Consider the following 288,358-nt stretch of genomic DNA (forward strand, 5'->3'; position numbering starts at 1 on the left):
GCAATCTTTAGGGTTCTGATCACGATCACTATAATAAAACTCCAGGACTACAGAAACATTTCCCCAGTTTATCTTATAATTCTTTACAAAGAAGTACAGTTTAACACCATTTTATAGCTGAAGAAATGGAGTGTGAGAAAGATAAAATAACAAGACTGAGGCCCTGAAAACAGCTAAGTAGAAACAGAAAACAATTGGTGCTGTCTATGTTGTTGTACTTTGGCCACATTCATGAAGAATTTATATAGTTTTGGATAGAAGAGATTCAAACATTGGGGTCTGCTCTGAGGTTTGGAATTTTGAGTTGTGATCTCAGCTGGAATCAGTCTCCAACTGATTTATGGTTATTTAATACTAGGCTATTATTGGAATAATTAAAATATACATATTTTGGCTTATATATTGGCAAATACTGAAGCATGCTTGAAATCACAAAGAGAGGCTCTTTTAAGAGGGATGTGAACATAACTAAAGAAATTCTTTCTGTTTCCTGAATTTGGGGGCTAAAACAACATCCAGTCCCACCAGAAGGTGACAGATCATGTTCTCCTTTAAGTTAACTGATTTTGAGAAAGAACAAAGAGTGAACAAAGAAAAAACTTTTCATTCAGAGAAGTTAAAAAACCACTGCCTAAACTCCACATTTCAGGCAGAGATGAATCTGAGAGGAACACACCTGCTTTCTCCCAGAAAGCTGTTCATGCCAAGTCTTTGAAAAGGAAAATACAAGCAGCCTGTAGCCACTGAAGCTGCAGAAGGAACGTGAAAAGAATTATCTTTCTATAAAGCCTATCAGCAGTTAAAACTGTTTTGTCTCACTGGAGTAGTGCAGAGCTGCTAAGCTGGCCTGTCGGTCAGTGTCTTATTACAGATGAGAAATTCAGAGACTACTCAAACTATAACATCAAGTAAAGAAACTTGATTTGTGGCCTTCATAAATCCAGTCTTCTGTTTAAATAAGATAAATGCTTTTGGATTGATTAACCATGCCAAGAAGGGATTTGGACATACCAGAGTAGAAACCTCTAGCATTGCTCTAGTTCAAAAAGATAATTGTTAAGTAAACAAAACTTTCAAAGCAAGAGCTTTGCTCTGCATAGCAAATAAGCACTTAATCAGGCATGTAAATGGAAGAGAGGCGTCTCAGGTATTTTCTGAAGGTAATTTAGGGGCACTTAGGACTGCTGTTATGTGCTTGAATTGGTACCCTGACTAGATTTATAAAAGTGGTCAAAAGAGATTTTGATAAACTAGACAAAGGTTCTTCACAGCTACACAGAAGACTGAAGATCATCACGGAAATGCAAAAACTGCTAGGAGGCGCTTCAGATTTGGTTTTTTTGTTAATGTTTTCTAGTCCCACATTTGAGAAATATGGAAAGAATCATGCTAAAACTGAAAAAGGATAGGAAAAATCACAGAAGAAGCTGTGTAATACAGAATTGAATTATGCATGCATATATTTAAAGTTCTATATTGAGAAAGAAAAGACGCAATGAGGAACATGAGGAAGTACTGGGAAGAAGATGCAAATGTTCTGAGGAGAATTGCTGTTGTTCATTTCCTCAGCTGGTTTGTCTGCCTTTGGGTGAATTACTGAGAAGATGCATCACAAGTTCTGTCTCTGTGGCTGCAAGGGCTGTGATTAAAATGGACTTCACACATGTAATTTGCTCAGGTCTGTTGCCAGAGTAGCGTTGGCTGGGAGGGAGGGGTTGCTAGCTGGGCAGGAAGCGTGGCAGCACCGGCACACAGTGCTGCTGGAGGGGAGAGCAGTGGCAGCACCGAGGGACAGTGCTGCTGGAGGGGAGAGCAGGGGAGCATGGGGACAGCAGTGCTGCTGGAGGGGAGAGCAGGGGAGCATGGGGACAGCAGTGCTGCTGGAGGGGAGCTGTGGACGCTGGCTGCTCTCCTTCCTCCTCTCTGCTCCCCACGCTGCTTCCTTTAGCCAGCTGATGCAGGAGCACCCTTGCCAATGGGCTCCATGGGCTTTTGGGGACTGTGACTGGAGAAGGGAACAGTGTGGATGTTCTCCATGGAAAGGAATTAGTGCACTTGTTGTCTACTAGTTCTCTAGTCAAAACACAGCATAAATTCATTTATGTGCAGCTGAGGTGCGATGTCTGCACAACACTGCATCGTGTTCTGTCCCCTGCCATGCGTTTCCTGTTTGTGAGAGGTCACCATCAGCTTCCAGGAATATTTAACAGGATACAGTCAGATATTTTTTCCTCTGTATACATCAAAAATATTTAGACTAAACACATAAGTGATTTCCCTCAGCCTGTTTTTTTTTTTGTTTTGTTTTTTCTTAAGTGTTGTGGAGGAATGTAACCTCATCTGCAAAATGGGACAAAATTTGTCAAATGTGAATTTTTTCTATTTTGACTTATGCACTTTTCACGTTTCCAAATGGAAATAAATTGCTTTTAGAGTCTCTCCCCCAAAGAAGTAAAGCCAAATTCAGTGGATAGATTAAATAATATATTGCCTGTTGCTTTAAACAAAATATCTTTTGTGAAAAAAACAAATAATGAATATTAAAAAAGAGATACACACAAACATTTAGAGCCAGGCTGAGACTTCAGTGCATACAATAAAGGCATGTACCACCAATGTAGGATAATTCTGTGGTTCTTAAAATTGCACTCTATTATATTGTGCCAATCATTTGCTAAATCTGCCATCAAAACCACATAACTCAGTAAGAGAGTTTTTTTTTTTTTTTTACAGGCAGCAAACCTGTTATTTTCCTGACTTAAAGCCATATGGTCTCTCTCAGAGTTTTCTTTGCAGCACAAATTTGCTTGTAATATTGAGATTAATTCTCTGTTCAGTAAATGCTTTTGAATCACACCTTTACCCACCTGTCATCCTGTGTCAAAAACGTGGCACTCCCGTGCCTACAAACATTTCATTCACCTTGGATTTTTGAGTGATGCTCTCAGACTACATTTTCCACAGATTTTATTTTTATTGATTCTTCAGTTGCATGTCTGTCATCTTGTGTTCAGTCTCATGTGGTGAGTGCACTGAAATGTGATTGTAATGGGTAAAGTCACCAGACTGCTGACCTGATTCAAGGTAGATTTTCTGAAAATAGGCCAAATAATACCATTTTAATGGACAATAGATCAGAAACTCCTGCACAGAGGCTCTTTGCATTGCTGTTATGTGGCTGTGTTTTTGAATATGTAAATATTGCTTTAGATTTTGTAATTAACTTTATTCTGACAAAAACTGATTTTCTGTCTATGTGATAATAATGGCCTTTGGTTGCTTGTAAAATAGTTTATAAAAGACAGTTCTGTGTTGATTTTTTTTAGAGTGTATTTTGACAGTGGTATGTTACCATTTCCAATCTCACACTGAGAGAAATAAGATTGTTATTTAAGGAGTAGACATTTCTTTTCCCTACATGTGTACACAGGGCTTTCCATAGCCCTTGGTGATGCCAGTCCTTTGCTGGAGCTTGTAAAGCCAACTGTACAATGAGAGTAATATAACATTGGGAGGAGATTAAGGAAGATAAATCAACAGTGTTTTATGTTCCTGCTGACTTCTACTTTTTAATAGATACAGGTTGGAACTAATTTGGCACCACATTTAAAATATTCCAGGACCTGTTCTTGTTCCTGTTTTCAGAGGTCTTGCCGGTGTTATGATAGAAATACAAATCACTGGCTTTACTTCCTGTCCTTTTTTTTTTGCTGTGTGAAAGCTGCTGACATTTCAAATGACAAATCTAGTTTCCTCCAGTTCTCAAAAGAGGAAGCCTGACTTCAGTGAACATGTGAATCAGAAACTACTGCCAAATGGAAATGGTGTCTTTTAGGGTTAAAGCTTCAAAGAAGGGATCCTGTATTATCAGGACTGAGCTTACTACGTAAGTAGTAGCACAAAGCCAGACAATGACCTTCAAATTTGAATATGCAGAAGGTACCTTTACTAGCAGGTGTCTCAACTGCCACAAGAAAAGAGAATTTGGCAGCCAAACTAAGGAAGTTCTGCTGTCACTCCCATGTCCATTAGAAAAGGAAAGGCTCAGAGAGGTAAAATATGGCAATGTAGGTGGGTGGCAAGGTGGGGTGAATATTATTTTAACCCATCCTTTCATGTTCTGAGAGGAATACTGGGTAGATAAATTAAGTAGCAAGCTGCAGGGATAATTTTGTAACACCTTTTACCTTGCTAAACCTAAAGTGGCAGGCAATCAGGCCTTCAGCGTGTTTGTGAATTTTTAGAGGTAAGGTGACCCATTAGGTTCACAGATAAAGCCTCTTGATATCTGAAGAGGGAAAAATTCTTTTGTTCTAGTGAAACAGCCTGCACAGTTTCTCCCTATTTCACTCTACAGAGTTCTCTTTTTTGCAAGCTTTATTATGATTGGGATGCAAATTAATTATAAATTATAATTAATTTTAAATTATGGGGTGGGGAATTATAAATTATGACCTATGACAGAGCAGTTTAAAATAGAGTGAAATCTAAATGCATGCATAAATAATAAAAGAAAAAGCAGTATAAATAAAAGTCGAGGTCACTTTTACTCAGTACAGTCATGTTGTTTTTTATTGTGGGAGTGACAAGGGACTCCAACAGAAGCACAGATTTCAACTGTGCTCATTGCTGCTCAAAGACAGCATATAACAGGTATATGCTTCTAAGTACAGCCTAATTTTGTTCAGCATCTTTACTGAAGAACATGTTCTGAAAGAAAGTCATGTGTCTGAAAGAGGGAAAACACCATAGAATATACACACTGTCACAAAAAGAGTTGTGTCAGAAATGGTTTCACTGATTCTAGTGCAAAGAAAAAAAGTTTATATCTTTATACCTTTTTTGCATAGATCTCTTTAGAGGTCATATTATTTGCATTCCTCACTGTCTTTTTTAATCTCCTTTTGATAAAAACGTGTATAATGAAAGAATAGCACTGATTGGCATTAAAGCAGAAATGTCTGGTGTGTTCTGAAAAATGCCATATAGTATTTAGGAATTTTTATCACTATATGAATCACCTTTATTATCATATAAGGAAGCATTCAATTAGAAACAGACATCTGAAATTTTGAGTGACAATGCAGTAGACCACAGAGAGTGGTAACATGAGAAAAAGTATAATGACACCCTCGTGCTGGGCTGGTATAATGTTCAGTACCAGGGCAACTGGGAGTCAGAAAAATGTCACTTGCCAAATAGTTTTTTTGCTTTAATGGATACAGTTACAAGTAACTTTGAATGGCAATCTCAATATAAATGGTTAGCAGATATTCATTCCAGCATTTAGGCAGATGTCTGGTGCAACACAATATATTCTGTAAGTAGTTTTCCATATAAAATGTCTCACAGAAGGTTTTACAGCTAATCATCCTTTGTATAGACACACACAGGAGGATACCAGTTGCAATATAACCCATATTTGGCACATAGAGACATAGTTTAGGCAGAGGCAAATGCATTAGGATCTGCAGTAGAAGCAGACACTCATAAACAGCAGCTAATTAAGAGTTTATCAGCATGTCACTGTGCATAGGAAGCCCTAGTGTTCCACTGAGGCATGGTGGCGTGTGCAGGCTCGGCTGTCGTGTCTTGTCAGCTTGGAGGTTTATGTGAGGTGAGGCTGTGACACTGCACATAGCTCTGTGCTGTGTGGGGGAGTGGCAGGATACAGGATGGCAGGATGGTTCTTCTGTAAATTCACATCACTGCTTTCAGAACGAAAGCCTTACAGAAATGCCTACTCTATATGACACTGCCTTTACTAAGTTAAGACATTTGGGGACCTTGTCCTAAAAATAGAAAACAGAAACAAAGTGTAAGGTAGTAATATGAAAAGGCTGCATTATCAGAAGACAGATGCTTCACAACACCAAAGAGGCAGCTGAACAAAGGAACAGTGTCTTTAACTGCTGCTGGACATTCCCCAATATGTATGTGCTGTGATTGTACAAACTATGCCAGCCCATCACTCTTTCAGTGGCAGAAATATGACAGAACTACAGTGCCAGTGTGAAAAAATATTCTTGTTTCCTTCCATTTTCTGTTAGTGCTACAGAACTTACCTTTTTTCTCAGCACAAAGGTGCAAAGATTGCACAACAATTATATGAAACAGATGCCTTCTATTTAGGCTTCAACTTGTGATCCCTCCATCATGATCACTAATTGTGCAGCTTAGGGCTCACTCTGAGTCTCACAGCTTTGCAATATTGCTTAGAGGTCATCTGGGACAAAGTATCCTAAATGATCAGGCTTCAGTTTGGCAGCTGTGAGTCTCTAATTGTCTGATACCTGTATTATTACAAAAAGTCTGGTTTCCAGGTTTCCTTATCTGTTTTCTCAGGATTGGAAGAGGATTCTTTACTCATGCTTGAAATCTTTCAAGTACCTTTTGCCTGGGTTCTGGATTGCCAGGGGATTTAGACAGAAAGTGCTGCTGAAATCCAGAAACCCAGAGATTTGGAAAAGCCTTTGATCTGGTAAGCTTTCCTAAAAAAAAGGGAAAAAATTCCTCTTTGTCAATGCAGAGAGTAGGCATGATGAAGATCTTTGCTTTTTGAAGAGGCGAAATGTGATTCTGAGCTACATCAGAATCCCACTGGCTGTAATTTTAATCCTTCTAACATTTATTAACACGGACCAACTTCTTGCGGTCTCTATCAACTGCAAGTACCAACCATCAAATTAAGCTGTTGCCAGTTAAATTCAAAGCAGAAGGGGTAGGAGCCTTGTGAAACTTGTTACCAGAGGACGTTGTGCATTATGGCAATTTACAGCATTTCAGGGAAAGGTTGTCTAACTGGGAGAGAGAACTGTTGGTGGATTACTGCACAAATGGTATCAGGATTAGGAAGTCTTCAAATCTGAAAGGATCAAGAGACTGGAAAAGTGTATGTTTAATCCACTTTTACTGGGTTTTATGTATCTACTTATGGATATTTTTGGTGCTAGAATATGGGGCTAGATGAATGCAAGGCTCTTATATAAAGAAATTTCTGAATTCCAAACTGCTGCTTATCAGGATCATCCAAATACCAGGGAATGTTGACAATATAGTCTTCCTGTTCTTTACTCTTCTGCAGGTTCCCTGCTCTTGACCAGCTGGGGCCAAGGTGTAGGGCTACGGGGTCCTTCACATCTAGTACAGCTCTTCCTATGCTCAAGAGTAGCAATTCAGGGTATAATTCAGGATACTACTCTTCCAGTCACCCTTTTTATCAAGACTTTTCAGAGGCATCTTCTGGCATATGCTACTACTTTTTATCTGTCCAGTAGTCTCTGTGGGTCATTCCAGAAAAAGGAAGTCAAAACAAAGCACTTAAGAGAATGACTGTGATCATAACTTGGTTCCACAGCTACAAAGCTTTGAACCCTCCCACTATTCACAGTCTCACGGAACATGAGACCATTAGAATTGGTCTCAAAATGTTTCAGAACAGTTGTTTATATAAACAATTCTTTTATCTTCAAAAAATTTATTTTTGGTCTAAATACTGCACCTATGATCACAAATTTCTGATTATGTGGCTTAAAATAAATAAACAAATTACAATAGAAAAATTGCAGTAGGCCTTTTTGCTTAATTTCCTGAAAATACAGAAGTGGCTTCTTGGTGGGACTTTCCAGACATATGTACTTAAGTCAGTTTTCTCTGAAACCACAAAAATGTCTCAGAGTTTATGCCTGTTTGTAATTGTACATTTTAGAACATTTCTTATTCTTTGTTAGTCAGAACTTGATGAAATATTACAGGAATGTGTGCTTCATTTTTTTTTTTTTAATGCTAAAGCTAACAAAGGATGATCAAAAAATATCCAAGTCAGGCATCTAAGATCTTTTTCAGTAGTGACTTTTCCATTCAGAAGCCCAAGCTACAATGAAAATTAAAGTAATGTATTAATGAAATGTGTAATCAAGAAAACAAATATTTTAAGTGATTAACAAGGTCTGTTTTCACACTTTATGAAATGTAAAGTGTCATCCAAGGTCACCAACTAAACCTGTTGGAAAGTTCTCTTTTCTACCCATATTAGTACCATATGGAAAATATATGGGAAAAGGTCTACAGAAATTACCAGAATGGGAATTTAAACACAATTTTAATAATGCCAGAACAGAGAGACTAGTTTCTTCACCATCTTACATCTACATTATGAAATTTATTAGCTTCTATGCTTAAAAACACAGTGAATGTGAGAGAAGGTTTCTGAAGGTACATGGCGACTTTTAATGACTACAGAGCAACAAGGTAGCAAATGTCCAATTTCAGCACCCTCTGCATATCATGGTTTCATCTTAAACTGAGTCATGGTGGAATGTGGCAGTTCCCTTATCCAATGAGGTCTACGCATTTTTCCTGTTGTCCACAAACATGTTGCAAGTACACTGTGGCCACATTTTTATGGCTTCATGTCAGACACTGGAAATCTAATATGTGAGTGATGAACTTTGTCCTCAACACATCAAAACCTGTTCCATATCTTCAAAACTGCAAGTATTCTGCAATGCAGCCACTTCCATTAATCATATGCATGTATTATTTCATTGAAGGAATGTAAAGGTTTTACAAGGAGGCACAATCATAAAATCATACAATGGTTTGGGTTCCTTTAACCCAAAGGTTATTAGGAAGGTATTAGGCTATGAAAAAATCTAGATTTGAATGGGAAAATGGAAGAATGTAGGTAAAACTTCAGAACCATGTGGCTGTACTGTGGAAGAGCATAACAAGCGGCAGTCTAGGGAACATTAATGCCTACTAATCTAAGTAAGTCTGCATCTGATTTGATACATAAATTATGGAATGACAGAGTGTCTAGTTTTCAAGAGGATCACACAGAATACAATCTCAGTAAAGGCAGAAAGAAAGGAAGGAACTATAAGCCAGGAAGGAGAGTCATTACTGTTGTTTTTTCTGAGAGGGGGTGTTTGGTGGGTTTTTTAAACTTGTTTTTTGGGGAGGGGGTTTGTTTTGTTTTGTTTTGGTTTGGGGTTGTTTTTGTTTCTTTAAATAGCACAAGGGAACTAGCAGCTGAGGGAATTAAGTCTTAGAAGCTTTCAGGAATTGGCCTGGAAATTGATCATTGTGAATGAATGTACTTCTCAGTTTTGGGTACAATTTAATGGAGGAAGAGGTAAAAGCACAGTCATTTGTGATTCTAATAATATAGGAGTGCTTACATTTATTTTTTGCTGTGTAAGGACATGGAGCTATTGGAGAGTGTCCAGAGGAGGGCTGTGAAGCTGCTGAAGGGTCTAGAGAGGAAGGCATATGTGGAGCATCTGGACAACTTGGCTTGTTCAGCCTGGAGAAAAAAGGCTCTGGGAGACTTCATGGCTGTCTACAACTTCCTCATGAGGAAAAGTGGGGAGGCAGGCACTGATTTCTTCTCACTGGTGACCAGTGACAGGACCCAATAAATAACATGAAGCTGTGTCAGGAGAGACACAGGTTGGATATCATGAAAAAGTTCTTTACCCAGAGGGTGGTTGGGCACTGGAACTCAAGGCTCCCCAGGGAAGGGGTCACAGTATCAAATTTGTCAGTGTTCAAGAAGTGTCTGTACAATGCTCTCAGGCACAGGGTGTGGCTCTTGGGGCATCCAGTGCAGGGCCAGGAGCTGGACTCAATGAACCTGGTGGGTCTCTTCCATGTCAGGATATTCTATGATTTTATGATCTTAGCTCTTGCTAGTAACCTGTAATTGTTGGTAAAATTCCAAGCAAAACCTGAACAGAAGGTCGGGTCTCTGGCCAGAAAACTTGAACCATATTTATAGATTATGGTTTCAATGATGTTTCTAAGCATTTCAGAACAAATGACTCTGATTTTTGGCTATTTTACAAGTATTTTGAGAGTATCTTATACAGAAACTTTCTAACTCATCTGTTATATGAAAAACAAACGAAAGTTTATTTTGAAATTCAGGACATCTTACAGCTCTATTCATTGAAAAAGCATCTGAAGTAATTAAGAAACAGATAATCCTAAATCAGAAATATACAATGCAAATTGGCATTTCTAAAATGAAAAAAGGAAATATTTTATTGAATTTGCAAAACAGTCTTTATTCAAATCTATCAATTTTTCATAGATGTCTTGATAGAAATCTGCTTACAAGGTGTTGACATTAGGTTTTGGCCTCTACATGCTCATTTAGGGCAGGAAGCAAGTAGATTAAAAATGGATATATATTTGAATAGCAAAGACAGAGCTGATTCTTAAATACAAACTTTGAAAATATTAAAAGTGGACTTAGGAAGACTTTACTCAGGGTGTGATAGAAGGGAAACTTCTGGAGCCAAACTAAGGCAGCTTCTAACAGACCATTTGTACAAATGAGTCTGAATTTGTAGCTATCCAGACCTGTAGACTGTACAAACCAAATGGAAAGAGACCCTCAATCTATAAAGAAAAAAACGTTGTGTGCACTTGCACCCATCTTTATCACAGTGTTGCTGAGCTTCTTGGTAGCAGCTGCAGAGGTGACTTCAAGGAATATTGTGCTTCTTCTGGGTCTTATCTTTCTATTAGGTTTTGTTTTTGGTTGGTTTTTTGTTTTGTTTTGTTTTGTTTAGTTTTTTAAGAGAAATCCAGAGAGGATTGTCATTCAGAGAACAGCTGCTTCCTTGATTCTCCTCTTCCTGTTCTCGCTCCAAGGCTGCTGTACGTAAGCAGAAGGGCACCGGCGGGGGGCAGGCAGGGAGGGGTGCAAGCCATGCCAGGAAATAAGGAATGCTTTCCTCAAAACACGGCTGGAGAGACACTTCAGGATACCTGCTTCTTTCTGCATTCAATTCCAAGAGGAATTTGGCTTGCATTATTGAGTTAACCTGAATAAAGGTTTTTGCACATTGAGTAATTTCCCTGTTTCTAAGTAAGAAAGCAAGAGGAAATAGTCTCATTTTTCTAATGGCTTCTACATTTTAAAATGTCTGTGAAAATTCTCAACAGAGTTAGAAAGGAAACACACATTAATTGTTCAGAATTAGAAATCATCTAAAAATCTTAACAAAAATCAGGATTGGAATTTATATCACACTCAAGATATGATTCGACTGTGCTTCACCAACACCTGGAATGCAGTCTGCATTTGACTAGTAGCAGTAGGCAGAATTGTTTAATTTAGTTTTCTATATACAGCCTGTAGGTTAGGAGCAGTGACAGTACTCTGCAATTTTAGTGATTGTTGTCTGTTTACCATAATTACAGAGATATTTTAAACTTCCACATTTTGTTGTAGACATAATATTAGGTAGGGAATAGCAGCAGAACATTTTGAGTAATCTGTTATTGTGGACACATCCTGAAGACAGGCTGATGCTATATTTAGTCACTATGTGGTTAACTGTGACTAGAGTAAGGATGTTATTTTATGTTTAGTGTTTGAAGTTGCAAATGTTGATTTTTTCAGTCTGAAACTGCTCAATTGAAGAAATAATAATCGTTTTAATTCAAAGCTGTGCATATGCACACACAGAGAGATTTTTCCTTTTGCTTTCTAGCAGCTAGTTTATATGTAGTTCAATTTAATTCAGTGAAGTTTCTCTTGAAGCAAACTAGCTGAACAATATGAAAAGTATAAATTCCCACCCAACTTCAATGTAAAATTTATAAGGGATGTATCCATAATACTTTTTCAAAATATTTGTACGTGTACGTTTAAACATGTGTGTGTCCAGATCATGTATCCTGACCTTGTTCCCACTAAAAAGAATCAAAGAGCAAACACTGTAAAGGAATAGAACTTTAAAAAAACCACACAGAAGTTATTCGGCAGGTACATTTAATATTATAATTCTCTAAAAAAGAGCTGTACAACTTAAAAAACCAAACCAACAACTTTTTAAAGGGGTAATATTCCTAACTGAAAAGATCTGATTTAGCATTTTAGGTTAAGCTGTGACTGGCATAATCTGCACTTAGTTTTGTGCCCACTGTCAGTATCATCAGTAAATGCAGACTTTGTTCAGAGAAGTTCAGGAATTCCTTTTGAGCAGGGTCAGGAGCCCAAAGACATGGAGGAATAAGGGAGGAAATTGTGTCATGCTATTTCCTCTGTGCAGGACAATACAGTTAGCAAATTACAAATACATTTAGTAAATCACAGACATCACTTGCAAAAAGCATAGGTAATCTGTGAAACAATTTTGGGCTAAGGGTAAAGTTCTGTTTATACCAACGATTCCATTTATTGCACTGAAGCCACAAAGGTACCCTGAAATTTTGCAGCTAAGGTTTCCAGAGATGTGTGATTAATAAATATTTATATAATTTTATTGCATATGTGGACTCAAAATCTTTATAATGTCTTAATATGCAGAGCCTGAACCTTTATAATGTCTTATGGTTCAATGGTAATATTTTTGATAATCTGCATTGTGGTTTGTAGGAAGATGTACAATGTGTGCCTTTCTTAGGACCCAAAGGATCACCCAAAAACTCTGCTGGATTTCAAACCCAAAATTGGACATCACAAAACTTAGAGAAATATTAATTTGACATCCATCAGTCGGTGCTTCCAGACATTAATTCTTTTCATGGCCTTTCTGCAATTTCCCTTCCTGCTTCTCTGCTAGTAGAATTGTTCCTAATCCACAATATGAAAGCCAGGAGGTAAATTCAAGTGTCAGCTAAAGGAGTTTGCCTGTTTTTAACACTGTGAGTTAGGGAGTGCTCCAAGGACCAGCCACCTTGAAAACAAGAGAGGAAATGTACTTGGAGATTTAAAATTTAAGTAACAGTACAAGAATTGCAAATTCCTCCTGCATTTTTTCAGAAGAGTTCTTCTGCTTTTTAAGTCACATAAGTACACCTAAAAATTTTACCCTTTGTTAGTAGGAAATGATTCATGTTTCTAGGAGATCCAAGCGTGATAGTTATGAAAAAATCCTAGGCATTTCAGGAGCATACTCTGTGTTTTCTAGCTGGTAATAGGTACATAAATCAAGTGACCATTCTAGAGATAGTCTGAAATAAAATCCCTGACATACAGCACATAGCATTTCAAATCCTCAATGCCAATTGTTTTAGTCTCCATACCCATTATCCTTTTTGTTTTTTCGTGGTCCATCTCATTTATTGCAATTGGCCAGCAAGCCAATGTCTACCCACTGCCAGCTGTTTAAAGAAAAGAAAGTCAATAAGAATCCATACTGAAGTGTTTCTCTCTCTTTCATGAAAACAGTTTGCATTCTACACAAAAAATTCTTTCGTGGTGTAAGGGAATTGACGTCAGTACTGTTACGCCCAGGATGATTTTGGCCCTGCATATCTATTATGCAATGCTTTCAGATGCACAGTTCTATGATGAACAAATGACTGCCAGATGTGAGAGTAGTATTTTCCCTTTTTTTTTGAGGTCCATGAACAAATTCTCATGTGTGGACTGTGAACCTCCTCAGTGTATGTATGTGTATGTATTCTAAGAACAATTCCATAGGAAATATTTGAAAATGAGAACATAAGAAAGAATAACAAAAGAAGCCATATATTTGTTGCTCTAAAAAAAAAAAAATAAAGCTCCTATGATTATCTTTCATACATGTGATACAGGCTCCTCCTTCCTTCCTTCAGAAACTAAATGTCTACCAAAATACTGACCACATCCAGCTTTGGGAGAGAAGCCCCTGGAAAGAAGAAAATAAATAATTGATAATTTGGCCTTCTCCCAAAGTCATGATAGAAAGCTTTATAAAGACACCTGTAGTTAAAGATGGTCAGGGTCACAGGATGTGTGGAAGAATCCAGTGGCTTGGAGCCTCAGTTGGCTTTCCAAGTATATCCACAATTTTTTTTCAATTAACCATAGTAAAAAAAAGATGAAGTTTTGAAAACTATATTTCAGCGTTTAAGCATGTAAGGATCTAAAAGGTCTGTATATTCATTGTTCCAATGGATTTAATCTTGATTTCATGAGAATAGGTAACTGCAATGATATGCTTTGGAAGAATACTGCACCAAATACTGGTTTGCTTCCCTCATGTGTTTTTCTACCTTTTATGATAAACATCTTGGATTCCTGGTTCTTCTTGGAAAGATCTTCCTACCTAAATAGCTTACTTTTCAACTGCTTCTGTGGCTTAATCTCAGGTTTCTATCTCCAGTAAAGCAAGGAAAATTTTTAAAAGCTCATAGGAAATAATCAAAACCGGTGAAACTTCAAGGGCCACTTCAGAAGGATGGCTCAGGCATAGAGAAACTTAGGTCTGATACAGTAAGTCACTGTAGCTGCTGCATGTATATTTTCAGACACAATGTATCTTGAATAAAGCACAGTTTCCTTGTAAATAAGGATTTGCTATTTGTTTCTCTACCTTTTGGCTGCAGACAGAAATGAGTTCTTTTTCTGACAGACAGGAAGCAAGATTCCATATGAAGCAATACTCATCTCCCAGTCATGCCCAAACACATATGGGGATGGTGGGAAGGACAGACTGAGGGAGAGCAACAAAGTCTTTTCCCTGGCAATAAGAGACTTAGCTCGGAGGAACCAAAGCAGCAAAGTCAACAGGAAGGAAGGGTGCACAGAACAGAATTGCAGAAGCAGAAACAGTCCCTAGTGGAGAATCACTTTTGGATGGCTCAGCCCATTTTATTTTTAACCTTACAAACACAGAGGACTGAAAAGCATGGAAAAACAGAAAAGCTCTGACAAAAGGCCAAGATGCCTAGAGTGGAAACAATCTTGAGATCTGTTTCTAGTCAGTGCTGCACATCTGTATGCGTAACAAAAGCATTACCCTGCTCATCACAAAATTTACAGCATAGAGTGATCCAAGCTGAGAGCATCAGAGGAATTGTGGATGAAGGCAGAGCACTCGAGCTGGGGGAGCTGGGGAGTTGTGTAACACCTGCTTGCAATACTGTTGGCGCTAGCTACCACTCCGGGTCTGTCACTTTCCAAGTTTTCTGAAATAGCATAATATAAAAGCCTTAAGACAAAAGGACTGGTGTTTCTGCAGAATTCCCTCTCTCTTATTCACAGCCATCATATACCAACCAATTTCTGAGATGATGTGTTCAGTATCCTATGGAACTCTAATGAACTCAATGAAGTTATTTAGGGTATAAATCAGACTCAGTTTTGCTCTGTTTCCTTGAGATTTCATATGCTTATTACCCTCAAAACTAGCTGGTCCCTCCTCCTTTTATTTCTGCAACTCATTTCCCACAGCTGTAGTATTTATTCAAAATCCTTGGCTCTTGTTTTGCCTCTCATTCTGCTGCCTGAATAATTTGATCCTCTAGAGTATACTACTTTAAAACTGTTGCACACACCAGATGAGAGATATTTTTGCACCTCTTTTCCAAGGCCAGATTAGAAATGAGATTATTTCTGTTTAGATAGCTAAAGACCTATCTCTCTCTTTTTTTCACTTTTTTTTTTCCTTGGGCATGGATCTCTCTTTTTCAGTACACACATTGAAAGTCTGTGCCATAATTTTTAGGACTGCAAGCAGAGAGTTGAATCAGAGCCAGGGTATTATTTATTAAGACAGTCTGGGCAGTCAGTGAGGTAAAAGCAAGTAATTTGCTTTGTATATAATGCCCCTTGATGTTATTTCTGTTTGTCATGCTAATATTGTTCTAGATCTCTGCTGTGTCAAGAGCAGACAGGAAGCTAGTCGAGAGTGGTGTGTCCTTGCCAAAAATTACATTTAGAAATAATAAAAAATAATTACTTTGAACATTCAGTAAGAGCATTAATTGTTAATATCTGAGGTCCTTGTGGAGATGGCTGTTTTTACAATGACTAGCATTGAAATAAAATTAACTAACCACAGTTTCTTGTCACCTCTGTTTAAATTCTGGAAGGAAAGTGTCCAAGATTCAGAGAGCAGACAAGTCTTCATTTCAAACAGAATCAGAGAATCATTGAACAAGATAATGGTTTGGGTTGGAAGAGCCCTTAAAATCATCTTATTCATTCCCAACCCCCTGCTATGGGCAAGGATGCCACCCACCATTTCTGGTTGCTTAGAGCCGCATCCAACCTGCCACAAAACACTTCCAGGGATGGGGCACCCACAATTCCTCCAGGCAATCTTTTCCAGTGCTCACCATCCTCTGAGTAAAGAATTTCTTCCTAACATCTAATCTAAAGTTGCCTTCTTTAAGTTGAAAACCCTTTCCCTGTCACTATTTGCCTGTATAAAAAAATCTCTCCACTTTTTATAATTCCTCTTTAGCTACTAGAAGGTGCTGTAAAGTCTCCTGAAGTCTTCTCCAAGCTGAGCAACCCTATCTCCCTGAGCCTGGAGCGGTGCTCCAGGTCCTTGATCATCTTTGTGGCCTTCATCTGGACTCTCTCCAACAGGTCCACATCATGCTTACGCTGAGGACCCCAGAGCTGGAGGCAGCACTTCAGGTAGGACATTCTGCACTCTTACAAGGGCAGGGTAGGGGTTCAGAATCCTCTCCCTTGCCCTGGCCAGCTGGCCACACTGCTTTTGGGGCAGCCTGAGATGTAGCTGGCCTTCTGGGCTGTGAGCACACACTGCTGGCTTATGTCCAACATTTCTTCAAACAGTAATACAATAGCAAAACAAATACTTAGCTTTAAACATAAAGATTGAAATCTCAGTCCTTTCATCTTTTTAACCACATTTCATCAAAACAACTTTGTAGGATAACTTCTGATATTTTTCCTCTGAACTTATTATTTTTATATATTACAGAATCACAGAATCATTTAGGTTGGGAAAGACCAAGATCAGTGAGTCCAACCTTTGTCCTGTCACCAACTTGTCAAGTAGACCACAGCGCTAAATGCCATCTTCAGCTGTTTCTTGAACACTTCCAGGGATGGTGGCTCCACCTTCATGGAGGATTTCTTCCTGCCTGGTGTTCATTCTGAACCTGCCCTGGCACAGTTTGAGACTATGTCATCTTGTCCTGTCACTCAGCAGAGGATGACTCCCACTTCACTACAACCTCCTTTCAGGGAGCTGGAGAGAGCAATAAGGTCTCCCCTGAGCCTCCTTTTCTCCAGGCTAAACAATCTCAGCTCTCCCAATTGCTCCCCATAGGACTGGCTCTCTAGATCCTTCACCAGCTTCACTGCCCTTCTCTGGACATGCTCCAGCACCTCAATGTCTTCCTCGAAGCAAGAGGCCCAGAAGTGGACGCAGCAATGCTTCAAGTTCCAGATGGAAGTTCAAACTGGTGTTTGCTTTCTAACTGGTGTTAGTACTTTGGCTTGACATATGTTTGCCTGGTTTCTGAAAATTTTTTTCAGTTAAAGACTGACCTATAGTGCTAAGTTCAGAACTAGGACTTGCAGTGTAGTTTGCCAAAATAAGAGCTGGAAATGACATGTGTCAGTTTTTGTCCATACATCATTTCTTTATCAATAATATGTATATATTGACATTGAAATATTTTACACACAAACAAACGTATACAAACATGCATATACATTTAGGAGGCATGACAATGTACACTTTGCTGCTAACTGCAACCATTATTTGGCATTGCAGAGATCTGGCTTAGTCCAGGACAGAAAGATCTGTAACAGTTTTCCTCTCTGCTACCAGGAAGATTCTCACATTCTCTTGTAAAATACTAAAATTTGCTATCAGTTTGACCCCTTCTGTGGTGCCTGGTGAAATCTGACAGCAATCAATTGTTGTTAGTTATTGACCAGTTTTTAAACTGTAGCAGTGGTGTGAGATGCCCTAGGGCATACTTTGATCTCATGTGCTTTAGCAAAAATGGAACATGAGGCAGTACAAACAATAAAGATATCCCCTTTAACTTGCTAAAGAACATCTTTTACATTTGGAACAAAGCTTCAGACTAAATGTTTCTCATTACCATTGCCAATACAAAGCTAATGTTGAAGACAATGGTTAGAACATTAATCATGTAGAGAGTGGAGGAAATGTCCTAGCTGAACTGAGTAAGCGGAGGCATTCTGGAGAGTGTTTGCTCCAGGAGTTAGTCACCCTTCCACAGTCACAGAGCTGGCTTCCACTAACACAGAGGTAGTTGGCTGTGGGGTTGGCTATTTTTAGTAGGAATACATAAAGATGACTAACACTGCATCATGCCTTGGAGTGAACACGTAGCATTTGTCAGAAATACATGTTCAACAGAGCTTAAGAAATACCATGAGTGACTGTATCTATGTCTAATGAATTTCTCATAGAGAGGAAGTGATTGAGCACACAAGGCAACTTCTCCATACAAAGAAATAATGAATTTTGTGAGCACAGAGGAAGAAATGCATCTTTCTTAAAATGATCATCAAGGAAAAGAAAGTAATGGAATAAGCCAGAAAGATCATCACATTCCAAATTGTCCTGCTATCTATCATGATGCTTGTGCAGTCCAGTGGAAATGAGTATACATATGAGATCAACCAAATCTCTGTGGGGAGGACAGGATATGAGAACTGTGCACTTTGTTTTAAGTATTTGACAGATGTAAAACATGTAAGGCTGTAAGATGAGGTGCTGAAGATGTCAAATACATTTTTTCATGCTATTATATTTTTTATCACATAGAAGAACTATGATTGTGACAACAATCAGTAGATGCATAAAACTGGAAAAGGAAGAGAAAACAAGTATAAATAGCAAGGAAGCCCCATAATTGTTCCTCCTCCATGTATACACACCATACATCTTTTCAATAGTTAACAGGGTGTTGAAGTTCAGCTTCTAGTGCACAAAGATGTATAGCAAGTACCCAGTCCACTTGCATAAATATCAGAATTTAGCACGGTAAAGCACTCAGCCAGCTTGTAGGACAACTTAAAGAGAAAAAAGAGAGGAATAAAAGGAGCGAGCTAATTCAGAGTAAGGAGACTCTGTCAAGCAAAAGACAAATGACAATTTTGTATGTAAATCATCTGCAGATTTCTTTCTATTGTTGCAGTGTGTTCACTTATTTCTTTTATTATTTTAGGAGGAATATTTTATCACCAAGTACTATCTGCATAAATGAGCTTGTCCTCCACACCCTGGCATACTACACTGTGGGTAGTGCAGTACATGAGAATCTATGGTGACATGACAACCTTTACATCTTCTGGCTTGGCAGACTTGCTTGAAACTGACTTGGCCAAGCTACTATTAAAATAATAAAACATAATCAACAGAAAATAAAGATTCACAGATACACAAGAGCTATATGTAGCTTCCATACAGTGAGGGCTCTGGTTAGAAACTGAAGCTGGCTAAGTAACATTTGTTGAAAGGTCTGGACAGAAATTCTGCCTCAGGTTGTATTCCATGGAATTCAATGACTTTTGTACCCTGATAAAAGTAGATACCAGAGAGAATGTAGCCCATAAAATCCACAGTACAATCATGTCAATTTTGATGTTTTCCATTTACTGTGAAGGGTCCTGAAAACACCCAAAATATTAATTTTCTTTTCTTTTTTTTCCCCCAGAAACAGCATCAGCTGTCCTTTCTATAAGCAAGAGTATCGTTATTCATATTAAATCAAGGATGCTTCTGTTTGAAGTGACATAAATACACCATGTTCAAAAACAAAAAAAGATGAGATATTGATTGTCACAGATGTGCATGGATAATGGAGGTCTCATTAGAATCATGGAATTGTTAAGGTTAGACAAGACCTCTAAGATCATCAAGTCCAGCTTAAACTAACACTGTTGTATTCACCATTAAACCACATCCCCAAGTGCCACATCTACATGCCTTTTGAACACTTCCGGGGATGGTGATTCCACCACTTCCCTGGGCAGCCTGTTCCAATGCATGACCACCCTTTCAGGGTAGATTTTTTTCCTAATATCTGATCTAAACCTGCCCAGTATAACTTCCATAACTTCCATTTCCTCTTGTCCTGTTTCTTGTTCCCTGGGAGAACAGACTGACTTCTGCCTCGTTACAACCTCTAGAATCATAAATATGGTTGGAAAAGACCTCTAAGATCATCAAGCCCAACTGGTAACCCAGCACTGCCTTGTTCACCACTGAACCATATCCCAAAGGGCCACAATAGGGACCTTGAGAGCCACATAGGAAGCACAAGATAGTGCATTGTAGTGTTGAACCTACTCTATGTGTTACAGACCATGTGTGGAAGAGCAGACAGCCAATGAATGTCACTGTAGGTTTTTTAGCTGTCTGACATGGGTCCACTGGAAAAATAAAGGGAAAAGATATATTTTATGACTGTTTCATCTTTGCAGCTGGCTATGTGTCAGATACTGCACATAAAGTGGGGCTTAGGAGACCAGACATGCCCTCTTCCCACACAGGAGAAAGATGACCAAACAAAACAGAAACTGAAAATAGAGCTCAGGCAATGAGTCACTCATTTGTGACATTCTCTGCTATGGTATGGGAAGAAACTTCAGCATATTATTTTCTTGTAATGTTCAGCTGTGGAGCTAATTTCAAATGAAGCCACACACATATCTGACACACCCAAACCCATACTTCATTATGAGGGGTGTTTTGTGTTTTAGACCCAAATTAGCATCAGTCATGTAAGGGCACAGTGTCCTCATTTCAGTTATGGTAAATTATTGCATGAGAAACACTGAATCATAAAGTTCAGATTTAAAGCTTTATAGTTGATTTTTATTCCCTTGCCCTCTTTGTCTGTATATTCATTTTAGGATTTTGACTGTGTCATCAGGCTTTATTGCAAAAGCTTCCTAAGTCTTACTGGGAAGAACTCTCTCCTTTATAGAATTTAAATCAGTAAATAATATATTTTGTAAGTAACCATCTGTAAAGGCCTTGTACTGGAAAATATTTTTTTATACTTTGTAATCAGTCGGAAGTGATAGCATATGAACTCGCCTTTCAATTATTAAAGAAAGTTTTACAAATACCAAGAAAACACAAAATTTTGTAAAGAACCATTCTAGGGCACAGTATTCTACTTTTGAATAAAAATAAATCTATTGACTATTTGTTGCTTACTTATAGTCTTCTTTTGTTTGTTTTTTAGTTTGTTTTTGTTCTGTTTTCTGAACAAATATTTATGAAAGCCACTTTTCTAAATGGCATTCATTCTGGAGAATTTTCTTTATTTGTTGTAGTAATGTTTATATCCTCTTTTGGAAGAGCTTAGACACTTCATATCTATCACTTACATCTACCACTTCAGTACAACCATCTCTGAGGGGCAATACAGAAACCATTGTAGTAGCAAAAATATTCACAAATGGATTAAAAAATAACTCCTCTTTTATTACTTCTGCCCTAATAACATATTAGTTGTTTAGATGATTGCATACTGAGAAACATCTGTCAGCACTGTTTTTTAGTAAATCAAAATCTGTAAAAGGAGCTGGTCTCATCTTGCTATAAATGCTATTTGTCAAATTTGTCATCTTTCCATAAATCTCTGAATGTCCAACTTATGAAGAGATCACTGTAAACTTGAATAGCTGTGATTTTCTAAGAAATGGATGAACTAGAGAATGTAGGAGAGAACAGACTATTTTCCCAAGCTGTGCACATTCTTAATATGCATATATAATTTTGGGTCCTGCTGCTTGCTTCTTTTTGTTTTAAACAAGTCTTTGTTCCTGTTTGTGACACTGAAACTATGCCAGATGCAAGGAGGGGATCAAGCTGACAAACTCAGATACCATCATCTCTCAGGATAGTTAGTGACTAGAGAAATATAGTAAAAAGGGTTCTACACAGCCTGCTAGCTCTCCTTTAACCCCGCTGGAAAAACAATGAAGTGTTTAAAACAGGGCCAAAGAGACAAACAGGGAAAGCAGAAAGGAGCTTGATTATTTTGTTCTTACTGTCTTTAGCAGCAAACATATTGGAAGAATTTTATTGAATTGTAATTTATTGATGTATTGAATTCATTTGCTGTCATCCTTTGTCTCAGTGAATAATACAGAGCTGTGCAGGATTCAGGTATATTGTAAAATCAAAGAAAAAGCTTCAGCTGAAATACAATCACATTTTTGCCTTAAACACATATGGTTGACACTACTAAACATAATGCATCACTGAGTCATACAGAATGGCAAAACACATTTATTTTTCTCTGTATTTTATATTTGTTTATGTTAGCTTTTGACAGCATTTTTGTTGCCTCTCATATAAAGTCTGTTCCCCCTGTTGCTTTGTAGATCTTTCAGACAGCACAAAGGATCTTAAGGACAGGGTTCTGAGTCATACTCCAGCTCGAAATATCCTAATTTTCTTTTTAAAGATCTGAGATTTCAATAACTCTGATACTTTATGTAACAAATAGTAACTTTAAATGCACATAAGCTACTAGAACGATAAATTGTGTATGGCTTTTGCTTATTCTCATTCTACTAAATAAATTTACATAGTCAAAGCCTAGTATAAACATGTATTTATTCATCTTGAATGCTCACCTGTGAGATCAGTCACCATAGGAGAAGAAAGGTCAAGAAATATCTTCCTATTCAAACCTACAACATATTTAATTAAATTCTCAGGCTTAGGAAAATTTGCTCAATTTTCAGCCTTTTTACAAGCATATTACGATACTGAACTTCTTACAGAGCCCATTAAATTTTTTTCCTCATTTAAATATCCTGGAGTTTTCAGATATTCTTTCATTCCCCCTTCCCAACAATGATCTGACCAGGATGTAGCCTGCTGCAGAGACCAGATTTACTTTAAAAGCCAGTTTCCATCAGGAATCCTTTTAACTACAGAGAAATAATCAAATACAAATTAAACTGACCTACCTGTTACCTGGGAAAAAAGCAGAATTTGAAGTTTAGTTCTCAGAGTAACTACCTGGATCTAAGGGGCAGGACTTGGACTAAATCTTGCCTGGGACAGGCCTTCTGACACAATAATTAGCCCAAAAGAAAATAAAGCAACCAACATAAATTCCCCCAAATCTAATGTGTGCGTGATCAGGTAACAGAAGCTGAAATTAGAGGGGAAAGAAAAGAGTTCTCAGGATTTTCCTGTCTCAAGTGGACTAATTTTACTGTGTCCCCCTCCATACAGCAGCAGTGCTTGGTGCCACAGATTGGTGGTGACGCTCTTATAAGCCTTGAACTTTTAATCTAATTCTTTCTACTAGACAGAAATTCACGGAAGTTGGGATCTGTTTACATGAATCTAACAAAGAGAAAAAAAATCCCCTTCAAATTATTAATATCAAATGGAAAAACAGGAAGAAACTTTGTATAGTCTTAAGTTAATGTGTATGCGACACTGAGGAGAAAGGAGTGTGGATCTTAAACTGATGCCTGAGGGTGTTGCAATGATTCAGATAAGATTGACAAAAAATAGCTGTCCATGACTTTTTTGACAGCTTTTTTTGGCTAGTGAGGTTTTGATTTTTTTTACTATTGTACTTCTGTGTTTGTAAGTTTTGAAGAATGTGAAGCAAATAACATCAGGGCCTTGCACAGATGAAGATGATATTTCTTTTGATGATGTGTATAGAAACTGTCCAAAATTCAGTAAAACCATAATGCCTGTGACTGATATCTGATTTGTTTGTGACCCTGAGTTTAAAGGGAGCAGTATTCTCTACATCCATGTATTTGTTACAGTTTTTCACTTGTAATTTCATTTTATTATAGAATTCAGAGTACTCCACAGACAGTTACCTTGATTTCTTGCTCTTCTACAACAGTAGATGGATGCTGGTAATCCCTAAGATTAAGGATGCTATAGCTGCTTCAAAAGATAAAAAATCCTTTGGGTGCTCCATTTGCTGGACTCCATGAGGGTACAAGAAGAATTAAGACAACTTTCCAGCAGTGCATCATATTTCACAGACTGCTCCAGTACAAATTTCAGGTAACTGACTATGTATACTCCAACTTATGGCAGGAATTCTAATACACTTTAGGTATTAAAGTTTGGAGTATTGCCATCCTTTCATACTCCTGCACATATGGCACAGGCAGAACTAGAGGATATTACTGAAAAAGGTGCTTAGGCAGAAGTGTGTTCTAGAATGTTAAATACAATAAAAGTAATGGGTGAGATTTTGAATACAAGTACTCTCAACAAATGAAAGTAACTGCAAGATCATTCTGTGCTGCTAAGGAAGACACACTAATTCAGCAGTCAGAAGAGCCTAACTTCAAACTGCCACTGTAGCTGCATAAACTACTTGAAAAAATAATTTGTTAAGCTTTTCCATTTACATGGATGATGATTCTGTTCTAATTTCACAAGCATAAAGAGACAACAAATTTTTAAGTCTTTATAAGTTGCTTTTTTCATCTAACTACCGTGTCTGATGGGAAACAAATGCTATACAGCTCTTAATGCAACAAAATACTTAAACAATTGCCATGTTTAAACATGTCATGTTATGTTGATGAAGGCCTAATATATAAAGCTGCTAGATGCTTTGGATGCCTAAATAATATCAACATTTTCTGTTAATTATATGAACAGGTAATTATTGTAAACTTGTTTTATTACACTGTCATAACAGTCACAAAAGGACTTATTTATGTCTCTGCTTATAAATTCAGCCAATTCAGTGCTGTAAAATAACTTGGTTGGGTTTTACACAGCGAGACTAGAGTAACCTTTTTTCCTGTCTGGTTGTTCTGTGGTAATTCAGTATCACCACATCTCACCCACCCTGCTTTGTTAGTGGATGATTACAGAATTGCCACAAAGAGGAGAGAGAGATAGATTAAAAAACCCTCAGGCTGAGAATGACATTAGCTCTCCATCTCCCATGTCCTAAATAATGTCACTAACCATTATCCCAAACACCACCAACAGCAAGTCAACTTCTGTTTTCTGTGTAAGAACAAGCATGGGATAGTCTCTTTTGTAAAAGGCTCATGTTTCTGGAGTGCTAATGGGCAGAGACTGGATTTTAACACACAGTTTTACTGCGTATTCTAAAGAGAAACAAGGTTTCTGGAAGTGTGAGAAACAGAGCCAATATCACAGAAAAACACTGAGAACATGGCAGTTGGAACATTTAGATTTGTAGTTCATTTTAAATCTCTTGCATGTGGCAAGAAAGAAATATTCACAAATCTCTCATAGCAAAACCATCAAGTTTCACTTGTCCTAAAGGTGCTTAAGTAATTTGAGGTGAATCTAAATCCATGGCTAGCATTTGCTGCTGCATTTAATTTTAATAAGACACAGAGACACAGACAGGAAAAATATGCCTCTTTTTTTTTTTTCTTTCTTCTTTTTTTTTTATTAGACAGAAGATACAGCATTCTCCATGTAGCTTCAACTTTTACAAATGCCATAGTCATATATACATATTGCATTGCCTTAAGTTACCTGAGCATTTTAATATCTTTTTGTGTGCCTTTTAAAACATCTCCTAAACAAATTATGTGGAAAAAAATGTAGACATTATTCCTATTTTACAAAGTAACCTGTCCTTCACAGGTAAAAGATAAAAGCAAAAGCTAGTCAGACAAGTAACAGAAACTCTCTGAACCCCATTAGGTGAAAATATTGCCCATTTTTTTTTCAGTAAGTTACCATGGAGCACATGATTATGATTATTTTAAAGCCATGCTTCATTGAGATAAGTAATCAACTCAATGGAATTGGCTTTATAGAACTGCTGAACTAAATCTACTCACACATGTAAGCTTTATTAAATGAAAAAACATCTGCTATATTGATGCACCAGAATAAAGAATAATTGTGAACTTTTCATACCATGGATATGCAAATTAAAATTACAACAGCTGGAAATCTTTAAAATAAAAACAAAAATTGAGCAGGTAGTAAGGAAATGTCAAATTAAGGAAGTATAAATTACTTCAACTTTTTACAGCAACTTGTTAAATTAGTTGTTCAGTTAAAAGAGCCTCATAAATTTATCCTTAATTAAATGTTGATACTAATAATTCAGACTGTGTTAGGGTACCTGTCACAGATATTTTAGTTTTGAAGTTTTTTTTCAACTTTACAAGTATTTAACAACTGTTAAATACTTTTTCTGCACAGAAGTTATAGTAAACCCTGAATGATGTATAGACATGGCTGCCAAAAGCAGCTACTGAAATGCATAAAGACTTAAATTCCTTGTAAAGTCTGAATTTCACAGTCTAAATCAATTTGGAAACTGTAGACAAACACTAAGCTAAAGAAAATTCTGATTTGATATTTTCATACAAGGAATAAATGAGTACTTGCACTGGACAAGGGCAGCCCTTGTTGTTATCAAAATAAATGCTAATGATATTCAGAAAGTACAGGATCTGCAATCACACTAGCATTTTCCCCTTCAGTAATTGTATCTTTAACTAGATTTCAGATGCTTCTATAATTCATCCTGTATAATCCAGTAATCACCAACAACAAAGACCAGAAGACAAAAGCAATCGACACGGCAGCTTTAGAGTTAAGGACAAACAACATGTGGTATCAAGAACGCAGAACTGAAAACCAGGCTCTGGCTGAGTTCTCCTTTTGTGGTTTCTGCTTGTTGTGTTGCCTCCTTGCTTGCCTCAGCCTGACATGAACCTTCCCAGCCAAGGTTTCTCTCAGCACATACTGGCTGAGCACGAACCAGCAGACACAACCAGGGAAGGTGCATTCCCATCGACGCTGCGGAGGCAAAATGTGTCTGAGCTGAAATTGTCAGTGGATGAGTGCAGCTATGCTCTGCTTCATCAAATGGGGACAAGAATCAAAATGACCATCTGTGAGGCCTTTTCTTTTGTCTCCTCAAATCTTTATTTTAGTGGTGCAGGATTTGGCTTCTGCTGGAATCATTCTGTGGGAATGATTTAGCCAACAAATTGTGGAATCATAGTTTCTGCCCTGAAACTGGGGACTCAGCAGGCTTGTACTGAGAAGCTTTAGGTAACATGAAATTGATTTCATTAAACTCGGACTTCTGTCTTCTCATGAATTAGCAGAAGATGTTTTAGACTGAAATGTGTAACTTTGAAACCAAGAAAAATGTCTCCTATCTTTATAAATACTCATAGAAATGTGTGTGGAAGTCTCTGCAGACTTCAAAAAACATGAAATCAGCAATTTAACAGATTTAGAATTATCTTATGGTTGTGGTTGTTTTGGTTGTTTTTCTTACAGAGAAAAGAGACAGAGAACAACTATAAAAGAAAGAGAAAATAGCTGGTAAAACTATTATCCAGGTTTTATTTGATGCTCCATAGTGATGAATTCAAACAGTGTAATGTAGTCTAAAAAAGATGGAGTAGAAAAGAAAATAAGGATAATGTAGCATGGATTGGAAAAGAGCTCCACCAGTCACAAACTAATAGGTTGCTTTCTTTACCAATTATCTAAATATTTTAAGGGATTCTCATAGTGCTAAAATCAACCTGGGCTCAAAATTTTGAATATCTTACTCCACAAAAAGGAAAATTCAAAGGATTTTGTGTCTCTGTATGTGTGGGTTTAAGCTGACTTCAGTAAGAGATGTTTTGGTTTGACATAATTACAGCAATATGTTACAAGAAAATGAATATAGGACATTATTGCATTGATCTTATTTTTAATGTGGGTGAGTATCCTTCATTTATATGGTTACCACTTTATCACAGAATGGTTATGATTTTCCATTTTTACTTTGAGGGTTCCATGAAGAAAACAGAAATGTTTGTTTTAAGTCATGTAAATTACCCAAAAACATCCTGCCAAACATGAATAAAATAAGGCTGCTGTTCTTGGTGTAGTCAATCACTACATTAGCCATGGGAATTCAGTTTGTCAGAAATACAGCTCTTTGGTGTTAAAAAAGAATAAAAAGATAGCATTCTGCTGCTGTGGAATGGTAATAATATGCACAATGGAATCTCAAGTCCCACTTCTTGGGTAAGTTCTGCCTCATGAGAACTTGAAAATTACCTGACAAGAACAAATAATGGTAAACATGAAGTGCTTTTTAGTGAAGATGGCAGTGCTTTGAAAGAAATCTTTTTTCATACATGAAAGTAGGGGCACATGTGAAGGAATTTCAATCCTATACCCAGGAAGTTCACTCAGAGCCGTTTTCAATACTAGTAAAATAGTGCTAGTACTATTTATGTAGATAATCTTCACAAAAAGTCATGATAGTTTTTCTGGTAATCATTGCAGAACAAGGGAAAGGAAGGGAAGGGAAAGGAAGGGAAGGGAAGGGAAGGGAAGGGAAGGCAAGGCAAGGCAAGGCAAGGCAAGGCAAGGCAAGGCAAGGCAAGGCAAGGCAAGGCAAGGCAAGGCAAGGCAAGGCAAGGAAAGGAAAGGAAAGGAAAGGAAAGGAAAGGAAAGGAAAAAGCTATATGTGAGATGCATTACGTCCTAAATATTTAAAGCTAGGGATGTTACTGGGTTTCTACACAGAAGCTGTTCTGAGTGAAAAAACCAAAATCAACTCAACAATAGTGCAGTAGATACTGCTTATGATCAATGGACATTCTATATTTTGTTTTACTTTTAAACACCTCATCCAAGATAGCTAAATGAATGCTATTTCTCTGATCAGAAGATGGACTAGACCATAAAACAAGACAGGTTTTTAGTGATCGACTCCTTCTCCCTATCAAAGCCATGTTAGCAATCCACTTCAAACACAAGTGAGTAAAAGTACTTCCACTTTAAAAAGTTCTTTTGTCATGAATCTGGATAACTCAATTCTATTACAAAGTGGCCATTTATAATTTTATATGCAAAAAATCATAGCAGGATGCGGCTTATTGAGAGATAACCACATGCCCAGTGGCTTTGCTTTTATACCCATAAATATTCATTTAAGATTATCCTCTCTCATTGAAACTGGGGCCAAAACATGCAGTCCATTCAGTGGGATCAGACTCAGGCCTTAATGCAAGAAACACATCAAATGCTGTCTTCTTCTGGTTCTGGAAACCTCATGGAAACCTATGGGATTCTTGAGCAAACTTGGGACCAAAGTCCACAGAATGAAGTAATTTAGTTTGTATTAGTAGGATGGGAAATTCTTTCTAATCATGCTGGATCTGAATGAAAATCAGACTGTCATATGGTTGAGACTAATAATATTGTTAATACATCCTTTCATCTCAGAGCGAAACTAGAGCTGAAACTCCTATTTATTGTGTTGTGTTATTTTGAAAAATTCCAGCGCAGAAATAAGGAAATACTTAATTTCAGCATTTTCACAATTAAATATTTTCATATGGCCAAACTGAAGTCTTTCACTTAATAAACAGGTCATGTGCCTTTGATGAAGTATCATCCATCTGATTGGAAAAGAGTTTGACCAAGAAACACTAGCCTGCAAGAGGGAATATGCATATGAGATGTATAGCAAAGCAGCTGCAGAGGGATATTGATTTCAGTATGTGCTGACTTCAAATGAAACATTTCAGATTAGTTCGGCAAACCAGAATATATGGTTTCATATTCACTCAACTGGAAAGAATATTTTTTCTTGTTTTTCCTAATGGGAAAGGGAAGGAATTCTACAGAAAGCCTTTTCTCCTGTGAAAAAAAAAGGGATATAACAACACTGTTTTCTATAAGGTTAAAAAAATGCCCAAAACATTTTGATATAAAGTATTCCACTAGCTCTGAGGTATATGAAACTCCATGATAGTTCTGCAGGCCAGATCTATCATTAATAAAACACAAAGGAAGTTGTTTCTTGATTGCTCTTTAAAAGTTTTCACCAGGCTAACAAAGATGCCAAGTTGGTTTTATTTCATGGCTTCTTGCCATGTGACCAAGATGACATTTGCCAGGAACTTTCTTTTGATGGCCAAGAATTTTGATGAAATGAAGAAATAGAAAAGCTGGAACAGATTATCACTTTTAAAAGAAATGTTAGATGATCAGTCACTGACTTGGAGACCTTTCAATGGTACAAGGTCCTAGAGCAATTTTTAAAAAGTAATTAGTAGACAACACAGCAAAAGCTTACATTTACATGATTATTGCTGTCCTTCCTTTATTCAATATCTAACAAAAAATTTTTTTCCCCAAAGATTGTAAACAACTAGCATTAAATATATTTATAGATAATCTAAAAGTTCAGAAGAGAATAAAACAGAATGGATGGACTTTTCATTAGGTTATGCTCTATATCTTGGTGAAATATGGAAGACCAGTTCCTTGCCATTTGCAGCTGCTTAGGCCATTTAAGAATTCTTTACTGCAGTAGCATCATATTGGTAGCATCATTTGGTTTCTTAAATTCTATCTATATTTCAGTTCTCTTTTTTTTCTTATTCAAACTCTATTCGCCTTCCTAAATCTCTTCAGTACAAACACCTAATCCAAATTGTATTCATCATTCAAAAGTATGAGGGAAGAAGTAAAAAAGTCAGAACACAGACAGCTTTGCGGACAACAAAATTTGCGGGCAACAAAATTTGCAGGCAGTTGTATAGCTGGAAAACACTGCCTGTATTAAATTCCACTACAATTCACTTACATCTTACAAGTGTGAGGCTGCTGTATGTATCATCAGGGCTTTTTTAGCAGAAAGTTTTATGTATGAATTTTATTTGGATACTTGTATGAGAGACCGCTGCTTAAGAGCAGTGTAGGTGTGTGACTTGGAAGTGCAGGCTGCAAAAATTGTATTTCAGGAATGAAAGTCCAAATACATTTGTGTATGTGTTTATGTCAAAATACAGGAAATAGGAGTATTACAATGAAATAATGCAAAGTATGTCACACATCCATGGGCTGTTTCCTTCAACTGCTTTCTCTGCAATTTATCTTCATTCTTCTGGAAGCTGGTTCTTAAGGGTTTAAAAACTCATTACTCAAATAAGTTTATGCAAATAACCAACCCATTTCAATTGCAGATGAGGACCATTTATTTCCCTATAGTGAATGCAAGAAATACAATAAAAATAAATCAAAAGTCAGAAGTTTCAGGCAACATCACTGCTCAAGATTATTCTCCAATTTTTGGATGGAATCCTGATGCAATTGTTCCAAAAATCCTTATTCATACAACTGTGGGACTCCCTAATATAGGAAAATATTGCCAGGTAAGGTGTAACAGCATTCCGCCTCATTTACTGTAGTGTAAATGACACTTTTAGTAGCAACACTCTTAATAAATCTATCCATGACACTTAGTCTAAGGATAAGTATACAACATCTTAGAGCTAAGTTAAAAAGTGCTGGGAAAAATACTTGCCAACAGTCCAGGAATCTTTCTGTGCAATTACATGCCTGCTAGTTTTCATACTCAATTCAAATTGCTTTATTTTTGAAAAATGCTGCCGGACAAAATATACTGGGTCAGTAAAACAACTAGGGACATTATTGTGTGGAAAGGGCTAGACTATCCTATCTAGAATAAAATTAACATGAAATTCAAACCAACAGGGAGCATATCTCTTAAAATCTCCTTAATCTCTTAAAAAGTTTTTTGAAAGCTATTGCAAAGTTATGTCTTGGCACTTCTCTGTTTCAGCCAGCACTGAAATTGGAAACACCAAAATACTGTTCTTGAACTACAGCTGTCCTGAATGAAACAAGGAAGCACTACAAAGTCATAGCACAGACTGTTTTTAGGAAATTGCCATCTCATTTCCCAGCTGGAGAAGTTTGGATGAGATAGGTAAACTCTGGAAACTGCTAAACTTCTGGATGTATATCTGAACTGAACCACCAATCCTTTGTGACTCATCCATTACTGAAGTCCATATTTTATGGAGATAACTATAAATAAAATAGTTTTACTTTGAGAAAGAAAGAAGGAAACACAACATACTACACAAATCAGAGGTTTGCCTGCAAACCCTCAAATTAGAACTGTACTGTACATTCAATTGTACTGATTATAGTGATTTAAATAAGGGGTACATCTCTGAAGTCACTGGAGATAAACTGGTTTGTCTGAGAGAAGATTTCTGCCATATCTGTGCATGGAATGTAGAAGGAAACTGCAGACATACTGGGCCTTATTCAGCCAGGACATAAACTTCCATTGCTTCAATGATATTTCATTAGGAATAAAGTTGATCAACTAATCCTAGTTTGGTTATCTTTCTCTTTAATCACTGTTTTTTTGATGTTGTAATGACACAGTTCATAATGGTGACTGTTGAAATGGTGCTTACAGTCACGGTGGCTTAGCCTCTCTCAACCATATCTGTTGTTTATCTATGAAGAAAAGCCTGCCTTGCAAATCTAGTATGAGTACTATGTAATTTAGGGCTTGAAAATGAAAGTTGTGACTTGGTTTTTCTCTTTAAAAAACAGATGTGCTGAAGATTGTTCTGCACTCTTGCTAGAAAGTGTTAAGCTTTTTATGAAGCTTTAACAATTTTTTGGTACTTTTAATCAGTTTGATATCTAAAAATGAACCAACGCTATGAATAAGGTGTTTCTTTCTCTTTAGACACTTAGTTTATAACTTAATCATAGTTGGATTATTTAAATCAGCAACTGCCTCTACATTAATTTTCTTAAGCAAAATGGTAAGCTAATTTCTTTTATGTGCATAACATAGGAATATGGGAAAACACGTCACTTATTTACTTAGTTTACAAAGTTACAGGGGGTGGGAACTTTCAAGGGACTGGATTGAAATGACATAAAAGTCAGGAAATGACCCCTATGATGGGATTCCAGAGGCGGCAGATTACAGACAATGTCCTCTCACAGCTTCTGTAACTTTGGAACATACCATCCCAGAACACAGTTGGGGTAGGGGAACCAGCCACCTGAGCTCCAATGAGCAATAGTTTTGTGAAGTACTGTCCCAAAGAATACGTCTGTATGCAAAGAGTGGGGAAACAAAAGCGAGCCACAGCTGTCTTTCAGCACTCACGCCAGTGCTAAAAAGGAAGTCTTCATCCCACTGGACTAATTCAGGATGCCAAACGGGTGTCCTTGGGGAGTTTTGTTCAGGCAGCGAATCCTGTGTGGGTCAGATAGCGTGCTCCAGCCAAGCTCGCTGCGGCCAGAGAGCGGTGCGGAAGGGAAGCTGCTCTCCATGCTGAATGGTGCCTTTGTTCGCCCTGCCGCAGCAGTTACATTCTGCAGGCCCTGCAGATACAACAGCGGCTGTATGAGAGTGGAATGGAAATGAGATGTTGGCTCCCCCCAAAAAGTTCTGCTTCTTTCCATTAAAACTGCAAAGGAATTCTGGCAACTGAAAAGTAACCCTTCCTATCGAGCAATATTTTCCTGCCTCTAAAAGTCAAAGAAGCCAAAAGTGAAAAAAATTTCATAAAGTGAAGCTAAAATATGGCCTAGATGGGCATATTATAGGTTGAACATTTTATAGGTTGGTTACCTTCCAAAACAGAACAAAGGCTTACTGGTAAATTAAAGACCAAAATTATACAGTGGCTGCAAACCACCTGCAAATCCATACATTCACCTAAGCCCTTAAAAACAGTACAACTGCAATGCACCCAGGACTGATCTGTTTGCTAAACAGGTTCTTTAGTATGTATAGTATGTACTGCTTGTAAAGGTAGATAGTTCAGCCCTTGACCTGTGCACCTTTTTCAGTCTTTATCTGGGCCAAAATCCCTGTCTGTTAAGAAAGAAGGCCATTTTAAAATGGTCATAGATTGAGTCCTTCCATGCAGGGCTAAACTGCCAGCAAGCTATGGGATGTCATATTATCTTTTCTAACTAGTGGAAGGGAGTCTCCTTCTTTGGCTACTGTCTAGTGGGAATCAGCCTATTAATAGAGAACTCTCTACTCTGTTTTCATAATTCATTTTAGAAAAGCAACAGTGAGAGCTTTTTTTCCTTAATTGTCTGCTTCCATACAAACCTTGCTTATATTCAGAGCTTATATAAAGGTATAAATATATATATATATACATATCAAATATCAACATTTCTTTAAAGTAAGGCTGTGGGGTAGTCTTCGCAGAGAAAGTAGAGCTGTATAGCAAATGTAAAGCAGGAATTGTACAATATATTACAACTGAACTATGTTACTACTTGTGGCCTAATTTGCATTTCTATCCAATTTTATGAAAAGAAAGGGCAGTTTGTTTGCAGTAGCAGAGCTATTTGCTATTGTGATCATTGGTTTGCTTACCATATAGCTGTGATTTGCTCGATTCTAATGAGTTCTAAAGTTCTAAGACTCACAGTAGTTTTTTTGACTCACAGTAGATCCTACAGCCTGTATGATTTCTTTTCTAATACTGTTAGTTAACAGAACTCATGAAAGACAAACCCTTACAGTCATGTGGAAAATCTTACAATTTGATTTTGGAAATGCTTCTGTTACCAGCCCTTTTTCAAACAAGTAGTCCCATTGGTGTAAATAAATACAGGATGTAGGACAGATAGAACTCTTCGTTTGTAACAGCTCACTCTCAGGCTCCATCTGTGTGTTTTTTCAGGGAAATAAAGGCAAAATAAGAACCTCTTATATTCCCTGGCATAGCCTAAGTACTTAATGAGAACGAGCATGACTACAGGAGCAGTTCATTTTTGCAACCTTTAAGTAGCATGTTGATCAATGCAATGGCATTCATCACCTTCAAGTAGGTGCTCAGCTGCTGAAAATATCAGGTCATAAATATTTAATTGTTCATGAGCACAAAATAATCGAAACTATACTATTATGGACCTTCACGAAATACTATTAAAATGAATGCTCTTACTTACGGGTGGATGGAGTGCTTGAGAGGAAATTTTTCTGCCCACTAGATATCAGCATTGTCAGTGAATATGAATGAAGAATTTGAACCAGGGATGGCAGCATTTCCAATTAGGTTTTGTGAAGGCTTAAAGCTATAATCGAAAAGAGAGCTTATTCAAACATAACTGCTGCGCTAGATGCTGAGCCTTGAAAATCTGGAACACAGCAAAAACAAAAGTTATGTTGAACCAAATCCTCTGAGGTAGTGATCAACCAACTACAGTTTCAGGACATTTGTTCATACCCATCCATAAGAAGTATTAACATCCTGAGCTACATAAATATTATGGCTATACACAGATAGCAGTTGAACTGAAATGAAAAAATAGAGAAATGATAAATATCCATTTTTAAGAGTACATCCAGTCATTCTTTCAACTTAAGTTCAAAGTTAAACATTTGTAGCTCTCAAAGATACATAAAGATAAAATATAACCTGATAGAATAAAACAAAGCATTCTTCTTAAACTGGTGCAATAAGTAACACATTCAAGATAACATCTGCTACAGTATCTAAGACAGATAATTTTTTAAAAGTTAAAAGCTTTATTTGCTTATTAACTTGTGGGTGCTTTTCTACACTTGTTATTTACCTAGAGGCTAGAAAAGTAGAACAAAGCCGAGCCTTTATTTGCTTAGCAACTTATCGAGCAATTGCACAGAATTATTTTCAAGTAGGTCCAATGGCAGTTCTTTTGAATTGCGTGTTAAGTTTTTGTTTACCTTGCTGTTACAGCAATAATAGGAAGGTGGGGTCACATTCGCTCAGTAGGTAGGACTCTAAAATTCTGAATGCTTCATTGTTTACCGAGTCACCAGACACATGAGTGCTGGGTTGGCCCATGTTTACCCAAATCCTGGTCCACTGACAACTAGGTGTGGCTTTATTGGACTGTTACTCATACAGCTTTGACAGAAAAGCTCAGCTTCTTAGCTGCAGTGCTCTAAGGAAATTATCGTGACAAGCAGGGATGAATTAATACATTTATGACAATACATATTAATAGGGAATGTTTTGATTATAGTAACACAATGACCAAGGTCCGGAAATTAACATTCTGTAGCAAAGAAAAAAATATATTTGGGCTAACTTTGTGGGCAGCAGTTAAATAAAAGGAACATCTGCTTATCAAAGGCAGTGTGCTGCTTCTAATTAAACCATCATCTCGCGTGATGCTAAATTTATAACTAGGGGTGCAGATCACACCCTTAAACAGACAAACTTTAAGACTTCTCTCTCCAGTCTGCTATATTGTCCGAGAAAAAACCCCAGAATTTCCTGTGTCATATTTTGAATAAGTGTTGTCTCATAATTACACTTGTAAGACTGAGAGAGACATTATGTAATGCAGTTCTTGCTGAATGTACATTTAAAATTGCATCTTAATAACTTAAGGGAAAATTTGATTGAGTAGGATTTTAGCTGCTGTGAACTTTAACCAAGGAAAGTTGTAATATTGTTTACAATGACAAGAATTTTTAAATACTTTGAGGAATTATGAACAATTTGAAGTATCATAAAGTATTTGTTATGATCATAAGGCCTGAGTCTTGGAAGTAAGTTATTACAGCTCTGAATGTCTCATGTCTTTCAGCTAAAATAATTTCATTGCACAGCTGGTCGATTCCAAAGGAATTATGACACTTACAAGAAAAAGGAAAATTTATTTTTAATAATCATAATCTAAAGCAAGAAATCATGACATAATTTTTTTTTAAATTCCTATTATGCTAATTCATAGTGAAGGGAAAAAAGGAATCTCTGCTCTGTTTCCTAGCAGACAGGTGTGATGTTTGTAAAGATTTCAGAAGGAATGTTTTGGAAAACCTGGTATAAAGTGGCTACAGTAAACAATTCTCTTTTGCCTCTCCCTTCCTTCACTATGAGAAATATCCTGTATAGTCAAATTTACAATAACACAGAAGGTTGCAATACAGAACATATCTTAAGGGCACTACACATCCAAGAATAATTTTCAAGATGTTGGTAAAGGTATTAATTTTAACAGTGTGATGTCCTTATCCACAGCTGTTGCAGCCTGGTTTGGAGGCTGCCTGCTTAAAATCCTACTTAAGCAACTATGAGCTTCTCCCCCGAGCTGTCTCCTATTTTAAGAGAACACCTCTTAAACCATGTTATGTTGAAGCAACAGACATGTGGAAACCTATCACTGCCTCTTGGGATGCTGCTGCAGCTTGTAATTACAACATCCAACCAATACACATAACACATCCTCCTGTAAGGGTCAGCCTTTGGGATCACAAGAGACCATTAGATTTTTTTTTTGTTTGTTTTATATGTGTCCATAGCCATGGTGAACAAGATACCATTTTCTGTCCCAGCTGAAGCTGAATTTATGTACTTTCTACATTTGGATGTTTTTTGTTTGATTGTTTCAAGAAACCATAATCTGATACATTTAAAGGACAGCACACAGTATTCAGATTCTTTTTAAACTGTCTGAAGGGGATAGAAATATACTGCTCAACTACCAGGTATGAATAATCTTAACTACTGACTACAGAAACCTTTTCTCAATAGCCTCTCTGGTGGTCACAGTCCATGCTTCATCGAACGTTACAGGCTTATTTAAAAACAGATTTTTCTTTAATACTCTGGGACAGCTACCCGGAATAATAAAATCTCTCCTATCCTTGTTTTAAATTTAAAAATCACAATTTTTTTTTTTTTTCCCAGTTCAAAAGAAGAATCTTTTTTGGACACAGTTTACAATTTGGAAGTTTGATTAACATTCTTCTATAAATACACCCTCCTTCTATAAATTAAAGAGGAATAGTAATAATAAATAGAGAAACTTTCCATTGTCAGGGATTAAGGCCAAAGTCATTGGTTTCTTCTGTGAGTACATTGACAATTAATTGCTATGAATTCCTGCATGCATAAAGTACTGGCCCCCACTTCTGAAGAAAGGAAGATACTACGGCCTTGTAGTAGAATTTGAAGTTAATCATGGACAATTTAGTTTTGTACAAACCAGTACATTAGCATTACCTTTTTGCCTCTTTGAGTGCTTCAAGACAGCATTTTTGTTACAACTAACTCCCCATGTCTATTGAATATTTTTGTATTCTAATACTCCCATGTTGCTCGTTTGGTGACTTTGATTAGGCAAAACTTACTGCTTCACATTTCATCATCCCATGAAATCTGTATTCCTTGTTATGTTAGGTCTACTTTGGCATTCAGAACACTTTTTTTTATGACATGCTGTTCAGAAATTGCTAAGAACCAAGGAACTGAAGGATGTCTGCTTCATTAACTGACTCAGTTTTTGCTAGTATACATTGTATAATTTGAATCTCTGCAAAATATAACAATCCATTCTCTATGGATCATGGCAGAGTTTTATAAAGGTGCTGCTCATCACAGATCAAGGATACATATATTTATTGGATACCTGGTAAAGGAGAATTCACAAGAATGCAAATGTTAAATTTAGGATGCAAATTTATGCCATTTAATTTTATGTAGAAATATGTAACGGTGACTCAAAATTGATAAATACCTGCCTATTCACTTTTTTCATAAAAGGAAATGTTATCTTTGTTCCATTGACAGGCAAACATCCTTTGGAAAGTGAAATTTAGATGGAGTAAAAGATGAAAAAATACACTAGAGCACTGAACTTATAAACCTCACATGGTTCAGGAACTGGGCAGGCAATCAGTAATATTGAGAGATAGCGTTAATAGCACAGTTTAGGGAAGGCTTCTTATATGTAAAGCCTGTATATAGATTTTTCAAGGTGCAAAATGGTAACTTGATCCCATAATATAAATTTCCTAGTATTCATTCTCTTAATGGTAGTCTCATTATATTTTGAACAGTATAAAATATATGTAATTTGTGTCATGATTATTAAGCTGAACAGCAAAGGTGAGGTTAGAAGATACATGATCACAAAAGACATGTAAAATTCATTACTCAGTTCACAAATATGAGTTCAACAACAAATACCCTTCCTTCCTCTTTCCATTTTGTCAATACTTTGGTTTCCATAGGAAAGAAATACAGGTGTTTATGCTAGAAATCTCAGCACATTCCAGCCTTTGATCTGAATAGCTGCAGGACCAGGATTGTTGCGTAAGCTTTGGAGCATACTTCAGGCTAGACACAGACAAAGAAAGGCTCCAGCCAGTTCAACAGCAATTGAGATTAAATGTTTTTCGATTTTTTTTTCTGGGAGGAAGGGAAGAAGGACTCACGGGGAGATAGTTAAGCACAGTACACTGTGGAAATGCACAATTACAAAAAGCCACACCAAAGAAACTGATGGCTAGATCCATATTATGGTTTTTTACATCAAGATGAAGAAAACAAAAATAACATGAGAGAAGACATTGAACATTCTCAATAGACTGACAGTACTGTACACCATCAACTGTTTGCATGAAGAACACCCCTCCTCCCCCATCACCCTTTTTGATAATCTGTGATAGTATCGATTTAACTCTTAGAAAAACAAGCTGCACATAAATTACCCCCTAAAACTCAACAGATAAAATTTATGAACAAAAATTGTTTACTGCAAGCTGAAATCTGAATTTGGAGGAGCATTTAGTGTTGATGGTGCAAGGGAAACACATACTGAAACACAAACTGAAACACATACTGAAAGATACACTGAAAAACATGTTAATGAATAAGCTTTCCATAAATATGTTCTCACAGCATTAAAGCCAGAGTTGAAAAAATATAAATCAAAAGCAACAGATGGCCAAACAATCTCACGTGAGAAAAGGAAACAGCATATTCAAAGCAGACAGCAATTCACTTGAAAACATCATAATTGCTCTTCAAAGCTCAGACTTGGACGTGAGGGAATTACTGGTATCCACTACCAGTCCTCTACCTGATACTAGAAATAAATGAATTAACATAAAGGGTAACCAAAGCAAGCATAAGAAGAGAAAGAGTACAACAGCTTCATTAAAAGTCTCCCATGTTTTTTGTATTCTTGATGGAATGAGCCTGGATCAGAGAGGGAAGAGTGCTCATGACATATTTGGATAATATGAAACATTTGTTTGGCATTTAGTACTGTTTAAAGGTACAGAAAGCCATGGAACTTGGGCTGTGTTTGATATTTACTGGAAAAACACATGCAAGACTTCACATCAGATTTGCTTCAGGAATGTAGCAGTAGATCAAAAAACCCAGCAGTGTTGAGAAGCCTCCCCAAATGATTATTTAAAGAATGAAAAAAGGAAATAAACACAGAGTACAGGACAGTTTCATACACAGGAAGTAAGTTTCTATGTAACGTGCTTTAAGCTAACTAAAAACAGTTTTGAGGGATTCAAAATCCACATGCACAAGCTTTTGCTATCTACTGCTGCACATATTCCCATGTTTGAAATTAAATGTAAGTCACACTTAGAGCATGGTGCTAATAACTCCCACAGTTGTGGGTCTGAACCCTGTACAGGCCATTCACTTAAGAGTTGGACTTGATGATCCTTGTAGTCCATTCCAACCCAGAATATTCTGTGATTCTGTAATCCATGTGTGCTCTCTTTAAAATGAAAGACATTACCCAGTCTACGAGAAAGAGTTGGATGAGGCAAGGCTCACACACAGAAACAAGTAGGACGTCTTTGGAGTCAGAGAGCACTGACTGGACTGTATGGCCTTCATGTTTTGGTATGGTGCTTTTCCTGGGGGATTTGTTTCTTCTTGAAATTTTGTTTAGTTTTGTTTAGGTTTTGAACTATAAATTTTTTAGATCTGTTGTAGGACAAAGAAATGTTTATGTAAAGGGAGTAGAGTCCATACTTTAGAGTCTGGGCAATAGGAGCTATTTTATCTCTTCTAGAAATGGCAGGTATTGCCATGATTTCAGTATGTCTATGGAGGTCTGAAAACTGACTAAATGTATACTTTTACTCGCCATTATCAGCATATATGAAGCTGATACCACACAATTATCACTAAGCAAAAACTCTATTTCATTATGCACTTATGCAAGAGCTCCAATAGGAATTTGGAGGCAATCTTTGAAGTGATGCACACAAGTTATGGATACCTGAAGCAAAAATGAATTTGAGTATTGTGTTAGGTGAATACATTTTCAGTACCAACAGAAGCCTAAAGCTTAGAAGTGCAACTCTGTCCATTCCTTTCAAAGAAACACATTTCTATGTTTTAGTAACAGACTGAGATATACAAGAAAGTATGAGCTTAAAACTGTGCTAACCAGTGTTATCAGTGCTGAAAATGCAAATGTTCAAACACTCAGCACACCAATTGCTGTAAACTGTCCTCTAGTGTATTGAATATGCTATTATGATGGGAAAATATGGTACTATGTATTTATAGTTTTTGATACAGCTAAACACTAAAAATATTTTAGTTCTTTATTTCTTATAATACAAAAAAATTTTACCATGATACTTGTTGTTATTGTCAAAATTACCACTGAGCAACAACCCAGCCAAAATTATTACAACTAAGAAATCCTGCCAACAGATATCTTGAAAACGCAGCTCCAAATTTTGTACGTCAGGTGGATGCATCAACTAATTTTTATAACCTTAATTTACTGACTAACACAGTGATTATAGTATATGAAGATTTTCAGTAATGCTAGTAGTTACAACTAGGACGAGTTTTAAGTGAATCTGAAAAGAAATAGAAGTCTAAAATGTACTTGGCTGTATTGAACTCTGTTCTCCAAAAACAAAAGTAAAGATAAAGTGGGTCTAAACTCAGGTATCCATTATAGTTAACACTGTCCCTCAAAAAATGTTATTTCATTTCCACAAAGCAGTACACATTTCTCATGTCAACACTTGATACTTAAATGTGTGTTATCTGAAACTTGAAGCTGGCGAATCTCTTCTTTGGGTTTATATTTACTACAAATGACTCTGAGAAGAATTAATCATGGTATTTAAAAAAAATATACTAAAAAAATGCAGTTCTTTCAACTACATTAAACTGTGAAGTGGTACATATGTAGTCAACAAGCTGCCTCTGCTCATGGCAGGGACAGGGAAAGGGAGAGATGGCAATTCATTTCACCCATGGTAGACACTTAGGATAGGATGAATCACCCTTTGGGAGTCTATACCTCTCTTCAGTCATGACAGAACTGAGGATGACTTGCTTAGACTCAATGTCTAAATTCAGATTTCTAAAATTAGATAGGATGCATTCTACTTTCATTCATTTATTTAATTAATCTATTTAAAAGAATGACCTATTAGTTATACTGGAAAAAAGAATTGATGCAATTTTGTTGAAAACTGTGATAATACTGTCCCGCCTAGAACAGTCTGGAGTTTAAGTAATGTGTGGGTGAAATGAAGTATCATCACCATTTTACATAGAGGTAATTCAGGATGCAGAAAGACACTGTGAATCACTCTAACTTGCACTTAAACCCTGTGTCAGAGTAAAAAGACAGTGATAGCCTGTTAGGCAGCACAAAAAACATTAGTCAGTTCTTCAAGAGAGCCCTTGTATTTCAGTTCACAAATAGATTTAATACACTAGGTAAAAGTTCTGTTCTGTTATGAACATACTTGCAGTGGCTTGGACCAGAGCTATCTAAATGATAAATGACCTCTCAGCATTCATTGAAACAGCTACAGCCAGCCTAAGATCTTGATCCCCTACCAGAATGCTAGAAGTCTGCTGACAACATGTTGCATTTCCAGAGTCAAAAATCCCTAGAGACTAGTCTGTAATTTTTCCAAAGCTACCTGTGGCAAATAAAAAGCCAAAAAACCAAACCAAACTTTTACATTTTCATGGTTTTGGAACACATGGTATTATGCTTTCAGATTTGAAAGAAGAGAGTTATCTTACTGTGTTTTACATTTAACATTTGGCAATGGATAGATGTTATTATTAGAGCAATTTAACACTGAGAAAATGCCCTCCTGAATCTTATTCATTACCCCTTGAGAATATGTCTCGTAAATTCATAACATAAAAAAGTCCTATAGAAAAAGACTGTAGCTATTAAAGTAATAATGTTTGTTGGAATACATTTGGAAATAGTCCAAATTACCCTATTTTAATAAGTATTTTGTGCTTTTAAGGATGACTGCTCCAGTTATTAATACGGAACAATGTTGAGGCAACAAATTAAATCAAGATTTTGGTATCAAATGAAGGAAGGCCTTTTGGGTCAAACGGGAGATTTATAACAAATTTTAAAAATACTGTACTGCCACAGTCCCACTCCAGACAGATTATAATTTATAATACCTGTCCTATTCCTTCATTTTTCATGTGTGTATACATATATGTTTGTGCTTAAGTGTACATACACATGTACATAAATGGATGAGATTTATGCCAAATGTAGATGCCAATTCCAAGCTCAGTTAGTAACTGCTCTAAGCACAGAACAGTTTGACTCCTTTCAGGAGAGGAGAGAAGAGTGCCAGGCAGTTTCCTGTTATTAGATGTAGAAAATATTTTGGAACATTTGTAGAATATTCAACTTAATAAAGGTAATTAACATGTGTGTGAGACATTTTGGCCTTCCTCATCTGCATCTTTAATTTGGTCTGCTGCACACCACATTAACAAGGCTGCTGCATGTGAAAAGTCATAAAAATGAAATGTTTTTCTCTTAAAACATGCAATTTTACAACCTGGTCTGTTTAATTTTAATCCTTGAATTGTTCACTGTAAGCATAATTTGTGTGGATTATGAAAATACCATTATATGGAAATTATAGCCATTAGGCATTAATGCCTGATTTTAAGAGCAAATGATGATGGTCAGAGATTTTTATGGGGGCTGCATTATAGTACATGATAACGGTTCTCTGTTGGTTAGTGTAATGTTAGAAATATATTATGGGCTGAATTTATCTGTGAAAATCCACATTATTTTTTCATCTTTGATATCCAGACCCTTTTCTACCAGCATGTCAGACAATTTGCTTAAACAAAGAGTAGCAACATGACAGTGGCATGGTGTATGTTTCCAATCTGAATATTTTCTTTGGATTGTCTATGAATATCCAAATATTCAGAACCCATAAGTTAGAAAGAAGAGTTGTAATTTGGCAGATTTCTTGTACAAACTACTGAATCTTTTGCAGAGTGGCATTAAAACACATTTACAAAGGAGACACAGCCAATCTTTTGGCAAATCTATTATATGTTGCTAAAACTCCTATCTTGAAGACCACCTCATAACAATGAGCTTGGTGAAGAAGGCCTACTATTACTCAAAATCTGGTTAGAACACATTAATTACCGGGATAGATGGCTGTAATCATAATAGGCCTCTATTTGCCTGGTATGCTAGCGGTCCTTATCCTAACTTGGCATTTATTCTTTGCTACATAGTAAAGATATAGTCTCCCATTTCTTTGTAGCAAAGTGATATAGTCTCCCATTTCTTTGTTCTTTCTTCAACATTTTTTTTCTGCGTCTTTATAACCACACACAGCTGGTTTTCCAACAGAGATGCCACAAATATTCTGTGTATTTTTCTAGCTTCATGATCTTTGTACTCAAAATAAATTAGAATAAACATCTGTACTTTCAAAGATGCAGTGATTTCTTGTTCAAGTCAAACATGAAGATGTAGGATCCTCTGTCTACCTCTTTTAGCCTTGATTTATCTTAATCATGTGTCTTAATTTTTTAAAAATATTACTGATATCTTAAAGTATAAAATTGTATATTTGAATAAAATATTATTTCCTATGTGTTTGTTCCAAATATTCTCACAATGTGGTAGCAATTTTACATTTCAGAATAGACCATCTGTTTATCTTCTTTTGCTCGGAGGGTCCAGTTAATAGTAGACATATGAAAACTGTAAAGCCACCTTTGTACCAATAAGACTTTGATATCTTGATACACTCTGAAATACTCTTCTTTGTCAATTTGTCCTTGCTTTCATGAACACTGAATGCACAGTAAGCAATGTCTTTCAGATTCCAGTAAAATATTTCTCTTCTCAAGTGTTACCAACAGAACAATTTTAGATTATCCATCAAAATCAACTTTTACATGTGTCAAACATGGAAGGTGTCAATGAGAGTGAACAATCCGAGATAAACTCTTCACTTTCAGTTAAAGCAGTCTGCTAAGGATCCACTTACCGGTGACATTAGCTGGGTTATCAAATTTCACCGAAAAGTGGGCATATATATATAAAAAAATCACTGTCTTGGAAGAAATTAATTCACCAATTATCAAGTAAGTGATGAGGTGATGAATTTCCAACAGAATACAGTTATGCAGGATGAACTGAACAGAAAAAGAAACTAACTTTTCCACCTTGTCTCCTCTCATCATAGTGTATTCAGAGTACAGTGTATTCATATTGGTTCAGTTTTGGCAGATTTGAATATTCTGAGGTCTACATCATTTCCTTAGGAACCTGGATTGCTGAAACCCCTTGCACCCTTACCATGAGCAGAGGGGAACCCATATTCCACTCCAAATTAACAATCCCTTTTCGACTACTATTTGCAGTGCAAATATTGCAATACCAATTTGACTGTGGTATCTAGGGATTTATATCTTCTGCAACCAAACTTTAAGCTTCACTGTTGGATCTCTGTTCATTCTTCTCTGTCTGCAATGGCTAACTGCAGCATTTTTCTTCCAAAAGATCCATTTAAATAAATAAATAGAGTAAATAAATAAATAAATAAATATATCCTTTGTGCTGAGATCTCTGAAATCAAAAGTGTACACTAATTTTACATTGCATTATTGTTACGCTCTATACCTAGCTCTTACTTGCTCATACAGCCTTTTTGGGCCACATCTGATTGCTCTGTTTGCCCACGCACAGTATATTGTGGAATATATATCTTCAAATTGGAAAGAGTACAGACAAAAATCCATTAAAAAATTAGCTGAGCTGTAAGAGACTTGACTGAAAATAATACATTTAATCTGTAAATCTATTTAACTTAGGAGTTGGAGAGATGGCTGTGGTGTGAAAAAAAATACATTGATAGACTATATTAACTTTAAACAGTTATTTAATCTGATGAAGAAAATTAAATAATTTCTAGATTAAAATGGACTATTAAGATAGAAATGTACTTATACATTTTAACCATTAGGGTGAAAACACATGCATAAAATTAAGCATTACGATGTCTTGATTATAAGAACTCAGATGTGACGATCTAATGGCAGCATCAAAACTATATACCACTAAAAACAAATGTAGGACTTGTTATGTTATATTATATAGATGTCAAAGAAAATCCAATCATCTACCATTAATGACACATTTCCCACCTTCCCCATCACTCTATGCAATTTTAAGTTATGTAACATGAACCTTAGCAGCAAAGAGTTGCTGTCAGACGTGGTCAGATCAGCTCAGACCAGATCAGATCAGACCTGATCTTCTAAAACTGTTAAGCACTGACTTATTTTTTGTTTTGGCATCTACTTCAGGTATAGAGACATTTGGAGAGGATAACATTCCACCACAATTCTACAATAGTCTTTGTATCCTCCATTGCCTGCATAAGACAAGCTTTCAATTTGGCTTAAGAAAAGATTAATTTTCATTCAAGATCTTTAGTGCCTGCCAACACTCCTGAATAGGGAACCATTTTCCTTACTTAATGTCAAGGACACACACATTAGTGATCCTCATTCTAATCCCTCCCCTCCACCTGTAACAGCTGTACTGGTTATAGACTGAATGAAGGTTAAGTGTGCCAGTCATACTTTAAATACTGTGTTACTATGTTTGCCCTTCGATTAGAGCACTTGTAATACTGAAAAAAAGGGACTAGTCCACTGCTATATTTGCAGGAAAAAAAATGAAAGTATTACAAGACTAGTGTAGTAAAAAGTATGGTCATAGGCTGGTCTAATATCACTGTATGGGGAATATGGTACATGTCTCCCATCATCACTGTATTTCTATGATAAATTCATATAATGGCAAAACCAAATGCAGTTAATCTAATACAATTTGGACATATTTTTCATTTCACAACAAGATTCATTTTCATTTATTTAATCTAATATTTATTAACTATCATTTTAATCCTTTTTAAATCTTTTTCCAAACCTGCTAGGATATTTGTAAATCATAGCAAGGGCACCATAATGTATACAAGAGACCTGAATTAATTTGCTGGGATAACCAAAAATGTAGGTGATTTTTCAGACAGCATTTAGGCTAAAGAATCTCTGTTTATTTTTTACAGTTGTTCCTAAGATGAGGAGATTCCAGTAGTGTGAGAGCTCCTTGTTAAATAGACTGTAGATGCATCATATGCCATATGATCTCCTGGTAAAAGCAAAGGTCTAGCAGACAGAAGCTTCTCTGGTTGAAACACCAACCAAGTTAATAACTCATATGTACACTAGAACATGTGATCTTCTTGTGCTTTTAGCCAGCAATAGTGAAACTTGGCTGAATGGGAGAACTGAAAAACATTTCTGATAAATATATTATGGTTTCTAGAAATTATCTGACTAGAGACAAAACACTTGGGAACTAGTTAACATTGTCAAAACTTAACATTTTGATAAGCACTTGAGACAATCTTGGGAAAATTTCCTATACTGATTAACGAGTAAGCATTTTGTCTTTCATTGACAGAAAAGAAAAATTTAACTTTTTCAAACTTTCAAGAATCTTATAAATTTGAATGCCAACTGATAGAAGGTGAACATTTTTTTCCAGATTTCTATATGGAGCAAGTTGCACAATTGTTCAATTATGTTTTTTTTCTGCTATAACACACCTAAGTTACTGAAAGTCTTGTTAGAAATATCCTACATAATCCTTATATTAATTCTGGCGGATTTAAAAGGTTTCCTCTAAAATTTTAACTAAACTGTCTTCTCATACAGGAAAAATGACTACACCAACTTCTTTCACCATAACAAAAACATAAAAATGATAAATACATGTGTCCTTTATTTTCACAGGCTCTGTCCTAGCTTCAGCTTTTCTGATTGTGTAATGACCTACAAACCCATTCTATTTCTGAAACATCCAAACCAGCTATTATTTCCTGCCAAGTTGTCTATCCAGGAATCATTACAGGTTGCTATGCCTAAAATTGTGGAGCTTGGTAATTTCTGGGCATGATTTCTCTTGTTCATATGTTTTCAAAATTTACTATTTGAAAATATTTTATAAGAAAGCAGGGAATATGATGGAAATTCAACAGCTTCTGAGTCACAGAAAAAAGGAAGCAACAATCTTCTTTTCCATTCACTCCTGCACTCAGTTCCTGGGAAAACAGTGAATAAAGAAGATGGAGGAGCAATTAAAAGCAATTGATAATAAGCCATGCCTCTCTGTCATGATGCTTGAGAGTTCCACAGTATCTGTAAGAAATGTCTTTGCCAAGGGTTGTCCTGTTGGTGCAAGATGTGCAAGTGTAAAATGTTTCCAAAATAAATATGCTAACTGTGTAAATTATGGTGAATGCAGTATGTATTTTGGGCAGCTCTGACAGAGAAAATTGTCAAGAAAATGATATGAGCACTTTTTTTTTTTTGCCCCTTTCTGGAAAAAAGTAAATTAATTTAGACTTCCCCAAAACCACAGATAATTATATACATACAAAAGAATCAAATATTCATTTTCCATATTTAGAACTATTATATTAGGAGTCTTTAACATGTTATAACATAAGATGACACGCCTAGATACACCTGGAAAGTAGTGTTGAGATTATTTTCATTACTCATAAATACAACCTGATAAGTAAGGGTTTATGTAAGTGATAAAAACATACACAGATATGCACACATTCAGTCTCAGACTTTCTTAGTTTGTAGATAAGTTGCCACTTCAGATAGTGTTGTTCATCACTTGAAATTTTACTGTGGATTTTTATGAATAGTTGGTGACCTGTAATTTCTATGTAGGTCATTGAATATGTGATTTTTTCAAAATGATTGATTCTACTGATTATAGGATAGTCAGTCTATATGAGCTAGTCAGCATTCATTCATTTTGGAATGAAATCTGTGTAACTAGCATTTGACAATATAAGTACAAAATTTGGTGTATGAAATTAACTTTTAACAGTGTGATTTAATAATCATAGTAATATGAATAACACGATATATAAAAAACCTTCAGAAGACAATAAATCAATCTAAATATTAGTTTTTCTCTTGGAAAGGATAAAGCTTGTAATGTTTATCACCAGAAAGGGTTGGTCTCACTGTATTTTGCTTGGTCAGGTCTGCTACTCCATGCACTTTGAGATATCAGCATAACAGGAAATATAAAGGAAGCTAGACTTCCTCTCCAGCCTTGCAATTTCCAACATGCAGAATGCAGATATAACAACAAAACAAAATCAATGTTTTGTCCTCTGATTTCTCAGGACAAAATCTATTTCCTAAGCCATTTCTTTTTAAAACTCTCCAGTTTTCACATCTCTATTTATGGCACATAGCTCTCCACAAGGACAAGGAATTAGGCTTGAGATTACTTTCTGGCATAAAAATATAATACCACAACTATTTATTTATATTGGTGTAAGAGTTCTGGTTCAGGATCATATCCAGTTGTGCTTGATGCTGTTCAAACACAAACTCAAAACAATAAGTTTCTCCAGCTTAGAATGAAAAGATGAAAAAGAGATAAGTGCAACAAGGAGACAATATTCTTCAGCAAGACAGATGGTAGTTTCAGCCACTGAATCACATCCCACATTTTCTAGTTTCGAAAGAAGATGATATATTAGCACATATGACCATATTTGGATGGCCATGGGGACTTCCTTTCAAGTATGAGAAACAACATGAGGTAAAAGTGTAAAAATGTTATAAACGGTTCTCAGTCAAATGGAAGCTAATGTTGTGGACCAGTTTAAGGGCAAGATTCCATATTCTCAGGTAGTGAGGGAGAACTTATGAAGAGCTTGAAAACTGCATGCAAATTATTTGAGTTAGTACAGAAGCTTAGACATGTCCAAGTACTAGGGAAATGATTTTGCAGAAACATTCTCTGTAGGTGCTCATCTGAAAAAAAAACAGCATAGAAAAGAGTTGGCTGAAAGCAAAAAAGGAATACAATAAGATGGGAATACAGGCATTTGCTGTGTAAATGGACAGAATTATTTTAATTATGTAGAAATAATGAAGAAAACCTAAGCACTGAACTAATATGAAAACTTACAAGAGGTCAGAATTGCAAAAAATATGCAGGCTGACAGCTTGAACAGGCAGGATGTGATGTTGCTCAGGATGCATTATGAAGTGAGGAAGGCTTTGGGAAAGGACTAATAAACTCTGGTCTGATTGTGTTGAGCTTGAGCTGACTCTCTACAGATACAGAGATTTTAGTTTGCATATGAAATAAATTTGTAGTTAACTAAATGCAGATAATCAGTACAAAGCATCAGTGAAACAAATTAACTAATTTGTGCTTATGCGTTAGACTGCCATTAGTCAATGTCCAAAGTGAGAAAAGAAATGAAATTCTAAAAAGGCTGTTGGAGGGATCATGTGAAGTATGCCTTGCAAGCATGCACTTATACCAGAACATGGCAAGAAATTGGAGAACATCTAGCACAAAACTGGAAGAAAAAGTACAAGGCTTCAATTGTTTAGATACACTACATGAATATTGGTTGATCTTAGCAATAGGGGATGAAAGACAGCAAGCAGTTGTAGAGGCAATTAGAAATAAAGCAGATTTTTGAAGGAAAACATACATATAGCTATACTGTGTATGAGGTGTATGAGGAACTGAGAAAGGGAGAAATAAGGATGGGAAGAAGATGGGATGCATGCAGTGGGCTGCATGGAGGAACTGGAAAAAAATCAGGTATCAGACATATTTCTTCACAAGACAGAAAAAGATGAAAGTGTACAAAGACTGTGGTGAGAAGCTAGGCCAAAGAAGGAGAAAGGTAATTTTGCATTTTGTTCTTGTTCTCATATTTTATGTGAGGGGTTGTAAAGGTAACAGGGAGAAAATTAAAACTATCAGTGGAAATGTAAGAACTAGAGACAAACTTGTAGATTTGTCAATTAATTTAACTGAAAAAGTAGTCAGTCTTTCCAAATGAAAATTAGCAAAGATGAAATAACTGTAAAATGAGAGGAAGTCTGGGTAGGAAGCAGAGACTTTAGGGCTTCAGACTGGAGATTCTGAAAGTCCTTTTCTAATCTTAAAAACTTCCCACTCCTACTAAAGAGTTAGTTTACAGAAAATCTCAGAATATGGAAAAGACTACAAAGGACAAAAGAAGGTTTCACCTTAGTTTTTGCATGAAGTGTGCAAAGTTTATGTAAAAAGAACTCAATCAAAATCTGAGTACCAAGACTAGAGTGAAGAGGTGCCTCCACCAGCCTCCCAGCAGGATCTGAAACACACACACTGCTATGTTAACAAATTCTGTCTCTCTCAAAGCAATATTTTCATATCTTTGCTAATATATCTCTTCCGCCTATTTAATAAGTGACCTTATTAGCAGCATGAAAAAAATTCATCAACTTCCATTTACTCTCTGAACAATAAATGTTTTCATACTTAACTGTGAAGCACTGAAAATTGTGTTCCCGAATTTAGTGACCAGTTCTAGTACAGCTATATACATTCCTGATTCAAATGAGTGTACTACATATTCAAGCAATTCAGGCACACACTTACTGGTAAATGGCATTAAGATTCTTTCAACAGATTCAAGAAAAACAGAACCTGAGCTGCCAAGTGTCAAGTGATAAAAGAAAAGAAGGTATTAAGTTAATGTTAAGCACCTATATGTACCTCCTTCTGTGGTCAAATGCAAAGGCAATCTAATCTTTCCACAAAGAGATGGGAAAAATGCTGAAAGCAGAAGCAGAAAAACCCATGGAGTTATAAAGAAATGTTCGAAAAGCTCTGGACTTTGTCTATAAGTCAGAACTAGCCTTTGGAAAATCTACCCTCTCTAAACATAATTTAATGTGCCTGAATTTTGCTGTATGTACTATTCTTGACTTCTATAAGGGACCAACTAGTCTTCAAACTAATTTCAAAAATAATTGTTCTTTTTCAAAGTGGAAGAGTTTTAGGCACTCAAATATACCGATGCCTTTGGATTTTTACAATCAAAATGTTTCCTAAAACCCAGAATATTTATTCTTTAAAATGTGAGAACATTACTGCTTAATGATTCTATTTGCGCTGTCCTTGTCACAATTAATATCAGCCCAGTTATGGTCAGGGCTGTCATTGATATCATTTGAGAGTAGAGAGTACAGAAAGATGAAAGTCCAAGTCATAAGTACAATCTTGAGAGCGCTGTCATCCATGGGCCTTTGATGTCAAAGGAGAACCTGAATATAAGTACACCATATGCCAAAGGAACAAACTCTCACAGTATAGGCCTCACATGTTATGCAAAATTTTACATTATTTTAACCAGTAAATTAGAGAAATAAGTCATGGTGAAATTTTGCTCTGCAATTACACTAACTTCTCTAAAGTTTCAAAAATGCAAGTACAGAAAAGAGCATGTGAACACTGATGTTTCAAGAACAGACTAAAAGTTCTGGAGAACATACACCTTACTCTGACTACAAGACGTGCTTCTTACTTTAATTAAAATAATGGTTAACAGGACCCAGGGAGGGGTCAAAGATTATAAAAGAGCACTGAGAATAATTTATCTGTTGCCAGATCAGCAGAGCTTCCTCCCTAGAGATAAGCACTATCTAGTTTTTCCTTGATCCATTGCAAATTGTTGCCTGGTAACACAAGGCCACTTCCCTTTCAGGTCATTGTTTATTAGACGAAAACCTTTTAATCACAAGCTTGACTGCTGCAATATTTTTGTTGTACAACAATATGACCCCAAATGCTTACATAAACCATGTGTAATTCCTGGCACTGCTTTTTCACTTCTATCTCTACACCTACTTATTGTCAAGATTTTCTGAATAGTTCAATCTATTTGTTAGGCTAAAGTATCAACTTTGACACAAATAGTTAAGCATTCCTGCTTTTATCTGAGGATATTTTCTGACACTCTCCCTGTTCATGGGATGCTTTCTGCTCTGTGCCAGTCAGCCTTCTGCACTTTGCATTGACTGTGCTCCTTCTGGAGCCTGCCTGGAGAAGCCTTCCCTGGTAATAGTGTGCAGCCAGGACTTTCTGGGTTAAAGTCCTCATCTTACCACTGCAGCTTATTTACTGCCATAAATATAATTTGTTCTTTTTGAAAGGTTTTGTTATCTTTCCAGTAATAGTAAGATATCAGAAAAATCAGCCTACCTCTAAGAAGCACAAATTAAGAGCAGTAATCACAGAATATTCTGAGTTGGAAGGGACCCAGAGGATCATTGAGTCTATCTCTTAAGTAAGTGAATGGGATCAAACCTGTGACCTTGGCACTACTAGCACCAAGTTCTAACAAATGGAGATAATCTCAGGGTCTAATCAGGGGAGATTTCCTGATTCCCTAGTGAGGTCAAGCTATTCCTACACCAGAGCACTCCCCTAGCATGAGGCAGCTCCTCCTCCACTCCATGTGGTACCAGAACAGTAAATGTCACTCTACCATATATAAGGCTGCCTATTTCCAAGAGCTTTCTCAACTGGCACAGTTTGTAGCATGAGGGAAGTATTTCTTTACTGCAGATGAAATATATTAGGACATAAGGACTGTTGGTATTGATTTGATGAATCCCCAGCTGTGGGCTGCTGGGTGTTGACGCACAGCTGTTTTATCTACCAGTCTACCAGCATATGAGAGTACTGATTTTGGTGATTAACATCCAGACCCCAACAATAATATGAAATAGCATTCTGTTAGCAGCACTGTCATATTTACTGCAATCAGTCTGCTTTTTCTGGTAGAGCTTTAGAAGAGCCAAATATGGAGCAATTTGCTGCAGAGGTTACACTGCAGGCCCACATGTGGAAAGTCTTTATTCTTTTCCCTTTGATTACTAACCAATTTCAGTCTCAGCAAACATGACTCAATATGTAAAAAAAAAAAAAAGTGCTACTAATAGGAATAGTTATAACATACAACAGATTATACAACCAAATTTACCTCCAACGGTTTTGAAGTTGCCTAGCTACGGGATTGGAAAGGTTGAGGAACCCCCTGTTGAAGGCAGGAAATGAGGCAGAGGAGCACTTGAGGACTGAAGCTTCAAGCTCCACCTAGTGACAAAACCTTATCGTTGCCTGCGCAGATAACCCTGGAGAAAGCATAGAGTGCCACGAAACGTTCTAAACCTCTGGTGTAGTATTGGCAGGAAATGACAATCAGAGCCAAAAGAAGGAGAGGGATTTTTGTTTCTTTGTTTGTGGGTTTGGCTGGTTGTTTTAGTTTTTTAAAAATATAAATATTACTTAAAAAACAACTCAAGAGACACTAACTGGCAATAGACTGCTCAAAAAAAGGAACACCACCCCACTCCATGAAAAATATGACTCTACCTAGGACAATAATGTGACCATAGTGACAATAACTCATGGAATTACTCCACTCCTTAGGAAAAAGATTTTTGCATTAATGAAGGAGACAGAATTCTAGTAATTATTAATGGTTTTTTTCATAACAAGACTATTTTGCACTTTACATAATCAGATTCCTGGTGGGATAGGAGTGAGATTTTGTCCACCAACTACAACAAGAAGTCCAATATTGTTCAGCAAAAAATCTAGTGAAATGCTTATTATATTTGTAATAATTTTATTTTATAACCACCTCAAAAAAAGTTTTTCGTCATAGGAAAAAAACAAGAAAAATTTTGAAGGCTTTTGAACTGATGAATTGGAACTGTGCAGAACAAGCATGTTTTTCAGAGAAATGACTGCTAGCTTTAGTAAAGAAAGCTGTATTTTGTGTATTCTTCGTATGTGGAGGATGGCATTCCAAGTTTTGTCTGGATGATAAGAAAATAAAAATTACACTAGACCACACTGATAATTATAAATGTAATATATATTCTGTCAATATCAATCCTCCAGTTTTTCATATGTTAATTTTTATACAAAAATAAAAAAGAAATAATTTTTACCCCAAGTACCCGATTCAATAAGCATCTAATATATTGATCTTTATCTTCTGTTGAGTATCTGAATATATGTGGGTTTCAAAAGCAAGCAAAAAATTTTCTTGAAATCTTGATATCTTAGGTCCAATAATTAGAATAGTAATACTTTGATATCTAAAAAATTAACAAGAGTTATTTAATTCATAAAGTGCCTTGACATAGTGACATTTCTCTGAAATATCTTATTTCTTCTGAGGTTCCACTTTTGGTTTTGATTGCAATCAGAAAATCTAGTGTAAATGGAAACACTTAAGTTAATAAGGCTTACCCACAGAAAGGCCAGTTCAGATTTAGATGGGGAAAGGCATTAATTTTATTAAAACTCTGTTTTATTCAGAGTGTCCTGACCAGAGTTTGGAAGTACTAGTTAACAATAAAATAACACATGGAGCTTGAGACCCACCTATATTGAGGAAAACAATATTAAACTATTTTACAAAAGCATGCAATTCAAAGAAATACTGACAGAATTTCCTATTTATGTGATATATTGAAGCCATTTGTCACACAGAATGTTGTCACATTCTTGTGTTTCAATTAAAGAAAAGACTGTAAAAGTAACATATTTACACGACAGAAAAGAGATGCATTTACTGGAATAGTATTTACTGTTAAATTCTTCCAAGGTTTCTTTTAATTTGTGGTATTTTAATTCTATTTAAGGTGGTGCCTGCTAGCGTAATCTGGCATTGAGCTATTGTACTTATGCTGTTCATTATGGAATGTACTGTGTTAAGAATTGCAATTTAAAGCATGGGTAATTGGGAACTGATCTGTTACCATGCTGGAAAAATATGCAATACAGGTTTCAGCAACAGATTTCTACTGATATGCTAGCCTAAACTGTTTACTAGACTGATTGTGTATATAGAAGAGGTTACATTATGTTAGGAGAGTCTTTTAGCAAGTTTTCTCCTCTTTAATACTTGCCTGTATCTATATGAATGAAGCTATTGCAATAATTTGTCTTGGTGCAGATATAATTCCTAAGAACAAAACATCACTTTCACATTCATATTGCCAGGCAGAGCAAAGTAAGTTATGATGATGGCAAAAAACACATTAATGTTGCACAACTATGAATACACTGGGGTTTTTTCATGAATAAAAGTCTTGCCAAGAATTCACAAATGAATCAACATTGCTTGAACATACCAAAAAAATTGTAGTTATACAAATACAACTCAGATCTAGCTTTAGAGTAAATAGTCAGAGTATGAACTTAAGAAAAAATAGGTTAAATTAAGCAGAATGGCTATTCATTCAGACCACAACAGGAAGAGAAAGGGGCTAACACAGGAGGATCTGCCAAATATCCCCAGTGCGTCACACAGCCGGGCAGCAGAGGGATGTGCTGAATTTCAATGTATTCTCCCGAGACCCACGCTGATATCCATGCCAGTCCCCTTACTGGGCTGGAGTTCCCCTCGTGAAGGCCCACTGCTGCCTCAGAGCCTCCAGGGGCTCACACTCTGCTGAGTCCTTTATGTTCAGGAAGATTTATTCTTTTTAGCTTTTGAAAAACGCAACCACAGAGCCCAGCCTCTACAGCTTGGTGCTGGGAACTGCAGAGTCCTGACTTTTATGTACATGTTTCCCTTTACTGCTTTGCTTGCTGTGTTCCTGGGGCAGCAGTCATATACTCCAGGCCTTGCATGCAGCCAGTCTCAAAGGGAAGCGTGTGCCTGAGCGTTCCCTGGATCTGGGCCAGAAATGGCGTCTCACAGCATTGGTGTGGACTCACACTGGTGATGCATGCACTGGTGCTATGAGGGAACCTCAGCTGTTAGCCCAAGGGCAAGCAGGAGGAGTCTAAAGTGATAACATTGGCTTGTGGGTTTTTTCTGCTGAGAATAACAGATGTGCAGGTCCCACCAGGGCTGAGGGCCTGAGCCAGGCCTGTCCAAGGGAGGCTGAGCGGGCAGGGGCGGCCTCCTCACTGGGCAGCCTCCACAGCCCCGGCCCTGGGCGGCCAAGCTGGATGGCCACAGGGAGAAGGACAAGAAGCGGGGACTTCCCTGGGACGTGTATCCTGGCCAGCTCTCTGGAATGTTGGGCTTTCTTGGCCGCAGGCTGTCCTCAGGTGAAATGGTGGCGTTGCTCTATGAAGGACCTTGCAGTGTCCTTGTACCAGCTGGGCGGGCACCTTGGGCTAAAGCCTCGCCCAAAGTCTTTCATCAGAGTCAGCTTCTGACACTGGAAATGGCTGTGTGCTGAATTTTAGTAAAACTGCAACTTCTTCAATTGCTGTAAAGTTTCTGTTTAAATTTCTACGTTTCTGATACTTAAACTGAAAAGGAAAGGCAACAAACCTTACATACAAAGGTTAATACAAATCTGGAAAGAGGGTAAAATCTGAGCAGCTAGTGAGAGTATTGTTTTTTGTCAAAATATAAATTTAGAGCATCATCCAGACATAAAATAGCAAATACTTTATTAGCTATGAACACACAACATACTACAGAAATTCTGTATTGATTTGAAGGGTAAACAGACTTTTAAAAGCCCTTCTAATTATACACAGTGTTTCAAGTAGGACTGCAGATTTATTTTATAATCTAATCATCAATGATTCATTTCAGTGATATAACACTGCTCACTCCCAGATCTCAAAGCAATTTGATAAAGACAATTATTTTCATTTCACAGAGATTGTTTAGGCCAAGAGAGTCTTTGTGACATGCCTAGGAAAACACAAAAGCTCATTTCCTTTTGCCAGGGGCAAGTGTGGTAAGAAAAGATGAAGAAATGCCTGAAGGTAGTAGACATATTTATTTTGTACAAACCAGCTGGGTCTGGTCAAGTTTTGCCAGCTTAGGTGGGGCACCAGGCTGATGTAGGCAGCCTCCAGCTAGGTTGGGCTAGTTCATGCCTTGTATTTCTAGTTTTTTTCTAGTTTCTTGTGCCAAAAGTCTGGCTGTATCTAGCAAAATGCACACAAACATGTCTTCAATTCCTGTCAGTGAAATAGCATGGGGGCTTTTGATTGTTTGCGTGCAAACTGACTCAGCATAATTACTGAACTTCGCTGGGCATGGGACTCATCCCTTTTTGACTCCAAGGCTCACTACAGCAAAAGTCACTTTGTGCAGACTCCAAGTCTTGTGATCCCTTTTTAACTCGGGGTTTAAATGAACTCAATATTCAAGCAAAACACTGAGAAAGACACCGGGTGTCACATGGTTTCATGTGGTTTTGATAAAACTTTCTAAACAGGACCAGACTTTCTCAAAACTTACGCAATGATTTTCCTTAAGGTTCTTATAATGGCAGCTGAATTTTGTATTCATGACTAATTCAAGGCCAACCTAGTTTCCCAGATGCTTAGAGTCTGCAAAGAAATTTTCTGAAGCTGTGCTTCCAACTGCTGCTAATTTATTATGAGGAAAGTGAGGACAGTGGCAATGGTCATTTGTGAATAAAGCTTAAAAATGGAGAAGCAGTTACTGTTTTGAAGAAAGTGCCGCTGGTCAAAAGTGCATTTTTAGTCCTGTTTTGCAACTTAGCACATCCTACCTTCTCTTCTGTCCTGATTCTGTACAGAAATAGGCTGATACTGATCAGTTCTCCCTACCTGCTGAGCGGGACAGCTCTGTTTTGACTTTGTGCTGTCACAGGTGAAGATATTGCTTTAATTAATGAGCCAACTTTCTCATTAGACGAGTCGCTAGCTCATTGATTTTCTCTAAGCTCAGGTTAGTCTGTACCTACATGTGAAAGTGTAGTTTCAGTCTTGGTTTCTGTCTCTCCTTGTCTGTTCTGTTCTCTGTCTCTCCCAAAACTGGATTCTGGTTCAGTCTTGGGGTGTTAATTTCATCCATTATAGAGCAGTTATGCTTAGGAGTGACCTGTGATGCTGTTTCAGTAAGGAAGTGTAGAGGACAGCTCAGGACAGTCTGCAGGGGGATGCAAATGAACACCTAAAAGGATTACTTTTCCCTCCTACATTGAGGAAGGATGATGATAGGAACTGTGAGTGCCCTGTTTACTAGTACAGTTAAATTATGTTTGTCTTAGTGTTTCAGTTATAGCTTCCCTTCCTCCTTCCCCCTCACAAACCTATTCCAAACTGCCCAACATGGAATTAACACATCTAGAAAGCTCTTCTTTCACAAGGTTCAGCCAAAATCCTAGGAGGGACCTGCACCACTAGGTGTATTCCCTCCACTCCTCCAGCCCCCTAATGAATCATCCTGTGCTGCTGACACTGTGCTCAGTGGCTGGCAGCAGCAACTGGCTTGCCAGAGAGCCACTGTAGAAGTCCATGTCTGTCATGAAGCTATTCTTAAAGTAAAAAGAGATTCTGTTGTTGTTCCTTATTGTGTGTTACGCTTATATAGCTCTTGACCTAAGCTTAGATTTCAAAATAGTAAATAGACAAAACGACTTTCTTTTTCTGCTGCTTGCTCTTGCCCTGGGAAAAAAAAGTTGCGCTACTGCCTGACAGAGAACAAGAAGCCTAAACATTGTTCACAGAGGCTTTAAAGCTGCTTAAATAAGCAAAACCAGTTTTAATTTATTTTTCTTAAGCTATCTGATTTTCCCTAAAATTCTCAAAGACATGAGTATACTTTCAAGATTTGGCACTTGAGTAGTTTTAAACTGTTTTAAACTGTTATTACTGTTTTCCATTTACAGCAGCAATGCATCAATTTTCTTACAGGTTTTAAGAGAGATTTGTTAGCCAGCCACATTGATTTTCCACAAAGAAAATATCATAATATCATAATAATCTGGGAGAGAATTACAAATTTGGAAAAAAATTGAAATAATAAGAAAACATTTTTTTTCCTATATATGCAGTGCATTTGATTTTAGTCTATGGAGTTAAGATAGGGGTTTATGACTTCTGTTTTTTTCCAATCATTTGCTAACACCATGTTTCGGATGCTGCTGATAGGCCTAAAGAGTATATTTAATTCCCATGTCAATGGTGAACATGGGAATTAGGGAGAACATTAAGTCCACTGTTGCCCACCATGGGGACTGGAAGATTCCTTCTCTAGAGGAACATTTAAAAGTCACAGTTCACTGAAAAAGTAAAGATGGAGATTCACAGACTCCTTGATATTAGCCTAATTATTATGGCACTCCAAAGGAGATGAATGAATGGATTTTTGTCATTTGGCTTCTATGGTAATTTGGTTTAAAAGTTTTCTGTGTAGCCATGCAGGCTCAGTGCTCCTTATTTTCAACAGGAAACTGAGATTCTCACTGGTGGCATTTAAATCCAGAAGGTATGGGTTTTGTATAAGTGCCAGATATTATGTAAGTTTACAGTAAAGTGATGAGTCAGTGACATAATTTACATGTTTTAAAAATAGTGTCTAATTCATAGAAAGTGAGCTACTGAAGTCTCTAATCACTTTTCAAATCCTTGTCATTTTTGTATGATATTGAAAATCTATTTCTTTACAGCTTGTGCTATCTTAACTTACTACAAGAGAAATGCATTTGATATATCAGAGTGTGGATTATAAGCAATTATATCTCCTTATGGTTAGTGGGGACAATAAGGAAAGAGGTCAAATGCTTTCAGGTGCTTGTATAGCACTGCAATTAAAACATTTTTTAATTCTAATAATGAGAATAGAGAAGACAGACCTCTAAAATGCTGTAAACCATAACTGGTGTCAAGTAGATAAAGTATATGAAGCAGTTCAGATTTACCTCATCATACAACTGCTAGTTTTCTTCAGTGTTTTTGCATTTTCAGTAATCTATAAGTATTTTTCTTAATGAAGAAGCAAAATGATGGATATGAGATGACTGAGAATTTAGATAATTTTCTGAGGAAAATCCAAATACATTGTATTTTTGCATAGGTGGAAAAAACTAGATTGGAGATAAGAATTAAAAAAATGTAAATGGGACATATAAAAGATAGATGGTCTCTGTGGAGCAGAAGTGGTTAGAGAGCAATTACTATGGGTTTCACAGAATGCCAGGATGTCCAGGAACCTTATGTAGGTGACAGGGCAAATTACCTCACGTGTGGGTAGAAGAGTCTGACCAGAACCCAAAGCTGACCAAGTTTACCGTCCTTCAACTTTGACTTATGTCATGATTACTGTACTGAAAGTCATTAAGAGCTGCACTGTTTTTCTCTATTTAAATAATTAATCCTTATTAGCACCTCTATGAGCAGCTATTCATATGTTATGGAAAGTATATTCTGAAATCAAACTTGAATTTACCCTTAAGAAATATTCAATGCCTCACCATTTTGACAAAAAGGACTGGACTGACGCCTTCTGAATCCATGTTTACTGACATGTCAGGTGGTAATTTTGTCTAGATGGCCCATCATGGACTTTTCAAAAAGACTTTTATGTTTCAAAGATTAATGTTGCAATCATCAACCAAGCCATTTCAAGTTAATAAGATTGAGAGTCTCAGAAAATATTTAGGAGTACTGGTGAATAAAACAGGACCCACAAAGGACCAGATGAAAAGCTTTATCTCAGATAGGGATTTTTGCTTAGAGACAGTGTGCTTAAAAGATGTGTCCAGGATGCCAGGGGTCTGTTGGCCATGAAAATGATGTTTCCAGTCCTGCTTTTCATGCCTGATATCTTTTGGATCACTGAAACACAATCATGCTCCAAAATTAAAACAAAGATGCATATTAAAGCACATTATTGATTTCGTTCTTTGTGTTTGTTTCTGGATCTATATATTAGCTTTTTGTTAAACCTTTCCTGGAACTAAAAGTGATTTTATAAAGCAAAAGACAGGGTGTTTTCTGCAAAGGGGAAATGTAATTACAAAATATTAAATTATTTTCCACACAGGTTTAAAAGCCCCTGTGGGCCTTTGGTTTTCACTAGGATGCAATGGTCTAGTTGTAAGCTAGGATACAAAATAAAATTAAAAAAAAAAAATCTTGAGGCAAAAGTTAACCAAAGCATCTATAAGTGGGCATGAAGTTCAGGACTCATCTTTCACTCCAGACTTGTCATTCAGAGACTCATTACTTATTTTTTTGCTTAGAATCCTCAAAACCAAATTGCAGGTCTGTGCTGATGGGATACTGGGAAAATACTAGTGGAAAGAAACCACAAAAAGGTTGCATCCTAAAAATAAAGCATAGGTAAACAAGGCTTAAATACTGTCATAGACTGGTGGTTGGTGACACCATGTGAATCCTTTCAGAATACAAAGCTCATATTGCCACTGAGTATTTTAATCCTAAATGTTTTGAGTAAAAGGTCAGTGGGGTTTAGAAAAAAATCCCATGAATGGGGATATTTCTCATGCCTTACTAATCTGAGCATATTAATACTTTGCTGGAGTATTTTCTCAGACACATGGTGTGACTCTTGGGGATGATGCTGTGAGGGGTTGAACTTGATGATCCTTGAGGGTCCCTTACAACTCAGGTTGTTCAGTGATACATTATTTCTGTGAAAGTGAATGCCATGGCTAACTCCATTAATTACAACAGGAGTATCGACGCATTATGTATGACATGGTATATACCTTCAGAATCACAGAAGAGGGTGTTTTATGGGTATGCAATCTATCCCTGTGCTTCGCCCAAGAGTGACTATTGCAGTACTTTAGGGACCCATCAGCAGCCATAGACTGCACTAAAATGAGCAAGTGTGCTTAAACTGGGTGAGAGTTCAAGTCAGTTTTGTTGTTCATGGTGCCATACAGGAATAGATAGCAACTTAGAAATCCATCTTGTTAAGTGTTCTAGTTTCCTTAAATTAAAAGTTTTGTAAGGAAAAATGTAAAGTTATAAAGCATATTTTGAAAGACTTTTTGTCCAGCACTGGTTTAAGTTTTGGTCAAACGGGACTTGTTTTACTTATTGAAGTAAAACAAGTGTGCTTCAGAGATCTAAAATAACAGTGTATTTGATTAATAGGCTTCCCTGACTCTCTTACTCATCATATTAATTCTCCTGCCAATAGTTTTTATTCTTAAAAACAGTGATTTCAGTTAATAGTAACCATTTTGCATTTGATATTACTTGTCTTTTACAGAATAAAACATAAAAATGGAAGCTCAACTAACCCCAAAATGCATGTTCATCTGCATGCTACAGGAAAGATTATATATGTGGAGCTCTGTAAAGTCAGAAATTCTGCCATAATCACTTAAATTATTAAGAAAAGACATTCATTATTATCAGTTTAGGAGTCCAAACCAGGAAAGAATTGAAGAACATTACGTCTAAAACTCTTATTTAAAAGTAAAAATAATTAATTTTTAAAACAAGATTTTCATCTACCCTGATTAACTTACATCCTTAGTAACCACTGGCCACATAACTCTGCAGTAGTTTTTCCCATACCAAATATACACACTTCCTCAGAAAATGGAGAAATGACTACTGGATGAAGTCAGAAAAAGTTTAAAATGCAGAAATATTTTCAGGCTCAGAAGTAGCTTACAGCCACCATGCAGTTAATAAATGAGAAGCTTGCAATTTCTTTACTCTGTCTGAATTAGCAGGTGCAGAGGCAGTCAGATGGAATGATAGATTTTTTAGAATCAGAGACAATCTAGCAAATAATACTACTCAAAATACTGTAATCCAGTCATATTGTTTTAATTGGGCAACATGGCATTGTGATAACAGATGGCAACTCCATGTGAACAGATTCAGGCAGACTGATAGCATTCTGCCCCAGCTCCTCTGAATGAACAGCTATGCGCTTCCAGTTTATATTGCAATAGCTTCATTCAGATTTCACACTTGGATAGACACTGTGCCATTATGAAAGCAAATAGCATTTAAAGCTCTGTGCATGAGTGTATGGAGATTTCATGGTAGTTTCCGTTACTGAAATTTCAAGTTGATTCAGCTGTAATAGTTGAACTGCATTACAGTTAAGACATTACTGCTATCTGTTTACCCCCAGCCAAAGGTTACTGTTCCTGGATCAAAGTTAGCAGAAATAACACATCTAAATGTTAACTACTCCATCGAGATGGTGCCAACTGACATCTGTCTTCCACAATGGTTTATCCAAGGACACTGGGCGTTTTCAGCGGAAGTGCTACACATGTTCCCCTCTACTGACTGTGGTAACTCCTGGCAGAGAAATGGGATGGACAGCTGGAGGTAGAAACATCTTTAATTTCAGAGGAAGGATTTGCCAGAACTTAATTCTCAAAATTCTAAATGTTAATAGTTTCCTTCTATAGAGATAAGAGCAGTTTCTAGGTCAGCGGATAGCCAATGTAGTGCTGCCCCTTTGGAGCAGGAAGTATGCTAATGGGGCACTTTGTCAAAACATGTAGAAGCATCAGCTACTATGGAGTTTTCTCCATAGCACTCTTCATATCTGTGCACTACACAAACCAGCAAAGTATGGGAGGGATCGAACACGAGTTAGTTGGCTTAGCCAACCTGTAGGGCATTACATCCTTTGGGATATGAGAGCCTCAGCCATTTGCTTCCTTCTATCAGTAATGTTCCAGGGGTGGGGGAGGAGAAAGAAACTAAATGTGAACATACTCTGGCTGGCTGTTGTGCTCTGTGTGCTTTCTCACTCCCTTGCAAACTCTCTCAAGAACAATTGTAATCCAGCTGAAGTTTTTCCTGGCTCTTGCCCGATTTAACAGATGTTTACTAATGGTTCTGGATCACTATTTACATGCTGAACACTTTTCTGTTAATCTGAAAAATTTTTAGTGGAAAACGACTATGTTGGGGGGGAGGTTGGAAAAAAATACAACAAAACAAACAAGAGAAACCCCTAAAATATAAAAAATATTTAATTCTCAGGATGTATATCTGATCAGCAACAATTTAGCTGCTTCCAGAGTGACTTTCTTAATGCCCCAGTACTTCAAATGCTTTTGTAGTACACTTGGCAGGCAATACTATGAGAAGATCACGATGTACAAAACCACATTAATTCCAAAGAGCAGGCTTTATCTATCTCAGCTGGCCCTTATATGGCCTGCCACACTATAGTAGCTGAGCTTCTCACAATCTTTTGGGTATTTCTCCTCAATGCTTTAATGAAATACAGAAGTGCTCTATTCTTCTCCACCTTCTGTAAGAATGGTCTCAAGCGTGGCTATGAACATGACAATCACCCTTTTCTCACATCTTCAGAGCTAACTTGTAAAGCTATGAAGCTTCAGGCAGCTGCTGACAGCCTTGCTGACTGTTACAAGCCAAGAATTAAAGCAGTTATGTGACACACTGTGTACTTTTAAGGTGACTATCCAGGTGTTCTAGGAGCCACACTTTCAGACCTGCTGCCCACAGCCTCTTATCAAAGTATAGAAGTACTTTTTTATACACTGAAGACTGAAGTTCCTTACTAGTCAGTGGAGACTAACGGACAATTTTGCTTGAAGAACAGATGGATCACAATCTTCAGTACCCATTTCTCTTCATTTGCCATAGAAAATCCAGGCAATTCTTGGGATAGAGAACTCTACATTTTTTTAGACGTTCTCATGCCCTAATCTGATCATAAAGACTGCTATTTCAACATCCACTGATGTTGTCAGTCACCTGAAATAAACTACAGTCAGTAGGTATGCCTAGGTAATTTTGAAGATATCTATGTCAAAGTGATTTGTTTGAGGTCTCACACAGTACAGACAGAAAGTCTGCATCTCACAAGCCTCAGGTCAAAATGTTTTCTATTGATCTGTCTTACCAGTCTGGTGGAAATGAATAACCATTATCATTGCCACAAATTCAGAAGTTGCATATAGAAGGTCTTTTTGTTAAATAAAAAATGTCTTACTGATTAATTGCAGGAAGGAAGTGAAATCATGCATACCTCTACCCTATGGAGCAGTCTAAAAAGAGTTTGAAGATATCCTTGTCTTTCACTGTCCTATGAAGACAACATCTTTAAAACTTCCTTAAAGATTACTCTCCTGCTAAGAGGAGGAGCTAGTGGGTGCACAAATTTAAGTTTTACTCTGCTTCTTATTTTGGTGTATTATACTTTGCTTGAAATAGGGATTTAATTGGGTTGCTATGTGACTTTGCAGATGTCTTCCCCACAGAACACAGAATTTTTCCACTTGAAGCTCATAAACTACTACCTCACCTCCCTTATTTGCAAAAGTGTGAGGAAGGAACATGCCTGAGATACAAAGAACAAAATAATTTTACGATATTAAGAAAAAAAACCATTTTTAAAACTGCTATTTAGACATTCAGCTTTCACTTAAAGAAGAAAATAATCCTCCAAAAGTTGTGATCTTTATGAAGATCATAAAAATGTGAAGGGAGTATTAGAGACGCAGAAGTGCTTGTATTTGCTTAAAGCCTGGAACCCCAGCTCTGAGAGGTTAACTGTCCCATTTCTTCTTACCTCATACTGAAAAAAAAGTTTTTTGAAGGACAGGACATTTTTATTTCATCACTGATCAAAGTAACAAAAGCAAGAATAACATCAACCATGAAAGGAAGAAAAAGAAAAGTGATATTCTAATATTGTGGTGACTTGTCAGAAATATTCCTGGACACCAAGAGTGGGAAGGAGGAAGAGATGAGAATGAGACAGAGCAGAGAGATTGCCAGAGCTGGATCTGAGTTAGGAGAGATCAATGTTCTGCTGATTTAAAGGCTATGAAACTGTCAAAAGAAAATCAGTTTGCTTCCTATTTCATGGTTTCTAATTCTCACTCTGCTTATTGTCTGTTATATTTTATTAGACAGATCTTCTGCCATTTCAGCTCAAAAGCAAAGAAGCTTATCTGGACTTTTAGGCCCTTTTGGCTTTGGCACAACCACGAAGTGCCACTCATACTCACTTGGGTATGAGTTCATAGGCAGCGCTGTATCTGTTACACATATGGGTAAAATGACCAGAGGGGAAAAAAATAACAACACATTGCAGTGTTGGAAGATAATATTACCATCCTTTATAAAACTTGGGCTTTCATCCTTTATAACACCTTACAGATTGCAGCTACCTGCTTTTAGAGAACAATTAAATGTTTGACTCAAACACCTGAAGGTGTTTCAGGTCCCACAGGTGGGAACCTGGCATTAAGAACACTGGGTCCCATGAGCATACCTTTTGCTGAACTCTTCCTAGAAGATGCCATTTTTTTGAAATCAGGAAAAGGAGATGCATTTTATCACATATCAGATCTGGGTGTAATTCTCTCACTTATGTTCATAGGAAAGAATATTAACTCTTCCTTCTTAATTGCCCATGTAATTATACAATAAAATACAGATAATTTTTAAGCTTTTGTTGGTATCTTCACTCAGTTGGTTAAATTTACTTCAGACTTAAAAAAGGGTCCCCCATCTTTCTTTGCTGGGGAGCAGAAAAGGAAATACTAATAAATTTTAAGCCAGATTTATGCCAGTGAAAGCAGAATCAAGACATCATGTGTTAGACACCTAAAATCTAAAGAGATTACATAAAACTGATATGAATTTATTTGATGTTGTTTTAATTTTTTTGATTTCAGAAAATATTTATGCAGGTAGAAGGAATCTTCTTAAAATATGAGAAAATAACAGTGCATGAATTCTAATTTGTACTACTTAAAATTTACCATAAACAACTATATACTTTTCTAAACTATGCAAGAAAGAACAAGTTTAGCTTCTCTGTTGTAAAAAAAAAAGACAGTCAATAATTTTCCATCCTACTCTTTTGAAAGAAAATATTATAGGTCTATGGAAAAAGTGAACAGGCATTTGGCAAAACCTGGCTCCTAGCAAACTGGCAGCAGTTGTTACATTACTGAAACCCATTCATAAATGCTGGCTGCTTCTTCCCTGGAAGAATGCCAGGGAAGTACCCACCCTGGCGTCTCCCTTCCCAGACAGATCAATCCCCACTAGTAGGTCTTGCTGACATACATCAAAATTCATTCTAAAGTAGGACTTTTGTGCCACCCCAACAGGGCGAGTAAGGACCACACCAGCTCATCTAGGTTGTATCTGTGGCTTCAGGTATCCGGTAGGTATATTTTGTTCTTCATCTACGTTTGCAGCACATATTTAAGAAGTGCAAGACAGTAAAACACATTAAGAACTAACATATGTCAAATGCCTATCACCTGCTCAGTATTTCTTTATAACCAGGAGGAACAGCTTCTATTCCTTAACTAGTTAATTTTCTTCAATGAGTTCATGTTATTCCAATGGTATGCTCATGTAAATGGCAGAAAATTTAAAGCTTTAGTAAAGACAGGCAATAATGTGAATTTCCATAAACATAATTCTAATCCTTTTTAGTATTCTAATGTATCAGTAAACATGGGCAGCTGTTGATACATATAGACTCATTCCACCCACACTCTGAGCAAGTCAGATGTTGAGCAGCTCCCATTTGGGAGTTGAAGCTAATAGGCACAATGCCTAAGTTAACAGACTTTGCTTCTCCCTCTGGCATTTATGCTCTCCTCATCACTACATCCTGATATATTTTGCCCACCCTCCTCAGGTGTTTATCCAGAACAAGAAGGAGATTTTGTGGTGTAAGAAATTAATGAAGTTATGCACCCTTACCAAGGATTCTTTCTGTTGGACAGAATGATCTCTGTCATAGTTGTTATTGTTGTTGTTGTTGCTGTTAATTTTGCAGTGAGAATTGCTAGACCCAATAAGAATCATGGCTGTGGCACAGGCAAGCTTTATGTTATAAAGACACAAAGCTATGTACCCTAGAATTCTTAGGGTACATCGACATCTCGTGGACAAAAATAATATAACACATCAACTCCTACTGGGAGGATATATTATGGCCTTTTAAACATTGTATTTGAGAACATATATAAGCTCAAGCTGCCTATCTTGATACTGAGAAGGCTGAGTAGTATGCACATCTTCTGAAGGAAAAAATTCTGTGTATTTATCTATCTGATTTGTTTCGGTACTTTTGCAGGTGACAATGATTTCTGTGCTGCTGCAGCTGCGCAGCTGCTGGTACCTGAGGTACTGTGGGTAAACTAAGTTGGACACTTATACAAGATGGTTCCAGAAGCAATGGCAGTATATAGGTCCAATATATAGCATAAAGTGTGCAGGAATCAAAGAAAATGCAGTTGTGGCATCTTCATGATGAAATAACCAGATGAGGCAAAGACCTCAGTTCAACTCCTGTGGAAGGGCAGACTACTATTGCTCTTTACAAATAAGTCATTTCACTTACTGAAATTAGTTTGTTACTCCATCATTATTATTTATTTCCTCTGATGCATCCATTCCTTCCCTCTCCGTGGAGGACAACTCCAGAAAATAAAAGGGAACAATGCAAAGCAGTGGCTCCATACTGGCCTCCTTTGCAGGTCTTCACTTTAAATAATTATTTTCAAATGGCTTCTTTGCACCAGAATGGCTTATCTGATCTCACTATTAGCAAGGCAGCCTTCAGTTACTGTATGGTGATAGTGGAGCTTCTGAATCTTCTGCCACGACAAAACCTAGAGCAAGAATTTAAAAAAAATTTATTTTTTCCAGATGACTGGTTGACAAGATGTGGCCTGGAAGAGACTGTTACACAGCGATGGCTCTTTATTTTTGTTTCTCATTTAAAATCTTTAGATTTAAAATACCTAAAACTAAGTTTAGTGCTTCCTTAATAAAACCTGTCCACAGGATTAATTTCTAGAGCTGTGATAAACAATTGGTGGGAAAAGCAGATTTCAACCTCACCAGAGAACGATTGTAAGAACAATTTTATCATAAGATGCACTGAATTGTTTGTATGAAAACCAAGACGAAAACATAGGTCTTGCATACTGCTTTCATAGGGAAAAAATTATCTCAAAGCATTTTGATCCGCAGCATTTTATCAGGGTTGTTACTGAAACCACTTTTGTGTTACAGATGTCAAGACTAAACATGGAGATATGATGATTTGCCTAGAATAATCCAGAACATTAGTGTCCAAGAGAAATAGCATCCACAGCACCTCATGCCTTCTAAGTTCTCTTTTATATTTGTTGATACCCTTGATACCCTTTCAATGCCATGTCTTTCATGGGAAGCATACATTCCTTCTTTTGGCCCCCACATGATACTTTGCAACCGTTGCAACTGTGGTTTACATTTTTGCAGTGTATCTCACTGTTAGTCAGTCCTCATAGACCAAGCACAAAAAAAAAATCAGGTCTATGATTCTGAGTAGAAGACTGGTGTTGCAGCCTGGGAACATGATAAATGCTGCTTGCTAATATCTTAATCAAGTGTTTTGTCTTATATACTCTAAAAGCCCAGAGCCATATGTGTCCAAGGGTTTAGTATCCTTATAATCTCCCCTCTGTCCTGTGATCTGCTGCTGTCACACCATACTGTGAAGATGTCATCATCACAACAGAAATATGTTCAGTTCTGTTCTGAAGTGTTCATGTTTTCATTTTTCATGAACTTTACATGAGTTTCGCTGAATAACCATTTTTGGTGCTGTTTTCATTGAGTTACTAAGTTCAATCAGACACTAAAATCAGAGGAAACTTGAGAACACAGTAAATTGTGGAATGGAAGTTTCAAAGGTTTGCTCAGTCATGTAAGCTACATAGTGTTCCTACAAAGCTAAATTTTGGAATTTCCAGCTGTAGTAGAAAACCTGGGGAAAAAGGAAACTAACCCCAAATAAACTAGCTTTTAAGGGTTCAAAATAGAAATCATCTTTCTTGGTCACTGCTAGTTACCATCGCATTGTCTGTATGACTAAAACCAGAATATTTACTAGAAGAGACTGAAGTTAATATTATACAAAAAAGGCTGAATTAGATTTGTATTAGGACAAGATTTATTACAAAGTTACTACATTTATTATTATTAACATTATTAAGGCTAATTAATCTAGGCATAATACTAAACTGATAAATGACTTTTAGGATCTGAAATTATATCGTTTAATGGGGCTAGAGCATAACACATGGCAAAGCATGCCACTGGAATGATTTCTGTTGTGGGGAATGAACATGTTCTAAGATATTAGATAACTAGCAACTATCTGAGTAATTCCCCCCAAAAATCATCCCACTATAATTCTGAATTTCCTCCTGGGACATGGCACTGCCTCAATCACCAGCTTGTTTTTGATTTTTTTGTTTGTTTGTAAAGATTTTTAAGTGTTTTTCAGTTTGGATTTGAAGTTTTTGGTAGGAGAATTGTAAAACACCTGTCATGTTAATTTGCAGATGCATGAGGAGAGTAAAATCAGTTATTTAAAGCATTTTTTAAAATTTGAACAAATTAACTTAAAACATTGCTTTATTGTATTTTGCATCTTTCACTGTCCAATTTTTTTATTTTTATTTTTAATCTTTTGGTGGAAAAGCTCAGAGCTGGCAATATCAGCATTTTCCATGGTGTACAAAAGCTGTCCTGAGATAATAGCAAATGTAGGACAAGTCCTTTGGGGTAAGGATGGAACAACAGGGCACTTGGTCACTTTCAAAACACTGCCTGATGTTCATATCTTGTGGGGCTGGGTGTGTGCTCTCCATGACAGTGACTTCCCCCAAAACTGTTGATGTTTGCTAGCTTTTCAAAGAAATGGGGCTGATGTGACAACACATTGCATCCTTCTGCAAGGTTTTCTTCTTTCAGCAAATTTGTAAAGGCATAATGCACAAAGTCATGCAGAAAACAGCAGCAGAGGAAAGACACCTAAACCAGTGCATCCCTGACAGATAGGCAGGCAGAACCCAGCCGATTGTAGAGAGTATTGACAGCTAAACAATGAACACTTACGGGGAGCTTTGAAAAACATTAATAGATGTGGCCAGTAGAATTCCTCAGAAGGAGCTCAGTAGGGCAGGGGACGAACAAATACCATGGGAAGTGGAAGGAGCTGAGAAGGGGGCAGGTTGCATATGAGTAGTACAGACTGTGAAGGAAGCAAGGCTTCTTTTGTTTCCCTCATTGAATAACTGTCTGGTTTTTCTTCCCGTCCATATAAATTACAAGAAGTTTTGTGGCTTGTGCTACTGCTGAGATCAGAGGTGATCAGAAGTGATGGTGGCTTTCCCTCCTGCTAAAAGCTCAGGAATTGTGGTTGTTTGGTCTTTTGCAGTTACACAGAAAACATAAGAAAGCAAAATGTAATTTTTGATTGGACTAGTCTTTGCTTATACGTCTATAAAAGTGAAAGATGTTATGTCACAGCAAATGTTTTGGGGAAATTTCTTTTTTGCTTGCTCTAGAAGGCTTCACTATTGTACCTCACCTCAGAAAGGCGGTGTTCTTTGCAAAGGAAAGGCAATGCTAACACCATGATGTTAGCCTTCCTAGAACTGACAGGCATGCCAGTTAGCACCATATGGGATTTTGTGAGGAAGGCAGCTGTTGTCACTGGGAAGTGTATTGAGATTACTAAACTCTCCTCCAAACAACCATCAGTGAGTAAAGACTATTGGCAGTCAAATTTGCATGGACAACTAGGTTTTTATTGGATACAGCAAGACAGACACAATGATAAGGAATAATTCATCCTTAATTTCTCACTTTCAAATTTCCAGCCTTTTGTCTCACAACCAATCACGCTCATTATTAAAAAAGAAGAGACATTTTAAGTAAAACTTCCCAGAACTATTATCTTATGGGAAATTTTAGGCCCTCTTAATGATTGCAAGTCTGTATGTGTCCAGTCTGTACCAAATGTAAATAGGTTTTCAGTTGATCCATACTGCAAATTTGAGCTAACATATTCTGATTTCAAATGAGAAATTTATTGATACTTGTTGTCTAAGAGTTAAGAATCAGACTTAGATCAATCTTTCTACCTTGTAGAAAGTTTGTGTCATGAATAGCTGAATGTAGCTCCTCTGCCCACTACTTTGATGTGAGTCTGAAAATAAGGGAATCCTGAAATGCTGAATCGGGCCTCCAGCAACTAAATAAGAATACAACACTACATCAGAGATTAAAGAAAGATCCAGGGAGTCATATGCCTATCAGTCTTCAGTCCTTGGTAAAGTTATGGAACAAATCCTCCTGGGTCCTATCACAAGTCAGTTAAAGCATGTGATTAGGAAAAACCAGAATGGGTTCACCAAGGGCAAATCCTGCTTGCCAAACCTGACTGTGTTCTGCAACAAAGTAACCTGCTTGGCTGATGTGTGCAAGCAATGGACACTGTCTACCTGCATTTCTCCAAGGCTTTTGGTATGGTCTCCCACAGCCTCCTTCTAGAGAACCTGGTGTGCTATGGTTCTGGACAAGTGGTCTGTGTGGTGGCTGGGGAATTGACTGGCAGAGCCACTCTGCAGGAGACCTGGGTAGGCTGAAAGAGTGGGTTAGCAAGAACCTTAAGAACCTTAACAAGGAAAAATGTACATTCTGGCACGTGGGAAAACGTAATACAGGAATTTAGCACAGGCTGGCATCTAGTGGGCTAGGGAGCAGCCCTCTGGAAAAGGACCTGGAGGTCTAGTGGGCAGCAAGCTCACTGTGAGTGAACAGTGTGCTGCTGCATCAAAGAAAGGCAACTGGATGCTGGCTTGCATCTACAGGGACATCACCAGCAGAGATAAAGGAGCCACTATCCCACTCTCCTGTATGCTTGACATGTTGCATGCAGCTTTGGGCCCCACTATGCAAGAATGCTGTGGACAGGCTGGAGAGGGTTCAGAGAAGGGCCACGAAGATTATCCAAGGACTGGGAGGCCTATGAGGAATGGCTGAGAGAACTGGGTTTGTTCAGGCCTGAGAAAAGAAGCCTTAGGGGACACCTCATCACTGTGTTCCAGTATTAGAAGGGTGACTACGTAAAAGATGGAGACTCTCTTTCATAAAATGAGTCACACAGAAAATACAAAGGATATTTGGTGCAAGTTACTCCTGAGGAGATTCTGAGGAACCCAAGGAAAAAAGTTTTCACAATGAGAACAAAAAGCCATTGGAATAATCTCCTGAGAGAGGGGGTGGATTCCCCAACATTATAAGATTTGGCTAGACAAAGCATCTTGTCTAGACAGTTCTTTTACCAAGAAAGGTTGGACCAGATGATTCTTGAGGTCCCTTCCAATGTGGTATTCTATGATTCTGTGGTTATGCTTTGCATTTCTGGAGATTAAGGCTGGGTATGTCCATAGTTTCTCTAAATCTCTGCTCTATCCTGAGGTCTCTGGAAGGAAAATTGTCTGTTGCTATGTAAAATTGCAAAGCAGTTTACAATCAAAGTTTATTCCCAGCATTAACACAAACTCTGTACTTAACCCATATCTATCAAATTTGGTATTTATTTCTTTGTGTTTCAACTTCCCTGCCTATGAAAATAAAGCTAATATGTCCTTACCCAATTTCAAATACCTACAGAACCAATTTACATCTAAAGCATTTTGAGCTCCTATGACAGGAATCATTACAGAAATATGAAATGTTCTTGTTATTTTTCCAAAGGAATAACAGTATCCAGTCATTCAGCCAATTTGCAAGATGCTTTTCACCATGGATATCTCTGTTTCCAGGCTTCAGGAGGGTATGTCCAACACCTGATAGGTTTGGTTTCTCTCCTCTAAAATGAATGATAGCTGTGTTTTGAAACAGAGATAAGGGGAAAGGGGACAGTGAAGGATAATGGCAGCAGTTTGGGCTGTCTCTTTTGGCATGGCCTCAATCCTCTTATCTCACCTAATGGCAGAGTGAGTGCCAATATTTATTTGGCCATTCTCATTCACCAGCTGCTCCTGTACCATGGTGTTTTTCTTTCCAGATGGCAGCATGATGTTCCACGATAAAACTGACACAAAAAACAATGCAAAATTTGTCTAAAAGAGGTTCAGCAAGGATGAGAAAAACAGCTGATATCTTTCAGAGCTAGCCAAGTTTCCTGACCTTGATGCCAGAGTAATTAAGGTTTGAACAGGGGGTAAGGAAAGAAAGGCCACCATTAGATTTATCAGGTATGATTCGGGAAGACAAAAAAAAATTACAACTCCTCTCCACTTTTTGGCTCTGTGACAAAATCAATTGCTGCAATCTGAAAAAGCTCCCAGAAGTCTCATATATTAGCAGGTCTTGTAAACTATTACATGCTGCCTAATTAATGCCCTTCTAGATACATATATTGTGATCTCATTCAAATGAACACTGTGATGATATAAACAGCTGTATTCTCCTGAGTTTAATGCTTCATGAGTCAATATTTAGAAGTATTAAATAGAGATATAATATTTAAAGAATATTTATGTTTTAAAAAACATAAATATTATCTCCAAACTTTTGTTTAATTTATTGCAGAAAAGATGTAATTAAATTGTTTTATTTATTACCCTAATCTCCCTGAAAGCAAGATATTTTTGCTCTACAGATAGAGCATTTATGAAGATGTTTTTTCTCCTGCCTTAAGATCTAATAATTTTAAAACCTAGTAAGTTAAGAATGGCACTTTTTAAATCATCCTTCAAAATACCCAAAAATATTACTTCACTTAAATGATGAACTCTTTCAAAAATTTCCATTTTCTATCTTGTAGTGACAATTACAAATTACAAGATTTTTTTTTCTTGTGAATTTCTAGTTTTCTTGTGTCCTGTGTTCTGATCTTAAAGTCAAGGAAATCTTGTCAAATTCTGAATATCTATAGATATACTTGGGAGTATCCATCTGTAAGACTAGGATTTTTGATTACAGTTTCTGCAGAGAAATATCTTCTTCTGGCCAGATGCTAAGCCACTCACTCATGCTGTTTCCTGCAGTAGCTGGCCCTTGGGATACCTTGGGATGGTTCCCATCTCAAAAGTTAGGACCATAAACTCATAGTATATCCTGAGTTGGAAGGGACCCACAATGTTCACTGAAGTCCCGCTTCTGGCCCTGCATAGGAACCTCAGGAATCACATCATGTGTCTGAAACCACTGTCCAAACATTCCTTGAACACTGGTGCTGAGGTTCTCCCTGGCTCTGGCTGCTGGCAGCAGAGGCAAGGGGCACATACAGCCTGCTCTGACTCCAGTTGTTGTCACCAAATCCACTCTAAGGTCTGTTTCACCAGTAACTGCCACTTAGCCCTTACAGCACACACACACACACTCTCACAGCATGCAACTAGACAGAGGGATAGATTCAAATGTATTTAATACTTTTTAAAGGACAGACTAACAAAGCAGCAACAATTTTCATGCGGCAGTCCCCTTTTATACCCCTTTGGTCTATTCCACTGTTGCGGTGTGATGTCCCTTTGTTTTTCCCTCAACCTCTTCCCTTAAACTTTCTCGCATGAATTTTGCATAGTCTCAAAAGACCTTCTGAAATATCCCAAATCGTGATGGTCATCTTGTTTTCTCCTCCTCAGCTGCAAAATCCAGGTTGTCTCTTTCTAATGTGATACCTGGTAGATGCTTATTGGCCCATCAATTACTAACTGGACAATTTCTGTCTTTGGTACTGCCTTGTTATACCTTGTCTATTAGGTCTATGTCTCTTTGAGTCTTTGCATTGAAAAGTACTGAATAATATTACTGAAGTGATAACCTAAACACCTTCAGTCAATTTTTATATATTGTAGTCCAAACCCCTCAAGTTTATATGGTTAACCTCTTCTGCTTTACCTACAATTCTGAGGTATGCTGAGGAGGACTGTAGGAGCAGCAAGCCTGCAGAAAACCAAGTCCATGCTCTGCCAGTCACTCCACGGGTGACAGCAGTGGAATGGTTCAGTGTTTTGGTTTCTGCTTGTGTCAGGTTGAAGTTTAGTGGCTACAGACAGCGCAGCTAAATCGGACAGTGCTCATGTTTGGTTCACATGTGGTGCCTGAGCTAGGCATCTCTAAATTATAAACCCCAATGTTTGAGTTAAAGAGACAGATTTTTGTTGTGAAATTCATAGCAGTTACACTTCTTGTGTGGCCTAGACTTTATAAGAATGACAGCGAAGCTTGTAATATGTTCTCTGCTAGAAAAAGAAATGGCCATTCCCATCTGGTTATCACTGCCCTCCCCTGATTATCCCTGTCCTCAGATCTGCCAAGCGCTAGAGCACCTGTTGTTCCCCTTAGAACATGTTACCTAATGGAACTATCCTGGCATACGAGGGAATCCTCATACGAGTATTTTAATTGAGATAGCTGAGGGACAGGAAACACGCAATATGAGATAATAATGAAGACACTATCAGTCTTCTACTGACATTTGGAAAAGATTGATTGTATCAATGTGGGTTGGAGGAAGAGTGCATCTACTGTGATGGCAAAGGGAATGAGGTTACCTCAGTTGTGCAAAAGCTTTCAGCATTGTATGGCACAGAGGTAGGTCTTGAACATATCAAACCATTAGCAAAAGTTTTTATAAAGCACAAGGGTAAAAGTTCCTGATTCTTGGTTTTTCAATTTATTGAATGTTCCCTGGGCTGGAAGGAATTAGGTGGGAAATCTTTATTCTCTCTCTTTCAGGTTTCTCCAGTCAATTTATTTGCAGCAAATGCCAGTCAAAGCACAAAAATTACCACAGGAACCTCTTTAACATTCCAAATCTGAGCCTTCATGACAAGAAGCAGCACAGATAGATCACTGCAGAAATCACCATCCCTGCAGTGTGGCTTCTCTAGCAGTAAAAGGTCATTCCTTTTTAAAAAATAGCATTTGCTTTGCAGACACTTTCCTTACAACCTCTGTACCATTAACTCTTAATTACAAGATTTGTCTTAAGAATCTGCACGATCATCTTTGCAGGACTGGAACAATTTCAACCAGGTGTGTTTGAGCACAGCCACCCAGTTATGTATTACTTTGATCACTAACTCCTAAGTAAAATGGTATGGATAGAAAACACTGAATATTTACAGAAACTTGTGATTCAAGTATAGAGATACTAAAGAAAATTAAGATAAAATCTGTGAAATTACTGGATTATCACCTAAATTTTTGTGTCCCCTTATACGGTAAAGATCAATGCACTGATAAGGAAAAAGACTATTCTTCAGATAATTATATATTTTTGTTCCATTCAGTTGCAAGGCTCTTTATGTTTTAGTGACATATAAGATATCAGACATGTGACAAAAACCACATCTCCTTTTTACATTCTCTAGCTGTACTGTTTCAATGCAATGGTGATATAAGCCAACATTTTGGACAACTTTTTGCCTAGACGCTGGACTGAATATTTTTAGCAAGATATTGTAAGCATTGAATCTTTTGTATCTTCATCAAGGGAACAAAATAAAACAATGAAGTGTCAGGAGAGGAACTGAGTACAACTGTACTGTTGTACAACAGCCTTTCCTGGTTTACTATCCTCACGTAGAGGTGTTTTACCACGTGATAAGTCTACATCAGCTTCCTCTCTAAAAGCAAATTCTTCTTTGGAAGGCTGACAAAGGTCACTTATCTTGTGCTAGAATTCTGTCTGTGCCATATTCATAAATGAAGTGGTATTTCACTCAGTGAGCTACATGTACTTTTCTGGAGGAATATAAAATATCCCAAAGCAATGAAAGAGTTAAGAAAGACACAGGATTTGCCAAATATCATGATGTAATTATTTGAGTCTACTCATCTCAGAATAACTTAAGACTCTGGACAATGTCCTTTTACTTGACATTCCAAAAGGATCAGAAGACTGTCTCTATAAACAAGATTAAGTGGTAGTTGACTTAATGAAAACTTAGTGCTTAATCAGGAAGTCATTTGAAGTTACTGGGGATTATCTAGATTCTGAATTCCTTCCAATACAAATGAAAATCTTTTAACTAATATTATGGCTTAGATCACATTTAGGCTTAAAAAACCCACTGTGTAAAAGAATTTCTTACTCAATTGATCTACTCACTGGAGTGCTAAAAATACAGTTTTCCCCTCTTTTCAAGCCTCTTTCAAAAGTGTTCAGAAAAGGAAAGGAATCATAGCAGCTATTGTGTCTTATACATCATTGGAATTGTCAAGCAGGACCTGAATTTAACTGGTATATTAAAAAATCATCTACTAATAATAACCTTTCAATAACTTTTAAACATGCAAATAAAGCAAAGAAGACCAATTTTTAGGTTGACAAAAGATTTCTTTTGCATCAACCTTCATAAATATTGATATATTTTTTAAAGACATCAAATTAGTCACTTTTCAGTGAAATTCAGATTTGTAACAAAGGAAATTCCCTTCTAAACAAAATTTCCTTTTCCCTTTTCCTGGAAGATCTTTTCTGACTTCTATTGCATTAGCACCATTTGTCATAAGATGTGCTGAGGTAAAGATTTCATATATAGAAATAATGATTTTAAATTTTTTTATACTCTTGTGTTTACACAGGAATGCCTATTGTAAACTCTAATCTCATATTTTGAAAGTAAAATTGCTGTCTATGTAATGAGAAGTTTATTATAAAGACAGTTAAAGATCCAGAAATAGCTTAAAGAGCTTTGGTAATTTTAATTTAGCTTAACAACCCATGGATGTTTTTCTCTTAATTTTTACAACATCTCCACTTTGAGTCTATGCAAAATGCCTTTTTACCTTAATTTTTTTTTCTCCCCCACAAGAAATTCTCAACTGGCTAGAGCTGTGAATAATCTTTGACCCCAGTAGGAATCTCAAAAATCTTGAAATGCTCCCTTAGGTCAGCTCCTGAATGTGTAACTCACAACTCCTGGACTTTTCATCAGACACAGTATATACTCACAGGAACTTAATTCACTTGTCAAAGATCAGGATTTCCAAGTCATGGTAGTAATTACCTTTCTGAGCCCATATACCAAAATGAATGAGACTTAACATCTGTTTTCTGGTTTCTTAAGTAAACTTCTATTGAGTGAATTCAATCATTGATTAACTGTTCAAGCCAATGAGACATCACATTTTTCAAAGTCAGAAATTATTACAATTTCCATTGAGCCTATGATCTAATTAAAACTGAGTGGAAAAAAAATTCTCAGCCTGTTAAAATGTTTAAGATTTCAAGAATTTTCCTCATATCAAGGAAACCTATAACAGCTTTCCTTGTGTATTATAGGAAACCTGTAACAATGTGGCTGGAATCTCCTATCTACTGTATGAGAGTTCAAAACTCTTCTACCCTAAATTCAAATCAAAGAAAGTGGGTTTCTCACATCTTATCAAAACCCAAACCACTAGGAGGTTGTCCATGACCCTGCTGGTTTTGATCTGAAATGGCATCATAGTGGTGGGAATGAGTCATGACTGCTATGGGGTCTGGGAAGAAGAATTGATATTGAGGTTTGAAGCAATACTAATTATTGAACAGGAGTATTCAAGTCACTGTACTAATTTACTATAGGGATATATGAAGTTACTCAAATGATGAAACCTTTACTGAAAAGAAGGATTTGTAACAAAGCCATAATTTCTAAGCTATAACTATTGTACATCTGTATTTTCTAGCAATTGTTCATTCCTAGCTACAACATAGTTGTCTACAGATGGACTTCTGATATGTACACCCCATGCCTTTATGACACCCCTGAAAAAAACATTCTGACTGCACAGAATGACCTTGCATCTCATTGCAGATGAATTTTGGCTAGAAAAGATTAGAGAGTTAGAGCTGGAAGAATGGGGAAGGCCTACAGGATGAATTGGAGGCTCATAAATCCATGGGCAGGAAGGACTGGAAGTCAAATGTGGAAAGATCGGGGACTAAGAAAGATGTAGGATGTATCAGATAATGTAAAGTGTGTAAGATAGGCTGGTAAAAGCGTAGGGGCACTATGACATCAGAAAAACCTTGGATGCCTGATTTCTGTTGAGTATGTGAAATCTAAACTGGGACAATTGAGACAATATTGAGACAAAAAGTATTGGGGATCTCTGAAGCTCTGATCCATGTTAAAGTCACAAAAGAATGCTGTTGCATTATAATACCATCAAACCCAAGAGAGATAGCGGGATGTAAGTGTTACTGATGCCATCTTGCTTCCATAATTTTCCTTTTTAGCTTGTGTTGGACTGTTCCCTTTCTTGACTTCACAAAATACAAAGTACAATTTTCTCTTGCTGTCTTATCATTATGAAATAAAAAGAGTAAATCTAGAGTATTGAGTCCTTCTGTCTCCTCTTAAGTGTCCCTCATCCCTTCTTGTCATCATAGTCTTTATAATCCCTGCTGCAGACAACTGCAGTATCCTTTATTAGGATGTGTAAAACCTGTAGTCCCCCCTGGATGAACCCTGAAGTCAGGTATTTTGGTACATCCTTCTCTTGCCTGAATACAAAGTTTTCAATACAAGGCAAATTATTTTTCCATGCTAATACTATATAACACATACATATTCAGTCTCACTCTCACCTCTAGATAAATCTATTGCTGTCTTTAGAATTTACACCAGATGAGAATTCTGGTCTTTATTAGTAATTCACTAAAACACATTACTGCATCCCAAGAACCTCATGCTTCAATGCTGACAACTGAGTCATAGAAACCAGACTACAGCAATTAATTCCTGCCTTTAATTCCAAACTTTTATCTTCAGTCAGTTTTTCCAGTTTTGTAAATTCCTCACAATTCTGATGGCTGATCTTGATCCCATGAGTCATTAGTGTCAAAATCCTCCCAGACTTCACCAAAATCAAAATTTCATTTTATTGTTTTAACAAAAAGTCTGATTCTGGAAGTTGTGAATTAAATGAGATTCTTGGCTTTTATTCACTCCAAAAAAAATTTTTTTAGACTTCACAGTTGCCAAAATAGATTGAGAATATGAAGTCTTAAAACTTTGAACAAGAGGATGAATAACCCTCCAAATGTAAGTGTAATTCTCAATTTTGTGTGACTCATCAAGACTTTTGAATTTTTGGAATAACCAGCACTGCTTAATTAATTGCAAAGGGCAAGAAGTAAGGGTGCTCCAGCTAAACTCTCTGCACTAATCATGATTTGGTCTTTTGAGAACACCAACTAGTATAGATAAAACTAACACTGCTTCCAAAAGAGTGAATGCAAGTTTAGCTAGTCGTCACAAAATCAGCAGATTTTACCCCCAACCCTTGTCATTTTTGCAGACACTCAGGAAAATTTGCAATGTGCTTCTATCTGTGGGATCAAATGAGTCAGGTCTCTGAATTGGTAACTATGGAAATATAGAAGGAAATATATCCAGTCCACCTAGTTTTAAGCTGTCAGTTCTAGATTATTCCTCATTTCAGGGCAACAATTTACAGATAAACACAGATTCTTCTGAACAACTTCACGCTCTTCTTCACAGGTAGTTGTCCTTTAAAAATAACCCAAAGAGAAATGGGATTAAAATCCTAAATGACTAAATGAAAGAAACAATGAAATCATGTATACTTAATAATTTTTCAATTGATGTTAGACACAATAAAACTCAGGACTACGTTTTTTCCATTTTTTTTGTCTTCTCAGTTAGTGGCTGAAACATATTGTTGGTCTGCAGGAAAATATTCCTGTTATTATAATTTTCAAGGGTTGAACTCTGTCGGGAATAGAGAATCTAATCTAATCTAATCTAATCTAATCTAATCTAATCTAATATCATACTTCTTGCTTAGCTAACAGTGATATTACAAATGGCTCTTCTGTCTCCTACCTGCTTAGGAAACTGCCTTTTTTTGGTCCATACTACCTGGCTCCATACTACCTGTATGAATAATACATCACATCCACATGATAGGAAATGTATTTACAAATGGAGTCTAACTGCATCATCAGACATGCATTTTGTAACTTTGCATTTTAGAATGAGCTACATGATTGAGAGCACTTGAAAGCAACTTCCATTATTTATGTTACAGTCATCCTGAATTTGGCTATCCTCTAAATCTGTCGATTTGAGCCAAGTACCAAGCTTTACTGTATTATTGACTTTTAAACAGTACAGTCCATTGATTTAATTGGAGAATCCTGATTAAAAATTGATGTGACAATGTGCCCTATTGCTCTCACTCTGCACATAAAGCTAGTGCTGATGTACGGCTGCAAAGTTATAGTCATTCATATTCAACTGCTGTTCAGCTAGTTCCAGGTAAAATTGCAGCTCATGCTTTTAGAGATAATACCAACAGCAATAAGCAGATACAAAGACCATTTCTTTTATGAAGATGTTGTGAGCCATATTCACTTCCTACTAGAATGTTCATACCTGTTTGAAGAAGATTTTTGATTCAAACATCCCTCACAAGAACAGAAATTGCTACTCCATAGGACCATCTGCTCAGGTTGAATCATCTATCTCTGCATCAGTGCCAATGTGACTGAAGAAACAGAGGTTGACTTATGTAGAAGAATATGACTATCTGTGAAGAATGTCTAAGGCCCAGTACAAAACTCATGTTTCTTGCTATTTTTTGTTGAGCATGTACTTTCAGTGCACCTCTTCTTTCCTGCAGTGGCAGTGTTTCTTTAGTTGAAAGGTAAAATTTAAAGAAAAGACAATTGCCCTGCTGATGTCCTCTAAATCAACAATTTCTACTGATTTTCTCATTCTACTAATTTTCTAAATGTTTTCTATCAAGTTCCATTCTGTTATTGAACTTGATAGAAAACATTACTGAAACATTTCTTAAAACTGAAATTAGCTATGTGTTAAACTATGTCTGAGATTCCCTCTCAGCACAAATTTGGAGTTAACTACTAGCAATTACTCTGAATTTATTTCAAATTATCATAATAGGAAGTGTTATGGAGGAAGAGGAGTTGAGAAGACATATTCTTTTGTTTTTGAGAATTGTTTTGACAGACTAAGGACCGAAACTAAAACTAAAGAGAACCAGTACAAAGGAAATTTGCACAGATTAAAGTATCACTAGTCTAGACAGTGACCTGGATAGAATATTACATAAAGCAAGATGGCCCAACAAAGACATATCAGCTAAACTTGTACAATCTCCACATTTGTAACTGTATATAACATATGAAAGAAATGAATTTGACCTTTTACTGCATTGTAGATGTTGGAACTAGAACTTAGCTATTGTTATGAGTCTCCATGCCACTGAAAGCCGTAGAAACAGTATGATATAACTATAATATTCAGTTCAGTAGAAAATATTCTGTGAGCTACAGTTCTTCTTTCCCTGTGCATATGCATTCCAGGTATACTGCCTTTAAGTATAATTACTTCTTGAAGCATCAAAATCAAAGCCCAATGTTTTGAGAATTTAATGTCAAAACATGGTTGTACATGCAATATAAATACTGAAGCAAAACATATAATAGGACCTCATATGAAATGCAATTTTTTAAATTGTGTGCAAATTTCATTTGTATAACATTCAACACAGGATTCTTATAAGTGAAAATTTGAGCTTTCCCAAAAGATATTTTTTCAAAAAAAAGCCTGCCTGCAATTCCTGCAGTATACCAAAAGAGGGCACCTAAGGCTTTCAGTATAAAGTCCAGGAAATCTGCTGGAATTTGGATTACTTTCCAACAATGTTTTAAAAATCTTCTCCCACTTTACAGCATACTAAGCAGAAATATGAAGTCTGTCGCTATACAATGAAAGATAACATTCAAAATTTATACAACTACTTTTAAGGAAAAACAACATTTGGATATATTCACATATCCACAAAAAATAATGTAAATCATAGAACAAGAAGAGCAAATGTCCAGTTTATGAAAATTGCAATAAAATTCTCTAGAAGTAATTGGTGCCAGGATACAGAAGAGTTGACTGAGCATCTAAGCTGTGCAGACTTCTTTTTAGCAGAGAAGAGTGGACTGGCTGGAGGCAGCAGATCCCCATGTAATTGCAGTTAGTGCTGCTGTGGAGTCAGGCTTATACATGAAAGGCTGTGTGAGGTGCCCACAAGTTTGAGCTGGCAAACAGAAAGGAAGTTCTAGAGGTGCATATCTTGCACAGAGATAACAAAGGGCTCATTTCAGAGGAGGAATTAGGCACAGGCACTCCCACACAAATCTTTCTTGGGTCAGATTCCAAACTTTGATATGATTCAGTAATTGTCCTCTGAGAGTTGTGTGTTTGATGAGCTTCAGCAATTATCTTTTTACCTACCTGCCTATGCTACATACTTTTCTATTTTTTAAAATTAAGAGCACTTGAATAATAAGCTTCTTTAAGTCATAACAAAAATGGTTGAACTGCAACAATTTTATTTGCAACAACATATAATAGCAAATATCACCAAGAGTGCAATTTTAAAATTATATATACATTAACTGGAAGAATTTGCATTTAACAGAAGTCCTCAATTATAAGTAACTTTTCACCAATTCTGGTCTATCAGGAGATTGTAAAGGTGTTACATGTAGTTATCCTTTGCAGAGACGTTAAATTCAGATGCAAAATTAAAAAACACTTAATTCAAAGGCCAAAAAAATAAAATAAAAAACCCAAGGATTTTATTTTCCACTTGCCTTTAATATGTAAAAACGTTTATATATCTTAGAAAACATGTGCACAGAAAATTTTCAACTGTTGCTTAAGTGTAGATATTTAAGTGTCTCACCATTTACTTCTTTAATTGCCTTCCAATGCTTGCTTTATAAATAAGGGAAAGGAGATACCCAACTGTAAAAATGGGAAATTTAATCCCCTATTAAATGATTGTACATATTTTCTGTTCTTTGGAATGTGATTAGTGATAATTGACTGCATGACAGGGAATTCAAGAAAGAAAATAGTTGTACCCCTTAAATATTTATTGAACCAAACCAGAGTTATTTGCCCTAAAGTATCAAGCAAGAACTCCAACAAGAATACAAAGAAGAGCAGTCTGAAGAGATGTGATTAGAAAAGGAGAATAGAATCCAATTGGTTTGACATTTTTAATTTCATATTTCTTGGGCATTTTTACTGTTTGTTTTGTTTTTTTTTTCTGTAGCTTAACTTTGTCTGCTGGACACCGCTGTATGTGTATGTTTTTCAGTTTATTTTTGAAAATTGTATGTTTTTCAGTTTATTTTTGAAAAGTCATTCAAGAATGTATAAAGGTATTTCCTAAAGTTGTAGTGATAGTTTTGCTTTGTTACTTTTATAGCTCAGGTGGACTATACTGTTACAGTCAGTGAAGGAAGCTTTGAGTGTAGGAAAATATACAAATAGATAATTTTACGAGTAAAATATCTTGTTATTAGTTCTTCTAGATAAATTAAAAATAAAATTATTACTGTTTATACAACTCCTGTTTTTCAAAATTTTTTGCATTTTCCTTTCGGTGCCAGTACCATTTGCAAGCAAGCAACTCTGTTATGCTCAGGGGATTCACATGCTGAAATGTGGGCCACCCTGTAGGTTCCAGACTTGACCGTCTAATTTTTCAGCTACAGGAATAAAGAGAACTTTTTCATTTGGGTTACCTGAAATCTAGATTGTGTGCACAGACCTAAATGGAACAGAACAGAGGGAGGAGCGTAGGAGGGTTGCAGGGAATGTATGCTTTTCAACAGTGCCAGGGAGTGCATATATAGTGGTGCAACATGCTCAAACATATGGGCCTACATTTGGATGCATCTGTTTTGGGCACCCAAGCTGAGAGACCTAGAGAGCTGAAACTTCAGCAGACCTTTGGAACTAGCCTCTGAAAATCAGGTCTTTTTATGCTGTCTCAATTGTTTCTTGTAAAAGTCGGCACTAATAATCACCAATCAGGTTTGAAAATACATGTTGGGGAATATTCTCCACTCGGTGCTTAGGAAAATGAATGTGTAGAAAATCAGGAATTAGAGTTCCAAGTCTGCTTTAAATCTGACCCCAAATCTGAAAAGAAATACTTACTAACTGGAATGGCTGTCTCTCAAAGGCTTAACCTGGCTTTGGTTTGATATGCTGAAAAGTTTCGTGCTTTCATGGCAAGGGACAGATTCAGAGGAATTTTTAATGTTTTTCTTTGCTAATTTTGATTACCTATAACAAAATGCTCAAGATGAAAACTTTCTCCCTTGCAAGCCATTGCATATGTTAATTAAACCAGCTCATAAACCATAATCAAATTAACTAGAATACTGTTCCAGTAAAATATATAGATGATCCTAAGAGGAGCTGTCTGAACACCCTACTAATACAGCCACATACAATGGCTCAAGTAATATAAAAAGTGTTCTAGATTTTTCCTCAGTGATGTGTACTCAATATAAATTAGTTCGCTATGAAAAATAAAATGACAGCTTTAGCTAGATTCAGGATTTCTTTTCCACAGATTCAGTTCTTTGATCAAAAACTACAGTAGATTGAAGTTTGCTATTGTCAACATATTGTACGTACACAGTGTGTTTATTTTTGTGCACTTTTAATGTATTTAACCTTAATGTCTGTTTCTTTAAAGCAAAGAAACTGTGGCTCAGCATCTTGAATTGTCAAAGCAACCTATTGCAGATTTCTTTTTATAGATGAAAAGAAGCGTCCAGATGATGAATGCTATTCACAAAGTGATTGCTGTGGCAGTCATATCATGTCTCAAAGTACACATGGCTATGTAAATAGAAACTACTGAAACTTGTTCTGACATGTAAAACTTTTTCCATGGCATATCTACTTTTGTGTCACCTAAGCAGATTCAGCTGGAGCTCTTAGTAAAAATGCAGGAATTTTTATTTGCTTTTCATTTTTTTTTTCTTTGTTTTAATATCACTTCATTGGATGGGCCAAAAGTGAGATATTCCTCTCCCCCATGAGACCCTCAAGTTTAACATTAGAAGAAGTTTTGTGACAGTCTAGTAAACCTTTAATGAGAATTCCTTTTGTGACAGACAGATGTAAATGTATCCCTCTAATCCTATTCTTTCAGGATTTGTCTACAGATGAATGTTAATAATTAGTAGTTGCTCTCTCCCTCCTCCTTCCTTCGTAAAATTGTATTCTTCATAAATTCATCATCTTTTTTTTCCCCTGTTTTCTCAAAGTACCAGCAGCCCTGACAGCCTCCCTTTGTTCTTATGTTTATAAATAATTTATCATGTAGAAATATCTCTTCTTAGTCTTAAAAAATAAACTAATGGTTGAACATAACATACTGCCAGGAGCAGATCTACCACTAGCTTTAGAAAAAAAAAAAAGAAAAAGAAAAAAAAGAAAGAAAAAAGCTTCATGATTAACAAAGAGAGAAGGAAGGAACATTGCATGGAAATCTATTTATCTGAGTGAATGCTGATTTTTGTTTGCAGATGCTAAATGCATCTGAGCTACCCTCATTTTATGCTCTATTTCTTTTCTTTTCCAGACTGCACACCTCAATTCATTTCTTAAAAATGTAGCTTCTTTTAAATGTCTTGAACAAACAAAAGGCTACAACATGGACTAAGTTATCAGCACAAATGTGCTTACACTGGTGTAGGTGATTCTCTTGAGGAATATACCAGCCCTTATACTGACACTTCCTTGACAATTGCTGTCCATGTTGTAGATGCACTGCTAAAGAAAGTCACATATTTAGCCAAGACATTCAGTCTATTGTCAGCTGCATATGGACCAGCTGTTGGTGTTGGGATTCTTGCAAAAGAATTCTAAAGGCTGTACTGCAGTAGCATATACTTTGTCAAGAGCACTCACACATGCAACCTCAAACTACAAAGAGCCAGCACTCCAATTAGAATTGAAATATACTGAGTTTCAACACCTACTGAACACAGAGGAATGATTCTGTTTCCAAATGTTTGTATGGCTCCACTATTGTTGTTTTATGCAGCCACAGCTGGAGCAGTGTCCACATAAATGACTAGAATTATTGTTAATTAAGGTAAATACAACTGAACTTGATATTCCATTGTCCAGCCTAATTCTGAGAAGGAATCTTTATTTTGCTGCAGGTTAGAATATGTCAAAGGAGATGGCTTAAAAGTCACTATGTGATAAAGAGGAAATATATTCATGTCTTTTTAAAAACAATCCTAGCATGCAATTTAGATAGGGATCTTGACATTACCTCACAACAGCTGCCAGGATTTTTACTCGAAGGTGAGGTACCATATCCTGCCTCAGAATGCTCCCTGCGATGGTGACATCAGTGAGCACATGACTTACTATTAAACTACAGAACTTGTATGCACTTTCCATAATTATACACAAGAAAGTAATTTGGATGCTACTTTGTTTCATAAGAAGGGAGTGTAGCTCTATTTTAACATACTTTGTTTTAAATTCCCCCCAGGTGCTAATTTGAGTCTCCTCTGCAGGGTACACTCAATATTCACATACTCTTCAAGCATATTAACACAAATAACTATAATTGAATCAATAGTACTACCTAATTTAAGGGTAGGAAATGAGAGGAAAAAGAATGCCTTACCCAAGGTACACATACAGTAGAAGGTGGGGAATTTAGGCAGATATTCAAACCCAATGTAGAAATAGTTATGACCTGCAGGGCTTAGCTTTGGATCTGAAGGAGGGTTGGAGCCAAGACTAGCTTGATTTTGCAAAAACCAGACCAGCTGCCCTTTGTAAATTATTCATTCTTGCTTTTGGCTTGTTTCTGACTTTGGAGAGTGGAATGACTTTTGGCCAGAAAGAGCACTCACTTAAAATCTTTTGAAATAACTCGTTAGGGAGATTTCTGAATAAAAGAAGACGTCCTTCCTAGCAACTCAGAGATGAATCTGTTTGCACAAAAACAGCTTGGAAAGAGAGAGTTTAAATCTCTGTCAGGTGTTCAAAACCAATCTGAACCCACTTTTAAGGAGTTTGATCTTCTAATCCTCTACCTTTTCTCACCCCTTGCCTTTAACACTATGTAACAGGATTCTCAGCTTCTGTTAAAATACATTTTGCGATAGTCTGTAAATCTCTGCTGAGATTGTGGCTGCTTTCAGATCTTACAGGGTGTGATGCAAGGATTCAATGTTTTTCAGGAACTCTACATTCAGAACAGAATCCTGCCTGAAAATCCCTGGGTGCACACATTGTAAAGAAAGCAGGAAGACAGACCTAAAATAGAGTATGCATCAAGACCAGAATTTCATCCAAAGGTAGCATGCTTCTGAGGAGATATTTGAAAGCGCAGTGCAATCTTTTAAAGGAAAACTTTCAGGTTCCCAAAGGCTGCTCAGGATCAAGAGAGAAACTAATGTCATGGGAAGGGAGGATGAAGTTGAAGGGAATGAAACGTTTAATTGCAAAGAAGAAGAAAACAGAGAATGAGACTGGTATAAAAGCATCTCAGACAAGCACCTGACAGTGGTAACTTCATTTTTTCAATATGGGGATGTGAGTGCATGAATTAACCCTTAAATACTTTTGCATTTAGCTTCAACCTATCACATCTTCATGGTAAAATGTCTGCCAAATGACACTGACACATTACTTTTCCAATTTTCACTAAAGATACTTCATGATTTTATAAAGCATTGCAGTTGTAGCACTACTTTCTCTTGGCTAAAATATTCCCCTGATCTGAGCTATTACACAGGTAAACCACTACCAATTCATTCATAACCTCTGCTTTGTTCCACTCCAAAGCTTAGCTTGAATAAACATCTTGAGACTCAAATACCTGAAAAGAAGATCAGGACCCAAACATATATCCAAATCTATTTTCCCCCCCAGATTATAAAATGGACTAATCAAAACTTTAGTTGAACACCCCTGATTTTTGTTAGTGTCAATTTTTGATCAAAAAATTTTCGACTGAGACCCTTTGCTGCCTATAGCAATGTATCTTTATAGAAACAGCCTGGCTCCCTGGCATTATTAAGAAAATACAGTATACAAAAGCTTTAAGCTTCAAACCATACAGCATGATTATTATGATAGCAGGAGATGTCAGGTGGAGACAAAGACACATGGATAGAATTGACTTGAGGCGCGTCATCAGAAAATAAGGGTGATGTGATCACAGTGCTTATAGCATATGCAGCAGCTGTACAATTCTACGTGGCAGCTTCCATCCTACCCTTCACATGAGGAAAAAAAAAAAGAAAGAGAGGATTCTCAGTAAATGATGGTTGAATACACAATAAATTGTAGTGTATGACAAGACACTTTCTTTTTTGTTTAATATATAAATCAGGAACACTTATGAATTAATATCAATTAAAATAATGTATTTGCTTTCTTTCTACAGTTATGTCAGCCTTATTAAAAGCCAAGTGCTAAATCTTCATTAGATTTTTCAATATTAAAATACTTCCATGAAATATAAATTAACATTTAACTTGTTGCTGGTCATATTAAGGAAAAGGAGGGGGCAAAACCCATTGGGATTGAAATCCTGACTCAGTTAAATCAATGAGACTTTTGTTTCTGAACTCAGTGGGGCCTAATAATTCCCTCCCTGTTGACAAGAGGCAATACCTTTAAATCTGGCAGAAAAGCAGGCCTCAGGAAGTATTCTGTTTCAGGTTATATTACTGACTAACATGATGATGGTTAAAATTTTCAAAGTATCCTTGGTGACATAGGGAGAACATGTACCTGAACAAGAGTAAAAATGTTTAGATTCCTGGGTAGCTTCAGTGTTTTAGGAAACCTTATGGTGTGCCTAGAATTTATACAATTCTATCTCATGAAAAGACACGGTGGCGTTCTCCCTAGAATGATGCAAAATCTACTTTTCAGCAGATGAAACCTGCAGAGCAAGCGAGTAGCTCAGATGTGAGCACCGGAATGGATATCAGAGCTGTCAGTGGTGCGCATCTGGGGGGACGTGCCCTGTCTGGTGAGCAGCAGCAGCAGCACGAGGGGCTGTCTGCAGCTCCAGGATGGGAATCGGCCCAGCTCCCGGCTCACCACGCTGCTCGGGCAAGATTTCCCAGCGGATGGGAAGTTTAGGAAGATGGATTGGTCAGGAAGGGAGAGAAGCTGAGTAGCTGCAATCAAGTTGAAAGAAACCACCATAATGTGCATATTCAGTCATAGCTGTGATCAGTGACTACCCTTCCTTTTGCAATAGCCCCAGTCCTGAATCAGAGCAAATCTATCTGGAAAAAGGGCCAAGAACCCTTTGAAACAGCCAGGCCGCCTTTCAGAGCTTTTGTGCTTGCTGAAGCAGCTTGCGAGCTTTTTGCCTTTCAATAGGAAAGGAGAGGAGATATTTTAACTGCGCTTCATCTGCCCGCAGCGCGTGTGGAGCTGGGAACGCAGCTCTCTCCTCCGTGGGCCTCTGCATCCCCAAGCCACAAGGTGGTGGTATGGTGTCACTTCTTTTTAAGCAACAAAAAGAGGTTTTGTTTAATGAGCTTGAACTCACAAGCCTGCTCATCTAGTGAACTGTGACTTTTCAAATACCAACCTATTAATGTCAAAGGCAATACTGAAGGGAACAGTTCTGTTTGATTTAAAAAAAACAGACAATGTGAAGTCCACTATGCTCTAATATCTATCACCTATGGGGCTCCATTCATGCCTAATGCTTTATTCAAGCTAAGACCTAGTTTTTATATATCAGATTAATACATATCTACAGCTTTGCACCTTTCTATTTTGATTTTTTTATTATCAGGGCTCGCCGGGGCCATTTTCATTCCCTTACTATAGCATCTGCAAGCAGGTGGATTAGAGATAACTCTCATTGTGCTTTGTTTTCTCCTGACACTGTCATTAATCATTCCTTAAGCCACACTTCAACTTATAGTAATCAGGACTGGCTGTTCCCAAGCTGCACAAGAATTGCCTTTCACAATGTAATGTGAAATTGGAGGCGAATGGCTGAAGCCAGACGCTTCTTCTGCATTCCCCATCTATCTCATCATTTAGGTATTTATCCATCTCAGGCTTGTACAGGGAGCATCTCTCTCCTTCCCATGAGGACACAGATTGCAACAGAGGATCAGATTTGTTACCCAGGCTTTGGGCTTTGATTGTCCTCTTATAAGTTCGGGATTAAAGTGAAATTTCCCACAGGGCTATGCAGGATTTGCTAGCATTTAACTGTTTAACCTGGCTGTTTGTGAATGAGAATCCTGTGGTCAACTATTCCACAGAGAATATTATGGTAAGCCAGCTCTGAATGGCAGATATTTTGGTAAATTCCTGTAAAGACTGCTACAGTTGATTCCAATTAAGTTCATACCTGATAACAATTGTTTTCTTGTACATGATGAACAGTAATCTTATGATAAAAAAACAATTGTCTAGTCTCTTGTGAAATACTCTTGTCAGCTTCAGAATAAATGCAGACCTTCAAAAACTTGCAGTCGTCTATTTATGCTTCTAGAATCAGTGCGCACTAATTTGTCTTGAACTAGGTCATATCCCTCACTGTGGAGAGGAGCTGTATTCCCTTCTATCTTATCCAATTTTGGTGATAAGTATAAGGTAATAATATCTGTAGTAGCACAGCAGTGGAATGGACAAACATTTTAAACAATCTTCACTTGATGCATTAATAAAGACAAATTGATGGTTTTGGAAAGCATGCTGTTAAATATGTATCCAAACCAGATGTATTTTTCCTGGCATTTGATGTGATTCTTGCACAAAGGGAAGTACCTATAATGTGCTATTCTCCACGAAACTGAAAGGAAGGGGAAAAATTTTCAGTCCACATTATCTATCTTTTAGTCTTAGCTTTAGATCCATTTAAGGAAAAAAGATTTTAAAACAAGTCAAAATCATTTTGTTATCTAGTTTAAAAAGACTGTATGCTCAACCACTGTATATATATTCTATTTAATGTGGATGTGTTTTTAAAATGCCTAGGAGGATAGTGCTCATTTCATGTGCTTCTCCAAGAGAGACATAACACCCAAGCAACTGAAGTACATAATTTAACAAAACATTTTAGCTTGCAGTGAAATCAGTTCCCTGGGAGGGAATGGACTGAATCATTAAACTCAATTTTAACCCCACTCCTTGGGAAATTCTTACGTCTTATTTAAAAGTTTTCTTTTTCTTTATATATATATTTTTTTTGTCTAAAAATATGTTGAATTTCCAAAATAAGGTTTCATGGGATTTAGTTTGGGGATAAAAATCATAAATATTTTTATTTATCTCTTTAAAAGTAAAGAGTCACAGAGACCCCAAGGGGAAAGCTCATGGATATTATCATTTGCAAATCTACAAATTCTAATGCAGACTCTAATCAACAAATATAATACACAGATATGTTACTTTTCTTGTTCACCCTTCAACTACATTCTGAACCTGTAGTTATGACATTGATCTCGTGTTAACCAGTGTCTCAGTGAAAAGGAACAGTGCTTGGCTGTGTAACAGTACCTGTGAAAGCCTCGCTGCCTGAGTGCAAATTACTAAATATCTTTGCCATCGTTTTCTCTTTCTCTCATAGCACTAAATGATTACTGAAAAGGCATAAGCAATCCTTTCTATTTATTTGAAATATCCACTAGATTCAGATGAGTAATTTTCAGCTGTGTATAATGCTCCCAAAGTAACCTCTTCATTTCCATTGTTTTAGTGTGAAATCATTTCCTCAGGAGATAATTAGAGTTGCTCCATTTATTACATTAAATGATTAGCATGCACTTGAAATGATTCAGTATATTTTCCTTTATTGCTGATGACTCTTAAATATGGGCCTACATTTTTAATGGATAAATTAAGATTATCTTGACATTTTGTGGCTGCCTCAGCAGCAAAATAAGACAGACTTTCTTTTCCAAATACCCACACAGGTGTGTGTTGAACAACACATGTTAGCTGAAGAGCTTCTATTCGCCTGATTATCCCACATGCCTCAGCTTAAAGAACAGTAAATTTGCAGGTAAAATGGGGGTTAAAATGTACCAAAATTGCTACTGCTTCTGTTGCATGTGTAGTTGGTAATTATTCTTAAGTGTCATGGGATCAGAATCCCAGCATCTCAGCTAAAGCGTCTGCTTCCTCTGAACAACCAGCATCTTCTTCCAAATGCATATAAAATTATTTCTTACAGTGGCAGACTTGCACTTTTATCATATTATATTAATTAATCTAAATGAATAAAAGAGTTTTTTTGCATGCTAACTAGTGAACTATCATCCTCTCATTTATGAGAATAAATTACCCTAGAATTGTGAAAATATATCCCAATTAATACTCCTTATTAAAACTGAGTAAGGCTTAATGTCAAGCTACAGCAACAGCTTTAAGACCTTCTTTTAAGAATGGAAGTCTGTAGTCATATGCAGATGGGCTGCAGTTGGGACCTGGTATTTGTGTAACCAGCACCGTGACAAGGACTCCTGCAGCAGTTGCCAACACTGACCTGGATGTGGTGGATACAGAGACAGAGGCCAGCAGAATTAAAAGGGCTCCATTTCCCCAAGACTGTGCTATGTCATCCCCAAAAGAAAGCCAAGGAGATATTCAACTGGATTTGAAAGCTTGGTTCATTGGAATTAAATAACCTACCACACTCGAGCTACCTTAGCAGATGTGAAACTGATGTCATCATTAAAGGGTACATTCTCTTGTGATAGGATACATTCACCTGTCCTTCATTTTTCAAATTTCACCATAGCCCAAAGACTCCTCACACATCCAGTTAATTTAATTTCAAACATATTTTGTATCTAAATGTAATAATAGGTTTTAATGGCAAGGATTCTCTTGGCAAGATTTTATTAGTGTTTTTACTTTTTGAGGACAATATATACTGGTTATGTGTGGCCAGACAAACTATCTCATGTTTTATCTGAAAATCCACTTCACTATTTCAGTGAGTAAATTCATTTTTTGAAAAAAATATACAACTGTTAGTGTACAGAATAAGAAAGAGAAGACATAATCAAAAAAAATTTTAAAAACAGTATTATAAGTGCTTTGTGTAATGCAGTGTAAAAAACCACTTTCATAAAACTGTATCTTAGATCAGAAAATAATATTCTAAATTAAATGCTCAGTACCACAAAGAGAAAATGTATATATTTTGACTTGTTCACTAATTAAGCACACAAAAATAATCTTTCTACTGGCCTATTTTCCATCCAGAAAGCTACTGCAGATATTTCAGTCTTACAAAACACTCTAAGAAATATTTCTTCATTAATTCATAAACATTGCTCGTGTTGCATGAACAAGAAGCAGATGTATTTGGGATAGTAGATCTCACCAAATCAAATAAACTGAGCCCTTACAAGCAAAGTTACTGTTATTTCACGTAGTACTGCTGCATGGAAACAGCAATGGCATGCATGGCTCCATATGCCTAGAAACAAACACTTTTCCTTTCTTCATTTCTTGGTTGATACCCGCTTGAGTCAGATTCTCACCTGTGTCTAAGCAGTAAATTTGACCACAGTGTGGTCATACAGGACAGACTTCCTAAATTTAACTATAAAAGTCCAAGAAAATAATTTTAAATATGGTGAGAGGAGCGGGGATACCTGCTGGAATAAAGTTCAAACAATGAACAGCTCTGTGCTCCTAAATGAAAATTGTGCAAATCCAGCCCTGTTCAGCTAAATTCTTAAATCACATGATTGTGTTCCACCAGTAAAGAGCTCCAGACATTAACAAGAGGTTTGATAAACTGGCACGCAGAGATTGATTCTGCTCTTACTAAAGTAATAAATGTGACTCTTTTTTGTATCTCAGTGATACTGGACCATCATAACTAGAGGTGAAGGTCTGGTCACCTCATTAACAACAAGCAATCCTATTTACTATCCCCAGCATTGGTATATGATGTAGGCACATTTATCCTTTAAAACTTCAGCAGTATAAAAGCACACCATTAAATAATAGCACTACTATAGGCATATTATACAGAAAGTGCCATAATGTTGTTTGTATATGACAGGCATTTTTAGTGTAAGAATGCTGAAATTCTACACTGATGTCATTAAAGCATAAATGACACACTACCAAAAGATGGAGATACTAATGTATGGTGGTTAAAACTACACTTCTTTGTAGGTTTTAGAGTATTTTTAATCGCTTCAAAGCATGTTTTTAATAGATGAATTATAACAATACCAACAGTAGTGGCATGAAAGGTTACAATGGATGAACACCACCTGTCTCAAACATTTATTCCATTTAAATAAAAATACTTGATAGAGAGCATTTCTATTATTCACAAGAAATCATGGAATATAATGGCTCCTAGCACTCCTTTTGTAATAGCTTATTTAAATACTTGGGGCTGCAATTCTGAGTCCCACTTTGTTCAGACTTCACAGAAATACTTCTTACAATTGATCACATTTTTATTCTTTATTGTATTCTAAATAGCCTCTGATTTTTCAGAACCCAAGACTAAAAATTAGGTTTGCAGAAGTGAAAAGTACAGTCTTGAAAAAAAAACCCTATACACTTTTCTTAACTGAGGAACAGCAACTACGAAATTGAACAAGAAACACTATGCTATGAATAATTTTGTTTACAGAAATGCTTTAAGGAATTATTTCTGAAGTCTAAATGGAGCTTGATGGGCTTTTTCTAAACCTTTAAAGTCTGAAATGACCTGAAAGTAAAAAGATCACTTGACTTTGTATTCCATTTCTTTGTAATATTTTCTTCAGTGCTTCCAGCTCAGACTACAGTAGTTTACACAAAATAAGGAAAAATTGCACAAAATTAGTCTGATTAAAAAGTTACTAAAATTCCATTTATCATTTTAATTTTATTTATTGTAAAAAATAAGGATTTAAATGAGGAAGTAAGAATACAACTTTATTTATTATGACGTTTGATATCAATAGTTTATAGATGCTGTGCTTCCAACCTTTCTCAAATTATTTAAGAACTTTAAATGTATTTATTGTGAGCCCAGGATAATCTCTCAGTTGAGAGAAAACAGCACAAAGTAATCAGAACTCTTAACTTATGTCCAGTGATGATAAGGATCTTTTTTTTCTGACTTTTTTGGAACAAATCATAGAATCATAGAATACCAGCTCAGAAGCGGGTCTTAAGGATCACCCGATCCAGCCTTTCTGGGCAAAAGCCCTGTCCAGACAATAAAATTATGATAGTTATTTTAATTTTAGAAGAACTGGACTTCTAGCTGAAGAGCAACTTGAAATCAAAATTTATAAACAAAGAAGCAAAGGTATAGTTGCATTAAGTCCCTGTCAATTCACATTCAGACAGTAAGGCTGGAAGATGTGATGTGACTTAGGTTGGTTAAGCTACCTTGGGTCAACCACACTTTCCCTGATAAAATGGTATACTTGCTTAGAGTAGTTATTGTTTTAAATTTTAATTTTTAATATTTTAAGTTAGAATTAATAAAGTAAAAACCTAAAATAACTAGTATAAACTGCATTAGGCTGTGATGTCAGATATTAATAGGTTCAGTACTGAAATAAACCAGAGTATTATATAAATTCACAGATTATTGTTTTGCCTTTTTAAATAAAATTTGTTAGCCTGGAGAAGAGGAGACTCAGAGGTGATCTTATCACTCTACAGCTCCCTGAAAGGTGGTTGTAGTCAGGTGGGGGTTGGTCTCTTTCTCCAGGCAGCAACTGACAGAACCAGAGGACACAGTCTCAAGCTAGGTCAAGGGAAATACAGATTGGATATTAGGAAAAAGTTTTTAATGAAAGAGTGATAAAGTTCTGGAATGGCCTGCCTGGGGAGGTGGTGGAGTCACCATCCCTGGATGTGTTTAAAAAGACTGGATGTGGCACTTGTGCCGTGGTTTGGTTGAGGTGTTAGGGCTGGGTTGGACTCAATAATCTTGAGGGTCTCTTCCAACTTTGTGATTCTGTGGATTCTGTGATTTACCTTTATCAGGATATTTGGATTATTATGATATGCAAATGAGTGCATACACAATTTTTAAAATATGTGTTACCTAAATGAAAAAGAGATGCAGCTCTTTTACGGGCATATAAGCTCTCTAATGTCAAAAAATCCCACATCTCCTAACTTTCAGCTCTTTCTAATATGGCTTAATATGATAAACTTCATACGGCAGAAGTGTTATCAGACTACAGCATGGGACTCTTACAGCAGTCAGCAGTGCTCTTTTTAATATTGTTCCCATTTGCATTTTAAATAACCAAATGGTTTTCAGGCATTTAATAGAAAAACATTTTTTTAAATGAATACCAGGAGACATGTGTAAATAGCAGCACAAATTGCTCCTGGGCTATAAACCTGAGTGCCAAGTTTCTCTCCAGTGTGAATATAGACAAGTGTTAAAAGTCTGAAAAATGGATTCCTTAATGGATATACTGGCAGACCTGTAAGTGTAATAGAGCTAGAATATTCCTCTTTAATAAAGATATCATATTTCATCTCCTAGATTACACATAGATTTTCTATTCTAAATAAAAAGATTAGAACAAGAAATTTTTCCCTGCATATCATATTTAAAAATATGCAAGGGAATGTCATCCAACAATTTGTAAGCATTGAAATTATTTCCTTGAAAACAATAAAAAGTAATCCCTAAAGATATGGTAAATATACAGTTCCTTTATTGAACAAACAAAAATAGATTATGCATTGCTTTTTCAGAATCAAATACATCTGCTTTGACTGAGGCAAGCAGACACATCTGGGGGCTTGAATCTTACCACAATCTCCGTGACTCTCTATATTGTCAGTGCATCAGTAACCTTGTATTTAACCAGATTATTTACAGTCAGAGCCTTATAAGATCACACCCATTGCTGCTGGTGTGAGGGAGGGAAGGAGACCTCTGAAATTGAATACAAATGTGATATTTATTGTTACATTTATTGGGCTATAACCATATATCAAATGTGCTAAATTCACAGAGATAAAATAATACAATCACATCAAGACTGAAAATTTAATACTAGATAGGGACCTACAAGTTCCCTTCCATCATAGCTTGCTTTGTGGCTCATCTGAACAAACACTCTGCCCTGGAATTTACTGGACAATTCTTGTCTGGTACTTATTAAATGAAGGGGCTATTTCCTTCTGAAATTTATGCTAACTGCAAGTAAACCTACTTGTACACCTAATTTGTAAAACAAAACATTTGTTTGCTTGCTTTTTCCAGAAAAGAAAAAAATAATAATCTCCACAGGTATATCAGTGTAATGGTAGGAGGGCTGCAGATCTAAACATTGCTATTAATATGAATATACATACTGATCTTTGGAAGAATTTTGACTGTGGAATAATTTAGATTTCACCTAAAATATTATCCCCTGTTGCTATGCTAAAAATGCAGCTAGAATATAATGCATTTTGGCAGTGTTAGACGAGAACCTGACACTGGCATGGCCAGAGCGGTTAGGCTTTTCTTTTCACAAGTGCTACTTTTGGCTTTAGAGAGAGTTCAAGAAGTCACTGCATCCATAGATCCATTATAGTAGAAAAGCAGACAACATGTTTGGGAGGTGGAGCATGAGTTCTCTAGATTACACCATATTTCCTTCTGGTTAACCAAATAGCACCAAGCTTCAACTAGAGAAATAGCCTTCAGCTGGTGCCTTGCCTTCATAGACTGAAAATAATGATCCACTTCAGCGTATATGTTTTCTAATATACTTTAACTACTCATTCTGTATATGCCCATATAACATGATTATGTTTCTGTCAAGACCTAAGTGGTGTGGATTGACAGCTATAGCAACCTGCTAGAAGAAAACTAAGAAAAATCTACCCTATATCACTTATTGATGCCAGTAGGTTGAAACAGGCCCTTGTTACTAACAAGTGTAGCAGGCATATTCTGCACTCCACTAAAAATAGCAAATAAAAATAAAGATGGATAGGAAAAAAAAGACTTAGCTTGTTTTCAAATGCCTTTCTTACTTTCCCTAAGGAAAGTCTTAAAAACATAAAGTTGGATGCAATAGAAATATTCATTAATAAATATATTGGAATGGCTTTCAAATGCTTGGGGGAAGGTCTGGGTCTGCCGTCTTTTGAACTGATGTTCATTTGAATGGCTTCTTTCTGTGGCAGAGGAATTACACCAGCTTTACACTCACGAAACAGGCAGCAGAATTTAACACTTGATATGCAGGATGGAACTTTATCCTGAAAGAGAAAATAAGGCCCTTGTTCTTTTCGGTAGCATAACTCAAATTTTTTTATTGCAACCTGCTCTTTTTTTATTTTTTATTGAATTGTGACAGTAGCTGAGCTTTGATCTTTCTGAGTAAATTAACAACTTCTATAGGACAGAAAGAAAGAGAAGCAGCAGCAGCACAGAACCAGATAATTCCTCTTAGACAAGAGAGATTGTGGTTACTTTTTCTGACAGCTGTGATTGTAGAATTTGAAAAATGATTTTGATATAGGTTTTAGGGATTTTTCTCCCAATCATCTTTCTTTATACAGAATACTTTCATAATACTTAAAAGCGGTATCCTTTATTACAACTCTTATTACAGTAAAATCGATGGAAGCCTGAGTAGTGGGTGTATTGTTATGACGCTTAAACTATTTGTAAATATTGCTCAAAGATTTCTTAGCATATTTTAGCAAGGCAACATTACAGCAAAGTGTAATTTATTGCACATGATAAAGGCTATATGCTTCAAAGACAATCACACTGGAAAACAGACTCATGAGAAGGAAGCCACAAGTGCGTCTCACTTTCCAGTAAAAGCATTTGTTTCAGTCTTTGGGTTTGGAGGATTACTCTGAGATCATGAAACCCACAGATGTGGGCAGGAGGCCATTTCACTTTGCTTTCAGTGCCCAGTAATAAACAGGCAGTACCTTGAATAGTGAGATTTCTCTGTAGCTTCTCCTTCTTACTTAGGTTTATACTGAGGAGAGCTCCTGTGATTGCAAGGCTGGAGCCGTGACACCAGCATGCTTTCATTACCTTCTCATTCCAGATATGAAAAGAATGCACTGGTTTACAGTAATATTACATTCAGAGAGGGCTTTGTTTAGACTCACTTAAAATTCTTCAAAGAGACCCTGTAAGAGGAGCATTAAAATCATAAGGAAAAGCTCAATGAACAGCTTTCCTGTCTGTATCAGCCAGCTTGTAAAAAAGAATGTAAACACCCCCCTGCACTTTGTGAAAAATAAAGTGTTCTAGCTGCCAGCCTGAATGATAGGCACTAATAACAACAAAAATATTTACATTGCCCCTGCTCGTTTTTATAATCACCTCCAGTGTATAGTTTATGGAAGATGTTTTATACATTTTAAGTTTAACAGTGTGATCTTAGAGTAATCTGTACTTAATAGGAAACAGGGAGTTTGACCACTATCCGGCTGTTCAGTAGAGCCTTAACTGCTGTAGCAAGTAATCCCCAGATACTGATCATGCATCATATATAATGAAGCTTTTTATATTCTTATTATAGTAATAAAGGATGATTTTTTGACATTTATTGCCAGAGAGGTTGGCCCCACCACAGGTAAATGTTACAGGTTTCCATTGATATCATGCCAGTGAGAAAAAATACATGGTGACTTTAGTTCTCAGACCCTATATATTCTGAAAAAATTCCAAAATTTGATCCAATCTGAATTGCCTCGCATGACCATTACTTATATCAAGAATGAACCAAAACATCTAAGTGACTATTAATATATAATAACCCACCACCTTTAAAGTCCACTTGTGTGTATTTTTTGCCATTTCTGTGTTTCAATTTAGGTGTACTTCAATAAAGTTTTTATAATGCTTTATACTAAAATTTTACGGGGGAGTTAAATTTTTGGGCTCTTTATGTCAAGTAAAATGTCTGACTGGAATTACAGACATTTTCACCAAAACATGAATTAGTAGGCTGTTAATTAACATCACTGTTAATAGGCTTGATAGTCTTGTTTCCTCCCTGTGTAAATCTATGCTTTACTTTGTTTTTTTACCAAAAACTTGGGCTAAAAGGAAATAGAATACTTTGGAAACAATATTGTGTCTTTGCAGAAATATTTAGATTAGTGGTTTTAGGGGGGAGAGGGAAATAAAAGTACCTGAAATCAGTGCAGAGATGCAAGAAGGTTAGAATTTAGTTCAGCCCATTATGATGTTAAATTAAGGCCATGCCTTGTTCTCCCTGAAGTCAATTAAGTTTTAATCTTTCATCATTGTATCATTTTGCAATCACAGAACAGTTTGCATTTCTTTCTACCTTAAAAAATAGATCCTAGATCCTTATAATTTTATGGACACATTGCACAAGGTATTACAATCCCTTTTCCAAATAAAACCCTCCACTTTGGCAGGGCTCTGTGTTCTGACAGGCACCTCACTACGTACAAAATAAAACGTGTGTGCAGAATCCTGCATGTGCCTTGTACAGCATGTGTGTTAAAGTAGGTGACAGTAGGAAAGAGGATAAGTGAAGCAGCTACTCCACACAGGACCCCTATGAATATTCATTTTGGAGCAGTCAGTCCTGTTGGGCTGCTACGCTACATTTTAAAGTAGTGATCAATAAACTTACTATAAATAAATAAACTACATATTTTTATTCCCGTTGAATATTCTAGTTGATTCAAGCAAATTAGTTACAGTGTGTGAAAACTCCCACCAGGAAAAGATGTTTAACTGTTTTTTTTATTACAGTTTACTATATCTAGAAACATTTCTCACACTGATGATTTACCAGAACTTCAATTTACCTCTGAATTTTATACATGCAAACTAAAAGGGACAGCAGGGTTCTACTTTTAGAATTTTAGCACCATTAAATACCAACTAAAATTACCACACTTGCAGAAAAGGAGGATAAAAACATAGCAAACTCCTACTCTTAAATTCTGCTGTACACTCAAAAAAGTAAATAAATACACTTTAAAACATGGAAGCATTTCCAATTAAAAATAACATTTACATTAGGACTGTAATCACATTTTCTCTCCAGTGAAATAAGGAAACCTGAAGAGAGATCAGATGTATTATAAACATCCTTAAAAAACCCGCCTACCTCAGGAAAACACAGAGTACTACAAAATAAATTAATATATTTTACAGACCTTAATATTTGTGCTTCTGAATGTGAAAGCTGTAAGCTAAAGAATGAGAAACACTGAAGATTTCATTTTATGAATTTTAGGGTTTTTATGAGTTTAAGTTTAATTTTTTAAAATGCATGAAAGAACATTATTAATATGGCACACATATTTTTATAAAGTACAAAAAAAACCTGTGTGCTGTCTTAATTTTCAGCTTAAATTTACAGACATGCTACATGGCAACAGTATTAAAGAAAAAAAGGAGGGATACATTTTTCTATTCAATAAAAAGCCATGGAAGTTGCATGGGGTAGAGTCTCTAGGAAATCCACTCTTTCTTTGAAAAAATGTCATTGGTGAGATAGGAGATTGGCACCACAATGAGCAAAATATAGTGAGGGCTGATACGGACTGTCAGCTAGAATTTGGGTTGAGACACTGACTTTTGTCTGCATGATGCCTACCTTCCAAAGAAGATGGAAGATGCAAAACTGAAAGTTTCCTCTCCCTGGTTAATGTGGTCTATACAAGTGAATAATGTATAAGAAGATGTTCCCTTGATAATGTCACAATTATTCATTGTACAACTATAAACTCAAATATTCACATTAACAGCTAGGTATTATTTTTCTTCTCTGAAATTAAGTGAGTGGCATCAGTGGTCATAAATGAGAGCATTCATCAAAGGCGTAGGCCATGGCAGAGGATTAAGTGAATGCTGATGAAGTGTCCAGATTCCCATAACTTGGAATGGGCTGCATTCAGCATTCCTTTATTATCCATCTGCCACATAACAAAAAGTCTCATATATTTAATGCAGGTTTGCCCTCGGCCACGTAATAGGATTAGGAATAATTTCTACAAATTTACAAAAACAAATCACATGGGAAGGCTTAGAATTTGCTAATAATTTCTCCATAGCTGGGAGATCAAAGGGATGTAAGAGTCCAGAGCCAGGCGGTAGTTTGACCCTGGCCAAGCTTTTTTAATGAAAGGGTTAATCTTCTCAGAGGTGACCATAGAGGAGCAAATAGTGTGACCAAAGGCAGATTCAGGCCTCCGAAAATAGGAAGAAAATCTTCTGCAAAGTATGACAGCAGGAAAACATGTACAGAACAACAGTACATTTTCTGTCTGAAAAAATAAAATAAAACAGCAAACCACAATGAATTGTTTCTATGCAAAGTGCGACTGGCAGGAGAAGGGGGTTTTGGTGTGGAAGGAGGAGTGCCATGTGTAGGAGAAGCAGCTTGCAGGGTGGACCAGAAATATTACTCTTTCTTTCTGAATAACAGAGAATAGGCTGAATGCCTTCAGTCTAAAACCACTTTCTATTGTCTTCAGGTGAAAACCATCTTCTCCAAATGTGTGTCAAAGCTTTGGTCAGTTGGTTGTTTTTGCCATATGCTTGTCCTGTTGGTTTTTTTCCAGAGAAAATGCAGTGTAAACACACACTACCTCATAGGTGAGTTTTTGAGAGGACTTGAACAAGTTGTCCAGTGAAGCTTTTTCAGAAATGTTCTTGGTTTGATGCAACTCTTGCTTAAAAACATTGGCTTCTTGGAAGGCAATTCTGTCTCTCAAATCAAATCAAGTAGCCATATAAGAAAAGACAGGGGAATTAAAACAAGCAAACCAAAAAAAGAAAAATTAAATGAAAGCATTGGGAGAGTGTGTGCCTAAGTCTGTGTCTGTATTTTTGGTTTTTTTATCCCTTAACAATCACTAAGCCTGTCTACAAATTTTCACCCTGCTGGATTTCCTTTCCCACTCAATAATCTTCAAAGAAAGAATGCTAACATCAGCTGTAGGTGGCAGGTATTTTAATGTTTGCATCCTAAGTGGTTCTAATGAATTTTGGAAGTATAGCACAATGGAGTACTAGCTTTTTCAATTTAGTAGAAATCATGTGATCATTCTCATTTTTGGTTCCTGACCTGTTGCAACAAGTTTCAATACAGTACTTATTCTCTGTGGCTTTCTTTACCTACTGGGATACCCACCAAATAGCAGATCAGAAAGTCTCATTGCAAGTAAATTAGTGAATAATTTATTACAGCTGCACAAAAGCCCAAACAGACATCTGAACCTTGTGTTTCTCTTCTTGGAAGATAATTTTAGGCCAAAAGTTTACCTCAGCCTTAAGATTAACTTCATATGAAGCTACACATCCCACCATTCTCGCATTAAATAAGAAGGAAGGAGCAATTATGACAGGGAAATAACGAAAAGATAATGCCCAGGAAAGAATGAAACATACCCAGGCAGAGCATTTAGGTTTGAACATGGGGACTGCTATGCACTTAGTGTAAGAAAAAGGCCCGAAAGCTGAGGAAAAGGGCCAGATTAATATCCCTGGGGAGGAAACTTCCTTTTACTTGTCACAGACAGACTCCTATTAAGGTGGCTAGAAAAGGAGGATGCACTTTCACATATTATTAGACAGTTCAGCTCTTTCCAGTCTGTCACACAAGGAGATTTCCAAGAAGGATACCAAGGAGTGTCTAAAATTGGTGTGAGTTCTGGGAAAAAGGAACACTTTTTGGCAGTGTAAACTGGACAGAGGTCACCAGATTTATTTCACTCAGCTTTCTAGGAAGTCAGCAGTTTATATTAATTTGGCATTGCTACCACCATGGACTGAAATTAAATGTGCCGTATGCATAAGAGACTGTAAATTATTTTCTCTAGTTATCTGCGCATTGTCTGTTTATTTTATATAGATCATGGTTCATTCCACCTCTCACACTTTAGGAAATTCCATTTAAGATGTTAAAATCCAGACTAATTTTTTCTCTTTCATGCACAGCAGTGCAACTCAGCCTCCTGATAAAAAATTGGTTTTTGATACTTCCATAGTGTGTAGAGGTATAAGTGTCTTGTAAATAATTTTCAGGCTGGGCTTGAGGTTAATATTTCTTGCCCCACACTCTCAAGTTGCAATGACAAAACAGTTACCTTTAGTGTGTATTTAGATCATCTTTAGACTAAAACCCCCAGCAGTTCAACAAATTTTAGTCATTTGGTTTCACAGGCTGTTGGATGTCTGTTGATACTGTGTGGTAAAGACAGGAGTCCTTACTCTGAAACTCTGGTGGAAATTATAAGATGGGTACTTTTAATTAACACTTCTCTTTCAACTACGGTTGCCAGCTACCTAAATGAGGTAGCCAGAATAACTACCTAAATTTGAGCTGTGTGAAAGGACTCAGATTTTACACCAGCAGTGCCCACCTTTTCAAGTAGAGATGTTATGACAGCTCTTTACCAATGAGCAGCAAAATGCAAGAATGTCCCTATTGTACTCCACAAATGTCACTTAGGAATATTCTGCTAATTTGAGACACAAATTAGTTTTACTACAGTTTCATAAAAACAATACAGTGTCTGGAAACTGAACAATATATTCTTTTGTGGAATTTTTACATTATAGGAGATACAGTCATATGACAAGCCTGGATCTGACACAATTTTCAGACTCCCATCACTTTTATGATCATTTTAACACAGAACAGCTTTTTTAATACTGTACATATTAACCTGATAAGCTGTTTGAAATATACAATGCAGACTTACAACGTGTAGCTCAAGCCACACAATTGGGATTCAGCATCTGATTAAGGCCCCTGTGTTTCCTAGACATCAGGAATGTTCAGAGTTCTTGGTTACAGCCTTTTCCCAGCTGCATCTGGAAACCAGTTTTGCTTTTCAGTCTTAAGCAGCTGCTTGTTTAATGGTCACTAAGGTTGACCTTTATGTGTCACGGTGCCATTCAGTGGGATAAAGAATGAGATGCCTTTTAGGAAATTATACTATGTGTTTACTAGCAGCTTCTTGACCTTAACCAAATGATTTGGGGAGCAGCAGATAACAATCTATTGTGCTTCTAACTGTCCTTCATGCTAGACCTTTGAGTACTATGCTGCCCTCAAATGTAAGGTCATATCTCTGCACTACACCTAAGGGACAGTGGAGGTTTTAATGGATGTTCAGAAATGCATGGTGTCCCTGTTACAAACCAGGACTATATCCTTCCCTCTTGTGCAGTGGGATAGAATAGATTTGCTGGCTTCCTTCTTGTGAGTTCATGTACCAAGTGGTAATATTTTGCTCTTGTTTTTTCGATTGACAAATGGCCTTATCTGCATTTTTATCTCCTCTAAGGGAGGAGTCCCAACACTGCATGGAAACTAACGGCAGGTCAGTTGAGAATTCTGTGTTTTGATTGTGTGTTGGAAATAAACTGGTTGAATAATGCCATTTTCCTCAATACAACTTGGTTGAACTGCTAAATAAATTTGATACAGGAATTTAAAGAGGTGCTCTTGAGCATCAATATCCAAAAGCATTGCAGACCAGTCCTTTTATATCTTGGTATTTTTTCTCCCTGTGAAGACTACTGGGATATCTATTAAATAACTTCAGAATAAACACTGCCATCTGCCACAGCACCACCAAGACATTTTTACTTAACTCACGGTCATCACAAATGCGTAGGGAATAAATAAGGGTAAAGAAAATCAAACTGGAAAAAAGATGTTTAGAAACATCTTTCGAGAAAAGTCAAGTGAGAACTAGCCAAACTTATAAGTGATAAGTAGACAGTTTTAAGACACGAAATTTGCATAATGGGGATGGAAACAAGGAAGAAGATTTAAACATAATTTCATTATAATTTTATTATGAAGTCATTCCCAGAGCCTTGGTACTGTATGAAACAGCAATGGGTTTACAACACAGAAAGTCTAGATGTTATAGAGAACTGGTAATGAGAGGAATAAGCATTTAATCTTTGCTGATTCAGACCCAGACCCGAGGTCCTCAGAAACCATTAAGATCTCAGCCTGTGGACTAGAGGATAACAATTTACATAACAAAAAGCCTGGTCAGAGCTTAGAGGAAAAAAATGAATAGTCCTGCTCTTATCAAGGCATTTGTGGAACAGAGAGCTACGGTGGCTTCATACTTCAATCATGGGTGAAAAACACATTTCTAAAATTAAAGAACAAATAATTTCAAACTTAAACCTTGCCTGAGACTTACTGTTTGTTTATGGACACTTTAAATCTTAATGAGACTTCTAATACAATGTAATACTACCCACTGGTTTAGTAAATAATACATTATTTACATGCAGAAAGGAAGACACAAAGCTAGTACAAGATTAACAGAACAAGTAACTGGGACCAGCCCCTAGTAATCAATGACATAAACTTCAGGTCAGCTTTGGCAAGAGATCAGGACTCCCCTTTTCCCAAAATCAATATACCAGTGCTCTTTCATATAGTCACTCACTTTGCAATCATGCCAAACAGGACTGAAATTCACATGGCAGTGTATGCGGTTTACTGCTCACAGTTCCCTTTCATTAGCTTTACCCAGTAAAGTGCTCAAAACATTTTCACCTGTTAATAATACATGTTTCGTTTCGAATTCTCAATTTAATCCTATTAAACCAATTTAATTTACTCCAAATCAGTCCCTTTTTATCAGTTTTCAGACTGAATAGCGCTGAAAAAACTGTGAAATGGAAGATTTTCTTTCTTTGAGAAGTTTAACAGTGGAGTGATCACTGCCCAAAATAGCTGTGAATTTTACTATTCCTCTTTTTCCACGACATTTTACATTTTGATAAAGTGCAAACCATCCATACATGGTGAAATGTGACACTACAGGAACTGCACAAACTATAGCCCCATACTGTTCCACTGCATGAGGCTGTGCTCTCTGGTCAGTCATCTGCTTGAGAAGGCTGAGAGCTGCTGAAAGCACATGAGATAGAGAAATACAAGCAAGAATTAAATGCTGCCTATCCAGTCGCTGTACCTCTCCTTCTGTAAACTTAGATGCCTTGAGGCAGCCAGCGGGCATGCCTTAAGTAAACACTTACATGGGCTAGCTGCCCTGTAAGTCCAGTCTCCATTTTCCTGCTTAATGGAGCAACTGTAATAGACGCATATGCAGTGTTCTAACTATTCATGAGTTAGTCAGAGCTATGATAAACTCACCCTTGTGCTGTGTTGGGGTGGCTTTGCCTGGTGCTTCCTGTCACTGGAATGTGTGGAAGCACAATGTAGGCTGGATTTCCATGCTTTAGCAGGGTACCAAGGGTTGAAGGGTTCATGAGGTTTATCTGTGTGTGGTATGAGAACAGCCACACCACTTCTAGTGACAGACTGTCCCTGGCAGTAATACAGAGTCTTCCAGGTAGTATCACACCTGACATCATAAACTCCTGCAAACTAAGTTGCCTCTGCAATTCTAACACTATCTGCAAGACAGATAATCCCAGTACTGTTAATTGAGAGTTAATAACAGTGAAAGCCTGTAAGAGGCTGAATACATTTACATTGGATTTTAAAACTGCCAAAATGCCTTAGGAACATAAGCCTCACTGATCATTCAGCTCCCTGTTTTTGTAGCAGTTTTTGACTGGTATGTGCGGGCGTATCAGATCAAACCCCCACTGTTATGTCAGAAAAGAAAGCACTAACTGACATCAGTGAGACACGAGGAGAGAATATCACAGCAGAGATGAGTGTACTGCTTCTCCTCTGACATCAAACTTTCACTAGCTTCATACTGACTACACTGAAATTACTCCAGTTGCACACCAATATGAGTAATATGATCATCTGAAACCACACGAATGATGCAAATTAAGGAAGGAAAATAATGTGGGGAAAAAGATCTAATTTGAACACAACACTAAACCCTGCACTTTTATCTCATGAGAGACTTAAATAGGGCTGGTCATCCATTTCTTTGATAGCTGGTTACTCTTAGGTCCTCTCATAGCTGACAGCTGCACTACAGATTTTGCACAGACTCTGAAACCTTTGTGATATTTCAGCCATTCTAGCAAATTCACATTTTCGACAATAAATAATGTACCCCTATAAAGTCACCTGAACACCCTGAGAGAATTATAGCCTTTATTATGTACAATTGGGGGTATATTAATCCTTACATTGAAAGATTTTTTAGTGACCTGTCGGAAAGTTAGATAAATTATCAGAAATAGCCAAGTAAAATTACACTAAATGTCCTTTAGTAGAACCATTGAAATGCCCTCTGCAAAATATAGGATTGTTTAGTAAGAGGAAGAGAATCCAGGGACAGACAGACATGGTCATTTTTTGTGGCATTGCTCTGAGGCTGATTACTTGAGTCAAGTGACCAATCTGGGAACTGTGAACCTCTAGACAGTCATTTTTTTGCTATTACTTGTGGCTGTTTTAACCTACTCACCTATTAATCTACCACGTATTTTCACTTGATTTATAGAACTTTCTTTATAAGTAACATTTGGTAGAATGGCACCTTTAGTCATTCAAAACAAGTCCTTTGCCTAAATCCATCAGAACAAATGGGTAATGGCTTCTGAGCAACAGACAAAAAAGAGGAGGAGGGGAGGAAGCTCATTTAACACAAATATTGCAATATAATTGAAATTATATTAAAAAAATTAAATTACTTTTGTGAACTTGTTTAAAAGGGTCAAAAATGTGTTTGAGCTGTACAAGATTAACCTTTACTCATTTGGGAAAATGCAGACTTCAACAGCATTCCTCTGCAGTGGTTGCACTTGCTAAAAGTTTAAAACAGTAATTTTTTCCCAAGAAAGGTCATCTTGAGCTAAAATGTCAAATAAATTATTTAGATTACTGAATTAGAAAAGTGAGGATCTGACAGGCTGAATTTTTTATGCACATTAGCCACAGTCAGGGTCTCTATATGCTCTTTCTATTAAGTGCAACCTCTCTTCCCTTATTAAGAATCTCTCCATTTATTCCAATATATTTTCCTTAAGATGTATCTTTGCATCTAAATAGCTGGTCCAATTTGCTTCTTACTTATACAAAACAGGAAGCACTTTAGTTGACTGTTACTCAGCATTTTTCCAGTATAAAAGTCATGCAAGAAAGAGATTTTTGCAACTACTTTGTAGGGGAAATTAAGTGTCCAAAAATTAATCTTCAAAGCCTACATGTAGCCGTTGAATCCTAGATTCTAGCCAAAGAAATATTTTAAGGAGAAAGAATATTTTGAAGGATAGAAAATTAAAGGATTGAAATGGAAAGGGAGTAACTTTTAAGTAAATAGTATTCACATTTATGTCCCTATCTTGAAGTTATATTTGCATGTAGCTGCTCACACACAGGTTTCCCCTACAGGTTCACATCCATGTTTCCCATTTTTCCTAGCATCTGATAATTACTGGAGGAAGCACAAAGGCCGCTGTGCAAACACAGTCCCATACGATTCAGTCAAACGACAATAAAGGTAAAACTTCCAACTTCACTTTGCAAACCCAGTGTTTGCTCAGCACTCTATAAAACAATTCAACATCCTTAATAAGTTACTCCTGTTTTGACTTCTGCTGTGATTTTTTTTCCTCCACAGACTGTGTATGCTGTGGATTAAGTTCTCATCCCGAGTTGCCAGTCCAAATGCTGGAGGTGCAGAGCCTGAAAAAAGGTGAGATTCTTTCAACTTGCCAGCAAAAACAGCCTCCCTTGGTCCTTTCACTGTCCAGCACATAAGGTGCCTAACCTCACTGCTCGCTTGGTTAATATGCAAATGTTCCTGAGGGTCTCACAGCCAGTTTCTGTGAGCCCTGTAGTGCTTGCAGTCCAGGCGTGTCACTGTGTGTAAACACAGAGAGAGGCAGCTGCGTGGGGACCCACAAGGCAACACTGGGACCTCAGCTGGGACCCACTCAGGAGTCTCATCTCCTTCCTTTCCTGGGTGTGAGGCACCATCGCATCACTGCAGAGGGGAGAGCCCTAGCAAAGCACAACTGCACATCCTGTAAGGGACATAAAGAATGACACCCATGTTAGCATACATCAGAGGTACAGGTAAAGCAAGCGTGCCTATGTGAGGAACTTTGTCGTGTGCAATTGCACGTAGTCAAACGCCTTTAAACAAGATGACAGCAGGAAGAGCTGCCTTCATGCACTTATGACTTACCTACTTTTTTATTTTTAAATACCTGAGAGTTTTGTGTTTGTTTTGCATATAAAACACCTGGCCTGTGCAAGAAAATATTCCTCCTATCCTAACCTTAGAATGACCTGTTTTAACTTTCTGTCTTGAAATGGCACCAAAAGTACTTAGTCATCTGTGCATCATTGAGAAGAGGGATTTAGTAATAAGACAACCATAGACCTTACTCCTTGGTGATTCCTTCTTTGACAGGGTAAATCCCAGAGAAAAACAGTGTTAATAGAGTGTGACGTTTTGAAAAATAGAGCCCTAAATGTTAACATTTCTGTTGTCAAGCCAGGTATTATGCTATGATAAAGAAAAAGAATTATTAAAAGAATTGTGAAAAGCTCTCTGGAATTAAGTTTCTTGCTGCTGCATTACTGTAAAGGCCATTAGTACCTCTCCCGCTCAGGGGTCTTTCATCTTTCCTGCTGTGAATTCTTCTTTTCTGGACTTGTTCAGAATTTGCCTTTGTCCAGTCAACAAAGTAAAAACTGTAATTTGTTATATAGTCTAAAAATCTCAAGGTTCCTTTAATGGTCTAAATTTAGACAGAAACTATTTCTTTTTAAAAAATGTTTGCACACTCTACTCACCTCTGTCTACAGCATTTACAATATGAAGTAAAGCACACTGAGGAGAAGTGGAAATAATAGATTTGATTTCAAATTTAATTTGAAAATGAATGAACAGAAGAATGATTTTTAAAGAGTTCCTAGAAAGGTAGAGCAAGTTGGAAAGCTGAATCTTGAAAATATGAGGTAGGCCAGTAAATCACCTTCTTAAGGGTTTTCACAAGTTGGTTGAAGAGATCTTGGCATCAAAATTTTTGATCACCTTTGTTGTGAGAAATATTAATTATTTGAACAGTTTAATTTTTGATCTATTTCCCAAGGTAAAATTAAGTAGGACCATGAATACTGACACAGTAAAAATAAAGATACTAGGTTTTTTGTAGCTTTTTCCTCCTCCCCAACCTCCCTTCATTCATAATGATTATGGATATGCTCTGTTCCACAGTATTAGAGAACATTGCTTCCTCTTCTCGGTGATTTATGTGCTTCTGGATGCTAACATTTTTGGACTAAAATGCTTCTGCAAACAGAAGTCACACTGATATAAGCCTTGTGATAGAAGTGTATTTTGCTCTATCTTGCAGCACTGCACAGTACTGGTGAAGCATTTCCCTGGTTGCTTTTAGGAGAAGCTTTATATCCAAAGGGCCCTCAGTTTCATCTGTGTAACAGGGCTGCTTCCAAAGAGACTGCACAGACTGAACTGAGACCTGATTTATTGACTTACCAAGATGGTCATTTTTGCTCTAAGGAAAAATCTGCCTAAGAGGACTGTCTTGATAGATTGCTATTTTATTTTGCTTCAACAATTTAAATTAAGCTAGTACCAGAGTTCTGTGTGTCAGTCCTCTAAATTCCTTTTCAAATTAACACTGAAAAGAAAATCCATCTATCCATATATATGTAAATATGCAAAGCCAGCTGCCAAACAGTGACATTATCCATGGGTTCCTGTGGGCAATAGAAAAGAATGGGAAACTCTTCTAATAGTGCCAGGCTTGTATGATATTTTTGCAATAGGTGAGAAAAAGCAGCACAGTTTCGTGGAAAAAGGAAGAGCATTTACCAATTGGAACATGGGCAGATGCCACTGATAGCAGATGGTTTTAAAACTCATATTTTAAGACAGCAGCTGCCTGTCTGTGCTATATTTGAAAGGGCTACCCTTGGTTGGAATATTGGATTAAATGCTTTTGTAAGAAGGCAGTCTTAACAATAAAAAAAATAAAAAAAATCAGTTATTCTAAAATTGGATATTCTGTTACATCCTCTCCAAAGCTTTACTAAATAAAATATCAAAACAATAGAAAAACAGTTTGTGTCAAAATTGTAGAAAGAGCAGAGATATACTTGCTCTGAATTTTTTTAGGTACTAAGACCAAATGACTCCACAATACTGTCTTAATCCAAGGACATTTTCAAGAAAAAATGGGCATGTTAAGGAAGCCCTTACTGAAACCTTTTCCAGCTGTATAAAGAAGAGGAGGAATACAAAATCCTTCCTCAAATGCAATAATCCCATCCAACAGTATATGTTGCAGACTAACTAGCAATGCAGTAGTTGTCTATGGTCTGGGATGGACAATAACCTGGTCATGAAACAGGCACACACCCTTGAGGTGATACCACTAACCACTGATAGGATTTTGTTGGTAAGAACATAGGCGGTGGGACAAAGAGATATGGTAATTCCCTTCTGCCTGGAATCCACGAGGCTGAACCTGCAGTGCAGTGTCCTGTTCTCTTCCCTTGAGAGTGAGAAACTGGGGAGATTCCAGCAGAATGCCCCCAACACAAGTATGAGACTGGAGTACATGATATGTACACACGATCTTTGGTTTACACGAACACACGTAGAAGCCGAGGCACCCTTGTTCGGCTTGCAGTTGAGAGGTTGACAGGCTTCTGTTTACAGTCTTTTGTACCTTATGGGGAGTTATGGAGAAAAGCAAGAAAAACTCTTCTCAGAGGAGAGAGGTATGCATACAAAGATTAATCACAGCAATTGGAAGCAGCAGCAAGCCGAATTCGGATTGGATATTATGGGGAAATAAACCCTCAGTAAGAGAAGTGAAGTACTTCTGAAACAGGTTGTACAGAGAGGTTCAGCAAATCCCATCCTTGGGGATGTTCAAACTTGACATTTAAAACTGCTCTTAATAGTCCCAGTATGTAATTGACTTTCCAGATCAGAAGGAATTACCATCTTTAAATACTTGGATCTTCACTGTACTGGGTGATGATTTTAACCTCTATCTGGGCCTTCTATTTTTTACTTGCCTTCTGTCCTTGTCTTTTTTTCCCATTCGTTTTCTTTTGAAGCAGTCTAAAATTTTTTTTACCAGGTTGCAAGACAAAATTCCTACATAATTGACTTTGACATTTGTTTATCATGAACTATGGTTAATAAACACAATAAATCTTGAACTCACACAGACAGCTTTGGTTTTCCAAAGCAAATCTTCCACATAGTTCCATCAAGACCCTGTAGCAAAATATGCAGAAAAAATACTGGGATCAGAGTTTCTGAACCATCAGAAGTGGAAATAATTGCTTAAACATAAGCGCAATAAATTTAATAAGTGTTTCAGTATTCTAGATAACAATGACATTTCAATGAGAAAAATCTTACTAAGTTGTCTCTCCTATTGCAATTCAGAACATTTTCTTCATATAAACAGTTGCACTGTCATGCATTTTTTAAATTAAGTTTTTTGAAATCTTCACTTGGAAACTTAAAATTCTTTAAGCTAGGTTGTGTATGTCAGAATTCTTGATGTTGTACTCCTTATGGTCAGTTATTCATATACCCGTAGATCAGCAAGAAAAGTCAGTGCCTATTCAGCTTTTGATGGCAATATTTTAGTACCTAGAAATGCATGTCATTTAGCCAGAAAAAAACATTTTTATGGAGATTTGCTTGTTTTCCTCATTGGCTACTAAAAAAATACATCAAGCATCTGGCTTCGGTTTCTGGATCTGGCATGATATATCAGTCAACAACTTGCTTTTTAATTTTAATTTTCAGCAAGAATGGACCTGATTTTAAGAATATCTCAACCATATTTTCATAGAATGCTCGCATGCAGTGATGCAGGCATATTCAACATGGGATGTAGATAAATGTTCTTTGTCTCTGAAAAAAATCCCTATAGTCCTTTTGAACTTTGCTCTGGAGAACAGAATTTGGCCTCTGCTTTTGTCTGTTTCTTGGTTACAATTATAATCATAATTAAATCACTACCTAGATAGAGATGCTGTAAGTGAACATATCCCTTACATTTTTCTATTAAAGGGTTAGTTCATTTCTGAGCACAAACATGGGTCCCTAATGTCCAGTTAGCTGTATAAACCTCTTACACAGCTTGGCTGGCATATGACTTGAACAATGGATTTTGAATTCTACATAATTCCTTTTTTCCAAAGCCTAATTAAAATCAATTTCATGGCATTTCTGTTCTGTTAGAAAAGATTCCACTGGTAGATGTTTCAATCATTAGCAATATGGTGCTGCTGGATTAAGAACAGATTTCCAAATAACATAGCAATGACAGTTAGTCTATGATAATCCATGCAACTGTTAATGAAGAAAACATGTTCTGCCTGTATACCTGGATATTTGTTGATGCCATCTCAAAATAGAGACGTTAAAAAGCAGTATTATTTTTATATTTTAAAGTGATGTTCACTGATTTTAGTTATGCAAATTTAAAAATTTTCGGAATGTTGCAAAGGAACCAGACTTTAAAAATATGGGCTTTCATAATTAATATAAATATGAAATATTTCAGAATTTAGTTCTAGAGGCAAAATATCTCATATACTCCGGCTACATCTAGAGACACTTTACCTTTGTTTGAAGGTAGCTCCAATGACTATCTCTGAAATGTTTTAAGTTGAGCTGACTGAGATTTTACACTTCTTTTACACAATGTAAGCCTAGTCTAAGGTCAGCATCAAAACATTTCTGAAATTTTATAGAACCCAGTGTACAACCATCAGTATCATCAGTGATCAGTAAAAAGAGGTATTTGTAATTGAACAAGAGTCAGAGTAGCACAGATATCACAGGCTAAACTCACTTTCTCTTGGTGCCTTTTTTTTTCAGTAGGGTTGCTTTTTGCCTACCCTTTGAGAAGAACCTACCATAACCTTTCATGTGGATTTATTGTAGTTAGAAGCACAGATGAAACAAAATCTTATTATTTCTGATTTAAACAACTGTAGATGTATTTGGTGCATGCATAGAAGTAAAAGTCCTTGTTCTGACTGATTTGGCACCAGAACTTGTATATGAGTTCCTTACTCCTCAAATAACTGGATTATTGGTTATTAAGAATTGTGGTGTCTTATTCCCATCTAAAGAAGCCTTCCCAATGAAATAATAATTAAATCTGATGGATTACTAGCAACTCTACCTTAGATAAATCAATGTTTTACACTAAAAAGAAAAATATTAGTGATTAATAGCTAGCTCTTTTGATAAAAACAAACAAAAATATCTGACGTTCTTCCCCAATATTTTCTTTCTGACTAGTACATTTTTTAGGATCTATATTCATGAATAGCATGAAAAATCCACAGCTTTTCATTAAGAATAAGAATAAAAACCAAAACATTTAGAAAAGTTTAACAAATTGTTTAGGTATATGTAATATATCAGTGATGGCATATCTGAGACAAACTCATGGATTTTGCTTCCTTTCTTAAATGGTTACTACCACTCTCTTTTGTGTGATAGACATAGTCCTTATAGACTGGGATCAATTTCATAGTGTAGTGTTTGAAATGAATTATGGAAACCGTATTGTTGAAATGGAGTCAGATGGCAATCTCTGCTCTGCCCTCATCCACTGAGCAAGTTACTTCATCACTGATGGCAAACAGTTGATCACTCGTTTGCCACTCACCAGCCCACGTTGTGTCTTCCAATTGTCTCGTCTTTCATGTTTATGGCAACAGCTTCTATGAGGGCCTGTTTCATAATGTGTCCTGGGGCTGAATTAAAGCTGACTCCTCTGTTGTTTCCCAGATCTCCTTTTTGGGAGGTTGGTATATATTTGTACTTCTCCCATCATTGAGAACTTGACCTGTTCTCCACGACCTTTCAGAGGTGAAACAGAGGGACTTTGCTGTGCTTTTGGCCAACTTTCTGAGCACCCTCAGACCCAGCCCATCAGGTCCCGTAAACTTTCATATGTTCAAAAACTGCAGTTAGCTCTTAACTCTCTTCACTCACCAGTTCACTGTTTGCTTTGTAGTTGCTTCTTGGCAGTGAGACTTGGGGGCTAACTTTACCCTTCAACACCAAAGCACAGAAAGCATTTAGTATTTCAGGTTTTTCTGTATCATATTTAATTGACCTGTCAGCTTACACTAACTTGTTCAGCCATGGACCCACAGCTTGTACCTTTTCTTGCTGCTCACGTACTAATACCTTCCTTGTTATTCCTGGCATCTTTTGCATGTTTGAGTTCCAGTCAAAGCTTTGTCTCTCCTACAACTTCAAGCAATATTTTTATGTTCCTTTCTGGGTGCCTGTCCCAACGTCACTGCTCAACCTGTCTTTGATTTCTCATATTTTCAAAAATGTTAATAACTAGTAAAATCCACAGTAATGGTGTCAATTAAAAAAATTCAAAATGGCAATAAGTGAGTTATTGTTGTGTCAATTATATTTTAGTTTCTTTCCTGTGCATTTGCTAAACTGTTTATGAGTTATTTTGATAATGTTAGTGTAGTTAAAAGGGAATACCTTGTATAGTAGAGGTGTGTTTCAAAGTTCTGCCCATAAAATTTTAACATGAGTCCATGGTTAATCAAGCTGTTACTACAAAAGATTGTACATGTACATAGTGAATGCTGTAAGGATTGTGTGTGCTTGTGTACAGAAAGTGAATATTTCTATGAATAGTACAAGCTATAGACATAGAGAAATGAGAGAATTTTTATATAGGCATCTTTGAAGAGACAGTATGAGAAAAAGCAACTAGAGGCATTTGATGTGGGCTGGCGAGGAACACAGGAAAGTGTGCTCTGTGAAATGTGCACGTGCACATGCAAAGCATACATTTGTTAGGGACAAAAGTGCGTATGCCTAAAGACATTTATAGAGAAGAGTATTTTTATAGTGTGCATCTGTGTGAGGGAATTTGGGCATGAAGTTATAATTCTGTTTATGCATAGATAAAAAAAGAATATATGGATTTATTTATAAGTAAGGGCAGTGGATATAAGCAAGGTGATATCAATGTTCATTCCACATACATATTTACAGTGTATGAACCTATAATTTTAATTGGAAGGATTCATCTGTAAGAAGCTTTGTTTGGTGGAAAAGTGAGAAAACAAAGTGGAAAAAAAAGAGAATGAAATAATGACAATGAACTACACACTAAGATATAAGAAATGTCTTATGTTGCCATGATAAATATTTTCATGCTTTCAGTGTATCACATGGAAAAGTGTAATTATTTTCTCTATTCGTAGAACTAAATATAGTTATTGTTTATATGCCTAGCAGGAAAAAAAACCCTGGTTATTTTTCCTGTTGTTTACTTTAAATATTTTTAAACAGTAGCCCCACTTTGCCAAAAAATTATTCTTGAAAAATGTATCAGTTCCTAAGAAATTTTTCAGGGATGGAAGAGTAGGTATATGTTTCTTTTTGTGTGTTTCCTTGTAAAAGTCTTATTCTGTCATAGACCTGTACTATTAAATAGCTTGCAGCACTGATTATTACTTCTGCTTTGAGTGGCATTTCCCACCCTACCAGTCATTATCAAAAGAGACTTTGCTGTTAATTTCCTGGAAGATTCAAATGCTTCTATTTCAAGGTCATCTGGAAGGATAGTTTAAAGAGCTTTTTCTGTAAAATATGTATATTTACAAGAGCACGCATAAATGGTCACCAGGGAAGATAAGCTATCAGAGAGTAAAGAGATGTCTTTCCTTATACAGTTCACACACCAGTGAAGCAGATAAAATTGGTTTTGTACCCAGCCTATGAATACACTGTTAAGAACTCTGTCCTGAAAATTGATCTACTGAGATAAAATTCAATGCATCTCTTTTCATAAATATCTAACAGTGGCATCAAAATTCTACTGCTCTCGCCTGAATAACCATCTACCTATCGTTCCAGCAGGTAGCAGGAGTGACTTCACTCATTTGCTCAAGACACACAGGACCAGGCTGCATCTGTAGGTAATTAGAGCCTTAGTTTTAGTGCACAAAGATATGAGTCCAAGTTTACAGTTATTAAAGTCAGATGCATGACTGATTATGAAAAGTTAAGATAAAATCTGCATTTATTTTTAATAACAAAGTGATCCAATATTCATTAACTTGTCATTTTTCAAGTTCTTCCATGCGGCTTTGTAGTCCTGGTCTTGTCTTCCCTCTCTCAACAGAGCATAAAAAATACTGGCACACTACACCTGCTTAGAAACAATCAGGCTTTAACATTACCAAGGCTCACTTTTGCTCTGTTAGCTCACTCTGTGGTCATGATCCACCTGCACAAGCTTAAAATCAGTGTTGTATGACATTTTTATATGGGCATAACTGTCCATGTGGGCTTTAGTGTTCTTAAAATATATGGTCAGCTCAATAACACACAAAATCAGGTGTGGGCATGAGCAGACACATAAGGACCACTCACAGCTGGAAAGTGCTCAGAACCTTGTTAACTGGTACACAACTATCAGCAATTTAAAAGTATTATTGTAAAATAGAAATCACATTGCAGTAGCCGGTATCTCTTACAATTTTACCTTAGAGACACTCTTCACTTCTGTTCATATTCTGCTTTAGGTAATACAGAAACTCCTAAAGTAAAAAGGAAATTTGTGAGAATTTGGAAAATATGCTAGCCAGTATAACTAAGTCAGTTGCTGCTAGACCAATAGAGAAAAGTCCTACTTACTTCAGCAGAAATGAATGCAGGTCTTTTATTTCAGAAGAAACCATAACTAGATGTGATCAATATGACGAAGGCAGCTAAAAATCTCTGTTTACATGTAATTCAATATCCTATAAACAGCCAAGGCCCAGCACATTCATTTAGAAGAGACCCTAACTATTTCATTTTTGCTTTATGTTTTAAAGTGCAACATTAGAAAAAAAAGGAATTTAAAATATTAGTTTAATTCTATTTTATTTTTAGCTACCGGACATCTCATGTCAAAACGCAAGTTAAGGGAAAGTACCCAAATCTAGCACAAAGGAGATGATATGCTGCAATGATTAAAAAAAGAAAGAAAGGAAAAAAAAAAAAAAAAAAACCCACTTATTTTCTTCTGCTGATATAGTTAGCAATTAGATGAAAAAAACTCAATGGAAAACTTACTCAAGCTTTTGTGATAACAGTGGACAAAACCAGCTTAGCTGTTTCTTTTCTCAAACCACCTGAGGAACAAACTTACTGGAAGGACAGGGCTTTAAGAACACACACCTTCATGGATGCTCAGGAAGGGCCAATTCAGTACTTTATGCGCCTGAGGGAATCTGTGTGGGGAATAAAAATGTGATCCCATGGTCCTCCTGCTGATGGTGCACTGGATTTGAGATGGATGATATAAACAGAAGTGCCTTTTAATGTGTAAAACAGAGGGATGGTTTCCCTGTAAGGAATCATTCAATTTCTTTTACTAACATATTGGTTAAAATTTCTGCCTAAATGCATCAGAGCTGGAAGTAAGGAGTTTTATGAATCAGAGTTAAAAATTTAAGTATTTGCAAAGTATAGCCCATAATCTTGATGAGGTTGTATGGTAGTCACAGAGTTTTTTTCAAAGGGTGATTTGTCCATTAATAAAACATGGTAGGCACATATTGTGATCACCATCTCACACTCACCATGAAACATCTCACTGTCAACTTTCAAAATATGGTTCCTTCATTTGACTGATTTTGAAAGACTATTCCTTTACAACACTGATTTCAGCTTCTAAACTATTTGCATACATTACTATTCCACTAAAAAAAGACCACTCTCTTTTCAAGAGGCCACTTCAAAAGTATGACAGAATCGGGCTCTTATACAGCACATGCACAGAAATATTTGTGTCCCTATGAAAGAAAAGATAAACCAATCCTTGAAAGAATAGGTATTTTCTCTTTGATCAATGTTTCAACAGCATTTCAAAATCCTTGCTGGGTAAAATTTTTAAATTCTAAGTTTTTAAATCTGCATAATTACATTAATTTCAATATGTTTGAAAAACACTTGCCTCTTTGTAAGAAATTGTTTAGACATTTCCATTTGGTGCTTTGTTGAACAGAGGTACTCTAGAGCAATTTATGGCTGATTCCTCATATGTTGCCAATTCACTTCTTCATAGGAAGGAATTTAAAACTGATGCAAGCAAACAGAACAGGAAGACAGAGGGAGAACAAGCCTTAAGTATCTTCTCTCATTTAGATATCCACAAACTCTCATAGCTCTATTCACTTAGCCAAACTTAAGGCTTGTGGTCTTGTTTAATATCAGCCAGTAATAAAGAGCTCTTCAGTGAAATACAGCTATATTCCTCTATTAACTGCAGCTCTTGAAGCAGTCATTGTGGAAAGGGAAGTCTAAAGCCTTCAATGTCAAGGCATTTAGAGGCACTCTGGCATCAATCAAGGTCCGCATCCAGTAAGTGCCTGCTTACATTTACATGAAATATTCATACAGCTTTCAGTTTTGTTTTTCTTTCTCCTAATCATCACTTTTAGGAAGAAACTACAATCATCACAGTTAAGGGAGGGTGTTATGGGACATGTAGTGCCTTTCAATGTCAGACTTCCAGCAGATAACTAGCTCTGTAATGAGGCAGCACACAGTACAGACTACCAAAGGTCTTCCTCACAAAGCCCAGCCTTGTTATCCTGCACTATTCATCTTCAAGTACACAACTTAAAGCAAATTAAAGTAATTAATTAGCCATAACAGACGTTCCAAAAAGTGATTTCAAATCCTGAAAAATATTTAACATTGTCTTTAAGTGGACAAGGTTTTCCCTCAGACACCTGTCCTCCAAACACAGCATTCAGGTCTTCCACTATGATTTTTTAATTGTAGAAGCACACGGAATCCTTTTAGACTGAGAGTGATTTATTCTTTTCATATTTTTCTAATGTTTTTCATATGACTATACAGAGCTTTTTTATAGTCAGACACTATATCCTGTGAATTATTATTATCTATGTTTGGCTAGAGATCATCACAAGTCTTTTTGCCACCTTAAATATCACATCAACAAGTCTGTAGTAGTATATGTAACATCACTGATGGTTCAGAACACAGTAAATACATAGTTTTTTTATTTTTTAAAGAAAAAAATAGCATTTGGAGTTTGGGCCAAATGGAAACACTGGGCATTACCTCCTGAATTAAGTACAAGCAGCATTTCCCATTATCCTTTTTTTAGCCTTAGAGCAAATTTGTTTACTTCGCCACTGATGGTAGCAACACCTAAGGTTTTCTTTATTACCAGGCTATTAATATCAGAAATTTAGGCCTTATAAAAACTAGTTACAAATAATGGCTTTAGCTGTTGTGATTTTGCTGCAGAAATATGAACAGATCTTAGAAGACTAATAAAAGCAGACAAATATAAAAAAGGATACCTAGTGTAGCTGATGCTGGAATTACACATGTAAAACGACATTCAATCATTTAACTTGCAGTGTGTACAATTATATTTAAAAGAAATTTAGGATTTATCACAACATATAGCATTATATGTATTAAAAATCTAAGATTACCAAAAAACAAAGTTTGCACAATTAGCACATCAAACACTAAAATATTCAGTTTTTTCACAGCATCTTCCTGTTCTCTCCCTTTAAATCCTCATATAGCAAACTAACAGCATTATACTCTCATGTTGAGTCTGCTGGCATCATCAGTTTTGATTTTTCTCAAAGGAATCTGGATTCTCTAATAAATTACTATGCCAGAATTGAAGCTGATTGCCTAAAAATTGAATATAAATGGCAAAGTACTGAAATCTAGGAAAAGATCCAAAAATGTCAATGTATTTGTTATTTTTAAAAAATTTAACATATTTGTTTACTTTCAAAACAGTTAAAATCAAAGTTATCCTCTTTTATTATATTCCCTAAGTAATAATAAAAATAGAAAACCATGATCACATTGTGCACATGGGAAAAGAAAGAGGCAACTCTGAATATCTGTTCATCTAAAGATTATAGCATAGGTAATCAAAAACAATTTGAAACAATTTGGGCCAATAATCTTCACTTACCTCAAATAAAGACAGTTATACTTCAAAACAAAGAATACAATTGTACTGTTGTTGAACATAAAAGCACCTACTGTACAAACCCACAAGACATTATTTTTCATTCCTCTGCCTCTCTCCTTGGGAAACCTGTATTACAAGAAAAAACTAGACCTTGAAATACAGGTGTTTTATTTTTCCTTGATTTGGAATGAAATATACTTCAATTTTTGTTCATTTTTAGAAAAAGGGGAAAGACAGAACTACTGACATGAAGCTGTGTAGGCAAGACACATTCACAGCTAATTTATAACAGTGAGTAAAGATTGCACAGTATCTGACTCAGAACAGAAACAGAAAAATCTTCCCTGAGGAAGCCTTGCTGAGTTTTAAGAAGTAATTCATGGTCGACTTATGGAAGATATTGTGTGCAGTATGAGCAGCCCTGCTTTATAATACACTTTTCTAACTTGCAGTGTTTCTGGACTAGGATGAGATGCTGTGGTGTGCAGAGATCCTTGTAGGAACTGCTGATGGCCCTTGATTACTACCAAATTTAGTGAAATCAAAGATAATCACCACATTCCTAGTTTCAAGCTGCTAATGTATGAAGCATTCTTTTTCTGCCATTCTATTATCAGCATGGCTATATATTAGTTATGATAGTAATCTAAAGTGTATTCTTGTATGTACACTATTGCAATAAAATCTTGTCATTTAATGCTGTATTTTGTGCCTTCTCATTCTGCTTTATGTCAATAGAATTTCCAAATGTTCAAGGTCTTGATAGATAAGATAATGAAAAAATATGTCTGTGTTGCATAAATAGAACATAGACAAATGAAAATTATTCAGAGGCTATTTGGGATTCAAACATCTTTTAAATAGAATTTAGCATTAAATTGCAGCTTTTAGTAAACTTTATAAAAACCCCAAACAAACCCTTGAATTTAATATAAGCTACTTAAAAACCCAGTTGTATTCATCTCTAGTACTACCCAGCTTGAATAAATCAAATCCTCAGGATGGAAATGCAGTATTTCTCTAAGTCTGACTCACAAAGTGGCATAATCCATTAGTCACCTCTTTGCATGTAAGCTTGGGTAGATGTTCACAGTTGAGTCCTGGTTTTTGGTCTGACATTATCTATTGAATTTTTATTTGAATGCTTCAAATGACTAATAGATTTCTGCTGCTTTTTTGAGGGTTTTTTTGGGTTCTCTGAGGTGATTTGAGAATGGCACGCAATCAGTTTTGGTTTGGTTCATATTTCAAACTACACTGAAACCTGCTGAAATTCGAAGAGTTTGAATCAGTTGTAGTCCATCATACCTGTGGGATATCTTTATTCCCACAAGTTGTGGAAACTTAAGTGTAGTGCTAGCTTTTGATCTCACTGCAATGATTCTGAACATAACTGGCAAAAGCAATGTTAGCCAGACATGAAAGAATTTACTCTCTCATGCTCTGCTTCCTAAAGTGTTCTCAGAGCACTTAATAGCACTGGACTCTGTTTTGTCTGTATGTGCAGTGATTTCTACTATAGACTTTTGTCAGAGGCACAATGTAAAAAAGCTACAAAACATGGAATCCTTCTGAAAAATTACCTCTAGAACAAATATGGGTTTTTCAAAATATTATTCATTAGCAATGTTCTCTCTCAACTGGCTTTACTCTTAAAACTAGTAAGCACTGTTATTGAAGAATTTTACTTTACATGCATGGATTCCAGGTATTTCTTTTAATAACCTTGTATTTCTGCACTGTCATTACTTCTGTGAAAAGTATCCAAGATCTAGCCCTGTGCTTTGTAACGTTTACAGATGCCTTGAAAGCCATTTAGGTGGTTAACTATCAGACTTCATCAATGACTGTTTGTCTAGCCAATGCTATAGGTGTCAATGACACATGAGCACATGGTTGCAAATCCAGCTTGATAGACATATGCAGCCCATGTACTATCAAAAATGGATTACAGAAATTCAAATGTGTTTGTAAATGTCACTCCAGATTAATCTTTTATTTTTCCCCCCTTGCAGTATAATCCAGTATGATCCACGTTACTTATTTTAACATGATGGATAGGTTACCATCCAAATTATTTGTAAGACATAAATGACCATTGTATGTCTCTTTGAAGTTAGAGGATGTATTTGGTATGACTCAATCATTAAATCATCTTACAAATGTCTAACAAAGCACCTGCATTTAACCACACTTCCTATACTTACATTTTTGGCCTCTTTCTAAGATCAGGCATAAATCCATCAGGCCACTTTAGAACTTCAGAACTTCCTTCTTTTACATATATACTGCTCATTATCCAGAAGTTATTCTGTCCCCTGTGTTAAATTACTTTATGCTGCAGCTTAAACGAACATGTCTTGCTTTCATCTGGCATTTCAAATAGGGCAAAGACTGCTGTACAATTTCCAAACACAACTGTGCTAACAGAGATGAATTACTACAGTTTATATAATTTATATTAGGAATTCATAGACCTAGCAAAAGGGATTAGTACATTTTATTTCAGGGTAGGAGATGATCCTGTCATTAATGGTCGATACTTTCATCATCTTTTAAACCTGAGGAATTTCCTGGGTGACAAGACTGTAAGGACATATCAGGGATTCACAGCTGTGAGCTTTATCTGGCCGTGTACTGCTTTACTTTCAGTATGTGGACTACATTCCATCAAAACTGGATTAGACTGTCAATCATGTCCTGCAATGTATATTGTATTATGATTTTTTGAAAATGTCACTGAGATCAGAGTAATTTCTTGGCTAATTGCATCTTGTCTCTTCTTAATACTGTGCATTTAATGGTTTCATTACCTTACATGACAATCACAGAGTCTGGTCCAGTATTAAGGGCAGTTTTACATTTCTTTATAAAAAAAAAAAGAAAGAGAAAAAAGAAAATGTAAGGAATCCTCAATCCTTTTAATAATATGGAAAAAATATTTAAGACACCTCTATATTTGATTAAATGAAATAAAAATGTGTTTGTGGTATGCGTATTGTTCCCTGTGGTCTGAGATGTACATACTAGCAGAGATTGTTTCTCTAATCCCAAAAGCACGTCTTATGCTTAGCACTGTATTTTCTACTCTTCTCCTGTTATGGAAATAGATTAAAGAAAATATTAACTTTTAAGGAACTGTCACTCATTACTCATAGAGTTTCCATTTTATGTGTGGTTTTCTCAGCGGAAAGTCTCCCAAATGCAAAAGTATTTATGTTTCAATATTACCCATTTAGGCATGAGAGATTCATTTAGATGAATGTTATAGTAAGTTTCCCGATGTTTCATTAAATGATAGTTTGCCAACAGCAAAATGTTCTGTTGATATGTGTCAGAAGTAAAGGAGTTGTTGGAGGAATTGTTTACAAAAGTAGTGAAGTCAACAAACTTGTTTTGGTTGAAAATAAGGCTCCTCTCAGAACCCAAACAATTACAGCTGTTAAGGCACTCATATATACCATCTGAATTCTGTGACTATAAAAAACAGTGATATGCCTAACTTAGATGTTATTCTTTAAGTACCTAAAATAGGAAGAAAATACTGTCTAATCAGAAAGGTTGCATGAAAAGCAAAGCAGTGTAGGGGAAGGTGGTGATTTGGGATGGGACTGAGAAAACCATGTTTTCAAACATTGTATTACACCACCTCTGCCACACCGAAATACAAGCTGTTACTCATCACTGCAGTCTATTACATAATTACATGCTGAACATGCTGAACATGCACAGATTCCTGAATGTTTTCAGTTCCTTTAAGCAAGGGAGGGGTTGTCTCCATTTTTGACATCCAACTTGCCTCTAAAAACCCTCACATTCCACCAGGCAAGGCAAAAAACCTGCACTTCTATCATTCTGCAGTCCTTCTTTTTATACTCTATCAACTAATTGCAAGCTACAGGGGAGAGAATACACAGGGAAGATAGACATATACTGCCAAGGATTCCTGGTAGGGGTGCTTGTAATGAAGGACACTCTTGCATTTGGATCTGACAGCAGCTGGAAAATCTAGTTCAAATTTGCTGTGGCAGGTAGAAAGAGTGTGAATGTTAAAATATCCAAGGCGTTTGTAAATACTCTAACTTGCTAGCCATCTGTGTGGCTTGCATCCAGTTGGTGTGGATTGCTCCTATCACTTGTATAAATGTAAGCTGACATCTTTTTAAACATGCTTTCTATGATCATTTGGTTGAGAATATATTTTATTTAAACATTACAACACATTTTATTGATATTCTTGCAAAATAGGAATAATGATTAAACACTGCATAAAATTACAATGTATTTTGCTGGAGAAAACCGATCTTATGAGTGGATGTGCTTGTGCATCCACGAGTTGCTTAACTCCTGGGAAGTTTCAAAATCAAGAAAAAGTCATTAGTACCTCACAAAGGGACTACTTACACTATTCTGAAACAGCTGACAATTCTGCTGAGGTGAGGAGCGGAGAGAGATGGAGAAAGCATGACAAAACCAGGACTTCCTTAAGCTAACAATTGAACATAGTCCTGGCACCTTGTTTTTAATTCCACTTTCTATTACATTAGTATTTGGTCTCCATATATTTCTAAGAACAAATTGAGTTAGTGATGTTATTAAGATAGGCAAGTCATTGCTTAAAAACATGTGTGCATTAAGATATTATGTCTAAGGACACTAGCCAAGCCTATAAGAATTAACAAATTTAACAAGCAATGGATGTGTAAAGAAAACTGGCCTTTCTCCTGTGGCAGAGGTGGGGGGAGAGGAAGAAAAAGAGACAGTTTTACATTCCCAACACTTGTTAAAAATAGCTGATTTATGTGCTAAAATGTATGGATAGAGAAACACCTAGTTTCTACCAGTTAAAGAGAATCTCTAGGCATGCTTTTTGTCATGTATATCTGAAAAACACTACGCTTTGCTAAAAATCTGTTAGTAGGGAAGCAAGAAGGAAAAATCCTCTCAAGAATCTTTTTATACCCCCTTTTCCTTGAAAACATAGCATGTGTGAGAAAACTGCTCCTTAGATTAGCACCTTTGTCTGCAAGGCACACATAAAATAACATTCTGTGAATCTGGTTCACAGCATGGGCTGTGTGATGCTTTGTTGGTCACTTTTTCTAACAAAATAGCTTTTTCTAACAAAATATGAAACAAGCAAAATAAGGTTTTTTATTTTTGAAAAGCACAATTTATTCATAGTAGAATGTATAATTTTTTTTTTACTATGTTTTAACTTGTACTGACATCAATTCTGACTTTTCTTAAACATGAGGGGCCACTATTTCCAGGAGACAGGACATTGTTATCCTGGTGGATCTGGAATATTTTTGAGGTGTCTGTTGTCTCCTTGAATATGATTGAGTCTACTTTCCACTACATGACCTAAATTAAAGTCTAGTAGCACTATGGCCACACCACCAGAGGTAAATGCATTTGCTGTGAAGTAAAAAAGACCTTTGAAAAAATTTTATGTCTGTTGAAACTTTTTTTGAGTTAGAAATCACACTTATCCATAAGAAGAAAAAAATAATCAATGACACATTTGAGAAGTAAATAGCTTCTTCTGTCTGCTGTGGTAAATTCATCCAAACAAGCAAATATATTGCAAGAACTGAAGTAAATAAACACATCCCAGAAGATCAATTAAGGTTTTCTGTAAGATAAATTCATTACAAATTTTCAGATATCAGAGACAGAATCATACAGATGGGCATATTTCAAAGCTTGGTAACATTGTCAGAAATCCCTTGATGAAAACCTTCTCCAGTGGTCATTCTTGGACAAATGGGGAAAGTCTTATAAGGATTGGCAGGAGAGAGGGCACTAAACAATTTTTTTCACCTGCAGTTAGTTGAATCATCAAGGAATTTGGGGACTGATTGGTGATGAGATGTTGAGGATTTTAGTAATACCTTCACTTGTAATATTTCAAGCAGCCTAACATGTTTTCCTGATGAGTGAAGGGCTTTATTGATATGTTTAGAGTCTATGGTTAGCTTAATGGTGGTGTGGGATACGAATACTCCCACTCCTCCCCAAAAAGCAGCAAATGACCTCACTTAACAGCATGCTTGTTCAATGGATTATCATCTACCTATGGACAGGCTAAACTGTGTATTGCTTTTTCTTCTGACACACTAATGATGTCAACAAAAATAGTATATATCTGAAAAAATAATAATGGTCTTTTTACTAGTGAGGAAAAATTGCTATGATCTGTAATGTGAAAGGCATTTCAGTGAAGATCCTCAAAACTGAGGACCTGGACTTTGGGTCAGTGAGTCTTCATAAATTTCACATAAACTTTAATCTACATTAATCTTAGGTCTCTTCACACTCTTGTGGTTGCAAGTACTTGAATAACTTCTGTTTTACCAAAATACAGAAATGTAAGTGGAAGTTCAATAAAATGACTGGAAGCTAGAAAATTCAGTTCGCTTTGAAATTAAACAAGGAAAACCCTCTAGGCTTGCTTTTTCTCTAGTGTTCATCCCAAATTCTATAAAGTTATGGATTTGACATCATCATTGGTCAGAGACTTGCACTAATAATTCCTTTTTTCTTTTATGTCTACTATGATCAGCCAGTTGTTACAATGATATTTGATGATGTTCAAGATGGGCTTGAAGAAGATAAGTGGCTTCTTCTAAACCCTCTTTTTTTTCAAAGTGCGGGGGCAAAAGAGCACCATACTAACTGCATGCAGTCAAAATATTTTCCTGCTACTTTCCAGGTCTAAAAGTACCACCCATACATTCATTGTTTAAGGACTACTTGCTGCTTGAAGGGCAGAATTCATTCATCCTTTTACTTACAGATGCAGAAGTAGCCCTAGAAATATCTCCCTTCCTTTCAGAATAGGAAAAGGTATTAGTTGAAAATGGACTAATGATGTACAGTTGATCTTTGAATACCTACAAAATTGAAGCCACATTCAGATTTATCCAGTCCAAACTACAGATTAAAGCACTCTAAAAGCTGATTTGCATTACACTGGATAGAACTATCGAGATGTGGTCTTTTCCTTCCTGGTTTCCTGGCAGAAGGTCATCTTGACTATGCTGCTTATAGCAACATTTAGGCAAAGAGGTAACAAAAGGTCTCAGACTTAATAGTGATTGAATATACATAAGCCCAAAAGTGACCTCGAGGTGATGCTCAGCCAGCTCAAGGAGATTTATGCTGTCTGAGCAGTGCCAATTTCCTTCTAGGTACTACAGCATCTTGACTCTATGGAGAGCTCTTCAAATCCCTTTTAGACTCTTGACTGGGGAAAGGACCAGTCAGGATAAGAACGTAGAATCACAGAATATTCTGAGTTGAAAGGACCCACATGGACAATCGAGTCTAGCTCGTAAGAGAATGGCCAATATGAGGATCCAGGCTGCAACCTTGGCATTGCTAATGCCATGCTCTGGCCAGCTGAGATAATCTCAGCATAAGAGCTATCACTGTCCAAAGGAGACATACTAAAGAAAGGCCACCTGGGTCCCCTCTCCTCCCTGCACATGAATACACCATTAGAAAAGGTAAAAAAATTAAGATTTCTTCTCATTTCAGATTTTGGAAAAAATACTTTGCATTATTTGAATAGGTTAGTTGCGATGCTCCTTTCATGTACCACCAGAGTGCACACGTGAGATTTTGAAAGAAATATTTGTAGGAGGTTGATAAATTTACCAGTAATTAAGATAAAATTAGCTTAATTAACAAGAATTTATCAAAATACTGCTGTCTAGAAAATGCCACATTTTTATTTTCTTTTTAAGTATACAGCCTACTCTTTAATTTTTCAATTTTTTTTTTAAGTCTAAGTACCAAGGTTGATGGTTTCTCCCCCCCCAGGTACATCTAAGAATTTTCCTCCCTTTAACTGAAGCTGATAGAATGAAGACATACCTAGCAATCTCCAGGGTGCTATGGAAACACATGTCTTTTTTCCTTCTTGGTAATTTGACTGATTTTTCAGATACATTCATACTATATACTGTATGATTTTTATATAGTATGTCTCTATATATGAGAGAAGGTTGTGTCACAGAATTGCAGATTGGCTCGGGTAGGAAAGGACCTTCAAGATCATTTAGTTTCCACCTCCCTTCCATAGGCAGGATTGCCATTCACTAAATCAGGTTGCTCAGGGCCTCATTCAACCTGGCCTTGAACACTTCGAGGGATATGGCATCCACAGATTCTCTGGGCAACTTGTTCCACTTCCTTATTCCTCTCAGAGTAAAACATTTCTTCCTAACATCTAATCCATCTGCTTTCAATCATCTGCCCTCTTTCACCTTAAAACCATTGCCCCTTGTCCTGTGACCATCTGCTTGTATCAAAAATCCCTCTCCCCCCTTTTTATCAGCCCCATTAAGGTTGCAATGAGGTTTCCCTGGAGCCTTCTCTTCTCCAGTCTGCACAACTCCAGCGCTCTCAGCCTGTACTTGTAAAGGAAGTGCTCCATCTGCCTGATAGCTTTTGTGGCCTTCCCCTGCACTTACTGCAATAGGTCCATGCCCTTGTGTTGAGAACACCAAAGCTGGATGCAGCACTCCAGGTGGGGTCTCACAAAGGCAGAGTAGAGAGGGAAAATCACCTGGCTGATTTTCCTGGCTGCTCATCTTTTCGAGCAGTTTGCTGCTCATCTTTTCATGCTGTTTGTCTTCTGGGCAGCAAGTGCACACTGTTGGCTCGTGTCCAGCTTTTCCTCCATGAGAACCCCAACTCCTCTGCATGGCTGCTCTCATTGACTTCTCCCTGACTGTACTCACATCTAGGATTTCCCTAAACCAGGTGCAGGATCTTGCACTTAGACTTCTTGAAATTCATGATGTCCAGGTGGCTCTGGATGGCGTCCAGTTTTCTGTTGTGTCAACTGCAGCACTCAGCTTTGTGTCACCTGCAAATTTGCTGAGGGTACACTTGATCTCACTGTTTGTGTTGTTGATGAAGATATTGAAGAGTAGTGGTTCCAAGACAGAGCCCTGAGGGGTCCCATTTGTCACTGGCCTCTACCTGGACACAGAGACATTGACCACAACTCTCTGCCTGCGTCCAGCCAATTCTTTATGCACTGAAAAGTCCATCTGTCAAATCCATGTCTTTCCAATTTAGAGATAAAAATGTCGTGTGGGATTATATGCAAGGCCTTAGAGGAGTTTAGATAAATGACATCTTTCAGTCTTCCCTTGTGATGATCATTGCTGTCACTCCATCGCAGAAGGCTACCAGGTTGGTCAGGCACATTTTGCCCTTAGTAAAGCTGTGCTGGCTGGCATGGATCATGTCCTTCTTTTATGTTGCCTTAGCATATCTTCTAGGAGGACCTACTCCACAATCTTCCCAGGCAATGAAATGAAGCTCATCCATGTGCAGTTCCCCAGATCTCCCTTTCTCTCAATTTTAAAAAGGGAAACAATGATTTCTTCTTTCCAGTCACCAGGAACTTTGCCTTGTTACCATGACTTTTCAGGTATGATGGACAGAGGCTTGGCAAAAGCATCAGTCACTTCCCTCAGGAACCTGGGATGTGTTTCAACAGGTCCTACAGACTTCTCAGCCTGATGACGAACCTCCAAATTAAAAAATCCTTCAAACAAGAGATAGTTTAACTCAGCTGTTTATCAGGGCCCTGAAGGGTTTCTTTATTTTCATGCTAGGTTTACACTGAATACATGAAGTCCTGAGATGGTTTTGATGTTATTGAGAAACAAAGCATGAACAACAATGAAGAAATCCATTTAATGTAGTTTTAGTGATATCCACAGAAAAACCTTGAATCAACACAAATTTCCTTACAATTCACACAAAATATTTGCAAAAACAGATGTCGGAGTTCTATGTTGCTGGCGGATGTGAAAAAAAATGTGTTTTCTAAAATTAAAATTTGCATGAAGTTGCATCCTAAATAAGATTCACTATGGCAAATAAAGCCTTCAAATTATAACTCTTTATGCTCCAGTATAGCATAAGAAATATATGGATAGAAATAGTAAATGAAAAAAAATTACTGCTAAAAACAAAACCAGAAAGAACCGTGTAAAAATCCTGCCTAGCTTCTGTTCTATAACCGTATGAGCAGTTTATTCAAGTCAGGTGCTCTGCATTCGTAACACTATGAATGAAAATAGCAGGAAGAAAGTTACAAGTGGCTAACTAGAGTCTGAATTTTGCATGGCTGGATATTTTTATTTCGTTATCATTTTGGTTTAATCAGTTTCAGTTCCATAGATGGGCAATCCTTCAGGAGACAAAAACCAGGTTTTAGAATTTGATGTGATTCCTTTTGGAATCACATTGACTTTAATAAATACAGATTCATGCCTCTCACCCTGCTTTGATTTACAGGCCAGCCTGGATATTTACAAACATGTTTATTAGGAGGAAATACTTTATAATATTTTAAAACATCTTCACAGTATTTCACATGCATAATAATTCATGCAAAAATGTGCTAAACATTGGGGGTTATGAACATGATTGCTAATACACAGCACTTACGCAATTATGCATAAATAATGCTATGTCCTCATAAATCATTACCAGCGAATGTGGTAATTTTGCTAGCAGAACTGCTTATTGGCTGTCCCTAAAGCATTTCCTAAATCTCAGGTGGACTCGAGAGGCAAAATACAGAAATGAAATGTGGTAGAATTCCTTCTCCCACATTAACATCACACACACACACACACACACACAGACACACACACACTGACACACACACACTCATCTGATTTTGGGATTTAGATATAGTGAATTAAGAATGTGGATCACATTTATCCAATTCTGATTTGGATGCAGATACTGCTTATATTCTGAAATGCTTAGAATGGGATTTTGCTTTGTGCTTCCCTGTAGAAAATCTCTTCATTTGCCATTCTAATAGTAATATTTAGCCTTTATTTATTCAGTCCAAGATTTGCCTTTTCTTGCTTCTAAGCAGCTGGATTTTGTTTTCCCAGTGAAAAACTACCCTGTTCAGATGAGAGCACAGACTTAAAAAAATAGAAGAGATTTTCCTTGCAGCAGTGATTCTGAGGCACTGCCCAGTGGCTGTACCATGGTGTCACAATAATTTATCATATGCAGAATGGGGCAGTATGAATCTGACTTGTCTGAGTGCTTCAGTGGCCTTATTTCACAGACAGAATGTGGGACTGGGCACAACAACAGCAAAGGGCCCTGCAAACTCCTGGTGACACAATTCACCAAACACATTTTCTGAAGCTCCTGAATGGACATGACAAAAGCAGCAGAAAAAGGGGTCTCTGAGTACAACACCTCTCCAATGGGAACTGGACAAATTCCTTCCTCTTCTTGAGGCATATTGTCTCCCTCAAACCTTTGTTTGTACACTTTCTTATCTAAAATGAGAAAGGGAGCACCAACTCAAGGCTCAAGCATTTATCTAAATAGCATGAACCAAAATTTACATTTTAATTAAATATTAATTGTCTTAAAGCAAACAACATTAAAACATAACATTATTTTATTATCCTATATCCAGTTGAAGGGGTATTCCATTATTTATTTGGTTTAGTGGGGTATTTTTGTATTTTTGTTTGGGATTTTTTGCTTTTTTGAACCTGCTGCTCTGCTGTAGAATATTTAAAATGTTATTCTTATGCTGGTCTTTCAGAAAAGACAACAATACTAATTTATTACATACCAAAGTACATTGTAACACTGGGAATTACTAGATTGCCTTTACATCAAGTGCATTGCAGTGGTGGCTGTAGGCCTGGGACCAGTTGTGCTCAGGTACAGTATAAACACTGAATAGTCTGTGACTTGCAAAGTTTATGGTTTAACACTACAGACTAGCTCTAACCAATCACTTGTGTCTCCCAAACAGGCATGGCCAATGCAAGGCCCAGAGGAGCAGTGAGAGCCATAAGATTTACGGCAGTACATGGAAAAGTATCTTTGCATAGGGCCGAAAAACACACCTCCTTTGTAAAAGCACCCATCATCCCACAGTCTGAGGGAGCGATGGCACCATTTTACAAGTCCTTGCTGTTCTTCAAGCAGTCTGAAGAGCAAATGCAGTGCCATGAGGTGTAAATGCCTTTGCATACTGCTCCCATTCCCCATTTCGGGCAGCGAGGGCAGTGGGGGGTTCTTCCCACAAGCCCTGTCTCTGGGGAAGAACCATAACAGACCTACAGTCTAGATTTTATGGCTCTAACCCCAGGCAACATTGAATGGCCAGGAATTACACAATCACAGAATATGTTTTATATCTGTAGAAGAGAAGAAAATTTCATTTCACAGCAAAGTGTGGGGGGCCAGTGATTGGTAGGGAGCAGTCCTTTGCAGGTAAGCACTGCTACAGCTTTTCCATGATAGCTGAAAAAGCTGCACTGCGCAATTTGAATGCCGTCCTTGTGATTTATTTTCTTTTATTCTTATTCTCACTAGTAATTAAATGTAATAAAAAAAATTGGTTTTGTATTGCTAAGACTCAGAAAAGATGCAGGGGAAATACATGAATGTTTTCTCATCCATGCTTAACACATTCTGACTTTAAAATATAACAAAGAAAAAGAAGAAGAAAAAGAGAATATTTTTCAAAAGACCCTTTAGAACCATAAAGGATGACTTTGTACACCGTGTGTAGAGAAGATGGTGTTGCTGGATGATTATCTTTATAACAGCCCTGATAAACGCTGCATATGTGCTATGGCTGCATTATTCCTCCTTCTGACTGTGTGCTCTGATGAGGAGAGAAAGGAAAGTGTACATCAGGAAATAAATGCCTGTGGGATTAAGTTTTCTACAACTTTACTCAGGTGAAGTCATCCTGCTGATATCAACAGCACAAACCAGATGAGTAAAGCTCAGCATGTTTACTAGCGTTTGAGAATTACAGCCTCCATTTGTGATTCAAAGCCCAAGCATGCTGCCACTGAATCAATAAAAGAGTTTTTGCATTAGCTACAGTGGCGTAGGACTTCACCTCTGCTTGTGATTTCTGAAGGAGCTTCACTGACATTAAAATGCACTTTGCTTTGTAGTACAGGCACCACGAAGAAAAGAAGGGATAACATTTGTTCCCTAGCTTTTGGATGTGTTTACAGTTTCACTGTAGGCAAGAGTTGTCTAAAGGGGTTATCATGCCCAAATGAATTATATTTCTGGGAAAGTTCTACATGTAAGATTTGTATATTATCTGAAAGAAAAATACAGTAAAAAACACCATGCGGTTGCCATACTTCTAGAGCCAATTAAAACTCTTTAAATAGTCCATAGAAGGAGCATGTGTTTTAAAAACCACTTCAAGTCTCTGAAGATATCATAAAGTGTACTTTCATCATGCACACAACATCTACAAATTCTGATTGGCATTTCCTCGTTCCCCAAAAAGAGTCTGGCTCAGTTTGCAGCAAATATGACAATGGGCTGTGCAAATGTACATCTGAAACACAGCCCTTTCGGGGTTAAGCATTCAAGCTTATATGAGAGATCATCAGTTTCGGGTCAAAGTGCCATTCTTAAATGATCAGTGCAGAACAGACAAAAAAAAAAGGGCATTGAAGTGACCTTGCTGAGGGTCTAAAACTGTGCTAAAGCCTTTTCTGCATGATTAAGTGAGCAGAATCTTAGATTAGCTAAAAGCAGTGCAGAAACATAATGAGTTCACTTATTTTGGAGCATTTAATAACAGTTATAGACAGTTATGTGATCAGGCGGAGTTATGACTTATTCATTCTTTCATTGCTATTAAAATTACTGCATTTGAGGATTTTAAAGTCATTGAAATAAAAAAGTCTGATTTATGTTAGGAGAATTTAGCTTGCCCTTTGGTCTCTCCGTTTTTAAATGATATAATTAGACTTTTTAAAGACCATTCTAAAAGCATTATTAGCATTTTCTATAGCTGAAAGTAAATGCATGTTTTGTGGGTATTTTAATTTTAAAAAGAAGAAGAATAATGCTTGGTACAAACAGCAATAGGTTGCTACAAAAAGAAGTATTAGATAAAATTTTCTTAAAGGTTACTCCGTGCATTTACATCTATGTGCACATGCTGAGATGCACACACATAAACACATGCCTAAGTGTGAGCACACATACGTTTAGTGCATGTATGAACAGGGGTTCCAGATACACAGAAAAATAAGCCTATCTGGCAGATGAAGGCAACTAGAAGAGCAAGTTCCATAGGACATATTAACTCCTGACCTTTAACATATTACCTCACAAATTACAAAGCCATCCATCAGTCTCGAGGGAGGAAAAGTGCTTTGATCAAAACAAAGGGGCTTGCAGGTGTTTTGAATTAACAGTGAGCAATAATCATTAAAAAGCACTGGGATGAGTATGGGAGTGTCATGAATGTATGCACATTTTAACACACAATCAGGTCCTAAGTCTTAGCATAGACATTACTTTCAAATTATATTTGCATATTAATTATTAATCCCTACAAACATGTCCAGTGTTTTCAGTAGCAAGAACACACATTTTATAAATCTGATTTTAAGCTTATTCAAAATATTCACAATACACAGACCCACAACTGAATACTTCCACACAAGACTCTGCGTATCTTGCTGCAAAAGCCAAACAGGTGAACCAAAACACTTTCCTTTCTCATTTAAATAACAAGTATTTCCTACATTGTTTTGGCTTAGAAAATAAAATTTCCCATAAGATTAAGAAATTCTGCTTTTAGTTGGGCCTCAAGGGAGCATATCTTTGCTTACAAAAATCATGCTTGCAAGAGCTTCCTTAACTGAAAGCTCTTTTTATGTGTATGCCTTGTATGTTTATTCAGTAGACAGTCTGGATTGCTCATTTTGCTGCTCAGAATGCAGTGTGCTTTTCTATTAAAACATATTATTAAAACTAAATCAGAAAGAAGCTTATTTAGTAGTCATTTCATGCACATGACTGATGGGAATACATAAATTATCAGACTAATATCTGATTAAAACTTGATTAACATGCTAATAAATTATGCTAGAAATGTTGGGGTTTTTTTAATTTCTCCACTTTTACTTAAACTTCCTAATTGACACTTCAATTATTTTGTTCTCTGAATTTTTTCCTTCCTTATGAATAACAGTTGAGATAAATTATTTCTTTGCCTGAACTTGATATGAAAAATGATTAATTATGATTATTAAAGCTCTCTAGTAATCTGTTAATTATTATTAAAGATTTCACCTAATTTTTGTTTGTTAAGTGGAGACCATTATATTTATTGCTGACAAAAAGCTGTAAGGTGCTCTGGAAGTCTGACTCCATAGCCAGGACATGACAGCTCAGACTGCCAGCTGGAATGTGCTCGTGCTTTGCGCAGGGTGACACCAACTTTGGTCCATCAGCTTCACTGCTTAGGGAGATTACAGAGCATTCTCTATCAGCTTCTCGTGCTGCTACTGCCTGTATGGAAAAATACACCCATGAATCTTGTAATGCAGACTCCTGCCCACTAGAGACTGATCTCAGCCCAATAAAGCATGTAACTCAGGACCCTCACAGTTTAGACTTGAACTATGGTCAGAAAGGTGAGAGGCCAAGGCTTCATCCACTAAGCCATTTACCCTTTTCCTTTGTAAGGAAGATTGATTTTTAAAAAGCTATTAACCTTCAGCAATTTATCTCATCAGATCGTCTTCATTTTGTTCTGCCTATAATAAGGCTGCATTATATAGTTTAATTTTTCACTTCATTCAGATAGACTATCTAAAAAGAAATAGGTGAAGAAAAAAAGCACAGAAAGGAGAGAGAAAAAAATTATAAAAAATTTTGCAATGAAAATGTTATCATGAAAACAGTAGAAACCTCAAATGCTTTCATGTGTCTTGGAAACACAACAATGGAAGATGTAAGTGTATATACAGAGACCCCAGCTGGACAAAAACTTTCAGTATTTCTCAGTCTTTCATAATGAAAGGATGATATGCTATGCTTACCTAAGCTATTCACAAGACAAAAGGAGAGTATTCTTCTCATTTCTCGAGCTGACTCACAGTAGCATCAAGACAACCGATATTCTTTCATTTGTATATTGTCAAACAGAGATGCTCCCTCAGCAAAATAGAGCAGCTCCATGGAAATTTGGTATTGAAATGTAATGTTCTGCTGGTTTCTCTCACTGAAAGAAATGCCTCAGTGAAGTACACAGAACAGTGGACTGTTTTGGCAACAGTGCACATAACATGAATTTTCAATGCAATAAAGCAAGTAGGGGTTGCTTGCTAAGAACTAAATTCTTTTTGGTTTAATGATTGATTTGGGGAAGGAAAAAAACCAACATATTTTATGAATAATGTGTTTGCATTAATGACTTTAATGCGTCTGGCTGAACTTTGTGGCGGGTACCAATTTAAATTTTGGTTGAAGATGTAATGATAAAAGCAGTTCTAAACATTTTAAGTAGAATTGGATAGTGAGTTTGCTCATACCAAAAGTACAAAATTATTCAGAAACTTAGGTGCCATTTACTTTCACTGAGACTTTGATTTTTAAGACTCTTAGGTTCATCCATAGGAACATGCCTTTCTTGAGTGCATTTAAAATGCAGAGCATGAACAAAATCATTAAAATAGTAAAAAAACTCCCACCTCTCTGTTATCTTCAATTGGCTTTGGATCAGAACAAAATTTTTTGATCATTTTTTAAGCAGCTCTGAATTACTTCAATGGCTGTTTTGCTAGTCCATTGACCACAGGATAAACCTAGCAATGAGCTAAACCCAGAAGGTTTTATCTCCTGATTGCTTTTTCTTCTTTACAAACACATTCTTAAGTTTATGCATCTGAAAACATCTGTTCTTTTTTTCCTGGTACTTGGATGTTTAGTTGGCAAATGTAAGTGCTTACAGCTCCTCACTATTTGACAAAACCATGTAAAGCAGAAATCTGTTTTAGTTTTACCTGTGCTTACTTAACACTCCTGAGATAAAAACCTCTTTTATTTTGAGATCATGTGAATAAGCTGGCATTTGGGCAGATTAATAAAATTTGAAAAGGGTGACACTAAATGTTGCTATAAGAACCCTGCTAAGATATCAAGAGGATCAACAAACTACTCCAGTTCCCTAGCAAGTGATTCTTTGTCAACAGAAGACAGGATACAGGTAAGCAAACTCTGGAAGCAAAAACAGGGAAAAAGTCTCCTGCAAAATAGTTCTACTTTTTTTTTCCTTTACAAATGAAACCAATGATAAAGTAACTCTTCAGGAACTGGTTATAAATCCTCTTCATACATATTAAACAGTATACAGTGAATAGGATTAGTAATATCTTTTGTCTAATTTGTCAATCCAGTTCTTAGCTCCCCACAGTGCTTCAGTCAAATACAAAGACAGTCTCAGTTACTTTTCCATAGATTAAGTAGCTCTGTAATTGTTATTTGGTGTATGGGTTGGGACTTTCACTGGTAAACACTGTGACTGATGCTGAAGGCCAAAAAAAGGCAGCAATGAGGAATTAAAGCAATAGACTTTTGGTTGACTTGAAGGGCAAATCCTCTCTCCCCATTTTGCTGTAAAAGAAGAGCCATTCTCTTAACAGAAAAGAAACCTAAAAGTATTAATATAACTATCAGTGATTGTTTTAATTTCTACTTTCTTCTCATTGGCCTAATTTATTTTGATGTGTGAAGCTGAATGTTGTCATTTCACAACAGGAAAATGTGAAGGCCTATGGTCAATCTGACTATGCCTGCTCATGCTGCTTCTGAGCCCTTCTCAAAGGTCAGCTCCAAAGTCATGAAACATGGAATTAACTGACAGAAATCTTCTCCCATGCAGCTGGAGAAGGCTGCCACAATGACTGCCTAGTTCATGTAGGAGCAGGAATTTCAGGTACATTGTTCAGAACCTGCAGATTACTTGTGTTCAGCTGCAGTGGCACAGACATACAGAGAGGTACATCAACTAGAACACAGTCCAGCGCCAGACTGGGTGGAGAGGCAGAACATTTCAGAACTCATATGGATATTCTTGCCTGGATCTCTGCAAGCCCCTCCTCTCTGTCATTATTCTATTGATGAGCCACTGGGTAAACAGGTGGGTTTATGTGCCTTACACTGATGATAACAGAGATGCATGAATAACCAGCAGAAGAATGTGAAACTTATTTGAACAAAAACTTATTGGATTGTAACATAATACTAAAGTCATTGCTCCAGACATATTTGCAACAATTAATTTTTCCCAATCTCCTTTTAACTTATTTTGTCTTAGCATAAAGTACGTCTCCAAAAAGAAGGAAAGATGAAAAATATAAACACCATTTTGACACTTCATAGTTTTTTACTACCTAGCCATTCAAGATAGCTACCTATGGTCACTGACCTGCCCTCCAGTAGTCCTTACTTCAGTTAACCCTTTCTATCTGGTAACTGTTAAAGGAGGTTGTACTTGACCCATTACACTATTTTAAGCATAGCCTAATATTCACATAGTCCAGAAATCACATAAACTGTTAACAGGTGATTATTGTACTCTTTGTGGGAGCATGTAAACAGGTATTGACACATACATCTTGTTTTAAAGGTCATAAAATCTGGAAAGCTGTAGCAGAAGCAAAAAGAGAAAACAAGGTGAAAAAAGGACACTCAGCTTTTCTAATTTATTTCTTAATTTTACATGTTTAGCCTCATTTAACAGCCAGCAAAGGCAACTAAACATGCTGCCACTCACTAAAAACATCCTCAAGAATGGGGAGTCTGGCAGTACAAGCAGTGCTGAACTCTGAACAAAAGAAATAAGCCAAACACTCAGTGGGTATTTGAAAAAAAGGACTGCTTATTATATGGGTGGTTTTGGACAGTGATTTTTTCCTGAAATATTTTAATGAGCCAAATCTGGTGCACAAGAATGTAAAGAGTTAATGGAGAAAAGTCAATTACCTAAACCCTTAGATACATTAGTTTTACCTGTGTTTTATTTATGGAAATCCTGATTGCGCTAAGCAAATAATTATTTTTATGCAAAAAGCCCCAAGCATTTGGTTTGTAAAACCATGTATGTCTGAATGTTTGACTCAAAAAAACAAGGATAAAGGAAGAGAAAAAATTTTGTAAAATATGCAGCAGGTGAACTCCCAAAGATCAACAAAAATTTCTCACAGAAGATATCAAGGAAAAGGTGGCACTAAAACTACTTAACCTGCAGCAATATTGTCAGGAATGTCACCCACAAGTGCTGATTAGGCTGTGACAAACAAGTTTGTCTTTACATGCACTTTCTGCTACCAACAATGTCTATTTGCTTTAACTGTGGAGAGGCCGACACCCTTCCTCATGACAGGGCTGTAATACTTCTCTTGATTTAACATGCCTGAAGAAAAATCTTTAGGCTAACACTAACTTTAGGTACGTTTAGAGCAACTGCAACTCACGGACTATAAATAAGTAGGAGAAGGGCCTAGTTGCAATTGTATTCATTACAGGGCAATAAAAACAAGCACAAAGCTTAAAAACCCCACAATTAATAGCAACACCATTCTCAATCCCAACTCTAAGAGCCTACAGCGTGGACAGAAAACCTTCAGGATACTTCCACAGGAGACAATAAAATAACCTTTTTGCCCAGTAGGTACTTAATAGTGATTTTGTAGCTGTTTTTCAGTCTCCAATCTCCCAGGTTTATAAGGTGCATAACCAGTCTGAAAGACTTCATCTTCTTTCTGATGTATTTTTTCTCCTTGCCTCTCACCAGCAAAATTAAAAATAAAAATGGAATCTACCTTCTTGATTTTATGTGAGGATTTTAATTAAGCCTAAGAAATAACACCAAAATATGATAATATTTAGCAAATTATGAAGAAATATTTATATATCACAGTATTTGCAATGATGTACCGCTGTACCACTTCTTTTCCAGAGTATAACAAAGGATCCAGGCAGACTTCTCTTTCAATACTTTTTAGTACGACAAGTACTCTAAATTATGAGTTCCTTCAGATTCATAGACAATTCTCTCCCTGGGCTTCAATCTTTCCAACATAACCTATGCTTTTTACCAATTTTCTGTGTTTGAAATAAAACTTCAGCAGTCCTAGTCTGATGAATGCAGAAGGAAAATGAAATGTCGAGGAATGAGTAACTCTTGACTTCTGATCTGAGTTTGCAATTAGTCCCAACAGGTTGCAAGACTTCTGAAGAGATGAGCTCTAATTCTCTTCATAGGCTGTCAACAAGGCCTCGCTACTCCCTTATATCATCAGTGCTGTGCACAAAAAGCCCCAGATACAGGTGAAGCAGGGAAGTTTATTTGTAAGCTACAGAAATACTCAGTAATAAGAACTCAAAGAACAGAAAAATGGACTCTTGCTTTCAAAGTCCCTACTGGGATTTTCCATGACACTCTTCTCAGAGAGTAGCAGAATTTCTCTGCCCTTCCTCTGTGTTTCAGAGTTCTCCTGATGACCTAGGCTTCTTTAGTACAGCAGTCATCACATTGCTCTTCTTAATTGGGAAATATACTGAGCACAATAAGACTGACCGGATTTCACTCTTAGAAATGGATTTCTCAGTGTGGAAATACAGAACAAGTGATGTTTATTTTTCTAAACTCTATTTCCCTAAAAAAACCTGATTCCATCCAGAATTCTTTCAAAGCATCTCTCTTCATGACACCGCACTGAAAATGAGCAAGAAGAGATTTGCTTTAAGCCATCTGGTACATTAGATGCCACAGTGCACCTCTGCACAGTGCTGATAACCCAGCCCTCAAACCAAAATGGAGCTTTAACCTAGTCCTGCTCGTGGGCTGATCAATCCTTCTATCACCGCACTACTCCAAGTGCAGACCTGGCCTGAAATGCCTGTATTTCTTTGAGTTCTGGAGCTGACAAGGTCTGCAAGAGCTTAGGGGTCTCTGGATAATGTCTGAGTAGAGCACTTGTTCTTTCGATGACTGCAAACAAATTAGACTTGAAGTGCACAAGGGAACAGGGAAAAGGAAGAGAAGACAAGATGAAGTGAAGAATGTCCAAGCTGAAAAACAGAGGACGAGACAAAAAAGGGACATGTGAACCTAAGAAGAAGAGAGGGAAGGAAGAAAACAAAGGTGACCTCAGCAGTATGTTCATATTTCACCTTTGTTTAATAAAGGAAAAAAATTTATCACACAGGGCAAGATTCTCCCTGTTTCTGTCCTGATTCTGCTGGAGGACCCACATATAACTTTGTCATCTGTGTTGCCCTTCCTCTCTCTTCCCTTGTCTTCCTCCTCTTTTTTTGATTGCAAGCCTTTGGAGCCAGGATCTGGATATTGAAAGTTTATTTGTTCATATACAGAGTGCACTGAAATTGCAGAATGCTTGGAACCCCACCATGAGGTGTCTATGAGAGATCAGGACTAAGATAAAATATGAAATAAATAAAACTCACAATGCTTGTATATTTGGATAAAAATCTTCTAAACCAACCATAAGTTGTAAACCGTTTTACTGCATCCAGCAAGTGATAGGTTGAGTCAAAAAATTTAGGTAACATACTGATTTCAAATTTCGTGTGCTTGATAATGTAAGCAAATAAAGTTCTCTTATCACCAGGATATATTTAATGTTAGAAGTTCATACTTCTTGAGGCAGTTTAAGTAGAAGTTTAAAGGCATTTGTCACAATCAAAAAAATCTCCTGTGCTGCAGAGTTTTGTGATGATTTGTTGCAGAAACAGCTCATAGTGTTCAACAATCCTTAAAAGGTGTCACATAGTGCCCGTGGGGCTGGCGTTGCACACCAAGGACAAAGCAGCACAGAAGGAAAGCAGAGCTGGGATGGGACCACTGGTTAACAAGTCACAGGTCACACTGTAGCGAAAAGACTTCACTGGTGTCTGTGCACATTCTGGTCCCACCTCATGGATGTAAATGCTATGGATGCATTCATTTGTCTCTGCATGCATAGTAAGGGAGTCATTATAATTCTCCTTTGTGAAAGAATGAAACAGTTTAACAGCACAGAGGTGAGTTCAGTACAGAATAGCTGCAGAAACCCTATCCTCACATTCCTCCTTTTTTCACACGTTAATTCACACTCTGTATGTGAATAAATAAACTGCTGCAGTCTAAACCAGGTTACAATACAGAAAAATCTTTGAAAAAAGAATAAACTATATTTTTTTGTCCACAGTGAAAAACTTGGATGAAGTTTTCCCTGAAACTTTATTATTCTCTGGTACTTTATTTGGATAACAATAACCTTAGCATATTTTGTATGAGTTCATAACCTGAAGGTTAATTACCATTCACCAGAGATGGGAACAGTGCTGTTCAGAGAGTTCTACAACTCTCTATATAGCAATAACCTGAAGAGTCACTACATAAAAATGGTACTGCAAATGCAAATGGTGTTGACTCCCTCAAATCTCCAGGATAATTCTTAACCTACTTTCAAAGAAATATTTTATGGAGGAAACATGGTTTATATTAATAGAAATTGGATGTAAAATTTAAAGATAATTTGAAGATGACTTTTATTATTTTTCATCACCCATAAATGCATTCAGATATATTCATTACGCTTGGAGGATTCAAGCTTTCCATCACAAAGTTAATTTGAATTTTTAAAAAAGTAACAACAGAAATTAATTTCATTGCAGAGAAACAGCATAAAATGCTAAGATCAGAGGAATAAATAAAACCTGAAACAACTTAAAATGTTTTATTAAACTAATACAATTAAATTTTCAATATTTTTTGAGTAATTTTCTTCATCAACTTCCTAATGACCAACCAATTTCCTAAACTGAACCTCCCTGAGAGAGCTGTCTAGTGTTTCACCACCTGCCCCTACTAAGAGTTACCTGACGGTGTTTGTAACTCCCCTTCAAGCCGTTGTAGAGTACTTCTCTAGACTGTCCTTCTTCGCCAACAGACAAAGCTCTCTCTCCCACTCCTGAGAGAACACATTCTCTAGGCCTGACCATCTTGGTGATGCTTTGCTGGGCTCCCCACAGTTTCTCAGCCCAGAGAGACTGTGGAGGTTATCCAGATTCACTTGGCAATGCCATAGTTTACCCATTTAATGTGGGCCTCAGCCCTGTTTTGAGTGAGAGTTTCAACCAAATGACTTCTCCACAACCCTTCAATGGCTATATGGCTTACTGCACATGCAATACTTTATCATTGCAAGTGTCTCCCTTGCTTTTTGGACAAATCAAACCAATTATGTAGGTGATAGTAAGAAAACCACATGCCCACTATGTGTATAGATCACATAAACATTTGGGTACAGGGCATCAAATATATTTGGCTTTAGCTGGTATAAAAGTGTGTTGGAAAGGAATTGCAAGCTGATTTAGTTGATAGTTGAATATTACCAAACTTCTGAAACTTTTGTATCTTTTTAACAGCAATTAATATATTTGTTAATGGAAAGCTAAGGATGTGTCTTGTATTACTTCAAAACATTGCTTTTAATTTAATATGAAGTTTTTGAGTTTTTAATATGAAGATATTTGAGCCAAATAAATCTGTTTTCACTGTTTTTAAGAGCATGCAAAGATAAATTTCTTTCATATTAGTGTAAGCAACTGCACCTTCTGTTATGCAAACCCAGATAATTATATTTCATGGGTTTTCCTTACTGAGAGACAAAAAACCCAAACTGTCCCCCTAACTTCTTGCTGAAGTTTTTGATCTTGAAAATTCTTTTTGAATTTTATCATGAAAATTCTATTCAAAGTGCATGAAAAGGGAACAAAGCTTACTAAAATTTTCAGTAACTTGATGAATATTAAATACCAATATGCAGCTAAATTCTTCTAAAAGCTGCTTATACTTGGCTAACAAACCATATTCTTCTGGAAGACACATTCATATATCAATGACTGCAAATAGGTTGGCTATGTCAGTAAATCTGTTGTAAATATTGCAGTCGATATTACCTTATTAGAAATAACTATTTATAGAAGTGCACTCCTAAAGTGGAAATCTCTTTCTTTTAGGATAAAATCCTAAAGAATTTTACTTGAACTACATAAAGAATTTTAGTTTCTATATAAAATGTTTACAGATTTACAATAAAATAGTATAACAATAGTAATAGTATAACAATATAAGTAAAACGTGGTTTAGGAATATTTATTCTGTATGCTTTTTATGTAGATAAATAAATAGGTGGTTATAAGCCAAAATCTAACTACAAAAGTGGATAGCAACAGAGAAGGTTACATAGCTGAGTCAATAAAACACATTTGAAAATTGCACAGATGTAAAAGAACAAATCTGTTTACAGATCATTCTCTCATAGAGCAATAATTATTTCTCTTTTCTAAAAAAATCACACCCTAGTTTTTCATGTACAGCACTAATGAAGAGTCTTCATATAAATCCAGTAAAGTGGATTCGGATCTGAGAAGTCAAGATATAGTTACCCTAGAGCTAAGTATTCACAAGGTAGAGTGTGAGGGAAATACTGCTTCATAGGCAAAACTCTGTGAATTCACTGTTATTGTGTCCTTATAAGCCTTGTGAGGAGTGACTGAGGTCACTTGGTCTGTTCAGCCTGGAGAAGAGAGGACTGAGGGGAGACCTCACTGCAGTTACATCTTCCTCACGAGGGGAAGGGGAGGGGCAGGCACCAATCTCTTCAGTGTCCTGACCAGTGGCAAGACTTGAGGAAATGGCATGAAGTTGAGTCAGGGAAGGTTTATGTTGTATACTGGGAAAAAAAAAATTGTTTAATTTGGAATAAAAATATTACCAAAAGGTTGCTGAATGCTTATTCAGTTCACAGGCAAAAAGATGGTATCTGTCTGTGTGAGCAGTGACAATCTTAAAGGAATACCCTTCCACAATACTAAACTGTTTGAGAAAATACCCTAATAAAATAACAATAGTAAAAAAGTCAAAATGCATTATTGGTTAGGATGCATTTGATAATTTGGAGAGATGTTGTATATCTAATTTCTTATATTTATTTTCTAGTGCCCAAAAATACACCTGAATATCTTGCTTCAAACACTGCACTTCTTCTTTTGCTTGATATATATGCAAAGCTCAAGGATTATCCAATAAAGAACATCCTTGATGGCCTTTATCAAGAGTAATAAAGGTTGTGAAGGCTGTCCTTTACACAGACTACACCTGAATTTTTTCTAGAATATTAATACACATATCAATATGGGCTGTCATTCAACCTTGAAGTGCAGTTAAAATAGATGAGCAGTACTTGGTAGATACCTTTACTAAACTGGTCTGTTTAAAACAAAGCATGAGATTTGGGGCAACAAAGAGTTGTGTGGCAAGGTGGTATCTCCTGAACTCCATCAGTGGAAGATACGTCAGACTAGTCAGAGTAAACACAAGTTTTAATTTCCCATAGCACAGAGATCATGTCCTTAGAGACTTAGGTTTTCTTCTACAGAAAATAAAGGAATTTCATCTTTCAAACCTGGCAACCAGTAATCTGTCCCTAAGGGATCACTGCTTACATAGATGCAAAGGTTTTGTACATAACATTGGTATGTGTATCACTTGTAAACTCACAAAAATACACTGAAAAAACATACCAAATTATATAAATCCCACATGGCCAGGTAAAAATCTCAAGCCTGTGCAAGTGATACTATTCTTCAAGTCTGGTGAGGCTATAAAAGGAATGCCCAGAAGTGTCCCACGATTAAATCAAGCTTGTGACTACACATCTGGGAATCTTTTACCTTTGCCCACTTTTGATTAGGTGTATATCTTTTTATGCACAACATATGATTGTATTGCCCCCAGATATCCAGTACAACATACAGACCAGACTGGTTCCATACAGATGAGAGCCCAGCTTCCTGCTCTATACAGCCCTAAGCTGTCTTCAGAATTCAGAAGATCTCAAGAGGATCTCAAGTCATCATTAGAGACCAGAGCAATTTTACCAGGTATCTTAGAACAATACTCACAATATTTCATCATCCTCATACTTGAAGTTACATTATTTACCACCCTGACCATAGTTTCAAGATTAAAACTCAACAAAATAGGAATTACACTATGAGACCCAAACAACACTGTTTTTAGCATACCAGCAGGTAAAAATCACACAGAAAAGAGTTTTCCACTCTCTTATCAGCAAGGATTTATCTAGCAGGTCAGCACTTAAGAACATTCCCTTTCAGCAGCAAAGAGACACCAACACCTTCATGTCACACAACTAAATGATGCAAACATTTGTTGAAATTAGGAAGCATTGCAGTTAGCCCTTATCTAAAGGTAGGGCAGTGAATGGTGCTTGTATTGCTGAAAAGATGACTCATTTTACTTTGCACCTTGCCATCATTGCAAATCTTTCAGCATCCTATCCTGTGACTATGTTCTTCTCATGGACATGAAGCAGGTATTTATTTATTTTTTAATTTGTTTTGCAGTCAAGTTTTCATTCAGCCGACTCCCATTTGACTCCAGGAGCCAGACACACATGAATTCTCCTCTTGGCTTTGAAACACTTAATATTAATATATCTCTGTCTCTGTAATTTTATCTCCTCTGAAGGAGTGTTGTAAAGAGTAATTACAACTTTTAAAGTACCTCACCAATGTGATCATAGAAAGAAAACAATTAAGTGGATGAGACATGGGAATGGAGGCTCACCAAGAATGAAGATACTGAGTCACCTGCACAACTATAAATCTCACATTAAAGAGAAAACAGAATTAGTTACAAAAGGATAAGAGAGATAATGAGAAGATTTAATATGATTTATTTCAACAGATGTATTTAATAGATGCAAATACAAATTAAGGGATATACTCATATCAACAAATTGGTGCATGTAATTACCAGAGGCAAAGCTTCTAAGCTCCTATCTGCTTCTTACTGAGTCTCAATTTTGGCTCTGAAACACTCAAGCAGCATCTTTTCAGCAAGAGGACTTACTTTCACTAAACATTCTGAATTAGTTATTTCGTATTTTTATGGACTCTTCCGTTTCTGCAAGTTTTTAGCTAATAAAGACTTCAATAGCTCTCATCATCCATCCATATATCCACATTTCCAAGCAGTCTATTTTCTCCAACAGCAGAGAAAGACTACTCTGGACTCAAAGACAAGCACAGCAGGCCTGGCAGGTGGGAAGCTATTTTCCACTTACAGTGTCCATCCAGAACAAGCACAAAGTAGGAATTTGCCTACCAAAGAAGACTCTTTAATTATTCTTTCTATAAACTTCTCTATATTTGCAAAACAGCTGAACTTTCCTGCTCACCTCTTCTAAAGAACAATTGCATTAACTAATCTTTATAATGTACTTTCCCATGTTTTTTAGTGACTGTTTAGTGAGCATGTCTCATTTTAGCAGAACCTCTGGCTGTTTCTGCTCTGAGGCTAAGAACGTCAAAGAAACAAGGATGCAAGCAGGATTGACAGGTATGGGACTAAGTCATGATCCCCCAAAGCCCTGCTCAGCTAATGGAAAAGTATGATGAAGTTATTGTTAGGACCCTAAAATCAGAACCTGGATGCCAGTTTCACATCTGCATATTTAGGTAGTTCAGAATCATAATGATTTTATTCATGCAAGCCCAGCTCAGATTCAGAAATCAAATTGACTGAGTTCCCGAAAGGATTTTATTCCATAAGTTTTCTTGCAGTCTGACTTAGCCTGACTTGCTTTTACGCATCTGATTCTCTTAATATATGCACAGGAAAGAAGGCAGTAATGCCTCATTTTTAAGATCTTGGTGGCTGGAGGCTGGGAAGTAGAAGACCTAGATTTCATTCCCTCTTCTAATGGAGAATGGGATGAGTGTTTTTCCCTTGGAAGAGACCTGGATCCTGATCACTCTCATGTTTTTGACATGAAATACTAATTAGATGAAATACATATACTGATTTCAAATTAGTAAAAGTATGGGAACCTCTTCAAATAAAATGGCAGAATGTTTTCTTGAATTCTCTCTAACATTTCATATCTGGTTTCAAGATGGCATTTCTGTTCAGAAATACAAACTACCTACCTGTTCCTAATAACCTTAAGCTGAATTGGATAAATGCCTATAAAAAAATCAGGTATAAGATGCTTCTGTTTAGATATTTTCTTAACTCAATATGCAAACTTACAGGCTATGTTTGAAAATATTGTTCTTTGCTTTTCCTCAAGTCTTTTATGCTCTAAGAAATGAAGTAAAATGTTTTGAACTCATAAGAAAGACTGCCATATCTCCTAAACTAAAATATGAAAACAAAACTAATAAACAGAAAAGTCAAAAGCTGTAAGTGTCTTACAAGCTAATAAAAGGGAAAATGCAACAAACAGCACAAAGCCTAAAAATAACCCTTGTGGACTTAAAAGGTCCAGGCTCCTGAAAGCAAGCAGGTGAAAATGATTGCAGAAGTGTGGACACAGCCTTCAATACATTAAGATCCTTTCCTATCTGGAGGAAGTCTATGTTTCTGTATACAATGTGCAGGTGGGATACCTCAGCACTGCAAAATCTGAATTTTAGAAACATGTTAATTCAAATGTTCAAGCAGTTTGTTGTTAAAGTTTTGAGAACTTTGATACACCATTTTTACTTAATATATTGTCTCATTATACACATAGGTCTGAGGCTTCCATGACAAATTCAGTATTTGGAAATTTTCCTCTATAAATCCCTCTAAATAGTTGTCCTTCATTACCATTGTAATATTTATTGCTAAGCCATACACCAAAATATTGTAAAAATCTTGTTATTGTTATTACGTAGGCCTCCTTAAGAGAGAAATATTAAAAAAAATGTATCACAGGTTATTGACCTATGTTTAAATTATATTTTCACTTACTAATAATTAATGTAACAGAGTGAGCAATTGAGTAAAAGGTTATATCTATAAAATTATTAAAAAGGATTAAATTATGCCCAGCAGCCACTAGTGAAAATGCACCCAGCCATGGCTATCTATACTGCAATTGCACTGTCTCAGGTGGAAATTGCATATTAATGTGGCCCATTTAGTTTATGCTATAGACTTCTCTGAAGAAGGAACAGTGAGCTGACTAAGATAAAGTACTAACAAAACATTATAAAATGTGGATGTTGATATTGAGAAACTAATGGCAATTTTGTACTTCTGCTGCTTTAAGTACACTACTGTTAATTACTAATTTTAATTTCTTCAATTAGTAAGTGCTCTAGGAATTTTGAATAATTTTTCCCTAGAAGACAAAAGGAAGAATGACATTCCATTTAGTAAACACACTTCTATCAGAAGGAAAAAAAATTAAAAATCAATTATCTTTTAACTGCTTTTGCCCTTCTATAACTGTACCTGACATTAATACTTATTTTATTCTATATTGTATATCTTTGCAGGTCATCTAAGGACCTGCCTAAGCATAGAGACTACAGGTCCAATATTCAAACTATGTATTAAAAGGAAATAGTTGTTTTTTATTATTAGTTTTATTTTTGATCAAAATTGAGTATCTCTTTTCTTTTTAATGACTTTTGCTACTCACTGATCCCTAAATCTTTGCTGAAGTCCAGAGACTAAGTGTACTTAATACAGGGCTTGTTTTAGGGCTGGAACACACATGATAATACTCCAGAAGAATCTATCCACTGCATCCACTCACCAATGCATTTTTTGATTGTTCTTTATATAGAAACACACAGAAAACTAACAACTAAAAATACAAGATTTAATTTAAGAATTGCCTATAATTCTTTCAATTATCACACTTTCTCATCATCCTGAAGCTTTATCCACACAGTAATTAAAAATTATTTTCCCCCCGCTGTTGACAAGTCTTCAATTTTGGTATGACAACTCTTGTTTTATAATGAGGTGAAAGGATATTACTGGTAAAGAAAAATGGACTTCTCTGCTTGCTAACGACTGTCAAGTATTAGACTTCATTGAACATACTGTCTTATTGGGAAGAAAATAGTCATATGAAGTTCCAAATGTGTACTGGCATGTTTATTTTTATAATACAAACAACCATGAATTTAAGGTGACTTCCTCCAAAATTAAAAAGAGAAAAGACTCCTTCTTGTCTCAACCACTGGCAATTTCTTCCTCTAACTTTAGAGGTTTTTAAGGAGCTGTGAACAAAAATCACAAACATGGAATTATCTTTTTTGGCATCTTTACTGCCCAGTTAGGAAAGGGAGGATAAGGTCCAATGAAAGATATGTCCCGTGTTTTGTAGGCTAAACCTCTAGACTGGAGGTTGTGTCCATCTGTGTAATTTATGAAGTACATATGCAGAATTTGGTTTGCTTATTTAAACAGTATCTTTTTGGCTCTAAGTGATGTTGAGTTTCTGTTGCTTCCTTCTTCATTTGGTATGTAAAATCTGCATAACTTTCATCTCACACCAGCAATTCCTTTAAATGACCTGGCTTCATTTCTGCAATATATTTAGACCATTTGTTCACAAAGAATTTTGTGGCATCTCTAGGTAGCTTAAAAATAATTTAGGTGGTTCCTCAAGTAAAAGGATGAAGGCCAGTTTACAGAATGCTCTGCTACCTGACCTTCATAGTGATAACTTCCACTATGGAAAGACTTTCCATTCTCTGGCCTTTGGAAATGCCTAGCTTTAGTTAGATGCTGATTCATTTCCTGCAGCTCTTTAAATACAGCCAGCTGTGTGTGTGCTGCTGAGGGTCAGTATCATTTAAGCATTGTTTCAGAGACTTCCTGTCCCTGAATTCGGTAAGAGGGAAAAAGTTCTGTTTTGCTGTTTTGCTGTTTGGTATCAGGTTTTGTTTCTTTTTCCTTGGTTTTCTTTCTTTTTTTTTTTTTTCTTAGGGTGTACATTTCTCCCTAAGTAAAAACAAGTCCTTGGGGGAAAAGCTTCTGTAAATGACTGATAAGGAATAGAAAAGGAAGTACAGAATCAAAGCATCTAGTTCTTTAGCCAGTTAAATCCCTCCAAGTCTAGGGCATCAAAGAATTTGAAGTGTATGTATAAGAACTACAGGAAATTAAATGTATCCTTTACATAGTTTCATAAAGAAAAAGATGTCATAAGGAACATTAGCAATTATCTGATTCTGTGAGCCTTAATTTATCCACTGTTACATTGCCACAGAGTATGCAGTGACAATGACAGCAATAAAAGAAAAATCCAAGAGCTTTGAGACCTTGTTTCTCTATTTGCTTTCCATAATAATTCAGGCTTTGTGTCAAAATAATGATACGTATTCCCACAAAGATGAACTATTAGTGATGGGACTTTGTTTCTTAGTTTCTTATCACATCAAAAAGGGTAAGTCTTTAATTATTTTATTAAATATTCATTTTGGTGGCTGTGAAAATATTAGAAACAAAAATATATTATACAAATGGGTTTATAACTTACACTGTCTCAAGGCAAATCCAGCTATAAACCACATTCCCTCTTGATTAATATCTCAGCAGTGTTTACTACTCTTCAACTGCTAGTACAATGTTTATTCTGTTCATTATACTGTTTCCTGTATCACTGTGGTGTTTATTGTTCTTCTGTGTATTTTTGACCTCTAAAGTTTTATCTGCAGCTCTGCTATTAAACTCACTCTTTCTTTTTTTTCAAGTGTGGATCCATCCTGCTTGTATATTCCTGAATTTTTCAAACCTTTAACATAAAATTATCTTAATGTTGATTGGCAACACAAAGTCAGAAGAGTTAAAGTAGCCTTGAAAAGGTCATTTGCTCTCAGTGGAGTTTGCACAGCACCAGGAATGCTGGAGCAAGATGGAGTTCGCCTGAAAAAAAGGGATAAAACAACTTTAGCCTGTGAGTAGTCAGGGCTGATTGAGACGGTTTTAATCTAGGTTTGAAGTGGGAAGGGGATAAAATCAAGCTCATCATAGATGAACCAAGGGGCAGCATGTCAAGTTTGGGGGTGAAATCATTAATCCACCTGAAGTGCATCTTCCATTTGCTGACTCTGAATTGTGCTAAACACTCTGGAACACACTCACAGTCTTATGGGGACAAGCTAAGGACTCCTAAGGAAACAAAAGCCAACAGGGAAACACCAGAAGATTATCTCAAAGGAATTAAGGTGTGTTCCTCTAGGACAGCAATTTGGTCTACAACCCAGCCGAGGTGCCTTTAAACCAATGCACACAGCATGGGCAGCAAATAGGAGGAGCTGGAAGCCAAGGTGTTACCAGAAAGCCGTGCTCTTCTTGCCATTACTGAAACTTGGTGGGATGAATCCCATGACAGGAGTGGGGCTATTGATCGTTACAGGCTGTTCAGAAGAGATGGGGCAAGAAGGAGAGGCAGAGGGATTGACCTCCTTCTACATCAAGAGGTGGATTGAGTGTGGAGAGCCCTCCTTGAAGGGCAGGCATGAGCAAGTCAAAAGCCTGTGGATAAGAATTAGAGATTGAGGCAACAAAAGGAAGTGAGTTGTTGGTGTCTCCTACAGGCTGCCTGATCACCAAAAGGGAAGTAGACTGCTTAGACATGGCTTGATTAAATAACAAGGCATACCTCAGTATGCAGACTGAAGCTTTTAGAGACCTACATCAGCACTTGTCAGTTGAATAGATCACTGGTGTAGATTGACATGGAGAAAGAAACAGGGAATATGCTGTTTTTTCAAAGGCAGAGAGAATAAACCATATGAAGAACTGATATGGTAATATATTAGTTATAAAGGGAGTAACTGTATTTAATAACTTGAGACGGGTACCTAAAAGGCAGCCTACATCTTTACTCATTACTTTTTATTTTAGTCTCTTAAAGATTTTAGGCATGGAAATAACACATCTATGACACTTAAATGTTAAAGGACAATTCTTCCACACTAATGGTGAAATTATAGACAAAAATGGGATTGGAAAAGAAGAAAAGAAATGGTAGCAAAACACATTTTTTGTGCAAGTCAAGAGGTATATCTATGTCATAGGTACCCAGAAAACACAAACAAATGAGACATGAGAAGCAAGACTTCAGATTTGCACGATATTTAATTTTTTTTCTGAGCCTAAGATTAATTATTCAATTTCCTATAAACCTGCAACTTACTAGTATTTTACAGTCACTGTCAACCCAGACAACCTTCACATCAGGGATGTGGGCTGCATCACCACAGGCTCTCCCTGGTGAATGCAGTGGTTTTCCTTTCCAGACAGTCTCAAATGTTTGTGAACCAGGCACATTTGGTCAGGTAACCAGCTAAATGTTATCTGATATAAATTCATTGAAAGATGTGTAACTGAGACAGGAAGGGCTGCAGGACTAAAAATAACAAACAGCTGATTAACTAGTTTTGCTCCAAATTGCTAGATAATATAGAAACTGCCTGCTCCAGGCCTGAGAGGAATTCCCAGAAATCATACAAGGTCCACAGAAGTCCTTTCTTGGCTTAAGTGGTACTGTGTTGAACCCAAGATGTCTCACGTGAAAGAAAACAGCTTTTACTGATCAGCTCTCCTCCCAAATGAGTCAAATCAATATAATTGTATTTTGGAATGCATCCCTATCCCTTTAAGTTCAGCACTGGCTTGCCTTTTTCTTTCTTTTTTTTTTTTTCCCTTATGATTTTAAATATCACTTTTTGAATACATATTAGGTAGTACTATTTTATATTGTTTTCACCTACTTATCTATCAGCTGTAAATACACGTTTAGGTGATAACTGGTAAAGATTCAAACATACGTTTATCCAGATTGGATTTCAACTTCTCTCTCAGTTGGTAACACCTTTTTAGTAGTGACCTCTTCCAGCAGATGTCATTATGTTGTAAGCAGCAAACAGAAAGCAGGCAAAGCCTGTACTGAAAAACAGGAGCACCAGAAAATGTTTAGTGCTCTTAATAATTGAACGCGTGTGTATGGAAGGAGCTGCATAGTAAACAAAAACATTAGGTAATCTCTTATTTTTCACACTCTTTCTCAAAATATATTCAAAACACATTTTCAAACCTTGAAACAGCAAAATGACAAATCTCAAAATGCAAAACTACCTCTACATTTAAAGTGTGTGTTTGAGCTCCCATTAGGTATCTCATTATTTCCTTATGTTATATATATGGATTAGCTTTAATATTACTAAAATTTGACATTGTTGAAATGGAGTGCAACTTTTGCTTCCTAATAAAAAATTGCTATTAAAGTTTTTCAGACAGAAAGACAATACAGCCTGAATTTCTTGACTATGGGAATTACTCAGATTCAGTGAGAGCAGCAAACTTGACAAATTCTGTTATTTCAGAAGTATGATACTCCTCAAGTGCAAGTAACGTGGGACATAGAGTCAGGCACTATTATACCTGAAACTAATGGTCCGAGTTCTCAAGGGTGAGGTGGTTCTAATCTAGTCATGTCCTAATTCAGGAGAGGAAATTGTTTATTGTGGTGTGTGTGTAGACTTTCCTGCCCCTCAGTTGGCAGATCTCAGTGATGACTATATGATTTCCCCTCAGAGATGACTGCACGCTTTCTATAACCATCAACTGAGCATCCATAATTGCCAAACAAATCAGAGTATATTAAAGTATCCCAAAGCATGAGTACTGCTCCTGTACTTCAGCTGCAGTAGTTTGACTGTGTTGTGAGCAGATGACCTTTCACAGTGGAGACAGGAACTGTATCTAGAAGAGGAGCAATATCAGCATGAGGGAATGGGAAGCATGACTGTCATCCAAAATGAAGCCATGATGCTTGTGAATATACAACCAGACCCTGCCTAACTAGCTGTTGTTGTATTGCAGTAGTGCTCTTGGATGCCAGTCAGAGATTAGTATTCCCATGGCCAAGTGGATGAAATGAGAACCTGGAGGAAGCTGTGGTCCAAGTGAATAGCTGCTGCGCCAAACACTGATTTCACAGAATGCTACAGGCTTTCTGAACAGCAGTTCTAAACTCTCCAAACCCCAGAACAAACAGGGTTATTACAGTCACTTAAAGAATTACAAAGGATTTCTCCTTGTATGTGACACAGGCACATACAAGACTCTTCACAAACAATAGCACAATTTATTGAAGCACCAATTTTCTGCTGTATATTGTTTTATGTATATTGTAAAGATCAGAAAATCCATTTTATCCTCAAAATGTAAGTTCTGTTATTTTAAGAAAATAAGTTTTTCTTTCATCCTCTTCTTCAATGAAAAATGGAATGCACCATTAATTATGCGTCCATGTATAATGGTGGCCTTTCTGCTCTATTTGGAGACTTGTTGGCTTTTAATTATATATATATGTATCAGCATCTTTTTTATTATATTCTTATTGTAAAATTTCAAAAGGCTTTAAAAGTGCTTAATTGCAGCAATGCTCAATCTGTCCTAGAAGTGCCCCTGGGAATCACTACTTGAATATCAAATACTAATGCATAGTGGAGACAGATCTGACTGATCTGAGCCAGAGGTAAGTAACTCAACTAAAGGAAGAATGTGGACTGTGCTCTTGAATTTCACCATCTCTGACACAATAACTGAATCTCATCATTTGTTGTTTCCAATGTGAAGACAGAGACATGGTAGCTTAAGCCACAGTTCATGATGATGCAGCAATGGTTTAAACAACCTGCTTGGCTTCAGCTGAAAAAGCCTTAGATGTGCTCATGTAAGCAGAGAGCATGGCTCAGACCAACTGTGATAACTAACAGCTGAGAAAGAGAATTCCTGAAAATTCCTCCCCAGCATAAATGAGTTAGATATAGATAAGGAGATTAAAGATGGGCATACAGACTATGCACAAATGAGGAGCTGCAGAGACAGAACCAGCACGGGCTAACACACCTGGGGAGAATGCAGTAACGACCTGCTTGTTGACACTCTCTGTGGATGAAGAACAGAGACTGGATGCCAAAGACCCAGATGCAAAATTGTCCATCAGCATTTGAAATGCTTCCTTTTTTTTACTTTTTGTAAGATTCAGGAGGGTGATATATCGTATCATCATCCCACACCACTCTTGCCAACCTGTTATCAGTCATGCTCTTTGCAGAGAGAATAAAAAAGCTTTTCTGCCTTGCGTAAGCAGATGACTCCTCTGGTGTTAAGGTAGGAATGTGGAAGCATTAGATCTCTTTTTTTATGCAAAGGGAAGGTTGGAAAATATTGTCAGTATAAGGACTCAGCTGAAATCAACATACAACAGTTTTCAGAGTGGAAAATATTGCCAGATAAAGACTACTATAATGCATCAGAGGTTTGGAAACCCTTTCTTATGAAAGTGTTTATCTGCAATTACGACCTTGAGACATATGAGCAGTCATAAAATGTTGTTCCAAAAGGTCAGCAACACTATGTATTCAAGTAATTCTCTCAAACTATGCCTTCATTATTAGAAAGCTACTCTTGACAATGACTGTGATACCATCAGTCAGTGACAGAAAACGTTAGCTTTTGGGTGAGTTTTCTTCTTTGTTTCTACATAATATTAAAAAATTTCTACACATTTTTTCCTGCAGCCTTGAAATTATTCCTCTCGAGTCCTTCATCCCCCTTCAAGTCTAAGTAAGCTAAAGTATACACTAAAGTAATTACACATAGCCATATTAAAATTCACTATAATGCATCTGTCCAATCTTTTCTCTTTTCCTGCAGTTTTTTTTCAAGGTATGCCTTTAGACTTGGTTCACCATTAGCATAAAAAAATGGCTAACAGAATATGCATTAACACTTAGTCTTAGGTGATTGAATTTACTGCGCACTTATGGAACCTGTACTGGAGTGTTCTCTGCTTTGAGCCCATGGGGTTGCTTGTGCTGGTGTGTGCATTTGACCCACACACCCTGAACATTGTGCCCTCATGAAGAGAAATCATGCAACATATTTCATAGCCAGCAAATAAGGGAGTACTCAGAATAACATAACTGCGATTTCGCAGCGTAGATTTTAAGTCTCATTTGAAATGGATGTGGTACACACTTAATATTCCCAGAGTTCTAACACAATGTCTCTCAAAAAATTCTTCTGCTCTTTTAATTTTTAGCTGTCATGCATTAGTAAATAAGTGAGAACGCTTGTGCCTTTTCTTTACTGAGATGCATGCAAAATGCCTACTCTGACTGCCAATATTGTAAAGTGATTTTCATTGTGTGTTTTACGGAACTGTTAGATATGTTGGATGAAATCATGGTCTCCTTTGAAGTTAAGGAGAGCATTACCGTTGACTTAATGAGACCGAGATTTCTTTTATGTTCAAAGTTAAGCAATGTTATTCACTTTCTTTTTTATTAAAATATACTGCAGAAAGTTAAAAAGTAAATCAGTACTTTCAGTGTTGCATCCACAACATCTAAAGGCCTAAAAATGTCAGTAATTCAAAAATCCCCGTAAATGGCTTTGAATGCCAGACACAAAGTTAGAATTTGTATGCAGCCAGAAATATATGAAAGCATTTTTTCCTGGCACCAAGTTTGAGTTGGATTAACAAATCCTTATAAAAAAGTTCTGTGGAATTTATTTAAAATGAAAATCTATTTTTTTATAAACTACTTACCTTCATGAAATAAATTTAAAAAAAGAAACAGGATTTGTGATAAAAGTATTATGCCAAAGGATTAAAAAATAGACAAAAAATATAGTACTTTACTAAAGACTATCAGCTTTTACATTGATTTCTAGGAAGTAAATGCAATATCTGTACACTTCTATTATTTATTCTGTACGACACCTCCGTAGGGGGTATGAGGCAATATATGTGATATAAGGAACATCCCATACTGAGTTGTAGCTGTTGAGAACTAGAATTTAGAAATACTTCACATATAAAAGTAACATTTTTAAAGAAATTACTTCATATTTCAGAATTTTTTAGAGAGTGTTTGTGTTATGAACATGTTTAGACATAATCTGAGGTCATTCTTCACATCTCGTTTCTGGAATGGACATTATAAAAGCCTTTCTTTCAGCAGAAGTTATCTATTTTTAAGAGGTAGGAGTATGTGGACACCATCAGTTCAGACTCAGATCCTAAACATTGATTAGGCAATTTTTGATGGAAAACCAGGATTAAGTAGGTTATTTTCCTTTACATGTCTTATTGTGGCTTAGTACCTGTAAGACAAGGTCATGACTGTTGAAATAATTACACAAAGCTGAAAGATGGTAAAACAAATATTTGACACTTCAATACAATGGTTTTCCTCATTATTAAATGGGTATTACAAAAGCAGTGGAAATCTAGCAATCTGATGCTTGGTTAAAAAAATTACAATAGCTAATCTGAGAGCCCTGAAGGCTTAAAATGTCTACTGACATCTAGCAAACACATCACCACAGTCAAATAGACAACTTTAAGGATGCCTTGGCCAATTGCTTCTCTGGAGGCACTATCTGGAGCAGATGGCTGCTTATAACCAGTTGATGGGCAGCCATTACTGGGCTGGAATATTTTGCTTGAGTGCTTTTGAAGGCCTTTCTGTCAGTTATTCCATGTTCAAAGGATCAGTGAATATTCCCAGTTCAGATGGATTTTAGATAAAACATAATATACAAGGAACGTGTCCAAGAAAGAGGAGAAATGTAAGTCTAGATGCCTCTTCAACTTGTATTGGCTCAGAAGACAGAAAAATATTTCAGTTCCTGTGTCACTCAAAAATTGAAATGGTGAAAAGATTGATATTATATTATCAACACAAAAAAAGAATTAATTTTAAATGTTAATTAAAAATGTACCAAACACAGATACTTAGCCTTTGCCTTTATGCCATATCACTTTTCCCCATTTTTAGTCTATTTGCATTGTGAATTACAGGCAATGGTAATGGAGAAATGTCCACCTATATATGTTACTATATGATCAAGGTACATCTCACTTCTTAAAAGCAAGTTAAATGGAATCCTACATCCAGCTCAGAGGTACAGCTTTTAATTTTAGAGTTGCAGCTATGGATACATATGTTTCTTTTGTATTTTTCTTCTCTTTCTCTGAAACCAAGTCTTTCTAGTTTAATTTTTTTATTTTGAGTCATCTCACAAATTCTGGCTTCTATATTTAAAATAAGAAGTGAACATTCTGACAGTTTGTTTTCTTAAACACCTATCTGTGAGAACCCTGGAGCCATGTACGGTATTATAGGGAGCCGGAATAATACCTTAATGACTTCCAAACAGCATTCAAGTTGCCTTACTTATTCTAGTAAGAAAGAACAAAAGATTTTTAAAAGGTGGATGTGCCTGACATTATCATGGTCCCTTACATGGAGGCACAGAGAATGGGAATAGCTACAATCAACTCATCATGAAAGAAACTCACTCTGCAGTATACAGAGTATGGAGTATTTGTTCAGTATGCAGCAGTATAATGAAGCAGTGAGAGACAGAGATTATGCTTTCAGTTTTATTCATATTATGCATAAGAATTCCGAATTTACTCTTTGGAGGATAAGCATCCTAAATCACCTGTAAAACATTTGCCTTATCTTTCAACATTAAAGCAGTAGTAGAAGCACTGCTGAGTTCTAAGAAAAAAAATTAACTGGCTTAGGTAATCAGTCTAACGTGTTGCAAGTCTTCCAGTGAAATGTTAACTTTTTATACACAGAAGAGCTTGTGAGCACTTAGGTCTAGAAAAGAAACCCACAGGCCCCTCCTTACACCAAATTTTTTTTTTGAACTGAGTAGAAAATATGTATAAGAAAGTGCAACTAAATATACTTCTGACAGCTCAAATGATACATAAATATAAGGGCTGACAAGGGTTGGTTTGTCATTGTAGTTCACTTCGATCAACTCTACATGGTTCTGTAGGACAATGAAATTCAATGCACTTATAATTTCCAAAAAAGTGAGCTCAGATTCTTTTAAAAGCATTTCTATGTGAAAACGGATCATTTACATGCCAAAAGCACTTTTAATGTGACATATTTAGCACATGTATTATTGAGAACGAAAGCTGCTTGAACTTAGTGAATTTTAAAGTCTATAAAATGGCACCCTGCTGAGCAGAAAGGTAGCTGTTCAGTGAATTTCCCAGTTATGTGATTATTTTGAATAATAGACTTGTACATAACTTTTTTATGAAATTAAAGGTATGACATTTGCTTTAGTTCAGTCCTGTAAATTGCACTTTAGAACATAAAGAATGGGCTGATGTATGAATTTGTTGTTCCTCCAAGCAATTTTGCTGATTTTTTAAAGAACAGTTTTATGTTTCATCTATTGAGTAACACATCAAACAGTTATCTTAGTAGATTTAATGAGCATTCATGTGTATCTTAACACATATGAGGAACAGTCAGGAACCTCAAAAAAAAAAGTATTGTGTTTTGTTTTGGTTGTCTAGGGCTCACCCAGGCTCTGATGCAAGATGATGACTAGTTTGATGAAAAGTCCTAACACTTAGGAAGCATAATTAAGAGAAGCATCTGGAAGTATAGAAGCATAACAGATTCATTTAATTTGGCTCGGGTACTCTTTGACTTGATTAAGTACGCCATATACTTCACTGTCATGAAATTGCACAGTGCTACCTGCTCCCAGACAAAGAGGAACCAACAGAACAATATGTCTTATCCTGGATTCTTGGTTTTATTTTTTTCCCCATCGGGGCAACATGAAGCACTTGAAAATATAAAATACATTTTAAAAAGTATCCATGCATGACAAAAATAGAAATAATAATGATTTCTTTTCTGAATAGGTTTTGGACAAAGGATGAATGTTACAATATTAGCACATGACCTAACTTCAGATGAAAAACATGTTCCCTAGAAGTGATTCTCTGTCTACTTACATTGCTGCCCCACTGGCCACTGGTAAGAATTCACCCGATACACAGGAACAATGAGCTGTGCTACTTGTATCACTGGAGTCCAAAAAGAATCACAATGACTAGCTATGGAAAGGCACAGCACACAACCCCATGTTAGAGCTAAAGGATGAACAGACCATTTGGAGTTATATGCAGGCTTAAGCACTTTGTGGAATTCAAGTCTATGAAACAGAATCCAGAGCATAAAATGGGCATTTGGGAAGGATATTCATGACATTTTCTGGCTGTAAGTTGTTTGTTCACACCAGGTATATAGCAACCCACAAATAAGGGGTTTGCAAAGAGGGCAGAAAATCCTTTCTTCAGGGATCACTGCGCTTTTAACTTAAACGTCCATGCCAAAAAATCCCCAAACCACTGTAAATTGACTCTGTGTGGAGAGATTAAGGCAGAGAGCAAGTCTCCTGTGATTTGCAAAATCTCCCACTCTCAATGTCAGAAAAGCTGCTCTCTCAGCGCATAGTGCAAATATTTCTAGCACTTCTAAATAACTCACAGGCTAGGAAAGAGAACAGTGAGATTATTCCCAAAAAGAACATTTAAATAATCATGTCCCCCCATCCCTTTTTTATTTAGATGCTTTCAGGAAAGATATTCAGAGGTATAAGATCAAAACGAGAATATTTCATATTACATGAGACCTTATTGTAACTTGAGCACTTGCTCTTCTGTTTCATTCCCTTATTGGTGGGAGAGAGGAATTATATTTACTTTTGACTTCAAATCTACTTTAAAACCAGATTGCTATGACAAGGACAACAGAAAACTAAAAATCTAGATTCAGTCACTAAATGAATCCAATGATTTACCTCAAAGGGAATGAAACCCTTCTAGGCATGATATCTGCCTAAAAATTTTTGGGAATTGAATGCTCCTAATGATAGACAATACTCTTTTGATTTAATGTGTCTCTGGAAAGGGCAAAGGACTCATGTGGAGGATGGGATAGGTCACTTCTTAAATAAATATCCACAGCAGTATGGCTGCTTTGCCAAATGTATGTACATTTTCCCTTAACTTATAGCCTACAATGATGCATTACCAATGAAATAAAATTATATATCAATCTTGCTTCCTTGACTTATTTTCAAGCGTGTCATTGAAAAAAATAGTAGATTTTCAAAATGCCATAAATGAGGCAGTAAAACAAAAATAAGAGCTTAAAACCCTGTTCACTTATGAAACAATGTTTTGAAGGTTTTCTCAGATCACCCCCTGTTCTTCATATCCTGTAGTAATCCAACAGTTACTAATCAGACAAATATGTTGGGGTGGGGGGGAAAGGTTGCTTTTAGCAGACAGGCGGCAAGGTTTTAATTTGTAGCTGATAATTTGCTACTGGAAGCTTACCCTGATTAGTCTTCTTGTGGCACTAACAGTTTTTGAGGTAGTGTGAATTACCTACTGTGTATGTTTTTACCACCCATTCAGGGATGAAAATGAGTTACAACCTAGGCCTCAATTAAAGCTTGAAATAAGAAAACCTGAAACTTCTTTTATGTCCTTACTTCTAAAGAATAGAATTAGTTGCTTCTGATATTATTGGAATTGTAATTCACACTCTTGAAAATCCAGCAATGGATCTTTCAACCCTTTACAATGAAGCACATTTCAGCTGTTACCCAATTATGCTGCCTTTGCTCCAAGTCAAATCATCATCCAACAGCTGAGAATTGAAACAGACTCCATTTGTGAAAATGAGCGGTGTATTTATCTGTAATGCAGAATGTTTTTAAGTGTTGCTCTAGCTGTCATGTAGAAATTAGGATGTTATTGCTTGTTCTATTAATTCTCATTTCTGGGAAACTGATTTGTAGGTTGGTCTCATCAGAACTATATGGTAGGCTTTTCAGTCTACATTATATGCAAACCATGCCATAGGCATCACAACAAACAATGTGTTGTCCATGATTTTAAGCATCTGGTTTAAAATAAAAAACTCATCATGAGAGTTATTGTTTTTCAAATAATGTTGCCCTTTTTGCACATTGGTGCTTAGTAGTCCGCTAATCTAAGCTGACTTTTACACAGGATGATGGAAAAGATATGGAACTAATAAATACAAATTACAGAAAATAATATTCCCCTTACTTAAGGTTACTCACTTTCTCTTAACAATGTACAAGTATTGTTAAGGTATTGTTTGAGGCATGTTTTAATAAATAACCATATACAAACATGCTTCACTTTTACTGAGCAAATTTCTCTGTTTGCCACAATAGTGTGGAATCTTATTTAGATTTCATTAATAATATTTTTATGTAATGGAATAGTGAGAGAAATTCTAATGTTTAATATAATTGCAAGTATTTTATTCAGTCAGTATTCACAGGCTCTTATAGCGTAACAGCAAGCAATAATGCAAGTGGCAGGGGTGGAGGATAACAGCTAGCAGATAGGGCATTTTTCATTAAAAGGAAAAAAATTTACAATCACCTAAAGTAATGGGGAACATTCTGGCCTACCAAAACCACGACATTTATTTAAGTGGCAACCCTTTGAAAAAAAAGTGAAGTTATTGCTTCTTAGCTAATGTCAACCACTCCAGTGAGATTAAAATTAGCTGAAGAAACCTATCTCCAAATCAATTTTGAAATTATTTATCTTGAAATAAATTCTCTGACCACCTCTGTGATTATACTTTTAAAAGTCAGAGAAGCCACATGCAGGGAAAGCAAAACTACTGCACTGATGAGTGACCATTGTCAATGTAGATGCTTTCTGTTAAAGTGATATTTTTCCTCTACAATAATTTTAAGGAATCCTCCACAGACTGTATAGAAACCTATTGGGTTTAATCCCTGTTAAATTAAATAAGTCTTTTCGAGGCAGAAAAAGTGCTCAATATAGATTTCTCTTTCTCCTCTACATCCATTACAATTTCTGCTTATTATTCTCTGGTTTTGTGGTAAAAGGACTTATTTAGACTTCCTTTGTCTTTTACCCCTCATTACCCTTTCATAGCAGGTTTTGTCATGCAGTCACTGTCAAGTTCTTTTTTTATTATAAAAGTGACATTTAGAATAATGAACTTCATCTAATTCCATTTTTGTCATACAAAGGTCCAGATTCTCAGCTGCTATAAACTTGTGTATCCTCTCCAAGGCCAGTGCATCTGACTTGTACAATGGTTTTTTAAAAAAGCCTGCCAGGTGCAAAAATTTCTTCCAAAACTTTAAAATTATATGGGGATTTTTTCCTAGATTCATTAGACTTTGGACATCAAATTTAGGTGTTCTCTCTCAGCTAAATGCAATGCTTCAGGCATGAAGCAAACCTCAATGAATTGCCCAATAACAGGAAAAATTGAGACCTTTTGTGTTTGTTTTTTCAAGGTTGAGGTCTTTGCATTGTTGTCACCAAGCTTCTCCAAAGGAAAAGTCCTTTGTGGCAAGTAAGGATGCTGCCTTTGTCTGCTATTGCTACAGAAATACTCTGATGATGCAGCATTGCCACAAATCACATGGCACGGCTACCTTACAGAATTGTCTGGGCCAGAAAGCATTCAAGGGATGTAAAAATGAGACTTGGCTTGGACTATTCACTGCGTATAATCAGTGCAACACAGACCTTCATATTAGCCCTGAAGAAGCAGCTGGTTTGTGCTACCCACTTTCTCATCATTAGCTATTTTAAAATTTAAATTAATATCTGGTTGCAAATTATTTGCAATATTTTAATTTTGACTCTTTTAGTGTGTTCTTCAGTGTGACTGATTGGTCAGTCAAGTTACTTTTTTCTTCTGCATCTCCTTTTGATGACTCAAATATTTTGGACATTAGACAGGCGAGTTATGAACAGTGAACAACAGAGTGCAGGTTCATACTTGCATTTTCCCCATATGATGCAGTTATTCATAACATTCTCTCCCATTTGCGTCTCCTTTATATGTGTTCACCACAGTAGCTCCTGAATGTGTACTAAGTGGTCTTTTCTACTGTATATTAAGACACACAACACACATTTATTCCATGCTTATTTTGCACTGCTTACAAGCAAGAAAAATCATGCAAATTTTTAAACAATTGAGTGTTTCGTATTTTTTATTTGTCAAAACTTGCAAATACGAAGCCTAGCACATGTGAATTTAAGAGTTTCGTATTTGTTTTAGATTTTAGTTGCTTCTTCAAGTGCATTCTGTATTCAGACCATTCTCACCAAAAAACTTTATGATTTTGTATATACATTCCAACAGCAACACAATCTAGACTAAATTTCAAAAGTAATTTTCTATTATACAAGTAAACCTTTCCTTTTTCTATTATGGCATGGTTAGACTTGTTCCTATAGATTTGGAAATAAAAATTGCTGAAGAATATATTATATCTGAAAGAAAACCTATTTTTGTGTTAAAAAAATGACTCCTGGGTTGATAAAAAATATAGATCTGCTTTAGAAGAAACTGTTAGTAACAGAAAGAAAATTATAGAATATTTATTTTAAAAATTCCTATTACTAGAAAAATCAGGATTCCTCTGATCTTAATTCCCATTCACAAGAGCATATGGAATGCACCAGGAATGTACCACCTACCTTATACCACGCACCCAAGAGACTGAGTGTCAGTGTAAGAATATAATTTTTTATAAGTACTGAACATTGGGTCCTGCCACACAGAAACTTGGTAGCCACAATAATAAGCAACTGTCTTGTGCAACAAAAAATCCAGTTCATACAGTGCTTTGAAACATCATGACATTTCAATATAATTTACCAAATATATACAATAATTGAATAATACAGTCTGCAGCTCCAAGCTGACGATGCCAAACAAAGGGAGAACAAGTGAGTCTTCTCTACTGCCAAGGTAGGAAATCTTTCTGTTCCTTAATCTGTTCTGTTCCTGGGGCTTTCAATTGTGCAAAATGGTTTGAAATTATGGATTTTTTTTCTCATGGACTACAATTTGCGCAGGGACTATTCAAGTAAACAAAGTCATTCCATTTATGTTCTGGTTGCCTCTTTCCCTACTCTATTTACAATGCATTTTCTGTAATTGTTACAATATTGATCAAAGAGTGTATTGTAAATATTCTGTAGAGTGATGGTGAGCTCTATATGTGGAAAAAGATGATGTCAGTCCACATCTATTTTACACACACAAAGCTCTGCACAATATTTTTACCTTGATCAATCACACTTTTGATTGATTTTACATATTCTGCAAAAAACCCCCAAAACCTGACAAATATCACAAGTTAAATAAAACTGGAGCTGTGGTGCTATTGAAGCCAATGAGCATGTCAGTGCTGCAAGCACTGTGCTTTGAAAGTCATCATGTACATCATTTCCAAAGAATATAAAGGAAATTCCCTTTAAAATAAAACTAAAACCAAAGACTCCTTTAAAGTCCATGTTCCATTCTAATGTATTAACACAGAAAAGAAAGAGGAAAAAGAGTGAAAATCAGCACCCAGCAAATATGACGTTTACATTTAATACTCTGTAGGTTATGCATGATGGTTATGATATGCTATGTGCATTTTCCTTTATATTCCCCACCAAAACTCTCTGTGGAAGCTATTTCAGCTAAAAACATGGTTAACTTCTTCATGTCTCTTACCAAGCATCCCTGAAGAGACAAACATTTAAGTTACAGTGTGGCTTCCCTGATAGGCACGTTAGCATTTGGCAGGGATCCCAAGAGCAGTGTGGTGGGATGAGCACTCTTGTCATCTGCTACCACATTTCCAGGTCTGCCTGCAGGTCTGGGGACTCCACACATGTTCTGTTACTGCCCTAGGTAACATGACAAGCAAGCAGAGTTGTATTAACCAGAGCCTTATTAGGCATCCTCAGGAGCCTGTAATCTGGGCTGTAACTCTGCCGTCTGTCCCTCAGCAGCCACTTTGAGTTCCCTTTTCTGTTCTGTCTCCTGTTGAAACCTGAGGCTCTCTCACTCCAGTAATTTACTCAACAGAGCTGTTTCCCAAGTTGCACAAATATCGTTTTCCACAAACCAGAAGTAGAGTTTTTAACATGCCAAGGTGTGAGAACCCCATGTCATGTGAGTAGGGATAGAAATGAAAAACAGTTATATGAGGAGGGGCAATAAGGGATGGGGCCATTCATTAATGCAATTGTAGAAGAGCTACCACACCCAAATATATGGGACAATGAATGGCTCTTAATGTTGGGCCAGCCCAGGGCATGACTTAGAAACACAGGCCTATGGTACAACAGTGGCCCTTTGCTCTTTCCTGTCCAGCACCACATCCTGCACCAGACACATGAACCAGGCAAGGAGACTCGAGTCCTTTTCACAGTCGGCAATATGAGATGATGAAGGTGTGAAGGGAGATTGAGACCTGACATATCCAGTGTAACCATCTAGCAGAGCATATGACATACTGATCTGCCAATGTTTGGCACTGTTATTGCACTTTTTGCATTCCAACATATACAGTGATATGGTGAATGAAGACTTTATAGTGAAAGCTGAGGAGGATTCTCTTCATTGACTGATTCTATGATTAATAAAACCCACAGCCTTTGGGTACCAGTCAGCATTCTACTCCCCCTATACAGCTGCAATGAAAAGAGTGAAAATTAATGGCTGCACATAATAATCAGAAAAAAAAATCTTATTTCTCAACATGTGCAGTGTCTATGCATTGACAGAATGTAAGGGTGGAAGGTTGCACATCCAGCCTCAAACCTGAGGAAGGGGAAATGGACAAACTTAGAGTAATAGCACTTACTCTGCTCTGTCACTGACCTTAACATCAGTCAGGGTACACCACATTTTAAAAAAGTAGCAATGGGATGAATAAATGAGCATCTCTCCCAGATGTGCTTTCTGGTGTCTTTTAAGATGTGAATTTTCAGAGAATCCTTCTTCACTTGGAACCTCGAAAACATTTATTATTTTATTGAGTATCCTATCCAATAGATATTGTGTATGAAATTCAGTGAAAATCAGAAATTGTTTTCTGAAGTGATCAGCAGAAGACATTGATAAAAAGTTCGGAAATGGAGACAAATACATCTGTTTTCAAAAGGAAACAAGGCTTGAGACATGTACACATCTGCTACTAATGCGAAGAACAGATACTACAGTGCTGACAAATATAGATAGAGACATAGATAGACATTGATAGATGATATAGATATAAAACCAAATAAACTTTGTCCACGAAACAGCTTTGCCCAGTAAACAGTAAAGTTTCAGACAAGGTAAGCTGTGCGGTTAAGTGGACTAATAACTGACCAGCAGACAGATCCCACAGGTGGTTTTCAGCAAAGAATGACCAGAAAATGAAGGTGTGTCTAGTATGTGAAACTGACACTGGGCTTGACCCTATTTAAAATTTGCATCCACCATATGGCAGTAAATAAACTATCAAGGTTGATAGAAGTGGCAGGTAACACAGAGATCAGGAAAGCCACGCTGAGCAGTCAAGATGACACAGTATCCTGGGCCCATCCATGCAAAATGTCAGCATAACACAATGCAAACTTATACACTGAAGAACGAGAAATGAATATTCATAAAAAGAAAATCACTGCTTTGCTGGAAAACAGTGGTTGAATGGGACTGGAGGTCATCACAGAAAAGTATTTTATCAGTATTATAAAATATTTTATCAAAAGTATTTTATCATGAGAATTTTATCTGACTGTGCAAAAAGGCTTCCAAGACAAATGGCTTGTCAGCTCCTTAGAGCTCTCAGGAACACAATTTCAACCTACCTCTCCACCACATATGATGGTGGAACATGTGTTGTACCTGGAATGGTACAGGCTCTCACACCAAAGCCATCCATACCAAAGATAAAGGAAATGACACCATAATTGAATTTCTGTGCACAATTTTACATGTGAGAATGAATGAAGGGGCTTAGTGGCAGAACACATCAGTATGGTATCCATCCATTGTTTGAGAAATACTGCAGTATAAACAAGATCACATTGAAACCGAGTTTTGACATCTCTTTGTAGTTCCTATTTTCCCATATGAAAGGCTCAGGAATACAACAAGCAATGGTATCATAGGTCACAAGCTATGTGTTTTTAAGAGATCCATCTTGCAACACCTGTCTGTAACCAATTCTACAGTTTTCAGAAACAATGCACTAAGATGCAGTATTTTCTAAACAATGAAGAAAAGTGAGCAGGCAAACCTGAGGTATGTCATGTTAATGGCAAGTATATTTTTTTGTCACTCCACAGAACAAAAATTTAAAAAAAAAGACTTATTACTTTTAAAAATGTACTTCCTTACCCAGATAATACAAAAATGGTAACATTACACTCTACCAATGTATAAACTAAGTGTATTTTTAAGAAACTGGGGTCAGCTCCTGGAGGCAGGCAGCACACCGACCCCCAAGACTCATCCGTGGCTGGCCACTTCTAGGCAAAAGCACCTAGCATTGTGCTGCATGAATAAAGGCATTTTAGGAACCCACATGAACAGAAGGTCAAATGGAAAATAGAAATTCCTCAAAAAACCAATTTTTCTTTCTCTGAACTATTTTAGTGGCCTGGGGGGTTTAGGAAGGACTACTGGGTGTTGTTCACCATGCAGGCATCTCAGGAGCGGAGTATTTAGACCAGATAAAAAATAAATAAATAAATGTGCATTGACTGGAAAAACAGAAAGGTAAATTTGTGTGTCACACAGAGAACCAGGCAGGTGGCAGAGAAATGCCTGGCAACTGCTTCTAATAGGAATTAACTTCTAAAAGGAGCCTTTCCAGCAGGTCCACAGACCAGGAATTGTCACATTATTGGATGACAACGTAACCCACACAGTGTCTCAGACTCCTTATTGAACAGTGCTTGAGCAGATGCACAACCAGATCGTCTCAAAAAAAGGCTGTAGAAGTAAGAAGGTTCATAAATGTGTGATTTTTATATTTATTATTCTACATGCATGCATAAACACCCATCTATTCCATGCACTCTTTGAAGTTCATAGAAACATACTCAGAAGTATGTAGTATTTGTTCTGCCATATACCTGCGCTAAAGCCATGCCCATCAGTTTCCTTAAAACAATTTAATTTTAGAATTGTATTTAAATTGAGAAAGGCTTTAGCATTAAAAAAAATGCAGGTTATGTAGGGGATAAATATTTCCTATGAGATTTAAATTTACATTAGACATTCATCATACACAATGTTGAATAAGGAGCTCAGGCTGTGTTTTTCACCAGAGTTATGAAAGGAAGGAGGGAATACAAACCAGAAACTTGTAACTTGTTTCTCTGTGAGGAAAATTTGGTTTATGTATTAAGACAGGCTTATAAATATGATAAAATTAAAATTAGCATAAACCTGTATCATTTATCAAAAATATTGTAACACAATTGTAAAAACGTTAAAAATCAACAGAAATACAATAATTTAACTTGCTGTCTTTCTAGTTTGATGTTAATTACATGAAGCAAAAAAAAATTGATACAATACTTGACATATTTTCTTATCTGTTCTTTCAAAGACCATTTTATTTTAAGACGTAATTTTTTAAAACTGCTTTTATACTAGCACAACCACAGAGCACTACCACTCATCAGACAAAACCACTGCACTTCTACAGCTCCCTGAACCATAAGGTCAAAGACTTGAGTTTTGTAATTTCAGAATAGTGGGCCAAGCATACACTTTTCTACAATGTGTAAAGAATTCTGTGTGATCTGAGGCAGCACCAGGTTAATTGGAAACAGTACCTAGAATCTTGAAGATACTGAAAGCAACAACGCATTGTGCTAGAGATTTGGAAAAGGGTATCTGTACGTAAATTCTTTTCCTACTTTTCTCCCAACAGCAACCACATTTGCCTGCTGCAAATATAAACAAGCAACGAAAGAATACAGAATCTGCATGTCTGCTTGTTTTTCTCAAGACAAGAAGTTACTTCATAAGGATGTACTGTGGCCTGCAAGAAAGGGGAAGTAGTTCAAAGGCTAAATGCAGCTGAGATGGAGGCTACAGGTCTGTGTGCAATTGCTCTGTGACATTTCTGCATGCAATTACCATCCCTCTGTTTTAGGCAGACATCCATCTCACTGGGTTTGCATTCAGACAGTCCATGTGCATGCATGCTTATGGTAATTTCAATTGTAAATATAGTGTGGAAATCGACCTCAGGCCTTGATTTTTTTCTTTAAGTGTGGTCCTTGTTTAAAACAGCAGAGATGGATTTACCACTTCAAAATTGTGCTGTTCAAAAATATCAGTATATTACCTGGATTATTGTTTGGTTTCCAAACATCCAGAAGTGAAGTAAAAGAGGAGGGGAGAACAGCTGTAAGCAAGAGTAAAGACATGTTTGAATGAACAGGCAGAGCTTAGGATAAGAAATAGGGTGACAATATTGTGATTTACAGATTAAACATTCCAGCCAAAAGCTGCGTATGAAAGCAAGATGCAGCACTGTTCCAAGTAACAGCATAACCCTTTAGCTGATGCAATTCAGCAAAGCTCCACTGAAAACAATGAAGCTACACTGATTTACACTGGCTTGAGATCTTGCTCAATATGTTTATAGCTTAATGGCTCAATATTAATCTAAAAATCAGAAAAATAACAACTTGTCATTTATTTAACCCCAGCATGATGGAAGGTTAAACTAAATACAGAAAGCCCATAACAAATAGCAGGGACATTCTAAGGTCACCAAATGAAGGCTGTCGTTTTTGTATTCAGGCCAGTGATAAAAGAGTTTTTAAATGTTTGGACATTCAATCTATGTAGTGCCACAACCTGAACATACCCCTTTGCCAAACACAGGCTCACTAAATCCTCTTGGAATGTTGTTTACCTCTGAATAAATCAAATTTGACAGAGTAGGTTAACTTTACAGATTCATTTTTCAATCACAAATGATTGATATTTTTTACAGAAAACAAGCTACAAAATTCTTAGTGCATAACTGACTATTGGAAGTCATATTGTTCTTGGGTGTCATATGAAATCCAAGCAATTTTTCAAAGACTTTGTTTCATAGCTATTCACCCTCTCTGAGAGAACACAGCAGTGAGTGTACCTCAAACAAGGATCACCCAGCAGAGATAGTTTATCAATTATTTTAAGTTGGTGTCTCTCTCCTAGAGGCTGAACATGCTATGCTGTGCATTTTATAACACTAGTCCAGTGCTAAAATCCCAAATCCATTATATAGGCTTATGTCACACATAAGAACAGGCTCCTGAAGAAAACTGAATGAAAACTGAGACACAGGAAAGTTTATTGTTAGCTGATTAAAAACAAATCATAACAGAACATGGGAAAGGGAGCTAGAGGTAATTTCTATCATTTTTAAAATATAATTTGTTGAAAGGCCAGAAATAATACAAAAAACTTCATTCACGTTAAAAATTGTACGTGTTTCTTGTTCCCTTAATTAAAAAACAAATATGAGCTTAAAGTTTGTTGCCAGCAACAATATTCATACATAGTATTGCTTGTTTTTCCAACTGAAAATGCTATTTTGGTTAGTATCTGTTTAATTATTTTATGTAGTACTGCTTGAGGCTATCTGATATGGGTGTCTATGGAAAAATGACTGTAATTCAATTTTATGATAATAATGACCTTGGTCTATGACAGGACTGAATTAAATATCAGTGAGAATTTACACAATTCACTGTGCTCAGGTTTATGCCACTTAACATTCCATGTTTAACTGGAGCACCTAAGTTAGGTGGGTGGATTTATATGTGTATTTGTCCTGAAACTCTCTATACTGTCAATGAAGACTGAGAGGCACTGTCAAAAGGCAGTTCAGATCTCAGATGAATGGAATTACACTTTGGGGTGCCTGCTGCCTCCATTTCTGCCTTTGCTGACCTTCAGAAGTATCGAAGGATAAGTGTTTCTACACTCAATGCATCAACTGAATGCTTAACAGTTATCTGGGGTGTGTACCATACACACATTCTATGGAATCACATACTCTCAAAATTGTTAATATTCAATATTATTTAAGAAAAAAAATAATATTTCTCGAGCACAAAGACAACAACCAGTTGAAAAAAATCCAGTGTCCAAGTCACTGCTTTGCACTGATCTTGGTGTTTCATTGGAAAGAAGTCTATAAGTGCCTGAAAATCAATTGTTTCTCAAGCAACATTGACTAATCTCTACAATCTTATACATTTAGTTGTTCAGCTTAATTTTTATTCTTTTTCAATATAGTCTAAAGGTATTGTTCTAATAATCCCAGATGCCCTCATTACAGATTGGCAAATACCTTATTTGATAACTTTACTTTTTCCTATTCACATTTTAGTGCCAGACCATTAAGCATTTTATTTAAGGAATCTACTTTGGTGCGGTAGAGGCAGGACTGATAAATACTGAGTGCTCAGAAGCTGCTCTTCATTCAATGCAGCTAAGGTGTAGAATAGTTTCTTAGATTCTAGGTATAAATCCCACTGATATCAAGTGAAGCATCTCTCCTGACGTTCAGCAACCATCTCTCCTTGACAACCGGTTGGTTCTTGGTTGTAAATAGCGTCAGGTTAAGAAACTGAACCAAACATTCCCTACTCCTTTTACATGTTGTTTCCCCTGCAGCACTGCTTTAAGAAGAGCCAACTCCTTCATTCTTGTTGTGTTTACAGGAAAACCAATTCCCGATTATTTTTTTGAAAGTGGAGGCCTGGCCACCTATCTAGAGGAGATAGAATCAAACATCTATATGTTTCTACAGCCTGATGATAGACAGACTCCCTGTGGCACTCTCTTGCCTTTCTAGAAAGGTCATCTGTGGAGTTCTGAGGAACAGTCTAAAAGAAGGATATAAGAGACAGAGTATAACATGGAAACAGATTAAGATATTTTAAACACAGTATATTTATTTAGCAATAAAAGAAAAGAAAATAACTAAGAAGAGTCTCTTCCACTTTAGAATATAAAATGGTAAATCTGTGTTATTCAATCAGTGCTACAAAACCAAATTAATTCCAGCACACAGTTAACTTTAATGGCCAAGTAAAGAAATTGAAAAATGAGCAGTTTCTAATAAGACTATCTAAAGCATAAAGGCCATTGCTCCTGAACAGATATTAGGCCTCAATTGGGAATTTTTTTAAATTTAACCCTGGCATGTCCTACCATGGCAGACTTACCATGAACAAAGAATAATAGAATGGTAAAACAAGCAGATGTTGATTCAAAATTTGGATTTCAGAATTTGACATGAAATATTTTAGAGCACATAATTCACATCTGACACTTTGGAGGTCAAGTCTTGCTAAATCAAGCTATTTTCATCTTAAATATCTAGTTAGGATTTCCATCACTTGTCCTAGACATTTTAATTCGGTGTTCAATCATGACTGATTTATTTTTATGGAAGGATAAGGCAACAAATAAGCATGCAGAGCATGACTCTCAAAATTATATACCAGTTCTAGACCCCATGGTTCTTAACTGGGTCTAGAGCTGGAGATTTGGACAGATATTTTTTTTTTGGTTTCAACAGTTCTGTCTCCACACCACTGCACTACAAGAAGAAAGCAACACTTTCAAAGGATTTTTGATGGAAATAAAGGCGAAACCACAAAGAAACAAAAACAATGAGGGAAAGATCATCAAGTTCCACATACCAATAAGAGAGTGTCCATTACACCCATGTAGGTATGGGAGTTACTGGTTCATGCTTTCGATTAATCTTAGGGTCCGACTTTCCAGGTAACTTCAACAACTGTGCTCATGCATATCTGAGCAGGACAAAACTTTGCTAATTAGCTTGGTTTTGCAAAAAATTAAAGATTCATTTTGCTGCTGCATCTACGTGGAATGTAGGCAACTCAGGCAGACCAATTAAGTAGAAGGTCTTAAATTTTAGTCTTTCATCTACCACAGATATCACATAATAAGCAGGCAAGTGTTTGCTACATTGTGTGTTGACCTAAACTTGCAAATTTTTTTTTGTTTTCTTTTTCCCTCAAAGTCTATTTAAAGGCTCTAAGCTATTAATAACCTCAATTTTCCCATAAAATATTTTTTGTAAATGTTGCCAGGATCTATTACCTCCCTTAATTTAATAGCCAGAGCTTTACTGTGCAAGCAACTACAGAAATTATACCTCATGGAAATTTCCCCTCATCTGAACTGCCTTCAGTAGAGAGGTGCTGAAGAAAATAAATAAATTTAATAATCAGAGTTACTAATGAATAGAAGAGTGAGCTGTTACAACCCACCCACAAATAAACAGGAAACAGGAAACTTCAGTGCAAAGTTCAGGCTTAATTAGACACAGTCTTTAAATGCAGCCTGCTCTGACTTCTCCCTGGCACAGGCCACACAACCACATCTAGTAATTCATACAACACCTGGAAAGGAATCCACCCATATTTTTGCTCAAGATTCTTGATGTTATTTAATCATCCACTCATTCATCCAGTTTTCTGCTGTTTCATAGTAAATCTCTCACTCTAGCCCTCCTTCATTTTAAACAGCTGCAGTATGTAACATACACTATCATTTTGCTATAATTTTTTCCCTACAAATTGTCATAATGAAAATACTGTTATCTATTTTATCTTTTATTTACAATAATAAAAAATAATTATTGCCTTTTGTTTTATTGGAAGGACTTTAAGTATTTGGATATATTAAAAATTTAATTTAGGGTCACAGTATCTCCTGTCCTGTTAGGAAGTCAGATATTGTTGAGTAAGTGATAAGCAGGAAGGATCTGGTGATTCAAAGACTTTCAGCCCTGCTGCAGCCTTGGCAACAGTCTCATTACCCTCAATGTCACCACAATTTCACCCCAATGTTAATTTGAAATTTCCTTTCCAACAGTTGCATCACTTAGATTGTGAAACAAAAAGGAATTCATAAAAATCATGTTGTCCTGTAAGATATGCCCTACTTACTGTTTCTAGGTACAATGCAAGCAACAATGCAATAAAAGACTATGAAAAATTACAATGACTGCTGACAGGACCAGAGCAATTGGCACAAACTGAAATACAAGATGTTCCTCCTAAACATCAAGAAACACATTTTTACTCTGAGGATGGCTGATCACTGGCACAGGTTGCCCAGGGAGATTGGGAATGCATCTCTGATCTTGGAGATATTCAAAAGCCATCTGGGCATAGTCCTGGTCCAGGTCTAGGTGGTCCTGCTTGGGCTGGGAGGCTGGACTAAATGACCTCCAGAGGTCCCTTTCCAACTCAAGCACTCTGTAATTCTGTAACACCTGCCAAGTGGATCGGCAGGTGTTACAGAATCAAACAGCCCAAGCTGTTTGATTCATGGCCCAAGAAAATGCTATTATTACTTCCTTACCAAATATTACTGAACAAATTTTTACTGTGATACTGCAAAAGAAAGGTGCCTGCAATCCCTCTACAGAAATAGATTAATAGAGCACAGTAATTACAGCCCCCTGCAGTACCTCCTAAGATGTCAGCCAGCAATGGCTATTGCCCTCCAATCCAATTCATAAAACTCATAAAAGAATAGTTCCAAAAGATATCATAATTCCATGCATTTGCACAAGTTTCCTTTAGGACAGATTTCCAGCGACCTTAGCCAGTGGCTGTAATTATTCATTACATAAAGGCCCCTTTTCAGTGTTCAAGAAAGTGAGGACAAACTTCATACTGTCTAGATTACAGCTCAAGTTGAGCAATATCAACTTTAAATAGCAAATTAATTTTTTTATAGACCATGTTTAATCCATGGGCAGAACCTTACAGTTATGATCACCACCTGGTGCAATACATATAAAATTCACTGCCACTTTTGAGAGACACTACAGCTTATGCTAGATTTCAATGCTACTTAAGGTTTCAAATAAGGATTTAAATGGGATTTGGAGATGTGGAATGAGAGGGGTGGCTAAACTAGTCATTTGCCAGGGTGGTGCACTTGCTGGGAAGTAATTGTGTGTGGTTTTTAGACCAAAAAGAAGTAATAGAACATGCCTTTTATTAATTATATAATTAGATTCTGACTATACATATAACTTTAAATATAGGCTCAATGTAGATAAAATATATTAAACAAAACAATAAAAAGAAAATATGTCTTATCAGGTCATCTGTCTTATATGCCTTTGCTAAACCACATGAAACTGAGCTAAAAATGCTTCAATGTTTTTTGTCAGACACTACAATTAAAGAAAAATGCAGCAAGCAAGTCTTTTTTCCAATGATTTTTTATGTGTTAGATACCCCACAAACATGCAAAATTGAAAAAACTATTATTTTTCTTATTGATTTATTCAGTTGGTAAAAAGGGTATGACAGTAAAGGGAATGCACAGTACCTGTGTTTTGGTCTTTCTTAAGGTTGTAATAGAGAGGTTATACATTTCATCTGAGCTGACAGCAGTTTGAAATGTTATAGATAGGCTTCCTGAGCACAACCATTACTTACTGTTTGACTGTAATGTCAGTCTTTTTCTGCTTTTTCAATATTGTTTGCACTTTGCCTCTGTGAAAAGGGTCTTGATTGAACTATACAAGAGGAGATATTTCTATCTTTCTATGGGATCAATGAAGATGTGTTTACAGGTCCAGGACACAGTGTACATACCACAATAATGGATTTTAGTCTGTTTGTTGACTGAAAGCTCCTTTCCTTTGTAACTTGTCAATCTTGCATCTATTACTTGATTGCAACATGAAAGGCTATTTGGACAAGCTCTGAAACAACAACTGTATCAATCTAACCAAAGTGGTTAGCTACACTAAGTATGCAACCTTTAGCAAGATAAATCACTTTAAACTTGAAATCATGCAGGACTTTGTGTCCCCATCTATCATCTCTACTGCATGCACAGTTTTCTTTAAAATGTTTTTATTGAAGTACTCATCAGCATGCAATTGCACTGAAATAATGAAAATTAAAGCCACACAAAATTAACCTTTATAATTCTGAACATAAGCTGAAACCATATGAATGAATCCAACATGTAGCTTTTCCATAACTGATATTTTGTATCCTACAATGACCAATGCATATTTAATCAAGAGTGACTGTCCTTGGCTTCCAGATCTCACATTTTAATGTAGTTCATTAGAGGAGCACAGTCTGAACTTCCTTACCTCTCTAGGTAGTGAGAAACGCATAGCCTGAAACTTCTCATTAAATTTATTGAGTCTTGAAACATACATTAATTAATAATCCAAACAAAAGTATTCATCCCCTAAAACAAAGTACAGTTAAACCATTTGAATGTATGACCTTCAAGTGCAAAGAAATTCCTCAGGGAGACAGTATGCAGCACAAACTCTGTCAGAAATCTCATACTGTTGCACAAAAAAAAAAAAAAGACTCTGAGTGTTATAATGAGCCCAAGACAAGTGAGACTTCAGGGAGTGTGAGCCAACAGGGTGAGTTTGCACTAAAGTACCACAGAGGTAACTTTGCTGAGCCAAAAATGTTTGCAGGGGCAAACACTCTAATCACAGTAGCAGGATTAACAGAGACAGGGACTCAGAGTTCAACAATAGCTGTAATCTGCAGTGAATTTTCTTGGGTTTCCTCTCTACTTTGTGCTAACTAGAGCCAGCAGTGGGAGCACCTGATCCTCCTAACTCAAGTGCTTTCCAGCTCTAAAGGTCCACATCCATGCAGTCTGTTGGCCACACATGGCAGTGAATTAAAACTGTCATTTTCACTCCACAACAGTTTTAAGACATGCATTGGGCTCCAGCACATTCTAGCAGACCACTGCAACTGTACAGAATTGGATATGCTTTTCTAGAAAACCAAACACTGAACCAAAGGTGATACTGAAAGAAATGCTGGGAAAGTTGATACAGCTCCGAAAAAGAGCCAACAAAAAATGATGTCCCTCTTAACAAGGCCCAGCCATTTGAAAAGTATTCATAAATTGCAGAACACCAATGCATTTTCTTCCCATAGTGGTAATTTCTAAAATTATCATTGCTAGAAGCAGCTATTTCTCAATTGGAATAGCAGAACAATAGTTGGCTTGACCTGCAGTCTGTAATTCCCTAGAAGCAAGCACAGCCACACGAAAAGACGAAAAGGACAGCAAACACCTGTTTCAAAAATAATTTCCTATTCAGCAGTGATTAGGCTGCTATCAAGGGAAAATGTTGCAGTCTTGGTGGTATCATACTGGAAAGCTTCAATGGCAGTAGCAATTTTAGTAACACAGCTTTTCAGACTAAAGTGTAGAAATGTTCTTTCTAAATTGCATAAGACTGTGCCTGTTCTACTCGCCTTTGTTCATACTTGCTCACAAAAGTCACAAGTAATTAACTTCTACCTGAGTGAGTCATGGTTCTAAAAGCTTATCCTTTTAAAAAGACTATGGCAATGAGTTCAGAAAGAACTGGAGATCAGCATATAACAAATTCTTTTTTTTTTGATGTTTCACAGTCTGTTTCTGAGAAACTTATGCTCTTTGGCCCTTACATTTCTGAGTCTAAGTAAAATAAGCTCCACAACAACTTTAGAAAACATTTCTGTGGTTGTTCACTAATGGATGTCCTCTTAGTTTTGCAGAAGTGCAGCAGAAAACTCTATTAACATTCCTTTGTCACTTAAAATACTGTTGTGTAGTTATATGTAGTTCCAAGTATTTATCTGTGGTTTAAAGTAATCACAGAAGCAGTGAGGTGGTTCGTCAGCTTCCCATACACACAGGCTGCTGAATTCTGTTTGTAATCATGTTGCCAAATCCCACACAACTCTGAACAATGATGCATTAACTGTGTCTGCTGAATATTAAGAGCCTTCAACATTTTTTACAGAACTTTCAGTTTAAAAGGTAATGAAAAATTATTTGTAGACCTGTATTTCCAATTCCTGTAAGCACCTTTGTTTCAGTCTCAATGCCATATAATTTATCATATTAGTCATCATAATATGGGACACATGATGCAGCCTGAAGAAAGACAATGAATAAACTAAGTACATTTCTGGTTTTTTATCCTGTTTTCATCATCTAAAAAGGAAGTTTCTAAAGATAGAAGAGGAGAGCAGCAGGAGCACTAGTAAGGATGGAAGCAAATCAGTATTCCATTTACAATGCCAGCCAGCAAACAGCTTTCTGTATAACACAGTATCCAAAGAAACAGTTAAGAAACCTTGGGGTTTTTTTGAGAAAGTAAGGGGAGACAAAGAACATAATCATTAAATGTCTGTAATAAAATATATATTACGTTTTGCAATTTCTGGTTATACGATTGCCAAAAATCCCTAAATAGGACAAGCTGCTACTAGTTACTTTATATAAGCATCAAAAGATCCAAATTGCGGAAAAACATCAATACAAGCCAGTGGCAAGTGACAGCCCCTCAGCACCAGCAGCTTAGGCTCTACATAAAAGGTTTGTGGTACAACTTCATATGGCATTAGTGGATTCACCTTTTTATAGGCAGAAGTTTGTCTGAGTAAGAAAGCTACAGCAGGATGGCATGTGTGAAGAAGTCTAAATTTGACAGAACTGACTTTTCAGTGATCTTCCCTAAGAGCCATCAGTTTTAAGATACTCAACTTTGGTAAATTAGAGGCACAATAAGACAAAGACAACTTAGATTCGAGTCAGATTTAAAGGACGCCACACTTTCTGCTGTTTTCTTCGAAAACAATTATAAATTTGACATCCAGAGCAATATTAAAGTGCTACCTGTCCCCGATTTAATTTTTTAACTCTGGGGACACAGCACACTTTCCCTGCTTATAGTATGCACTCCATTTAAGTCAATGGAAGCTGTAGTCTTAAACTGACTTCCCACTTGACAGCTTCACGTGTCACCTTGATGTCACTACCTCTGTCAGTCCCAGCCAGTTTTATTTTTGTCAGCCACAAGTAGAAATAAAAGAATGTCCACATATGTTCTTTTCAAAGCTTGATACAGAGACTATTTTTGTAGTTAGCGCACAAATGCTCAAGCCATAGCTGGATAACTTCTGCTAATCCACCCTATCACGTCAGGCTGACAAGCCCTGATTATGCTTGCTGCATGTTGTAATATGTATAAGTGAGAAAACAGACAGCATTTTTCTGAATATATATATGTGTATCAGTGTCAAGCACCACTTATATTACCTGCACAAACCTCTGGTCCAGGGAATGATTTTACAGTCTAACTGACAGTAAAGTTTAAATACAATAGAGAGCATCAGTAGCATGGTATTTTTAAACTGGTAGCAGAAATAAGAATGTTTTTGACTCTAAGTGTTTTTAATCAGAAGCAAATATTTGCACCAGAAAACCAGGCCTCAGATCACATAGCTTTTCCAATTTTTCATCTGAAATTGAAGAATTTTCTTAAAAATTTTTCAAAACCTTTACAACATAAATTTTTGTGTTTGCGTAGCAGCCTTCTAAGTTCCTACAATATGGCAAAAAAAATTTGCTTGTTGCCCAGTTTATACAATCTTTAAAAAGCTGGATTTGAGAATCAAGTTTCATCTTCCCTCAAGTTGCATAATAGATAGAAGAAAATTATTTTAAATCTAGATCTGATTAGTAAATTCAAAGTAATCTTCAGTACAAACTGAATGAAAGCCATTTTATGAATTGCAAAGATGGACACCTGCTTCACAACCTTGTTGCTTAAAAAAAGGAAAACACACATCATTACTTATTTCCTGCCACTTTTTAAAGGCAATTTACAAAATTCATAATAGAGGGATATAAAAATTTCTTTTTTAATACACAACTTATTAAATGAGCATAAATGTAATTTGGAAGTAAGACGATTCACATCATGCTTGGCTCAGAAGTCTTTTCATGCAAGAGACATAAAACCATTAGTAGAAAAAATATACATAATGCAAGGAAGAATGGAACAAGGACAAGTTTTGGACCTTTTTACCCCTCATAAGTTCCAAAGAATTTCATCTTACTCATCACTTCACTCAGAACCACACACTAGATCACTCACTCTCCTCGTGACTCATGATTTTACTTCAGCCCAATGGAAAACCTTCACCAGGAGTGACAACATAGATATCTGGAAACATTCATGTAGTCAGAGCAATCTCTGGACAGCTGAGAAACATTTTGAATTCCTTCATACAATTTGCTTTCAATCCAACTTGCAACCCACAATTAGTATTTCCAAACTTCACAGGCAACACACCCAACCAACCTCTCATCTTGGGGCTGGGGGGAAACCAGAACAACTTTGTTTCTGTAAAACAGAGCACATTATCCTCCTACCTACAGGAAAGGATGTTCAACCATCGGTTCACAGAAAACATCTTTCTTCAGACCTGATGAAGTTCTGAAAAGCTGTGATATTTAAAGTATTTTCTGGTTTTAGGGCTCTATTCCTTTATGTCAGATTCTAGTTTGTGAAATCTGTTTCTTTATTAACTGCACTACATATCTCTGTATTAATTATTACTGTCATCTTATTGCAGGGGTTCCCTACTGTTGTCTCCTTATCACAAAAATTCCATCCCTTCTTGGTGTTTCTCATGGGCATCTCCTCAGAGCACTGACTCTTTCGTCTTCACAAAGCAGCCAACTGACTCCAGCTCCCTTCTCAACCAGCCACCCCACTCTTTTATACCACTCACCATCTTATTGGTTACAGCTGTGGCCTGTTAAAGTCAGGCCTGGTCCTAATCTTTGATAATTGGCCCAGCCGCAACTCCTTAGGGGTAAGATTACTTTCTACACTATCTTTATTTTCTTATATTCTATCCCTCCGCAAAATATAATTAAGTCTGGTGGCCTTTGGAGCTAACACTGTTCTGCTTTCTATATAAGACTCAGGTGCCCAAAGTTTAAATGTTGCAATGTGAGAACTGCTATCTCTAAATACTTTTCTGGTTTCTCATTTTACCTGGGAGAGGATACAAAGCAAAAACCTTTCTCCTCCACAAAAAATGAGAAAGTTTCTAATGAAATACTGTACAATTACCACATAAGATTATTAACTTTGGTAAGGGGTCTAATTGTTCATGAAGTTGGTAAGTTTGACCAAAATGATCATTTTGGAAGTATATAATTGATCAAGGATTTTTCAAATATCACAGTTTTATGTTACAGTGCTGAACCATCATGTATGTTTATACATATTGTATGCATTTGTAAAATCAGATCATACATTTAGGTTAATTAAATGCCTGCATAAGTAAATGTATGTATTTAAACATTATCTTAGTGGGAAGCCATGATGAAATAGTGCAGCTGATTAAATCAACCAGGTAAATTCTCCCTACAGACATAGAAGGAATTTCTGAAAATATTTCCCAGATTTCTTTTTCCTGAAAAGTTGGCTATCTTGTTAATTCATGAAGTTATTAACTATCCAATAAATTCAGCATATCCCTAGTTGTAAGCTGTCAGGATGTGACATAACATCCTATAACATGATGCTACATGGTACATAATGCCTTAAATTAAAAAGAAAAAGAAAGCAAGACATTTCTTTCAGAGAAATAGTGGGTAGCTAATCTGAATATTTGGGGTAATTGGCTGTAGGAAGAGAGAGGGAGATCATTATTTCAGATTCCCTAGTGAGTGTTAATTAGTCATATTGCTTCATTGCTTGACAAAGAGAACATTGCTCGTACTGCTAAATCTATAATGACACATAGGCTTTTGCAGAACAGGTATTTTAAACTACCTTGACTGACTGACAGGTGGGTATTTCTATTCATAGTTGAATGTGCTCACAGAGTTAAAGTTATGTTGTCTCAGAGGCATGAGAGTTTTCTCATCCTGAGCATGAGAAGCTTTATTTTTAAACAACAGGGAACAAATTGCACCCTGACCATTAAAATGGGAGTCCTCTATTTGTAAGCATCAAGGGTACATGCTTGCCTTTAAAAACGTGGCCTACACAGCCAGGCAGCAGTCAACAGCTGTAGGTGAATCACAAGTGCTTTGCTGTCATGTTAGGCATCCAAGTCCAGCACTGAGGTGCAGGAGTGGCAGTATCACACCTGTCAAACTTTTGTTGTCTGCTTTTGACAGCCAGATGTTTAGCACTAAAAACATGGGTAAGTAAAATATAGTATCACAAAGACAGTTGTATTTTTCTCTATATCTTTGACATGACTACACAGTCCAAAAAGAGAGATGATGAATACTGGCTCTACTGCCTATATGAACCTCAGATTATGGTTCTTATTCCAAATAATGTTAATTTATTGACATCAAGCAGTTAAATAGCAAGGACTTGGAGAAAACAAATAGAAAGTTATGTGATGATCCGGCATTCCCAGACATATGAAATGTTTTCAAATTGCTTTACTCCATGCTGAAACCTGGTCTTTCTCCTCCTAACAGGATTACTAATTGCAACAAGACGTGGGAATAATGTGTGTGACTGGCTATTGGATATTATTTCCCCCCTCTGTTTTTCAAATGAGACACTAGCCGAGGCATGCAGTTACCTGTTAAGTAACCCACTTTATCATCTACAGTGTATCTTGCTCTTTAGCAGGGAGGATTCTCATTCTGTTCATTATTTTCTGTGTGCATTTAAGTTAGGACTCAACAGATAAACATGAAAAATTAAAGCTGGAGAGATGGAAAGGTTCTTGCTGATAGTTTTGTGCTCTATATTACTTAATCTACTGAGCTAAAACTTGCAATGCCTTGAAAGCCAGTTTATTGGCTTTCCTACCTTGGAAATGTTTTTGAGGGCAGAGGTTTTTGGAGGGTAATGTTTTATCAGACTTCCCTACCTTGGAAATGTTTTTGGAGGGCAGAGTAATGCTTAAGAAAAGGAACAGCTTCACCCAGGAAGTCACCATTTCATGTCTGACAGAACAACTAGACAACTATCTCTTCCCACAAACTGCATGAACAATCCTGATAACACTTCCTACAGGAAATTAACCACCATAGTATCTGAATTCCAACACAGCTTTGTCAGGAATGACTCTGTCCTAGAAGAAGATGGCATTATTTTTTATACATTACAGTGCTCCTCTTGCAATCCAGATGTAAGTGCACTTACTGGATACTTTCATATGAAAAAAATATGAGGAGATTTCCACAAAATATAGGCTATTCAGACTTTTGTTAAATATGACTTTACATGCCCACCCCACTCAAATGTAAATACAGAGGGCTACATTTACTGTGCAGGTGTAACTTTACCGACTTCATCAAAGTGGTTCGGTGACTGGAGTATTAGATGACCCTCAGAAGGTACTTTCTTTTTACATAGAAATTCTGACCTCTCTTATCTCACCTACCTCACAAATATAGTGGAGGTTTATCTTCATAAAGTATCACAAGACCTACTGTACTTTGAAATTGCTAAAAATTAGCCTGACTACCATTACTCAGCATGAAAATATACGTGTCATAATTATGACAGTCTGTCAATGTCTACAATAGGAGCAGCTTTTATGAGAGGTGGTTACACCTTACATGACATTGAAGGATATAAAAACTCCATCCATAGCATAAGGCCATACAGCAGTGAAATAAAGTTACTACTGATTTATAATGACATTTTCAACAGGTATTAGGTATGGTAATAGATATGGTAGGGTAATAGCCACCTGTGTCCAATCTTGTCTTGACTTAAACTTCAAAATTTGTTATAAGAACTTTAAACAGCAAGGCTCCAGATGTTCTGTGACTGAATCTTTGAGGTTTCATAACAAGAGCTATGGTCCCACAGTGTTTAAACCCCTATAACTCCCCTCTTGAGGCACATTAGAAGTCCCTGTTATCAACAAAGGCATGTATACAAAAAAGAGAAAATATCTCTAAAATGGTCTTTTTAAACCATTCTAATGATTTTTTTCCCCAGCATGTAGCATTTAATATTTTTAAGGCACCACACATACATTAACTAATGTATCCTGACGATATCCCTGTGAGGTAAATGTTGTCTATAATCATCACTATTTACAGGTGGTGCTGCAACTGACACAGAAGGCCTTCTTCATTCATGAGGTACAGTAGGGATGCATTTACATTAGTTAAGTGTCTACATTAGTTAAGTGTCATAAATAATTTTAAACAAGTCCTTCCTGCATGTTTGCAGCAAAGGTAGAATTGGAACCTTTTTTTTCCTCATCAGTCCTCAGGTGCAGTACACTAGTGTGCTGCCTAATGACTTTAAGCAATTCTGGACAACGCCTTCAGCTGCCATTAGCACCTGCAATTTTTCTGAATCAAGCAAAGTTGTACTGAAATTAGGCCAAAGGCTTTCCGAACAGTTTTGCACACAGACTTTTAATGTTTCATTTTCTGTCAGCACCTGGTCTCTTCAGAAACACATGTTTACATTTTATTGAATTGCACATGTACTCTATGCTTTTTGGATAGCTGCAGACATATTAATATTGAACTGTAAAAAGCCACATATTGGTAATGAGCCCGTTTTGTGTCTTGGCTCATGGAAAGGAATGTGGAAATACCTTGTTCTGTAGTGTTTTTTCCTCTGACAATACTGATACCGTGCCGCAGGCAATCTGAAAATAATAGCATGAGGTTAACTGACAATTGCATGTGTATTTACACCAGTAGCCTGATATTATCATATTGTTAAAAAAAATCTGGGGCTAGAATATGCAACTAAATAAATTTCTAGACATTGAAAGCAGCTGAAGGTAGAAGAGACATTATGCTTGAACCGTTCACATAGCTCACACAGCTCACACATTCTGTATACATGCCATTTCAGAAATCTCTGAGAATCCTAGAGCAGTGGCAGGCACAAGGAAAGATTTAAAATGTGGCAGAGCATTAACTCAGCAGTACGTGCATAACCAGTGCTCCCATGGAATCTAACAGAATCTTTACATAAATGCACTATCAGGTCACTTAGAGCAAGAAAATTAAGCAATGAAGGATTAATCTGGAAATGAACAGGTTTTGAGAGATGGGATTATCTACAGTTTTCTTAAAGCAGTAAGATATTTTTTTCAGGAACTAGGGGACAGTTGAAGGCCCTAAGCTGCAAGGTCTTAAGGAATTGTATTCATAGGACAATTAAGAATTAGTGTCAATATGTAACAAATGGATGTAGTACAGCCCACAAAACACACTATTTAGAGATCCTATTGAAACTATCCTGCCAGTTTCTTGAAAGCTCCCATCCTTACAGTCTGTACTAAGCAGAAAGACAACAGTTGCATTCAATGTAGAGTCTGAATAAACTCTGTGCCTCTCACTGGACCATGTCTTACCAATCAACTCCTCTCCCTGTATCCCCTGTGCTACTTTTATGTGTCTCGACATTCATACAGGTTCCCATTAAGCTGTGCAATTTACCCTAGAAACACTGCTACAAAGCTTAAGACTTTTCATACCTACAAAATTAAATCAGGTCCCTTCACCGTGCTTAGAAACATGTTTTCTTGTTTTGTGCAAGGTTTTTGTTAGCAGTATTATTCTAGATGTTCATGAAGTAATAAATAAGTCTCTGAAAGCCCAGTACTCACAGCTTTTTCTTGGTACATTATTTCCCTTTAACTTTACTGTCCTGACATGTAAAACTACTCTTGCAAATTAAATAAATTTTCGTTTTCCTTTGAGTTAGAAGGACGAAAACAAACTTCACTAATGTAATTTTAATTCTATAAGAAGTTTTATTTATTGTTTTGTCTACTGTACAACAAAAATTGAGTCTCCTAGAGCATATGTTCTGTAGCTAGAGATGACTATCGAGAAGTTTAGGTGGTATCATGGTTTTAGTGTTGATGACTGAAGAATTTATGGGGCAATTTCTGGGAAAGTACACTATACCTAACCTTTTCACCAGCTTTCTTACTCTCTGACTTTAAATATTTTTTTACTCAATCAATAATTTCTTAGCTGACAAAAACAATTTTCTAAAAGCTATGGTAGTATGTAGAATTTGTTATACAGCATAATTCAACTTGTCATGTTGTCCAATAGAAATATTACCAGAAGGCAATCTACCAGTTTCAGTCACTGTCACCAGAGTTTAAACAACAACATGGCATTTGAGAAACAGGGGTTTGCTATAAAATCTACATCAGCTAGCGGTGGCAACCTTCCATACCATGTCACCTTAGGTGGTGGACTCAGTCAATACCTTTTAAATCGTTACTTTCTCAGAGTAAATGAAATTGTGCAAAGCAGAGAACTGGAAACACTTTCAGACCACTGAGCTGGTCTGCTGAGCATGATACAGTATTGCTACTAGAACATCTTTCAGAACAACCCCCTTAGCAATTATCACAGCCCTTAAAGTATTACAGCAGGACCCTTAAAAAATAGGAGAATGTGTGCCCGCTGAGACAAATTTACTAGAAAAGGGACAATAATATGAAACAAAATAAACTCACATTCTCTCCTCATCTCTCTCCAAATCTGTATAGGTATCCCCAGTGCCCACAGAACTCGGGAACAAAGGATGGGAGAAGAAATTGCAAAGCATGGCTACAGCAGCCCTACCTGCCACATTTTGGGTGCTTTTTCTATGTTGCTGAAGGAAGAAGGCAGGGGCTGACAAAGATCCTTTGCCACCACTGAGGAATCTGTGCCATATCCCACTCTAAGTGACAGTCTGATCCTTGCCTTGGATTAGCCAGCTCACCCTAAATTAAGATGCTGGATGTGCATTCCAAGTTGTGAATTTCTGAATCTTCTTTGGGGACCTCATGTCTAAAAGCTAATCCAACTCAGATAGACTTCTAACACCATGTGATGTTAACATTGTAAACAGTGACCAGGTAAGGGACCCTGGAAGTTAAGAAAAGTGACTTGGAAAGATTTGTTTCTTCTGTTCCTGCAACAGCACCTATTGGTGCTTCTCTGCTTTGCATGACAACACCTTCTCAGTCCCAAAAGCACGACTTCTCAACGTTTATATGCTCATTTTGGACTTGTGATACCTAGCACTGATGAAAGAAGTTGTGTAATGCTGATGTGATCCTCAAAATAGCGCCTTAGTACCGAAAAGCTAGGGCACAGATTTTACTAATTCCAGCTATATTTAGGATTGTGCTGTCTTATAGTTTCCCCAGTAAGCTTCTATTAAGTTAAATGTCATGTGTCTAATTCCAGCATGCCAAAGGCGCTGGAAGAAACTATCCCAACAGCAAGGTCACTTGGTTCATAAATCATTGCAACTGATGTCAAATTTTCACAGGAACTCTAAATCCAAGGCTTGAACAGAGAGATATAAAACTTTCAAACAGAAAAGATTCATCCTCTCTGTTTGCCCTGAAATTCAGTTTATTGTAATCAAATACATAGTCCAGAATCTCCAAACAAAAATTAAGTTTCAGATACTTTCCAAGAAACTAATTTATGTAATAAATCTAATTAAAAATTAATTCCTTTAGTGTGTTTTCAGTGAATTGAGGCCTTTCCCAAGTTGCTCTCTTTGGGAGGTGGCTCTTGTCACACTTTTCATAAAGCCTAACTCTATCTGCAGAGATTAGAAAGTAACAAAACTGAATATTACAATATCATTCATGTTACTGACTTATGTTAGTCTAAATGTATGAGACAAGAAGCAGAATACTGTTATTTTCTAAAGACTGTGCATGCCTTACAAACTATTAAAGTCATACCCCTAGCCTTTTGTGAGCAGTGCTACAACAGAAAAGTCAGGCATCTTCAAAATAGAATCTTTTTGCTTTCCTGTCAGATTGCTTTATCCTTTAAAATGTATTCAAGTTTTTTTTTTTTTTTCTTTTTAGAAATAGAAACCAAAATATTTTTGGGGAATTTTTTACACTTTTTTTTTCTAGAGAAGTCATATTATTTTAAATTTTCAGAATTTTATAATTTTATAAAATCAGACTAGTTTGTGAATAGTGGTATCTAGTTTAAATCTGCACTTCCAAGTGACACAAATACTCTACTGAAAAATTTCGCGCAGTTCTACACGGATCGTCGTGGTTTCACAGTTGTGGCAGGGATTCAGGCAGGCTCTGCTGTGGCAGGTGGGGTGGCAGCTCTGGTGCTGCCTTCCCTGGCTGGCACTGCTGAATCCTGTGCAGAGGAGCGTCACGCCTGCTCTCCTGACGTGCTGCCGCCGATGGAAGAGACAACCAGGAGAGAAGGAAGCGTTGCTGTCAAACTCAGAATAGAAGCACCAGCCCTTGGGATGGCTATGCCTCCTGCATTGGCTGGAGATCTGGAGGGGACTTGAGCAGAGGGAGCTCATGCCCTGGGTAGTCCTTGGAGACAGGCAGAGTCATCCCCTACCACATGATCAGCTGCCCGAAGTCATCTCCTCCAGATTTCACCAACAATACCCACCTGTGCTGTTTCATCTCTTAGATATGAGATTACAATAATTTGATATTTTCCAAGAAGGAAATAGGATTTATGCATTATGGTTATGTGTAACACCTATCAAGAGTTTACCTATTTATTAAGGAGGTCTATCTGCACCAACCTGAGGCAGCTCCCCCCCCCACCCCGGTCTAGGCCTCCCAGATTACAAGTCGTCTTAATTAATCTTCCAAATATCTGACTTTTTTCCCCATTAGCAATAAAATATTTCCCTATTTTGTCTTTCAGTACTTCTGAGCCAGATGCAATTATTTCTTGCTACACATTGGTGGTCACACTTTCTTTTCTCTCTTATCTCCTTCTTGACTATGTGAAAAAATAATCAACAACCCAGAAAGAAATTCAATCCTTACCATACCATCTATTGCAGGTGAATGTGCCATGTAGGATTTGATTAGTAAAGTTCTTAAGACCTATCTTACATTCATAACATCAATTTCTTTTAGAGGAAGAACTTCAGAGTTTTGGGCAACCAGAGGTACAATATCATTAAACATTTTTTACAGAAGGAGCCTTGTGTATGAATATATACCTTAGAATCATCCATACTTCCAAAGCACTCTATCCTAACTCCTTCTTCACCAACCCGTCTCTTCAGCTACAGCTTCTCCCCAGAAAATTTCTCAGGAACTTGAAAGCTCTGCTTCTTTTTCAAACTGGCATAGTTGGATCACATAATTTTTCCTCTGTTCTAGGCTTCCTCCATAAGCACATAAAACACAGTAGTAATCATAGTTTCTCTGTATTGGTGAAGTGCAGCACACCAGCAAAGGGACGTGCAATTTTTTGCTTTTTAATATATGAATAAAATTTTTATTACACAGAAAATATTTTAAAGAAAATAAAGATGCATCAATATTTAAGATATTAAAGTACTAGAAATACTTCCCAATTTACTTTAAAGCTGAAAATTTTCTTTGTTTCTTTTTCTGCCTCAATTTTCTTTGTTTCTTTTTTCCCCCTACTCATACACCTAAGCTCACCATTCACTCTAGTCTAAATATTTGCTCTACTGATAGTTCTTTGATGTATGATCCAAAACACAGAATTGTTAGGGTATGTTTAGAGCAACATAAGAGTGTAGATTCAAAGGCAGCCAAAAGCTGCTGAAGAGCTTCAAATCTAATGAGGCACAATTTATGAGAAGAGATAATTTCTTCTACCAGACTCATTGAATGTAGCTGTAGAAAGAAAATGAACCTTCAGCTGCAGACACTGTCCTTCTGATTCTTCCCTGCCTTAGAGCTTTTTTTTTTCCAATCATGTTTATTAAATATTTTACTTTTCACTATAATCTTTACTCTCTTTGTAATATCTTGGCTACACCAATATTACAGATTTTAGTTTAGGTAATTGAATTTGCTGTGGTGGAAATGTAATACTTGAAAACTGCATTCCAGATTTTTCAGATACTGTATGCACATCATTATTAATTTTTCAGTCTTTGGAAAGTTGCTGTTTATTATACCTGAAGAATGTGATACTTAGTGACTCAGTATTGTAGAAGAATTCTTAATTGGGAAATATATATTAGACTCCATTCTTCCAGCAAAACTGGGGGAGACGTTCAGAACATCAACCTCAATTTTTTTGAGATTTTTTTTGGTGTTATAGCTTACTGTCTCCTACTTTGCTGCGATACTGTTATATACTGTTTCCCCACTTGGGAAAACTGTTATATACTAAAAAAGCAGCATTTATTTACCTGTCCCCCTAGGCAGCAGCAATTTCCGTGGCAGCTCTTACAGCACAGCATCATACCTGCTGGGATGAGGTGGAATGCTGTCATGCAGCTGAAAGAGAGCTGGCAACTAGTAGAAGCTGGGTAGACGAAAAAATACACTTTAAGATTAAACTGAGAATACTTTGCCAACTGGTATGTTTTGCAAGAAAGTTTTAATTTATGATATTCTCTTAAAAATCTATGGGCTGGTTTTATCAGTTATCTGTCAGCTAGAAAAGGCTTGAGAGATCTTGTGAACAACTTTTCTCTTATTAAATTTGTTTTGTTGTAAAAAAATAGATAACCTCCAGCTGCAGCATTTTTTTCATTCTCCAGTTCAGTTTCTGAATCTGATCCTCAGTAAAGTATAGAAACATGTGAATTGAACTTATTATTCATTGTTATTTTTTGAGGTTAGAAAATGATGTGTGAAAGCTACTGGTATCAACCCACTGTGCAGAAGAGGATAGAGAAACTGAACAAAAATGAAAAGAAAAAAAAAAACCAAACAAATAATTTATTTATCACCAAAATTTAAATTAAATTTTGAAAAAAAAAAATCCTGTTCAGCTTGAAAGGTAGCAAAGGGAGAAAACAATGCAATCCACTGGCAGGGATGGAGCTGGCAGCCTCCTGGCTGCTCCTGCCCACAGCGCTTGCTCCACCATCCTGGCTCCTTCAAGCTGGCTGCTGACATGCACATGAGAAAAGCGGGTGATGGGAAGAACCAAAGCTACAGACCCAGGTGCTCCCACAGCTAAGGAAGGTGGGGACTGTGGACAAGAGTGATAAGACTGTTTCCTTCCCTGTGAATGTGTCCAAGAACATGGTTTTCTTACCAAAGCCCATCTTGTACATTCAGGCTAAATCTGGTGTGGAACTGGTTTTTAGTAAGTAAATCATCAGTGAATTTGTTTTCAACCTTCCTGGGTGTAGGATAGCCTACACTTTGCTTGGAAAATACCATGGCTGTTATTACTATTCCAAAAATACTCTAAAATGCTCTTTCCAGGGTCAACTACTCAGTGCCAGCAACGTCTGTTTCTTGTGGCTGAAGAGATATTCCAACTGATCAGTAGCATGGTAGAGAAAATGAAGGAAAGGATGTATTTATACAGCAGCTTGATAATCTCTTCATCAGTCCTTGGAAAGCCTTATAGGGTCAGACTGCTCTAGGCTACACACATGGCCTTTTTCCCTCTTTGACACTGTTTACACACCCTTTCTTTAATTGGCTGAGTTGCACCTGTGTATTTTCCTCATGGGGCAGGTGTGCTGGCAAGCTGCCATTCATCTGAAAAGAGCATTCAAAATGCTGCTGTATAAACTAACATCTGGGCATGTTTCCACTGACCACATGCTTGAGAAGGTGCTTTTGAACAAGGACCGATAAAGGTTTCCTTTTCACGTAATGGAATAGCACCTCTGAAGTAACTGAGTACCTTTTATTATATTTAGCAAGGAGCAGCTGACATCACTTCATAGGAAATGGAGAAAGCAGCTGATTTAATACTGTAGTTGTGGAGAATTACCTCAGCATAGTTTCAGCTTGTTCCTCTGCTTTAAAAATGTTGCCTTAAGAGTGGTAAAGATGCTGTTGTTCCAAAAGATCACAGTTTAAACAAAAAAATCAAACTAAAATTTATTGCTGTACAGAGTCACACAGTCTTCTGAAAAGGCATTTAAATAAAAAAGATAGTTATCACTGCCAGTGTTAACTGCAATGTTTGGAGACTCACAAGAGAAACTCAAAGAGAATAACTTCAGCTTTACATTTAGCATACTTTTCTTAATTTATAAAACAGACTTTTGCACATTTACAGATAAGCATTCAGGTTCATGTTCTTAACACTTGTACAAAACCTGTAAAATTACGGTCCATATTGACATAAATGAATCAACTCTTTTGTCAGCTACATATTCATACTTTTACACGTGGGTTCAAGGGAGTGGTTATTCATTAACTCCATGCCATTTTGAATAGTCATTTCTTCTTTTTCACACTATTTCAAAACAAAATTAAACCCTGAAGATTTGACCCCATCTTCAGTCCTCATTTTTGATCCATTCTGTTCCATCTCACTCACTCTCTTTCTTCTTAAACTTTTCTGTTACTGCCCCAGGCTTAGAATAATTTCATGACTATGAGGAAGGAGTTTTAGAACAAGTGATCCTTGTTCTAAAATCCCCATTTTTTCTATCAAAGGACAGATGATGTCTTGATTAATTAAAATTAACTCTTTCTCAGAGGAGACATTGCTACTTATCATAGTCATTCATGTGGACAGAGGAAGGACAGTTCAGTACTATGATTAATATTAAGACAAATTTGGATTAATGAAGAAGTTTTAAAGCCTGATTGCAAGTCAGAGCAAACAACATATTTGTCTTATATATGCTGGAAACTCTATGAAAGTATGAACAAATGTCTTGAAGCAAACCCCAACAAAATGTGTTGAAAGACACCCAGTAACTTTGAAGGGCATTGCATCAGCCCCCAGTATAAACAATAAATTAATGCATATAACATCTGGTGGAAGGAAGACAAAAGCAAAAGGAAGATTTCATTTCTCTGGATAATGCTGTATTGTGCTACTATGGCCAGTTAAACTCTGTAGTTGATAAAGCACATTAATAGACTGAAATTGCAAAATGGTTTGTATACCATGGAATCCAAAAAATGAAATGAACATGCAAATTCTTTTTCTGTGTATTTGTTAAATTGAGTGTGGTTTTTTTAACATTGAAAAAGTGATTTTTTTTTCTCCTTTTCCTAGTTGAATAGTCACAGAGATTTTTCTTGAGATACAATACGATCCATAATGCGAGATCTCATTTCAGTAAAGTGTTTCCTCTGTTTGGTCCTCTCAGTGACATAATATTTGTTAGTTAAGAAACTAACCTGGTCTTGTACATTAATTTCCTGTGGTAGCTGGAACAATTCCTTCATCAAACTAGAGCTATATCTGATCTGCTTTATTCTCTCACTGCTTTGTTTTAATTTTTTCTCACTTGGATTGAATCCAATACCCTTGACCACAGCTGATGCTTTAGGGCAGCAGAATTCAAGCATACCAAATTTTGAAGCGAATATTTTTCTCAACTTCAACAGTTTTTGCATCTGCCTTTGCCACTCTGGCTTGCTGATCTCATCTAATGAAAAAGTGTCATTGCCCAGAGTTTAAAAAGTAAATGTGGGAGCGGATTTTTTTTCAGTCCTCCATATAGTAGAAGAAATCTTATTCCTAATGAAATGTTTCACATCACTTCATGAGTAAAGAACATAAGCTAAGCAGACAGTATGTGGAAGACTGTTTACATAATTTTTCTTATAAAGCAACCAGGACAAATATTCGCAGCAGCACATACAAGACATCAGGTAAGCTTCTGATTTAGACTTTTTTTCATAAAGTATGTACTTTCTTCATGATATTCCTTGTTTCAATTATTTTTTTGAAAAACAATCTTTCTGTTATTTCTCCTAATAGCAATACTGTGGGTTTTAGACTTGAAAGTGGATAACAATTAGAAGCTTGAATAAGTTGCTGTGTGGGAAGAGGTGCAGCACTAAACTTATACCCCAGGGAAACAAAAATAAAGTTGTGTTAAAGTACTTAATTGTTCTCTAGGGGGTTTTTGTTGACTTTAGGAGCTCAATGGTTTAGCTATAAGAGCTTGTCACCAGCTGCCTGGGGAAGGAGAACTGCACAGAATCTTCAAGCAAATCTTCATACCTTCCCAACTTTTTACACACCTTGTTTACAAGGTCTTGGTTATGCCTTCCCCTCTCTCTTCAGAAGCTCCTGAGAAGATAGTTTGTAGGTATCTCCCTTAATACCTTCAACAAATATAAAAATAATAGGTCTTTATACTTCATTTATCCTGTTTTGCTCTCTGCATGTAATCAGTCAAATCCATAATCTGTGAGAGGTTTTTACATAAACAGAAGCTTAGCTCATACACTAGAAGAACCTTTCTCTAGGGGAAGCCTTTTAACATACCTAACCCAATATTTAAAATATTTAGCAACAGAGGCCAATAAAAATCCATAAAATAAAAAATGCATCTGATTCAATGTAGTCACTAAAATTTTGGAAAGAAACCTACAAAATGAAACTTCAAAAGTCTTTTACAACCTTTACAATTCTAATCCAATGATAAATCCTTTAGTATTTCTTCTAAATCTATAACTTGTTAGATATACTTCAGATGCTGCTTCAGTTTAATTACACCAGCTGAAAGATACTTAAATGAAGTTGCAGGAAGATACCAATTTTCATTGCCTATAATTTTTTAAGATGCCGTGGTCTTGACATGTCAATCAATAGGACCTGGTGTCTGGTTATTTGAAGTTCATCATATATCATTTAGTACTGACTGTCACATCACATCCTCAACAGGTTAATTCATTATAGGTGAATTCAGTCATATGGCTAGGAAGATGAATAGAAACCTATTCCTTCATAGTGCCGTATGCATATAATGAATAGCCTAATAAATAATTAGGAAAAAATATACTGCACCCATGTATTTTCCTGTAGTTATGTAATTTTCTTCATACATCTGGAAAACGGGTAACTTTTTTCCATTGTTGCAAGTGAGTTACTGCCAATAAGAAAAGATTAAAAAGTGAGTCTAGTATTAGCAGATAGATCTTTGGTCTCTGGTTTCAAAAGCTACTACAGTAATGCTGCTCAGACAATGCCATGGACCCTTTATAGTCAAATACTGGAGGAAGAGTAGCCAAGCAAGGATATGGAGCCTCTATTCTGTTAAATTCCATTTCTGGTACATCTTGATGGATGACATTATATTATAATTAAATTTCTAGAAGTTAGAAGTGTACATCAAGGAAATAATACAAAATACTTGCAGGTGATTAATACTCTTTGCAAAATTAACACACATTGTAGACCTGTTATTTCATGTGATGAAAACTGTTAGCTGAGGAATCAAACAAGGTACTGCATTATTCTAAATTACCAAGTTGGTTTGGGGGAGAAGAGGACAAGTTGTTATGCATCCCCTCAGAACACCAGAGTTTACATTGTACCTACTTCCTGTAGTGTGAAAATTACAGGAAAATACAAATGCAAACCTAGGGACATACCACCCATGAGATGCGGGGCTGCCTGAAAGTAATGCATGCAGTCAGAAGGAAGTAACTTGGTCAAACAGGAAATAAAGGAAAGCAAAAGCTCTGAGGATTCAGATTGTTAGGAAATGGGGAAGGTTAGCATTCTTGCTAACTGGCAGCCATACTGTCTTGCTAATATCGTGCACCCATCCTTGCTAACTGGCACCCGTTGCATAGGCAGCAGGATGAAGGACAGTCACAATGCTGAGAGGTTTTTCAGGACTCACTGAAATCCCAAATCTGACTGCCCAGCAGACTGACACCTCTTTTATTGCTACTCCATCTCCTTGCCACATTGGACTATCTACATGCATTGAATCATTCTCAGCGTCTTCCACACATAGCTGTTTCTTTCTTCTCCCATGTCCTTTTCCCATCATACAATCTCCATCACCAGGTGAGGTATACACTCTCAGTTTCTTTCTAATCTAATTTGTTTCAAAGTGGCAAACATGAATTTAAAAGAAAACCCAAAAAACAAAAAACAACAACAACAACAAACCTTGAAATCTAGGATGTGCAATTTTTGCTGAACATGAATAGAAATTTTGAGCACTTTTATGCCATGAGCATATTGTCACATCATATGAAACACCTGTCCTCCTGCAAAGACCATTCAAAAGACCTCTGTCTCAGTTAATATGGTCAATAGCTCAGTGCATTTGAGACAATTTCTGAGGGATGCTAGATACTGAATGCCTGTGTGAAATACAGTTACTTTTCTCCTTGAGACTGCAATTTTCAGATCCATTTTACCAGTCTTGCCTGAAGGCAAAAATTCTCATGCTCTGTCTTTTTCAGAAGTTCTGCTTTGCTGACCATATGGGAAAGAATTAACATTTGAGAGGCTACAGTGGTAGTACATAGAAGTTTGAAGGCAAAACAAGGCAGGGTCCTTTTAGCAGCTTCCCTGAACTGATATTGAGGCAGAAGGACCAAGAGGAGCCTGAAATGAGGAAAAACCACTATGAAGTCTCTAGCTTATTATCTGTAACTTTCTCATCTGCTGCCAAGTGGTGAGTAACAATGAAGTGACTGGGTCAGAAACATTAGTTTGCCATGCTGATTTGAAAGCATAAGTTTCTCTGAGGTCTCCAGCCTAGTGTGTCTAAAAGTGGTAGACTTTGTCATGTGCCCTTGAAGTCACCAGCTCATCAGTATATTGAATAGCTCAGTGGTGTCAAAGCACAGGCCTCTCTGGAGAACTGACTCAGGCCTTCTGTCTTGCTGGACTGGTGTCAAAACTTCTGTAGGATCAAGCTGGATGAGAGCCAAGGAATAGGCTCTTGTAGAATTACTGGCACATCCCCTTGAATTTTCTGGGTCTATGTCAAGATAATGACAAGGCCATTCTGTTTCTCTTAGCTTCTGTGGAGAACAGTACGTAGTTGGGTATCCATTTTATTATGCAGAAATTGAAACACTGAAAGGAAAAGATTCTCACTCTTTTTCTCCTCTCCAGAGGATCTTGCACACACCAGAAATGGTACAGGTACAAGATTTTTAGTATTGACCTAGGTAACTCTCCTTATATCCAGGACTGATCTATTACTTCTGTCTGCATGGAACTAGAAGATCCTCACATCCTCTGTATTTAAGATCTTCTCTAATTCCTCCTTTTAGCTGATGGTTTTCTCACTTTCAGTGCTTGAAATGAAATGGTAAGAAGTAACTACAGTCGCATTTTTGAATAAGGAAACAATGCCTCACTCAAGGTATTTTAAAAAAATTTACACAATTATTCTTCCCTGAATTATAAATGAGAAATCTAACCCTGTCTAACATATGCCCCATGGTGGTTTTCTAATGGAAATTCCTTTCCATGTCCTGTGAAATTTGTAGTTTGTAATTAAGAAATCACAATGTTCTTATCATATCAGAACATCAGTGTATGTAAAAAGAAGGCTCATATCACAGATTATAAGCCTTTTAGGTATCTAGACTACACTGAGTTCCTATAAGATTTCAAGAAGAATATGTTTTAGGCTATGAAAGACCAGATTATAGAGAACAACAAATCCCTATATTACAAAAAATCACTTGAAGCAGTACAACAACACTTGTTTTCTATGTTTCCAACATTAAATTGTATTGAGAAATGAAAGAATAATAGTCTCTTTGATGACAGTACTTAAAGAAGCTGATAACAACACAAAGTAGTTCTTGAGCAAAAGACGCTAGTTGGAACTAGAGTTAATATTTAGGAAGCTACCAAAAACGACCTGAAATTCTGTGTGCTACTGTTTGAAATGACAGCAGGGAGTGGCAGAAACTGCACTGAAAGTTAGTAAATTTATGCACTTATCTATAAGACTGTTTTTTAAAACACCTATGATGGACTTGTAGGTTTCATACTTTTAAAGATCTAGTCCAAGGTAATTTCTGAAATTAGAACTTAGGTTCTCAAGTGATTTGAATGCTATTGAATTTTTTTAATATTTCCTATAGGTTATGCAGATTTTTGACAAAATGCAATATATATTTTAGTAGTCTTTGGTATCATTGTCCCATTTCAGTTGAAAGGAATTAAAAATTGTAATATAGATTAATTTACTATGATTTAGTTTTTAACTAAAGAGGATGCTTGATTATATTATTGAAATCTAATTTAAAAGGATAACAGCTTAACTATATTTAGAAAAATATAGTTCTGTGCTAACAAAGGTCGCCTCTAGAGCTGATACTTCATCAGCCTGACATGTCACTATTAATTTGAATACGAAACTTTCAGGAAATAAATAATCCATTAATTTATATATATTTTAATGTGTTCATATTTTATCCATCAATTGTTTTAAACACCCATTGCTAAGCAGGGCATTTAATAGGTCTTCCTGTGTTTACTGGAGCCATCTCAAGCAAGTTTAGCTTTTTTGAGAATAATATAGGAAAGAATCAATTTCATTTTTGATTCTGTAGCTCTGTAGACGACCTTATTATATTTAAAATGCTACTTTTATGAGTTGTAAACCATATTTTCTAATAATTGCTATAGCTAGAAGTGTAATTTAGTGTATTTTTACAGGCTTAGTACTTTTTGTTCTATTGTAAACCATATTTCCTGATAATTACTATAGATAGACAAATAATTTAGTATATTTTTATAGGGTAGTACATTTTTATAGTATGGTAAACCATATTTCCTTATAATTACCAGGGAGAGAAAAATAATTTATACTTTTATAGGTTAGTACATTTTTATTACTGTACATTTTCTGCAGATTAAGTACTATGTACTTTTTCCTTTTAAAGCAGTCACATTTCCCCTGCAACCACTTTTTTATTATTTATCTAATTTACAGATGATGACTTCTTAAACTTGTTTTCCCTATTTTGCATTTCGAAGTTTCTATATAAATGTATGTGCTGCTAATTTTGAAGGAAGAACAAAGCATCTGTGAGACACTGTAGAAGTTAATGACATTGTTAAAATGATGACAGATTGCTTTAATGGTAGATATGCACTTAATTGGAGGAAGTATAACAAAATGTGCTATTTCATACTACTAAAAAGAGTCAGTCAGGAGCCATCACCCATTTACTGTCTTGTCTTCATCCAGCTCACAATGCATGTACAGTATGATAACTGATAGACATTGCTAGGCATGTATTCATGTACTGTACATTCATTCCGACAACCCATTAAATAGTGTTTGTTAACCTTTAATTCAGATGTCTGCAATAAGATAATACAATGTAAAACACAAGTCAATGGAGGGTCGTAAAGCTGTTTCTGCTAGAGTTTTTATTAGCCTGTTATTCAGTGTAGAATGCAGCTACACCCTGAAGCAAGTCTTATATAAAAGTACAATGTCAATATATTATGATGCAAACTCAACCTATAAAATCAATGACAAGTATTATGTCTGTTGCTATCAGCTACTAAAATATAGATACTGTTTTTAATGGATGCTGTGGTGCTGGACTCCACATCGTTGTGCCATTAAGCTTAACCCCTTAGGCATGAAGCACAGTTACAGGGCTCCTGGACAAGAAATGCTCATTGTAGGATGCTGCATCCATCAAGACAGACTGACCACAGAATATGTTAGTGTAAATCAGTTTTCAAAGCCTACTAAAACAAAATAGAACTCCAGTGTACACCATGGTGTGATTCTCCATAATATTCTACTTAATTTGTAGAAAAAGGGGACCATCTATCCCATTATCCAGGTGTTTGTATTTTGATTAACAATTTGTGTCATGCAATGACAATTGTGCTTGCAGAATTTGAAAATGGTATTGAGTCAAGGTGGCTTTGAGTATTCTGGGGAATATGGTTAGAATTCTGAGACCTTGATAAATTACAAGAAGGATCTGAACATAGTAAAAAAAATTCAGTACAAATAACAGCAAAGTACTAAGGCAAAATTTTCCCTCTACCCCCACTTAACTGTGTAAATAAAATTCTGAGACAACTAGAAGGAATAATGAAACTGGATCCAAGCTGAAAAAACATATAATGATACTGGGGGAAAAAATCAAAAAACAACACCACAAAACAACACCACAAAACAATAACAACAAACTAAAGCAAAACCCAAAACCCAAATCCAAATGTCTTCCTCTCATGTACTAATAGGATTGTTGCATTTAAGACCGGAAGTAATTATTATTCTCTGCAAAGCACCACAAAATTTGCAGCTGGAATTATGTGTCCACTTTTTTAGTAGCACAGGGTTAGGACTATGGAATAAAGTTTAAAATGGGGTAGAAACATTAGAGAGCAGCAAGGAGAATTAGGAGAGGCCATGTAACATTATTCAAGGCCTGCAAATACAGGTTCCAAAGACAGAAAATGAATCAGTAATGGCAGAATTTTAGGGTAAATATGTAAGGAAAACTGTTTTGGTATAAAGGTTAATTTAATTAGGGTAGGTCAACTAGAGATTGTGGAAAATGACAAACATGTCTTCATACATGCTTGCTCACAGTAGTGGAGAGGCCTATACATTGCTGAAGATCTGTGTTCATGCAGCATTTCTAGGATTCTGTGAAAACCTCCCTGTGTTGTTTCTATGTTGGAACTGTTAAACAAAAACCCTTGTAGAGAAAAAAAAATCAGAGCTCTGTAAAACTAATTTTGCCAATTTATTTTCCATTAAATGACTCTTTTTTTGTATAGTGAAATAACGACTACCAATGCAGAAGGATTTGATTCAGAATAGGGAAACACCTGAAGAACATAGTGCTAATGCATGCTATACCTTTTTGTTTTGTCATTTCCTGTACATGCAGCATTTTTGTGGGTGGAAGAAAGTATGTCAATTCTCACAGTGATGTAACTATTGGCAGTGTGCATTCACAGATATCACAGCTGCTGACTGCTCTCTGTTTCAATTTCATTTTCATGTTTCATTGAAGGCAGTGTTGTTTGCTATACGCCCTGTTTTGAATGGTGCAGAAAGTCCATATCATTATCATGATATGAGAATAGTTCTGCAATAATTGATGGATGAAGTAATTCATTATGAATGTGATGTAATGAAACAGGCACCATGATTTAATCATCAGAAGAGGGGATATGTGGGTCTCACACAAAGGTATCAAAGTCATTCCCATGATAAATAGCATGTGATAAGCTGTTTAGAAAACGTTAATGCGAGCCACAGAAAAATGTGCAAGAAGGAGGCATACAAATTCCTTGTATGGAGAGCAATTGACTCCTAAGAACCAAAGAGGTAGTCTAATGAGGAAGGGAAACAGCAGTGTCAATGGATCCATCAATATTTTTAAAATGATCCTGCTTGATAGGCACATTTGTTAGGATTAAATCTTATTTGCTTGACTATTGTTCACAACGCCTTTCACACACTATTCACTGGGGACTTGAGTCTAAGAAAATGTTTTTACAGCAATTTAGAAACACAGTGTGACCTTTTCTGCTTTTTTGTTTTCTTTTGGTATTTCCTTACATGAAAAACTTTTCTCAAGATTTTATTCAAGAAGTTGTAAACCAATTTTAGTCAAGGTAGGAATTTCAGCTGCAATGTCTTCTCCTAGCATTATCTGAGGTGCTCTGGGATTTTTTGAGAGATGCAAGAAACATCCCTAGTGCAAATCAAAATTCTGTATATGCAATGTACAGTGTGGAAGATTACTGAAAAATTGATACAGGAATGGTACTTCTTGCTTGTAATAGATTTATCACAGCTTGCTGATGGTGTCACTAGTCATCAAACACCAGCACTGTTACTATTATTGCTCCAGGTCTTTGCATACCATCAAGCAAGAGATCAAAAACTGGGACTGAATGAAGACAACCTACTCTGATATAAGAGATTTCAATGAGAAAACCACCAGAGGTTTCCAGAAACAATTATTACCATTATCAACGAGATTAGAGACAACTAAAAGTGTTTGCTCTTGATCTGCTGCCACGTTTCATTGCAGAGAATGTGGTCATCCAAAGCAGAGTCATATCCTTTCCAAGCTAAAAATATGCCCCCAAAGTTCTCTTCAGATTTCATTTACAGTACCTGCTTGTCAATGCAAGCCCAGCTCTCAGATGAAGTGTGTGGAGAGCACAGTATTCATTCCAAATTATGAAAATTTAAATTGCTTCATTCACTTTTCCTGAAGTAGTCCACATATAGCAGTAGTTGAAGTTTTCAGTTCTAGAATACATTTTGCCCTGCTGCCACAAACAAACCAAAAGAAAAGCTATAACAGAATGTGACAGGAAATGATGACAATTCAATTATCTTAATTACCACCCCAAAATGCCCAGCAGTGAGTAGTTAACACCCACAGTATCTCATAAACTGCTTTTGAGAAAGAGAGAGAAATATAATTATACTGAGAAATGTGCTCTTCACTGTATTTTTTCAGCCAGTGTCTAGATATGAGTACTGGTAGCTTTATTTTACATATGTGTGTATATTTATTTATTTATTTATATATCTCCAGGACCTTGTTAAGCAGTTAAACACACAGTTAGTACTTTATGAAGAAAAAAATAGTCATATAAAGTTCTTTCTGCCTGAATTTGATAGCATAAATAAAGTAGCTAATTTTGAAAATACTGACGCAGTGTCATAATCTCCTGGAACTACATTCATGTTTGGAGTTCCTGTAGAGGGAATAACTGGATAACAGGAGTTATAGGGCACTATTATTTGTGTATATTAGGCTTGTCATCCAAGTTTGTAAAATGGAGAGAGAGTATTCCAGAGGATGCATGGAGCTCCACCTGTCAAGGTGCAGACAGATGATGTCAGAGGATATGGTTGCCCAATGTTTTTCTATAAAGAAGCCAGGCATCCTTTGCTCCAGATAATCAAATACACTCTTTGTTGGGAAACTGCAAGGCTAGAGCTTACAAGTCCAAAAGATGAAAAGGGGAAGAGAGATTGTTTGAGTGGCAAATATTAAAGCTTTTTCTTATTGTGTCACTGAAGTGTTGAGGTCCAGGAGGCAACACAGGTTCTTCCTGTATGAAAAATTGCTACATTTACAATTCAGATAAACATGTAAACTCTGAATAAACACATATATTTGGGAGACTCAGCTAAAGAAAACAAGAACCATAACATCCTTTGAAGCAGGCCCATCACTGATAATTACGAATGTGAGATTAGCTACCGTCATTTATTCTTGTAAATAGTGTCATCTCTTCCAATTAAGATCAACTGCTTGAATCTCCTCAATTGCTTTATTAGCATTGTTGTCAAGTTCTGCAGAAGCCTTAATTAAATAGTCATCATGATTATGGCTAGTTTCCCAAATGATTGAAGTAAATAATTTATATGGGTTATAAGAAAAGTTTTTACTTACTGAAACACACTCTATTTCAAAAACTTTCCAAATGCCTAATTACATAATATTTAAAAATCCATCCTTTAAACAAGTTATGCCTTACAAAATAAAAGCTAAAACTGAACTAACCGAAATTTTGTTGCTTCAAGCAGTTATACTTCTTCTAATGACATCTGAAGTAAAATTAGAAACTGAATGCAAAAAATTTCATAACTGAGGCATTGAGAAAGCATTTAAACATTTAATACAAGCTATGATTACTAATTAATTGTATTAATTAATACTGGATCATACAAAAATGAAAAATAATAGTTTTTGAAATCCAAGACACTGAGACTTAATAGGCTGTAATAATACATTTCTATCAATAAGCAGCACAATGAGGTATTTTTTACTCTATAAATGGTAAAATATATTTTTTTGAAATAATATTTGAAGGACAAATAGCTGCAAAACTATTTTTTCACTTTTATTTGTGAGTTAAATGCAACTTTTTCCATCCTAGTTTCTCTACTACTATCTAAATGGTTCACAGACTTTTTTAAAATTGAGAATAAAAAGTAATATTATAAAAATTTCTCAAAATTACCCAATTCTTTTAATTTGAGACTATAAACTTTAATAATTGACATTATTACTAACAAATATTTTAATGACATTTTACATTTTCCTCTTAGTAGAGACATGTCATTCCCATTGTCCTTAATTAGTGTTATATGTGCTCTTTGAGAGAAGAATAGGCCCTTTAGCTATAAATTCTGTCTTTTGAAACAAGAAAGTCATAACCTTTTTGTGTTTCTGGTTGAAGTAACCGCAACGTAATTTCACGTAACAATTGTGGCAGATCAGAATCAAAACATGGAATGAGACACACTGAAATTATGAAGGTATTATTGATTTTTAAAACTGTAGCTCAAAATAGAAAAAAAATCAACATTATCAATGTTATTGTCCTGGGGTATGTTTTTTCTGTCTCTATGTCCCCCTTATCCTATTAAGCTATTGTCTGCTTTTGGAATACACCAGTGTATCCTGCCAAAGGACACTTGCTTTGCTGGTGGACACATATTTTTTATGTTTAAATTTATCATTGCTCTCTGTTGAATGCAAATGGAGGCCAGCTCTTTACACCCCTTTACATTTAGTGCTACTGTTTATATAACACAATAATTTAAATGTTGTGGCCCTTGAAAATTTTATGAAAGCATTCTAATTCCCACCTTCCAATTCTCATTAAAGGCTTGACCTATGAAATTTTAAAAGACCTCCCAGTTATTTCTTCTTGTATTGTAAATTTCTGAATTTAGATGTGTTTAATTTTGCAGGAACTGCAAATTCCCTTGGAAGTGCAGGGATCTGTGTGTGCGTGAGCACATAAACTTAAAAGCTGCTCCAAGAAATTTCTGGCAGGATTGCATAATAAAGGAAGTGAAAAAGATATTCCAAACTTACAAATAAAAACATTTTATTTTATACATATCAACTAACTAATCAGTTTTATTAAACCAAAAGCAGGGATGAAAACCTGAAAACCTTGATTGCATTTTCCAATTGAGAAAAGTTTTAACTTTTACTCATCTATGAGACTGTAATTCAGGCAGGTTTTGTGTACAACTTTCTTGTTTTCTGAGCCCTTGCCTGGTAAATAGCCTTGCCGATTTAGTGGCCCTGCATCCACTTCTGTTCTGTGGCTATATAATCAAAACTTTTTGCTATAGGTATCAAAAAATTGTTAAAGATACTTAGTGCCAAGTGAATATATTCACAGAATCTGACTTTGTTTCATAATGATTGTTTTCAGTCATATTTTACAATTTGGCATAGTAAAATAGGGTTGCCCAGGTTATAGAGAAGGCACTGGGGAGGCAGTTGCATTCCCATCATGAAAGATAAGGGAAAAACATGTTCAAAGCTGTGGAAGAGAGAAATTATGATCATAATCTAGGAGTAATTATTATGGTATCTTGAAATCGATAAAGTGATGTGCATATTACATTAGATATTACTGGAATTTTGCTGGTAAACAAGTTAAAAAGCAAGAGAGTAAAACATTTAGTAAAATTCAGTGTCTTCTGCAAGATGAGTGCTTCCTTTTCTCTCTACCAAGCACACATAGGAAGTTCTCAGAGGAAAAACACAAAAAAATATTGGAAGAGACCCTTTCTTGTATTTCTTCCATAGGGATTGTGCCACTTTAGTTAGAACTACAAATTGTTTAAGGTTGGGTATATAGAAAACACTGTATGCTGGGGAAATTTGATTCCTTTTACTCTCAGAACTCTCTGAAAAAAGATCCTGGAATTAAATTTTGTAGCTGCTACTGAAGGAAGTTCAGGCAAGGAAGCAACTGAATGCATTTTTCTGGAAATATAGGAATTCGTGTGGTGACCCTACAATGGGTGATGTCAAAGAAAAAAACTCATCAAAGCTAGAAAATCAGAAAAGCATCTGCACAACTTCCCCACACACCTAATTTCCTACTCAAAAGGCTAAAATATGCAAGTACATTAAACATTGCCGAGTGCAACTGATCATATTTCTGAGAAGTGTTTATACGTGATTGAGAAAAATGAAGATTCAGCATTGCCCTACTGCTCTTTGTGTCAGATACAGCCAGCCAAAAGGGTCATAGTGTAGGTATAATATCTTCCATGTGTCTCAATGATTCTTTACTGCTACATGCCTTCTGGAACTGTGGCAAGGAATAGAAAGTATATTATATGGCAGTTTCCATAGCTTCCCTAATGCATTCCAGGGAGCTGACTCTCTAAGGATGTCTAAGAATAAGAAAGACACAAAATGATTCCTGTATGATTTCTACTTAATTAGTTCTAGAAGCCAGAATCCAGAGATAGCTCAAGCAGAGACAAGAAAACATTTGTGGTCATATATTGTATTCAGTAAAAAAAAATTTACGTCGATGAAAATTCTTGTTAAAATGATGTTTAATTTGATGAACAGTGTTAGCCAGCATCAAAAAGGAAGAAAAAATAATTTAAATGTTTTTTAATAAATAGTTCATGTTTTCATTGAAGTCAATATTTATAAAATTAAAATAAAGCACACAACCTGGAAATGAAATAATCATTTTGTTATCAGAAGCAGGGTTTTTTTTTTCATCATTGTTCTGTGGTTAAGAACCAAAACCAAACAAATAATTCTTCCTAATCAGTCTAAAATGATCAGTCCCTTCCCCCACTTCCAGTTTTTCAGTTGTGTCAGTGAACCAAAACATCCAATTATTTGTTCAGGTCTAATTTCAAATATCTACCAGCTGGTACCAGTGATAAAAATAGGAAAATGAGGAAATAATAGATCAGGATCAACACTACAAAAAAAATTCTACTATTTATATCATGGTCCTAGCTGAATACCATTATGGTGGCTTGGCTCTGGCTGGATGCCAGGTGCCTACCAAAGCCTCTCTATCACTCCCCTCCTCAGCTGGACAAGGGAGAGAAAATATGACAAAAGGTTCATGAGTTGAAATAAGGGCAGGGAGAGATCACTCACTGATTACCATCATGGCCAAAACAGACCCAGCTTGGAGAAATTAATTGAATTTATCACCAATCAAAATCAGAGTAGGAGAATGAGAAGTGAAATAAATTTTAAAAGCACCTTCTCCTCACCCCTCCCTCCTTCCTGGGCTTAACTTTATTCCTGATTATCTATCTCCTCCCCCACAGCCATGCAGGAGATGGGGAATGAGGATTACAATGAGTTCATCACATTTTTTCTGCTGCTGCTTCCTCCTGAGGGAGAGGAGTCCTTCTTTCCCCTGCTGCAGTGTGGGGTCCCACCCACAGGAGACTGCCCTCCACAAACCTCGCCCCCTGTGGGCTATGTTTTTTTACAAACTGCTCCAGTAGGGTCCCCATGGGGTTACAGTTCCTACTAGTAAATCCTCCTGCACTGTGGGCTTCTGTCTCCATGGGTCCGCAGGTTCCTTCTGCCAAGAGCCTGCTCCAGCACAGGTGTCCCAGGCGTTCACCGCCTCCTCTCAGGCATCTCCCTGCTGCAGTGCAGGTCTCCTCCGTGGGGTGTCCACCATGGGCTGCAGGTGGATCTCTGCATCCCTGCAGACCTCCATGGGCTGCAGGTGGATCTCTGCATCCCTGCAGACCTCCATGGGCTGCAGGGGCACAGCTGCCTCACCATGGTCTGCACTAGGGACTGCAGGGGAATCTCAGCTCTAGAACCTGGAGCACCTCCTGCCCCCTTCTCCACTGACCTTGTGTTTGCAGAATTGTTTCTTTCAATGTTCTCACTCCTCTATTCTATGGCCACAACTACTTCTGTGTAATAGTTTTTTTTCCTTCTTATAATTATTATCACAGAGATGTTAATACTATTGCTGACAGTCTCAGCCTTGATCAGCGTTGGGGCAGTTCTAGAGCTGCCTGGAGTTTGCTCTGTTGGATATAGGGAAGCTTCTGGCAGCTTCCTACTGCTGTAGCTCCCCTGCTATCAAAACCTTGCAGAATAAACCCAATGCAATCATCTAAAACATGTTGAGCTTTTTTTTTTTTTCATGTTGGCCTTGTTGAAACAAATCCTGCTGGTATGCATTTGGTTTGGTTTCAGGCTATTCTGAGAATTTGTAGCAATATTTCTTTAGTTGTGAGGATCTTTCTACATCTGGGTTTAGTCTGTGAGTTTTTATTCTCTTATATTTAGTCTCTCAAGATTTTAGAAAATGACTAAGATCTGTGAACGTATGCTTAAACAAAAATGTCAAAGATGCTCTTTCTGGTGTTTCTGATTTTCTGCATACTGCTGTTTGCCAGTTAGATCTTCATTGATTTACTGTAATGTGGTAGATTATGGCAGTCTAAAATAATCTGTGGACATTTGCTTTCTCATTAACTTGCTGCTAAATGACTGCATCCTTCCACTATAATCCACTATCACAATCTCATCACAAGTGTAAATGTGGTTTAGAAAAAGCTTTTTTTTTTCTTGTCAGAAGCTGCAGGCTTTTAGAGAGCAGTACAGTGTAATTCCAAAATTCAGTGGGATATACATGGAGTAGCTAGTACTACACATATCCATCTGTAACATGAGCTCTCTGAGCTCTGTACAACCCTACCTGTAGCACCAGGGCTGCATGTCCACCTTATGGCATAGTAGAAAATATATTAATAAAATAATGCTACATGCCACATGTTCAGAGTAAAAATGGTTATATATAACAGCTTATCAGTTCTATTTAAGAATCATGAAAATTTATCTCTAAACAATGTCAATGCACCATTTAGTGGATGATATAAAAGAATCAGGCTGCTTTAGAATACCCCATCTTGCCCATCTGATAAATGACCAGAAGAAGATAAGGGAAGAGTAAAAGCAAGTATATGTATGAGGTTTGTCTTCTGGGAACATATCTTCCAAGCATCTGGCTGTTACTGGAGCAGGGAGTCAAAGGTGGACATTTCACTATCAGCATGATATTCAGTAGCCAGCAATGGACTTTGGATTCCTCTTCTTCTATCCTGTTTTTCATAGAGTTCCTCATTATTCACTGTAAATACATTAAGAAGAGAAATTGAAGCTAGTGAAAGAGAAGACTTGGTTATTTTATTCCCTGTTAGTTGCTAGCACATTTTATTGCCTTTTTATTTTGCCTTGTCCTGTTCCATTCAATGGAAGTGGTTCACATCACACACATGATGGTCTGAAGTGCAGGTTCTTGCATTCTTTTTTTGTTATTATTTAGAGATTTTTTCATGAGGTCCTACCAGGTGGGCTAGCATTGAAAGGAGTCCTTAAAGCAGCTGTTGATTATCTAAAAAGATGTAAAATCAATATGACTGCTACACATGAAGAGAGGAGTAGAAAATTATAATAAAAGAAGTGATGTTAAAGAAATCATTACTATCAAGGTAAATAGTATATAGGAAAAATTGTGCCAGGGAAACCTACGCTGAAGAAAAATATTATTATTATCTTAGTACTGTTCACTTGCAATTAAATTCATAATAAAACACAAAAGGTGGGGGAAAAAGTATATTTGAAGCAGGATGGACATCCTGGTCTCCTGTGATGTCTCTGATATAGTCAGGTCACTCTATAAACTCATATTTCCCATGGGATTTGCAAGCTTGTTTACATATTTGCCTCCCAGTTAATGGGAAAAAAAAGGTAAATGCCTGTGCCTTTTTTGTTTGTGTGCCTTTTCCCTATCAGTGTTAAATGCTAACCCTAAAACTGTTTACAGCCTGGTAAATATAATACATATGAAATAAGGCAGGAGCATGGGTTTGTGGTTCCTCTCTTCTATGTATTTATTTAAATAGCAGGATATTAAAAGTTAAAAACTCATGCTTAAATCTGCTGTTTGTTACAGGCGGCATTAAGTCTCCGATATAGCTCTGGAAAATCTCTGTGTACCTTCTACAAGCAGAGGTAATAGCTGATTCAGATTCTGAAAATGTGCCTCAGTTGCACATCCCACACCACATGCAAATTTTTCAGATGAAAGTTTACCTGAATAAGGAGTGAAGAAACAAGAATCCAAACCATTTCCTTTCCAGTTAACTATTATGATATTTCGAAATTTAATATAAAGGTGATTATGTGCAATTGTGCTAAATGCAAAGGGGAAAAAAATCTACTTAAAAGAACCTAAAATAATCCTTTTGAAAATTTTTCAAAATCTCTCCTTTAGAAAAACATTTTTTGGTAGGCTGAGTGTATTATGTTGGATCAGCTTATCTGCAATGGATCTTCATTATTTCTTCTACGAAAGGTAATCAAAATATGTTTTTATGCAAAAAGACAGACTTTCATTGTGGGAGTGTTGCATACAGCCTACAGAGTGAGTCTTATAGCTGAGCAAAATGAGTTCCCATCTTCTGTATATATATGTATATATAATATATCAAAGAAATTCATAAGGAAGAAACCTGTATATTGTGATTATGGTTTGCTTCTTTTGTTAACACAACTGCAGTCTACCTGCAGTGGCTGCAGGTTATAGCCAAATTTAATCTTCTTAAAGCGCCACTATCAAGAAAATATACTAAAATATAAAAACCTCATTCATCCTCTGTTGAAAATATATGATTATTCAATGGCCTGATGCAAAAAAATCCCTATATCTGGATCTTAAGAATACAGTGGAAAGAGTAAATGAAATAGCAGCAGGTTTACTTTTACAACTGAAAAAAATTCACATGTATTAATGTCAACAACTAGAATTTTACCTCATTAGGCAATTTCTGATCTAAGGCTCTGATGATTATTCTAAGCAGAAAAAATATGCTAATTATCCACTCTGAATGTAGAAGGAAAAAAGGTGTAAAATCTTCCTTTAGCCGTGTGACCATGTACTAATTGCATGTCATGTGTCAAAATAATGCAACCCACTTTGCCTAAAGCAATTAGACATACAGAACTCTATTAATGAAGCACTGTCTGTCACTAAAAGTGTTTTCAGAGCTACAGTTGAAGATTAAAATATTAACTTCTCAAATATTTATGATAGTTACTGACAGCATTTCAAAATGTTACTTTTAACAAAAGTATTTTATTCAGCTCCAGTTTTTAATTTGGATTTTATATTCAAAGATATTATTAACATATGGGAATTGAGAAATTTCTATGATCTCCACTGAGACTTCTTTAGAGAGGGTATATTAGCTCCTTGAAGTTTACAGCACCTTTTTCTATTGTAATATAAACTCTTTCAGACCAAAAAAAAACATTGCTAAAACCTTGTCTTTTCTTCAAAAGTCATTTAAAAAATACAGAACAAGAAGATTCTTATTGTATTTTATCTATTTTTGCTATGTGAAAGAAATGGCCTTTCTTGTCAATACATTATTTAGTGCTCTCCTTCCTTTTAGGGTCATTGGTCATCTATGTTCATGAGCAAGACATTAACCTTTTGAATGTCTTTATGCAGTAGGAAGGCAGGGATGTGTGTTGCCAAGCTGTTTATTGAATCTATCAGACACGCTGAAGAACAGACAATTACATTAAAAAATGTAATGCCTGCTCTGTATTACTACTACTCACCCAGCTGCTTGAGAAAGGGTTTTGCACACTTCCTCCATGAGCAATACAAATCTACAGCTTTCTGGGTGCAGAAGAGTACTGCTTTTATTCCACATCCCTAATTTACAAGAAAAAAACAAAACCAAACAAAACCAAACTTATTCGGGCACAGTAAACTGTAGTGGAATATTTGTATGCAAAGAAGTTGTATGGACAAGCCCTTAGTTTATGATCCATATGGAGACTGAGATGACGACTGTGATATTTGAGGATTTATGGGTTTACCAGGACTATGCAGGAGTGATACCACTGTAATATTATGAAATTATTACCCTTTTTTGGTGCCAAAAATCAGCAAATAGAAAAGCCCTGTTGTTAGCACTTCATCATTTTCTAGTACTATGGTGGTAAAAACTGACTGCTATTATGTATTAGTCCGGCCACTGCTTTTATGTTTGGTAAGGGTATTGCCTTGGTTTTGGAGCTATTACAGTCTATGGGAATCAATTACATGTACTTGAACTAAGAAGGATTTACTTGGTAACTGTAATGGCTCTGAAAGAGCCATTATGATCTGTCATGTCAAAAATGCACATGTGCCTACAGTAGATACAAACAAAGCTGTGCAAAAAGTTTCCTACATAAAGCAAGCCATTTTGGTTAGGTTTCCTGACAAAACAAAATAAGCATTTGATGCTGAAGTACTTTCACAACTTTTCATAATGAATGGAGCTCCTGCCATTCCTTTCTCTTGTGCTTTGCTGAAGGAAAGCTTGAATTTTGCATGAGAGGGAATCAGGGCAGACATTACTAAAGAGCAAAGTTCAATGAGTCGCCATGTTTTGGGATAGATAAAACCAGTTTAAAGAGGAAAAGAAGTGATTTAAATTTAAGGGAAGAGTTATTCAGGTAAGAGAAGGAAAAGAATTTTTTAGTCTTCATTACATAATTATGCTACTTTGGTAAGACTGAGCATAGAGGTTACACCTCAACAACTGTAGTCATGTCACAGATGAATGTACAGAACATCAGAAAATCCTGGAGCCAGAGTGAAGAATAAATGAGAATAATGAGAACAAATTTTCCTGCCTATGCTATAGGATAGATGCAGTCTGTTGTCTTAGCTTCTTCATCAGACAGATTGGTGTACCTTGCTGCAGCTCCCTCTATATTTGTTTATCCAGGTGTCTGCTGAAAGGTGACCCAAACACACATTTCTATTTCTGACCTGCAGTTGAGAGGCAGCCAGGGATTAAAGGCACATGGCCACACCACACCAGCACAGTGGGGCCAGTGTGGCTTACACAAGGAGTGGGATCCAGTCGTGCTGGGGTGAATGCCCCGAGTGCATGGGGGGCATCCCGCAGCCAGAGTAACCCAGGTCAGGCCCCAGCCTGTGCCTAAGCTGAGTTACAGCAGGGGAGAGATGCAAGTGCAACAGTCACCTACACAGCTGAAAGAAAAGCTTGTGTAACAGCTGGATCAAGGAGAGCAAGGTCTTTATGACACAGTGCTCACTAAACTATTTCTAGCCACATTATTAATTTCTGCCTGTAAAATGCCTTGTGTGGGCAAACAAAGATCATCTGATCTTGCAAATTTAAATATATTCTTGTGGGAAAGTGTAGGCACTGTTAGTGTAAAACACTGTTAGTGCTTTTCTTCTAAATAAAACAAAAATGTGGTAAAATTGGTCTAGAATTCATGATCCCCACTAATGTATTTCTATTGTTGTCTAATACAGAACTTCATTATATAATTTTCTTTTTGCTTTTTCATTATCTTTTATTAACATTTGTATATGGACTTAACTGTGCCAAAGTTGATTGAAGCACTTTCCCAAATTAATATTGGTAAGGTACAGGGTGAAGAATGGTCTACAGTGGTATAGCTGTGTGGTTTGCAAGTTGCTTGTTGGTTTATTGGTCTAATTTTCAGTTACTGAGGAATGCTATTTAGAATGCAGCGAAAACCTTTCAATCCCAAATGAGCATGTCCAAAAAAAGAAACAGAGATTTTACTTTTAGCTCATCTTCAGATTCACAAGGGACAATAAGGGAGATTCATTAGGCCATTTGTTACTGTCATCTGCCATGATTCAAAATGAAATACTAAATGTTTCATGGACGCAGAAAAAGAGCAGTATTTGTCTTTGTGTTGGCTATGCAAAGACTCTATGGCTTTCAGCCTCCATACAAGAGGTCTGATGGATGAAAGGGGGAAGGGTGGTGCCATCTGAATGATGATGGGCTAATATCATCATCCTCTTGTCAGCTGTAATAGGCTTTTCCTCACAGAAATAATTCATAAAACCGCTACATTATATTCTATCCCTGACAGGCCCTATCTATCCTGCAACCCAGCAGGCTCACAACTAATAAGAAAATATGTGGTTCAGGAGCCCTGAAAAATTAAACAGGTAGTTTATGAACAATTTGTTTCATGGGGATGTTTATTATGTTTATTAAATATTGAGCCTTTAATGTTTTCCCAGTACAGATGATATCATAAAAATGCTGACTTAAGCCTCAGTTGTGTTCTTAGAAAGTGGCATTTTATAGCTCTTGTAGTACCCAGTAAATAACTAAATTGCTGTGGTTTAGATGTATACACAGAATAGAATTTATGGGGAGTGAATATATTTTTATTGTGCATATGCAGTGTATTTAATATATTCATAATAGACACGTGAAAAATACCAAATTATTGATCACATTCTTTGGTTTAAATGCAGTTTTGAGAAGACCAGTATTTCAGACCCTAGAGTAGGGAAGGTCAGGAATTTGTTTTATTGATTGTATCAAAGGTGAAACACTGAACTTAGTATTTGAAGTGTCAAGGCAAAAATCTGTGTGGGCTCTAAAATGCAGGCAGGAATACTGGCTTTTAAGTATAATTTTTATAGACATACTTCTGCAGCAGGGTATGAAAACTGGCAAGTAGAAAGCTTCCATTCTTAATGAATTTGTAATAATAAATAATGCTTATGATATTAAAAAGCTGTATTCCACAGATATACTACAAAAAGCATGTGCATGACATGATTTACAAAAAAGCATGTACAGATCTTTCATCTAGATTTTCAGGCATCATGTGCTGTGCTCGTATCCTTCTATTCCAGGTAAGAAGGTAGACTCTACAATAAAGACGAAGATCACGGAGCACACAGATAGAAGCTGTCTAGAAGCAGCGTGACTTCTACAACAGGAAATATTGCCTCTCTAACCTGCTGGAGTCCTGTCAGTGTGCACATGGATTAAGAGGATACAGGAGCCGTAAAATATTTGGATTTTCTAAAAGCCTTTGACAGGGTTACTAAAGAAACCCAGTCACCACAGCTGTTGAGAGAGTGTCTTTTACAGATTGCAAACTGGTTAAAGAATAGAAAGCAAAGAGCAGGGCTCTTTGGTTGTTTTACAGAATGGATATTTCATTTTCAGCAGTGAGGTCCCTGAGGGATAGACACTGACACTGGTTTTATTAAACATTTTCATCAGGGGACTGGAGAAGAAAGTCTGCAGTGAAACCTCCAAGTCTAAGGAAATATGAAGATATTCTGTGTGGTCAGAAGTCATTGCCAAGTGGCTGAAGGAACTTCAGAGCTGAGAAGGAAGGTGGTGAAGCTGAGCAGAGAAGTAACATGTCAAAAGAAAACCAATGTAAAAAAAATCTAAGGCAATGCATTGGGGAAGAATAATCTGAGCTGTGCCTCATGATTCTGAATTCAGAATTACCATCCAGCAGTTGGGAAAAGTATCTTGGAGTCATCCCTGGCAAGTCTTTGAGGTCACAATCTCAGTGTTTAGTATTAAGCAAAATCAACAAAATGCAGGACATCCTCAGAAAAGGTTTTTCAGACAAGATAGAGCACATAATTTTGCTGCTGTATAAAAGTGTGTATGCCCACTATTTTGGTGCTGAGTTCTTGTCTCTGTCTCAAGAGATGCTGTGAAATTGAAGGAGGAACATAGAAGGCAATTAAAATAATCAAGTGGAAGGATCAACTGTTAATAAGGAGAATAAAAAGCCTGGGATTGGAGAGATCTGGGGAGACCTGGGTAGAACTGTGTTTTCTTACCAAGTGGCTGTGAAACTGGTGAATAAATTCCACACAATATGAGAGCAAGGACTACTCACTAAATTCTATACAAGTCATGTAAAGAAAAACCAAAAGAAAATACTTTGTGCAGAGTATAGATCACTTTAGAGACTTACTTCCACAGAAGGCTGTGAAGAACAGATGATATGAGCAGGTTCAGAAAGGAATTAGAAAAGCAACAGGTCCATGAATGACTCTTACACAGACTAGGCAGGCATCTACCTTCTAATATCCCTTAATGCAGCAGCACTCCTAACTGGGAGAGTATGAAGGGAATTGACTGTAGAAAGCCATGGGCTTGCATGAGGTCCATAATGTCACCTGTGGTACTTTCAGAATGAGAACACTGGGGTATTTTGATCATGGATCTTTTAATGTTTTTAACATGTCTTGATTAAATTAATGTCTAATGTGCTTCTCATTTACCCAAGTCTTATATTTGTGTACTTATGGAGGCTTTAGGTTTTTTTCTTCTACTTCAGAGTACCTGAAGTACACTGGACAACAGGTCTGCTGTCTTTTCTTTCTTATGCACACAGTTTTAAAAGTTGGACTCATATCCATAAACACAGAACATAAAACTTGAAAATCTATGTAAAGAAAACCATGTCAGTAGGAAGAGAGTAAAAGCTTAATTTAATGGCTTAAGCCATCGAAAAGGTACACTGGAAAACCAGTGTACCTTTTTTAAATCCTTGCATTTTCTTTCACTTTTCACTGAAAACTCTTTGTTTATTGTTTGATTTTACAAAGACTTGGCACACATGCTACTTCTTTTGAACTTCAAGTGTAAACAATAAAAGCTTTTTCCCACTGCCACCCGCCCTCCTCCTCAAATATCTTTCATTTTTTTCTGTAATGGAGATGGAAAAAAATCTCTTGTCACATAAAATCTTTATGACAAACGTTTCAAACAGGAAAAAAAATAGTAATCTATTATTAACTATAAGCCACATGGCTACCTTGCTGTCTCTGTCAATATAAACTCATTTCTATAACAACCCAGACCAGACACAATCCAGTTGTAGATGTAAGCTCTTCAGCTGTACATCTTCTTCCAAAGCAAAAATCATTTACTGTATTCATTGAAGGGGCAAGAGGTTTATCTGGCACATTTGGGATACTACTACCAGTCTCCATTTCACAATTCACCCCACTTTTTTATGGAAATTCAGCTACTGCTAAAAGTTGGTGATACCTCTATTGGTCCTTTTCCAATGGCAGGCCACTTTTCCAAAGCAATGTCTCCCTGCTTTGGAAAAGCAGGAAGGAGGCTGTGTTTGGCAGCAGGGCCACCATGGAAATGCCCTGTACCTGTTTGGCCAGTGGTGCAAACATGTGGGATGACCTATGGACAGTTTGTGCGCCAAGTCCCATGGTGTCAGTGGTCATTCTCCAGTCCAGGGCACTGACTGCAGGAGCATGTGCTGCTCTTCTTCTGTTCATGCAGAAACATATGCCTTATTATATGTCCCACATGTTGCATGGTCTGACGTGCTCTGGAGTACTTCGAGGCTGGTAGTGTCACTGATTTAAAGAAATGCCACTGTCATTGGCAGGCAGTTGGAAGCAATTAATTACCAATGGATGGCCTGTACAGCTGTTGCTTATGTATGGAAACAGAAGAGAAATTAGATTTAATTGGTTTAACATAATGAAGAAAGTGACATTTATTTTATTATAGCTTTCATAAGCTGAGTTACTTGAATTTCATTTTTATAATTTTTTTGGATATAGTTGGGCAAAATTCTCTTGACAGATGAAAAAATCCCAGAGGAACAAAAATTGAGGATGTTCAACTGCCTCATTAGAAATTTGCAGGATCAGAGGAGGAACAGACATATTAGACTAATGAATGATTAAATTAAATATTTTGCTATGTATGCCTATTGCTGCAGTTTGGGCTAAATTCCAAATACACATCAGACAGTAGCTGTAATCTTTTTTTGAGGAAATTCAAAGTCCAGATTTAAATAGGAAGAGCTGGTGCAATTTACTAAATCATGGTGAATACATATTTTCATTGTTGATTATATTGTGAGACCAACTGACATGAAATGATAGTGAAGAGAAAAACAATTATATCTGTATGTGAAATGTAAACATATTCTATAAGTACAAACTGAATTGAATTACAACATATCTAAAAGGTATTGATATTAACAGCTCATATAGTGGACTGGATTCTGCTCCCACTCTTCATGAAGTAACTATGAGGTTAAATGCATCTATTTCCTTAGCTCAGGGTATCATAATAAAGAGAAAAATATAGTTCCATGCGACCCTAATATTTAGCTCATTAACGTTTTTGAAGATACTCCTTGTTAAGAGGTGCTGTCCATGTACAAAGTACTGATATGGTACTGCAACTATTAAGCCTTATACATAAACACATTTCTACATTACTGTCAATTTAATGCTCACTTTCTAATTATTTAATATGAATCAATGCAACAGAATCTGCATTCATGCGGTGCTCTTTTGGAAGACATGTTTGTAGACCTGTTTGTAGACATGTTTGTAAAAATTACTGCAAACTAATGTTAGTGATGTAATGCTAAGTTTATTTTTCACATTCTCAATTAAAGAAAAAAAAATCTAAGGTACATACTGTGTAGCTGCATGCTGTGCTGCATGCAGGGAGACTGATGTTGAAACACTGGGGGAAAATAGTTTAAATTTATTCTGAATGCAAGCATTTCCCAGCTGATTAAAGAGACCAGTTGTAATTTACCTTCAGATTATATCACATTTTGTCATCCCAAACATTTAGAATTTTTTTTTCTTTTTTTAAGAACAGCATCTTATGTCCTTGCCCTGCCTATCTTTTGTCCTGTCCATGATAGGGGAGTTGGAACTAGATGATTTTTAATGTTGCTTCCAATAAAAATAACTCTGTGATTCTATGATTCTCATAAATTATCATAATGAGACCTCATGGAACTGTCAGGCTGAATGTAGCCTGTCTACAAATGTTTGAATACATTTTAAAATTTTGGAATGCCAGAGAGAAAGAGAAGAGAAGAGAAGAGAAGCTGTTTCAGGCTATGGGTTTCATTTTTTAATTTTTTTTTTTATTTCCATAAATGTTTCTCATAGACGGAGACAAACCTACTCCCCTCAATTCAGAGTAAAGGAGAGAATAAAGTCTAGATATGAGGCTCAGTGATTTCCTTTATCTCAAAAATAGTCCTGGAACAGAAATCCTGAACATCTGGAAAAGACCAGAACCAGACAGTACTTTTTACAGTGGCTAAAATTGCTCATGTAGTTCAGTCCACAACTCAGTGAGAAAGAAATATCAGCTGCTGGATGTGCCAATATAGAATTCAAAAGGGTGTAAAGTGCAGAGCAAATATTTCAAAGTGGAAATCGGTCTCAGGCAGATGCTGTAAATGATTTACTGAATCACAAAGAAAGATAAAATTTTAATAAAAGCCTGGGTTCTGCACTCATATATCCAGTATTTGATCAGTTGATTTTGGCAGCTTTTTGAAATTACCTGTGTTGAGAGACAAGTATACTCTGTAAAGTAAAAATGACCTCTGCATGAGAAACAGTACATTATACAGAAAGTTTGCATAAACACAATTAATGTAGGATTGCTTACTAAAACCACAAACTGATGACAGATATTTTCATTGTGAGTATTTCTGTATATCAGAGTGTTGTGAGAAAAACATAGCATCCTGTGCTACTAATTCACTTTATTTACCTTTTTAAGAAAAGTCTCAGATGCACTTAGTAAAAGCAGCATGTACCTGTCTGTCAGCAGAACAGCCTTTAGTGTTTATTCACCTCCTATTCTTCAGAACACATGCCTGGAGCAGCTGGCAGATGCATTCACGAAAACAACTGGTCCCTGTCAACACCACCCAACCTTCTGAGGCCAAGCAGGCACTTAGAAAGTCACAAATAAAGACCAGTGTTTTGTTTTGCCAATAGCCTGGTGTGTTTTCCCCTCCTCTTTTGTTCAGAATGTGCAACACCATCAAAGGGACCTGATTAGAACAAAGGAACAGGGATCACTGTAACAATTATGATAAAAATGAAAAGGCATAATAAAAAACAAACCCCAAAATCAGGAAAATAATGCCAGGTGAAGATGAATACACATCCGCTGGGAACAATTACATAGCAGATGCATCCAAAAATTCATTATCAACGTATAATTTGACATGTTCCTAGTAATGTTATTCATTGCATTTACAAATAATTCATCACAGGTGTTGTGAACTAAAATGGAATACAAGATCCTCATGTTATTCACTAGGACAAGGGGAAATGTCCACTTTGTAATTGCACATTGCATTCAATTTTATTAAAAGGTTTTGTCTTTTGTTGTGTAAATTCTTCTGCCATGCTGGATAAATCAGATATAGAGAAACTGCTTTCTTTCCAGAACATATTTATTCTCACCAAAAGAGTGGTAAATATACTATTATTTCACTTCCTTTTTCTATTTTTCTCCTTTTCCTCAAAACCAAGGCACCTGATTTTGCAAGTTCTGTTTTGTATTGTTATTTTCACTTATTTCAGTTACTTCTGGTATACTTCTAATGTTGCAGATCTTGTTCCTTTGAGCTCCTTTTTAATAAACAGATCTTCTAGCAGAGGCAAGTCCTGTTCGTTCAAGTGTAGCACTATTATTTTAAATAGAAAGGTATATACATGAATAAGTAGAGCAGGGATTGATGCAGGATATTTTTTTCTTTAACCTGACTCAAGGCAAAACTCTTATTTAAACTTCTTATTTATTGTTTTAGGATTAATTCTGCAATGAACCTCTGACTAATTTTACTTGTGTTACTACAAAATCCAGTCATAAGTAAAAATTAACAAAAGGCAGCATTTCAATCCAGGTCAAATTCTATAAATAATGACAAAACAAATATACCCGCATTTCTCTTTTAGTCTGAAATTCATGAAAAAAATCACTGTCTTTATTCCAAAGCTTTATTGCAATAATATAACAATAATTGAGTAACACTTGATACTAGAAAGCAACCCAGCAGCACTGTGTTTTTAATCCTAGCATACAGTGTCAAATAGAACCTTCAAGCTCATATATATAGATAAACACACTCTTGAAAAAAGAATTAATTAATGATTAGCCCCAGCCTGGGTAATATATGATGCATTCTGATCATATTGTCCTGTCAGGAACTTCAGATCACTGATGTAAACATAGCAGAAGTTTTTTTAAGGCAGTTTTTGAGCTGGTTTAGTGACTGGTTGCTTACTATTAGTTCTTTGTTATGACTTCTTTCTACATTTGATGCAAGGTTTTACTGTGCAGCGGTGCAATAGGATTTTACAGTTTTGCATGAAAGGCCAGCATGGCACACATAGCGTGTGCCACTCAGGCAGCTGAAGGTGACAACTCTCTGCACCTTATTTAGCATGCTGGTTTGCAGTTGATAAAAAGTATTCAGAGGCCAGAGAGAGACACTGGGAAAGCAAACAAGAGAAATTCACTGGTTGGAAGATTCTACTGAAGAAACCTTCAAGCAAATTAGCAAAGGAATTGAGTTCTAGTCTCCTCACTGCCAGGTGAATGCTGTAATCACAAGGCTAAAGAGTGGCATTCAGTTTCTATGTGACAAGTACCGCATGAAAAGGGGAGAAGACTCAGCTGGACTGAAATGCTCACTTCATTTCAGAAGATTATCTATGGTTTGAGGCATAAAGCACCTGTTGAAGTGATGGGGCACTGAAAACTTGTTGGCCCAGGATGACTGCTCAAACTACACAACTTGGTAGAAGCAAAGTGTTGTCATTGACATTTTTTCAGGCGGCGTGTTTTGATTATGGGGAATTATTTCCCTTCACCTCCCACACTTATTCTTTCAAAGAGGGTTAAAAACCTAGTTTGAGTTACACATTTAGCTAAGACTCTTCATTAGAAAAAATATGTACATCCTTGTAAGGCATATTGATAGAAAAAGGGCCAATTTTTGGAAAAATTGCCTCAGTGATGAGGGCTATGAAGAAGTCCAAGTGTCTTCAGATTTGTGGACTCTGCTAAATAGTAGCTGGACATTGTTTTTGTATCATGGCATTAGGTTCTTCAGGTCAGAACTTGAAAAAAATTATGAAGGGGAAAGCTGACATTTGAAAATGGTAATCAGAATTTCTCTTCTGTTCCCTGGAGCTGCTGCTCAACAGTTTACATTCCTCAAAGAAATCAAATTCATCTGCTGAAAATATTAACCCTACCTCCTGTTATGATTAGTCAGGATAAGACACCACTTCCTTGTGGTAGTGCCACCAATTTTCTACAGCTGAGGGCAGGAGGCAATGATTTGAAATCAGCAGTATTGCCTTTTCAGTAACCTGGTGATTCTTATTGATCATGAGGATGTTGAGAGAAGCTTTAAATTTTTTTCTACCTTCTTAAGGAACAGAGTGGTACTACTATATGATCCTTGTCTTTTCAAGGGAGGAATATTTTTTATTTTCAAAAATTTCTTCTTACTTTTTAAAAAGAGATCCATCAGGCAGCGGGATTATACACATTGTTGCTGCATTGAAAGTTTCAAGTAGAAGTAAAATAATATTTTAAAAGAACATTCATTGATTAAACAAAAACCTTGTAGATAATTAAGGGCAGTAAAGTAGGAAAACAAAAATTTGGCCATGAAAGCTCTGACAGATTTCCTTCTTTTGTAGGATATTTTTTTAACATAGCAAGCTGATCTCCTGCAATCAGACTCTGCAATTTGCCAGTATTTTACCTGCTGAAGTAAGCTAGGGATCAGAAACATACTGCAGGACAGTTTGACTGCAAAACACAGATCCAGTTGTAAGATATTAAATCATGAAGAAGGTCTGTATGTAGGGTGTCCTTGTCACCAGGGACACTTACATAAGTGTCCCTTTCTCCTGAAACCTGCCATGAAAGTGCCCTATCTCTTAAAGAAACTGTACAGTACCATCCCATCATATTTATTTACAGGGGACAAAAATAACAGCCTATGCTAGAATACAATGTAAGATAGCTACAGACTAATTTAAGGAAAGGGAAAATGGGAAAATGGAGATGTAGAAGCTGGGGAGCACAGGGCAAGGAAGAAAAAAAGAGCAAACGTGGACCAGATTTCTCTTTGTGGACTTGCCTTCACAGTCACACTGTGCATTACTTGCCTGTTTCTTCTTTTTATGAATGCAATGAATTTTTTATATGAATATAAGCAGAGAGACCATGCACCAAAATTTCACAATAGCAATGGTATTTCATATTGACTATTTATCATCTAATATGGGTAAATTGTATTTTTTGTCACAAACGTTTTAGTCTATGGAATATATGCCAGTGTTTTAAGGTGGACAATCTGTGAAAGGTGACTGGAACTTATTGTATGATTTGCTTGTGAATACCTGAAAATATTGACATTTACACAATAACTTCATAATTCTGTTCATTGTCCTCTATCACAGTGTAGTTCACCAATTTATGCTCATTCTGCATACTTGTCTGGAAGCAGGAGAAAACATTCATTAAAGTTCTCATCTTGATTCAGGTATTTTTTCTTTGGTATATAGAAATGGGGAATAAAATAATATTATGGTTTCATTATGGGCATTGCAATTATTACAAAACTTTTTTTTCCCTAACTCATCATGTATAACAAAGCTATCATTACATTTGCATGTTTTACAGTGTATCTGCTTGAGAGCAATATACCAGTAAGCATCAGTTTCTAAGTGACTAGAGTTAAAATCATTCTCAATAAACCTTATTTGAATCTTTGAACAACAGTGCTAGTAATGCTATATAAAGTGTCACCTATTTTCCTTTATGAAAACTAATCAACTTACAGTTTAAGATTTGGTGAACTTGCACTGCCACTTAGAATAAATAAATAAATAAATAAATACAACCAAAGGACAGTGACATTTATGCTAACATTTCCCTAAATAATGTAAATAAAGAAGAAGATAAAACTAAAATATTTTTATGGAAATTGTGAAACATATGAAGACAATTAATTTGTTTTATGTTTTTATCATTCTTGCATGGAAAAGAGTTAATTTTTCAGGTATGAAAGAAGTTACAATAAAAACAGAATTAAGGAAATTAAACAAAATTAAGGGACTTCCTATTTACACACCCTCTTCCTGCCCTCATCTGGTTGAATTATATCTGACATCAATCCCACATAAACATCCTGTCAGCACTTCCTCCACAGGTAGAGTGACCTCCTCCTGGATGTGAAGAATGACGTCACCTACATGTTCTGTACCATTTTGCCTCAGTCATTTTAATTTCACAATTGCAGACAGCAACATAATCTGTCAGTTCTTATGCCAGGAGACTTCTCTTTTTTTTTTTTTTTTTTTTTTGTCTTTGTACAATAGTACAAAACTTGTCTGTAAACTCTGTGATGTTTATAAGCACTTCCTCAAATCTATTCTCTATGATTTTTGAAAATCTTTTATTTAAATCTGCCAGGACAGGGTAGATTAATCACCCCTGGCAACCATTTTTGGATTACAATGCAGCAAGCATTTTTATTGGGTTGGATATCTACAGCAAAACAAATATGGTGTGTTCATAAATGGAAAAGAAGTCAAAACTCTTATTTTATGCTTCATGATAACAAATAATCGCGGATGTACTGGAATCTATTTCAACCAGGTCCATTTTAGCAGAGCAATTTTAGGTGCTATTTCACACAATACTGCTAGTAGGTCTCTTCTGTGAGTTTCCTGTTGTTTTTCCAGAGGAGTTCTCCTGAGGTAGATGATTTGAGCGAATGAGTTTCTTGGGACTGGTAGTTGTGGTCACTAGAATATTTAGTGGCAGTTCAACATAACATAGCCTAAGTACTCCTTCTCTCTGTAGAAAAAGGCATATCTGGGTGTTCTGAATTTCTTTTTCAATAGTAAAGAATTTATTGTCATTGTAAAAAAGACAAAGACTGCCTAAGACAATGAATATGTATGAATGACCAAAATCTGAAAGCCTCTCTTTCATTTCACCCCTTTCTCCTTTCTCCATCTGAACTGTTTCAAAAATATAAGGAAGTACAAATAAAATTTTTCTATATGAACAGAGAAGATCAGACTCCTGAGCTCTGACTAAATTTTTAGTCTTTAGCCCCATCTTTATCCATGTGGTGTCATGTCTGGTGCATTGCTACCTTCATGCACATTTTCAAAGTCAGCCAACTTATTACAATCTTAGTATTCCACAATCTTCAACAAGCGGACTATACAGAAAACAGCAGTCTGCCTTGTTTTCTCCCATGGTGTCTTATATAAAGATACTTAATGTAAAGGTCTTGAGCTAAGAAATCCATAGAGGAATAAATATGACTTGGCATAAAAGGTAAAGGTGATATGGAATATCCGTAAGGGGAAAGAGACAGTGTAGGGTGGTGGCTATTAAGGTTAGCTGCAAGGAGAGCTGTCATGCAAGGTCTAGCAGAGAACCAAAATGTAGGGATGACATATCCTAAAGGGATTTAAGCAAATGAAATCCTAAATACCACATACAAGAAAAATGTCCTTATCTCCAAAAAGATGTAATTTTGAAAGATGATGGTGATGATTTTTAAATTAACTAATTTTTTGCAATAGAAGTTTGTAGCAAGGAATTATTCAAAACAGCATATGACATTCTGTTACACTGAAAATGCCATAACCACATGATTGACTGGATTTTACCTTTATCTTATATGGAGGCTACTGATCTTGAAATTGTACATAGAAATGGTATATTTGCAGAGATTGCTCAAAATATATTGCAAAAAAAGTTGTGAAATAAAGTATAAAATGCCTCCTTTTTATTTTTTCTTTTTTCCCACCCTCATTTTCTTAACTTCTTTTAGAAAGAAAGAACAATTTTCATGTCAATAAAAGGACAAGATGTTGTCCTCAGCTAGGAGATAACTAGCTTTATAGTCATTAATCTCTATTTGAAATATTCATAATGTCTATTATCTGTAGAATTATCTAGGACATCAGCGAATTTCTCCTTGAGTTCAGTAAAATTTACAATAAAAGCTGTAGGAGTTTATACATATGCTCAAGCCTAACACATTCCTATATGCTGAAAAATTAAAGAATTAGAGTGGTCTTGGGAAGCAGAATTCCTCCTGATCTCCCCGTTTATTTAGAGAACTTTACAGTTGCTAAGCTGATCTCAGTGGTATAGAGAACACCTGGCAGTGGGAGCAATCTCTTCCTAAATGCCATTGCTGAAGAGCAGTTCTTGCAAAACCTGTGACCTGACAGAATGGTGCTGAAGTAAAATGTACATCACAGGCCACTTAAACACAGAAGCCTCAGGGTGCAAGAAGTTCAATCACAAATTCAATTTGATAAGTATACAAGCTCTATTTTTACTTTTACAACTATTTTTACAAGACACTATTTCTTGGAATGTTTAAGGGTGCATGAGCACCTGCACATGTGTGCTTGCCACACCTAATGCTTCAAGTCCTTCTCTTCCTCATGAATATTTCAACCATGCAGAGGCAAAAAAATACCATGTTATTCAAATAACCAGTAAGATCAAGTGTATAAAGATAGGCATAAATAATCAAAACTATAGTCTTAGTAGGTAATTCATGTCAAATCACAGGACCCAAACTGTTTGCATAAAAAAGAGAAATAATTTGGAAATAAAATTATTTTCAAAACACAAACCCCCTATTTACATATTATCTGTGAACTGAAAGTATGCTAAATTTGTTAAAAAAACACAGCTGCTGCAACTACTTTATATAGCTGAAGTAGTTCTGATAACCAAGCTCTGATAACAATGCAAACAGCTTGCAGTATCTAGAGCTTTTTTTTAGTGTTCAGAGATCATGTATACCTTCCCTGTTGATATTTGTCTAGTGAAGAAGAGATATTCCTAAGATACACATAAAACTAGAATGAAATCATTTGTAAGCAAAGCAGCTCGAAACCCAGCAAATAGTATCTCAATCTTCCTGCATTCTTTTTTATTCACTGCACCATAGCATGAGTAATTTTGAAACTGCAATGTCCCATTTATTGTACAATTATGTTCTATTATCTTCCTGTTGCCACAAAGCTTCCATGAAAACATGCTCCATATATGCCTAAGCAGTTTACCTTGTATGAGTATTTGCATTAAATAAATGAAAATTCACCTCTTTCTAAAGATATCATGCTGAGACACAAAAGTATTCCCTGCTATTAGGAATGTTCTTGTACAGATCTAAAAATTGTAAATGAATTTGTAGATGGTTGGTTCCATTTAAGTGAAATAGAGTGAGCATAGATCTTTATGAAAATATGTTTACTTAACCAGAAAACACAAATATTTTTTAAATAGGCTGATTTCTTGTGGATGCAAGATTTTAAAAAGCTATACTTAAAAGCAGTATTCCAGTGACAATCTATAGTCTCTTTCTCTAGCTACATTTTAGGGTGTAGGACACACTTCAGAAGTCCAGTGGAAGGTTTAGATAAATGAATGGCATAGCATCTAGCAGAGAGATTTATCCATTTATTTCCCCAATACTGAACTACCTAAATAATTGATTTACATATAATGGGGATCTTACAGCTTCCATTATAATTATGTCTACTATTGCAAAGTCAAGCTGTTTATTACTTCTATTAAATGCAAAGTACATACTTTTGAACTCTATTTTTACTTAAAATTTCTTTACTTTTCTGAATGGTTAATGAGGAAAAAACAAAAGAAAACAAGACAAAATTACCAGCAGTGTGTGTGTGTATGTGTAATGCTCAATGTCTAAGGTTTTGCAAATGGAATTAAACACCAATAGGGAAAAAATCACATGAGGAGAAATGAAGCTTCAGAACAAACGTATTTCTGTGATAGTGTCTGTAACTCATGCTGGATAATCATGAACCCAGCAGCTAATGACCTCTATCTACTCTGACACATTAAGTCCAACCAAAGATAATGGTGTCCCGCGTAAATTAACAAACCCAGTGGTAAACTTGCCTCTAGTTCAGCGGGAGACAGTGTGCAAATTAGCATTGGTTCTTAATAAGATCAGTGTCCTGCAATCTACAGTTCTGTAGTGTTCATAATGCTGTTTCTTTTCAGGTGAATTTTTTTTCTCTAGAGGACACTTGCACAATACGTTTTTCTGACAGAGAATCATCCTCACCCTAATCAGTTGCCTCCTTGAAAACTTTCCCTATTTCTTGTACTTTCATGCTGTGAGTGCTGCTGTGAGTTGTTGGGAATGATTATTCATTTGTAAGCTTCTTTAATAGCATTTCCTTTAAATGTTGAGGTACCCAACAGAGCAAACCAGGATTTGATTTTATAATTATAACAATTCAGCAAAAGTAATGGTCACTCTGTTGGCAATATTTTTCTAATTTGTTCATCATAATTTACTATCTTCTGAAAACTTCAAATAAACTATCTGTTACATAATCCAGAGGCAAACTATTGTCAAGGACCTTATTCTGGGAACTACAGTGCATATTGCCCCTGTATGCTTAGAGTCAACTCTATCCATCCAAATCAGAAATTATATTGCTCAACAGCTGCCCTGAGATGTCCTGCACCATTTGAGAACCAGTTCCTATACCCAGCTCTCCACACCATAGACCATAGAGTGCACAAATCTGGACTCAGGAGAACTTTGATATTGGATATTCAGCAACATCATCCCTGTGCCTTAAAACAATTTGTTGGTGTTTCCCTTTCTTCGCTATAAAATCCCAACTGATTATTAGAAAACAAGTTATGTTTTTTTAAATACTTTCTTTTCAAGTTTTTTTTTTCAGATCTTTTTAAAATGCTTTCTAAAACTGGTAAATGGTATTATAGTGAGAACATTTCGGTTAATATTGGCTGGCTTATTTGATCAATTTTTTCTATCCCTTATCAAAAAGGTCATTCATGGACAATCTTTATGCTATCCAGCAACCTCTGTAGAAGACCAGGCCACATGTGCCAAATAAAAAATTATGTATGTTGTCCAACAGGCAAATACTTTTTCTATGAAGAAAATTTTTACAATATTAGATGAAATCTAATGAAGGCATTTCAGCTAGAAATTATGTGCTGAAAAATGACAATATTCCCTAATTTTTCTGTGTATAGTGAGGAACGATTATGGAGATGGGGGCAGGGGGATGTTCTGGTACGTACCTGATAGATAGAAAAGACTGTGGTATGTTCTTCTAATGGGAGTTTTGCAAGACAAAGTTTAATACACAGCTCTTGTCTGAACAAACCTCTCACTGTAAAATGTTTACCTTTAATGACATGTACTATTATTTCATGATTATTTTAAAATACACTTCAAGAGTTTTACATGTTAACCAGCTACTAAGAATGCCTTAATAGACAACTAATTTTTGTTAGAGGTGTCTCGACAATTTGAATTTTATATGCATGCATTATGTTTTCTTAAAATGGGGAAATTATGCATCTGAAGGAATCTGTCTAGAATAATGGGGTTCTATAGAGGTTACTTTAATCACGTTCACCAGCAGTTATAGCTGTTTTACATCTTATTTGCAACAAAAGGGAACTCTAATTATCTTCCAAAAGAGCATAAAATGGTGTGCTTTGCTGCTGATGTAATGTTGATTCGTGAATGCTGCTGATCAGAACTGACAACTAAATACATGTCACACTTTTAAGAAATCAGTGGTGGTGACAGGATAACCCTCTTTTGTGACCTGGGGACCAGGAGATGAGGTATATATTTGCTTGCTAAGTAGAAACAATTCACAATTTTTCACTTTGAAATAAAAATCAAAATGCTGTTATAGATGGTTATCGATGATTTTTAACAATGCACCAGTTCTGTTATGACTTAGAAGCTACCTTCTGTAAAACAGATCTACTGCTTGCAAATCCCAATAAAATAGAAAGGTTTTTACATATTAGTCTAATTTTTTATAAATTACTGACTCTTTATTTTGTATTCCTATATACTGACAGGAATATAAGTCTTTACAATATCTATAATAGGTATATATTTGCTGCACATGTCATAAGGGACAATAAAGAATTTTGGTATCTTTGCAGTATGGTTTCAAATGCTTGCAATTCAAGCTCACACAAAACTGCAATCTAGAAACATGCGCCCCCCTCCAAAACCTGCAAAACTCACTGAATATGATTCAACTGTATATCAATACCCATGCCATCCATGCATACAGAACAGTTTGCTTAAATTCCATTTCAATATGGAGTTAATCCACAGAGATCTAAATACATTAGGAATAACTGATATTTGCTACATGGCACTGTTTGAGTCATAGTGGAAAGTTAATACTTTACATCCCAGGCCTGAATGCTCTGCGTTTAACCTAGATACTGAGATACCTGCCTGGTATGAAAGTTTCATTCACAGCCTTGTTTATTTAAATTAAGGATAGTAATTAAAATGCTTAAATAGGCTGCATTCAGCCTCCTTTTATAACTTGCAACTTTCATCAGCATTGCTGAGGTTTAATACTTTAGTAGGTCTAACTCTGACTATGTAAATTTAAAATAGCCTGTATTTATTACTGTATACCTCTTCTCTGGTACTTACTGAGTAATAAATATTTTTACAATATTTCTTTTTCTAATTTTGGCAGCTTTGCATGCCAGTAATATCTGTATGTGTGATTCTGAGTTAGTATGTAGTAAATCATTTGTGCATGGTTAAATAAAGCTAAAGGTTTTCTTCAATTGAAAAAAAAAAAGAAAAACTTCGTCCACTTTAATCTACCCACACAGTTTACAGTTTAGAGATTATTAAAGTGAAAATATATTTTATTAGAAATTTTTCTGATAGTCTCTCCTTCTGTTCACTTTCTCTCTCTTTGTGGAAATCATCTACTCATGTAAATAATTCCAAATCAGTGGTACGAGTACCATTATTTTCCATTGCTTTAATTTACAGGTATTGTCCTACAATTTATTTTATACCCATTTTTATCAGTATTGTATAAATAACAGATTTTTTAAGCTCTTACAACTAGGAAAGCAAATTATTTTAGAGCAGAAATGGGTGTATGATTGACTAGAGATTGATTTTGAGAGGGGAGGAATGATCCCAAAAGCTTTTCTGTCTAGGTTCCTAGAGATTTTAAGTAACATTTTCTTTAGATGTGATCAGTTTATTTGATGCATTTTCTTTACTTTGCATCTTAGCGATATTCTTACAAAGAGTCTTTAAATGGACAAGAATGGTTCTCTCCTGCCAAATACCTGGGGAATGTCCTTTGAATTTTATGATCTATTTTTTCTCTACTGAGTGCCAAGACATATTTTGTTGTAATTATTAGCACATTACTCATCATTACTCATGTGGAAAGAAAATACAGCTTTACAAATTACTGAATGGTACCTTTGTGTTTAAAAAGCAAAAAATCAGGTGCAAAAAATCAAGTACAAAAAATTCAAAGTGGATTCATTTTCTATTCCTTCATTTCTGTGAAAATTTTTCCTCCATTTTCATCACTGCTAATTAGAAGCTCTGAAAATATGGGACTGAATCAGCTATTTCTGAATACTTAAGAAGATACCAAAAAAATTAGTCTTATGTGTATACCACAAATCCACACTCGTATTTTTCTTCTCCACTACTCCATTAGAAATAAAAAACATATTTGACCTATATGTGAAACTAAGTAGGATGTTTCCACATCTATCACCATTTGAAGGTAAGAACTCTTCTTTATCAAGTTCAATATCCTAAATTAAATTTTTTACTTCTTTTATTTGAATTAAAGGCTTTGTACTGCTTTAATTTGCTGAATAAACATAAAATTGCTTGTCTTTAACAAGAAAAAAAGGGGACTTGGGATATGGGTAGTTTCATGTGTTGGTTTCTTTTAGTACCATTTTACTCATGATTCATACAGCACATCTAGATGGGTGAGAGGGTCTGGTCAGCCTTGTCTTGCCATTTCTATGAGCCTCCTTCCTCTTACCACACTCCTCAAAAGGCTCCTTTGTACTCCTGGAGAGAGAGCTCCTGGACTGCTAATAGTCCAACCAGCACCTTTTTTGAGTCAGAATATTTTTTTACATGGAAAACAATAAATATACAGAAATGTAAATATATATTTAAAAAACAGTGAGTTTTTGTATTTTTCTCAGAAATAAAGGTTTGCATTTCTGAAAATTCTGTGACTTCTTCTCCGTTGTGATATTCTTCCTCAGAAAACAGGAAAATGGCACTTTGATGTTGTTATGCTCTATTTCAAATAATAAAAATAACAGTATTGAGTATTTTGACCTGTGTTTCCTTTTCCAAATTTCCTTTGTCTGGATTGAAGCCTTGTAAGGGAGAAACATAGAAAATCAGTCATGTGATTTTAAGCATTTGGTCTACACAGAAACATGGAATTGCCTGATAAGCTCCTCAAAAAATAATTTCTTGTGATCAGCTTCCTCGGTCCTGCACAGGCACAGTCTCCTCCTTTATCAGGTTGGTTCCACTTGAACCCCCATGTGCCCAGCTCTGAGACAGGCAGATCCCCAGTTTGCATCTCAAGCTCTGCCCTCACATTCCTCTCAATTTTTCTCTGTCTCTTGTTCCAAGTCTCCTGTAAAATCTTACCAGCATATCAGCCCTATTTTTCTCCTTATAGGCTCCTTTTTTTTCCCTTTCTTTACTGCTAAAGGATCCTTTCTTAATTTCTTTTTCAGCAAGTAGACATAGCAAGAAGCAAACTCCCTGTCCTACTTCATGTGGAAGGTGGGGAATGAAGTGGGCAGTAGTCGTCTGTCAGGTTGCTGAGAGGAGAAGAGAAAGCCCTCCCACAACAGGCTGCACTGGCTCCTTTCCTCAGCAAGGGAGTGTGCTCGGGAGCCAGGTAATGGGAAAGGCTTTCCTTGTGACAGAGCCAAAGTTTTTTGGGGGCCTGGAGGTTCCCATGTCATCTTGCAATCTCTGCCAGAAGCCCATTATTCATCCCTAATTCATGGGAGCTGGCGTTATTACCACGTTACTCATGAGCATTGCTGCTGCTGTGGGTGGCAGCTCCGAGCAGACGTGTTGCTCTCCCGGCCCCATGTTCACAAGCTGGCCCTTTGTGCAAGAAGTATTATTTTTAAATGTCAACCATGTATTAAGTAATGACTCAAGGGACTAACAAATCAAAGCTCAGGGCTTTGAGTGAGACACTCATCTGTCTAATAAACACGGAGTTAGATTGCTCTGGATCTCATTTAACTAACATTCACCCTTTAAGCTCAGCTGCTCTATTTCACTATCTCATATCAAAATATTGTATCTTAATATGCTTAAACCCAGACCTTCCACAGGTAGTAGGGCCAAGTGTGAGAAGCAGAAACAAAGACAAGGTGTCGAGAGCTCTTGGCACCTGAAGCGTAACACAAAGGAAAAAAGTACTGTTCATTGACAACTTGTTTCTTTTCTCACTACTTAAGAATCCAGGCCCAAAATATATGACTATAGAGCCTGATCAAAGCCTGTTAATTTCCATAGTATTCTTGGCATTGACTTTGATAGGCTGTGAATCAAGCCCATCCCCAAGTAGAACATATGGGTCTCTTGCACAGCTTATTTCTATTCATACTTCACATTTTTTTATTTATTTCATACATTATTCACAGTTTGTGATGGCAGAAAGACAGTTTATATCAGTGACACAAAGAAGACAAAGAAAGAAATACAGCATATGTGTTGTCATTATTATGAAAACTAAGGCATATTGGGCACAATGCATTTCATTTTCATTATATTACAGGATTCTAATAAGCACCATTGATAGTGAAGTCACTTGTGCTTAGCACAAGTAAAGAAGAAAGAAATGAAAACTTTTCAGGTTGTTTTTGAAAATCTTGTATACTGTCTAGGCATTTTAGGCACAAATTTAATTTTACTTCAACATCACAAGTTCCTTTGATGACAAAGTCACGTATCTTTAGTCCCAAACACAAAAGTAAATAAGACATTTAGATAGTTTTCTTTTACTTTGAAGATAGGTTTATACTTGAAAATGTGAGTGCCTATGTCAGACACATTGAATTTTCTGGTTCAGTCCAACTCTGGTCTTAGTTACGGCAATTATCTAATATCTGATAAAACACAACTGTGTCTACTTGAAAGTCTACAGAAATACATGAAAACTTTAAGTAAATACACATTAGAATGGAAAGGCAAGATGAATTGTCTCTCATGACCAGGACTCTGGGCCCAGCCCTATGCAATGTGTGCAGTTATAACCATGCTCACATATTCACGAAACTAAGTTATAACTCTGGGTCTCAGAAGACCTAAGGAATGTTGAGCTTTCATGCTAATTTTTATATATTTTATTTTATCTGCATTTCAATTTAATTTAATGAACCCTTTTTACCTAATATGTATAAAGTTGTTTTTTTTTAATTCAAAGCTCCCAAATATTCCTTTTGCACACTGCCTGCACTTCCTCTCCACTAAGATCTGCTTTTTTGTGCAGATTAAAAATTCACGTCTGGTTGCCAGGAAGAGAGAGTGATTATGAAATCCACTCTAACAATATTTTAAACAAATAAATAAAAACAGCTGGGAAAAGTCAACAAGATCTCCAAGTCGATAGTAAAATGCCTCTTGAAAATATGGACAGAAGGTTTTCCCATTGAGATGTGGCAGTGGTATTGCTAACAGCACGCAGAACTAGGAAAGAGAACAGTAAATGGCAATAGCCTTTTGTGGTGATTTTTCTTTTGGAAGGAAGAAAAGGAATGAGCATGATTTTTCTTGTGAGTCAGTGATGAGTATTTTCCACGTATGGCACTGCTGAGTTTCCTGTAGGTCATAACAGATACAAGTGGGAAGATAGGATAGTTGGCTGGGACAAGATCACAGAATTAAAAAATACATCCCCAATATTATTTCATTATTTTAGGGAACAAAGAGGATTCTATTTAAAACTCTCTATTTTAAGAGATACTTTCTCAGATTTTTCACTCTGAACTGAAATTCACTCCCCACAAGAGCAATAAGGTCATATTAATATGCACTTTATTTTGCATAAAATTCTCATTCATCCGCTCTGTCCCTGAGTTCTAATAATCCACACACGTGTGCTCTTTAATAGACTTTAAAAAATACTCCTTATGAAAAGAAGGCAAAGTGCTCCCATGAACATGGTTTCATAGAGTAACACATAGGTAGGTATATGCTGCTGCCTTTGCCACTTAAGCACTTTAGATTGTTGGCCAATGTTTAGATTGTGGGTGTGTTATTTAGTGGTTAAAGTGCTTTCAAAGCTTAGAATTTGCTGGGTCATCATGTCACAGTTTAAAAGAGCCAGTCAGGAAACTCTCCTCTGAACCTGAGAAATGTTTTCAAGATTTTTTTGCTTTTCTTTCTCTAGGACTAGGGCTAATTTGAGTTCTATGCCAAAAAAAGGGTCTTCTGGCCTCTTGGGGTAGCAAAGCTGTTCTTCTAGAAGGTGTACCTAGCTCTGTTGGCCACTTTGCAAGTGCTCAAGTACTGTGCACCACCGAAGAGTTTATATTCAATTTATCTCTCAGCAGGTGGATACAGACAGCCTTGAAGAAAACAACATAGGGGGATTAGGGTCTTCCTGGAGGATACATGGTGGTGGAAACATTTTGTAGCACTGTGAGAGACCATATGGGTCTTGCACCTTTTGAGCTGGTGGTGAGCTTACCTCAAGGCATTCTCCCTTGCCTGTGTCTCCTTCCTTCCTCCCTCTTCCTTTGGCGTCACTCTCTCCCTCTTTTCTGGACACACAGGAGTTTGCCCCTGGGAGGGCTATTTGAAATGGAAGGCACAGAATGTTGCATGAAGCATGTAATTTTCCCATCTGCACTCCAAAATATTCCTGTACTTTCCACCAAAACACCTTTGCTGATTCTTGGTCCTTGCTCCTAAATACTTGGGAATATCTTTTTTGGTGCAGCAATTTTTAATTTTCTACTTCCAAGGGTGAGAATGATACAAACTATTTTATCTTCATCCTTATAAAAAAACAAATTTCCGCTGTCTGTTCTGCAGAGGAAGCATGAGACTGCTCTAATTAAGAAAAAGTGAAGTTTCCAAAGTTCTTCTGAAAGAGAAAAAAATATGAGCAAAGAATGTGACGATGAGATGAAGTGCAATGGTCAGTGGAATATGAGAAAGTGCCACAAGTTTCTAGAGATAATGTCTTTCCAGCTGTGACCCAAAAATATATCTAGTATTTTGACACTCTTACAATATGAAGTATTGTGTGAACAGACATTACTTCAATATATGTGAAATGTTTCCAATAAACCTGGAAAGAAATTTGAATATGCCTAAAGTGGGCAGCAATTATAGAGTCTCTGCCTAGTTTTCAAATAAGGAAAGTGCAACTTTTCTTCATATTTGTCTTCTTGAAAAGAACAGCCAGCCTATGCTCTTTCAACTGTATTTCAAATGACTTTTTATTAATGTCACTGTGACTACTTGCTTTCCTGACTCCTTGTAAGGAATAAGATTTGTTTAATCTTCTTTCTCTCCAAGCCTACTTGTCATCCTCAGCTCCAACTTTAGGAAAAAAAAATCTTAATCTGGCTAGTTGTCTCATAGTATTTGGCTTCTTCTAGATTAGGGTGGGTTTTGTGTCTTTAATAAAAGGAGGATATTTTAAGAGCAACACAGTGCTGACTACAAAGATGGAAAAACTTTTAATATTGCTGACTTAAGGACTATTATTACAGATAAAATGTATTTTGATCTACTCAACAATTTGAAAATATTATATTTGCAGAACAGAAATATTTAAGCCAACCAAAACCAGCAAAGAGAAGAAAATTCAGGAATTCAAAAACCTGGGAAGAAATTATTAAAGAACAAATCTTCAAACTATATAAGCATATGTCTCATAGTCTGAAACCAATATCTGAGCAAAAATCTTTCATTTTGGAAATCTGTACGGATAGATGTGAAAATAATTCTTAGTTCAACAGCTTCCTCTAGTTAATAGCATAAAGGAAGTTTTAAATATTGTCAAATCCAGAAATGGATTCTGATTTCTATTTTCTTTTAATAATAGTGCTCGTGACTGAGATTCTTGAAAAATCACAATTCTGGTTTACGTGTTAAAACAGGGAAAAGAATGAGCTCTGCAATTTGAATAGCAACCTCAAAAACAAAAAACAAAAGCATTTTACAAAACCATACTATGTTAGGAGACTGAAGGAAATCATCCATTTTAAAGCCATATAATGAAATGGCTGAATTTATCTACAAGCCAAACATAAAACTGAAATTTAAAAGTAATACCTCTTTAAGACAGTGCCTGTGTGCCTCAGTCATAAACTGGGGCATCGGTATTAACAAGAAACACTAAGCAAACATACAAGATTCTTCATATGCCAAAGACAAGACAATTGTTCCCTCAAGAGGGGTTACCACCATTTTAGAAGTGTATAGGCAGACACAGGATTGCAAAAAGAGGTGTAATAATACATTAACTCAAAGAATGTGGCCAGAAAATGTAAACTTTTTCAGGCAGGCTAGTCTTTCTTCAGGTCATATGCTTCAAACTAACATAGATATTTCGTGATTATGTCAAAGCCGGTTTTGCAAATATTTAGAATCAAAGTAAATGAGGTCAGAATTTTGTGGAAAAGACCAGTCAATTATCCTATAATTAAAGCCTGCATAATAATGCATTACACCATGGAATATAATTCACATTCAGTGTGCAGCTGTACAACTGGTATTTCCTAACACCAGAATAATAGACTGCAATCTCAGTAATTGTGGCCCTGACTTGAAAATCTTGAAGATACAGAAGATGTAAAAGGCATTCTCCCCAGAAATTGTGGGTTTGTTTTTACTTTGATAAGCACAATGACATTATGTCTCTTCTCTTCATTCAAAACTCTGGTGAGCAAGTCAATTTTGTGCCTTCCATTGTTAAAATTTTGTAATACTTTTGCAAGACTGACATAAGTGGCTAAGACAAATAAAGCCACACCTTTTAAACACATACTCTTGTTTCTCCTGGCCTGTAATTGCTTACCTTGTTGCATCTACTGTATATTCTGCCCTAAGGAGGAAATATGTTCACACTCTGCATTAAATACCTTTATAGAGCAGAAATGCACATGCCCGTAAAAGAAGAGTAAACTGGCCCTCTCTGAGCTAGAGGATCAGCTTGTGAATGATGGATTTCTCAATCAAAACCAAGTATTTACATGCCTTCAGCTGTATCTTTCATAGAGGTGAGACTTCCTGGTTCATTTGCTGCAGTCTCTTGGAATCGGTAAGCTACTGATATAGATGGCAGTCTTACTCATGCTTAAATCCATCTATTTCATAAAAGTAGAAGTTGCTACTTAAACTCATCTGCAAAAGCTCAGAAAGGTAGCAAGTTATTTCAAACATCAGGGAAGAAATCAGGTGATTGACATACATATATACATGAATTTTTAGAAAAGCCTCCACAAGAGTAAAATACCAGAACACAGTTTTAACCAGAGCCTGCAACTTAACCAGCAAAGTGAAAAAATTCATATGTGTTCCAAAAGATGTACCTGGTTAGCAAAATCCCCACGTTAGCAGAAATTCAAGTATTCTGGGTGCTTCTTGTAATTTTAGCAATGTTTTCTCAAGATTTTCTCCACAGAAAAATGCATTATTAAATAAAGTAAGATTATCATATGATCCATAAATAGAGGTAATGATTTAATTCACTTTGTAAGCTGTACATAAGAGGCATGTACCCCCTTCCATGTTTCTTGGTATACAGTTTTGCATGCTGGGAGGTGAATAAATCAATTATTGTTCATAGCTGTGATTTTATGGGTTGTAAACTGTGGATCTGAGTCAATCAAATTCAGATTTTTATCCAAAGGAATAACTGCCTGTTTATGCCATTATACATGAATTGCTGCTTCATTAATTATTAGCTAGCCACTATGTCCAAAAATGGTGACAGAAGAATATTGTATGTACATATCTTCATGCAACTTGCACCAGAGCTGGAGTACTACCATTAAAATAACTCTTGTTGTCAGTCATAAGGGCTTTTTTCCAAGTTCCATTCATGCTTATATACTCATCATGCCTCTTCTTGTTTTTGTAACTCAGTGATGCACAGTGAGTTCTAAATACCATTTGCTTGTTCAAGGCCTGGATTGTTGGCTCCTTCCCTTACAGTGCTCTGAGCAAAATCAACATTTTTCTCATTCATTCTACTCCTTTGCTTTTCAGGGGCAGAGCTACCACTGAAGATGATTTGCAGTTTTTGATATATCAACACAGTTGATATATCAAAAAGCAGTCTTGCATGAATTTTAAGCATACAGCTTGGGGAAAGCAACCCTTCTGTCTGTGTAAAGTCTATTGGTAATCATCTGCATTGCTTGAGAAACTGAGAAGAGTTTTGCACTGCAGGCACTAGGTCATACATTTGCTAAATTTGTTGTATTTGGTAAAAGCAGAAATGTGCACATTTTTAAGTTGTAATAGAGGCATATAAATAAAGAACTATGCGTAGCCATGTTTAAATCTTCTGCCCTTTTAAGACAAAATTTTAACAGAAAACACCTGGATGTGTAACTTTCCTCTAATATCATAAACAGAATGTTCATTTGGAACTGTATTGCTTATAACTTCCCTAAGCATATTGGGACTTTTTTGCGCAGATTTTCCTAAGTTGTATGGACCTGGGTTGCTTTCCCTTCTTGTAGCACCTCTACTATGTTATTAGAAGCAATCACACTGTAAACTCTTCTGGGTACTGTTAAAATATCTTCAGAAAATCTTCAGTTATGACATTCTATTTCTATTCTATTTATTCTTTTTTACTGCTTCTTGCAAATGCAATTTCACACAACTTTTTAAAGGGACATAAAATCCTTGCATACCTTTGCCTTTAAGTAGCTCTGGAGGCTGGCTCACCTTTAATTCCCTTAGCCTCAAGCAATTCAGTTTCTGGGCAAGGGCTTGTTCACCAGTCTGTGCCAAAAAAATTAGTTCATAAATTCATGATCAGCCTGATTTACCAAACTAACAATAACAGCTTTCAACTTGAATCAATAAGAGACATGATTTACCACAAGATTTTGAGACACCCCAAAAAGCAAATCTAGACAGTTAATCAACTACTGTCCTATGTTTTCTTGAAATCTCAGAAATCATAGAATAATAACTTGAGTTTGGTGAGACCTCTGGAGGTCATCCCATCCAACCCTTTCCTGTTCCACTATGGTCACCTAGAGCAAGTTTCCCAGGACTATGTCCAGATGTCTTTTGAGTGCTTCCAAACTCCATGTTCAAGAGACTACACCACCCACTGTCTGTGAGAGTGCTCAGTCACCTTCACAGGAAAAATTTTTTTATGTTAAAGAAAAATAGTATTGATTAACTGGGGGTGATGAGGACAAGCAGAAGCTAGGAGTGATAGCTCAGTTTCCCTGTGATTGTTTTGCAATTTCCATGGTCAGACACTATGGACTTCTGTTTTCATTTTTATGTCAATAGGTGTGTGTCAAGTCCTATAACGATAAAAAAGTAAATAAAAATTAATAATGGAATAACAGAAAACCCATTGAGCTTTGAGTCTGAGTCACTTGATGAATGTCTCAATGACAACATATGCATGAATACTCTCTGTTCCTGTGTTAATTGTGAGGCAACTTCACTGCCAGACCTTAGCCACAGTAACTCTACTGCTGGTTCCTAATGTAAGGGGATTTATCTTAGGAACGACACTGAAAAAGTGATTACAGAGAGGACAAAAAAAGATAATAGTAACAATAGTTGAAGACACCATCCTCAAAATATTTGACCTCCAGGGTACTTCATCTCAAGTGGAAAAACAAACCTGATGGGGAATGGTAAGTCTAGCTGTGGTTGTTAGAGAAGTTTCCAGTGTTTTCTTTGTCAAAGGCAAGATTTTTTTATTCCCACTCTCAGAAAACATTTCCTATGTTTATCTAACACATCACATCCATCATACACATATTGTCATTTCTACAGAAACCCTCAGGTTGGCTTTCCAATATAGCTAAAGGTAAAGTAAACAAGCAAACACATTCCTTTCTCCTAGTTGTGTCTGCAGCAGCGATGGCCAACGATTTTGTGAGTGAAGTTTTGTCTTGTTTTCCAGTTTGAGCCAACAATTACTACTGATCATACCTAAAAAGGACAGCAGACTAAACTAAATTTTACCTTTGTCCTTTTGTGGTCTACAGTGATTGACAGCTAAATATGGGTTTGCCATAAGTGGAAAGAGCAAACTCTTGGCAAGTGTCCTGAGATGACTCCACCATCTCCACTGCTTCATAAATTTGTCAGTTTACATTCAGGATTTTTTTTGTGGAGCTTCGATGAAGATCAACAGCAGAAGGTACGTGTCAACTTTTTCAGGTGTGTTGGTGTCCTCTCATGGTAAGTAGCTTTCAAGTTTGTTACATTTGGGGTAATAATATCATTACTATGGTAATGACATAATATGTGCCACTTTTGGGAATGAGAAATTACATATAATTTCTATTTGCTTCAGTCTTGTTTCTATAGCAACAAGACTAGTAATTCTCATTAATGACTAGGTTGTTAGCATTGTTATTTTTGGTAATTCCAGGTTATTAATGTCCTTAGTTTTTCTGCATCTTATTGATGACTAAATCTGAGTGGCTGTTAAATGAAAAAAATAGGTCCAGTTGACTAAAAACTATCTTTCACAAAAAATCAGAGAGTGTTTTTTTAATCTAGATTTAAAATTAGCGCAGAATTAAGTTGAGAGAATATAAGTAATAAATCGTTTAGGCTAGAGGCAAAATTCAAACTGACTGGTAAACACAAGTATTAACACAAACCACACAACTGTGATGGAAGTGCTGACATTATCATTTAACATTTCAGTTTGCCAAGTTCATCTTTCCACTAGAAAAGACATTTCCCCCCTAGAGTAATATTGCTATAAGAGCAGCAAGGCAGTTTCAGGCACAATGGTTGTCATGAGTTCATTTACCACTGGGATTCAAGGTTAAAGGTTGTGCCTAAATGCCACAAGGTCATTATTGTAGCTACATATTCTGTTATATTTCATTCTCCTTAAGGGCAAACTGCAGGCTAAATACCTATGGGCTAAAGAATTACAAATATAGTCTTCTAATTATAGAAGATATCAAGATTACACTTCCATTCTTTCTCTTCTAAAATGCTGTACAGATGCCATGAAATAATTTCCCAAAAAATTTAATCCACCTTAATAGAACTATACAGTAAGCTTGGCTTCTTCTCCCTATAAATGCTTATGCATGTCCATACTTTTACCTACTGACTGTTCATTTGTGTAGTCACATGTTGGTACCTGCAGGACCTGCAGGGTGTAGTTTATCCTACTTCTTTTAAGTCACTTTTCTTAAGAAGGCCTTGAAAATGCTTTGATAGTAAAGTTTATAATTTCTTTTATGATGTGCTTTTTAAGTATATAGCAACATTTTGCAATCAATTAGTAAACATTAATAAAGCATTTATAACATCTTTAAGTTTAGAATGCTGCCATTGACTTCTGAGCTAATATTAACATGTAGAAGTTAGTGATGGACTGTGTTTGGTGATTAATTTTTTTTGGCTTTTGGATTTAAAAATATGTTACAGCAGGACTTTGGGAGAAAAACAGAAGATTTGGAAGAAAATGAAAGAACAAGTGAAAGTAAAATTATCATATCCTTTATTTTTCCCAATAATAAAATCCATGCCTGGACCAGATATGTGACCAAGATACTCAAAATATTAGTCTTTGCTTCTCTGGAGGTAGGAATTGATTACTTCTCCTGCAATCAGGCAGGCAAAGATAACTACAGGCCATGAATTTTCTTTCAAGGTGTGTAGTATGGACTGTACAGTATATCCCACATCTGCTCATACTCTGCAGTAGCACAGATGCAACTTACAATTTCGTGCAAACTTTTGATAAAATCTGCAAGCTCTGACACATATATTTACATACACAAAGGAAAAAAATCTCTCAATGAGGAAAACCACTTAATTTCTTCCTTGCATTACAAATCAATTCAGAGCCTGTTTTTACTGCAGGCTACTGGGCTGAATTTATGAAGCTGCAAAGAATAATTTATTTCAATTAATAATTTCCTATACTAAATATTATTCATGTTAAACATCTTTTCTTCTTGCATAAAAATATAGGGTTTAATATTTAAAATTTTTATTTAAAATAGTACTTTAAACCCATGGCAATGGATTCATAGATCTTCTGTCCTTCTGTTGGGCAATGGGGACAAAGTAGTCAACTCACCCTAGAAAGATAAATTGTTGGAGACAGGAGATTTTGACAGAATGCACAATGCTAGTTGCCAACTGACATTGTGGGTCAACAGCCATTTAGCATAAATTAAAGCAGTGCGTAGGCTGCTGCAGTCTATGCCAAGACCAATGAATAACTCTTGCTTGGATGAGGATGCCTGGCTCATTCACAGCTCTTTTCAACCTCCTGTGCTTATGGCTTCCTATCACATCTAAGAATGTAGTAAGTGTTCAGGTTCTTTACCGTAAAAAGATGATTGGCTTCAAGGAATCATTTAAGAGATGGGTCTGTGACAATGAAATTAAGCCAATCAGCATTTGCTTTATCAGCTATAATTTAAAGCCCCCCATAGTTGTTTAGAAATAACTAATATTTTAGCAGAAAATTCCTACAGATACATTTTTGCCTATAAAGCATATGATATTTCAAATCACAAACTTGGAGAATTTCAAGCACCTGACACTGAGGGACATAATGGAAATATTTAACACGGTCAGCTTCTCTTCAGTGTAGCCTAAGAAATGAACATTAGTGGTGCTCAGGCATTTTCTGACAAGATGGATTCTAATCAGGTTTTGTCAGAACTGAGGTTTTGGTAGAAGTCTTCTCAACAAGATGGGAATTCTGGTCAAAATTATAGGTGGAATCACACCATGAGAAAGGCCACTGATTACAGGGAATTACATGTATTACAAGGAAAATTCCTCTTGTTTATTTTCACCTCCTAATATCCTGTACTTTGATATTTTCGAGAGAGAGGTAGCTCAAAGTGACTTTTTTATTTTTCTAATGTGGTGCGTTGACCCTGGCTGGATGCCAAGCACCCACCAAAGCCATTCTGTCACTCCCCTCCACAACTGGACAGGGGAGAGAAAATATAGGAAAAGGTTCATGAGTTGAGGTAAAGACTGGAAGAGATCACTTACCAATTAGCATCACATGCAAAACAGACTCAGACTGGGGAAATTAGTTGAATTTATTGCTAATCAAAATCAGACCCTGATAATGAGAAATGAAGCAAATCTTAAAAATACCTTCCTCCCAGCACTCCCTCCTTCCCAGCTCTACCTCCTTCCCCAGTGATGCAGGGAGAGAGGGAAGGAAGGTTATGATCAGTCCTTCACCTGTTCTTTCTGCCACTGCCCAGGGAGAGGAGTCCTTCCCCTGCTCCAGTGTGGGGTCCCCCCCACAGAAGATAGTCCTCCATGAACTTCAACAACATTGCTCCCATGGGAGACAGTTCTTCACAAATTGTTCAGTATGGGTCATTTTTCCATGGGGTGCAGTCCTTCAGGCACAGCCCACTCCAGCCTGGGTCTGTCCCAGGGTGACAAGTCCACCAGGGAACCTGCTCCAGTGTGGATTCCTCTTTCCACAAGTCTGCAGGTTCCTGCCAGGAACCTGCTCCAGCACTCCAGGCTTCCCAGAGGATCACAGCCTCCTCTCAGGCATCCCCCTGCTCCAATGTGGTCTCCTGCAGGGGCTGCAGGTGGATCTGTCATGCTCACGAGAAGAGTTTCTATAGCACACAATCCACTCGACCGCCTGTACATTCAGCTGCACCTTCTCTATAGTACAGCCAATTGCTCCATCCTTAAAACATTTAATGGCGATGCATGAATAGAAATTCTTGTTTCTGTCCTGACAGATTTTGAAATTCAGCCCCTTCTGATGGGAACAATATAAGCAACAGACTGTGCTATTCTGTGCCAAAGCTGATTAATCTTAAACTAGTAGTTCCTCTGCAGGGGAAGACCCTCTTCCTCTAAAAGTAATATTTTGTCCAAAGACTGAACCAATTTAGAAATTCTTGAAAGACTTTATTTAATAAAAAAATACTTTTCCCACCATCTTTAACTCTGCTTTTTAAAATCTTATTTTGATGAGAATATAAAATTGAAAAGTTTCTGAATTCACAAGAGCAATTCAAATACTTGATATAACAAATATAGTTTATTTTATTCTCTTTCTACAGGCTTTCCTTTAATTACAGTCACTGTTATATGTAGCGGCAAAACCTCAAAAACTTCTGTACTTGCCCTAACAGCAAAACCCATATGTAACAAATGTATTATTCTAATAAATAATGTATACCATGTATCATTTTCTGGAGATTTCAGTAATGTCCTCTTTTTTTGAGCTTTCAATTAATTTTCCAGTTTAAAATAAAAGGTGAAAAACCTTACTGTCAAAATATTTTCCATGGTAATCTGTTCCCCCTTACTTTACCAAACACTGTTTTAACACTTTAACCATCTTTCCAGATTCCCTTCAGATATCTTAGTATTTTAAATATATATATATATATATGTGTATATATATATTCATTGGCAATTCAGCTAACAGAAATAGACACATGCTACACAAGTTACATTTTGCAGATCCAATTTTTTCCACGGGTTTTGGATTGTGTTCTGTTCAAATAATTTAAGAAGCAGTATTACAGCTTTACAGTGTCTGCTAACTTTAACCTCTTTGATACTGATTTTAAAACATGCTTAATTTTGATTCTAGCCTATTATGCTGGGTTAAATATTTTAGTGAGGACACCCAGCTACATTTTTATAGTACTTGTCAGTATTATTAGTATGGTTGCTGGACCTGATTTCTATGTACCCTTGTGGGTAAAGGTATATTTAAGACCTTTTTTTTTGTTGTTAAAAATGGCACTAGTGGGGGAGGTATTATGTTCCTTCAAGATGAACACAGCACTTGCTAATTTTTGGCACACAACATTCATCTCCTAGCATTATGTCTCTTGTCAAACCTTGAGATCTTCCATGGCCCAAATGTTTATATATGTCAAACATTTACAAAGCTTCATTTTCCAATTGCTCTTGGGGTGAATGATCTAGCACCATTCATGTAGTAACATCAGATATCTTGAAATCTCCTACCCACATAGGTTTACCAAAACGTAGCAACTACAGGAAATGTCATGGCATGTATTTTTTTATTTAATGGACTTTCAATACATTTTCAGATAAGTTTTAAAGTTTCTACTGATATTAGTCTCATAAAGTGGTAGTGCTATTATTGCTAAAAAGTAATGCTATCTTTTTTTCTCAGTGAAGTGGTTATTAGATTTACATTTCTATGAGAAACAAAATGCTTAACATTAGCATTAACAGTTTCATGTGTTGTCACATTATATTAGCAACTGACATTGCATCCTAATGACCTCCTACCTGTCCTTGTCTGTATTTTTTTAGATGTTATTCAGTGTTGCACCTGATGTCCTTAACATCTATCTTTCATACTGCACTGTGAAGTTCTGCCCATGCTTCAGGGAAAGTACCATAATAAGAGAAAGAGAGGATGAATTTCAAAAAGCTATTTCTGAATTTATGATATGATATGATGTGATATTATTATATGATTATGTGTTTTTTTCAGTAAATTGTTTTAAGTATATTTCACGGTTTTCAAATTATGGTTGCTATTTTTAAGTATTTTAACATGTATTATGTGCATGTGTAGAAATAGTAAACTACACAGTGTGAGACAATGTATTCTTTAAAGCATATTTATTCTTTGTCTAGTAGGTGATCAATATTGTAGTTTCTTCATAGGAGACAATTAAGTTTAAATATAAATAAAACCCTATGCAATTTCACAGCAAAATATGTTCTCAAGAAACAGGCTATCTAGTTAGGTTTTGCAGAAAGCAACCTCAAGCAGCTGAGTATTGAATACTTTGGGCTTTTTTTATCACACTTTCTTAATAAAATATAAAGAATTTCAAACAATGGATGTCTCAAACATTTTATTTAATTTCCAGGTGACTTATGTGATTCTTCCCTCATCATCCAATGGTCTGTGTCACTAAGCAGACAACTGATTTGGTTCATTTATTCTGAAATATCATATTTTGCTCAGTAAATAGATCCTATTTGCTTTTTTTTTTTTTTTTTTTTTTTTTTTGTCGTCTACAGATCATCTTTTAGAATCACAGAATGGTAGAAAATTATAGCAGGAAGAGACTTCAAAAAGTCATCTAGCTCATCCACCGCCTAAAACAAGATCCAAAATATACCTGTATTATTCCTGACAACTGTTTGTGGAATCCATTAATAAAAACTATGAAAAATGGATATTCTCAAAACCTTCTCAGGCACTCTTGTCCAGACCTTCATTCCTACTATGAGAAGGTTTTCTCCACAGTCTATTCTGAATAAATTTTTGATTAATTTAATCCCTTTAGTTATCATTTCTACAAAGGATGTTGTGAACAGATAATTTTTCTTCTCTGGCAGCAGCCTTCTTATTACATGTGGCTGTTTTCCATCCTGTGTGATGAAAGCTCTTTCTTCCAACCATGGTCAGGTTCCCATGATTACATGTGTTACTGTTTTTGTTCTCTAGATTTTCTCCAGCAGAGAAGATGCCGTACTTAGCATTCTGAGGCCTTAGTAGTGCTGAGCACACGCATTTTTTTAAGCAAGCAAAGAGCTCTTATCTGCTGGCCTTAAATGCAGGTAAACTCCTGGAGGAGAGATTGACAAAGTAAAAGAAAAGTCCAAACTGTGGAGATCCAAGGCAACACTCTGAGATCTCAGTTATGCAATTTAGGATTAGGATTTTGGAAGCGGACCTGGCATGTCCAGCTCCCTGAGGCTAAATTCACTCCCTTGCCACTTGCCCGTGCCACCATGCAGGGCACTAGATTGGGCAAGCTGCTGTAGCACCAGTGTGATGGGGCTGACTTGGTGCCACACTGCACAGTTTTCTTCCATCTCTATTCCTCACAGTGATCTCCTGTATAGCCTGACTGTATCAGCTGTGTGTCCTAGGGTTTGGTTCCCAAAGAGTACAGTTCCAAGGCTACTCCCAAGGGTACAAGCATAAGTACCAGACTAGCTTCTTCAGAAGTTAGTTTTCCCAAATTATGCAAAGTGTACATGGGTGCATTTGCATGGAAAGTATCAGCATAATGTGTAGTTTTCCATCTCAGATGAAAATGCAGAGGTAGTGCTATTTGCCACTTGGTCAAACAGCTATAAAATTTTCCAGATTTTAATATTGAGTGAGTTAAAAATTTATATTAAGCTTTCTTACAAATGGAAGATATGCTGAGAAAAGTCCTGACCCTTCTGATGTCCACACAAATTTAAGGTATCAGAGTTTCACCTTGTTGGCCATTAGGCACTTGAGATGTGCCTATGCCTACCTACGTTAAAACATAAAGCTGATTTCATATTCAAGACTGTGTGGGTAGCTAATATATACCTTTCACACAGAGAATTCACTGAATTTCTGACTGCATGAGTTAAGTCATTTTTTCAGAGGACTTTATCTGTGCTCGTAAGTGCATCTATTTATCACATTTTCTTACCAGTAATTTCTTCCTAGTGGAACATGCCCTCTTCTTAAGTTGCATTACTTCATTTATCTATCCTTGGTCCCTCCTCTCCTAAGCTCTTGCAGTGTTGAGAGGACACTGACTATGTGCTGTTTGCATAACAAACATTGTGGTGTGCTCTACATGTTGGGGTTTTTTGTTACTCAATGTGATAATACAAGCAGAGTGTGTTAAGGAGCCAATTCTCATACAAGACCACCTGTTATACAAACTGTCCATCTTTAGTGTATGATATTACAACTAATCAAATCATTAGTCTTTCCCTAATGCTTTGCTTTTTGCCCACAGGTAATCTTGTGCAACTAGCAATGGGACGGTGTTGCATGATACGAAAACATTACTAATATCTCGGGGACAGATTTCATTACACATTGCCATGACTCCTAGAACAAATTATCCACATTTTATGTAATCCAGCTTACCATGGTAAATATTTTCTTCTTTAACTGAGAATAAAATTAAATAGAGAAACAAATACATGAAAAGTTTGTTTTAAGGAAAGTAGCGCTACATTAAGCAACTCTCTTTCAACCTATGAGTGTGGCAGTGGTTTATCACTAAATAAGCCCCAATACTTCGTTACATTAAACCAAAATAAAAAAAATTGAACTTGTAAATTTCTCAAATGCAATATAGTTGAAATGGCCAAAAGATAGCTGCACAGTCAAAAGCATATAATACATTGTACAAATACTAACTTGGTTCAACAAATACAGAGGCCATAATTTCAGTGCTCACTCTTGAATATGACGATGTCCTAGTTCCATATAATGGAACCATGAGTTTCCATACTTTTTGTTTCCATATTCACACTTACCACTTATAAAATTGACATTTGCAGTCAGGCTAGAAAGTCAATTTAAGATCTGAATGTCTTCCTTTTAGTCTTACAGACATATTGTTACCGGCAAGGATTAATCTCTGTCAGCCTCTGCCTCACTATGCCATCTTAAGGTAGTGCCACAAACAGTCTTAGAGAGAGCTGGATATTAATCTCACAGTTCAGCCTGAACAAATTACAGCTTCAGGAAAAAAAAATCTGAAATCAACACTAAAACTTTTCTTTAAAGAAATGTTACATCAGCATAGTCTGACATGGACTTGTTTCTCAATCCAAATTTGAAAACATTGACTGCTGGTATACTGGAAGGTGGAATCTTGTTTCTCTTCCTCTTCTGTGCAGAAATAAGAAATAAATGTTACCTACCTCATTTGTCTCTGTTTAAGCAAGGAACTTAGCTACATGCAAAAAGAAATCATTCCATGTATTATGGAATGCAAATTCCTCACAATTTCACTGAAGGCTTTGTAGACGTTATTTGGGTAGAGGGTAGCCTGCAATCCAAACCTGTTAGCTACTGCACAAAATCCTGGCAACACAATCTCTCTTTATCAGAAGAATAACAGGGGGCAACTTCCAAGTAAAAGTATGTCTTCAGGATGTTATATCTAAATGTTTCAGGAACTAGCACTGGCTACCAAGGATTTTGCACAAGTAACAGCCAGTATTATCAGTTTCTGGTACAGACAAGTATAGTATGCTTCAGGGTTAGCATCAATTGCCTTCACTTTGGTAAAGCATAATTTCCTTTGTGTCAGGACTAAAATCTATTTGTTGAGTAAAATGCAGAAGAAAGGTCCAAATTGTAGTTTCTTACAGTCCATCACTCAAAAATCACTGGAAAATTTTCATGTTTATTGCATTCCATGAGAGTCTAATTTATGTGCTTTAATTATAAAACATCTTAAGGCTTCTTGTATAATTTCATATGACAAACAATATTTTTATCTTGTTAAATGTTGTGGAGAGCTGTTAGGTAGTGCTGACAGAAATCGTTCTTCATCCAGGAGCACAGCTGCACTTCAGCAATGGATATCTCTTTACCTATAGAGTTTGCAAAAATAGCGAATAATTTTGTGTTTGTGGCCTCTTGCTTGGAAAATGTAAATTCATTACCCTTGTTAACATTCAAGCCTATGTTAATGAGGTGCTAATGTCTCTATTTCGTAAGACCATTCCGAAGAGTGTATTTTCATGTATTTGATGGAAACAAGAGAAATCCATTGCTGTATTTATTATTATGTTGCATGATCTAAATATATTCTTTATTTTATCATCCCCAAACAGGACATTTTTGTGCTTTACTGGTTTACTTTGAGAGCATTCTCTGAGTTTAAAAAAGGGAAGGGTTATCAACCAACCCAGAGAATATCATGAATTGTTGCAGTCTCCTAAGTCTTTCACAGTAAACTTAAAGTCTAAACAATAAAAACAGATAAATAGAGGAAATGTCAAACTGAATTCTGGGTAATGATCAGATCAGCATGCTTTTATACAATTTCCATCACTTTGAATTTTAAATCACCTTTTAAAGGGCACTAAAGCATTCTTGCAAATTAGTCTGCACTCCAATTAATGCACCCAACATGACAATAAGACCAGTTTCAGCTTGGCTAAGCAGACCAGTCAACCAGGAGGATGTGACTTGAGGACTTGGAGAGCTTGTGCCTCCACCTTTTTTCCCGCTCTCTTCACAGCAGCTTAGGTCCAATTAGGCCAGTTAATCTGCCTAAAACCATTGGAAAAGAAGGATTTCTCTAATAAAGATGAAGCATAGTCTGAGAGGACATACAAATTAAGTCTACTCTTTTCAAAAGACAGAAAATTCCAAGATTTCCCTTAGCCATATATCTTAAAGAGGTATTTCTTTTGGTTAAGACTAAATGATTTTTCTCCATGGGGATTTTAACTTCAAGAGATCTTTCTGTGACATTTGTTAACATGTAAAGGATTTCTCTTTTGTCTATTTATTTTTCATACTGTGCTCATTTTTTGACATCCATTAAATTTTATAAGACTAGACTGCAAGCAGTAGTGATGAGAAATGCCAGGTCACATTACAAAAAAAATGTTCATAAATAGAAATGACTTTGTGTTTTTCAGTCAAGAAGTAAACAATACTTGCATGAATATATAGATATTTGAGTTGCCTAATCTGAGATTTTGAAAAGGAAAATTGAAGGGGGCTGAAGAGCAACTTATAAATACATGTTTTTATATAAAACACATCCTAAAAAGTTGAAATAAAATTCTTGCAAAATAGAGAAACCATTTCACATAGCATTTACCTTGCTCATTAACAACAACAACAAAAAAAAGTAAAAAAAAATCCCCGTTCTGTTTATTGTTTGCACTGGTGCATGGGAGCTCCATTGTATACTCACAGCACACTTTGAACTTTCTCATTTCTTTTGCATTTCACTTATATAATTTGACTTAATTTTCTATATGTAAGATTCTAAGATGTATTTCTACAAAATTAGATGAGAAACATTCAGTCAGATGCACAATAATTACATATTGTTTTTGGAATTACTTTCATTTCTCCTCTGAAAGTTCATGCTACCCTTGACTGCAGCAGCTGCTTTTTTATATATTGAAGTAGGTTTTGGGACAGGAGGGAGAAGTATTAGTCCCCTTAGCTCAACAACAGCATTTAATGCATTAGTAACATTTTGAACTGCTCAGGTACAAAAAAAAAAAAAAAAAAAAAAAAAAGACAAGGCATGAAATACTTTTTTAAATTAAAATGGTGATACAGAAGTGTAATGATACTGAAGAGCACTTTATACTAGCTACAGCTAGAAGTTTTCCTATTTTACCTTGGCAACAAAATGTTAAGCCTCTTTATCACGAGCTTTTTATGTTAAGAAAATTGTAATCACTTTTCCTTGAATCCTTGGCTCTGACATAAAATTTGCTGGGGAACATGCAAAATATTCTTTTTCAGCATCAGTGCTTTAAGGAAAACGTTTTGTTCAAAACAAAACTGACGATTTCCTACTGTCTCTTTTGACCAACGCAAAAACCACTAAAGTAGTGAGGTTTTGTAATGGGCTGTTTATTTAGTCACCATCTGTATCATGTAAATTTTGTTGATATTCCATCCCACCTCTTTGTTCTGATTGCAAGAGGCAGTTCTGACCATATTAGCGTGCTCACAAATAAACTGGTTGGCTGACCAGTTGGTCAACCTTTGACCACCACAGTGCAACCTGAACCATACTCCTCAGTGCCACATTGAGAAGCCAGTTTCTCTGGCTGCTGTCTGAAGTTGGTTGTATATTCATTCAGCTGTGCCAATCCAGACCGTTCTTTTGTTTGAATCTAAACTCTATCTAAATATTTAAACTGAAATGAGAAATCAATGGCATTGGCAAGCTATTCTTAATCAACGATGATGCGCTTCAGCAACAACTTCCTTCCTTCCTTTGTTGATAGCCCCAGAACAGCAGATAAGAGGCTAGTATATAATCCTGCTGCATTATAACTGCAATGTTTATATTCTAAGAAAAATACCAAGATAGGCCAAACCCTATAAAATTCCATATACTTCTGTATACAAAAGAGACTGATTTTTAAGACCTGGGATTCCCCATGCCAGTGTGTCAGCTATTGAAGTTCTGTGTCTTGATTCATGGATTCAGTTGAGTATGCTCCCACTTTTTTCATTCCACTTTTCTTTCACACCTTATTCAACTAAAAGCTTTGTTTGAAATAATGGCTGAGCAGCCACAAAGACACATGAAGGTTGTACATGACAGAACACTGAGAAAGGACTTAGATTTAGAAAGCAAATTTTAGTTGTAGTAGTTGAAACAGAAGAGAGAGAAAATATACTGGGAAAATGAAAATATCAACACAAAGGAGCAAAAGAAGAAAAATAAGAATAAAAATGCACTACCAGAAAAGAAGAATGAAAAGCTAAAAAAAAGAGATGTTATATCAGAGATACCAAAAGGGTAAATAAAATAAAAAGGAAGTATTGATGTGACCAATCAGTAGTTTTAATTTGATTTTGCCCTTTCCTTTAACTGATACTTAAATAAATGTAATTTATCTAGGAATTCAAATATATTTCAATTTCGCACACCTGTTGCAACCTGCAGAAGAGAAAATTAATGGCAATTTCCATGAATGGGAAAGGATGATAAGTATGGGCAGGAGTGTGATAATACCAAATAAAATCTCAATTCACATAAATATATTTCTGTGCTCATTTGAAATTCAGTAGTCTTTTATGCTTTGCAGAAAGTATTTCTACATTCTTAGTAACAATCAATAGGTTATTAATCACTAGATCCAAAGTGGTTTTGTCAACTCTTTCCCTCTTCCTCAAGCTGCTTTATAGGATCCCATGTGAAATGTCATGATATTCAGTAGGATAGGAATATTACAAAATCAGCCTAAGGGCTAATCTCCAAATTATCTATTGTTCGTTTTGCATTCTTTATTAACCAAACTTCCTTTTTCAGATATTCTTTAAATAAGAAAAAAGAAAAAAAATGTAAAAGGGCTGCTACAGCCCACACTGTATTCCTCATTGATCTTTAATTTCCTATTCAGAGTCAGAGATATTAAATATTCACTAAATCCATCCATTTGTCCATCAAAACCAGTAAGGAAATAATTAAAATAAGAAAAGGCCAAGCTGCCAAAACACTTCAAGAGTGACTGGGGGAATCAGATATGCATATGTAGTTCCAGAATCTGAGCAAAGCACCTACTGCGCAATACGTGATGGTGTAACAGAAAATTTGCCTTAAAAATAAATGGAAGGACATGAAAGAAATGCTTAGCAACTGCCACACATACACCTAATTACAAACAGAAACTACTGCATAAAATGCAATTAAACTTTTTGATAGATCAAAGCATTCTTCTGCAATAAAAAGGAAAATATTCTACTGTACATTTAAATAGCATAACTGAATTCTACTAGGGAATAGCATGAATACTAAAAGACAAAATTGAAATAATACAAGAGGTGTTATAAGATTTGCTTTGTGCTTCAAATACCACAAGAATGATGAACAAATACAATTATCCAGTACAATTAATAAAGAAAATGTTCTACATGGCAAAAAAATTGTAATTATCCTTTCTAAACTTTAATAATTGACACCTATATTTTGCAAATGCGATCACTAAGTGCTGTGTACATTTACAAATAAAATGACTGGCATCAACTACCACTTCCCATTCAGGAAAAGGCTGCTATGCTTTCCTGAACACTCCTTCTGCTGGGAGGAGCTAATCTGGGGGAGCTCTGTGGTCTGGGCACAAGTCTCTGAATTGGGAGATGGCTTCTTCCTGTTCAAGTTGAGCTACTGGTTTGCTAAGCACCACAGACAAATTATCTGGTCTCTCTGTTTTCAATTGGTCATGACAGACCACTGGGAAAAGCAAGAAAAAAACCAGAGCTCAGAACTCCAGTTAAAAATCAAAGGTAATTCTTTAGGAGAGTTGCTGAATACATCTTTATTATTTTATCCAGAAGAAAATAATTCAGTGACAGAGTTCTTTCTTCTAAGACAGCTAGAGGATTTTGATAAAATGGAATTGAATATGGAAATGTTTGAAGTACAGGAATGTTGGATGAAAAGTAGGATGATACAAGTTATTTGATTACAGAAATCCTCTAAGCATTCATTATGTCAAATAAAACTGATAAGAAAAAAAGTGCTAACTCACTTCAATCTGAGAAAAATACATCAGAAAGACTGTATTACAGCTTAAGGAAAGGTTTAAAAGAATGAGCTCTGTACAAATTAAAGTCTCTTACTAGAAACAAGAGACTGATAACATAATATCCATTTAAGGTGGAAGAGAATGTTGATATGTTTGCATGTAAATAGAAAAGGTTTTTACTGCTGCCATTCTCTCCCTATCACATGTGTATTTGTCAAATTACGTGCTGCTGTAGATTCATAAAATGAAGAAATTTTGTATAACTCGTCACAAGGGGATAAGTAACGTTTGAGAAAAAAATCCTACTCTAAATAATGTTATTCATTTTCAACTCAAACACTTAATTTCAGGTAGCCACTTGTACAGAAATACTATTTTGGTTATGAGATTAGGAAATTAGAGTAACTGGTACATCAAAATGGAGTAAGGTAAAATAATAAATAATTTTAGTTTAAAGGCAAAAATACTTTGCAAGTAATTATTCTCAGCTTGTAATGGTGTCTCTATAACCAACCAAGCATATAACAAGAAGATGAAGATGAGGCTTATTTTCACTTCATTTCACTTCTTTGTAATTGACAAGCTCTCACTGAGTGTCAACTTTAAAAGATGACAAATCCTAAATCTTATAGGACTCAATTCAATAGTTCACCTCTCTAAACTGTTTGCAAATTAATCTACATTTTCAAGTGAATCAGGCATGAAATATAAGGTGACATCTATATTACAAAAACATTAATTTCCTTGTCTTTTTTCAGCATCCAAAGTAGTTTTAAAATATTCAGTTTGTTAATAAAATGCACAGGAATATACAAATCCACAGTCTTCCCTATTTCACAAGTTTACCTTTCTGCTTTCCTGTTCTATTCCAGTACGCATTAGTTTCCTTATTCAAAAATATAATTCTTTTGTATTTGATACAGTGTGATAATTATACTTCAACTACTTCAAATGACATAACCCAAAACACATGAAAGATGTGATGATGAAGCGACTAAAAAACTGAAAACAAAGAAATTAATAAATTTGGGGTTGTTGTCCCAAAATGTTAGCCTGTTTCCCACTATGATTCTTCCCTTATTCAAATTTGGTAATTAGTCTACTCCAAACAGTTGGGTTCTGAGAAGTCCAAAGCACCTTCTATTTTCTATTGTGTTCTGTTTTCTTTTTCTCACACATTTGGCCACTGAAGCCATCATCACAGCACAACCTTCTCTCTTAACTAACAGAAAGCTATGAAAGCAGATTTCTTCCTAAACTTAGACTTGCTTTTAATTCAGTAAATCCAGGAAACTGAAGTAACAAGACTTTTCAGTCAAGATGGGGAGCAGTTGCAGAGCTGCTTAGAACAAGAAGTTGCAGAAAATATGTATATTAGTAAATAGATAAAAATTTAGCTCAACCCTCTCTTGGAGAGTTGATATACCATCATACTTCACACTTCTTGTATGTTCTTGATCCACTGCATTTCTCTTAGAAACAGGAACTGTACCTGTTGTACCTGTTCTTCAATTACAAAGGCTGTTCCTGTTTCTTGCCTAAGGACCAGTTTTTCCTGTCTCTGATTACTACATTTAATTATAACAGATAAACATTTTGAGCTAGAACATAAGCTTTTAAATATAAAATCAATAAAACGAATGAATCGATTTCAAGTGTATGTCTCAAAACCTTTTCCTCTTGTTTTTAAAACTTAAAACAGGACATGAAAAAAATTTGCAAAGATTTTGCCAAGTATTTCAAAAAGCCTAGCAAAAAAATCTTCCAAAATAACAGATCAGTTAAGATTTAGGTCTTCTCATTAGATTTTTTTTGTTTTGCTCATGGCTATTCCACATCAGTAATCTATGCTTCCTCTATTCACAACGGAATATTTTAGTCTATGCCTGTACTGCATTAATTATCTAAAATCTAAAAGACATTTTGTAACTTCACACAGCATTCTGGTAACTAAGAACATATGATTGAATGGAAAGTTCTTATAAATATATTTTTTGATTATTACTTCATTTTTTTTCCATACAGTTATCCACTCAGCAAATTTTGTCTCAAAAATAGGTTCACTAACTTTTTGCACCTGAGACCTATTGGTACCTATTTGCTAAAATTCTATTTGCTTCTCTTAGCAAATGGAAAGTGATGAAAGGCAAACACTACCATGCAAAACAGAATCTGAACCCATCCAGAGAAATGGCCATGCAGGAAGCAGAAGTAAAGGATCCTTTACACTTCCATTTCTATTCTACATTAAAAAGAATAAGAAGATATCAAGCACAGAGCTAGTTTCTATATAGGAATACACCCTCAAATTTGCCTTTTTCAGCAAGAAACTCTTAGGAGTCTTGTTCCCCGCAAATATCCATCACGTACTGAAAATCATCACTTCAGCACCCACTTCCCAACTGCATCAAAGTTAAGGGCAGATATGGACAGATACAGAGGGATATATCAGGTGGTTTTGCTCCTGTCTTCTACAGTGATCTTTTATAGACTAATCTTCAAGACATTTTCTCTTTCAAAAATAAATGAGCAGGTCAGCTCCTTTCCCCTCCCACCACTCCTCTTTTTCTTCCTCCCTCCTTCACAAACTTTCTAGTTCATCCATCCTCTTTTTTATTGTGAAAAATCCCTATCAAATTCATTTATATCCATCACTTTTTTACATCTTCTCTCATGTTTTGCTGTGGTATGTCAGCAGTACTGAGTCTTAAGAGATTTTAGAGACATTCTATCAGTCACTTTATCATCAGATTCTTACTAACCCTGTATCTGCTCCTCAGTGTGCCAGTATCAAAAGCCATCTTGACGTCCAAGCAGATTATGTTTGTTGCTTCACCCCTGTCAGCTCTCATTGTCACCTCCTCAAACAAGTTAATAGCATTTGACAAGCATGGCTTCCCCTTTATAAATGTCCTGGTTGTCTTTGACCAGTCTGCACCTGTCCAAGTGTTCTCCTATTTTGTCCCTAATCAATGACCCTAGAATTTCTTCGAGCTCCCTTTAGTGTTTATACACCGAAATGTTCAGTTCACTCACTCTCCCGCTTGAGAATCTTGCTCTGAAAAATTAGGAATTGCAAGTAACTTTGAATACAGCTTTTCTAATGTTTATGGGCATATGTATTCATATCAATCACTGCCATAACATTCCACAATATGAAAAGATCTTATTTCAAGTTAAAAAGAGAAATATTATATACCAGCATTTCAGAGAAGGAAGAGAGCACCTCTATAAAGGAGACAATGAAACAAATCTTTTATGCCCAAATCACTGAACTATCCTGTCACTGTAAATCCTTGTCATTTGAATGAGTGCGGGAAGGACAGCTTTGAAGATGCTCTCTGATTTCTGATGTAATCGGTAGTGGATAACTTTTAGCAAGAAAATAAGCTATATAATTTTCAAAATGCAACTACTTTAAGTTATTTTTAATAATACTGAATTGAATCATGTTTATTAATTTCTCAAGCTTTGGTAGGTCTTGCAGGAATGTATTTTATTGTATATTTACAAGGTTCAAATTCCCCATCTTTCCTTGGGGCTTTCTCATTAGCAGTGTATGAAATTAATTTTTTAGGTAAAACAATGCCCTTAATTTAAGTGTCTGAACTTCAATGTGTGGGTGGAGCATAAACTGTAGTAATAAAATTCTGCAAGTCTCAATTTCAGTATTAGCAGTGCCAGTGTCATTCCCATGGTGTTAAAACTCCCAAGACAAAAACACTGGTAAAGATCAAAATATTCACCTTATTCCACTGATAAGAAAAAGTCACTGTTTCCTTTTCCAGTTGTACTGCATTTCTAGTTACAGAAGTAAACTTTCTGCAAAATGACATCTGAATGGTGTATGTGCTAATTTTAAATGATCAAATAACTCCTTCATTGTTACTCCTTTTAATCTCAGCCAAAAGTTCTTGCCACTCACTCTGGAAGAAATAAATTAGAGATGAACTCAAATATTTCTTTGAAGCAGTGTACAGAGAAAACAAAAAGGTATATTTCTGTTCCATGTCTCTCCAGGCAGCACCAAGTCTTAAAATATTTCTCCCTACTATGACATACCCTAAATAAGACGTCACCTCCATTAACTCTTTTAATATCCCTTTAGCCCCATATTTCCTCAAGCTCCATATCTTCTTGTCTATTATCCAGGAAGATCTCAAGATGTTTTTGTTTTTTTACTTGCCTCCAGGGAATTTTGGCCCAGTATTGTTTAAAGCGACAGTGGCTCTTGATACGAGACAACCCTGGAACACTGAGAGAGAGCAAGTGCACTCACTTGACATAGCCTCTCAGGAAACAGCTACCTACCATCCTCTTTTCTAAAGAGCACCAGCCCACTTTCTGATCTTGCAGAGAGGCTTTTAAGTAAACTTTTAGACCTATGGGGCTGGCTTTACAATATGCTATCCTGAAATATCACTCTAAATTTTATTTGGTAATATTTAGCTGGACCCCATCTCTGATTAGGTAGCTAACTTAGTCCTCAGTGTAATAACTCATTTTCCCTTTGTGTACAGCAGTAGGCAGTTTGGTATACCGTGAAGAAAAAGGACACTTATTCTTCTATGCCATTTTGATTGCCTTCTGTTTCTACCAAAGATTTTTTTCCTAACAAGTTAAAAAATTTTCATTCACATTTGAAGTACACAAAATTAGCTGTCATGGTCAGAAAGAGCAGTAAAATTTACACAGAGAGGCAAAAGTCTTGAGTCTTTAAGAAACAGCTTGAGTATTAAAAATAGTGTACACCGGTTTTGGCCATAAGAAGCAGGTTTTCCTAAAGGAGAAACACCTCCTAAGCCAGTTCCTTATAGTTTCTCTGTTGTGAACACCAGGCCAGAAAACTTCTTTGTCAAATTCTGTTGAAGGCAATGACCAGCTAAGAATAGCTCAAAGTGAAGCTACAAATATCACATGACCAGTGCTTTTTTGTAAAAAAAGACATTTTGGCAGTCTATCATTCTTCTGCCAAAAACGGGTATATTTTTTTCTTCATGATATGTGCCCTTATTTACATAAATTAATAATCAGCCCAAATAATCAGATCACCTTTAGGATATGGAAAAAATAGAGTAAGATGGTCACCAGAAAATTGTAAATGACATCTGTAGTACACTATACATTAAGTGTACAAAGAAAAGTTTATATCCATAGGATAGGATCATACTTGGATACACTCCCTCTTGTCCTATCTTTTGCTTTCTGCTACTATACTTGAAGGATTTAAGGATGGGACATCCACAGCTTCTCTGGGCAACCTGTTCCAGTGTTTTACCACCCTCACAGTGAAGAATTTCTTCCTAATATCTAATCTAATTCTGATCTCTTTCAATTTAAAGCCATTCCCACTTGTCCTATCACTGCATGCCCCTGTTGAAAACCACTCTCCAGGTCCCTTTCACTGCTGGAAGATTGCTGTTAAGGCATCCCCAAAGTCTTCTCCAGCCTCAGTAACCTCAACTCTCTCAGCTGAACATTTTCAAATGCTCAAAAACTCCATAAGACCTACCTAACCTTTCTCCAGGAATGCTGAAGTAATTATGTTTTATATTCTTGCCAATGCATAGCAAAATGCATAGTGATAGAGACATAATAGGATACAATATTTTAAATCATTCAGAGGTTTTCAAAAACAAAATCAGATTAATTCAAAATTAGTTATATGGTACTAAAGATCACATTTTCAAAGGAATTTTTTAAATCTTACATTCTGTTATATTTCTTTCTATAAACAGTAACCTTCATTTGTGATTTGAGACTGCAGAAATTATTTTTATACCATTTTTACTTCAATGAACATTTTTGTGCTTCTTCCATTTTTTGACCAATTGCTCTTGCCTTCGTAGTTTTATTCCAGCAACAACTCCTTTTTCAGAATAATCAGTAGAGCAATAAAGTAGTAGCTTTAGTCTCAATTTCCTTGACAGTTCTCTGCCTTTCCTTTTAACTCCTGAATACTTTAAACCACATCAGTAAACATTAAAAAATAAATATGAATTTTTAAGTTATGTTTCTTATGTACTGAAGAAATCTGTTTAGAGATACATTCCGCTTCCTTTTTGGGTGTTATGGAAATCTAATAGCTCATTTTTGCTGTTAAAGATTATGAAATAACTTTCAATGAAAGAACAGTGTTGCTCTAAATTTTTAAGTGCTTGTTTGAAAGAGTGAAAGAATTAGACCTGCTCAATGAAATAGCTACACAAATCATTTAGCACTGATGAAACAACAGCAAGTATTTAATCATGTCATCTGTGAAGCATTTTTTGAATTTTTCCAGTAAATATTTAACTGAATTAGTCACGTAAAAATAAATCTAACACACCACCTCCTAGTGTCAATTAGAAGCAGTTTGCAAAACTATTTTCTCTTTGAAGATTAGATTGACTACATATAGCAATGTTCAAATAGCCCACATGTTGTCAAAGACCCAGTCACAACTGTATAAGAACTGTGAAAAGTGCTAACTGATTCTAACCATTGGTAAAAATCATGGTTGTTTGCAAATCAATAAAGAAGTGAATGCTCCACCCCTGGAAATTTTCAAGGTCAGGGTGGGTGGGGCCTTGAGGAAGCTGATTTAGTGGGTGCCATCTCTGCCCATGGCGGGACATTTAGAACTAGATTATCTTTAACATCCTCTCCGACCCAAACCTTTCTATGAATCTGAGAAAATTGGGGGTAAAAAATAAAAGAAAATATTATTAAAACCCAATTATACAAACTTGATCTGAGAAACTTAAAAGAAACAATGTAGTATCCTTAACTGGGTAAGTTCACAGCCGGCTGCAAAGTTATGTGTTAATGGAATTCACTGGCCTTTGTAAACATTACAGCACAATTACACAAAGCCCAATTACCCACACAGAACTTACCACAATTACAGCAGAGTAAAAACAAAGGAAGGAATGGATATTGCCTAATAGCTTAAATTTGAAAGTTTGAATTTGTGGATTTAAATTTAGGTCCTTCATGTGCACATTGGAATGTATGTAACACCTAACACTAAAAGATGAGCCATTATAACTCTTTATTACTATTTCATTACCAAATGTAGAATATACACCAATGCTCACCAAGGAAAAGAAAAATATTTCCAAGATATGTCAGTCCAGCAACTCAAAACATGATGCTAGTATTCATGGTAACATGTAAACACTTAGAACTAATTTGTTTTCTTAGAGGAAAAATACTCTCAGGCACATGGTGTGACTCTTAGGAATGGTCTTGTGCAGGGCCAGGAGTTGGACTCAACGATCCTTGTGGACCCCTTAATCTGTGATTCTGTGATTTTTTGATTATGCAATTCTATGAAGACTGGTAAAAAATTATAATTTTTAATCTAAATGATTTGAGTACTTTCTTTTTCTCGCTATAGGAATTAATAGGGACATAATGTGCGCGTTGCACCTGGTTAGTCAATGCTGAAACATCCTGCATCCAGGGCTTTCCTACTCTATGAACTTGGTTTGTAAGAAGGGCTTACAGATATTGTGCAAAGCTAGGCTTTGTGTGGGGTCAAGGATCAGTTAAAATTTTTCAAGGTTTAAATCTAAACATTCCTGGATCCCAAGCAAATTTGGTGAACTTTACATTTGACTTTTACATGGAGGATAGTAAAGGTTGGGGTTAGATTTAAGGGTATATAGCCCTATTGCTTCAGCATAGGAAACAAGACTTTTTTCCTAATGTTTGTTTGCACTTCACAAGCAGGTGTTATTTAGAATTATAGAAGACAATCAAAACAGCTTTACTTGATGAGTAACATTATGACAGTTTCTGGGAGAGTCAGTTTTTACCAGGTTTTTACAAAAACTGATTTAAAACATGGGGTTTTTTCCTGCTGTTCCTGCTGTTCCTGTTTCCTGCTGTAGGTGATTTCTGCAGAACATCTACTGATTTTCTTTCAAAATGTTATTGAAGCACCAGGGTTATTTGTTTTGTTTTCATTTACTATAGTGTCATTTTATTTCAGCATTGTCATGTGAATAATAGGCAATCAGGGCTGAAACTTTTCAAAATTGCAGCCCTCTAGATGTTACAATTAAATCAATTACAAACCCAGAATAAACAGTTTTAATCACATCAAACATTTCTTCTATATTATACTACTCAATTCTCTTATGATGGAAATCTAAAGCCCATAGAACGCTTCAAGAAAAAAACCTACCATTTGTACAAAACTCCTGCTTAGCCTGATTAATAAACTGAACTTCAGAAAATGATGTGCGTGAAAACAGCTGCTGTAGCCAATAATGACATTTTATTTTCAATTTTAGAACTAACACTGTGTCAATCTAAACAATACTTAAGTACATTATGTAAGTATAACAACAGTGACACGACATAAAACAAAATGTACCACATCCAGGAAGAATCAGAAGTAAACGGTGCTGAGGGGAAGGCAATTGTAGCTCTGGAGCAGCTGGTGATGGACCATTGCCATTAGGAAGAGGAGTGTGAGGAATTGCAGAAGAGTGCTGCCTAAATCTGCCATGCAGATGCCCTGGAAGGTATAACAGAAATTGTGAATAATCCAGCGGCATGTCTTTACAGTCACAGTATTTCATACATGGGCAGGCCTAGCCAGCAGAACAGCTTTGCTTAAAAAAGGCAAATTTGACAAAATCACACTCGTTGTCTGTAATATGATATTCTTACAGCTTCACTATATCCATATAGGTAACCATGCATAGGTATCATTGAATTACACTGGTGTCTTTCGAAAACATAGATCCAGAAATATACATTTAAGATTACCTTCTTTCCCCCCTCCCTCCCCTGATCTGCGATCTGTAATAGTAACACCAATGACAAGCACTTATACTAAGCAGCAGTGAAATTGTCAAAATAATTCCTTCTTTTATTTAAGGATCATGGTGAACACTGAGATTTCCAGTTTGGGAAATATTCCAAAACATATTGGCAAACTGAAACTCTTCATGTATTTATATAATGGAAGTTGTCCTTCTTTTTTCACTCCTTATAAATGTGCATGTGTGAACAGAATTCAGATGAACTGAACAGGATTCTTTCTTGTATCCTTTGAGCCCAAAAGCTGTAGAGATTCAAAAGACACTTGGTAACTGTTAGAGACAAAGAGAATTTCATGTCACCAGGATATCTGTGTACCAGGTAAATTTAACTGTGTACATGTCAAATTTAAGAAGAATCCAGGTAGCAGGGTTGTCCACCCACAAATATACAGGTCAGTGATTCCAGAAAGGAAGCAGCAGTTAACTGTTATACATCCAATTAATCTTTTCAGACTGCTAATGCAAAATAGAAGACTTTGGGGGTGCACAAAGTGTCCAGTTGGAAAAGAACACCAGTCACATTCTACCCTCTGACCGACTTTGCTATGAGTAAGTACAGTTTCAATTTAGCTAAACTGAGTACCATGAACAAATGAATAGCACTATCATACTTTTCTTCACATCTTCAGACATTGAAAAGACAGGGATATCCTAGAACACTTTCAGTTTACAAGCTGAAAAGCCCTCAATGTGTACAATAATGCATATGGATTCCAGATATTAGCAATTATATATCTAAGTGCAAAAAAAGGAAAAGGGAAATTAATCCTCAACCTTCATAAATTGCATTGATATCTTTGCCAGGAAACTATGTGAGCAGATGCTAATGTTGTTTAGCAAAAGTGTAGCCCAATATTATACCATCAAGGCAGGAATACTAAAATTTACGTAGCACTTGAGCCCTTCACCGGGAACAAATCTACTTCTCTGTATCTAAGTCTTTCACCCATGCTCCTGACTGTCTTCTCATATGTAGATGCCATGGGGTGTGTCAAAAACTTTCCCTCATTTTTCTTCCACAGGTCTAAAAATTGTAAGTCTGTCCCAGTCTATACCTCCTTCAGAGTGACTAGCAGTGTCTGTATAGAAAATCCTGTGGCTGGCATTTATTTCTTGCCATCTTCAGCCAGTAAACTCTCTGATGGATATCTACAGTTCAGGCTTCAGTATGAACACTTGCTGAGAAATGTCATTATCTTTTCTGATGGACTTCTTGTGACCAATATTTAAAAGTACAAAATATTTTGATTTTGAGATTAAATAAATTGTTTATTTCTAAGAAAGGGATGTGAACGGATTAAGGAACCAATGCTTTCATGAATTGATGCTTGTGAGGACCATTCATCTTTTGTAATGGGCCATAATTTTCTTTGTGTTGTGTTTTGGACTTTTATTTTTATACTTTCGTATGGTTTTCTGACTTTAATTCTGGGCAAAGATTATTTCTTAATCTGTATTTTTAGGCCTATTTTATTAAATGATGTCTTTTTAAACTAATGTGTTGGGTTTGTATGGCCAGGTTTTGGTGTAGGAGGGGGTTAGAGGAATGGCTTCTATAAGAAGCTCTCTGAAGCTTCCCCATGTGCAGCAGAAGCAACACCAGGTGGCTCCAAGATGGACCTGCTGCTGGCCAAGGCTGGGCCAATTAGAAATGGTGGAAATGTCTCGGCAATAACATATTTAAGAAGGAAGAAGGAAAAGTTATTGTGCTGATGTCATTGTGTCCAGAGACATTGGGGTGAGAATATGGGAGAGGAACTACTCTGCAGACACCAAAGTCAGCGCAGAAGGTGCTCCAGGCACTGCAGTGAGTGGAGCCTGTGGTGTAGACCATGGTGAAGCAGCTGTGCCCCTGCAGCCCATGGAGTACCATGGGGATGCAGAAATCCACCTGCAGGCCATGGAGGAGACCCAGACCAGAGCCAATGGATGCCTGAGAGGCAGCTGTGACCCCTCGGAAGGCCTACGCTGGAACAGGCTCCCTGCAGACCTGTGGAGAGAGAGCCCATACTGGAGATACAGGCTGCACCTGAAGGACTGCATCCTATGGGAGAGTGACATATTGCAGCAGTTTGTGGAGAACTGCAGGATGGACTCCTGTTGGAGATGTTCATGGAGGACTGTCTCCTGCGGGAGGGACCCCACAATGGAGCAGGGAAAGCACTCCTCTCCCTGTGCAGTGGTAGAAACAACGGGTAATGAACTGACCATAACTCCCATTCCCTGTCTCCTTGAGCCGCTGGCAAAGGAGGTAAAGCTGGGAAGGAGGGAGGGCTGGGGGGAAGGTGTTTTTAAGGTCTATTTTTTACTTTTCATTATCCTGCTCTTTGTTGGGAAAACATTCAATTGGTATCTCTAAAATTCAAGTCTGTTTTGCCCATGACAGTAGTCAGTGAGTGATCTCTCTCCCAGTCCTATCTCAACCCATGAACCCTTTTTGATATCTCCTCTACCCTGTCCAGTTCCAGAGGGGAAAAATAGAGTGGCTTTGGTGGGTGCCTGGCATCCAGCCAGGGTCAAGCCACTACAGTTATGTACCCTTCTAAATTCTAGGAGTTATTTCTGTAAAATTTCTGGCTTTTTTTTTTTACAGCAATTTCCAGAAAGACATAGAAATACTATTGTGCAGTATCTGAGGTATTGGTTGGTTTACACCTTAGGAAGAAAAATAAACCCAATGTCTCCTTAATTATTTAATTGATCTTTTAGAATAATTTCATTCCATGTTGTTACCCAAACAGATTACTGCAGATAATTATGCCACATCTTAGATGGTCTTTCATGTACCACATTGACAAGTAAAAGTATCAGAATAATATAGAGGAGAATGTAGAGTATAAAAATGTAGATATGAATTACAGACCCTGCTTCATAGTCCAAGGGAAAGCAACTGTGCTGTAACTCTTACACCTTAGAGATGTACTCAGCTCATACTTCCTTAGCAAGAAAGACGGCTGAGATTGAAATATTACTGTGTAGTTTCCAGAATAAATGGATAAACCCATCCTACTCTATGTAAAATGTATTTAAACTTGCCAATTATATTGCTCTCTGAAAAAACCTCTTTTCCAAGGGAAAAATGAAATTTCCAGCACTGTCATTTATACATTGCCTTTGGCCCAAACATTTATTCTACTTAACAATGCCCTGCAGCTTAATGTGCTTGTTCTTGCCAGGATGCCACTCTTCCAAATGAAATATACTTTTAAAACTCTTTTGGCTACCTTTATCCCCTATTCTCTTATTTTTCCTATTAAAGGCAAAAATGTAGGAACAATTGTGTCCATGATCTTAGAGGTTCTTGGGAGTTTGCAGACAATGAAATGTGTCGGGTTCCTTTTTGTTCATTTTCTGCACTCATCATTCGCCAACAGCCACTAAAATTTAAAAAAAAGAAAGGAATTTTGCAATGACATCAGTGTCTCAGTGTCTCAGTGGCACACTTACAGCTGATTTTAAAATTCCCAATAACTTATACAGGTATTTTGAAAGACACAAAGTCAACTTTGTCATTTACAGAGATACATTATCTGGAAAAAATTATATCTTTAAAAGCATTTCTACTTATAGCAGAAAGACTGAAATGAAACACAACTGCCAAATAACTACTAGATTTTGAACAGAAGAAAAGGCTTATATGGTAGTGTTAAAGGAAAAATATTCCTAAGCTGAATTTTCCACTTAGACAGTGTAAATCTTGTATAAAATCCAGTGGTAGTGGGACATGTATATGAGAGCAAAGAATTTACCCCCTCTGCTTGTATAATAGAAAATTAAGATGGTTAAAAATGGCACCCAAAAGATGAATGAATTTCCAAGGAAATAAATTAGGTTTGAAATTACTATTGGAACATATGCATTATACAAAAGATCATGAAATCCATTTCATCTGACATATTGTACAATGAGCTGCAAGAACATTTGCAACTGATAGAAGCATGTAAGATCTCATGTATAATTCCTACAATAAAGATTACACCATAGAAGCCAGATATTACACTTCCTATTGTGACCTACCAACCTGAAGGTCATGAACCAGGGATATGACTTGAGCACCCTGGTCAAGATTTTGAGTTATACCGTGCACCACAGGAGTTAAAAGCCTGTTTCATATCCCTTGCACATTTACTTACCTGCAGCAACTTTTTCATACAAAGCATAATGAAGAGAAGGAATTAGAACATGCATTTGGAACAACCGAGGGAGAAAAATATATCATATAAGGCAGAAGCCATCTTCTACAGGAATTTTTCAACTGCAGGGATAAAATAGCCCAGATTTAAATGACTGTATGTTTTCTTAAAGATCCCAAAGGAAAGCAACATATGGATGCTCTATGTTTAACATAATGAAAAACAAACGCTCAAACCCCACAAAATTCCATTTAAAAAAATCTGAAAACTGCACTCAGAATCAAATGCAATATGTCCAAGAAAATACAGACATGTCATGAGCATGGTCTTCTATCCAGAATTATTAAATCTACAAGATGAATGCAACATTTAGAAAGATTTTTAAAGTGCAAGAAAAGAAATCATAAATACATTTTCCACATTTTTGCAGAAAGCATGTGCTTGAAAAGAATAGTTTTCAGTCAGATGGAGAAAATGTAGATGAAAACAAGAGGAGGATTGTGTGGGATATAACCACACAATGTCTGCAATCTCTTTGTTCAATACACATTATTAGTTTGAACTCAGGACAGACTGACATGTGCCCTGTTTGTTTCTCTTTGGTTGCAGTCCCTCTGAAGCCTATGACATTAGAAATGCTTTCTTCCAACATGGTGAAATCTGGAGGTATGATTATTGAATGCAGCTGAGTGGACACAATGCCCAAAAGCCTGAGGAATGCACTGTTCTTGGCAGTGACCCTGCACCTATCCCAGCAGAGCAGCCTTGGCACTTCCCACTGGCACACCAGAGCAGCTACTGCTTTTTCCAGCCAGGAATTTTTAAAAAATTGTATCCAATGCACCGTGCATTTGCTGAGCCCTTAGGAGGCAGCAGTTCTATTAGACTTACTGTAAAATAACTAAAAGCAACAAGGTTCAGAAAGTGTTTGAAAACATATACCCACCCCCTCAGAAAAATATCAAACTTATGTTTAAATTAATTTCTATTTTAAAAAAAGATTCAGTGGGATTTATATGTATATTTTAAGTTGAATATGAAATGAGTACAAAAAGCTTAAAAGGTAAATATGAAATAAAAACAAGGTATAGAAGTAGTTTGTAAAACTTATACTGCCACATCGGGATCCTGACTCCCGATGGGCTCTTCTTTTCCTTTTGCTTAAACCAGACCTGGTTGCAGCCATCTAGGAGTAGTGATGTACACTCTTTTTAGCAAAAGGGCTCTATAGTGCAGTTGGGGATTTGTACTTCAGAGCTGCCTTTAGGGCCAGATTCTCCATCAGAAAATCTATCAATCCTTTACAAAGCTGCAAAACTACTGACAAGTGTCAAAATTTCTTTATGTTCAAGTACTTAGTTACTCCAATGGAGCAGAGGATGCATTAAAAATGTGCAGCCTCCCCTGAGCCAGGCACATGCAGTTGGAAAAATCTCATTTTCTCTCTAATGGAAGTCTTTGTAGGGTAAGGACAGATAGACTTTTCAGAAAACCTTCACAGTCCTCCAGTATTAACAAATTGCTCTGGTAAAATCATAAGAGGCATGAATATCAAACTCATGTTTAAGGTAAGTCTCCACTACAAGATGGACTAGCATATATTTTTGATGTTATTTAGATTTGTCCCACTCTGCCCTGCCCTGGTGAAGCCTCACCTTGAGTAATGTGAGCAGTTTGGGGCACCACAAAGTAAAAAAGTTATTTCAGCTATTAGAGAGCATCCAAAGGAGAGCAATGAGGCTGGGGAAGACTCTGGAGGGAAATTCATGTGAGGAGCAGCTGAGGTCACTTGTTCTGTTCAGTCTGGAGGAGACTGAAGGAAGAGATCACTGCAGTTACAGCTTCCTATGAGGGGAAGAGGAGGGGCAGGCACTGATCTCCTCTCCCTGGTGACAGTGACAGGACTGAGGGAATGGCCTGAAGTTGTGTCAGGGGAGGTTTAGGTTGGGTATTAGAAAAAGGTTCTTCACCCAGATGGTATTTGGGCACTGGACCAGGATCCCCAAGGAAGTGGTCGCAGCCCCAGCCTGACAGAGTTCAAGATGTGTTTGGTAAATGCTCTCAGGTACAAGGAGTCATAATTGGTGGTTTGGGGAGTCCCTTCCAACTCAGCATATCCCGTGGTTGGATAGTTCTATGATTTATATTATTATTTCTACAAAATTGATTACTGAGCAGTCACCAGCTGGTAAAGTCTCTCAGATAACACCAGCTCCACTCAGATCTCAGTAAGGGAGCTGGAGGTAAAATGTTGCATATCAACAGTGCCAGTGCTGGTTTATTCAACCACTCTTACATAATAAATCTTACATCAGTAACATGCACAATTTATGGCAAACAAATGAGGGATTTCACATGCTGCTCAGATTTGTGTTTACACCAAGAAAGAACACGGCCCATAAATAAGATTGTTTGGGAAACATTTACTGCTGTCATACTGATAATGCATTTTAAATCCTGGGGTTATCAAAAAAATGGATTTTTTTTTCTCCATGTTGTTTGACAGCTGAAATTAAACAAATTCTATTGAAGTACAAAGCTAATAGAAGGTTTACTATGTGTGTCATTAGCACCATCCATATAAGGAGACAGAAAATATGAGGTGTGGATTTTTAAAATATGATAAAATGAGAGCACTATTAGATGCATATGAAGGTGTGACTTCAGGCCAGGCATTTTCTTATTAGAATCAAAGTGACTCTATCTTACATTTGTAAATAATCACTGTAATGTGATTCAAGTTGACATCTTTCAGATTATTCTCTCATGCCAAAAGCATATATTGCATTTGAAATACATTTTAATTGTTAAACCATCTTAATAAAATATATGACATAAAATTATTACCTTCCCATAACTGCTAAACTTCTTTAGGTTCAGGCATAGTGGACCCTAAATGATTGACTTAATTTATAAGCCACATATTTTTTAGTTCTTGATTTAGCATTCTGTTATTTACATGGATAATCCCAAAGTTAATATGCAAGGTTGTTTAAAATCTTGTATCAGAACTCAGGCTCAGGACAAACATTCCACTGTATTTCATTTTTCTTTCCCTTTCAAGGAAAAACCTGAAATTGAGTTAAATCAAAGCATTCTGGTTGTGTCTGCCTCAAAAATTCTAGAAGACATAAATTCCACAATTCCTTTTGGATGTTTGGATGACTATGTTTTGAAAAATTAACATAATCTTTAAAGATATTTATTTATTAAGAAAATTAGATGAACCTACTATAATTTTAACCAGAAATCAGAAGTTTAGAAAGTGACAAAAGGTTTTGGTTTGTTCCATTAGATAATGCAGCACACTTTTAAGATTGTCAGTTTTGAAAGGAAAGTATATTTGGAGTGCTTGCTTTGGAATAATAGATAGTGCTAACCTCAAATTTATGTTTAAATGTGACAAACTGTTCAGATGTTTATGTTAGCAAAGTTATGGACAAAATAATGAACATATATACAAATTTAAAGTAAAGGAACCAATGTATTTTTTAAAGATTCAAATATAAAGGCCAGCTTAGGTCATGAAGAAATTTAGCCCCCATTTTGGGATGGCCTTTTCCAGTGATCCCTAACAATAGGTGTATTTTCATCTGTGCTTCAATATATGCCTTTCTCTGATACATTTAATTGTTCCCCTGTGCTTCTTGTCAGTTTATATAATTTTATCTTAGGTTGACTTTTTTTCTTATGTTTCGCCCATGATTATCTTCCATTTGTTAGTTTTTGTTAGAGAGCTGCCAGGCCAGAAATACTTCTCATCTACATAAAGGGAATTTTAAAATGCTTATTTCTTATGGTTAAACTCCCTAACATCTCCAGCTTTTCTTTCTGTGTTTCTGAGATGCAAATGCTCAAGGCAGAATACGTGTGCTACATGTGCTGATGCAACCTTTATGAAAGAGGTGCAAATATTTTACAGCTAGCTATTGTGACAGATGTATTTGCATGTGTTATTCTCCAGTCCATTCTCAAATGCACTTGCTTCAATGCCCTTGAATTTGAACATTAAATGGTTAAAAATGGTTAAAATTGCCTTTCAGATTTTTTTTTTTTCTTAAAGCAGTACATCTGCTAGTTGTTAGTGAATTAACAAACACCAAACCGGAATACTTATAATTTAGGTATCAACTACATACGTACTTTGAGAGAAAAAATATTTTCTAAAGTTGGTTTTCCATGTGGGGAAAAAAGAAAAACCTTCCCTCACAGAAAATATAGATTCTTCAGAATTCCAAAGCTTACAAAAGAAAGAAAGTTTTAGCAAAGTAGAACTATCTGGAAGCTTCAGGAGAACTGAATGATGTGATTGGCAACCTGCATTCTGTTACTTTTTTGTTTATGTACACTTCGATGCCTGCAGCACATAAATACTGTTTGTTAAACTTCTGTTGTTATGGCAAGTGGAAATCACTGCAAAAACATATAAGCATGATAGGCAGTTTCTGAGTAAAAGTAGCCACCCATAACTTTCAAAACAGTTCTTTAGAAAGTGCTCTACATTTCTACTGATCAGTCATATTTTTTGATGACATTCTACCTCATTGAAAGACATTTCCCTAAAGTAAATTATACCAAATATACCAAATTAAAACTTCTGCTGATATTATTGATAAAGTCAGATATGTTGCACAGAAAAACAAAACAACAAAAAAAAGTGTTGTTTTCACTTTTAATTAAGGAAAAATACTACAAATATTTTTTGCATAGAAAAATCTAAAATAAATATAGAATTAAATATTTATCTCTTATAAAATAGAAATAAATTATTTATATAAAAACCATAAAAAGGAAGACTCCAGTTCATATCAAAGCATTTCTAATGGTTTGCAAACTAGGAATAGATGCATAGTGTCAAACCACAAGCCCATCGCTCTAGCAAGTATCCTGCATCTGACACTGGTTTAAAAGAGGTGTCAAAGAAATAGCACAAGAAAATTCATAGGAAACAAGCACATTCTCCTAGAAAACTGTCCAAGCTATCAACTATTTCTGTGTCAAAGACTTTTGAAGTCAGCTTTTCATGCTCAGTTTTGTCCTGACCCCTGATGAAGTCCCAGCATCTGCCCAGTGCTCTGGAGCAGAGCTGCAGTGCCCATGGGGCAGCTCCATCCCTGTGCTTATCCTGAGTCTGACACCTGCTCCATTCCCTTGGCACCCCTGTGGCTCCTACTCGGAGTGAGGCAGCCCAGTCACCCCTGCTCTTCCCTTCCATGTGCATTATATCATACTTTTTTTCACTCTATAACACACATTTGTCTGTAGATTTTCTTTCTTCCAACTTGAAGAGTCCCAGCCTACAAAAATGTCCTGCATTGGGAAGTTGTTCCACACTGTTGGTCTTTTTTCCAAATCTTCCTTTACTCTTTTTCAGTGGTGCTTTGTACACTGCTATGAGGTGAAAGGGGTGACACCTGCCTGCATGATACAGATGGAAAAATGATTTGTTATGCATTTATTTCCTAATAATTCCAAACACTAATTTTGACTCCTGAGCACAGAGATGACTGCAATCATTGATTTCTAACTACTTAACCTTGAGAACTTGCTTTTGAGTGGCAATGGTCAGATTGAGACAATCAATCCTATTTGTGGAGTTAGATTGTTTTTTCCCCAGGACATCATTACACATTTACTAATGCTGGATTTCATTTGCCATTTTATTACCCAGTCACTCAGTCTTAGGTATTTCTTTGCAGCTCTTCAGACAGAGCTAATATTAATTACTAATAGCCTAGTATCATCAGGAAAATTGCCACCACAGCATTCATCCAGTTTTCCAAATAATCTGTATTGAGTAGAACACATTTCAGAATCCAGCAGAACTCCAGTATAACTTCCCATTTAACTTTATATTTTTGTTATGGGTTTGTTTAGACAAAAAGAAAACAAAAGACAAACAAAAACAAAAAATAAAAACAAAAAACCCACAAACAAAAAAACTCCCCCAAAACCCACAAAAATCTCACAAAAATCCCAAACAAACCAACAAACAAAAAACCCCCACCAAACATTTAGTGAAGTAATTTTAGCTTAGAGTTACACAGTTTTACTTTCCAAAAGCAATTAAATCATCATCAGTTTATGTATTCAAATGCCAGTTGTTTTCTTCCTCAAAAATCTCCAGAGCCTGTTTATGGTTAGTTCAATGATTTCAGGTGTATCACTCCCAGTTATTCTCCTGTTACTTACATTACTTTTAGACGCTTTGCATGGAATTAATAAAATTTTCTTAAAGAGCTGGGAGTAAAGCTACAGCATTGCTAATACAAGCACATGCATATTAAAAGAGGACTTTCTCCTGACACCACGAGCCAGCTAACAGACCTGTTATAAGACTTTTGTCACTGATAAACCTTTTGTGTGTCTAAGCTTAAACAGGTGAGTAGCTGTGGGGAGTACTGCTCTAGTAGAGTTTTCCAAGTGCCATGGCTTATTTTTAGCATTACCAATGTACTGTGTAAATTCAGCATGCAGTCTCCCTGTGCACTACAGCAACTGTGACTTGAATGGGAGTTTTGTGGTCAGTATAGAGCAGCCACGCCAGATTCCCAAAAGAAAGTGGGCTGCCTGCTGGCTGCACTTGTAGGATCCTGTGTTTGAGTAATAGTTCCCTTTAAACTTCATATGAAATGAAAACAAATTACCAAATAAGGCCACTTACAGATGTGTTTTTTAAATTTCTGCCATTATGCTTTAACAGGTTTTAGAAGTATCACAGGTTTTCTGCCAAATTTCATTTTTATGTTCTCTTTGTCTTTCTTCTCTAATGGAGTGCATACAATAGCGCACATGTAACTCCCAAATAGGGAGAGAATATTAGCACAATGTATAAAAAATAGCATACACATAATACAAACAAACATATGTGACAAGATATCTCATTTCTTGACCAAAATAACAAAAATCTGCATAAGCAATGCTGCTTTGTCATGGGTATTTCACTTCAATTCTTGAAGATCCTAAAAAATTAAAAGAGGAAATAAAATAATTTCTTATGAAGGAACTAGATATGGGTAAAGAAAAAGTTTAATTACATCTAATCATATTTGCAGTGATTCATGATGGCTATTTACATCAAATGATTTTTTAAATATTAAGTACTAAGTCCATTTAAATGTAATAACTTGTATGGAAAATTTTCATTTTTATTTCAGAGCCCTACTATTTTAAAATTTGTCATTAGAGCTAATAAGAAATTATATTGAAACTACTCTGTACATTTAAATGAAGCATAAATCTATTATTGAAGCAAGGAATTTTTTCATCATTGTAATGATTATTGAAATAAATTTAATCTTGAGATGTTTCATAATGAAATCTGCAATAGTAAAAAAATATTGCATGGACTTAATTTTTACTATGTGTTATTTAGAAATGTTCCTCAGTAGCAAAACATTTAAGGGAATACACAAAATCCACAGAGTACTCTAGACAATGAAATATAAAACCTAGGCTAATTTGCCCTAACATGCTCAAACTCTGTATCTGATTTTGTGTCAGACAACAGTATTGATTAATTATTTTACTTCCTTATCCTGCAGTCTTCAGAAAGAACTGTAGAGAGCCAAGGTGATTATAATCAGGTTTCTAATATAAACAGATAAAAGTGCACGAAGCTTGGGAAATTTTTAAAAGTGGAACATTTATACTTGTCTGTGTCTCATTTAGTAGAAAATGAGAGTAGCTATAATGTGACAGCAACATTTTCTGGCCAGTGTATTGCTGTGAGAAGGGCAGCACAGTGGATGCAAATGAGGTGCCCAGTGACCATTTCATTATTCCTGGTTCTTTGTAACCAGGCAGGCTGATCTGTTTGGTCACAAGATATAATGGCTGCACTTTGGCAAACTATGAGGACAGGTCTGGTCACTGACAGAAACCTCTCCAGCTCTGCTGAGAAGGTTATTATGGCATCATCCCTCACCCCCTCTCCTCTGTTAATGATGCTGCCCTCATTTGCCTCTCATCAAAATGTCTCTGCACCTTGTTCCCCTTAGGCACAAAGCACTCCTCCCAAATGGCTCTACAATCCACTAACTTCTAGCCTATCATGTCTCTCCTAATGCACACTCTGTTGCAGATGTCTCTAAAATCTAATAAGATTGGTTCAGAAGAAGATGGGGTACCTGGCAGGTACTTTGCCCATTTCTGATAGGGATGCATATACATAATTAAGGACCAGGCTGTATGATCCTAAGCAATTTAGATTTTTGCTCACCTTGAAATCATCCAGTTGTGCTGTGCCAATTTGTGTTGCATCTGTTCCTTGTTCAAAGTCTGTGGCCTTTTTTCCAAATGTTGGTACAGAATTTTTATTTTTCTTCTATGAACATTCAAGCTGAGTGTCACAGGCATTAAAAATAGTGGTGGCTGAGAATGATGCTGCACAACTTGCCCCCATGGAAGCAATACAATTCCAGAACCTCTTTCTATCCTACAATGCCTTTTCTACCACAAAGACATCCATTGCAGGGGTGGATTCAGTTTCTGGTTAACAGCACACTGAACAATTAGCATCTGTATGTTATCCATAGGATTATATCCATCATATCAACATTAATATCTGAGGTTTTTTCCTTTTTATTTTCTTCTGAAGAGAGCACTGTCTGTAACTGTAGTTTTAACCTTAAGAAGACGGTCAACTTCCTTCAGCTGGGTTGTTTTTTGTGCTTTCTTTTGGTTGAATAAAATATTTGTGTATGGATATAACCATGTATCCTCATCCGAACACTAATATATATATATATGTTTGAGACTTTGCATATTTAGTTAATTATAAATTCCAAACCACAGTCATTTATCTTCTATAAATAGAGTTCTGTAAAGCAATACTTTTTTAACACTGAGTGATTTCTTTTTTTTTATAAATATATAATTCTTCACTGTATCATCAATGCGTTTTATAAACATATACAACTATAGTAGAAAGGCACAAAGTGGAAATGAACATTTATAGTCACATTAGTTCTGCTGTTCACAGAAAGTTCCCAAAAGGACAATGAGGCAATAAGTAAACTTAAATTCCTTCTGTCAAATACAAGTATAATGTGGACATTAGACTCCTGGAGACATATCCTACGACCTTGGCGTGGGAAAATCTTCTGGGTTTAGCAGGAATAGTTTGCTTGGAGAGAATTTAGAAGAATTATTTCTAGGTTATAACAATACTAAAAACATAAAACAAAACTTCCCTCAGCTTCTGTGGAACCAGAATTTATCTACAACAATCTCATGCTCCTTTTGTTCTCCTATCCCATAAATGAAAACAGTTTGCCATATTAGAGCTTTCATCTTGTTTCCTTAAGAAAAAGGTGATCCTATTATCCTCTGTATCAATGTCTGTTTCTCTTAACCATGTATGATTTTTAACTTAGTTCGACCAAATTTTAACCGAAGTTGACAGATGTTTTGTAAATACTTCTCCAGGTAAAGTGCCTTGCCTGAGGGAAACATAACCCATGACAGATGCAGGAAACAGGATGAAGCCATGGCAAACCAGCTTCATTATTATTTTGCCTTCAGAATCTTTTTTGTAAAAGGTGCAGGTTTATTAGATTGAGCAGTGCTAGGGAATCATTAAGACATGATTCCTAAATTGGACTGTAATAATATGGCCTATGATGAAAGAAATCCCTGTATTTTACATTAGTTTTCATTCAGTTGAAATAAAATATAAAAAGACATTTGTACCTAGATGACTTTTCCCTTCTTTTTACTGAAATGCATTCTGATTCCCAGGTTTATTTGAAATAAAAAGGGGTGCTTATGGATGATCTGTCCCATGTCTCTATTCACTGTGTTAAAAATAAAATTAGCTCCTTACAGTTTATTCAGTCCACTCCCTGGATCACTGGATTCCTTTAGACAACATCATCACAAGGACCTTGTATTATATCCTTTTGAATCCCTTTGAGGCCTGGTGTCCCCATTTTTCCTGTTTATAGTGCTATCAGAAAACCCTGTTTTAATATTACTAACACTATGTTGAAGGAAATAAAAGGCTAAGTATACATAACCCTTTTAAACAGTCCTTTGTGCGCTGTTAAAATAAAACTTGGCTTTTAATGGCTCTGCAAGTCAGGGCACTGAATCTCAAGTATCTTCTAGCTTTCCTTTTTTAAAGGAAATTCCTTGTTTAAAGACAGAATGCTTTTTTTTCCTCCCCCCTTGGGAAAACATCTTCTAGAAGACAAGAGAAAGAACCTGGAGGATAATGTTGCCAACAGTGTGTCATGGATGATTACTGAAAATGCAAAGTAAACCTCCTGTTTTGACATTGGGCAGCCAGTGGAGGAGAGCTGAAAGAAGATTAAAAAAATTGCTTAGATATGTAACTCAGATCAAAACTATATAATTGTTAACCAATATTATCTTCTCACAAAGCATGCTCAAAACAAAAAAAGTCTGCTTTTGACTAGATCTTTTCCAGTGTAAGACCAAGTGGTATGTCAGTATGACAAATGGAGAGATGGCTACAAATGGCTAAATCAAAAATGCTTGTGGTGCATATAAGTTACTGAATGAAAAGAGATGGTCCTGAGTCACTGACACTGGCCAAGGATTCATTTACAACCAAGATTTAAAATTGACAGAATTCATGCTAATGAAAAGTCATAATTTACAGGGTATGCCTTGAAAAACATTCTTAACCCAAAAAGGCAAGCAATGCGGAAGATGGGAAATTGTCTATTAAAACATTAAAATCCATAAGTAAAATGAAAATAAAAATTAATATCTTTTTACTCTATATCAATTTACCACATCTATGAACTCCTCACTCCAATTTCTCCTGAAGTTAGCATGAAATTTCCTCAAAAGGATTAAGGAGAGTATCTTCACAGTAATACTTCACTGCATATCAATGATTTTAACTTGTCTTTTACAACTACTTTTTCTGACTTTCAGCTAAAGATTCTAAACCCAATCTTAATAACTGTGATACAGGGGCTGGGATTAATTAGCCAATACACAAACAAGTGCACAGATGTGACACAGAAAGGTTACATCCAGCATTTTTATAACTGCTCCCTAACTTCTGTTACATTTACATTATAATTAACTGCACGGCTAGATTGCCCAATCAAGTTCTAATTGATCCTAATTTAGTTAGATAAAGATAGATAAATTAGAATTTCTTACATGAACTGTTGAGATAGTAGGGTTGACCTCTGCTACTCTGATAGCAGCAGAGGTCAACCCTAACTCCAGCTGCTTCCGCCGGGATGCTCTATTAGGTTGTCATGGGCAACTCAGGTTGCTTAAGAAGTGGGCAGAAAGAGAATTCTTCATCTACCAGGACTTAACTAAGTTCAGTGTGCTTAATTAAAAGTTCCCACCCACGCCCCAACAGTTGCCTAATCTATGTGTTTCAGATTAGGTTCAAGGAGAATTTTCCTAAATTGTTTACAAATAGTTTGCCAAATCTTTGCCACCAGCTTTCACAACCTTTCCTCTTCCTACACTGTAAAACATATGTTTAATACCTGTCTCTATCACCTATAAAGAGGAAGCATTTCTGTGTTTATTTTTAGGAAGCAAAATAATTACTGTGGCTATATTTTCTGTGAAATGTACATAAACATAAGAATTCACAGGATTCATAAACACAGAATTCACAGTAAAAAGAAAAATAAAGGCTGGTATAAAATTTATGAATGATAAGAGGTGGAAAAAAAAAGTAGAAAGTTAATCAGATTTGCTGCCCTTACTCAGCACAGTAAAGAGGAATTTTACCTCTGAGGAAGGAAAATTTCCAAACTGGACATCTGCATTACTGTGTCATTTCATCAGTTTATGAAGTTATGTGAACCAACTAGCTCATTACTGCAAGTTGCAAAACATTAATTTATTCATAAAAAATTGAGTGTTCTATTTTACAATGTGCTAATCCGGAGGGATCAGAAAATTATTCTAATAGTGAAACATTTAAGTATTAAGTACTGTATATTTTATTGATTTACATGACAGGTGAAAATATAGCTCAGTTATAAGGCTGTCAGAATAAAAGAACTTCCCACAGTTTCTACCTAATACACATTTGGGTGTGAAGAAGTTAGTATTAATGCCAAAAACAGTTTAACCTCTGAATATTACAGTATTACATGTTGACCCGCTTTTTTTTTCTTTCCCTTGAAGAGAAGCTAGAACTGATACACTTCACATTTTCTGCTCTCAGAGAAAATTGCTTGTTTTTTCCATAAAAGTTGGTTCTGAATCCCTTCCAACCTCAACCACTTTGTAATTGTGTGAAAGTTTAAACAAGTTGAGATTTAAAACATCAACACAAAGCACCTGACCCTAATGATTTCATTGCATTCATTAGGCACTGGGTTACAGCAAGATGCGCAAAATTATGATGCAATGTATTTGTGGTAATATAACTGTGTCCTTTGTTTCTGGGGACTACTGTTCTCACAGCCTTTGCACAAAGGCAAAATGAGTCAAAGATCTGATGTCAGATCAATTGTGTGTATAAGTTTGCACTGATTATGAAGGAGTATTCATTTAAATGTGATATCCTACTAAGATGTTACAATACTTTCCAAGGTATTAATTATGTTTTCTAAAATATGTACTGTAAAATGTTTCCTATGTTGTTGACCTATCTCCAAAAAGGACTAAATGTTCAAAGTCTTTAAAACTTCCTCTTCGAAGATAGTTCTGTATCCTCCTTCCCCCAGCTCTGGCATGGGCACTGTGCCACTTTACTCAGACACCACAAGGCCCTAAGAGCAGGTGACCTTACAGTGGAAGAAACAAATCTGAAATGTACAGACCATGCACAATGGGAGTTGGTTTGGGAATAATTATAAATCAGAAACAAAATCAAATTCATTGGTGAACAGTCCTGACACTGAGAAAACAAACAAACAAAGACTGAAATTCATCAGCTAAAGTTTTTTTCATACAAGCAGTTCACCCGGCTCTATTAAAGCTGCTGGAGAAATCTCATAGAAGAAACCCATTAAGCACTTCAAGTGTGTTATTTTCGCTCTGGGCTCAGAGAGTCTTTTTCTGTGTCATTGCACTGGTCCCACTCAGATGAAACAAGCAAATATAGAAATATTGGCAGCTTTCATACTTGCTTTTTGTCCCAAGCCCAGCGGGTGAACAGCACTGAATTTCCTTGTTTGTAAGCTTTTCTAAATGAGCCTAAAGGGTCTTGCTCATGAAGGTTGAAATATCTGGCAAATAGTAACAGCTTTAGATTGTAGCTTATAATTAGAATTGCTTGAGCCAGTTCAAAAACAGTGAATCGAGCCAGAACTTAGTCCATTGAAAAATCCTTCCATTTCTAATAAGGCTTCTTTAGAAAATGAAAGATTTAACACTTAAAAGTTCAAATGCAGCAAAATATTATTAGGTAGTATTTTCTTTTCAAATTATGAGTTCTGGTATCCAGTCTTGAATTACTGTTCATTTTGTGTCATATGTGAAAGGGACAGCTTTTCTGGAAAAGTAAGCTGCAAATTACTACATTTTACAGACTTCAGCGTTGTGTCACAGAGGAAAATTGGGTTGGACAGAATAGAAATAGGATGAATGTAAAAACAGGAGTAACATAATAAAGATGAATTCAGTGAACTTGAATCAGAGAGGGACCACAGCATTCAAAAAAAAAAAAAAAAAAGAAAAAACCTAAAGCCAAACAAAAGAAAAAAAGACATATTTGGGAACATTAATCAAACTGAGGGACTGGAATAAAAATTATGGAGGATCTGCTGAGATTTGAGAATGCAAGCAGGAATTTAGGAAGAAAAAACATTGAAAAATATTTTATTTGTTTTGTCTTGAAAAACTAGTTTTGACTATGGAGCTCTAAGAAGCAAAATTTCATAGGAAGGTAAGGTTTATAATCTTCTGTGACCTGGTCATCCTGTTTCAATTTCGCCCCACTAAATTTGAAGCTGATATGTTTTAATTAATACATTTTAGCTATAAAAATTTTTTCCTGAGGTTTTTTTTTCCCCACCAAGAGGAAAAAGAAGAAACATCTATATTACTTTACACTTTTGCTATTTCATTAACACAGATGATTGTTGGCTCTGGGATTAAAAACATTTTTTATCCAAAGACAACTGAAGAGAGATATTGTACAATTTGGATGTAACTATACCCAAATGCCTTATGAGGATCAAACAATAAGCAGAATGAAACATATTGACACAAATGTAACAAAGACCTTCCTTGGTTTGGATGATTTCTCTGATTTCTCTAATTTCTGAACTTTTATTCTAATGTACTCCTTTCAGCTTTGAAATTGGAAACACCATTCTTACTACCATTTGCTCTATCTGCCTTTTGGCATGATCTAGGAAGCACACATACATGAAAATGGATAGATAACAAAACAAATAGAATGAAATTATCATTTCAGGTTCAAAAAAAAATTATTTTTCCCAATCACTTTTTGTTTTACTGAAACATCTTCATTTATTGCCATGAAATTTGAGGCTGGAGTCTAGTATAAATGAATACACAAAGTTTCATTCAATACAGACTGCTTAATCACATTATCAAGGTCAATAATAAAAAACCTCAATGCATGTTAGTTTCCCATTTACCTTTTTGCTACATGGTCTTCATAAAATGCCTATGCTCATCCTAACTATCGCATTTCCTTTGAAAACTGTGAAAGAGAAAAATATGTATTCCCATTAATATTTTTGAAATATTCTTGTAACGTAATTGTAATACTTTTCATACTTTGTATAGTTTGCTAATAGATGCAGTCAACTCATGAATATATACAGTGAGAAACAGGAATAGTATGTAATCCATGTTGTTCGCTATCCGTAAATCATGAGGAAAACGTTTCAAGTAGCAACACTGTCACTGCTAGCTATGGGGTTCATGGTATTTAGAGTTAAATTAATTTATGTCAGCTATCTGAAACTCACAGAACACATATAGTCTTTAGAAGCACTTGTTTAGAACTCACTCTGTACTTTATATTGTAATGTTTCGCTGTAAGATGATTTGTGAATTCACTGAACTTCAGGCTCGGCTAGGTTTATTTCCTGAGCTATGTTGCAATCACCTCTAGCTTTCTCTGAGAAGTCAGAGACTGTTGAAGGACTATATTCATTTTGATGGCATGCCTGTTGTTTTGTTTACTGCAATAGTCATTAGCAAGCTGCAATACATGCACTTAGGGGACTGGACAGCGACATGTACTTGTAATGCCGAGGGGAAAAAAGCGTGAGGGGGAGGGGGAATATATTTTCTCAGCAACAGATACAGTGGTGGCAACAATAAAAGTTGAAACTGGTTAGCAGTTCAGTGGCTCATCAAACTGGAACACTGATCTCATTTCCTGCAAATCATTTTCCCCACATGCCTAATGATTTGATCATCACTCACTTTTTAAAAATTACCTAGCCATGAAAAAGCCTGAATCCCTCCCTTATAGTGAACAAACTCTAAGGAAATAGGATTTAACAATGTTATGTATCTTCCAAAAACATTTCCAATCCCTACAATTCAAAAAAGCCTTTTTACTGTGAAAACCCTCTGTATAAAATGGAAAAGCTGGACAAGATTTTAATTATCAAAGGTGACAACACCTTTGTCCAAGAAATAGCACTGCCACTATAGCAATGGTGGTAGTAGCGATGGTGGGGTACAGTGAAGAGAAATCTCATGTCACTTCTGCTCAAGTACCTCTTTTTTTTAGGCTAGCAATTTTGTGGACAGTTTATACTCTTTGATAAAGAGTAAACAAAACAATTCAGTCCCTCAGACTGAAATCTCTTATTTCTGCAATATTGTCTTCTCTGACCTATTCTCAGATGCTTAGAGAAGGTTATTCAGTTCCTCCTCCTGAATGGAGAGTTGCACTTCTTGTTAGCTGTAAAATATATGAGATCTCTAAATTTTATTTGTCTGCAAATTCATGCACATCTTTCTGCCATCCCAGATGATATTCAAGC

This window comes from Camarhynchus parvulus, chromosome 5 (genome assembly GCF_901933205.1).
Source record: "Camarhynchus parvulus chromosome 5, STF_HiC, whole genome shotgun sequence".
NCBI lineage: Eukaryota > Metazoa > Chordata > Aves > Passeriformes > Thraupidae > Camarhynchus > Camarhynchus parvulus.